The sequence below is a fragment of the Ambystoma mexicanum genome, chromosome 7q (assembly GCF_040938575.1).
Source record: "Ambystoma mexicanum isolate Mex_15411 chromosome 7q, UKY_AmexF1_1, whole genome shotgun sequence".
NCBI lineage: Eukaryota > Metazoa > Chordata > Amphibia > Caudata > Ambystomatidae > Ambystoma > Ambystoma mexicanum.
In genome coordinates, this window is record NC_090941.1 from 1029106751 (window position 1) to 1029395108 (window position 288358).

The 288358-nt window shown below is 46.1% G+C and overlaps 1 protein-coding gene across 2 annotated transcripts; it reads right to left on the reverse strand.

Annotated features, from left to right (window-relative positions):
• Nucleotides 1–8861: 8861 nt before the first annotated feature.
• LRIF1 (ligand dependent nuclear receptor interacting factor 1) lies at nucleotides 8862–130147 on the reverse strand. Of its 2 annotated transcripts, none has more exons than XM_069640319.1 (3): nucleotides 130006–130147; nucleotides 62351–63797; nucleotides 8862–11221 (listed from the first exon to the last, which is right to left on the reverse strand). In XM_069640319.1, the coding sequence occupies exons 1-3, from the start codon at nucleotides 130086–130088 to the stop codon at nucleotides 9965–9967; spliced, it is 2787 nt and encodes a 928-aa protein (XP_069496420.1). In that variant the 5' UTR covers nucleotides 130089–130147; the 3' UTR covers nucleotides 8862–9964. The 2 variants fall into 2 exon arrangements, with proteins under 2 accessions (XP_069496420.1, XP_069496421.1); XM_069640320.1 differs by lacking the exon at nucleotides 130006–130147 and adding an exon at nucleotides 97402–97832.
• Nucleotides 130148–288358: the final 158211 nt, after the last annotated feature.

The following is a 288358-nucleotide window of genomic DNA, read 5'->3' on the forward strand; positions in this document are numbered from 1 at the left end:
AAATACAATAGAACCTTATACTGAGTCGTGGGCCATTCTGGCACCCGAGAAAAAATCAAAGCAGCTGACCTTCACTTTGAACGAGCACACATTCCTAGTTAGCTACATTCAGTGTAAGGCATTCTCACAGGACTTGAAATTTACACTCCATCTTTGCATTTTGTCTGCGTGCTTTGCAGCCACACAGAACCATAAATACAGAGAGATTCTATATTTTTTGAAAAATGATTTATATTACTGTTTGGTTTAATTTAATGCGCAAATGAACAAGGTTGGATAGATACACATATTCAATGGGCCTGCGACATGAGGAGACTTGAGAGAACAGACAATCAAATTACAATCATTTAAACCGTGATGTGTATTTCTCAATGAGTTCTTCTTTAGGTGGACATGGAACAGATGCAATGTTGGGTGGCAATGCAGTTGTCCCCTGCACAGGTTCGTTCACAACTCCATTTATGTGCCTATCTAGGACGTCAACAATACGTTTCTCAATAAACTCATATTGCATATCCTCAAACACTGGTTTGATCACCCATTGTTTACTTCTTTTAGTGAAGGCCTTATTGTAGCGAAGCGTCCCTAAAGTTCCGGTCGTCCTACTTTGTTGACGGCCAACATTATGGTTTTGTGCCAAGACCGCTAAAAGAGTCCGATTTATCATGCCCTCCATGCCAAAATGCAATCGTTTTGGCCTGTACTTGAGGCACATATTGTGGAACACCTCCAAATCTCCTGTGTGGCAGAATTCCGTGAGTCCCCTCAAAGCTTTTGTTATAGTTTTATCAAATACAATCTTTTCAATGGCTTTGTGAGTGGGTGATGAAGGAATCAACCACTTCTTCTTCCGTGCCTCCTCTGTGGACAAATGGCCATGTTCACAATTGTGGAAATGTTGGTTCGTGTTCCATCGGTAAACGTTTGTACAGTGTGGCATTACTGACCGCCATTTTTCCAGTAGAATTTCCAACGACCCTCCACATGTTTTTGAGCTCCACCAAAGATGGTTGCTGATTGACTTGGACCACTGTGAAATACCTTGCAATTCTTTTTTTTTACCTGCAGCCGACAATTTTTTATTGATTGATTTTGCAAGATGCCAAACGTCAAATTGGTGATTTATATTTTTGTACTGTTCTCTCATTGTCTTGGCAATTGAAACGTGTCTGTCCGTGGCTATCAGGTCGATCACCATTCCCCGCGATTGTAGTTCTTGCAATGATGCTACAAAGCCAACTTTCTCTATGGCCACTGAGGATGTACTTTGTGACACCTGCACGACCACCGAACTCACAATTTTCTTACTTTCCATGTCCTGAAAGTGGTAGGTGCAGTACTTGGCTGAAAATCCTGGGCTGTCGCACTGTCCATCACCGGCTAGCCTGAACCGTTTGCCCGCGAATGTACTATCAATAGACATTTTTTCCATTCTCCAAGCTTCGCTAATGGCTGGAAATAGATAATCGGTTTGGTATTTGTAGAACTGAGTTTTCGCAATGAAATGGATTCCCACAAACTGAAAGAAAGACTCTAATTTTTTAAAACTTGAACCACTAAAAAGTGCAGCCGCTGCACAAAGTAGATTGCCTGCTGGCAGTTGTCCCAGCATAGGTTGTGCAGACCATGTGAAAGGATATTTTGTACAGGTGGCATGTATTTTAAGGTTAGTGCCTCGAATTGCACGAGTCACATTAATCAATGGCTCCCCACATACTTCCCCACCAACCAAATGCCCACATTTCATCCGAATAATAATATCAATCAAACAACTATCGAATACAATGAATTTGGCCTCTTTCCTTATACTGTCACTCTGCATCCCAGCTGGTTCGGCCTGTAACGTTGAGGACATGTCACTCACATGAAAGGTAGAATCTTCCGCTATGTTCAGTGATATTGATGGTGTTTCATTGTCGCCTACTTCATTCTCTTCCATTGCAACATCTGTTCCTTCTCCGGCGATGGGTGAATAAAACAATTTCTTCAACTTTCTCGCGGTCTTAGTTTTTGCGGGTGTGGATTCTGTGAATTGATCTCCGACTGCATCCGAACTACCAGGAGGACATTCACTATCAATGGCTGGTGGTGGTATAGCTCCGTTGTCAATCACTTCATATTCTTCCCATTGGCACGATGCTTCTCCAGTCTCAAGTCCCTGCCAAAAGGTTTGACAAGCAACATCTCTCGTTCGCTTCACTGTCTGTGTAGATCTAGTTCGTACACCCACTCGCAACTAGAGGACAGATTGGAAAAGGGGTGTTCAGTTTAAACACAACTTACAGTATTGAACTATTAACAGTGAAAAACAACATAATATAGTGACCAGGACACTAACCTTCTTTTGCTTTCTTTTCTTTGAAACTTTCTTGCCTCGAACTTTAACATCAGGACGCTGTTGCTCCGACTCGTGTGTATATGTCTCCACTTCCTCTTGCGCTGCAACGACTATGTTTTCCTGATAAGCACATCCATCACGCACTGACGCTCCATCGACTCCCTGAAACATAGAACTTTCATTAGTATGTATAATAATATCGAAAACACAAAATGTACTTGGGGACCAATACCCACGTACATCTCAATAGCAAAACACGAATGAACGCTTTGTGTAGAACATTCAAACGACAATTATTCACGCATTGTTGATCTAGTTAGATGGAACTGTCAAGATCCATACCTCGGGCTCCTCATAGACTTCCATTGATGATATTATTGAAGATGATGCTTCAGTGACTCCCTGAAACACAGTAATTGCATTAGTATGGTTTTCTATTTTGATAAAAAGAACATAAAGTTTGTGCAGGCGTCAACGGCTCATCTAAATAGACCTGCACAAATGATCAGTTGTCTAAAATAAATAATGGATATCTAAATATGATTCGATTTGCTCGATCGTTGGAAGTGTCACCACCCAGAAATCTGCATCAACTACTAGGGGTGATGTTCTTGTAGAAGAAGCTCCGTCCTCTCCCTGAAACATAGTACTTGCGTTAATAAAGAAGGAAGTATAGCGGATGTAATCACGTCATATGATCTCGCTTGATCGAGCTGTCAGTATCCATACCTCGAAATGCATAAGAACATCAAGGGACGATGTAACTGCGGTGCACACTTCTGCAAGCTGTTGCGCCGACCCGTAACTGCACGCTCCCCCTTCTTCTTGGACTAATGCTCCATCGACTCCCTGAAACATAGGACTTTCATTAGTAATGAACACAATATTGAAAAAAGAAGACACATAGGAGGGCGACGACAGAAGGACATATCAATGGCTAAAAACGAGAGAAACATTGTGTGTAACAATCACGCTACAAGAATGCAAGATCTGATGATCTCCATCGATGGAACTGTCCGGAAACGTACCTCGAGCATCTGAGTGACATCAACGGTTGTCGTCAATGCGTTGGACTCCTCAGCATCTCCCTGAAAGACAGTACTTGAATTATTTTGGATAACAATAATTATAACTGAAAACAAAGACTAGAGGACGAGTACAAGGGTGTACCATTAGGTAAAATAATTACACGATAAATTAAAACTATTGATTTACATGCCTAAAACAAGTCAATGGCAGAATAGCTAAGTAAGATTACCCGATAGGCGCTTGAAGTGGCTGATGACTGCAATAACGACACGGATGGAGAATCTTCCGCCTTCATATTGAGTGGATACATAAATGGGGAAATTATTGTTAGCTAATGCTACACACTACCGCAAGGCCGAGAGATAAATACGTAAACTTGACTCACCAGTGGAGGGATGTGGACGAATAGAGTGGGAATAGCGGTTGAGAGCAATTTTCGCCTCGCTCGCGGTGTGTTTTTCTTTATTAGCAATGATGTGGAGTACATGTCAGAGGTAAAGTGCCTGCTGCAGATGCGGTATCGATCACCCCTCTTGTCCGCAAAGACTTCTAGGACTCTACTTTCAAGCTCAGAGGGTGGATATCCGCAGTATCGGACCCATTCTCTTATCTGATCTATTGTCTTAGGGAAAACATGCATTATAGTACCTTCAGATTTATGGGTCTTCGAAGGGCAACCGCCAATGGAACAGGCAGGCATTGTGGAAAGTTCTGAAAAGTAAAGATCAACAATTCTCTATGAATACCAATGTGTTAAAAAATTAAATGACACATAAAAGGTTCAATGCAAGGTATGTTTTGGTTCTTGGAACTATACACGTTATTCACATGCAGATAAGTATTTGAATAACTTTAAAAAAATAGAAAAATAATTTGACTAAACTCAGAACATGTGACTAGTTCCTTGCATGTACTGTCTTGAACGAAAAGAAATTGGACGCAAAATGAGTATGGTACATGGCCTTACCTTGACGAGCAAACAGTTAGATGCAGGGATCAGAGTAGTTTCTTGTCGAAGAACAGGGAGCAGTTCACAGGTTGCAAACTGACGAGTTTCCTCGAAGTGGTCACGGAAGTTCACAGAGACGAAGAGCAGATAACCAGCACCTTCACGGGTTGACTAGCAAAGTGCAAAGAAGTTCTCATTATAAATATGAAGTGGGTTATAAAGAATTCGAAACAGGGGTGTGTTTGTGAATGAATGACGTGTATGAATCACGTCCAGCGTGAGGGGGGATGCTTGGCAGGAGACACGGGGTCTGGCGGTAGACATGGGAACAACAACCCATGCTCTATAGACCACTTTGAAGTGTACATGGTCTTTGGCACCTCTTGGCCTTTATCGCTCCCTGACAGCTCCACTTGCCAGCGCAAGTACCCCGGTGCGAACTGCCTTTGATAGGGCGGGGGGTGGATTGGGGCGGTGGTCGTGCAGACAAGACACAGGAAGACTCGTGAATGGAGACACACTTATGTGGATTGCAGGGGGCCGTCCAGCGTGAGGGGGGATGCTTGGCAGGAGACACGGGGTCTGGCGGTAGACATGGGAACAACAACCCATGCTCTATAGACCACTTTGAAGTGTACATGGTCTTTGGCACCTCTTGGCCTTTATCGCTCCCTGACAGCTCCACTTGCCAGCGCAAGTACCCCGGTGCGAACTGCCTTTGATAGGGCGGGGGGTGGATTGGGGCGGTGGTCGTGCAGACAAGACTCGTTTGCCGCAGGGCCTCACCAAGGAGAGGCCATCTAACTGCATGTAAGAGGCAGGCTGCAGGATCTAGTACATGGAAGGCAGGGGGGTGAGTTTATAAATACCTCACCCTCCCAGGAGAATATATGGGTGCAGTTCACCCTGGAGACCCTGGATCCCTAGGCAGTTAGTCAGCAGCAGGCTGGCCTGTGGTGGCAAGGCGGCACGGGCCAGAGGGGGTCATCTCTGTACCCGGTGCCCAAAAGGATGATTTATTATGATCAACCATATTGATTATTTACCTATAACCGTTTTGTATCAATAAAATCCAACGGCCTTCCTTTTATTGCCAACGCTTGAACAAAGTGGTGTGGTAAGTATTTTTGGGGGAGGAGGCAAGGCCGGGAGGCTTGATGCCAACCCGCAAAATAACATATGTATGTCTGCTGCATATGGGTTCAACGGTTATGTGGATTGAAGGTGGGCGGCCAGCGTGAGGGAGGATGCTGGCCGGAGACATGTGGTGTGACAAGACAAGGCACAGGAAGACTATTCAATGGAGACACACTAGATTCATTTAAAAAATCAAAACAACCATTGTTAAAATATATGTTGGGTTTTATTTTAGATCTTAATTTCAATTGAACATAAATAATAAACATTACACATTGTAAAGTTGCGGTTGCAGCACATCCAGGGAAAATCCGCGGTATTGTCCACTGTCGCTGGGGAAATGTTGTCTAATGGCAAGTACCGCACAGGCAGGTATTACTCTCCGAACGCGGTGTCCGAGCCTCCCGTGAAGCCACCAAGTGAAGCAACGATAGGCCACCAGCCTGTACCACCTGTGAAAATGAAAGATGCAAACTGTATTAAAATGACAACTTTCTTATCACTGTCGATTCAGGTACAAAAATGTCATTCTGCTTTGAAAAAAATTCTATCTAGAAAATGCACAACATGGAACCAATTTACATGCATTCGAATGATATGTAGATGTAGTTTTATATGTGGGAGACGACCATGAAATAGTAGTGGCATCACTGACATCACAACCAGAGTATACTTACTCGTTACTCGGATTACGCGGACGAACAGTGCCGCAAAGTTCGTGCATAAGCACCATCATCCTCAACACTGTCCGTGAGAGGCAGGCTTCCCTGAACTCTGGCAGCTCGGTGATGCATTGCGGACTTGGCTCGCCTTCCGAAATGTAGGCCAAGCACCCGGAATTTTCACGGCAGCAGCAGTTCTCCTCCTCAGTTGGCATTAGCTTGCACCGATTGCACGTGCACCAGGTGGAGACGCCGTCCATGCGACATGGTCCAGGCTCTTCATCCGTTGACTGGTCCTCCCAACTGCCGTCCGAATCCCCATCGTTTTCGCGTGCTTGCCTTTCCAGTAGTTCTTCCTCGGTGTACTCGGGCTCGTACATATACGGCATTATTGTAGCCATTGTGTGGTAAAGAAAGTAAAATAATTTATAGCGGTGGTACTGGTATCTGTTCACACGGGCTACAATCAACGAAGGTAGCTGACCAGAGCACAGAAACGAGTCACAGAATACTCAAAGTAACACAGCGAGAGTAATGGAATCGAAAATCTGCTGCTGTGTGTTGTGAAACGGTGTGTTTATACTTATTGAGGAAAGAGGCGTCCTGCCGTTTCCATGGCGACACTTCATTAGCTGAGGCGCAGCGATTGTTGACACGAAATGTGCTTTGGCGTTGGGAAATGGGCGGTACGCGTCTGCTGATGTCAGGCTCAGGGGCGGGGGATTTGATTTAGTGCCGCAAAAGCAGGTGAGCCAGGGCGATGCGGCAAGTGATAGGATTATCAGAAAATGGCGGCTGATTTCGAGTGCGTTAATGGACGAAAAGTCGGGTAAGGTCCATAGGAAAGTTTTCTACGATCTACCGAGTTATGCTTAAAAACACATGGCCGAACCGTAGGGACAATAAAAAAAAAGTCCCGGAACTCTCCTTTAACTTCACCGACTTGGTTTTCATGTTGTGGTGCTGGGGGAATAACGGTCTATCATCCGCAGAAGCCACTTTCCTGTGGAAACCTGACCAGGTTGGTGGCCTCTGGGACAATAACCAATTGAGGTGGGGTATGGGGTAAACTGAATAGTAAATTGGCCTCCAGCAGGAGACTCAACAGGACTCGGAAGGCAATCAGAAATGCAGCAGAAGCACAAGGAAGTAGGAAGGGAACCAGAAGCTTGGAAAGAACAAGGCAAGAAACGTGCAGCTAGGGAAGAATATAACCAAGGAACACTAATGCAATAAAGTGCAACCTACCGGGTCTGCCGTAGTCTAAAGTAGCGTATGACAACCGATTTCTGGAAACGCTGTCATGCTGGTAGGGGCTCTGCCACCATGCCGGTCGCCAGTTAGAAGTGGGAAAATTCCGGCAAATGCGAAGCTCTGGCAAAAGAGTGAATGCAGACCCCAGAAAGGCCCCTGAGGTGCTGTACCAGGTAAGGCATGACACTGTTTGTCTAAGCATGATCCTTGACTTTTCACTGTGTGTACTAATTGAGGGCCCCTTATCAGGTTCACCCTTCCTGAGACTTAGCATAGGCCACCCCCTTGCTACTTTGAACTGGTTTGGCTACAGCTCCCACAGTTCTGTCACTAAACTAGGTTGCCCTCCTATACATCGGTCCACCAGGTCAGAGTATTGAAATCCAGTCCTAACAATAACATCCAGTACTAACAATAACATACATTCATGGATGTTACTGGCAAATAGTAACAAGGCAATTATGACACACAGCCTTCCAACAGGTTGGTTGGGGAGGTTTAACCTCTTAATGTGCATTACTGGGGAGGACCACACTCCCTCACAGCCTCTATATGCTGCATGTCCCTTGGGACCCCATTCCATGCGACTCTTGGAAGGTGAAGACCCTGCCATGGGGAAATGCAGATAACGCAATTGTTTCTGTTGCCATATTTGCTCGCCAGCACGCTGTCTGCTGCGGCAAAATAGAGGGAGCATGGTTACAAGGTGCCTCTGCCAAAGCCCTCTCTCTGGGTTTCAGGTAGTCCAGCCACACTCCTGCGCTACATCACGGGGTGCTTCGCGCATGTTCCAGCCCATTGGCTATATACCCTTGTACTCCACCCATGATGCAGGCTGAGAAGGTGCTTGTGGTGGTGAGTAACCATTGGCAAGGGCACATTAGACGGCCATGTGGCACCCGAGTAGGATTGTGGCATTTGAATGGCACAAACTTTGTAGCTGCTACCTACCAGATACACCCCTTCCACGACGTCAAGCAAATAAAAAACAACCTACACTGCGTATGGAGCTGGCAGTGGCATGGTTGCGGGAACCTCAGTACATCTCAGCAAAGTGAAGGTTGCTTTGACTTTTTCACAGCAGTTACCACTCAAGACAGTAGGTTTCTACGTTCTGTTCAGGTAACCGGTTACACGTAGTCCATCAGTAATTAATAGGGCCTCTGCATCCACTGGTCATGCATCAAACCTCTGACTCCGCTCTAAACCTGCACTTATGAAACATGCACTAGGATCACACTATTCCTCCTCATGCTGCCATCACACATTCAAGATATAGCATGAAGTCTGGGTGCTCTGCCACATTTCACAATGGCGAGAGTAAGATCTAACTTGGTGCTAACCCTGCCTAACATAACACGTTTTCTAAGCATTAACCAGAGCACATTGGGAAAATATCCCCTTAAAACAAGGTTTCAAATATGACTCCATGAATAGAAACAATGACTTTTCACCTTCAAACTAAAAAAAGAAAACAAACACTGAGAAGCACTCCGAAGATTCTGATTTATTTGAGTGAAAAGCATGGAAACATTTGCAATAGGAGACATGTAAACCTCTGTCAAATATGCCATTCTTGTTAACGAAATCTACCTTACCAAAGCATTGTTGTCCATTAATGCCCACTCAGCTTTTCTTAAACATATGTAAATGACAATATGAAAAAGCAATGTGATTTAAAACGCATATTTAGACATTAAATATACCTTCCAACAGTATTTTACATCATTTTTAATAAGAAACATTTTAATGCATAAACTTAAGAAAATGATGTTTGATTGTTGTGCATCTGATTTTTACCTTCTATAAAATGTTTATACCAAAAAGCTATTTTTGAAATTCTGAAAAAAGTGCAAAAGCAAGCTCTGCTCAGATGTGGTAAACTATATACACTTTGTTCGATACTCTTACAACTAGAAATATATTAACATCTTGTATAGCTTTTAACTTGCAATCTTAAAATCACATAACTGCAAGTAAATAAACAATTAGAAAGAGTCAGCACTACTTAACTAAACACGATTTTCCACAAACCCACCTTTTTGTACGTTTCACCAAAGAAAACAATGAACGTTTGCTACCAAGTGTGACCTTGCGTGGAAGTCTCAAGCTCAGTATACATACACTAAATGGTAGATATCGGACAAAGAGCACCAACTTTCAGCAAAAACACATGCCGATTGTAATTCCCTGTGTTTCAATCTGTTGAAACTAGGCTTCACGGAGTATCTGAGTTATAAACAAAATGACATAGTTCTTGTGTTGCTGTTTGGTGTTTCCAGGCGCATGGGTAAACTTTAAGCAATGGTTAACTTAAATTGTGAACCATGCACATTTTGCAACAGTTCCTCAGCGGGCTGGCCCACACAGCAACACACCAATTATTTTCAGAGCAAGGCAAGAGAATCTGAAATGTGCATTAATAACAGTTTATTTTCCGATTGAAAACATAGACCTCCAATTCTAAAAGCAAATGTTTCTTTTAGCACTGCATTAACCCCCTACGACACACGTTGATTTGGATTGATTTTATTGTACACTGTTGTATTATTTCATCACTTGAGTAACGATAGCACGGCTGTTGTAGTTGAGCTTCTATACATTTTTCTGCACTTTCCTAATTGCTTCTACTGCTTGCTTTTTTTCTTCTAAACGATCTTTGAGTCGTCGAATTCTTTCCTCTCTGATAATTTCGGCGTCATCGGGCTGAAGCAATAGATGAAAAGATGACGAAGATTCTGTGTATTTTTCTGCACACCATGTACTTCTCCATGTTTGAGGACTCGGAGCACGGTCTGGCAACTCTTCCATTGAAGAAGAGCTTGGGCTGGTGGTATGGTCTACCTCTAAAAAGTTTAAACACTGTGACAAGGGTTGTAGCGATGTTGGTAGATTCGGACTGGCGGTTGTTGAATCTTGATTTAAAGGACATTCTTTTTCTATCGTCTTTGAAATTTTTATATCATCGCAGAGTTTTAATTCTCTTTTCTTGGGGCATTGTGGCTTCAATTCAGAAGTCACAGGATGACTTGGTTTGGAGCCTTGAGAATGGGTTTGGTCTAATAGTGGCGGCCTATTGTTGGCAATTTGAAAATCCTCGCTCATAGTGAATGCTTCTTCACTTTGGGGTCTCCTTGTGTCTGAAATATCATCAACATGTTTTGTTTTTCTTTTCTTGTAAATAATAGGTTTCAAATCCGCACCTACTTGCTGCAAGCAGTTTTGTTCTAACATTGACGGATCGTTTTTGCTGGGTACTATGTATTTGCTAAAGGCATAGCGCAAGATGCCCCTTTTTCTTTTGGCCTTTCCTTTATCTTTCAATGTTGATTTTCCTTTCTTGGGAACCTTGACAGTTTGCTGGTGTGCTAGATTTGAATTTGGCAAAAGAGTGTTGTCTAAAAATGAGTGGCTTGTGCTGGCACTGTCTGTATTTTCATGACCGGTAAATGTTTCACAAGTTTTTCTTCGTTTTGAGTTTCCATCATTGGGAACGATTTTCAAATCAGCATTTAGTATGCTTGAATCTCCTGATGGCATTTGGTTTAATATTGGTAGATTGGTACTGGCAGCTTCTTTGTCTTCATGTTCCTCTTTACTGAATGCTGTCTTTGCACTGTCCTCACAATCTATCATTTTTGTTTTTTCCTTCGAGTCCTCTACCTTTAAAGCTGTAGATACCTGCTGTAATGAACTTGATTCCGCTGCTTGCACTACTGGTTCATGGGTGATAGTATTTTTCAGATCTTTGTCTGCAGCTTCTTCACCTTTGCTTATCTGTGCATTTGCAGAATTGTCAAATTGTTTGGGTTTACTCTTCTTGTTGGTCTCTGGTTCAAATCCAGTCATTACCTGTTGAAAGAAATACGTTTAATATACCTACAAATCTGAATAGCATATGTGCATGTGATTGGAGTATACGTATTAGTCAATTGTCATGAAGTTTAAAAATTCAGCTATGTAATACAGATCAGACTATCCACACCCTTTATGCAAACACCAGAATCAGAGGGTTTTCTCATGTTTTGCATTTGAATTTCCTCTCCCTTGGTATTTGATTGTACACAAAGTATGGAACACTGTGTTGGAACAGTTGTTAACACTGTTACAAATCCCCTTTTTTCTGGCCAAAAACGTCTCTCCAAGAATCCTTGTCTAACACTCTTGAGCTGCCACAAATATGGCATCGAGTATTAGGCATAGAATAGCAGACATACCTGCAGAGCACACTTAGAAAGCAGAGTGGAAAACCTATGTGCTCAGGTACATAACATCAATGAACTTTAGAAGAGCTTTTCCTAGGAGTCTTACCGTGAACTGTGGAAAGTGAGACCATTACCAGATACAGAACAAGTTGATAGGGGTGTCTGTTTGCACGGTCCTCCGTTTCTTCCAAAATGTCTTTGCCTCCATCGTTGTAGTAGGTGGACACAGACACATGAAGGTTTTGGAACAATTGGAACTAAACAACACAAAATAAGATCTGGACTAAATGGTTTACTGTACTGCATAATGTCCTGTTGGGGTTTTGCACCCAGGACGGGGAGCGGACCGGAGCTGGATGCAGAGCAACATACCAGTTATTATGAAGAGTGGGTGGCCCATGAGTGACACTCCCTTGCACATGCTCTTGCTGGCTTAGGCAGGCCCTTTTTCGAGGGATTGAAGGAGTGGCATACAGAGGAAAGCATACTATGGACTAGGGGGAACAGTAGTCACTATGGAACAGCAGTTGAAACTCATATGGCACCAACAACGTGTCCAGAAAGGACCTCTGCTTTTGAGATGGTGTCTGTACAGTAATGCTTACAATAAGTGTGGGAGGAGCCTTTGTAGTAGTTCAGACTCAGGAGACAGACAAGCAGCCAAGATTATTAAAATGTGCATTTTCTCTTCCGATTAAAAAAACAAGTATTTCCCTAACTATGCGATACTAAGAACTAGTCTGCAAAAATGAGGTCCTCTGTAGTCATCTGATTCTAACCTACTTCTCTCCCTACTACTCAAAGGAAAATATACAACCAAGACATCATTTGGGCTTTTTGCCCCAGGGGAAAGGGATGGCTGCTGGCTTCTGACTCCCACCCTTTGGGTCTCTCTACCACAGGCACTTGCCTATGTTCACAATTCGAAACACATAGTTTGTGTATGGCTGGAGTGCCTTCCCAGCTGAGTCTTTGGTTCTCTGTGAAACTTGTGTGCCTCAAAGTCCTTTTCCCTTCTGGGAGACCTTTGTAGTTCCCTTTTCCTGCAGACTGGGGTTCTTTCAGTCTCTTCCTCTCCCCCTCTGGGGCTCGTTCTTGCATATTTCCCACGTTGGGCTTCTCGGTTATTTGCCCACACAAGCTTCTCTTTGTCACATTCCCCACTCCGGTGCTTCTTGCTGTTTTGCTTCCCACTCAAGGTTTTTTTTTTTACCTCCTCCTGCCTCCCTCCCCTCCCTGGGACGTCTCTCCCCACTCTGGGGTTTCTCTGTTCTTTCCCACACTGGTGCTTCTTTTGGTTTCTCTCCCAGCTCTGGGGCTCTGCTCAGTTTCTCTCCCCACCCGAGGCTTCCCTATTTCTACCCCCTACCAGGGCTTCTTTATGTCTCGCTCCCCACATTGGGAATTCTCTCTGCTTCTCTCCCCACTCTGGGGCACCTTCCTCTGTCTTTGCCACCTGTCTCTCATTCATTGGAAGCCACTGTGAACCTGTATCTGACGAGCAGTGCTCCCTGGGAGGGCTACGCAGGCAGATTGCCTCTCGTTTCGCTGCAGAGCCGTATGTGCGATTCCTCAACTGGACTCCACAGCAGTGGGAGTCTCCTCCTGTTTCACTCATTTTTTATGGGAGCTAGTCGTTGGCTCATCCTCCAGGCTCTGCTCGGTCATATGCATTACTCAGTTCTCGCTTGGAAGGCCACACCCCACGGCTCCGGATTATCGCTTGCTGGGCCACGCAGCACTCTCCTAGTGCGAACCTCATGGTGCGACGCCACGTCTGGCTTTCTGACTCTCTGAGCGTGCGACTCCTCAATGCGCACGGCACCATAATTAAATTCAGAGAGCTGGGTTTATGGTCCTTTTGCGATTGGAGGCTGGTTTTTCGGCCGTTCTGTTCTCTTTAAGGAGGATGAACTGAGTTTTGGATTAGAAGCAGAGCTAGCCATTGTTAAATAGTTCTCACACATCAAACTTCTTGCATACACCATAAAGGTGTTAGTATCGGGGAAAGAGGTAGTGATTTAAGTCTCTCTTGGGTTTCCCAGTCCTCTAAGGGTGAGTCACATACAGAGTGATTTATTTATTGTTCGCTTGTTAGGCGCTTATACAGTAAGTAAATTCTGTTTCAAAGCGCCGACAGGGCAACCGTGTGGGGACACATAGGGATCAGAAACATTCAAATACATTAATAAAAATATTAAATACAGTGGGGGCATGGGGTACAAATCTACTATGGCTGGCAAGTGTTCAGAACGTGCAAGTGCAGGAGGGAGGGAGGAAAGGGGTAAGTGCTGGGGTGTTCGTGGGAGAGCAACCAGTGAAGTGCAAGTTATGGTAAGTGCGAGCCTCCAGGATGGAGGGTGTGCCGAGGCACGTGCTGAGGATAAACAGAAGCTGGGGGCATTTTGGTGTGGGAGGTCAGGGCCCTGAGGATGCACAAGGGGCCTGGACACCAATCAAGCAACTTTGAGATTAGCAGATGAGAGAAGGGGGTGGGGGGAGAGGAAAAAAAGAGGAAAGTCTTTTGGAGCTTCCGGAATTCAAGAAAGTCCTGCTCAAGACGAAGAGGGAGGCTGTTCCAAAGAAGGGAGCCAGCTGAGGAAAGCGATCAACCTTCTGCCCTCTTTTTAGCAAAACGCTTTACACACAGAGTTGGTGCCAGAGGAGCGTAGAGGTCTAGAGGGGGAATATTTAGTAAGAGAGCGTTGCAGATAGTGTGGTCCCCTGCCCCATACAGCCTTGTGGATGATACAGGAGGGATTTGAATTGAATCTGTGAAGCAACCAGGAGCCAGTGAAGGGCAGGAAAGATGCGGTCCCTGGGCTGGAAGCCAAGGATACATCTTGCGGACCTATTTTCGGTTAGCTGGAGGTGTCGCATAGTGGAAGAAGGTAGACTCAGGAGGAGGCTATTGCAATAGTCAAGCCTAGAGAGAACCAGGGCTCGGTTGACATTGAGCTTCTGGGGGAAAGTGAGAAAAGGTAGAATTCCTTTGAGAAGGAAGAGTGAAAGTGGGACTTCTTGGCAATTTCCCCGAGTGTGAGGGAGGAAGGAGCGAGAGGAGTCGAAGAGAAGTCCAAGGTTTCTGGCTTCAGAAGGAGGAGCCGGGGGAGAGCACATGGAGGAAGGCCAGAGTGAAGTGAAGAAGGCGGGAGCAGGGGTTCCAATGGGAAGGATCTCCGTTTTGCTGGCATTGAGGCAGAGATCATTGAAAGTGCACCAGGCTTGGTTGGCAAGAGGGTCAACAGGAAGTTTGAAAAAGAGTTGTGTGTCATCTGCATAACACTGGAAGTTGGGGAAGGAGGAGATGAGGAGTGCCAGCTGAGTAAGGTAGATGTTAAAGAGCCAAGGCGAGAGGATAGAGCCCTGGGGGACACCACAGGTGGAGAAGGAAGTAGGAGAGGAGAAGGTGCCCAGGATGACTGGGGAGGAGCTCGGTTAGGAATGAGGTCAACCAGTCCAGTGCCCGCTCTGAGATACCAATGGTGTTGTGGAGCCTTTGTAGGAGAATGGAATGGTTGGCCATGTCAAAGGCAGAGGAGAGATCAAGAAGGATGAGGACAGCTGGGGAGTTGGAAATCAAGGGATGTGAGCAGTTCCTCACGGGTGTTCAGAAGAGTATTTTCCGTGCCTCTGGATGCTCGGAATCCAGATTGATGGTCGTGAAGACCACCAACAAGTTCAGTGTAAAAGTCGAGTTGGGATCCTGCTTATACTGTCCCCTAGGGGGTGCTAAGAGTAGTGGACTCAAATCCCTAGTCCCAAAGAGGGCGGCTCTGCCGAGGGGAGATGGGAAGAACTCCTTATTTGTCACATACCCCAGCCATTTGCTTTAAGCCCTCCTCCAGCTGGCCTACAATCTAGGTTTGGACTCCTTTTTTTGTCAAATCCACTTTGGGGTCAACACTTACTCTGGAAATTCCTCTCGAGATGCTGGGGAGTGGGTTGGGGGGATATTCCAAGTAGGTTTCCGGACTGTCTCTTGGGAGAGGGCTAAACCAGAACCTGAACATTAGGGAAGTCAGTACCGATGGATCACCTTCTCCGGGAGTCCGGGGACGATAGCTACTTCTAGCGGAATCGGACCCTCCTCCCTCCCTTCCAAGATCAGTAATTTGGGAGTAGATCTTAGCATCCCCATGTACACCTGTGATCTGTGCTGCTTCTCTTACATCTAGGGTGTTAAGGTACACTAGGTCCGACCGGACACCAGTCAGTTTACTGCCCAAGTCAATTAAAGCGTGAGCCCAGGTTTGGTTAACTTTAAGCTGTTCTCATGCCTAGAAGGAGCTAGTCTTACATACGGGGGCATCATCTCCCTCTGAGGGTTCTGGTCCCCTCTCGTCCCATTCTCCCTATTCCTCGCGCCAAACAACCCTATTTCCATAGGTTCTTCTAGACAACCCCAGGCAAAATGTCCTTTCTGGGCCACATCCACGGGTGGAATGGGTTTCACCCTATTGCCACTAACGTCTGCAACTCCAAGAGGTTTGAAAAAGGCAGAAAAAGCAGGCTTTATTTCAACCGCGTCCTTCTTCAGTGGAAGGGATGGTGACATTTCTCAGAACTTTAAGGGTCGGGCATCTTTAGCCAATGGTTTAGTCTCTTACTGGGTTCTAGAGCCTTCAGTATATGTCCTCGAAGAAACTGAAAGGCTTCAGAATATCAAAGTATGCTTGAGCAATTTCAATAGCTATCCAGTTTTTGTTGGCTAGTAACTCTCAAAAACTGCTTTTTGGAGAGGGTGTGGAAACGAGTTTCCAAACGGTTTCTAGAACTTCTGGTAGAGTATTTTCCCCCCCAATCACTGACTTAGATTCTGAATCCTCCCCGCAAATTTCATGGGGGGTTGTCAGGGAGAATTCTCTTTTTAGGCTGTATTTCCTAACCTAGTGAGTCCCCCAGCAGCTTTGCTGGATTTCTGGAGTTTGTTTTTTTTTTTCTGCCAAGAATGAGACTCTTTTTCTCTCACTCTTGGACATGATTTATTGTGTTCCTTTGAATGTTAATGTGTTTGATGGGCTATGGGGTCTTTTACTCCATAGGGTCTCATGTTTTTCTTATGTGTGTTACACAGCACCCTCCGTGCAGTAACACAGGGGTGTCATAGTGACCCCCCAACATAGACTCCTCCATACCCTGGGACTGACTACTGTCTCCCAGGGCATGTAAAGTCTGGCTTTGCTAGTCCCAAATTATGAACAGAAACCAGTACAAAACATCATATTGTGGACGTACTGGTCGGGGCAATTCGTAACCCCGGGTCTGTTGTTCGAGGGGGCACGTCTCCGTCCCCCCTGATCCAGTTTTGGCTGGTGGCAGTGGATACTACTTTTTATATTCGACCGCGAATATATCTCTATGGGATTTTCCCATTGTTCGAGGCTACCAACTTTAATTATTTAATTCTTATAGCCTCGAACATATCGCCGGTTTATTTATTTAATATTAATTCCCCGGTTGGTATTTTCTGCCAGAACTCGGTTTTAAAATGGCGTTTGTGTTCGCCTCTGTAACTCCAAACCAAAGGTCGAGCCCTTTGTTCCACTTTTGGCGGGCTTCTCCACAGAAGCCTCCAAAAGTGGTGCCACTCTGTCTGGGTACCACAGGGGGAGTAGGAGGGGGTTTAGGCACCCTGGACTGAGTTACCTTGGTAACTCAAGTCGCACTCTGGGGTGATTGGCCCAAGTGGTGAGCCGGCCGGCTCCCCACTTAGCATGTTTGATTGACAGCTAGGCTGAGTGAATGGGGGTGTGCTGCATAAAAGCAGGGCTTTTGGGACTGGAACTTCAGAAGTCGCCACAGGACCTGAAAATCCGACGAGGGAGAAGCTGAGCCGACCTGCTACGACGACACCACCGGTGGAGCCCTGCTGAACCGACTTACCACTTCCCAACGACAGAGAAGATCTCCCGGCTGGAGAGTCTTCTTCCCCTGACTTGTGGGAACAACCAGTTTACCTTCTTTTTCTCACATCCCAGGACCTCTTGTGGTCGAATTGCCCGTGCCAAGCACCCCGGCAACCGGATAGCCACTTACCACTGGACCGCAAATAAAAACACTGCTTCTTTTAATTGAGAACTCTGCGGTTGGTTTCTTCCCTGGCAGTGCAACGGACTCCTGCTTTCTTCCTCGATGAGCACCGACTTGCACCCGCTGCCAGGAACAACTGCCCCCGCTGGAGTATTTTCACCATTTTAAGGTACCGTGTCCGCCAGGCCTCCCTTTCTAAAGATTGCTACAAGGTAATAATAACCCCTTAACCTTCTGGACTGGGCTGGCCGCCTTGACCATCTAACTGGTTCGTTTCTTTTGGTCCAACTCTTTCTGAACTTATTGCGAGTCTTTTGGGCACTTTGAACCGTGTGACCTTGGACACATTTCGACCGGAGCCTCTTAAAGTGGGTCCGGCCTTGTTAACTTTTACTTTACGGTTTTAACCTGCCTTCTTCTACTGTGTTTTTCCGAAAGTGTTGGGATCTGTTCCTATCTTTGCTCTGCCTTTCTCTCCCTTCTAAACCGATTGATTAGAGTGCCATCTTCGTTAAGCGCTCACCGCTGTCTGAAAATAAGTGTTGATTTACTTAAGACTTGTCTAATCGTTGAAGGGAGTGTATATCTTTTAGTGACCATGTTTTTGAACTGCTTGATATTAGTGCCAGTGTTTTATTAGATGTTTTTAAATAAATAATGATATCTCTTTTACACCAAGCTCTGGTCAGTGTTTGCTTGTTCTACTGTGTTCTTTTGACCTATTGTGAATACTCTGTATACTGCCTAACTCTTCTTGAGGGAAGTCTGACTGCTCAGCCACAGCTACCAAGTGAATCTGTGTGGTACAGACTGCTACCAAGTGGGTTTACTGCCAAACACCTGTAGTCTTAAATCTTTTGCAGTGGTCCCAGAGGGAACTGCACAGGTTTCTGCCTAACAGGGGTCTCGCAGGGGAATAGACAGATGGCTCACAATTTGCGTTGCAAAAATTACTCTGACCTTACTGTAAAAGGGACTTTTCTCAAAAGGTGTTGTCCTATTGGCATTGATGGTTTGAATCAGGAGACTAACAAGAAGGCAGCATGATTTTCAAAAGATGGATTTCTTCTTCCGATTCTGTGATCACAAGTCCTACTGTATACAAATGAATGTAACAACGGGTGCTCTTCAGTATGCCAAGATGGTCAAACATAAATGAAGTCCTTGGTCCAGAAAGCCTACTCGAACCTACCTTCACTCCATAATGCTCGAAAGAAAAAATGAAATGACTTAGATATACGTTGGTCCTTGCCCAGGGGAAAGGGATGGCCACTGGATTATAATCCCCACCCTTGTATCTCTCTACCATAGGCCCTTGCTATGTTGACAGTCCAGAACATATAGGTTGTGTACAGCAAGAGTGCCTTCCTGGGGTTCCAGCCAGGTCTCTGGTTCTCTGTGAAACTTGTGTCTCTCAGTCCTTCTCCCTTCAGGTACACTTCTGTGATTCGCTGTTCAGGCAGTCTGGGGTTCTTTCAGTGTCTTCCACTCCCTCGTATCTGGGGAGGGCTCTTGCTCATTTCCCGAGTTGCTGTTCTTTCGCCTACACCAGGCTTCTCTTACTCTCATTTCCCCACTCTCTGGCTTCTTCCTGTTTTCCCCACACTGGGGCTTCTTTCGGTTTCTCTCCACCATCTGGGGCTTATCCTTCTGCCCCCCAGCCCCCACTCTGGGGCTCTTCTCCTTTATACTTATCGATCTGGGGTAATCTCAGTCTCTGTCTCTTTTCCCTTTCTTCCTCCGGCGTACCTTTATCTGACGGGCAGTGCTCCCTGGGATGGCTATGTAGGAAGAGTGCCTCTCGTCTCACTGCAGAGCCGCTTACACACCTCAACTGGACTCTGCATCAGTCAGCGTCTCCTCCTGGTGCCTGCTTAGTTGGTACAGGAGCTTGTGGGCGGTTCCTTCTTGGGCCTCTGCCCCGATCTGCTGATGTACACGGCTCTGGTGTCTCGTCTGGTGAGCCGCATTGCACTCTCCTAGTGCGAACCTCTGCGTGCGATGCCACGTCTGGCGGTCAGTCTCTCTCCTCAAATGTGCACAGCAGCATAATTAAACTCTGCGTCCTGCGTGGATACCGCTTTTGGATTGGTTCCTCACCTGATGAGACCTCAGGAGGCTGGTTTTTCAGTCATTCTGTTTCTCCAGAAACAGGATGAAACGAGGTTTGGGTTAGAAGCTGAGCCAGCCATTGTTAAAGGGTTCTCACACATCTTAGTTCCTGCACACCCCATGGAGGTGTAAATGTGTGCAGGGGTGTGGGGCACACCCCATGGAGGTGTAAATGTGGGTGGGGTGTGGGGTGGTGCCTCAAGTCTCTCAGGTTTCCACGTCCCCCAAGGAGAGTCACCTCAAGAGGGATCCCGCTTACCGTGTCCCATAACGTGTTGCTAAGTGAGCAGACTCACTGCCCTAATCCCAAGAAGTGACAAACTCCTGAGACTCATCACACCTTACAGATGGCTTCAAATGTGTGACTGAAGCCACTGAGGGTACTTTTGCTCTGACCAGGTGGGCATGAAGAACCTTAAGGGATGCGGACTCCCAGAGGGAATAACATTTAAGAAACAGTTTATAATTGACCAGAGTGACTTTTACCCAAGGTAGGACCACCATGGGTGACAAAAAAAAGATTCTCTTTCCCTTTCCGCTTTACCTTCTCCTTTTCATGTGCTTTCTCCATGTCAAGATCTTTGTTTTCGCTTTTCCTTTCTTTTACCTTTGTCTTCAAACTCTTTCAATTTCTCTCATCGGTCCCGCGCCCCTTTCTTCGGATGACCATTTTGATGTCCGATAACACCTGATGGTTAATGTGCCGGCAGTCTTTTTTCCTTAGCAGGTGGTAGTGGCAAAGCTGCTGTCTTAACGGATGTCGATATCATCAAACCGCTGACGTCAAAACTGATGTGGGAGTGCACTTGGTTTTGTTGTCACGGTTGTGGATGTCAAAGGCTTCATCACCCCCACAAGGGATGTTCATTTTCTTGTCATTGAATCTGTTGACGTTAAAGGCTCTGATGCTGGTTGCATCTACGGGGAAGGCTTTACCATTGAGTGAGTTGCTTGCGACGGACATGGTTTCAGGTGAGCCGACAATGGAACAGATGGTGACCCACAACTCGGCTTCAACACTTTGTACTCTATGTGGGGGTACGACCTACATTGCATCTCAAACCCTGCCGGCAAGTTGGACATGGTATTGGAAGTGCTTTCCAAGTCTAGTCACCAGTTTCTCTCCCTAAAGAGGTTGGTGGTCGAGATGGGAATGTAATTATGTGTCCACAGCATGTTTTTTGCTCGCCTTGGTTTTATCTGTTGACAGTTTTTTCCCCATGTTTTTCGGCGTCCACATACTTCAATATGATGTACAAGACCCTAAAGTCTCCTTCCTTCAATGAGTTGGACAAAAAAAGACCGACATATTTGACAGGTAGAAACGTCATGGTTCAGGTAAAGGCAGGACACAAAATCAGACTGTAAAACATACCCAGTTCGAGCAGGGTTTAACAAGGCTCTTCCTTTTCTAATATTAAGAAAGATTAAAACTATCCTGCACTACTAAAAGTAAAGAGGCCTAAAATAAATACCTTTTCTCTCAAGATAAAACACCTCAGCATAAAGGTCTCGGTAGGACGTCACACATTATCAAATGCCGTTAGAATAGGGTGCACAGGGTGACCGGTTTCGAGTTAATAGGCCAGCAGGGCTGGTCGCTGTTGAGCTAAAAGAAGCACTAATAATCTTATTTATTTTAATCTCGTTCTAAAATTAACTTTTACAAATCAATTCATAAATACACAATTCTTTCAATCAGCTGATTAGACAAGTTCACAATCACCCAAGTTATATTAAATTTCAAACATGCATACACATAAAACATACAGTAAGATCTGATTTAGTGCAAGTCCACAGCATTAGTACAAAATTAATACTAAAACACAATTTTCAGATACAATTAGTAATAGGGTGTCACTCATCAGTGCAAATGGTTGCATTATAAAAGTACTACAAATCCTAACATCATAACAGATTAGAAAGGCCAGCTAAAATAGTAGGCATAACCCAATGTTTCATTCAATTCCCATTTCGAGGTTTACTTTTGATACAGCACCAAACTTTATAAAGTGTAATGTTTAACCTTTCGCATTCAGTATTTAAACAGTAAGACCAGAACTCAGTTATTTAATTGAATTATAATCATGAGTGAAATGGCCAAGCAATGTCATATAAATATGCCCCATTTTGGGGCAGTCAACACATGCCGAGATGTCTCAGTATGTTCCAAGATCTCACAGATTCTACAAAATCTATCCGCACTGGAAAACTTCCATTGGCCGCCTCAAACAGATCTAATAGGGAGTTGATTGGTGCAAAGTAGTACCTAAATCTTCGAACTTCAGAGTCAGGGCATCAGAGAAGGTATCGTTGAAGTTTCATGAATCTGTGATTTATCAGAGAAACTTGATCATAGATTCGGAGGGATTGAAGATGGTCGTAATTTTTCACCCATTCCCCCTTGTTTAAACGTCGACAAAAAGCTTCTTTCAACTTTGTAACATTATATCAGCGTTTGAAATCAGGTTCCCGGTTTAAATTTAGGAAAAGGTCACAAATCAACTTCATGTACCCACCTTGCTTTGAGGAGCAATGTGTAAGACAATAGTTAGAAGCGAATCTGCTCAATATTGGAAAAATCGGAAGTATAGTACAAAATAACTTAATGTAGGGCCAATACATTGTCATGCTCACCTGATTCCCACGGAGGCATAGGTCTGGCTTCGAGTGCTGATGCTTCTTCAATGGTGAAGCGCAGGACTCTGAAGATGGACAGGTAGGGCCCCTCTACTCTGGCTTCTCTGGCTCGTAGGAATATTCCCCTGTGCGTGAAAAGGGAGCATTACCTACTGACGGAATAATGCTCAAGCCTCCCACTTCCTTCCAACCCTCCACGATACCCTTCCACGATTCCCCGTGAAGTCTCAGCTTAGGGTCTGGAAGGATGAGTTCTCCATCCTGCTTCTGATGCAGGGGCGCGTTGAAACCCAGTTACTTCACTGGATTGAGGTTTGATGGAAGTTCAAATAAGCTTGACTATTCAGGTAAGGCGCTGTAAGAGTTCTGTTGCAAGTTCAAAAGTTCAAGCTTAATAATAATGTTCATTGTCTTATTGCAGCAAGCGCTAACGCTTATGTCTTTTTCCCCCTTCGGGGCCGGGGTTCGGAATGCCGGAGATATGGCGCCGACCCGAAGTGAAACGTGCAGTTCCAATAAATGACAGGTAAGTTCTGGATGAGCGTTCGGGTAATGTCTTTGCATTCGCTCATTCAATGTCTTTGTCTTTTTTCCCCATAGGGGCCGGGGTCCGGAATGCCAGGAAGCGGCAGGACCCGAAATGAAATGGGAATGACCCAACTGGTAAGTCTTAGAAGGAAACTGAGCTTTTCCTATTCCCTTCCTTCTCTCACCTTGTGTTCATGTCTTTTTCTCTCTAGGCACTGGGAAGTGGCTGCGGATCCGGATGATCGCTGCTGAAGATGGAGGTGCCCAGGAAAGGTGAGTGTAATGCAGCGCTGCAGCGATCGAAGCGAAATGCTTTTAAAAATGATGTCTTCCCTTTCAGGATCGTCGGTGTGATGTCTCCGTGGTACAGCTTTAGCAGGTAAGGTCTTCCAATTCTCTCTTATCTCCCTTTGCAGGTGACCCAGGATGCTGACAGGTGTGGCTGAAGTCCAGATGCAGGAGCTGACACGGTGAGCGTCCAGCTGCGAGGAGCAGAACAACGCGAAGCAAGAGTTGCTGATCGGGCGTGGTTTAAATAGCTTTGGAAGAGGTTCCAGGTATGTATCCTTCCACCGATCAGGTATGTATCCTTCCCTGACCACACCCAGGTGGAAAGTAGTCCCACAGGTAAAGTAGTTCCATTCAGGCCTCAAGAGGGCCTGGATGTAGCAGCATGGTCTGCATCAGGTAAGTGCACATTGAAACACTTGAACACATGTCTAGCTACATGAGCCTGGCGCCTAAGGCGCAAGGACTGTGTCCAAAGGACCCCAGCTTGGGCCTGCTGGCACTTCCCTGGGGGGAATGATGCCTGCCTCTGGGGTTGCTGGGTCGGACTCGGCTCCTTGAGGTAGGCATCATGACAGTACCCCCCTTCAAGGCCCCTCCCAAGGTTGTTCCCTCCGGGGGTTTTGGCTTGTTCGGAAATCTCCGGTGGAACCTTCGTATTAATCGAGGTGCGTGAACATGGTTACTAGGCTCCCACGATCTCTCCTGAGGTCCATATCCCTTCCAGTCAACAAGATAGAAGAGTTTTGACTTTAACACCTTGGAGTCTAAAATATCTTTAACTTCGAATTCTAATTTCCCTTCAATTTGAACTGGGTCTGGAGGCTTGGACAGTCGGGTCCCTGGTTGTACTGGCTTCAAAATTGATGCATGAAAAACTGGATGAATACGCATGTTGGACGGTAAATCCAGTTTAAAGGCCACGGGATTGATTATAGCCTTGATGGGATAAGGTCCTATGAATCTGGGATTGAAGGTTCGCGGGCCCTTGAGGGGTAAATGTTTCGTTGCTAGCCATACCTGGTCTCCTACTTGGTAAGGAGGAGTTTTACTTCGGTGCAAATCGGCGTTTTCTTTATACTTTTTCTTGGCTTGCTGTAAATGAGTTGCAGCTTCTTTGAAGGCTCGGGTTATTGTGGAATGCAAATGATTTACTGCGGGCATTTCCAGGGTCAGAGGTGGATCTAGGTCAGAGGTCCGAGGATGGTGACCATACAAAGTATAAAAAAGGAGTTTGTCCGGTTCCAGAATGCACTGAATTGTTGTATGCATATTCTGCGATCCAAAGGATGTCTTTCCAATTTAACTCGGATTGGTGCAACATGCACCGAAGATATTGCTCGAGTCTGATTGGTTCTCTCGGTTTCTCCGTCGGTCTGGGGGTGGTGGCTGGTGGATAACCGCACATCTATTTGTGCTAGTTGGCAACACTTCTTCCAAAAATGGGAGATAAATTGACTTCCACGATCCGAGACCAATATGGAAGGGAAACCATGTATGCGAACTATATTCTCCAGAAATTCCTTGGTCAAGGTGGAAGCTGAAGGCAAACCTTTTAAAGGGATAAAGTGGGCCATTTTGGTCAATAGATCCACAATTACAAGAATAGTGTTGTAACCAGCACAAGGAGGCAGGTCAGTTATAAAGTCCATTGGCAAGGTGTGCCATGGTGCCGGTGGAATATCCAAGGGTTGAAGTAGGCCGGCTGGCCTTTTCTTTTGACCCTTGTTTTGGGCGCAAATTCCGCAAGACAATACAAAAGACTTTATGTCTTTTCTCCAATAAGGCGACCAGAAGTGGCGTTTGATTTTTTCCTCCGTTTTAGCGATACCAGGGTGTCCTTCCATTAATGATTCATGATGATGAGCAATAACAAGTTCTTGCAATTCTTTACTTGGCAGAAACAACCGCTCCTGGAAGTAGGGTAAATCATCCTTAACGGTGTAATGAGGACCCTTTTGACTCCATTCCAGTAAGGCTGAAGTGTCTAGAAGTTGTTTTACTTGCGTTTGGATGTCCTCAATAGTTTGCAATGAAGTTAGGCCTAAGATTCTTTGTTCAGGTATGATGGCACAGGTTCTAAACTCGAATTGGGTTCTTCCATGCCAATCCGGGATAAGGCGTCCGCTTTACCATTCTTGCAGCCAGGGCGATAGGTAATTACAAAATCAAATTCCGCAAAGAATAGAGCTCATCGGAGTTGTTGTGAAGATTGAGCTTTGGCCGTCTTTAAATACTGTAAATTTCTGTGGTCCGTAATTACGGTGATGGTGTGTCTTACCCCGAGAAGGTAGTGACGCCAGGCCTTGAAAGCAGATTTAATAGCCAGTAACTCTTTAATAATGTCGGTAATTGCGTAGTTGATTTCAGGAGGAGAAAATTTCCTGGACCAAAAGGCCACTGGGTGTAGTTGGTTAGTTTCTGGGTCTCTTTGCGACAGGACAGCTCCCATGGCCGAACTGGATGCGTCGGTTTCCACAATATAAGGGAGATCTGGGTGCGGGTGCTTCAATACAGGTGCAGAGGTGAATTTGGTTTTCAGGTCCTGAAAGGCTTGTTCGGCCTCAAGAGTCCATTCAAAGCGTTTTTTTTTTTTATTTTTTTTTTAGGAGAGCTGTGATGGGTTGGACTGTTCGGGAAAATTCCGGGATGAATCTTCGATAGAAATTGGCGAAGCCGAGCATGCTCTGAACTCCCTTCACCGAGCTAGGAGATGGCCATTTGAGGATGGCGTCCACCTTTCGCGAGTCCATTCGGACTCCTTGTGGTGTCAGGATGAATCCGAGAAACTCAACTTCTGTGGTATGAAAAACGCATTTTTCGAGCTTTGCAAATAGTCTGTGCTGGCACAATTTCTCAAGAACTGCCCTAACATGTTTTCTTTTGATCGGATTCTGAAGAAGAGTACACCAGGATGTCGTCAATATAAATAATGACACAGACATCGATAAGTTCCCGAAGAACATCATTCATAAAGTACTGAAAGGCGGCAGGTGCATTGCACAAACCAAAGGGCATCACCTGATATTCGAAGAGCCCAAATTTGGTGCGGAATGCAGTCTTCCATTCGTCGCCTTCTTTTATACTTACCAGGTGATAAGCTCCTCGAAGATCTAACTTGGTGTACACACAAGCGTCTTTCACCTGGTCGATAAGCTCAGGGATCAGGGGCAGAGGATAACGATTCTTAATCGTTATTTGATTTAGGGCGCGATAGTCTTTACATGTTCTAAGGTTGCCCTCTTTTTTCGGCACGAAGAACAAAGCTGAGGAGACAGGAGACTTGGACGGGCGAATAAAACCATTGGCTAGGTACTGATCTAAATACTGACGAAAATGCAGGTTCTCAGGTTCCGTAAGAGCATAAATCCTACTACAAGGTAGTTGAGCATTGGGTACCAGATCGATTTGGCAATCATAAGACCGATGGGGAGGTAACGTGTTAGCCTGTTCCTTCTGAAAAACGTCTTGGAATTCTTGGTATTCTGACGGTAGCTGTACAGGGGTGGAAGTTGCTGAGGCTAGACCCCATAACTGGATTTCTTGGATAACAAGTTGGTTCACAATCAGGAAAACTTATCTTCTTTGCTCGCCAGTCAATTCTGGGATTATGTGTTTCTAACGAAGGAATTCCAAGAATTACTTGAAATTGTGGGGCCTTGATCACATCAAACACGATTGTTTCCCTATGTCCATCCTGACCCACCAGTGTCATTTCAACAGTGGAATGCGTTACAGGCCCTGAGGCTATTTCGGTTCCATCTACTGTAGTAATGACATCTTGGGTTACTTTCGGGCGGACAGGGAGCTTAATCCTGGAAGCCAATTCACGGTCTATGTAATTTCCAATAGCTCCACTGTCGATGTATGCTTTTATAGCATGTAACTGCTGAGGCTGTTTTGGGTCCACGAGCACCATTGGCATGACAAAATGCGAGGTCAAAGAATCTGTTTTCAAGCTCGGCAAGCGGACCCCTACGCTTGTCGGGCTAGGTCGTTTCTCAAATCAGGTGTCAATAAATCGTTATCAGTGGCTCCAACCACCTTCTTAGGTGGTTTAACCGGACAATTTCGAAGAAAGTGACCAGAGGTTCCGCAATACAGACAAAGTTGCATTTGCCGCCTTCTCTCTCGTTCCTTCAGCGTTAATGGTCCTTTAACACCGCCGATTTGCATAGGTTCGGATACGTCGGTACTGGCGTGGGTTTTGATCGGTACTCGGGTTTCGTACTTGAACCGATCTGCTTTTCTATTTTGAAGTCTGTGATCAAGTTGAACCACCAAGTCTATGTAGTCTGCGCAGACCTGGGGTGGATCTACTATCTGAGCTAGAACATCCTTAAGCTCTCCGCGCAGGCCTCGATGAAACAATGTGATCCTTTTGTTTTCTAGCCATCCAGTTTCCACAACCAGTCTATTAAAGGTGGCAACGTAGGACAGGAGATTCTGATTACCTTGTTGTAAGGATAGCAGTTCGTTATCAAGGGCCTGTCCTTGAGAGTGTCGAGCAAACAATCTTTCCATGCTGGCCTGGAAACCCTGAAAATTCTGGAGAATGGGATCATCCTGATTTACCAATGGAATAGACCAATCGGCAGCACTGCCACTGAGGTAAGATAGTATAAAGGCTACCTTGGTCTGGTTGTTAGGGAAGGCCCCAGGTCTGCATAGAAAGTGTAAACGACATTGGTTCATAAAGACGGCATATTTCTTGGGATCCCCCGCAAAACGTTCAGGCGGGGCCAAAGGCATGTGTCCAGGTAGATTGATTTGTACCGGGTTATTCAAACCCATTGATGTGGAAGTACCTCCGGAATTAGGTAAAGGAGTGTGCCCTGCCTGGGCCTGCAATAACCTTTTGGCCAGGTCATCTGTTCTTTCCTTGGATAGGATCAGTTCTCTTTTGAGAGCGTTAGTCTCCTGGCGGGCTGAGTGCACTTCTGCCCGTAATTCTCCCAAAAGCTGGGCCAGCTGATCTGTCTCGGAAGTCTCCATAGCGCCCGGGTGGGAAATTGTGGGTAGGCTTCGCGTTCTGTCATGCTCACCTGATTCCCACGGAGGCGTAGGTCTGGCTTCGAGTGCTGATGCTCTTCAATGGTGAAGCGCAGGACTCTGAAGATGGACAGGTAGGGTCCCTCTACTCTGGCTTCTCTGGCTCGTAGGAATATTCCCCTGTGCGTGAAAAGGGAGTATTGCCTACTGACGGAATAATGCTCAAGCCTCCCACTTCCTTCCAACCCTCCACGATACCCTTCCACGATTCCCCGTGAAGTCTCACCTTAGGGTCTGGAAGGATGAGTTCTCCATCCTGCTTCTGATGCAGGGGTGCGTTGAAACCCAGTTACTTCACTGGATTGAGGTTTGATGGAAGTTCAAATAAGCTTGACTATTCAGGTAAGGCGCTGTAAGAGTTCTGTTGCAAGTTCAAAAGTTCAAGCTTAATAATAATGTTCATTGTCTTATTGCAGCAAGCGCTAACGCTTATGTCTTTTTCCCCTTCGGGGCCGGGGTTCGGAATGCCGGAGATATGGCGCCGACCCGAAGTGAAACGTGCAGTTCCAATAAATGACAGGTAAGTTCTGGATGAGCGTTCGGGTAATGTCTTTGCATTCGCTCATTCAAGGTCTTTGTCTTTTTTCCCCATAGGGGCCGGGGTCCGGAATGCCAGGAAGCGGCAGGACCCGAAATGAAATGGGAATGACCCAACTGGTAAGTCTTAGAAGGAAACTGAGCTTTTCCTATTCCCTTCCTTCTCTCACCTTGTGTTCTTGTCTTTTTCTCTCTAGGCACTGGGAAGTGGCTGCGGATCCGGATGATCGCTGCTGAAGATGGAGGTGCCCAGGAAAGGTGAGTGAAATGCAGCGCTGCAGCGATCGAAGCGAAATGCTTTTAAAAATGATGTCTTCCCTTTCAGGATCGTCGGTGTGATGTCTCCGTGGTACAGCTTTAGAAGGTAAGGTCTTCTTTACCTCCAATTCTCTCTTATCTCCCTTTGCAGGTGACCCAGGATGCTGACAGGTGTGGCTGAAGTCCAGATGCAGGAGCTGACACGGTGAGCGTCCAGCTGCGAGGAGCAGAACAACGCGTAGCGAGAGTTGCTGATCGGGCGTGGTTTAAATAGCTTTGGAAGAAGTTCCAGGTATGTATCCTTCCACCGATCAGGTATGTATCCTTCCCCGACCACACCCAGGTGGAAAGTAGTCCCACAGGTAAAGTAGTTCCATTCAGGCCTCAAGAGGGCCTGGATGTAGCAGCATGGTCTGCATCAAGTAAGTGCACATTGAAACACTTGAACACATGTCTAGCTTTATGAGCCTGGCGCCTAAGGCGCCAGGACAGGGGTCCAACATGAGCCTGGCGCCTAAGGCGCCAGGACTGTGTCCAAAGGGCCCCAGCTTGGGCCCGCTGGCACTTCCCTGGGGGAATGATGCCTGCCTCTGGGGTTGCTGGGTCAGACTCGGCTCCTTGGAGGTAGGCATCATGACATACATAATGTATTATTATTAGACGACAAGTTTTAACCAGGGAGTCCTACCTCAGTGCCAGAGAACCCTACCTCAGCGTCACAGAATATTCATATATGTTCCAATACTGGATAATATGTGCTTACTATAACGTCCTGTCCCCCTTCTTTCAGACCCATGTGATACATTATCCCAAACTCCCTGGATAGAGAGTGGAGGCATCACTAACACATTTATCCAAACAGGCTTTTCAGTATATATTGGCAAACTTAGCATCTGCTCTCAGACTCACATCCAGTGGGCAACGACAACAGAATGCATGTAAAGTAGCCCATATGACTTCTAGTGGATGGGGCGGTGACAAGCTACCACCACCTTTGCCAGGACAGCATGCACGTCTGTAGGAGGGGACAGATTCACCATATTGTATTCAAGGTTCTATTTTGTGATACCATCCAGAGAGGTATGGAAGCCTTAGCTTCTGCTTTACTTGGAGGAACCCAGATACACTTACTGTGTATAGAAGACATTAATTATTTTGTAAACCCTAGATACACGTTTAGGGGTCTCTTCAAATCTGGTGCATGGCAGGCATGATATGTGGCCAAAGCTGGGCTTGGTAAACAGTGGACAAACAGTACTATAAAAGAAACTGCTGGCATATTGTGCTTTCATCTGTTTTCTTTTTACTGCTGATTAACCTAGTTGATGGCAACCAATAATGGTCTAAATGTGCCACTTGGAAACTCCTAGATCTGTTACAATTACAGTATTCACTGAATTTCACGCACAGACCAGGTAACAATTTAATTTAGACACCCACATGGGCATGTAACCGAGAATAGAAACTCACAAAAGCTTAAAGCAAGAATGCACATCAGACCCTCTGTTATTTATCATGTACAAATCAAACCTCAGTTGTTCTGGTGGTAGCCCCATACAAATCCTAACCAGATGATGCTGTGCTTATAGATCCAACTGCACTGGGTTTGCAGTGCTCTATGGGGCGATTGACGAATGGGGACCTACAGACTGTGGGCTGGGGATCGCCACCTGCAGTGTAATGCCTGACTCGGAGGTGATATTCAGAAGCTCACCATTGACAGTAACACCTGCACAACTCGGAAGGGTTTTCCCGCAAGGAAAAATGAGAGAGAGGGGCTGCAAAGATTCATGATGCGTATTATCGCAGTTTATGGCTGCAGTCCACAACCATAAACCAGAAATAAAAGGTAATGGATGCAAACACATGGTTTGCAGGGCTAATTGGAACCACTCCCTAGTACTTATACATCGGACCAGTGACAGTGGTTCTAATCGCAATCAGTGGAATTGGAGAGGGAAGACTGTGCAGCCACCCACAGGTGGGAACCGCAGCACAACCGGGCAGCTGATTACAAAACGGCAGCCGCCATGTTATTAACAGGGACCGCAAAGCCATGTATTGGGAATGATGAACGAAGTATTAGCACCCAGCTCAGTAAAGGGGCTAAACCAAAAAGACTAGTCCCTAAACTGGGCAAAATCAACCCTTAGCTATCCATCCACCCTATTAGTTTTCCCATTATCCAACGGCCTCAAAGATACAAAGAGACCGATATTAGGGACTAGTGGGAAAGTTTGGAGATGGCCGGAGTGTGCAGTTGTGAGCAGGAAGAGAAAGAGCAGAGATGAAGAGAAAGACAAAGCGAGGAGTGAAAGGAGGAAACCGGAGGAGAGAGAATGACAAAAAGGAAGGAAGAAATAATCTCGAGAAGGGGTGGCAGAGGAAGGAGTGTCAATAGAGAACGATTGGCCAAAGAATGCGGAGAGAAGATATCTGGAAATAGGAGAAAGAAGGATGGAGTACCAGGGGCAAAGGTCAGTTAGATACCAACAAGGAGAAGAGTCGTCTGAAGGGGAGAGTGAGAGAGTGAGAGAGTAAGGCTAATGCAGAGACTGTGGAGACAGTTGTAATTGTGGCCAGATGAGGGCAAACCTTAAAGGCCAATGGTTAGGTACTCCAATCTAGCGCCACATGCAAAGGGAGATTTAGGAGAAAGCGAATAGAAGGGGAACTAGATACTACCCTGGGGTTAACAAAACAGACTGTTGGATGCCTGAACTTCATCCAACCTCCTAGGGTGCTGTGGTCACTGTGCCCGAGTGATGTGCATGTGCAGGAGGGTCACTGTGCTTCATGCCCAGGATGGCAAACACATCTGTGTTCTGGAGGTTTTTTTTTTTAAAACAGAGATTGAAGTGAACGCATATTCCCCACCAAGAGCTATGGGCAGACTCATTACGCTAGTCTTCTACTGAACAGTGATTCAAACCGAAAACCCCCACAACTTTGCGATGACCCCAGTCAAACATGACTAGATTCCTTTCATTGGTGTTTATATTCCGAAGGAATTTTCTGTAAGCCTTTCATCCCATTCAAACATATGAGAAAATAGTCAAATGTATCGAGTTTTTATTTGCTCTCTCAGCCTTTACAGCTCCACTGACAAGTTTATAAGTATAACTGCGTCAGGGTCTAGCTAGTCTGCGCTAGTATTTATCCTCTGCCTGCTGCGCACTTGTGTCATTCTCATCCTTATTAGTTGTCAGGTTAGATGAGCTTTCATCACATGAATTGTACTTCGGCTTTTACCTTGCACTTTTTGCATAATTTTATGTTAGTTATGCCTTTTTTGGTGATTTTGGTATGTCGCCATTCAATGCCTTCTAACGTTTTCTGTTTCATTAACCCCTTAAGTGCCAAGGGCGAGTTAACAACAGGCAACAGGGAGGTAACCCCTTAAGTGCCAAGGACGAGTTAACAGGCAACAGGGAGGTAATCCCAAGGACGAGATACCTCACCCTGGGCACTTAAGGGGTGAAAAAAAAATGTGATTGTTTAAATTGATTGCTTTTAGCCTTACTAAATAGCATCTCTTGTGGGAAATACTATTGCTGGATATCAAGAAGCTCCTATGCTCTCCACACGTTACTTGTACTTAATTATTCTTCCATGCTCCTCCACGATCATTTGGCGCTCAGAACTACAATTCCCTGTAGTTTTGTAGTCCTTGTGCCTTCTTAGATAATTATCAGGCACGTCAGGGACTAGCTATTCTGCGCTAGTCCGAGTTAGAACGCCTTTACTGTCTTACTGACACATTTACTGCACTCCTTTCCTCCTTATGGATTTAATTACGGACCTGGACGCCCTGTGTGTGTAGAACAACAGGTGCTTCGCGAAGGTAGGATTGAACGCCCTTCATGCCAGCAAACATTGTGCCTAGATAATCTAGAGGGTGCAGTACTGCGTACCCAAAATAATTTGTCAACTAGTTCTTATTTGACGGTAGACCTTGTCCTGTGGATGCATAACATGGTGCCATCTTCCTTTGGAATAACGTTGGGCCCTACCCAGAGCCTGAATGTTACCCTATGCCTGGTTGTCTCTAACACAGATGTGTGAGACAGGTGGGGTTACCCAGGATATTAAAGACAATTAAGGACACCCGGGATTGCCAGCAAAAGCACATCAGGACGGGGTGACGTCAGGTCGGGATCTCTTAACCCTTTTAAATACAAGGTCCCTTGTCAAACATACCGTTGATGTGCATGATTACATCATAGAAAATAATGTTGACATGTGTCTTACGGAAACCTGGAGGTTTTTGGACAATAAATGAGTCAACAAATCCAGAAAATGCAGTAATAACGAATTTGGTAAACGAAAAAGAGTCATTATACACATCTATTCAAAAAGTGAAAAAAATCAACTTGCCCGACCCTACAAACAAGTCAACCATGGGAGCTTAACATTGACCAAGATGATATTCGTTTATGTATTCAAAAAAGCAGCTCTTCCAGAGCTGCTGGACCAGACTGCCTTTCGAATGTAGATCTGAAAAATAACATCAATGAGTGGACGGAATTCTGTAATAGTCTGTTTCAGAACATAATAAAAGAAGGACGCATTCCATCAACTTGGAAATCTGGTATTATAGTACCGATATTTAAAAAGGGCATTTGCACCGACCCAGCTAATTATCGGCCAATAGCCCTTTTGGATGTGGTGGGAAAAGTGTTTGCAAGCTTGATGCTAGCCCAATTGACAAACTGGATCAAACAACAGAAGATCTTTGATGAGCGACAGTCCGGCTTCATTAAAGGAGTGGGTTGTAGCCTAAATCTCCTCATCCTAAACCTGTTGAAAATAGATGCCATCAGAACAGGCAAAAATGTTTATTTAGCGTTCATCGATATGGCAAACGCATTTGATGGTGTGGATCGAGAAACGCTTTGGACAAAACTTAAAGAAAGAGGGTGCACTGTCAGTCTAATCCAGGCGATCAAGGAGCTGTATTCAGGCACTTATAAAAGTTTGCCTGGATAGCTTAGGAAATGTAACAAACCCTATACCGACAGAAAAGGGGGTGAAGCAAGGATGCCCCCTGTATATCGGAAGTCGGCACAGCTTTAGAGAGCGTCGTATCATTCCCTCCAAGGGTGAATGGATTCCATCTAAATCACATCCTTTATGCTGATGATATGGTTATTTTATTCCTCACACCCATTGGCCTACAAAGAAAATTGACAGCACTAAAAACCTTTATAGAAGATATAGGGTTGGAAATTAATGTAGCAAAATCAGAAATTCTAGTGCTGGAAAACAAACAAGGAAGATCTTCAAGCAAGAACAAGGCAAGTTGGGCCATGGGAATGAAGAAGCTGAATAAAGTTCCATATACACGATACTTAGGAACAACAATAAGTTGCAGCATAAATGAACCAATGAAGAAAAAACTCTTGAGTAACTGCAAACAACTGACATCACAGGGAGTATTACTACAAAAAATAAATATGGAAGATTCTCTTATGTGCTGAAACATTTTACGAAAGCAAGGTTACTCCTATATTAACATACGGAGCAGAAAATATGTCTGGGTGCGACTCAAAGATCTGGTCAAGATGGGAAGGCTCCTTCTGGAAGCAAATCCTCCAGATCCCTCAAAGCAGTCCAACCGCATGCATATTTTATGAAGTGGGGATCTCCTCATTAAATTCTAGGTTAATATGGAATAAGCTAGCACTGTTTAGAAAGACCAATGAAGTAGCGGATCCTCCACCATTTGAAATGCTAATTGAGCGAAAATCGCAAAAGAAAACTGCAATGCTTGAATGGAGGCAACAATGTAAAAACATCTTGATCCAGTTGGGCACCGATGAAACAACATTATGGAATAACCAAAATGCTGTAAAGAAAAAGTTTCTGGAACTCGATTGGATCGAAATTGGGGAGCGCAGATCAAACCACAAATCTATGAAAAATTCTCCAATTGAAGCTAAAAAACTTAACACTCTTCCGAAATATATGATCATCGCACCATGTAAGTGTCTAAGAAGATTCTACCTAAAATTTCGTCTTAATATCTTCGAAACCAAAGAAATATTGAGGCATAGACGAATGATTCTGGCAGGAAACACATTCTGCAGATTCTGTTCAAGAGAAGAAAACGTAAAACATTTAGTGCTTTCGTGCGATAAATTAAGGGAGCATCGAGAGAAATTCTTAAGGAAAGAGTTGGACAAATGCTTGACTTATAATATAGAAGATTGGTGGAGGCAAATGCATAACAGTGACTGTAAATCGCTATCGTTAGTATTAATGAGGTTCTTAGAACAACTGCAAAACTTGCTCAAGGTGGTATCAGCTATCTAGAAATGAAACAGAACTTACCTGACAGCAGCGAGAATTAGTGGCCAGAGTGTTGGTGTTTGATATTCACTTCTCTGATTTATTAGTAACGTGTGTCATTTTTTTTTCTGTAAGTAATTGTGTTTAAGTTTATATTTCAAAAGTTTGTATAAACTATGTGAAAGAAAAAGAAAAAAAAAAAACCTGCCTCCTGGACTCCCATGCTCCCATAAAAGAGCAGGAAACACCCTTTCCCCCCTGGGTTATGAAGTTTTTGGTAAGAACCGGGTTCTCGGGCATGGGGGTGGTGTTGCTATCATCAGTAAAAGTCACCTTGGCATGTACCAGGCCAAATGGGATTGTGGTGGATGTGAAATTCTACACACTAAAAATCACCCCAAATCATAATAGTGTTCATTTTATCCTGCTTTATAGACCTCCTGGTGAAATGCCCTTGTTCAATTAAAGTACCATTCATTTGTTATCCCCCTTGCAGAAAACTAACTGCTCTACCATTCAATAAAAAATATGAATATCTTTGTACAAACTCTGATCCCTCACATATAAAGGGCAATATTTTAGATTGGCTTGCCAGTGGAAATATCCAACTGACAGACGTGACCACAACCTCGTGTGTGTGTGTGGTCGGATCACTCCTGCCTTACTAGATCAGTGAAATTACTGAACTGCTGCTGATCTAGCTCCATGTATGAGTAACTTGATGTCCAACACTATGGACCAAGACTCTCCCAACTTGTTAGCAATGAACTATAACACGTACATTGAATCATTGCTAAACAGGATCGCCACGATCAAACTTAGAAGTGACAGGCAATGTCCAGAAGTGGTTTACCCCAGAACTTACCTTGCTTAAACAAAGGAAAAGGCAGGCTGAACATAATTGGCTTAAAGATAAAGTACAGACTAAAGAGGATTGGAAACTCAGTGACAGAGAATACAAAGGTAAGATACTGGAGGCAAAACAACATTATTACAATTAACAAATTACAAAAGCAAGTAATGAAAACAAATTTTTCAAGACTTGGGAAAAACCAACTCTCTGAATCATACCATCAATCCGGATAAAGACGATTGCATTAGGGTCCAAAAAGCATTTGCAGACAAAATCAAATCAGCACGGGCCAGAATACGTAAGGACCTGGACCAATTGAACTATCCTGATATCTCAGACACTATTGGAGGAAGGGAACAAAAAAAAAAGAAAACGAAAGACCCCTTATCCCAGTTTCAAGGATACAGAGGTTGCTGAACTACCAAGTGATATGCACCCCACCAGCTGTCCTGGAGATCCGTTACCTTCTAAACTCATCCTAGAGCACCATGACATGTTTGCATCGTTCCTTCGAAGATTTATCAATGCTTCCTTTGTACACTGTTTGGTTCCCGCGACTATCAGATATGTGGTGGTCACCCTTCCCCTAAGAAAACAAGGGCTGGATCCGAAGGACCTCTCTAATCTCAGGCCTATTATTAATACCCCCTTTTTCGTAAGATAATCATCTAAGTGGCCACTATGCAAATGCAATCGCATGTGGAAGCTTCCGGCCTTTTCCATAAGAAACAGTCCAGCTTTCTGTGTGCCCATGGGACCGAAAGTGCCTTATTAGATCTTCAAACCCATATTCTTTTGACCTTGGAAAGGAATGGCTCAGGACTGCTGATTCTTTTAGACGTATCAGCGACTTTCGACCTCCTTGACCATAAAGGGCTGTTGCGTAGGTTGATTGATAATGGCGGTTTCTTAAGAGAAGCTGCCACATGGATGGAATCATTCCTCTATGGCCAAAATACTGGGATCCATTGGGGAGATGCGTCCTCCGACTCCGAGCACATTGTGTGTGGCGTCAAGCAAGGGACCTGTTTATCCTCATCCCTTTTTAATATTTACATCCAACCACTGTGTGAGGAAAGAGAGATTGGGGGTATTCAATTATGCAGATGACTTCCAGCTCTCCATCAAACTCAGTGGGGATTAAGCAGCTGATCAAGAAAGTTTAAATGAAGTCTATATGCTCATTAAAAGCTAGATGTCCTCTAACTGGCTGCGTTTATGATGTATGGGTCAAAGCATGCCCGTGATGGCCTGGGACAGGAATATGCGAGCTTCCGCATGGATGGAGGCCATGCACCCGTGGCCAGTAAGGTTAAAACCCTTGGTACCTTCATGAAGGCCAAACACAGATGCCCATGTGAACTACATAGTCAGGAACTCAAATTATAATTCAAGAGTCCCGGGACAGATTTGCCCGATGGTCTCAAAGAATAATCGTGAAAAGCTGGACCGAGCTATCATTCTACCACAGCTCGACCATTGTAATTCTCTGCCTGGGGGAGAAAGCAAGGCATGTACAGTCAAGCTTCAGAAGCTTGAAAATGATGCAGTACGCATAGTGTGCAATATAGCACGCAGAGAGCCAGTGTCTAGGGCCCACAGGGAGCTTCACTGGCTCCCTGTGGCAGCCAGAGTTCAATTTAAGATACTCACGCTGGGCCACAAGTGCCTTGCATTTTGAGACTGCACCGTACAATCTAAAGGAGAAAATGGAGTTTTATGAACCAGGCAGAAGCCCGAGATCATCGGATACTCACAGCTTAAGGGTCTACCGGTTCAAGAGAGCTTGGGGGAATGGTTGGTCCTTTCCCATTCTGATTGCACAGGCTTGGAATGAGCTCCCAGAGCCTCTAAGGAAGGAAGAAAATCATCTTAGATTTAGAAAACAAAACTCTTGACAACTAGATTTCCCTAGGGAGGTCCTGGACCGTTCCAGCTGTACTCTTGTTTGTTCGGCTGTTTCTGCTGACCATGGACTTTAGCGCTATAGAAATATATAGAAATAGAAATAGTTTATATCAGAGAAAATTCACTTTCTCCTAACATGGTCATTAATACAGTACAAATGGAGACCCTTTAGGAGCACATCAAGTTTAAAAAAGAAAGTTAATGTTACTTTTTTTAAAACGTTATCAATGAAGGGGAATGCCAATGCTTAGGTTTAAAGAATTAGGCAATAAATATAACATGCAATAAAACCGATATTGCTAACACCTTAGCTCACCATTTGGAATGTGGTTAATAAGTGAATGATGTGTTAATACTATTTTGTGTTTAGTTTGTGCACTACTGTAATATGGGCGATCATTTGTACTACACATGGGAATACTAGCGTTTGTTAGATCTGAAAGGTGGTATGTTACTGTGCTTTTGCATGCCACTGAATCACTACCATAGCAGTTTCAAAGCAGTGACCCATGTCCTTGGTGAAATGATCCCCCTGCCCTCTAAACAAGACCTTGGTCTGCTGGGAAGACGAACAATAGCAAAACCCAAACACTCAAATAATAAACCTAAATACAAAGTGAGGAAAGGGGGAAGGAAAGTGGGCAAGGAGGTTGCATGGAAGGAGTCAGGTAGGAGGAAATCCTCTGTGTGTGGATGTGTGTCAGTCCGCTATCTATGGAGTATCTTCTACAGAGATGCGAGTTATTACACTGTGTTGTAATGACCCATCCCTGAGCAGGACCTTTAAACTTTTAAAGGCCTTTCAGGTGCAGGTCAAAGAGGAGCAGCAGGAAGAAGCATATGCTGGAGTTGCCGCTGTGCTTACAATGGGACGCTCTGCAGAAAACGTGGTAGAGGTCGGGACTCCTGATTTATGCAGAGGACCCTGTGAGCAACCAGGTGGTGTCTCATCCACTAGTCCCCGGGGATCTGTCATCGAGACGGCCAGGACACGGCCATAGCTATTGTATTTGGTTCCTAGGGGTGGACCAGTGCGGGAGGATCACCTGGGTGAGGGTTCTTCGGGGAGTGGGACACAGGATGGTGTGATGCGGTATCCCCTTCCCTATAACACCTTTCCTCCTAGGATACGTAGGAATTCCCCCCGCCCCTCCTACAACACAAACACTCTCACGGACAGCTCGCTATAAGAGAAAACGGACTAACACCGGAGTGGTATACCTGGCGTGTCCCAATACGATGGTCAGGCCAACTCAGGCAATTACTGATCATCACACACAGACCTGACTTCCATTACACTTCCCCACACGGATAAAAGGCGGGGCACGCAAGCACACTCTGGGCGAGGCAAAGCACATGAAGAAACATCAGTTCCAAGCTGGCAGTTTAACGAGAGAAGAAACACGGCAAGACAGAAGGGTGTCGCAAGGAGGGAAGATCACTTGACCTTTCCGACAAGGAACCATTACTTTCATTAAACCTCGAGAATAGAAAGCTTACGACCAGGAAACAAGGCTGAAGAATCCTGCATTGTTTGTCAGAGGTACCCGGGGCCCTCCCGTGTAGATAATCAAGACGGGGAGAATCGCAACTGCCATGGTACTGTCCTTGGCTCCAAGAACAAAGGAATGCCAGTGAAAAATCAACACAGCCGGTGAGTTGGGGAGACCGATACAAGATCTGTCTGTGTTGAAGCAAAGGTTGCAAACGGCAACATTGTATGGCGAACGCTGGAAGGAACATGGTTTGAAGCGCATGTGATAACCGACATGAGTTATGTTGAGCTGCAGATGAGTGACTGAACTTTGAAACCAAGATAGGATACCTTTGACAGAGTGGTCCTGCACTGCATGTGTGGTCATTCGAAGGTCTCTGTAAGGTATCCAGCTGAGGTGTAAAAAAGTGGATAAGAGGCAAAGAATTGTGAATCGAAGTGGACCTGCGACGGGTCAAGCTTAATCCTGTGCACAATCGAAAGTCTTTGATGTTGATACAGTTAAGAAAGTTGATGGGAAAGTAGATAAAGTTGGTCTGAGCCTGGCAGAGGGAGGTCAATTGAAAGCTTTGTGTTAAAGTAGATAAATTGGTCCGAGCCCGGTCGAGGGAGACTGATTGAACATGGTGTTAAAGTAGATTTGAGCCCGGCAGAGGGGGATCCGAGGTGAATAGCAAATCACCTAGAAAAATGTGCATATGTGAAATACAAAAAGGAAAGTAACCTTATTCCTTGTTTGTTGCATCAGGCCCTTTGAAATAAGAGACTTTGAATGGCAGAGAGACTTTGGCACAGAAAGCCATGATGTTGAAGTTTTGAACTGCACCCTAATGCTAGAGAAGCCAGAGACTGTGTTAAGCTAGAGTGTGCCACCTTGTCCCGTGCTGAAAATGTGGAGAAGGGAAGCCTACGATTTGAATATCCCAACATATGATTTCTTGAACACTTTTCTTTTGCATAACATGGTTTCCCACACTACTTGTATTTTGAGGTAAGACACCACTAGGACTGCGTTATGATGGTCGTAGCTTGCTCCCGTCTTTAGATTTAGGATTAGATAGGCGTTTTTCAAACCCAATTGAAGTTCAATAAACACCCTTGAACGGTGGACACTTGTGTCCGTCTTACTGTTGATACCATGCCTTCCTTACAACGTGCAGAGGGAAGCAGTTTTGAGTCCAGCCATACCGAGGGGGAGAGAGAAGCTTTCTGTGTCCTGTGAGCTGCTTCGGCATTGGGTTTCACCGGAGAGTGCACAGAGTTGTGGAAGCTCCATTGACGGGCAGCGCAAGCAGTGGCAGACAGAAAGGAGCTGTCAAATGCGGATGAGGTCCCAACAAACAGTGCCAGCGAGTCAGAAGGAGACGCCAGGGCATACCGGTGAGTTGGCATGATGCATGTGACCCCGAGGCGCTCCAAATGAGACCGCTAGGTAATACAGATCATTTTGAATACCGAAAATTTGAATTAAAGCCAACTAGACGCAATTCTCCTATTAAGAGATTTCAAATAGGGGAATATTGTAATCCACATTGCCAAAGCGAAAGAGGGGCAATAGAAAAGCAAAATGAAAACAACTTTCCTAAAGAGAGGTATCCAATAAGGGCAAATTGTAACCTGCATTGCCAAAAGCAAAGAAAACAGAGTGGCACGAAGGCTATTTGAATATAAAACAAGATACCCTGTGGGAGAACATTTTAAGCCACATTTCCAGCAGCCAAAAGGTTGTATAGATAGAAATCAGATTGCAGGATCAAAGCCCTCCTTGTAAAAGGGAGAAAGGCAAGAGAACTCTAACCTGCATTGCCTGTGGCAACCAAACCAATATGAGAATCATTGTCCTTTTGTGCAATCTACTTGTGCAAGACACTGTAAGCCAAGTCAAAAGACTAATCCTAGAAGCAGTTGTTGGTTCAACTCTCGCGATTGAGGATTCAAGTGTGGAAAGTTTGGAACAGGCTTTACCACAGAGTACAAGTAGTAGTTTCATCCTGGCAGGTGAGTAAACCAGGAAATGGACAAACAGTGGTTAGTCCTGGCAGGCGAGTATACCAGAAGAAGATAATTTTAAGTACTGTAAATGTAGTAGAGGTTTGGGGTGGAAAGGAAGTGGTAATTCCACTGCCTTGGTTTTTGATGAACTGTTGCATAACCATCATGACAAAAGTGTATCTTTTGAATGATCCATCCCGTCTGAGGTGTTCCTTGTAAAGGAAAAATATGATGGGATTTGTCTTCAGAGAAACAAACACTTTCATTTGACTTCTGAATCGATGTGTGAAGAGAAAGTAGTTTGGCTTGCCGAACAGGAGGTTGGGCAAACTTTAACAATTGTCTTAAATGTGAGCAAACCTTTGCCAAGTGAAGGACATATTGAATGAAACTAACTTTGTATTTTACATTGAGTGGAACTAGGCTATTGAAGAGAACTTTCCTGAAACTGAACCCTAAATTGATCCAGGGGGAGGGGATCCAACCCTGGTCACAAGGATTCCGGTTTATAACCTTTTTCTTTTTTGTTTTAATTTATATATTATTTTGTGAAGTTTAAACAGCTAAATAATACCTGTATAATTGTGTTGCATGTACTAGTGTGAGGGACAGATACCTTTGGACATTAGGTCATTTTCCTTTAGCCTTAGTTTGTTAGGGAGGGAAATCCTTGTCAGGTAGACGTTTGTCTCAGCCCTTATTTAATAAAATGATGACTTGTGAGAAAACACTACCTATGTGCCCATCTTGCATTTCTGCCCCCTCACACTGCCCAATGACTCTACTTAATTTTGGCACCTAGTTTTTAGATTACGCAATGAAAGCCTGGGAAAGTCACTAACCTGGATGGTTTCCGTTGTGTCCGAGGTACTTATGAAGATGCTAATTTTGGCACCTAGTTTTTAGATTACGCAATGAAAGCCTGAGAAAGTCACTGACCTGGATGGTTTCCGTTGTGTCCGAGGTACTTATGAAGATGCTAATTTTGGCACCTAGTTTTTAGATTACGCAATGAAAGCTTGAGAAAATCACTAACCTGGATGGTTTGCATTGCATCTGCTAAAAGTTCAAAAGAAAACACCAGGTCGGTTTGACCCATTTTCAGGTTTGATTCACCAATTTGTTTCACAGTTCTTTACAACTTGTTTTACCATTCAGGGTTTCCTGGTCTATGCGCAGTTATCGGACCATACGGTCCACCCATCACACATCACGCAACCAGTAACCCTATACTTTTCTTTAGCTTAATTATCGATGTTTGCAATGTTCACATTAGGAGACTTTCTGGTTTAGGCGTATGTGTCAGACCACACAGTCCACCCATCACGGGTCGCGCAACCATAAGTCTCCCCAAAGCTGTTGGACCCCTCATAGGCTCTTCTTCCTTGGGCTTTCACTTGCCACACTTTTATTCCTTGCAACACTCTTGATACCTGTTCTTGGCTTGTCATATACCGATGACCCTTTCTCAAATTTGCAGGTATAATTGACAGCCCTTCTTATCTTTGCAATTGTAATGCTCAAAGTTCATACTGCTTTTTACTGGCAGTGTGCCATTTGATAGGCCGTTCATTCACCACAACGTAGTTACTAAAATAGCAGCTTTCTTTCAGTCCGGTATTCAATATGTGTGGTATTTACATGTGCTCACTCAAATAGCATTGTAGATTATTCAATTAGCAGCTTTCTTTTAGTTCAATATTCAATAGGAGTAGCATTTACTTAAATGTGTGGACCGCTCCTTATTTGCGGTCCATTCGGAGCGCTCTGGCCTCCCCAATTCTTCGCAGATCCTGCCAGCAGCTCTCCCCAAACGGGAAACAAACACGCCATTTTACCAGGCACGTTCTACACACACACACACCAACCTTTGTGCTCTGCTTAACACGCAGTCCGCATCCCCAGCGTCTTCCGCAGCTCCAGCTGCACTTGCGCGCAGACGGCTCTTCTGGTTCCTCGGCTGCACAGCAGCACCTGCTGCCCAACTTCGCATAAGAGAGCTCCCAGTCCTGCAAAGTCCCTCTTGCAATTCTCCCAGGACCTTTGCCAGCTTCTGACTCTCAGGTCTGGTCCCAACGCGGCAGATACGCTCTCCTCTCTCCCTGCTCTCCTCTTGTGGTTTTGGGCTCCACCTGTTACTCTTTACCATTATTAACAGGTTGCAGGACTCAATTGCCTGACCTTGTATAACCCTCTTAGTATGACATGCCTGATCTTCATTACTGAATGCCTCCAGTAAACTCTTTGTCACCCTAGTACTAGAGTGGTGTTTGCCATAGGAAGTGTGCACTACTCTTAGCTGCCTCTTCCTCTTCTCAGTATTTGGTGGGAAACCACACGGAAGAATGGGATAGGAGTGACAATATTCCATGAAGACTGAGGAAGGGTAGGGTAGGTCAGTGTTAGTGAAGGGGGGATACCATGTCTCGCCTTCAGGTACCCACTCTCCAATCACTAAGTACCCTCCAACTAGGTGATCCTCACTCGCTTGTCCACGCCAGGGTCGGGATCCAAAAGCGATGGTCCTTCCCTGCCCACCTGAACAGAAGATTCCCTGGGGAGTAGATGAGTACATTCAGGTTTCTCACACAGGGCAGGATGACCTCTTTCCACTGTACCTAGGAGAATGATTTAAGATCCAGGAGGGCTGTTTGCGTCCCATGTCTGCATCTGAAGCCCGATTGTCGGGTGTCTAGGATGTCATTATTCTCAATAAAATCTTGTAGTTGTAATTATGCCACTCTATCTAGGATGAGCAGGAATGTGATGTTAGTTATAGGCTGATAGTTTTTAGCCAGAGTAGGGTTAAGGGTGCTCTTTTTCAACAGTGGCGTGATTCAGTCATGGTGGAACTATGCCCTCCCTAAATGAAGAGTTGACCATTCTAGTGATCCATGGGATCAACAAGTCTACGGACCCTTTGAAGATGTTAGCGGGGCATATGTCTCCTTGGCAGGACGTGGGTTTTAAGTATTTCAGTTTCTGTGCATTGTTTGAAATAGAACTTGGGTGTAAAGGGGTGTGTGGTAGGGCTCGTAGAAGTAGGCAGATTGTGCAAATCATTATTCATGATAGCGAGGCTGCGTTGCCGTATGTGTACAGCTTTCTGGCTACCATGATTTTGTTTGCGAAATCCTTCTGCATTTCCTGGCACCAAGCTGAGTGTCGGATAACAATTTAGCCAACAGTAACTTATCCTTAAAATTCCTTAAGAATTTTGAAAAGTTTGCTAGAGCTTGATCGGGCATTACCAATTCTCGTATTGTAATGCTTAGATTTGACCTTGGTTATAGCAATCTTACAATTTTTTCAATGAGTCCTTCTATTTGTTCATGGTATGAGGGCAAGGATTTTTGCACCATTCCCTTTCCAGGGCTCTTTTCTTAAGTCTTATCTGGAAGACAGTCATTGAACCAAGAGTTCTTAGTCTTTATTTTCTTCATTTATTCTGGCGCCAGGACCTCTATAGAAGAGAATATGGCAGAGGAGAGATGGGATGACAGATCAATGGTATTCTCAAAGGAATCAAGTGTCAGTAGACTAGATTACAAAAGAGCCGAGAGTTTAGATGGAGTAACATTCCTAAAATTCCTGTTATTTTTAAGGATTCTAGGCTGTTTATCCAGCCGGATCGGTGCCACCGGGGTTGTAAGAAACTAATGGTGGCAACAGTAAAGACAGACAAGTGATCACAGTTCAACTGTGTTTATTGAACTATTAATGCAGGGTGGAAAAATGCCTCAGCTAAATCTAAAAAAATGGGAGCAAGCGTCAACCATCAAATGAAAATAAGGCAGTACTAGTTGTGTTGTATCAAAGTAAAAGGGCCTATACTAACAAAAACCTATTGCAATTCCATACGCTAAATACAAAATGTGGGGTAGGGTTTTCAATAAAGGAAGAAGCGTTCTCAAATAAAAAAAGTCAGGATGTGATTGCCAGGGGTCTCCCTGCCCCACGTTTTCAGCAGGGGACAAGGTGGCTCTCCTGAGCACAGCACACACTTGAGATTTCCCAAACACGAGCCGACAGTCCCGCTCAGCTATCAGGTTCTCCGATGGCTTAAAAGTCTCTTTCCAATAAAAAAAGTCTCTTGATTCTCGTTTGTATTGCCATTGTGTTTTAACATTTAGCTTTTAACATTGTTTTTATCATTTTATCTTGTTGTGACCTTGCACAAATTGTTCATTCTTCGTAGTTTTTCGCCTGTACTCCTCTTTTCTATCCTTCTAGCCAAGTGCAATTTAAATCAGAGTTGCATTTTCTCTGAACACACTGAGCGGTGTAAAACTACACCTCCCTTGAGCTCTTGTAGTTCTGACGCCCCCTTTGCTTGAAACCCAGCTTAAAGGCGTCAAGTCAGTCTGTGTCGGTCCATGCAAGACCGGAAGGACCGACGGCCGGGCTTTTTGCTCATTTTCGTTCATACCGCCTCACGCAGTGGAGCCATGGGACTTTTGGAAGTCCTTGCAGCAATAGACGCCGCTAGAAATATCTTCAGCTTCATCGTTATCCCCAGCCTCAGGTGAGTCTCAGTAAATGTTCCATGGCACCCACTCCCACTTTCCCCATCACCCCTGCTTCACCACCGGTCCTCTACAGGGATAACTCTTGTTCTAATTTTACGATCACAAATTTAAATGTTGATAATGCTGAAAATATGACCAATCATCTGTCCACACCTCGTTTTAAACAAACAGCTGCCTTACCTAGGGCGTTCAGTCTTACACCCCTTAGCGCATCCAGCAAACATAGGACATCCTCTACAGGCGGGACCGTAGATTCTTGTATTGTATCATCTGATGCTGAGATTAGCACTCTTCTGCAAATACCTCAGGGAGCCGATCAAGCATCCATGAATATAAAGTACCGAGTGTGGCCAGTGCATAAATTGTCGTGTTTGCTCTTGAATACTAGATCCATGGTGAAACATGCTACAGAGATTGCAGCATATATTGAGTCCACTGACACTGATATCTACGCTTTCACAGAAACATGGGCTCACAGTGCAGCAGGTCCCACGCTTATTCTGGCTATCCCCAAGGGGTATACCATGTTACGGGCAGATAGATTGGAGGGCGGTGGGGGAGGGGGAGGGAGTTGGCCCTGATCTTTAAATCCTCACTCTCCGTTTGGGAAAAATCTGGGACCATTGTGGACGGTATTGAATCCTTACAGGTAAAGATTGGCCTTAATGCGGAATCTACCCTTAATCTACTTGTGATTTACAGGCCCCCCTCCCTCATTGAAGATTTTACCTCAGCCCTATCCAACCATCTCATATCCTGTCTTAAACCCAATTCCTGCTTTCTTTTGATGGGTGATTTTAATTTCTGGCTAGGCCAGAACCCCGATCAGAGGGGACTAGAGCTGTAGACAGCCTTGGCCAACTTAGGCTTCAACCAAAGAAATCGACATCCCACTCTTGGGCACACCCTAGACTGGGTCTCTGCCATCAATGTGGTCACTTAGGACCTACAGGTATCGCCCTGCCTATGGTCCGATCACTCATTTCTACATTTTTCCATCCTGGCAGATTTTTCGGTCAAAATATGAAGCCAAAACATGTCTGGTCCGATAGGCAGAAACCCCAGGCTTCTCAAATTACCCCGCTGCTGAGTCCCGACATCAATTTCACACCCTCATGTACCGAGAGGGGGATGTCCAAGCCTTGATGTCTAATTTGGAAGACATCACTAACACTTTGGCCCCTGAAAAACATAGAAATGTTAGGTCCATGGGCAAAAACAAACCATGGTACTACCCTGACCTGCAAAAGATAAAATCAAATATGATCAAACTTTTCTATGCCTGGAAATGTAACCCTGTGCCAGGCCATATCACGGTGTACAAAGATGCTGCCAGAGTATATAAATCAGCTATCCAGGAAGCAAAAAAGATGTTTTTTAATGATAGGATCATGCATGCAAAATCAGAGACAAAAGAACTTTTCAAAATTCTTAAAGAGCAGGAGTCTACCATCTCACCTGACTCAGGATCAGTAGTGAAAGACACAGTTTGGTGTCCAAGCATACAGGATGCCATGGTTAAGAAACCTCAGGAAACTAAGGCCAATATATCAATCAAGAAATATTACGCACTACTGAACGTGAGTAAGCTGAGCCCAGAGTGCTTCAAAAGATGTCCCTCCATTCCTCAATTTAACTTACCCCCCCATCTCCTTGGAGGAATTGGCAGAGGTTGTGGCCCACCTTAAAACCACAGGTTGTAAAGGAGACCCCTGCTCTGCCATCATTATCAAGTCCTGCCCGCTGTCCCTTCTCACAGCTATGGGCACATTTCTGAATACCTCACTGAGGGAGGGTTTTGTGCCAGAAGACCTAAAACAATCTTGGGTGACTGCCCTATTGATAAAACGGGTCTTCCCATGGGAGATCCCCTCAATTATAGACCCATCACAAACACAGCATTCCTTTTAAAGATCTTGGATCGCATAGCATACAGGCAAGTGCCCCAACATCTTAATAACTTCCCGGTCCTAAATAGCCGCTAATCAGGATTTAGGGTAGGTCACAGTACAGAGACAGTTTCATCAGAGCTACAATCTAGGCTTCATGAGCGTATGGAGAAGGGACTCGCCTCCTTGCTCATGCTACTGGATCTCACAGCCACGTTCGACCTGCTAGAGCATTCTTTACTGGTCCCCAGGCTCTCGGAGGTGGCCAATTTTCCCCCCAGCTGCATCCCGCAGGTTCACGTCTTTCCTGAGCAACAGAAAAAGTAGAGTCTGCGGAGGCCGTTACAATACTGATAGAATTTGAGTTCCACAGAGGGCGAGTATTTCCCCCCGTTTATATAATATCTTCACAGCCCCTTTTTTTGCAATGCTGGAACGGGAAGGGATCAGCTTTACCAACTTTGCTGACCACACACAGTGCGTCACCCCCCTGGTTGGTTATCACAAATCTGACAAAGAAATCTTAAACAAAGCCTATGCCAGCATTGACAATTTGATGGTTCTGAATGGCTTGGAATTTAACAGGTCTAAGACCAAACTTCGAATTGTGGGCACACTGCCCACCATATCCAAGTTGAGTCCGGATTATGAGGCCTTTCAACTTGGCGAAGTGAAGATCATTCCATTGAAGAAAGGCAAGTCATTGGGCTTCATTTTCGATATGAAAGCCCAGATAGGGAGTCTGGTCTCGGCTGCTGCTTCCTATATTAGATCATTTGCCCACCTATGTCCTCTCATAACCCAGGCCAATGCCGAGATCCTGGAAAGAGCTATAGTGGGTTCCAAACTGGATTATTGTTGTAGTTAACTGACGGGTCTCAGTAAAGCAGAATCCAAGAGACTTCAGGTCACACAAAATGGAGCTGCGAGGGTTGTCAAGGGCTTATCTAAATGCAACCACGTTACTGAGGCCAGATGAGCCCTGCACTGGCTGCCGGTGGAGGCGCGAATTCGCTTCCGCCTCCTTACGATTACATTTAAGTGTATACTGGGCACTATGCCAGGTTATCTTGAGAATCTAGTTGTGAAGAAAGTCGCCAGCAGAGTCCTCAGATCTAACAACCAAAACTTAATAGTGATTCCCAGATGCAGATCTAGGAAGGCAGAAAATGGGGCTTTCTCAGTGGCTGGCCCCTCGGCATGGAACATGCTACCCCTCGATCTTAGGCTCCAGACCAAGCTTGAGCCTTTCAAGAAGAAAATGAAGACCTGGCTGTATGCCCAATTTTTCCCCCTCATTTTCTCTCTCTTATGTTTGTCTCTCTTTTATGTACGTCAGCGCTCTTATGCCCACGGGTCCATTGCTGTGCTATACACGTAACTAAAGTAAAGTAAAGCCCTCCAGGGCCTGATAGTTAACACCAACGTTCTATTTCACATATGGCTTTAGGTGACGACTTCACCCTTGGGTACCCCTCTGCCGGACGCAGACCTCTCACAGTCTTACTCGACTACTTCTACAAATGCTTCTGGGTGACTGCTTCATCCCTGGGTCCCCCTTCTTCTGGAAGCTGACCCCTCAGACCCTTTGGATGATGGCCTCGCGACTGGATCCCCCTCTTCCTGACGCAGTTCGGGTTCACTCTCGCCAACTTCACAATTTTCTTTCAATGTTTTGCGGGATTCACTTCCCTTACTTTCTCTACAGTTCATCGGTCAAACGCTTTCGACTGTACAGGCCTTTTGCTTGACCTCCTGTATGACCACTTTGAACAAGCTTGGCGGCTCTCCTACAGCCTTCTGGTATCTGCAGTTTCACAACAGGTTAATCACCACGAGCACGCACCCACGTGGTGCCTGCCTCTGTTCTGCTGGTTTTCCCCCCCTTCTCTCAACAGTTCTTTTGTATTCAAAGGTCAAAGAGCGTCTCACTACTTCTGTTCAGCACAATTCGGTGTCTTTAACAGTTCTCCCCCTCGACTCACCGATTGTGATGCACAGCATTGCTTTCTCGCCTGTAGAGTCAAGGCCAGTACCATGGGGCATGCGCATCTCCTCGGCTTGGCTGTCAGCGGAGGAGGCGCCCGGGTACCGTGGACATCTGCTGCATCACTTGCAGGCTATTGTTCCTGGCCTTTTGATTCCTTCTCTCAAGGCTTCACGGGTCTCTGTTGATAAGGGCATGGTCACTTCTACCCCTTGGTATCCTCTTGACTTGTGCCGTCTTTCGCCTTCTCTTGAAGTGCCGGTACGGAACTGGCTCTCACGTCGTGCTGTCTGCCTTGCTCGTAGTATGCTCTCTTACTCCACCTTTTATCCCTGGGGGAAAAGGAAAGGGCAGTCAGGTGTGTGTGTGGGATTCTGGTCAATTGCCTGACCGTGCCTGAACCTTGCGCTGGGACACTTCAGGTAAACAGTTCTTATATTAGTCTTTTTGTTTTCCAGTAAGCGGGAAAGTGTTTGTGTAAGAGTGTCAGGGTACCCTACGGGATATAGAGAGGAAGAGGTTTTTTTGGAAACTGTATTGGTTGGTCACATGCAGTTGGGCTTTGCGAAAATGATAATCCAAGGGACGGGATTGGTAGAGTTTATGAATCAAATCGGGCTAGCTGGGATTGTGGACTTAAGGGGATTGTGGGAACGGTCGTGTTTTGTCAAGGTAGATTGGGAAAGAATAATTATGGGGACGTGAAGAAGAATGGTTGGGAGTATTCAGGCAGGGACCAGGAAGACAGGGATACTGGGAGATGTAGTTTACTGTGCTTAGAAACCAACTCAGGTATGCTATTAGGCGTTTTTAAATACATTAAATAAGTATTCATAATATGCAGATGGTGTGTCGGGACCCAATCCAGGGTATGTACATCTTTATGGTTATGTTATTTAATCCATTGGATTTTACAAACGGCATCCAAAGCTGCTAATAGCGAAGTGGCTTATTTGTCCTATAAACTCTAAAAGCAGGATATTTTAAAAACAAAACTGCAATGGTAAGTGCATACAATCCCCGCTGCACGGAGAAAAGGACTGAAGGGCGATGGCTGGATGGGGCAAAAGCCACGCGTGCGGGCCTGTGTAAAAATAAAAGAAGGACAATATGTGCTGATGCTATCAAAAAGTGCTCAGGTCACGTCCCAAATGACAGAATATCCCACAAATATCCCTCCCTGTCAGCATCAGACTCGTCCCCATGCTCCTACAATTCAAAAACTAAGAGACTCTCCTCCTCAACACCTAGGCCCCCTGTGCCAACTGACCAGATGCCGTCCGCCACTCCCCTCACCCATGTACAACTGTACCCTTCCTCTGTGCCCCTCCGTATACTACCCCTGCTGTATATCGGTTCTGTTTTATACCTCTACAGCACTCTATTGCTTCTCAGAGCTAGGTCGGGGCTCAATAAATACCATAATGATAATACGGCGGAAAGGGGGCAGGATGCAGGAGCATAACATGTCTGTGGTGGTTTTGGACTGCTCCGACTATGCCTGGCCTGCACACTAGTTCTGAATGATTTTATGTGGCACTTGCAACCCTTGCACAGACTCACTTATGGGCATTGCAAATTGCTCCAACTCAACGATGAATCGCTTATTAATATTTGAACACTGCTACTTGCTCTTCTGAGTGAAGAGCATTCAAGTCTGTGTCCAGAGTATTCTTTTACTGTGGGGACCTGTGGCAAAGCAGAGCATTGGCTGCTGCTCTGAAGGCACTTGTACTTTGGTGCAGTCAAAGAACCTCAGAGAGGGGTACCAGAATGCAGGCCACCCACTCATTCTGTTGTGTTCTTTTGGTTACCTTAACCAAAATTAGGTGTATGGTAGATGGAGTGGTCATACATGAATTTGTGGAGGATGGCAATAATTACAAAAATGTATTTCTTTTCATGTAAACGTACATTGGCTTAAATAAGTAAGCTTACTTTGTGCAAGAGACAACTAAAACATATCCTTAAATCAAATAATTTAATCGGGACATAGAAGGGCAAACATAAGAAAGGTGAAATGATATGACAATGCACAAATTCGACCTGCCTTTTTTTTCAATCCATTCACCTGTCTTTCCAATTTAGGTTTGTCATCTTCCTTTGAAAAAGCAATACCACATTCTAAACGTCCGTTTGTCTTTCTGCTGCAACATTCAATTACATCAAAAGGTATTCTTTCGAGGTTCACTTTTACTTCTTTCAAGAGTCCCAAGCTTTTTCCTAAATTATCGTTGTTTGCTAAATTACAAAACGTTGATGAAACTGGCATTTCCTGTAATCGCAAACAATTGGATAAAAAAAGATTGTGATCATAGATTTTTCAGAGCCTATGCTACTATGAATTATCCTTCGCATACTTCTCTATATATGCCACATAAGTGGACCTTTAGCATTAGTATGTAGACTAATCCCATCAGTACGTTTTGCCACAGCATATCAACTTAGTTACTGCAGTCTAATTCTGAATGTTGAAACAAACCTTCTATATTGCGCTAAGCATCGCCTTTGGCTCTCACTGATGTAGGTAGGAAGATGAGCAGCATTTTAAAACAGATGGGATTTATGCCTCAAAATCATGTAATTCTATTTGCAAATACACATTTTATTTTGTGAAAGAATAATCCTAAAATGTCAAAGAACTTCAGGAAATACAGATTTAAAATTAACACATTTATAAAAATATGATCAGGAAACCATGCACTACAAGGAAAACAAGTTACTTACATGTAATAACAGTTGTGCAGCTTAATATCGTTATAGATTCACATGCTGTACAACCACATGTTATAGTAAGTACATGAATTGTGTACATTAATCCGAAAAGTTCAAAAATTGTGGCCATGGGTCACTGCTGGGACTTCCCTTTCCCTGCAATTTCCTATAAAAATGATTCTTTTAAAAAACTTCTAATGCGTGATGCATTCTCTTGAAAAGGATGGATTGACTGAATATGAATATACAACAGATATCAAATGGTAACACCAATTTCTTGAATCTGAAACGAAATTTCATGTGGTTGTTCAATGTATGTTCAATAACCAAAGTGGCTGACTTGCCTCTGCAGGGCTGCGCTGGTGCCCATTCAACAGGGAAGATGACAGGAGGGTTTCCAGTTTGTGTGCACACCCAGACCATATACAATGGACAAAATGTCAGTGTCCATTTCATGCAAAGTTAGATTTGCTGTGAGCTAGCTACTAGCTACTGCCTAACGGATTTTGCCCGATACCCAGGAGCTGCTTTTTTGTCGTAGTGAATAAATCACAGTTTCAACCCCTGGATTTAAATAGCTCAGTCTGTCCGTTTGACTGAGAATGAAATCCAGAAGTTATGGCACGCTGGATACCCAACGCTCTCCACACATGGGTCCAAAAGGCAGAAGTGTACTGCTGGCCGCATGTTTAGAAAGTAATAGACCATTTATGGGGTAGACAGTACTTGTGGCATATATAGAAACTGGAGAAAAAAAAAAGAACTAGAAAAAAAATTCTAATCTAAACTAGAAGGGGAAGAGATAAACTGTGAATCTGTGAGACTATTATTCACAAACTATGTACGGTTTACTTGTCAAAGATTCCTTGCTTGCAGTGAACACTCGCAGAACTATTGTAACACTAAGCGTGTGCATGCGAAAAGTTACTTTGAGTAACATGTCAGATGAGACATTTCTTTATTCCCAAACTATGTATGATCCGATTGTTAAAGAATATCTTGTATGCATGGGGGAAAACTTGCAGAACCCTTGTGCATCTTGTGAACACCCAATGCGCAGATGCGAACATTTGTTTTGAATAACATGCCAAAACGGAAGGTTAGGCAATTTATGTTGTAAGGTACCATGTGTTCAGGAGATATTTGCATAGAGAAGGTTTAGACAATTTTGTATAAACACACATCCGAAAGCAGTTTGCAGAGTATTCTACTGATAGACAATTCCGTCAGGTTGCCATGCGAACGCGCGGACCAAGTCCCGCCCTCCCGTTACCATGGGAGGGTGGGACGCGAGGTGCCGGCGAGACAGTGGTCACCTTACGACGCTGTGAGGCCACCATGGCAACTAATAAAGCGTTCGGCAAGGGCACGCGGACTTGCGATGAGCTGTGGCGGCCGTTTGTAAGACAACAGAGCTGACACAGGTAAGTGGCAGGCTCAGCAGAACTCTCCTGCACAGCCCACTATTTTGACATGAAAAGGGACAGAAGGAAGTCTAACTAAAACTGTACATTACAGGTCATCGAGGTCTAACAACAACTCCGAACTGGAGTTCACATGGTAATGGGGAGGATTAGCCTATTTGAGAAGGGTGACAGGAATGGCGCATGGTGCCTTATCCGCGATTAACCTAGTCATCGCGTTAACTTACAGGGAGGAGATACAAAGTCATAAGGTATGAGAAGATCTCATTTTTTTAAATATACAGCGTTGTAATGCTTAGACATAGTTATATGTGGGATGACAGTTATATGTGGGATATGGGTTCTAAAGTTGATTGATGTTTATTTATTTTCTTTTTTCTCTAATGATATTGGAACATGGACTATTCTCTAATGATATTGGAACATGGACTACGGGCATGGTATGTATGCATCATTTAATGTGGTGTGCCAATGAATTACATGGTGTGATTATAAAATGTGTATAGGCCTGAGGATGGAGTATTGTACTCCGAAATGCATTAGCACTTAATCACTCCGTGACTTTGGAATCATTGTTTGGCTTTTGAACAGCTCTGGCTTTAAAGAACTGTCAATAAATTAAATGTTTATGGAAATAAAAAATTGGAGAGTCCATTAGCACAACAAGGAAATTACAATATGACATTTGATATGGGTACAAAGACATTAACACAAGAACAGAAGAAAAACAATACTTTTTAAATACATTAGAGTAAATTGTTTGAGCTCAACTTGATTGGGACTGGTGAGAGCTTCAGGTTTTTGGCTTGTTCCAATGTAACACTGCCTTCACTTGCAGCACCTTCAGCTGATATAACAAAAACCACATAAGTCACGGAAGACTGATGAAAATAAATGTTTCCTAACTTAGCAAACAAATGTTTTTTCTCCAGGCACAAAAGAACTTTAGTAACGTGTTTTTGATGATCGTTTAATGTTTTCCAAAACACCAAGATGTCGTCTAGGTATACGACTAAAGAATGTAACAATAAAAATGAAAACACATGATCGATGAAGTGTTGAAACACTGCAATTGAATTGGCCACCCCAAAGGTCATCACGTGGTTTTCGCAGTGGCCAAATGGTGTGCGGAAGTCAGTCTTTTATTCATCGCCACTAGTAATGCAGAGCAGATGGTACGCGCACTGCAAGTCCAACTTGGAAAAAGACGGTGGCTCCTCTTACTGCTTCTAAAATGTCTGGAATCAAGTGTAGAATTTAGCCCACAGTAGTCTATGCAAGGTCGTAGTTCTTTAGTATCTTTTTATGTTAGGGATGAAGAAGAAAACGAAGCCCCTGCTGGAGATTTGTACTAAGTTATGAAATCATTCCGTAAGTTAGTTTGTAGATAGATTCGTACGGCCTCCATCTCTGGCTCAGAAAGTGCATACATGAGACTAAATGGCACCTGTTGATTGTGATGAATCAATTATGATTCCTCCTAGAAACCTGGTGTGGGAGGGAAAGGCAGGCGCTTGCTGATCCCGGCCCTGGAGGTGGTGTACTGTGGGAAGATCACGTGGGGTGGTGGGAGGGTGGGGACAGCACAGGAAGACTGGGAATCCTCCCCCCCTCCCGTTTAACTTTCCCCCTAAATCCCACACTTTTGATGGCTGTTCGCCAAGCTGCAGCAGTTGAAAGAGCTAACTTTGTTGAAGGGGACAAGTCCAATAATCCCATAAGTACTGGGACAAGGAAGAGGGCAGAAGAGGCATGCAGTTGCAGTAGTCAACAGCCTACACCTGAGAGAACCTGGGAGGCATAAACAGCCTCCTCAGGTGCAGGTAATTGGAAGGAGCTGGAACTGTGACTGGAATGCAAGCTGTAGCGGTAGTTGCAGGAAGAAAGCACAGGGCTAACAAACCAAGGAGAAGTGGGAGAACAAGATGGATGTCGGAACGTGGAGACAGCAGATTTCAACTGCTTGTTCTGAGAGGGTCCTGTTCCCCCAAACTCTGAAGTGCAGAGGTTGAGCAGAGGAAGACGTGCAGGAGTGGTCTTTCCCCATGTGAGCCTGATTGCCGTGGTTGCAGCGCGAATGTGCTGGAGACCGAGACGAGCAGCAGATGTCAAGCCGTTGGTCTCAGTAGCGAGAGGGGCTCCATGAATGCGTGGCCGGACCAGAGGCACCTTCAAAGAAGAAGGGGGAGTGTCCCTAAGAAGCCAGAAGCAGTAGAAGTCGTGACAGAAGTCTAAGGCTTTCTGGAGTCGCAGAGCAAGTGTTAAAGTGAGTGGAAGTTCGTTGAAGCTGAAGTACCTGAACAATGGAAATGTTAAACTTGTGTATACGTTATTGGCGTAGAAAGCAAACACTGCGTAAATCCATTGTTCCACCATTAAAAGACAGTTAGTGTCTGAAGGAGTGGTTGCGTGCCCCTAATTAAGAAGGGTGAACGTTGCAAACACCATTACAGAATGCCTAACATTGATCACACAATCGTGGAAACCTTTCACTTGTAAAAGTTACATAAAGAAGTGGTTGCGTGTGCTGTGAGGAACAAAGGGCGTCTTCACCTCTCTCCCCAATATATCCTCCTCCCGGGAGGCCAGGGAAAGGTCATCACTCTTGCATCCTGACCCTTGGGGTGAATATGCGAGGGAGGATCCCTTAGGTGAGTCATGGTATAACACATTTCCCTTTCAGAATACATCTTCTGTCCCTCAAACCTTTGTAGGATCTTTTCGATCCTTTCCCCATTTTCCCCTAAAATATTCCCCAAGAAACACCAGTTTGCTAATGGGACGAGGAAGAGACCAACTAGAGAAACACATCCTCACTTTGTTAATTAAGACACATATAAACACCAGTTGTGTACTGGGATGAGGAGGAGGCCAGCAAGAGTAATGCAGGACTCGCGATCCAACAGTGCGCAGTCCAGTCCTTTGTGGAACAATCAACCGGGCGGGAACATTAAAAGCGGGATGCACTAGGAAAATTGAATCTGCTGTTGAAGCAGGTCTATGGACTGCTGGGCGAATGTTTTTGGTTTATAGGTAGGAAAGCTCATCTTTAGAATAGAGTCGGAGAGGCATTTTACCAAATGTCTATAACCAAAAACATGACACCTTTGTGTCCGGGTTTAATTTCTGGACCCATTCTGTCCAAAAGACCCCCCCTTGCCTACATCCCTTCCCCAGGTGAGGGCCATGGCTCATCGGGAGTCCCCTCATACCACCAGGGCCCAGGTGGTGGAGGGCTCACCTGCTGAAGACATCGCCCACACGTATTGAATTTAACTAGGCCTCAGAAACCATTTTGTCTAATAAAGATGGTGTGAGCTCAGCGCACTGTAGCGCGGCCCCCACCCTCGGAGAGTTTCAATTATCCCTGTGGCCGCAGCTCCCTGGAAGATCCGCTGTGAGCCCGTTCCCACGAACAAGACGGACATGAGCTAGTGTAAGATACTAACACTAACATTTCACCTTCCGCAGTGTATCACTGCTCCCAGCATGACCCGGCTAGCGAGGCCTGGGTGAAAAAGAGAACTGTAAAACGGTCCTCGGATAAAAGCAAAAGTTACCAAATATTAATGACAAGACTACTTGCAAAGCGTGCATTTCTCCACAAAACTTCTTCTATTAAGGAAACCTGTAAAATGTATAAACATGGTAGAATGCATGCTTACATGACATTAGCAATGAAGAACCCACACCACTGCAGTTGTGTGCTAACAATAAAAGAGCGTTCCAGGGGACTATTCGTTATGTGTATCCTTGAAAAAGCTTACACCCCATGGTCCCGCGCCATAACCAAACTAATGCTGTTAGAGTGCAAGGGAAGACGAATGTAACCATACAGAGGGCTCATGTGAAGGACGCGCGAGAATGCACCCGTCATGCGTGTATGTCTAAGCCCCTTATGTGCCACTACCGTCACGTACGGTGGCGAGTCATTTTCTATGTGCTCCACCAACCTCACTACTACCTCACTTACTGCAAATGTATATGCATATAACTAAATGTTGTAGTTGTTAAAACACAGTGTACAAATAATGTGCTCAGACTGGCTATATTTGAGAGACATTTAGCAAAGTTAAAATGTATGTTTTCGAGTGATCCAAATGAGTATTATAGAGTGTTCAAATGTTTATGATGTTTTCACCTAAAGTCGGCAACACACGAGGAAGATACCTTTGTGAATATGTGCAAGGCCATTCCCCCTCTCACCCTGCGAAGACTGCCAAACAAGAGAGCAGAGGCCCGCGCCGCGCTGCTCCACCTCCCCCAACTAGGCTGGAGCCGCTTCAAAGATTTGTAGTCCCCTCTGCAGCACCCAAGGCCACGGCCTGCCACCTGCATTATTTACAGCACAGCAGTAAACCTCCGCCTGAATACACAAATCCGGGTGCCCCCTCTTAAACCCCACAACCCACCGGATCACCTTAGACTTATGGCCCCTGTACAATTAGGACACCCAATACTGTGGCAACATACAGCAGCTCATTCATAACGACTTCTAACAAGACAGAAAGACATGTACCGCCTGTCCCATGCCCTGAGACTTAGCCCCTCGACCTATGGTACCGGTCAACAGGACACTGGTAACCACGCACTGATGAATCACCATCAAACCCCTCACAAGGTGCATTCCTCCTGTGTTGCATTAACCTGTAGAATAACCTATTGAAAGATTTACTAAAGAAGATAATATTGCAATAACTGAATGACTGCGGTGTGCATGGCCTAGGGCAAATAAGTCAGGAAAAGACATTCATCTCTGACACTGGCCACAATGGCACAACAACACCGCCCGGATGAACTCAGCCGACCTGCCAGGCCCAGCCCAACCCACGAGGCTGACCAGTGACGTCCTCCAGCCAAGGCCAACCACATCGCAGCAGCGCCTATAGCTAGTCATCGCCACCCAATCCCATTGAACTTGTGCCCCTTATAGTATGTAGGTTCTGATGACGTGTTTTGTAAATATATACGCCTGTCTTTGCTATTGTCAGACAGAGCGCTCTCGGAGTTTGCAGAGTTCTTTTGCCACCAATTATGTGTATGCCCAGTGAAACAAAGTAACTCCTAATGGTTGGGATTCGCTGGCTCTCTGTGCACATGCAGTTTCGCCCAAGTGCGGGCTGTGGTGTAGTGCTAAGCACTTCAGTGTTTCCAACATGTGTTTTAAAAGCTGGTAACAGACTGGGAGTGTCTTTTTTGTACTGGCTGTGCAGGGAATTGGTGTTAATGTATCCCGGAAGGGAGAATTCACCCCCCAGACCCCACGTGGAAAGTGTCACTGATTCCTGTATGACCCTCCAGCATTCAGAGAGGCTCCTTAGGAGGAAGGGGACACTTTTAATGAGAAAGCAATCCTGATATTTATTTTATAGTAGATCGATCACGTTTTTACTTTGTTGTCCACTCTTGCAACAAAACGTTTATGAAAAAAGGGGAACTGTGAGGAGAGACTGCAGGGGGACTGGAGAGAAAAAGTTCCCAAACCAAATTGGCAGAAAACTCACATGCATAGGAAAGTAGACACAGGAAGAACGAGCAGCCTGAGCCCAAGACTGCTGCCAAGCTATCCGAGAGTGCAGATGGACAGAGGAGTGGAGTGCTGAAGAGTTGTTAGTAGTGATGGAGCAGAGTGAAGGTGAGGCTTGTGTGAGAGAACTGGTACCCGTTGTATGGAGCGTGGTAGTGGTGTAAAAGGTGAATGTGAGAGATAGAAAAGTGTAGGGGCAATTAGTGAGTGTGTGGTAGGAGGGTGTGTAGATAGTGTAATGCTTTAGCAGGAGCAGTGCTTTGGGTGGAGTGAAGCGGGGGGGTATTGGTAAGGATAGGCAGAGTGCGTGTGGTAAGGTGTAGATAGATAAGAGGGCTGTAGTGAGAGGTGAGAAGGGTGGTGTAGTGGAAGGTTGTGTGTCTTCTTGCAGTTTCTCCAAATGCATCTCCTCGGTGGACCACCATCCCAAGTGTGCTAAACCTTGTTCTTTGCATCTTTTTTCATGGGGTGGTTCCTTATCTAATTATGAAATAATGTGGTGGGATTTCTTGGACAATTTCCTGATCACTTGCGGGTCACATGATTTGCTAAGACTTCCATTCATGTGTTTAATGTCCCCCTGCTACAGTTCTCAGGTATTCCCTTTTCCTACTTCTTGTTCTGACTGATTGCTCTCCTTAATGGGAACTGAAAGCCTAAGTCCATCATTATGAAGTCAGGAGGAAGTGTATGGAGCAGTGGCTCTCCGTCCAACTTTATGGATGATGTCATGGATTACTGGTGCGAGATTCCGCTCCACGTGAAGATGCCAACAGGCCCCAAAGGTCGCCCTTCCTTTGCAGTTGGTGTGTGAATAATTCTGCTCCATTGTAGTTTTAGTCAGAAACCCGTCTGTAAAGTACTGCTGTCGGGTTGCTCTGTGCCAGTCATGCAGTAGTGAGTGGAGCTTTCCAGCACTTGGATCTACACGCGAGTCAGCGGTAACACAAAGGCTGGATAATGGTGCGTTCTTGTTCCCTGCCAGGTTTTCTGACCTTTCATTGAATCCCTCACCCTGGTGAGGTCTATCGAAGGAAGTTGGGTAGAGGAGAGCCCCTCTGAGATGGATCCGTCTACCACGTTTACTAGAACTCATATACACGTTTATTTTCCAAAGGGCCATGTTCTCTATGGCTCGGTTTGGTTAAATTTAACAGGGTGAGAGTACATTTATTTATCAATCTCTCCAATTAATCCCACCCCCCCCCATCCCCCATTGAACCTCTAAAAGTTCATAATGGCATTGATACATTATGTGTGACAATCGTAAAAAGATTAAGTGAGGTTTGTGAAGCTGCCCTTGCAACATCCCCTTCTAAACAGTAAACTAGGTTTTAGAAAGACACATTTTCTCCCCTTACACTTCCCAGGATTCTTTCTGAAGTATTCCTTTTCATTTACGTTGAAGCAGGGGGATAGGCAGTACATGTTACCTATGGTAACAACTGCAAATGTTTTTGACCCTTTATTTCCAGCGCCCAGATACCCATGGGTTAGACACACATTATACGTGCCAAATAAATAAATAAATGTCCTGTTAGCAACATTTTATATGTGCACTGCTGGGGCAGGAAGCTTGTCTTGGGCTGTACTTAAGCGGGCACATATAATACTACTCTTGGGTGTTGGGGGGGGGTTATACAGAGACAAGTTGCATTCCTTGGTGGTGTGCTTCTGCTCACAACATGTACACATACACACGCATCCTTTTATACATGTAAAAGAACACCCTTGCTAGAACAAATATCATTTTTTTTCATAATAGTGTTTCCCAATTTCTTTAACTGTCAAGAAGAGTTTCTTTAGTGCCATGTAGTTTAAAATACACTGTTCCAAATTATTTGTTGCACTCTTATTTCTCGACCTTCACAGTCTTGCCTTTTCTAATAGGGCGTCTTTTAAGATGTATACACATAGAACAGTTATGTTCCTCTTTATTCTTTGTTTATCTTTTGATGTCTGCCTTCTTATTCAAGGAAAGAAACACCCTTGCCCTACCAGGACCTCAAGCAGTTCTCCAAATAACTCTTTCCTAACTTTGGTCTCAGTTCTGTAAATGAGGAGCAGTGACAAGTAATTGGGCACACAGGAAAACAATTTCCTTCAGCAAAAACATCTGATCCATTAACCTTTTTAAGATGTCAGTGTGCCTTTGTTGGCCCAATTGAGATTTATATGACCAATAAATAAGTTTGAATTGTATGAAGGCATCTCATGTCCCAAATTATACTATATAGCTGTATTGCTTCCTCCGTTTTGTTGTCACTGCATGGACAGGTTGACTTTACTGCTTGCTTCAGAAAAATAGTATGCTTCACATTAAAGAATCAAATCAAAGTAGGATTTTAAGTGTGGAATATGGGATGCCTTGTTCTGCTTATTCTCACCAAGGATAAGAAATACGATCACAGTTGCTGGATAACAGCCATTTGTCTCAATATAAAGTCATTATAGGGTTGAGTTTTAATGGTTTATTAGCGAGAATGTAATATAACATGACTGGCAAACAAATAGCAAACTATCTTCTGTTAACAGCATGTTGGTGAATGGAAAAGACAATTTGGAAAACTGATGATGAAACAGCATGTATTTGGAATGCATTCCTATATATTGAAGGGACCAAAAAAAGTATTTTAAATTCACTTCAAACATGTCATCAAATTCTTTAAATTAAAAACAATTAGTCATTTCAGCATTAATGTATTTAAAAATAATTACCTCCACATTTTTTAACACTCCATTTTCAGACTGGATTGAAGAAGTCTTCGTGGTACCGTTGTCTGGTTGGATGGCACTTCGGTCAATGTCTGTGTTGCAATTTTTGCTGTGTATAGGGAAATTTGATTCAATTGTACACTTCCCATTAGTGTTGATTCTAATTGTAGACACTATCCTTGGGTGGCTTTCTTTGTCTCCATGGGGGTTTCCCACTTGAGATAAAACGGCTGCTTCCTTTATCTTTGGTTGCAAACCCATTTCTGCACTTGTGCATGTATTCATGTGGTCAGCAAGAGAAGAGTTTTCCCTTTTGTTTTTAGACAACACCATGTCCACTACTTTGTTGGATATTTGATTTAATGAATCAGAATTACGTCTTTCATTTAAAGGTGTGCCTGCTTTAAGATTGGAAGAATGTGTTTTTTCCGTTTCTGTTTTAAGAGCATCCACACCCTTTTTTGCAAGGAGATACACTTTGCCATCAAACATTACTAATGCATTTTCTTTAATTGGAGCATTTTTTGTTTTTGTTGCAGATGTACTGCTAGAGCATAATGAGATCAAACTTTCAGAATAAGTGTCCGATGTCTTTATGTCTGCCAAGGTCTTCAATAACTTGGAAGCTATATTACTTGCTGACCTCACAGGAACAAGACATTGAGACTCCGATTGTGGGCTATCGCGCACAACCCATTTTATTGGCGTCTGTTGCGCTTCTTGGTTGTTTATGGTTTTGACTTCAGGAACAGGACAATTTCTTGGTTCTTGCGAAGCAGTAGAAATCAGTGGAGTGCAGTTGGACGTCTGCGGTTTTGGGTAAAGGTTTGGCAGAGGATTGGAGGCATCAGTTTTTACAGTGTTGACTGGAGACACATAAATAACATTTGGTGCATTTGTGCATGGCGTACCAGAGGAGCTAGCCGTTGCAGCTGCAAGTATCTTCTGCTGAATTGAAGGAGGCAATGAAGAAGCTGGCATGGATTTGACCTCGGCATGGGCTGGTATCTGAAGATGATGCCCAGAAGGCAAAACAGGAGACTTCACATTAACTGGAAGATTACTTGTTTTTATTATCATACTCAGTTTATCACCTTGATTGGTCTGTAGTGGAGCGCCTACTGCACTTTTCAGAAGTAATGGTTTATCCATAGGACGAGCAGGTCCATGAAGAGAGGAGACTGGCAGTTCAAAAGCAATGCTGGGTCCTGGATTATCTGGATTTCTGTTTAAAATATTTCTATGAGTGTTCACTTGCGCAAAGGTGGGTAATGGTATTGCGGTGCTGTTTGGTAGCGATTTCTTAAGAGAAGCATTACCTGGGCTTGAAACGCTTGTTATAGCAGCACTGGGTGAGGATGGTGAAGTTGAAACTGGAATGAGTTTTAAGATATTTTTTCCTTCGAGCACAGACGTATTGACAATTTTGTAAATCCCGCCTATAGCAAGGCTTAAAAAATAAAGAAATGGAAGATAATTAGGAATTAAAAGAATGAAAGCGTCATTTTAACATTCTCAATTAACTTTTATATTTGTACACTCAATATTAAACTGGCCTACCATACAGATTGTAGGATATGGTTTTAGTATAACTGATGTTTTGATTAACTCGTTTAAATCCTGCCTCTCCCACACCCACAAAAGCACACATGTTGATCATAGTTGTGTATATAACGTTGTGGTGAAAGCAGTGTACTGGCAGAGACGAAACTACTACCATTTAAAATGTGAGGACAAAGTATTCCATTTGTCCTTCAAATTCTAGGGACAGGAATAAAGTTACACACCAGTGACCTTCGCAAAATATGGAGTCACTATTATCCCTTTTGTGAGACTTATGGAAGGTCTGGACGGGCAGGTAACATTTTGAAGTACATGATTAATTAACATAAACAATAATTAACTGTTAGAAGCATACAATGCAAATCCACCACCCAACCAATTTATGCCCTCCGTCCCTTCCCTCTATGTAAAGGCGTAACAAACGCAAAGAGTTGCAGAAGGTTGGGCGGGAAGTCTTGAGGTAGAGTAGGAACTACCAGTAAGCAGCATAAGTATAGAAAAAATTACTTGCCTGTGAGTATATAGTTGTGGACGAACGCAGCCCCCAAAGTGAGTCGATCATGGGATCAGGGAAGAGAATAAAATGAGGGGGCGCGTTCAGAAGGTCCTTTGATATAAAGAAAACCACAGACAGAAACAATTTGTTGTTACTCCATGAAGAGGTCATCCCCGCAACGCTAGCGTTTGTTGCTTTTCCTTAAATCACATAGAAAATTGAATAATGGGTCTCCTACCCGCATTTGCATAAGGCATTACTGTAATTTACCACCTCGACTGCACATGTGCTCGATGACACCCAACATTTGGCAGGCTTTGGGGCACAGAGGCAACACTGCAGTTTTCATGTCAACAGATCACGCTGATTTAAGCCAGAACAGCTACAACGGAAGGCGTCACATGGTGGAGGCCCCATGCCCCTCACCCGAGGAGGATTTCACCAGAAATGTGTACATGCCACCATGGAAGTTATCTGTCATGTAGCATAAAGACATGTTTGGGAAGGACTACCAAGTTCCTTTTCGATGTAGTGGGGTTAACGTCTGGAGTGTACTAAAGGAGTTAACCTGGAGTGCAGAGCGGGTTGGCAATGAGGCGCTGCTAGTATGCTGTCCGTTTGTCTTGCAAGACAAACTGCAACAACCCGTTTTTCTCATCTCATTCACCGAAATGAAGATGGTCCCTTTTCTGACGTTTACATAAGGGTGCTGCGACTCAGACCGGTCGTGCAACGCGGTACGGCATCGGCTTGGCGAACCGCTGCCTCCTCTCCAACACCCTAGTGTGCACACACAGAAGGAGGCATCTTAAAAACTCCATTGGGTTATCGGGAGGAGGTAAGGTGGGTAAGTGCATGCAGGGTTTTCTCAGGGGAGCGATAGATTCCCCGGTATGGGTGATGTGAGAAACCAAAGGAAATCTCACCCACTAGTCCGCAGGGATCTCTCCCTCAGGTGGCCAGGGCACTTCCATTGCCTTTGGATCCAGACCCTGGGGGTGCGGGAGAATCACCTGTGTGAGGGGTCTTCAGGGAGTGGGGGCGAGGCAGCCGATGGTGAGAAGTGGTATTCATTCCCTTTTTTGTTCACCTAACCCATCCTATTTTTTAGGTCTCAACCCCCCCCCCCGCCCATTTTTACTCAAACACAAGACCGATGAAGAGGGTGGCTGAGAGTAACAAGACTAACTCTTGTACATCACACTGGACATGTCCCGCTAATCGGGTCAGGCATTTGACACTTAAGTGCATACACCAGATACCAATTAGCTCTCCTCACACAGATAAAAGTCAGAACCTAGAGAAACACTCTGAGCAAGGCAGAACACAAGTACGACCAGAACGTCCAGGGCGTAGGCAAACCTACTGGAGCAGAGCGATTGATCAAGGGACGAACCAAGAGTTCCCTACAGGAGGTCGTTGCCTCCATCAGGTCATTAATGACAAGTGGAGAAGGCTAGATCCCACATCAGAAGGCTGCATTGTGTTTCAAGGACGCCAGCGACCCTCCCAGGTGAACGGCAGAGTTCGGGAGGCGAGGCCAAGCCTGTGGTACTAGCTTTGACCCGTGAATTGGAAAATCGTAAAACCAAGAAACAATGCACGCAGGTATCGAGTTGGCAAGCGACCCGGTGTGTGTTAAAGAAAATGTTTGAAGTGGCAACATTATACCGCAAGTGATGGCTGCACGCGTGTGGATGAGACATGAAGAAATGCAGACCTGTGAATAAACTTTGAAGTAAGGACAGCTGTGAAATCAGCAATACTGAGTAACGGAGTGGTCCGGCGAAAGGAAGTAGCCACTCGAAAGTCTCTGTGAAAGGTGCATCATTTGTAACGATAAAGTGAATGAAATGCAAACGTGAAGTAAGCAAAATTAACCCTTAGAGAAGGGGAGAGTGAAAAGCTGAAACTTGAATTTTTAGTCAAAGTGGTCCTCTAGAGGTCTGTAAAGAAAGCCATGCACATTCCAAAGTCTTCAACATCCGAAAGCGGTTTGAGCCTGACTGAGGGAGACCCGAAGTGTAAGAAAGCTTGGGGAAGGGAGCCCTGTGCAAGTATTGTTGAACTTTGGTTTTGAAGAGGTCTGAGCCCGGCAGAGAGGGGCCTACATGAACTTTTTGTTCAAACAGTATTTGGAAGTCTGGAAAGAGACTGTAGCGTGGAAGGCCAGAAGGCCTCGATCTGTGTATTTTTGGAACAGTTTGTGTTGAAAACCTAAGCCAGAGTGTGTCCTCCTGCCTACAGGGACTGCCTTACTCTGTGTGGTCTAACGTGGGCGGAGCGCTGATTCAGCCACATTTATTTGTGCAAGAGGTAGGTCAGGCATTAGGTTTTTGTTAGCATAGGTCATTTTGATTTTACAGACTCCACTAGGACTGTTTTGTTTATCGTTTGAGGGTTGAGGCTACTTCCATCTTAGTTACAGGGAAAAGTAGAAGTTTTTCCAACCCCAGAAACTTCCATTAAGATTTTTACAAATTGTACCTATTGTGTCAGTGATACCATGCCTCCCCTACAGTGAGCAAAAATAGGATGTGTTAAATGAATATGCTAAGATGTGTTGAACATTCTGGGTGGGATGGGTGATCCAGGAAATGGATTTTTGGCGGCTATATTGATGTGGTTATGGAAAATGATTTTTTCTACACTGAAATAGATCTGGCATAATACTTGCAGTGGTAATTTAAGTAGGCTGGATTTGTGGTAAAACCCTGCAGGTCCCAGACATTTGGGTACAGTCCGAATTTGTACAGACTCTGGTAGATAGAGACCTCTCTGTCCTCCATTCTGGTTTAGGTAGGGAAAATGAAAATTGGAAAGGGAAAAACGGAATTTGGCTGGTGGGACAAACTCCCAACATGCGAATAGGGGAAGAAGTACGATTGCAGGTCGACTACCTCTTGGCCCTTTTCAGAGCCACTCAGCTGAGTCTCTTGTAAATCCCCTTCTGCTCTCAGCACCACACATGTATTGAGTCAAAGTGTATGGTACTGTGGCAAGTGAGCGTGGGGCACCTGAAAACTATATAACCAGTGTGACAAATCTAATAAATTTGTCAATGATTCTCTGGTAGGAAGCCTCTCTCACGTCGCCAGGTAAAGGCAGAAGTTACCCGACTCGGATCCTGGGGGTGGCTTTTTGCAGGAGGACAAGCTCCAGGGAAATGGGAAGAAACTGTATTAAGGTAACCCTTCATTCATACTTTAGTGATAACCAAGGGCCTTTGCAACAATCATACATGGCCGAATGTAACATATACGGATTTCTCAGGTTTCTCTAGCCCAAAACCTCTTTTACTCCCCCCACACCACCTTTGTAGTACTGAGACGAGGAAGACGGATGGAGTAATGAGAATAACTAGACACAGCAAACCAACACCGTGGCCTAGTCTTTGTAAACTGCAGGGAAGGACAGGGATGTTTAAAAGTAACACATGTGAACCTAATTGGGAAGAACGAGCCAGCCAGAGACTAGAGATGCACCTGTCTTGTGCAGACATCGTAGAGGATGCCGAAGACGAGCAAACTGCAGGGAGCAGTACGGAGGCCAAAAGACACAGTGTGCCAAGCGATTGCCAGGTTGGAAGAAGTTCACCATTTGCGGACTACGGGAAGCCGGAGCTGTCGAGGACAGAAGAAAGCAAGATGGGAAGCAAACTGCTCACCAGGGTCCTTACCATTAGGAGTGCCGCAGGTGCTGGGGAAACGCAAAGTGCCCTGAAGATGCCAGCCATAAACAGTGAGCCGAGAAAGAGCTGGTTACTGGGGCGCTTCAGTGTGAATGCTGTGTACCGCAAACTACACGAGCAAGCCCAAATGAAGGCAGAGCAATTCTTACTGATACGAGTATTGTTGAAGGAGCAAGCCTAAAGAAAAGCAATACCATTATTACTGATAAAAACATTGTGGAAGGAAAACGCCTAAATAAAAGGTAGTACAATTATTACAAACATTATCAAGAGAAAGAGCCTAAGTAAAAGCAGTAAGATTATTACAAATATGACCAGCGCTAAGGGCAAGAGCCTAAATAAAAACAGTGGATGAAAGAAAAGGTCGCTGACCCGATACTGGAGAATTGCTGTGAGCTGGATAAAAGAGAAAGTGAACAAAGAGTGGAAAAGCCCTGGCACGCTAGTGAATCAGGCAAACAGTGAGCCTGGGACTCACACTCAAGCAAGGAAGTGAACATCCCCCTGGCAGGCGAGTATACCAGGGGGAGAAAGACGGACTGTAAAAGCTTAGGTGTCAAAACCCCTATACGTGGATGTGGATAAGGGAGAACCCATGCCCCTTTAAAGATAGTGTACTTTGATGCAAGAGAACCGAGTAATTTTCAGGAGATTCAAGGTAAGAGCTTTCGCCCTTGAAACTAAGTATTTTCAACACTGGAAGAAATCTAGGGGAAGGGAAATCCCTTTCCCAGTTGAAGCTGGTTTCCTTTCTTTTCTGCACCTTAGAATTTAATGTTTGCAACTTCAAGAGAAAGCTATAAGATTATAGCTCAGTGAACCCCCCCCCCCCATTAAACCCTGGTATTTAGTTTGGAGTGTAAGGGTCAGTTTAGGATTTTGGACACAGGACTGAAGACTGTTTAACATCCTGACACAGACGTTCCTTAGTTTTGTTGAGGCAGGGAAACATCTCATAGAGTTAGGGATAGATAGGATTTTCCCAACCCCTTATTTCAACAATAAAGGTTTATAACCAAAACTTAACATGCCACTGTGTCCTAGTCTTACTACTGACCGCTTACACTAGGGACAATGGGAAAATGGGAGAGACTCTGAGGCCCTCCAAACATCAGTTAGATATATCCTGTCTGGACTCCAGATGACTTGTGGAGCCTGGCAAAATAATTCCTAAATGTCTGAGAAGAACCACAACAATTCATAGAAGAGCTACACGCCGTTATAGTGCTACAATATTTCATGGGCCAATATGAATCAGCTCACGAGGGTGATTCTGGCCCTCATTACGGGGTTGCCGGTAAAACCTGCGTGTAGGCGGCGGGTTACCGGCAACCCTGTAACACTGTTTCCGCTGCCCGACATACTGGTGCCACCGGGATATCATGGCAGGCGGCGGAACGGTAAATCCACATTCCCATGGAGTCGCATAGGACTCCACGGGAATGGGGTCACTGAAGCACCGGTACTGTTGCTAACGGTGCCAGTGCTTCAGTGAAAACACTGCCGTTAGGGGCCTGAATTTCCAAAAGGGGGAGTTCCGTATCCCTACTAGTAGACTTAGTTGGGCGGTCCGAAGAGGGTGCTTGTACGTTGCTACTGACACCCTTATTTCTGGACCATCAAACATGTAATGAGGCCCAATGAATGCCTCCCTGCAAGCATCCCCCCTCTCTGCACCCCCTGAAGTAAGACCACGATTGGTTGAGTAGGCTACCTAACCAGACACTGATCCAGTTACCAGGAATGCCTTTGTTCAGGCAATAGAAGGAATAATTACCTCCATCCCTGAGATTTGGCCACAACAGACTGAGTGGCTAAGATAGGGAATTGCAAGCAAAACAAAGCAGAATCTCCTGCACATTATTTAGAGTGATAAAAAGTAGTATTTGTCCAACACTAGCGTACCACTAAACCCGATGAAAATGTTCTCAGGGGTCCTCCGATCACACCATAAAAACACATAATCAAAAAGTGGAGCACCCACCGGGCAAGAGGTAACGCTGTTTATTACAGCTGGGCAAGCACAAATCAAACAGAACAGTGGAACAGAACTGATTGATGAGAGCGGACATCGGAGTGTACTGCGAACAGTTTTATAAAACCCAATGGTCAAGACCTTTAGAAACACATGCAATTTAGTATGTTCATATTTTCGATGTTTCCCAAGAATCTCATTGGCTGACGTAGGTTGTATCCTTAGTGCTGGACGTAGGTTAATAAAACAGGATTGGAGCTAACAGTTCAACAAGATCCCAACACCTCGCTTCCTATGTGGCTCCACATCGATTCTCATCCCACTCCGGAAAATTGTGCAATTAGTAAAATAACATTTGTGCTGACCACCAGAACTTTATTATGCTGCCATTGGTCAGAACCATGGACAACGGAACACGAGACACCCTGCTTCTGGTGGGAAGGGAGACACTCACTGTACCTGCTAGATCATGGCCTTCGCAAACCCTGTGGTGGATAATCTCAAGGCTGGCTACCTCGCAGGAACACAGCAACTTACCATTTGATTGGTTCTCCCAGGAATGCCACTCCGCCCAGAGTCCCTTTCCATTAGCTCAGATCGATTTCTCCTCTTCTACCCAGTGTGCTTGATTGGCTTTCCACCCTGTAATTACATTACCCATTGTTGTCTTGGCTGCCTGTGATGTGCAGCTTGAACTCGGTCTCCCTCTTCCCTGGCCCCCGAAGGGTTGGTCCTGTGTTTCAAATCAGGGTTTCCCAGGTTGGGTCGATCCTGGGGGTGGGGGGTGTTTCCCTGCTGACTGCGTTTACCTAGGATATTCCCCCCACCCCCATCTCGTGCGAATTATTTAAAGATCACTTGGGCCGATGGTACACACGATGCATCTCTACCCGGCCCGTTCCAGCAAGGACTTCTTTTATGGTGCGTCTGTGGTTTTGAGTTTGTTTTCCCCCTAGAAGGTTCCCGCTCCCCCCACCTGCGTTACTCATGAAGGTGGTAGGTGCGCCTACTAGTAGGGATGTAACGGTATAACGGTATACCGTTAAAGATACCATGAACCACTTAATTGAACAATAATAACCGTCACATTGTTTATACCGGTATACCGTTAAGTGTGCTTTTCAATCTGATTTGGAAAGGCTGCAGTAAGCAAGTGCTGCACAGTCTTGGTCTTGCACTGTTGGATGTGCCGTCTGCCAAGTAGTTTCAGTTGGAGCAGTTTTTATGCCATTCCATAAACCACACATGCCTGACATGAAATCAATATGTTAGCAATAGGAAGAATAAATACAGTGCCAAGAAGAAAAAGGGTTTACTTTGGGATGGCGGCTTTGGGATTTATATATTTATAATGGATATTGTTTGCTAAACATATGCAATGGGGGATTTCCCTGGTTCCATCATTGAATTTACATATAATAAGTCACACTGCGAAATTCACTCAGCTCTGTGGGTATTCCCTGCTGCCATACCAAAGGGTAACATGTCCGTGATTACTGAACACCTTTTGGCCCGCAAGTAAACTAAAGGCTGTAAAGTAAAGAGCGTGTGTGCGTATGCGCGTATGCGCACAAGCGTATACTACCATCAGCCTCCATTGATCTGTGGCATGCAGGTTATCAAGATGGCAACATGTTCATCTTCACCAGTAGCCAATGGGGGATCTAAAAGCCTTAATGACCACCTAAGAAAAGCTATTCAGTCTGCTTTGCCAGTCGCAGCAGGGCTCCCCCCACAATCCCCTCCTCCTCTTCACACGTGTGTTTGGTGGAAGCAAGGGGTGGCATTTCAGTGGAAAGTATGTTGAAAAGCCCAATTCTGGCACTGGGTACCTGGTTTTGTTTGTGATGATAAATCTGACAATTTATGACCTTTTAGAAAATATTTGTTAAGATTAGTTAACTCCACCTGCTATACCGCGATAACCATGATATACCGTCATTTGGCAAGAAGGTTATCGTACCGTCATAAAACTAATACCGTGACACTCCTACCTACTAGCTGGCTCTGAATTAGCACCTCTAGTAGGAAACCGTGCAGGAATTCGTAGCACGGCTACTGCCCAAAGTGCAAGTACAATTAAAGAACATGTGCATCAGTACACCCGAGTTAACACCATAGAACCAATACAGTCGAAGCTGCAAGACAAAGAAAGCTTTCACCAAGATTGAGTAGTTTAACCAAACTGCATTGGACCTTCCGGATTACAAAAAGAGTTTCACCCTACATAAACATGAAAGAAACAGATTTTCCCTAGCTGTCCTGACCCAGAAACATGGCATGCACCATAAACCGATAGCTTATTACAGCAAAGAACTAGACCTTGGTGCTGATGGAATGCCACTAGGTTTAATATCAGTAGCGGCAGCTGCCTTAGCAAAAGAACAGTGTGAGAACATCTACACTAAAGGTTGCTGTATCCCATTAAGTTCTCTCGATGGCACTAAAGCCTAAAACCCACCCAAAGTCTGTATCCCAAAATGTTTCTTGTGAACTACTCTAATGTTACACTGACAAGGTGCCAGCACTAAACCCAGCATCCCTGCTCCCCATGGCCCAGGTTGGGGAACCAATACTGCCCAAACCGATTTACCGGATGGACCCCTCTCCAAAGGAGACTTGATTTATTTTGTTGATGGATCTTGTTATTGAGATCAGAATGGGAAATTGGTTGTGGGGTACGCAGTCTGTGAGAAAGTGGTGGAGTGTGGAAGGTTGCCTCAGGCCACCTCCGCTGAGGTTATGGAGCCAACAGCATTGACTAGAGATTTCAGTTTACCCGCTCAGCAGTCTGTCAATATTTACTGTGCATTTGTAGTAGCCCACAACATTCCTGATATCGACCGGATACCCTATAAAAAATACCCAATATGCACCCAAGATGGCCGCCGGGATAGGGGGGACGCACATAGTTCTCTCTCCGCCCGGGCCGTCACTGAATTGATAATAAAGCAGCTCAGAACCGTGGAAAAAGCCACGAAAACCTACCAGATACGTGCAGGGCAGCACTCGGCAGCGGGAGTCGACTTCGCATCAGCGGAGATAACCAGACGCAGCTCACGGAGACAGAGCGGAGCGGCCGCCCCTCCCCCTCCGGAGCCACTCACGAGCTCCTGCGGAAGAGGGGAACCACCAGGGAGACGCAGGCGGCCGCTGCTACACCCTGTCCACAGCGCGGCACCCGGACAAGGCAGACGAGGGAGAGAGAAGGTGCCCACACCCTCGGAGCTCACACGCCCCCCCCGCCCCCAAAGAGGAGACGAGCAGTGGCCAGGTGCGCATAACAGCGAAACACCGCGCGGCCCGCTCTAAAGAAGCGAAGGCCCGGCGCCGGAGCACCACGAAACACGACATCGGCCGCCCGGAGGCGCACAAGGTGAGCGCGCCCCCCCCACAACGCTAATAGACACGGGGGGGCCATACGCCTAACCTCACATAAGCCCAACTCCAGGGCAGAGGAGAGAGGGGGAGGGGCCGAAGGGGGAAACAAGGACAAACTAGGCTCGGCCACAGACGAAGCCCTATCGAGGACACCCGCCTCACGCAGGAAGACCCTCAACCCCACCAACAACCCCACATAACAGGGGGATAGCCAGTGAGGAATACAAGCAAGACACACATCCCGGGACCTCCCAAAAGCACACCGTTCTTCCCCTTACCCGCAGGAGAAAAGGATTCCCCAAGGAAGGCATGTCGAAAACGAAGGGGAAGGGGAGTACGGTACTCCCAAATTCGCAGTCCTCTAAACAAGATGCGAACCTGGTCCAAATGTGGTCGGCTGAATCCCAGATCCATACCAGGGGGAGACCCCGGGAAGACTCCCCAGAGGACCGCAACCACACCTACGCAACCCCATCGCTTCCATCAAGGGAAGACATGCACTCATGGTTCGCGGAGCTACAGGAGAGGTTCATGACCACGGTCCAGGACCAGTTCACCTCAATGAGAAACGAAATGAAACAGGTGGTCCAAGAAGTGAAGAGAGACATCGCCCAATTGGAAGAGAGAACCGACACGGTGGAGAAAATCATCCAAAACCTAGAAGAGACAACCCAAAACAGTGAGACCCAGGAACACTTAGCACGCCTAACCCACAACCTAGAGATCCAGTGCGAGGACTTAGAAAACCGTTCACGCAGATCTAACATCCGGATCAAGAACATCACGGAGGCAGTACTCGACAAGGACCTCAAGAATGCAGTCCAGGAAGTCGTCAGACACATTCTGGAGGCACAGAAAACAGAAACCATAGGGATAGACAGAATCCACAGAGTGGGCCCAAAAAGAACAGGGGCGCCCGGAGAAAGACCTAGAGATGTCCTAGCAGCCCTATCATCATACCCATAAAAAGAACACATATTAAGGAAGGCGCGACAATTGGACCACATCAGGATGAACGGGACGGACATCCAACTGTACCAAGATCTGGCCTCGATCACACTACAAAAAAGGAGAGATATGGCACCGCTAATCAAGGTACTGGTGTCGAAGGAAATAAGATACAAATGGACATTCCCATTCGGCCTACTGTTCAGCTGGGAAGGCAAACAACGAAGAGTGACAACATGCGATGAAGGACTGCAAATTATGGACATACAAACAGAGGAACCGGCGGGAGCGGACGACAGAACAAGAGGCGGTCTCCAAAAAAGGCCGAGAGGATGGGAAGAGACACGGAAAAGGAAGAAGTAAAATGGGTAATCATACAACCCAACATCAGCCCACGGAAAACACTAATTGGCGGCCCGGGATGGGCCCCTTGGGATTGAAACTCAGGAAGGTCTGAGGTCATGCGGGGTATAGGACCCCCCGCGAAGTTGTTACCGAGCACTTTGAGGGCCGGGAGCGATAGGCGCAACGCCATAGCAACCATAGGTACCCGGGCCCTCCTCGGGAAGTTATACGTTCTAAAGTTTGAAGTTGGGGGGACTGAGAGGGAGGGGGGGAGGGAAAGATACCGGAAGATGCAAAGTTCTCACATCTTAAGGAAATGGGAATCTCCCAATCTGAGAGTACGAAATGGGAAAACTTAGAATCCTAACATACAACATACGAGGTCTGAACTCCCCGATAAAGAGAAAGAAAGTGGAGTCCCTGCTGAGGAGAGAAAAGGCGAACATCCTCCTGCTTCAAGAAACGCACATCAAAGCACAGAACAAGCAGAAAATACGCCTCAGGGGATATCGGATATGGGCACAATCGAACGCCACGGACAAAAAAGCAGGAGTCCTGATAGCAATCAAAGAAGGAGCAAAGGTCATTCTAACGGACAGGCACACGGATAAAGAAGGGAGACTAGCAATGGTCAATGTTCACCTGGACGGATCCCATCTAACTCTGGCCACAATCTATGCACCAAACACGGGACAAGACGGATTCATTCGAGAGGCTCTGGAGAAGCTAGAGGGCTTCGCAAAGGGAGAGGTGATCTTGGGAGGAGACCTAAACCTCGCATGGCAGCCACAAATAGACAGGAGCACAGCGGGCCCCTCCACACAGGGCGCCCCCTCCAAACGACTCAAACAAAAAATGGATCAACTCGCACTCTGCGATGTATGGAGACAGCAAAAGGGCCAGCAGAGAGGCTACACATACTTCTCACACGTATACAACACAATGTCAAGGATAGACTATTTTTGGGTGTCGGTGGGCCTTATGGGGAAAATCCAAGATATAGAAACGGGGTCAATATCCCTGTCTGACCACGCCCCACTCTGGCTAGAAATAGCAACCCCAGAAAAAGGAGGAGGGCTGTGGCGCTGGAGGCTCCCACGGGATATCCTCCAGGACCCAGTATTGGGAGAATCGATCAGGGACAAGATAACGGAATACTTTACACAAAACGACACAGATGAGGTCCCACTAAGCACGGTCTGGGAGGCATTTAAAGCAGTGACCAGAGGCAACTTTATAGCCCTAAAAGCCTCCAAAGAAAACCAAAGACACCGCTGGGAAAAAGAACTCGAAAAGAAAATAACGGACATACAGGAAGAAATTATATCCCACCCAACTAGATCCTTAAAGGCCCTAAAACACACACAGGGACAATTGGAAATGCTTCGCACAAAAGGAGCCGAAAGATCCCTCCAATTTCTTAAACAGCGGCTATATATAAAAGCCAATAAGGCGGACAGACTCCTAGCAAGACAGCTGCGAGAAAAACAAAAGTCAATAAACATAATGAGTATGCAGGACAAGCAGGGAGAACTACATACACAAACCTCAAACATAGGGAGAATCTTCCAGCATTTTTACCAAAATCTCTACACCACAGAACACCCGAACGAAGCAGACCAAGACGCTTATTTGCAAACCCTCCCTATAAAGAAAATCCCAGAGGAAGACAGAGTAGCACTAGAGAACCCGATCTCGGAGGAGGAAGTCAAAAAGGCAATAGCGGCACTCCCGATAGATAAGGCACCAGGCCCGGACGGCTTTACCGCCCCCTTCTATAAAAAATACGCAGATATACTTATCCCCGTCCTCACGAGACTTCTAAACACCTTTAGAGAACAGGGCAATGTGACCCAATCGATGAATGAAGCAAAGGTCCTGGTGTTCCATAAAAAAGGGAAAGACCCTTCCCTCCCCAGTTCATACCGTCCCATAGCACTGATTAATATCGATGCAAAAATATACACTAAAATTCTGGCGAACAGGTTATCCCCACTTCTCCCGTCTCTAATAAACCCAGACCAATCAGGATTTATCCCCGGGAGACTAACGCATGACAACCTGAGAAGTATAATACACCTGGTCGAAAAGACCGAGATCACCCAAAGACAAGCAGCCCTACTCTCATTAGACGCCGAAAAGGCTTTCGATCGGGTGGAGTGGACAATACTATTTAAAACACTAAAACATATGGGTTTTGGAGACCAATATATAAAAATGGTAAAAGCCAACTACACCTCCCCGACAATCAGGATAGCCATTAACGGGGCGGTCACGGACAAAATAGAAATAACACGAGGCACCAAACAGGGTCCTGAGAGAATGGCTGGGAGACAATCAACAATATGGGTGTCTCAGGCCAGAGCGGTAGCCAGATCCCCATTGGAGGAAACCCTATGGAAAGCAAAACAACATAGGCACCCCAACCTCCGCATAAGCGAAATCATGAAAACCACCCTAGAGGCCTGGGATGAGCAGACACGGAAGGGCATCATGACCACAGTGGAGGGGCCGTTCACACCCATCTGTCGGAACCCACAGTTCCCACCGGGAATGGAACAGGGAGCCTACGAGAAATGGGAGGCAGCAGGATACACAAAAATAGGCGAAATGTTCCAAGACGAAGAAATAAGGACCTTCACAGAATGCAGAGAAATATTAAAACTAACGGAAGCAGACAAATACAAATATGGACAGCTAAGGCACTGGCTCACAACCTCAGACATCAAAACAGCAGCCACAAGGGATCTCAAGCCATTCGAGAAGTTTCTAATCACCAACTCAGGATCTAGAAAATTAATCTCCTCGCTCTACACATTTATCAACTCCACAGGGGAGGAACTCAAATGGGCATACATGGTCAAGTGGACGAAAACATTGGGGGAGGAAATTCACAAACGCCAGTGGGAAGACCTATGGAACACCATACCGAAAATGACCCGATCAGTCCAAAAAAGAGAAATGTGGCTAAAAATCGTAACCCAATGGCACTACACTCCGGAAAGGCTCCACGCCATGTACCCACAAACAACAAACACGTGCTGGAGAGGCTGCTTGGAGGTGGGCACGTGGAAACACATCTGGTGGGACTGCCGGGACATCAAAGCCTTCTGGTCGGAACTAAAGGTGGAAATTATAAAAATATTTCCAGAGGCGGAATTCTTGGGCGAAAAAGTATGGTTATGCGGAATAAAAGATCAGGCAGCTAAGAAATTCAGGAAATCACAATGGAGAGGCTTCATGGGTCTACTCATACCTGCTTGGGCGACAATTGCCCAAAACTGGAAAAAACAAGAACCCCCTCAAATGTTCACTTGGCTCCAGAAAGTATGGACACAACTGACCATGGAAAAGTTAACACACACAATACAAGGAACGAAAGAGACCTTTGCAAAGGAATGGGGAGAGATACTCGAATATCTGCAATCAGATTACATGGAGCAATGGTGCCCCCATAATATAAGAATATCGGACATATTGAGAACATAGACATGCACAGAAACGAAGAACTAACGAGAACCTTCTGGGGTGGGAGGGGGGTGGGAGTTAGGGGGAGTTGGGGGAACGGCCAGGGGTTCCCATTGTTGTAACTGAAAATAATAAATAAATCTTTAAAAAAAAAAAAAATAGCCAATATGTAAATGCCCACCTAGAAACCTGTAAGAATGTCCATTATTAAGTGCGTTGCTCACCAGTTGTTCACCAGTCCCTCAATGAAATAAGTTGAGGCAATATTTTTGCAAACCGAAGTGCCAAACTAGCTGCAGGATCGGACCCGGAAAAGGCGTATATCCTCCCTGTTAAATAACCATCCTTTCCCATATCAGCCTGTGGAAGATCCAGGCAAAATAATGCCCCCGCCAGTAAAAAGGACAATTGGATAAGAAAGGAATGTTGATTGTATGACGACTCTCGGTGGCGAGATGACTTAGGTCGACCAGTGACTCCCAGAATCTTTCTATTACATCGTGTTAGGATGCACCATGGAAAGAAGGAATAGTTATGGCACTGAACAAGTGTTCACCCTCAAATTCTCTAAAATAGCAAATGAATACAGAACGTGTTGTACCACCGGTCTTAATGTGGAAAAGGATGTACTAGCCACACAGCGAGCACACCGTACCCTCTTATGGCCCACTTGTAGGCCTACAGATAGACTTACCGCAACTTCTTGACTGCAATAACTGGTAGCACATTTAATTATACATCATGTGTTCTCTGGGTGTGTGGAGGCATGCCCCTGCAGGAGAGCAGATGCATAACTGCTGTGAAAATACGTGTGCGGGATATTGTGTCCAGGTTTGGCCTCTTCACATCAACAGCGACCTGGGTTCCCATTTTGTAATTAGTGTGGTGAAATCCCTGCTGTCCACTTTGAATGCACAGCATAAATTACATGTCTGCACTAACCTAAATCAGCAGGTGCTGTAGAGAGATGCAATGGAGTCACAGTTGGCCAAGCTCTGCTAAGACACAGGGCTAAAATGTGCCGAATCCTTTCCCCTTGTGTTGGTTAGCAGACGTAGCACTCCTAACAGAAAAAATGATCTCAGTCCCTATGAAGTGTTATATGGCAGACCAAACAGTTTAAAATGGCATTACATATCGCGCTTAAGGAGTCCAGCCTCGAAGCCCGGCACCGGGTATCAAACCTCTGCTGCTACACATTGTATTGATTCCTAGATAGGTATGTTGCCCTTGAACTATCCTCCCAATCAAACCTTTGTCCCCACTTGTTAAAAATATTATTAGCAATTTACACTTGACTAATAACAGATTATTGGGGAATGTGAAGTCCTTAATCTGGGTAAGGGAGATCAGTCCAAAGAAGCAGTTGTGCCCAGGCATTTCTTGCAACCCGGTGACTTTGGAACTCATTACGAGGTTGGCGGTAACCCACTGATGCTACTGCCGGGTTGCCGCCAATCTCGTAACACCCTAACACCACCCGATATCCTGGTGCCACCAGGATATCAGAAAGCAGCAGCGTTGAGTGTTAGTCCACATTTCCATGGAGTCCCATAAGACACAATGGAAATGGGGACACTGAAGCACCAGCACTGTTGGCAACGGTGCCAGTGCTTCAGTGGAGACATGCCGGTAGGGACGAGATTTCCCAGCAGGTTCCGCCTGTCGGGGGATCTGTGCCCCTACTGGCATTCTCCTAGTACAGCGGTTTGGAAAGGGTGCCGGTACGTTGCTACCGGCACACTTATATCCGGACCGCCGTAATTGGAATGAGGCCCTTTGTCTTACTCAATATACATCAAAGGAAGTCAGCTCCGGCCAAAGGTGGAAGGGGCCATTTCAAATCTAAGAAGTGCGGAATTATGCCCTACCTGTGTCTTGAGAGTCAAAATGTATGTTCTATAGCATTTTTTCTGTTTTGTTGTTTTCCTGGCTTTGATTATCTTTTTTGCCACTTCCTCCGTGTTACTGCACACCAACGATCTCATCAACAGTGCCAACCTCAGACGCTGGCCCTGGGATAAGAAAAGGTTTGTGGTCCATTGCCAGGGATGAACATGTTACATAACAGGGCATTAGAATGTGGGGTTGAAATGTGGTTGGGATTCCTCCAGTGTGCTGCTATTTGTCCTAAAGGTGGTGTTGCATATCCATGTTAAGCACTCCCAAATTGGTTGTCGATGAGGATTATCTTCAAGCCCTAAATACTGAACTGCTGAATAATGAAAGACCTTTTGTAAAAATCTACTCTAGAACCTGAAATATACCAGAGCCATCTCACATTTCAGATTTGACTCACTATTGTTATTCTGTTTTGCACTCTAGGCTGGGAAGAAAAGAGGTTCTGAAGATGATGTATCGTTACTGATAATGGTGGTAATTGTAATGTTCATTTATAAAGCGCTCTATACACAGGCAAGGGATTCAAAGCACACAAGGAGGGTGGGAACACAGGGAGAAAACTGCTGCTCAGAGACCTTGAATTTCTGAAGCGATAACTATCTGCACATACAGATTATACAGCAAATAGGCCTGACGGAGATTCTGCGTTTTTTTTTCAAGTGCACATTAAGGGGAGACAAGGGAAAGACAGAACGATCATCAGGCAGGGCTGCATAGATCGTGCAAGTGCAGGCAGGACAGGGAGAGGCAGGGGGCCAGGTGCACACAGTCGGTAGAGACTTAGAGAAGTGAGGAGAGAGAAGCTCTCAAGGATGTATTGCAAGTGCAGTGACTGGGTGGGGTGCAGGGCCCTGAGGAAGTGCAGAAAGGACTGGCCGGGTGCCTGGGACTTGAGACTCTGAGGTACACCTGGCGGACAGTCAGTAATCTGTACGGAAGGGAGTGAGAGAAGGAAGAGCATAGAGATAGGTTAGCAGGGTACGGTGAGGGAGAAGGAAGAGGAAGGTCTTGAGGAGTTTCCGGAACTTGAGAATATCAGGCTCCAGGCGGAGAAAGACAGGGCGGCTGTTCCAGAGGGAGGCGCCTGCTCAGGAAAGGGATCTCCCTCCAAATCTCTGCTTGGAGAACCTGCTCACTCGCAGAAGGTTGGAGGTAGAAGAGGAAGGCAATGTTGAAGGTAAGTAGGTCCCAGGCCCCAGAAAGCCTTGTGGACAATGAAGAGGGTCTTGAATTTGATCCTCAAATCAACTAACTCAACTCAAGCGAACAGGTTGCGCAGCACTGCCTGGCTGACTCTGGACTCTTCCCTGGAATCCCTGTCAACGCAGCAATCTCTCTGGTGGAGTGGGCTCTCGGACGGCACGGCAGAGGGCGGTTAGCCAGCCAATGACAGTGCATGATGCAGCCGGAGTACCATCTTGAGATGGAAGCCTTGGACAAGGCCTTCCTATGATACACAGGTCCAAAATTCACAAACAATTGAGAAGCCTTCCGAAAACTCTTCATGCTTGCCACGTAGAACTTCAAGGCACGAGCAACGTCCAGCGAATGAAAGGTCCACTCTGCAAGCAACAAAGGTTTTGGGAAGAAAACAGGCAATACAAAAGGCTTGCTGAGGTGGAATTCCGGCAGGACAGTCGGCATGAAGTAGGGTGCGTACGCAGCACCACCCTTGATTCGTTGAAAGTCAGATACGGCTGCTTGCAGGTCAGTGCCTGCATCTCAGCCACTCGTCTGGCCTAGGCCTAGGCGATGGCCATAAGCAACGCCATTTTCCACGACAGAAAGTGGGGCCTGATGCATCGGTTCGAAGGGTGAGTCTTGTAAGGACTACATTGAGTTCCCATGCCGGGGCAGGTGCCTTCATCGCGGGAAAGATCGAAAAAGTCTATTGTGAAACTCCTTGAAGCATCTGTGGGACCACAGCGAGGATCTTCCCGGGGATCTGGTGTAGCATGAGATGGCCGCCAGGTGTACCTTGATGGAAGCGTGAGCCAGACCAGCGTTTGCCAAGGAAAGCAAATATTAAAAAAATCAGTGGGGCTGTGATCCTCAGAAGGGTAATCTTCTGCGACCGTCACCACGAAGAGAAACACTTCCTCTTATGGCCATAGCACTTTAGTATCGACGACGCCCTGGCTTTGGCGAGGACCTCCCTGCAGTCCACTGGCAGCTCATAACCTCCAGACTCTAAGGCTGAAGGAGCCATACCTTCAAGTTCAGAGATCCTGGGTCGTGATAAAGGATTGCGCCTCGCTCTCTCTGGTGAGCAGATCCGGCAGTACCGGCAACTTGACTGAAGGCGACATTTACAGGCTGAGTAGGTCCGGACACCAAATCTGCCCCGGCCATGCTGGGGCAATGAGTATCATCTGGCACCGACACGGTCAGGGTTTGTTGATCACAGGTAGCAGGAGGAAGCAGAGGTAAAGCGCAAAGAAACAGACCTTCCACGGGAAGGAGAATGCGTCCCCATGCTCCTCGGTTGGTGGAATCTGCTGGCAAACTTCCGGCACTTTGAGTTTGCCACTGTGGCAAACAGATCGATCAGAGGTCTGCCCCATTTGACGAACAGATGGTTCACCTGATCAAGTTCCCACTCATGGCAGGAGCGCAGTTCCCTGCTGAGGGAGTCAGCAATGGTGTTCTTGACGCCTGCCAGGTGGAACGGGAGGAGGAACATCCCCTGTCCGATGGCCCAATGCCACTGGCCCTGAGCTTCCTTGGAGAGTGCTGGGGACTGCGTGCCCCCTTGCTTCCCGATGTAGAACATGGTGCTGGTTTTGTCCTTGAAGAACCTCACCCCCTTGCCTCTCAGAGACGGTAGGAAAGACTTGATGGCCCAGAACACTGCCCATATCTCCAAGATGTTGTTGTGAAAATCCTTTTCCTCCAGAAGCCACAGACATCTGGCATGTAGATGTCCGGTGTGAGCTCCAAAACCTTCCAGAGAGGCGTCCGTGGTGACCATCTCCTGGAACGGCGGGTTTGAAATCCGGTTCCCCAGGGCAAACCCCCCTCACCCCTCCCACCTATCGCCGACCGAAACTCCTAGTTGGAGGGGGATCTTGTCAGGAAAATTCCCAGACACTTGTACCCAACGTGCATCCAAGAATTCCTGTAGGGGTTGCATCTGCAACCTGCAGAGACGATGGGGTAGATGAAGGACGACATCATGCCCAGCAACGACTTGATGGCCGGAACCACGTCGCCGACGACAGTCTCTGCACCTTCCCCTGAATGGCCGTTCGCCTCTCCTTCAAGGTGGATGCCAGGCAAGCCACTGTGTTCAGTTTGGCGCTGAGGAACAGCACGTTCTGCAATGGTGTTAAGCAGGACTTCGGATACTTTACAGAGAACCCCAGTTCTGTCAGGAGCGGTCTCCTTCATGTGCTCGTCGGCCAGTTCCCGGGAGTGGACGCATATCAGTCAATCGTCCAGGTACGGGTATACGTGTATGCCCTGCAGACACAGGTGGGCCGCTGACTTCCGAATGGTAGGGCCTTGAACTGATAGTGTTGACCTTGTACCACGAACCGTAGGAACGTCCAATGTTTCCTGTGGATGGGGACATGGAAGTGCACACCCTTCAAGTCCAATGACGTCAAGAGGTCCCCTTCCTCCAGTTGGCGAGCATGTGTTGCAACGTGACCATCCTGAGTTTTTGGGACTTCGTACTTGTTCAGACAGCGTAGGTTCAGGATAGGTCTCCAACTCCTTAACCTATCTACTTTCTGACCAGAAAGTATCTAGAATAGATTCCGGAGCTGTTGGGGAACAAGCTCTATCGCCCCTTTCCGCAACATGGCTCGCACTTCTTCCAGGAACTGAGGAATGTGCTGCTCCTGATGGGGAACCAGTGGAATACGAGGGCACCTGCTTTAGAACTCCAAGCTGTGTCCCTGGGCGAGATCATCCATCATCCATCTGTCGTTGGTGATCTTCTACTACTCGCTGAAGAACCTAGTCAACCAGCCTCCCACCGGGGTGCACGAGTGGGGGCCCGACGTCTTGATCAGTTCAGACTTGCTTTGGCGCCGGCAGCCTGCGGTGGGTGACGCTGACCTCAGCTATGGTAGGCCTGGGAGCAATCCCTGTAGGCTGAGTGGAGGATCGGGGAGGATGCCTGTACGACGTGGAGTATCCCTTGGATGATATGCTCGATTTTCCCCTGGAGGAGTGAAAAGACAACGAGCGATGCTGCTGCAGAGCGCCAAGGGAACGTGCCGTCTACGTGTCCGTGTTTATGGCTTGAAGGGATTTGTCAACCGCCTTCCCGAACACATTTTAGCTGTCGAAAAGCATGTCCAGCACCTTTGCATGAACGTCCTGCAAAGGTGGTGGCCTACAACCATCCCTGCCGACGAAGGCAAACACTGTTTCCCCATCTGTCGGAAGCCTGAATCAGCGATTTTCACTGCCACTGTGTGCCATGGTCCGCGGGACAAGATAGCCAGAGCATTAGGTGCTTTGATCGTGGATGCCGCTGTGTAGATGACTCTTTCCCATGGTGTCCATCTTCCCCTCGTTATCCGGGGGTGGAGGGGACTGATGATGCAGAAGCTGGGTTGGCTAAATGTTTTCTTGTGGCGGCCAACACGACCAGGTCCGGCAACGGTTGTGACCTCAAGCACTTGGGCGCCGAGTCTGGCACCCTGAATATCTTCTCCAACCGGTCTCATTTGGTCGGAGCCATGCATGGGCCAGATCGTTCTCCCAAATATCGTCCAAAAAGGGTACAGATATCATTGTCTTCCTCTTGGACTCCCATCTCGGATATAGGAAGCCCTCCTTTTTGGTTTCCTCTGGCCCCAGCTGTAACAGCTCAGAGACCCTGGAGATCGAGTGAAATTACCCTACTTTGTCTGGTGAAGAGCTCATTTGAGGAATGTCCAGGTGCAGTGATTTGTCGTCTGCCGGGACGAAGTCCTCATCTTTGTTGGATCCCATGGCTGTGTCCGTACCAGTGTTCGTGTGTGAATATTGGGGTCCGCTGGTGGGGTTGGGTCCCGACATGGTGGAGGAGGCTGATGCTGCGGGGTCTGTTGATGCTTCCTCTTCTTATGTGGACGCTGCTCAGGGACCTGCGGTACAACAGGTGCCGGTGTTGGAGGCAACCTTTGCTGGATCTCCGTCACTAGGGTGTGGAAAGTTGACATATGTCCATCTGCTGTGGAGGGAATGATGGAGTGCTAGGCCCTGCTGCTGTGCCATCCTCCTCGTGGACTGTATGGACGGACGCATGGTCATCGTCTTGTGGAGGAGATGTCCAGTGCCTGATCGCGATCTATCCTACCTGGGATCCGCATCATCAGTGAACCCGGCGGAATCAGCATTGCGGTTGTTGGCCTCATCTTGGAACCCCACAGATGGGGTGTCCTCAAAGGACTTCCACCTCCTCCCAGAGGGACACCGCTCCTCAGACTGACCAGTCCTGGGTGAGGCAGGACCCTGCTCGGAGGACGGGTCAGGGGCCTTGCTTGACTTGAGCCATGCTGCCAGCCTGCTATACCGGTCTTTCTTTGTTTTCTTCGCGAAGCCCAGGGCATACCTCGCATGCATCCCTGTTATGGTCCGGTGCAGGCTGTAGAGACTTTTGATGTTTCTCCTCCAAGAAGACGTTCCTTAGCCCGCATTGGGCGCAGGGCCTGAAAAGGGTCCTTCCCTCCTTTTTCTCGTCTGTCATAGTCGGAGGGCACGAAGTAGGCCCAAGACAGCCTTTCACCCTTGAGGGGCGCCCAACTTCACCAACCACGGATCCTTGATGAACAAAAATTGTACTTTTCTGCAAAATAACTTTTTTTTAAAGTACAAAATAGCTCGGAGAGCAACTCGAGGACTCCCAACACTGAAGCATGTAGTAAAAATCTGAAGAAGGCTGCCAGAGGTGGGGCTTAGGGACAGGGCTGTCTTTTAATGGGGGGGGGGGGTATGAATCAGAGGACAGTGATTGATTTAGAGGAAAAATAGAGTTTTAAAGTGAAACAGTTTTATCTTTTACTGAGGATTCCCTGCCTGACGACAGGTAATATTAATGAGCATGTGAATCCATGCTAGACCCCATGCTGGAGAAGCATAGATACTGACATACCACATCTGACCACCATAGTGAATACAATGAATGCAAAAAACACGAACAAAATCCTAACAAAATTCATTGCCACACCCAGTGACAAAGTGAAAAAATGTAACACACGACTGCTAATTAAAAACAAATATAAAAGACATGCTGTGCTGTACTAGTCACACTGGGCCTCATCAGGGGATGGGTAAACATGCGGCAGGAACGCCATTACTGCCACATTACCGCTCTGCCCAATCCCAAGTTTGCTGGGAAAGTTGGAGGCTTACCCCCAGCTTCTTGCTGGAGGTAAAACTCTCCACTAGCTGACCATTTGTGCAGCATTACCACTGCTACGTAATTTGCACCGGTTGGTAATAGTGCCAATACTGCCCCATAGAGTTCTATGGACTCTTAACAAAATGGGGAGTAACATCCTTACCACAACTTGGGATCCGGCGCTATTAGCGATGGACTGAGTTGCGATAACACTATTTGAGCCAAACTTCTGAGGAGGCCCAATGTCCTTCTGCCCCAACATGTTTCTGTTCTTCTTTAGTTAGAACATTCTTCAAGGGGACTTTCCATTCAACAACTGTTTACCTTCACATGGAAGCTTGACTTCAATATGATGGTATGGCAAGTATTACGCTACTCACACCTATGACACAAGTATGAACAAAGTAAGTTGCCAGGTAGGAAACACATCACCCAATAATACTTTTCTCTCATCAATAACACTCAAAGTGTGTTTTATTACCTACTAGCAGTTGTACCCGTGCTTTGCACAGTAGTTCCTACTTCAGAGCGAAGAGATTACGCAGCAACATTATTAGTGTCCCGATTTACAGCCGAGGCAGCAGCGACCTCAACATGAGTGCTGTACGTGTAAGCTTGAAGTGCCGAACCGTACGTGTACAGATGAAGCATGTAAGCTTTGTACTGTTGAGATGGCATACATCCATCATCTCCCGTGCAAAATGAAGTTCCTGTAATTATCATGAGAGATATGCCACGGACAATGTAATTGCGGACACTATTGAAGAGGCATGCATGTTTCTTGTCACCCGCATTACTACAAAAGCACCATTTTGGTCACCCGCATGACTTCAGAAGTGAGTGATGCTAATGTCAGCGAGAACGCGGATAGTGTGGAAAGTTTAGGAAGAATTAACTGCTGAGGTTTACGTATAACTACGGCTCGGAGAGCCATATGGGAGGGATAAGCATTGCAGGCCACTCAAAAAATGAAAAGAAATAGAAAAATGTATATTCGATAGATTTTACATTGTCTACACCATGGAACCTACCGACAAGCCACATTTCAGATTTGCAGGCTGCTTATCTTTTATACTTTTTACATGGTCTACACCATGGAACCTACCCACATGCCAAATTTCAGGTTTGTTAACATTTTGGGAAGTATGCTGAACATTTCAGATAGCCATGTGTGGATATGTGTATGTGTCTAACGGTGCATTTGCGTTGTTAGTTCTATATTTCTAATGCAACTCCTATGTTCTGTGGTCTCTACTTTTATTTTTCTAGTGGTCATGCCTACATAGATTAGATTACATGGACATAGAATGCAATAAATGACAATTGTTTAGTTACAATTGGTCACACCACGTTGTTCCCATGGATGCATGAACCCAATATTGGTATTGGTTGTGCATTTGGTAAATCTACATGCACTACATCCACCACATGGTGTGTGTCGTGTGGGTTTAGTTAGCTCCTAAATCCTCAGGTATGGTGGGGACTTTGTTAACCACTGGTCTGAAGACATCTGTTCTGAATATTATGTCTTTAATGTTTTGACGTTTCTTAAATGCAAAAAATAGAGGCAGAACAAACTAAGGGACCCCTTTGTAAAAGGTGCCAATGTTTGCCTATACATGCGTTTAGTTTGAATGATGTATGTAGACACACTTGTAAGCCCATCCACCTCATTATGTCTGACTCTGGGTTCTAGAAGTACTTCTCTCGTAATGCGGGAAACTTTTCTGGCTTGGCGTATTCAGATTTCTTTTGCTTTCCATTTTTTAGAAAGGTTACCAGCAGCCTCATCGAAATCACTTAATCTAAAACTATTGCGTCGTAACTGTATACATTGGCTAAATGGAAGGTTTTCACGCAATGATCTAGGGTGAAAGCTGTCAAAGTTTAACAAAGCATTAGAATCAGTTGGTTTGCTGTAAGGTTTAACCTTAAGTTTGTGATCTAGACAATAGAAATATCCAGAAAAGCTTCTTCAGAAATAGTGGTGTATGTAAAGTGCAAATGGTTGTCCAAACTGTTGATCTATGTCATAAATTCAAGGAATAGAGCGGGCCTTCCCAAATGACTGAAACGTCATCAAAAAAACGTTTCCATGCCTTGGTATGTTGTGGATATCGGTTATAAATGGAAAAGTGTAGAGTTAGGTTAGGCGAGTTCAAGGCTACTGTAGAGCCCATGCCCGTGCCTTCAGTCTGATGGTACAATGCATTTTAAAGTCAAAAGACATATTTTGTCAATGCCATAGTGGTGCAAACTATGAAGTCTTGATGGTCTGGAGTAAGGTCACCAAAAGACATGGCCAGATATTCTGTCACTATTTCCAAAACCTGCTTCTGCGCGTAGGCCACTAATGTTACCTTGATCACAGAAATATACTGTCAGTCTTACCTTGTGCATAAACTGCTAGAATTCTTTGCAAAAATTGAAGGCAACATGTAAATTGGTAAGAACATATCCCAAACCATTTGTCAACACTGCTTCTTCATCAGATGTTAACATGTGGTCAGACATGTTCTTTATGGTCATTGTCCACCCCTCGTTAGTCTCGCCTCTTGTGGGGGCCATTGTTGGCCTCTCATGCGCCCTCTGCCCCTGGCCAAAAAAGGCTGTTGATGTTGTTACTGTAAGATACCCCTGCCTGTTGATGCGGTGCCTGTTTGATCTCCGATCGGATGTTCCGGGTGTTTTATCAGCGACAATGCTGGTATTATCATCACTGCTTGAATTAAACAACGTTCCTCTAAATCTAGCCCTACTTTTTGAGCCTGCATAATTTCCCTTCACTTGTGGGTCCACAATATACACTTCCTCAGAGTATGAAAACACAGTGCCATGTTTGAATGTATTAAGATTTTTTTTCATACGTTCGATCCTGTCATTTGTAGTGAATTCCTTAAATTCTGCCATTTCCCTCTCAATCCCTTCTAACCAGTTTAAATGTTTCTAGAGGTATTCACTTTTTCACATCATCCTCTTTTTTTTTTTTTACTAATTCTGCAATTATTTCTGTTGTAACCTCTCTGGTTGTGTCAATAATTAACACTAGGTAGAGTATATAAAGGGGCAAAAGACCCTCTTTTTTATGGACGGCGGCCTGTCTCTAGAGGGTAAATAAGGACTATCAGAATATAGAGTAGAGTCAACAGCTACCCATTTCATAGACGCACAGGGGGTGCACCTGTGTTACAGTGAAGATAGCTTATACATGTGCTAATCCAAGGATCACAAGGAGGGGGGCCAATTAAAAAATCAGGCAGAATGTCTAAACAACATGAATAACAAAGAAACCAGGTCAAATAAGGGTGGATTAGTAACAACCAAGTGCACATTTCATGTACTGCTTTGTCAATAGCAGCAAGCAATTATTGTCGACACATATGATGGACGTTTCTGGTTCGGAAAAGAAATGCAAATCCACAGCTCCTTTATTAATTGGGCACAGTTACTGCGGGTGCCGAACTGTCATCAGGACTCAGGTAAGTTGTATAGAGGTGGACAATTGGGGCTTGGTTGACCAGCAAAAATGTGGGCGTCTTGAAGATAGTAATTTCTGATGTTGCTAGTACAGGCCAGCAGTTCAATTTAGATACAGCAGAACCTGGTATCTGGCTTCACAAGGTCCCATCTTGCTCAAAATGCAAAAGATTCAGCATGGCTGCTTGCACGAGATATTCGGAAGCAGCAGGTGAATTGGTCCCGGCTCCCCCGGGATGTCTTATGGGATAGTTATAAAGCGGGGGCCTCTCGGCATGTAGAGCTTTGCTGGAGATAAAAGTAAAATGGACCTCTTCACGGTCACTGCATCCCCCAGATCTATGACACAATCCCTGGGAGGCGAGGAACCCAATGATACCTCCCCAGACCCAGCTCTTTCGCTCACGGATATTATGAAGGCGATTGAGGACCAGAGGACGTCCCTGGAAATGAATATGGTGGTGTGGGGGGCCCATCGGCAGAGGCGTCATTCCTCCATCAGGACCTCCACAACTTGACGTCCTGAGTAGGGGAGTCCGAGCAGAGAATCTCAAACACCGAGGACACGGTGCGACAGATGGAGAAGCAACTGGCCGATATCTCAAAAAATGTTGACCAACTCGAATTTCGTGCAGAAGATAGCGAGGGAAGGGCTCGACGGAACAACTTACGGATCCTCGGGATCCCAGAGAAGGAGGATGGTCCCATTGTTGAACTTTCTCTCGAAGAATGGCTAGCACACCTCTTCGCCCCTAAAAAACTCTCAAAGTTCTTTTCCATAGAACGAGCACACAGGGTCCCCACCGGACGTCCTATCCCTGGGGCCCCACCACAGACAATCATTGCACGTCTCCTAAATTTTCCGGGACAGGGATGCTATGCTCCAGATGGCCAGAGCCACAATGGTTACCGTGTCGGCTTTTACCCTGACTACACTAAAGAGGTAACGAGGTCTGACAATCCTTCGACTCTGAAGAAGAAACTGCAGTCGCTATCGATCAAATATGCGCTCTTCTTCCCGGCACTGCTGAAAGTCCACCATGATGGGGCCACCCACCTGTTCTATTCACCTAAAGAAGCATGGGAATGGCTGGAGACTCGAATCCTCATTGAAACCGGATCTCGTCGATCTCCACAGGGGCCATCTGGAAGGCGGCCACGGTAGAACGGTCCCCACCACACTCAATTCCTGCGGACCCTGAACTCGGGGCAGCAATACAGCTAGGGGAAAGGAGCACGGAAATGGGTGAATGAGACCATACCGCGACCCGTAAATTGTGACGGACCAACCAACCGAGGGAGACTGACAATGGTGGCCGCCGACCTTCACAAGGTGAACTCTGGGGTGGGGAGAAGTACGGAGGGGGGGGGAGAAGAGTTGGTATTTCATAGTTCACCGAAGTAATCACTTTGGCCACACAGTAATAATGGTGGGTCTGGCTCATGGGCGTTCATGTCAGGGCACAACTCGAAACGGAACGAGGTTGAAGTGGGTGGATATCACTCTACGCGGCGACCTAGGCCTCGGAACCCGGCACAGGGGTCAGGGGGGAGCCTCTCCCCCTAGGCAAACTCACCCACCACACATATACCAATGGCTCAGAATAGCCAATTGACACTGCTTACTTGGAACGTAAACGAGTTGTGCTCCGGGGTGAAGAGGCGGCTAGTCCTCCAACAGTTGAACAGACGCACACCCGACGTCGCACTCCTCACCGAGACACACCTCATAGGCACAGAATGTAAATTGTTCAAGGAGGTCCAACTATGCAACTGCAATTCACGCAGGGTTTTCCTGTGGGTCACAATGATCCTCTTGTATAAGCTGGTCCCATTCAAAGCGCTCCACATGGACCGAAGGGGGTGCTTTGTGGTGGTAACCGGGGATATCGGGAGGGTCTCCTGCCCCCACTAACTTCTTAACCTCCAGGAGGGGATACTGGGGAAACACGCAGACAATTGGGTACTGGGTGGCGATTTCAATGAAGCGATGGAAGTGTGTAAGGATAGAAAACACGTAGGGAATAGGAACCCCGGGTCACAAACCAAGCTCCACTCATTTGCATCTGCACTCGGGTGGGTTGGCGTATGGCACATTCTCCACCCCACGAACACGGGATATTGCTTTTTTTCCAACGCCCACAACTCCATGTCCCGGATAGATTATTTCTTCGTCCCGCAAGACATGTCACACTTACTGAAAACTGCCAAATATCTAGCGAGGGGCATCTCGGACCACTCCCTCCTTCTACTCACTATCAAACAGGGTTGATCCAAGCCCCAGCCCTCCTGGCGGCTTAACACATACTACCCAGGAGTCCCCGAGGTCTGTAAAGGACTTGCGCAGAAGACTACTGAATACTTTTCTCTGAACGAAGGCTCTGTTGCCAGCCCTATAACACTCTGGGAGGGATATAAGGCAGTGCTCCGGGGGGGAGGCCCTGTCCCTGGTTACAGCACATCGCCGCCAACAAGTCCTAGAGATCACTGACAAAGAGGATGCCACAGTGAGGGTGGAGGAAGCGTTTCTCACCTCCGGGACACCAGAGTCTAAGGAGACCATGATTACGGCTCAAGAAATATTCAGGAACCTGGCACCAAACAATGCCAGGACTGCGCAATGGAGAATGCGTAGTCAGAGCTATGCCACTGAGGATAAAGCCGTTAAGACCATGGCCTGACTGGAGAGGAAGGGAAACAACCAAGGACAAGTTAGGGAGATCCGAGGGGCTGATGGGGGGGGGGATCTGCTTTAAGAGGATGCAGACATAGCAAACGCCTTTGCTGCCTTCTACAAGGGCCTTTATGCCTCTGCACTACCTGAACTCCATCGAGCTCCCCAGACTCTGCGAAGCCCAGACTGAAAAGCTGGAGGCGGAGGTCACCGAAGAAGAGGTCGCTGTGGCGTTGTCCCAGCTCCAGTCCGGGAAGACTTTGGGGCCGAAATGGCTTCCCATTGGAAACCCAGAGGTGAATGGGCGACTCCGTGGTTGGACATATGCACAGCATCCTACTGCGCTCCCGAGCAGATGGAATGCTCCCACACGACCTTCGGCAGGCTACCATAGTCATAATTCCCAAACCTGGGAAGCCCCCGGACCTTTGTGCCTCGTACAGACCTCTCTCCCTCATCAACGGGGAGGCCAAAGTCCTTGCCCGGGTTCTGGCCAACAGAATGCTGGGGGTCATTCGCTCTTTAGTCCACCCAGAACATAGTGGGTTCACGCCGGCGAGGTCCACCAGGATGAACATCTGGAGAGTCCACTTTGCAATTAGCCAAGCCTCGAAGATCAAGGAACCGCTTGCCCTTCTCGCAGTAGACTTCGAGAAGGCTTTTGACTCCGTCGGATGGACAGCCTTATGGAATATCATGGACTGCATGGGGTTTGGGCCCAACTTTATGTCATGGTTAAGATACTATACACAGCCTCCAAAGCGGTGTGTGGGTGAACGGGATCTCCTCTAGACCCTTCCCACTGGGCCGGGGAACCAGGCAGGGATGCCCCTTCTCCCTCCTCCTATTTATACTCACCATTGAGCCTCTGGCAATTCCGCTCAGGACGTCTCGTGGGTGGTCCGGGTTCATGTGGCCCTGGGGGTATGGGGGGGAAGAGGACTGGGTATCACTATACGCGGACGACCTCCTTATTTACATGAGCAACCACAGAATCTCTCGTGCCCCGAAATTACCCGAATACCAGGAGTTCTGTGGGATTAAAGTTAATACGCACAAAACAATCTTCTTTCCACTCCAGGGCAGAGACAACGCGATCCTGCTGCAGTGTCCCTATCCGGTCTCCACCCAACGCTTTGTCTACCTTGGCATTCGCATCACCCCTAACCCTGACAAATTCCTCTGGCTTAACCGCAACCCAGTGGTGAGCAGATTTGAGACAGATCTCATCCACTGGCAATCCCTCCCACTAGGGTTTCTAAGGGAGGGCGGCCCTCTTCAAAATGCTCCCCCTCCCTAGGTTCCTCTACGTCCTGCAGAACACCCCCATCTACGTTCCCCACACCACGTTTTTGACCATAGACTCTACCATTCGGAAACTCCTGTGGGGAGGGAAGCAACCCCGTATCGCCCCGACCACTCTACAGCGATCAATCTGGGAGGGGGGTCTGGGCATATCCTGTCTCAGAGCATATTATTGGGCAGCACAGCTGGGGGTCTTGAATGACTGGATCTTTGCAGACCCGGCGCTCCATTATGTTGGGCATGAAACCAGATGCATGGCGGAGTGAACACCCCAACCTGGTACTGTATGAACCAGACACTGTAGTTGCTGGCCTCCCTGGGATGATACGACTAATACGCACGGGTGGGAGGAGGTGCTCCAACATATCGGGTGGGCGAGACAGCCGACAATGGCTCAACCCATATGGGATAATGGGTATATCCCAGAGGTCCCGACGATGGGACGCTTTCCTAATTGGTAGGAGCGAGGGATACGGACGCTAACGGAAGTCCTACACAATGGACATCTAAAACCGTATGAGGCAATGCTAGAAGAGATCGGTCTCGCCCCCGGCGATATATACAAATCCATACAACTGACACACGTTCTACGTGCCCAATTCCCTGTGCTCTCAGACATCCCAAAAAGCTCCCCCCTCGAGGCGAATGTCCTTCCCGCAAGGATTCTGGCAAAACCCAAGTCAACACTGGATCAAGTGATCACTGCATTCGGGGCCCGGGAGTTAGTCCATCTGCTGGAGGGATAGGAGAGATTGGTGGGCCCCTTGGAGTCAGAGGAGTGGGTAGAGGCACTCATGTTTCCATGCGAAATAGGCATAACGCCAAGCGTAGGCTCATTCAATATAAAATACTTCACCAGGCCTAATATTCACGGGCCGCAATGGCTAAATGGGAACTGGTGGCAGATGCTGACTGTTTAAAATGCCGAAGGGTCGTGGGCACCTTTTATCATATGCTGTGGGAGGTCATTCTGGAATTCTGGCGCAAATGCATGCACTAAATCAACAAGGTCCTGGACACTCCGGTACAGCTGCATCCTAAGGTCGCTCGGGATATGGGGCGGGGGGGGGCTATACGAGAGCTGAAAAACATTTCTGGCGGTTGCAATGGGCTTATCCAAAAGACTAGTGCCCACCATATGCGTTTGGGGCGCCTGAAGGTCCGGCCCCAAGTAGATGGAACAATGAGATGGACAGATGTGCGTCCCCGGAAAAACGCATTTACACTGCCAGGGGCTGCCCCCAAAAATGTTTGAAGGTATGGGCCAAATGGACAGGCACTGTCTGCATAGCTGAAGCTGCCGGAGTAGACTAGATGCAACCCCCAGACTCTCAACCTGATCTGAGCTCCCCTGTTTCTTCTTAACTCAAACTGGCACGCCCATACGTTCTGCAATGTTCTTTCACCCGTCCTGCTTGTTTGATCGCAACCATACAACTTAATCCTAATATCTGTTTCTTGTGTTGGCTCTGATTTACTGAACAATATTGCAGCTTATGTGTTTGGTGGGATGGGTATGCCCACCCTTGCTTGTTGTTAAACAATAAAAAGAATGTATTTTTCCCATTTTTAATATTTGTATATTGTGTATTTTGTATGATAGTACGGAATTCTAAAATGTGATCATGTTTACATTTTGATTCTATTGAGTGTTTAAAGTTTACCAATTAACTAATAAAAATAACAGTGAATTGTCATTTCAGCTTTATATGATTTTAATAATGCAGATTGTTTTTTTTAAAAAGGATATACATGCATTAAAAAATAACGAAGCATTGCTCTTCTCGTACTAGTTTTCAAATCTAGACAATGGACGTGACAAGGGGACGGGGCATTACATGTGGACGGGGCATTGAGACGGATTTTTGCTACAAAAGGTGGCAACAGAATCCCACTCAGTGGCACAACACCACTGAGCCCAGCGTTTAGACCTGGGGTGCCAGGGAATTCATGGATAGGGCCGAGCCAGGGGACCTGGCCTGACCCTTAGGGTCCAACACAAACCTAGCCCGGAAAAAGGCTGTGCAAAACGAGGGGGTAGTGCGGGGGGGGGGGCGGCATGTGTCAGGGTCAAAAATGGGGCTGTGGGGAAGGAAAGGGATTGGGGCAATTAAAAGGGACCGGGGAGAGGACAGGGGCTAAAGGGAGCAAGAAAAGCGGATTAACAGAACTGGGGACAACACAATTGGTAAAATAGGGCAATAACGTGGATTAAAAGGGGCCAAAAACAATGGCTAGGGGCAACAAATGGGGTAAAAATTGGACGGGCGTCAAGAAAAGGGGTACCAAAAGGGGCTAAATGGAACTGGGGTCAGGAAATGGGGCAAAACAGGCCTGGTGAGAGCTAAAAGAGATAAGGGGCAAAATTGGATTGGGGGGCAAGAAAAGGAACAAAACGGACCTGGGGGAGCTAAAAGCGGTAAGTGGCACCAAAGGGGGCTAAATGGGACTGGGGCATTCAAGAAAAAGGGCAAAATGGGTCTGGGCAGCTACAGGGGTTGGATCAACAAAGGGTACTGTGTGGAAAAACAAAGGGCCTCATTTACCTTTTTAGAATTTGCTGCTGCCTCACATCACCACCAGGACAGGTTCCAGTCCCGCCTCAGCCAATCAATCAATGAGTGGCTGGGGCAGGCCAAGAAAAGGTGCTCCTGGTGGGCCAGCAGCACATCTGCCTGACTCCCTATCCCAGCCAATCATGAGTGATTGCGGAGGGACCGGAAAACATGCAGATGCGCTCTTGTAAGTGCTGTCGGCACATTTACAGAGCACGTCTTTTTTAAATCTGAAGCCAGACCCCTGGGGTGGGGCTCGGGTCGGCTTCAAACACCTCCCAGCCCTGAAATTTTGGGCTATGTTGACTCTGCCTGGTTGGCCTACAGAGCCGTGGACGGACACAACAGGACACACATTTTAAACAGCACCTGGGCTTCGCTGTTAACAAAAGTCCTGCAATTACTAACGTAAAGCACTTCACTGTTAGCACCTTAATTCATAAGCATACATTTTTAGGTAATTGAAATCGTGATGTGAGGTTAGTACTTGCAGGCCAGGTGAGTGACTGGAAGGGCAGAGAGGTGACAGGAGACTGCTCATTTTCACATCAGTCCTTACGTGAGTTCTTTCAGACTTAAAGGAGAGTCAACTGCTTGTAACACTGAAGCTGTACTAGAATAGTCTCATTTGAATGCGTAATGAAGTTAGATGCCCCCACACAAATAGGTATGCCGCTCGCCCACCACCGTCTTTGTAGTTAACACTCCTACCAGCATTTGATGGGTTACCCCTCCTCCTCACTGTCGAAATGTAGGTTTTCTTGCGCCTCTGATCCCACTCCCAGTCTGATCCCACAGGCCTCATCCCACCATACAACGTAAGCCTTTCCGGTTGTTTATATTTGCTTTGCCTCTCCCCATTATAGAAACCGCTGCCTCTTCGCCACTGCTATTCCCGCCAGTGTATTCTTGACTGGAAGACTAGATTACTAACCTGTTGGAAGAGCGGCACGTTGTTCTGTGAGGGGGCGGTGGCGGTGGAATTCATGGGCGGGGTTATATAGCCATGTAAAGCTGGACTGTTGCTGAGCTGTTAGGATCCGTGCAGCAGCGATAGTTTTACCCATCCTTGACAGCAGGTGGCGCCGTCTCCCAAGACGAAGGACATGGAATTAATCGGTTGAATAATATGGCATATTATGACGTCCGGGATTAGAAACTAGGGGATTAAGCATGGCCGAGAAACCCGCGTGCGATTGAATCGACGTCCGTCTCATGATGAAACGCGGCCGTCGTCGTGTCCTGCACCGACCTCCACATTTGGCTGCTGTTCAATCTGCAGAAACGTCATACTGCGCGAACTGGACCTCTCATCTCATTATACCGTGGCTGGGATGATGCTGGTTTCGTATTATAGAACGCGACTATGGAAACCCAGGCAGTGCTGTGAGTGGCTGGCACGGGTCCGCGGCCAGCCAATCACATTTCCCATTCACCAAAGCCCGCCGTAATGGGAGCGACTAACCCTTTCTTGGCGATTTACAGTTTTACATTAGGCTGCTGTCCGGATTCCTGTACGTCTTCCTGGTCCCACTCATACCTGCCTACATTAAAGAAACAAAACCCCGGAGAATTACGTCACCCGCGCCACGCCCACGACTCAACAAAGCTGCGGCCACATATTTGTGGTGGGGTGGGGGAGGAGACACGACTACAAATAAACTAATATTTGCAATAGAAACAGTAAAACCTGGTAAATGGGTCAACTTTTGTTTTCTCCCTCACCTCCCTCAATGCATTTCTTTACCTTTATGACACACACAGGCACCCTTTGCAGACGCGTATTGATTATATAAATTCTATAATTTGACAACGAGACCAATGGATTTTCAGGGACAGTCGTGTAACATGCAGCGCAAAATACCATGAGCCAGATTGCAGAAACGTGCATTTTTGCATGATGTTTGCGGTGTGTCACCACCCACACCCACTCTGGCAGCATGGTATCTCCCAGGGCTCCTGCTAGGGTCACATGTTGGTGACCATGACTGGAATAGAATAAAAGGGATGAGCCTGGCCTGACTCTTCAGTTCCTGTTACGGAGCCCTCCCTGCTGTGTGTGATTATTGTAGCGCAATGCTGGCGCTGCATAGCAAGTGGAGAGCCTGCTGCTGCAGGTCCCTCAACACAGCCCGTGCCCATGCTGGACAATGCTGTCTGTGATGGCTCCCCTCATGCCTATGGAACCCCTGCCGGGCAACTCTACATTGTGTTGCTACAGAGCCCCTGCTGAGTAACCCTGCATGCAGGCGCCGGGTCCCTGCTGGGCAATGCCGGCGCCGTCTGTGGTGTTGGCCTGGGTGCCCCCAGGCCATGGAAGAGCCTGTGTGCTCACGGGCTGTCAAGCGATGCCCCCAGCATGTCGGCTGCGTGCCCCCAGCCTTGGTCTGCCTGGCCTGTGTGACCACAGGCCAAGACATAACAGTGTTCGCACTCAGGTAACAATTTGCCTAATGCAGGAATGTTTATGGCTCATTTACGGCTAGTTTATATAGAGGTGTCCCGAACGACCAGAAACCCGGAGACTCCATGTTCTTCACGAGTTCCGGAGAAGAGCATAAAGACCCTGAGTCTCCAGGCTAAACCCAGATGCTAGCCAGGTATGGTCCCACTACTTATTTTTGAGGGCCCCCAACATCCCTCTCACAAATCCATTGCATCTTTTTACTAATACCCATAGCTACCTATATTTGAAAATCAAAAACCTGTAGATTTCAGCCGCCTGCAGTGCGCACACGCCTTGCAGCACCCATACATCCCTCCCCAAACCCATCATTAAACAAGCATTGTCAATGCCAATAGTTTGGGCGTTTACTGTTCTTTACATTCACAGACACCAGGGTGCAAGGACGAGAGTGCCACGTTTTAAAGGAGGATGCGATAAGGGGGTTCATTCAGGTGTGCAACGGAATGAGAAGAGGAATAGAGCACCGGAGGAAGCCATTGATGGAGGGTTGGGATGATGAGCAAGAGGAGATATGAGCGAGAAAGGGTAAGGGAAAAAGTGATGCAGGGGCTGAGAGCCAAGGTGAGAGTTGTAGAAATTGAAATATGGGGATATCTTCAAGAATGCCAGAGAAAGCGACAGTGCTCAAGGGGAGAGAGTGAGAGCGCGAGTGCAGGGTCAGAGAGAGATGTATGGATGTGCAGGAGTGCCCCGTACAAACATTTGGGTCTGCAAATGCACCAGCCTGCACGCCCAATGGGCCATGCAAGGCTGATGAAGCATAACACTTGTGGTCTTGAAGGACCCATTGAGCCAACACTGGCTGGGGTACTCCAAGCTAATGAAAACCAGATTTTCCCAACAAAAAAGAAAGCCGCGGAGCGCATCCTCAGCTGCTTGCTACAACTGAAGAAGTGCTCAGGGTTTTCGCTTGGCTACTCTGTAATGTGTAGCAGGTCACACATTGTCACCAATTATGGGCAGACCACCTGCTTTAGCCCTTGAAGTATGTACTGTTGAGTCGCCCAATAAATGCGTGCTGTCTCCAGATGGTGCCCACGCCTAGGACTGATTTCTCATGCGCAGGGTTGGTTATTACAAAGTAAGTGCATGAGCAGTAGGATTTCCTCATTTGCGTGGAGCAACCCCATTGTAAATGAGAACACACACCATCAAAATAACACATGCAACCCCATTATGTAAAGCCATTATGCACCCACTGCTGAGCAAATGACAAAATGTGCAATTCGCACAGGGGGCATTTGACAGAACAGCGCACAGAAAGCAGTAACTGCAGTGTTAACAGAGCAGAGAGATAAGCGCTTCCATGACAGCAGACAGAGAATAGACAGCGAACATGACACCAGTGTGACTTGACATAACAGATAACATTCATGTGTGCTAGTGTAGTGACATGCTAATACATCTGATACTATCTGGAGGAAGAGGTGGAGCTCGTGCAAGAACATGCTATGTTTTTTGTTCTACACAGGGAACTTCTGAGGTGGTGCATAGGAATTATCTGGGCGAATTAATGAATTCCTACATAGACCGATAAATACACATTTGTATTTTCCAGTTTACTTGAAATAAAAGGCACCTTGGATATATGATGGGGTTTATAGTCAAAATCTCGAAAAAAAAATATCGAATTTTTTTTTCAATGCGTTTTTTTCAAAATGGGGGGGTTCCCCCCCTACTCCCCTTTTTTCATTTTTTTTTTATTTTACCCCTTTTTTTTACTTACCTGACCCCAAAAACACAAATAAATAAATAACAAATTCAATATTTTTTTTCGAGATTTTTATTTCGTGCTTTTTGTAATTCGAGATTTTATTTTCGGTATTTTGACCGACCACCATATCATGGTTTATTTATTTAGCGCCTATGTTTCAAAGCGCTAATTCGGCCTGTTTTAAACAATTTCTTGTGAAATTCCTCGACCCTCCTCGCACATCTTTAAGTCCCTGTGCGCTTAGACTCGCTCGCTGTGCTCTATCAATGATTGATGAGACTTGAACTGTCCCAGATCTGCAGCTGCAAATAGGATAAACTCCGCTAAAATCTCTCTTTGTGTCTCTTGGCCACAGCACTGCAACAGTCATGCATCCCAGGAGCAACCCACAGCGTGGCCCAGTATCGCAATACAAATGTGAATCCACTCACAGTTCTTGAAAACAACAGGCTGCTGTACTATAGATTCCAGATCTCAGAGGTACGGCTCTGACATGATCTACCTGAATATGCGGCGTCACACTAATTTCCAAAACAAATGAAATGATATGTTTTTTTTAGCCCCGAGAACGTTTTAGACAGCGCACTCTGTTACATGTGCAGGACTAACTGTACCCAGTGGATCATCCCTGCCCAACATGCAATGCGCGCAAATCTTATTTTCCCCTCTTTAAGTGGACTGACTTGACGGACTTGGGGATCTTTTCAGTGCGCATTTTCGACACAGCTTCAAACCCCTCCAGTGACATGTTGGGATGCTGGGGCTCGCGAAGGATTGAATGAAGCCGTGCAGAAAAGGCTCTCTGTTCGCTCAGCTCTTGCCTGGCACCGTAGTATGATCGGCCTCTACCCTCTTGGCTCGGTGTTGTGGTTCCAGTGTTTTCCATTTTTTTTGCCTCTGTGTGCTTTTCTGCTACCCGCAAGTAAAGGGGAGACATAGAAAGCCAGCGCTTAATTTCACTGCAAGGAAAGATTGATGAGCAGTAAACGTCGGAACTCAAGACCATACAGTTTCACTCTTTGTAAAAAAAAAGTAAGTTGCACTTAAAATACACACGTGCAAGCTCCTCTGCCACACTCCCTGCCAAACACCGATGCGATTCCGTCTTGGGGAAATAATTAAATCACGTTGAATTGTCAGGAGCACATGAAAAAACAAGGTCCAGCTGGTGATTCGACCATTTTATCGCCAAGTGTTGGCAAGTTGCAATGCCAACGCAATACACTGCTCCCATACTCCCCTTTCTCTTCTACAATACCAATGTTTTTTGGCGATATTTGGTGGGTTACGCACCAGAAAAGCACTAAAACCACAAAGAGGGCCAACCAAAAAAAATATACTTTTAAATATATATATATATATATTTAAAAGGGAGTGTGGGAGCCCCTCTACTGAGAACGAACATCATATATCCTGTTCTATAGAATTTCTTCCACTCAGGAGGGCCTACAACCACGTTTTTGCTCACTGCACCCTCACAGAGGAGACCTTTCCATTTGCATTTTTTGTATGTTTTATTTCTGCTCACTGCACCCATCACCGTTTTTTTGCTCATTGCACCCTTCAGAGTTAGGCTAAATTTCACCTCACCAAGGAAACCCAACAAGGCAGAGACACGTGTCAAGGGTTGCTGTGCAGGGTGCAGTGAGCTACACAGTGAGCTAAAATGTATATGGTTGTAGACCCTCCTGAATGGAAGAAATTTCATAGGACAGGGTCTTTGACACAAGTTAATTCTCAAAGTAGTGACCATCCAGGGAAAACGCTGTCAATACCCCTTTGACCTTCCCTCAAAAACTCTCCAATCCCACACTACCTAATGCCCCCATGTGTTTTTGTAGAATATCCCAGGTATGAACTGCTGGGACGAGGTGGAGGACACGAGTAATGAAGAGATAGACCAGATAAAGATTTGTCAGGGCTCGAAATTGACATTCAATGAGCAGGAGCTAAAACCAGTTCCTGGGTGTCAGGAATCACCCATTAGGCAGGACTTAACAGCAGGAGAACCAGGGGCTACCAGAGATGTTTCTTTAACGTTTTGTCCGTTTTGTATGAACCATTGTGTTTAAATGTGCGTTAGATGTGTTCTAATTTTTGTTTATTAACATTCTCAACTACTCAAAGTTAAGGTCACATTTACATGTTTAGAAGGCACCAGTTGGCCCTAGCAGCCAAAAGTAGCTCCTGGTAGCGTTTGGTTTTCAGCTAACCAGGCTCTACTGTGCTAGAAGCAGGAGCACAATTTCAAACCCTGTACGTACTTTGAATATACAACTGAAAATGACAGACCTTGGCAGGCGAGTAAACCAAGGCTGTGGCTTGAAGAGAGATCAGATAAAGAGAACTATGAGAGCAATCAAGTGTGGGGGGGCCTGGGACCCATGTTGTGGAAATACACCCTGAACAGTAATAACGAGGAATACAAGGCCTACAAGTTTAAGTGAAACTCAGAGACCTGACAGGAGAGTAAACAAAGGCTGTGGGCGAAAGTGAAGACGGAGAGTGAGAGAGAGAGAGAAAGGTGAGAATGAGAATGTTGAATACCCTAATTGGAAGGAAAGTGGGCCAAGGAGGGGGTACTGAGAACAAGGTCTGGGACCCACCACAATTGAGAGGAGGTCCAGTACAGTTTGGGAAAGAGAACCAGGCTATTCTTCCTCGTTGTAGTACCTGGAAGCCGGGGTACTTCCAGAAAGCATCAGGGACCCTTAAGAGAGCTTGGGAAAGGGAACCGGGCAATTCTTCACCGTCACAGTATCTGCAAACCTTAAAATGGCTTGGAAAAGGTGTTCAGGTCAAACCTCCTTGTCACCTGGCCTGGAAGTCAGGCCTAGCAAGTAAAGATAAGGACCTATCCTGACCATTGAAGACACAGAGACAAATCTGGATAAAGTTGGACATTCTCTGGGGAAAATGAATCAACCCCTTGAGTCTTGTGGAACATTTACTTGCTTTTCTATACCTTTTTGGAACTTTTGTTTGGAACTACAAAGCTGTGCTGCAGGCAAAAGGCCAAGAGACAGATCCCCTTTCACCTTATGTTGAGTTTAGCTTGTGAGGGATAGATTAGGATTTGGTCACAGAATGGCAAGCACTACTTTGGACATTCTGACAAAGATAGTTTAATTACCTACATTTTTTTTGAGGCAGGGAACCTCCCTCTTAGGAGGTAGGATTAGTTAGGATTTCCTCCAACTCCCCTCATTTCTGTTGTTAATTAAAGAGTATTTGCCCATCAATGAATCACCCTCGTGTCAGAGTCTTACTCCGACACCCTCATATATGGTATCAGGTTTGGGATATGACCTGGTTGATACTAACTAGGGTATCCCAAGATTTTAGAGCAACCAAGACTAAGACCAGCACTCTGATTTGACAATCAAGAAACTGTCTAGACAAACTCAATTTTTCTTTCCCCTTTAGGTTAATAATAATAAAAAATGCCCAAGGGGAAGTGGTTCTATTACAGGTTTCCCCAACCAATCCATTTATACCAACAATCACTCCTCATAAAATTGAAAATTCCCATACTCGACCAAAAACTCCTTTTCAAAAGGAAGATCATTAGCTGATTAAGTTAGATTATCCGATTATTCAGGTGGACCCAACCAAAAACTGAACCTAGAGATAAAGACCACTAGAGACCTCCCACACTAGGCAGTTTGGGTATAAAACCTAGCTTTAGAAAATCTAGACAGATATAAACTACGGTATAACGTCCTTTCATCGACAGTCATTATTTTGATGTTTTTTTATGAGTATTTTTTAACCAAAAAAAAGAATCGAAATATATAGGGGGTTGGGAAAGTGTATATAAGTGGTTAGGGGAGGTCGGGAATAGTTAAATAAAATAGGGGATGTGGGTCGTGGGGGAACCCCACCAAAAATAAAATCAATTTCGATTAGTTTTTTGTTAAAAAAATACTCATAAAAAACACATAAAAATTACGACCATTGATGAAATGACATAGAACCATATATTACACCCGATAATTGCGAGACAAGTTACAAAGAGAAGCTTATAGAGATTGAGGAATACTCCCAAGTCCTACCCGACAAACCACTGGAGAGTGAGGAAGAGATCTGGACATTTTAAAAAAGAAGACGTTTTTCTTTTTGAATCGCTCTCCTTTTTCCCCTCTTTGCCCAATCTACCCATAGAAGAAAGTCCAATCCCATTAAACTACGCCCTTAAGGGTCCTTCACGTTCCAATCTCCACCATGAATACACTAGAGGCTCTACTGGAAAGTCGTGTCCAAGCAAGTAGATGCAGAAATCAGATTTCTAGAGGATATTGTTAGTTTAGTGGCAGCCCAGCAAAGACCCATACTCCCGCATGAAATCCGGCAACCCTACAGGGAAGGAGAAGATTTGGGTAGTTATTTTTAAAACTTCGAACGGCTAGCCCAATAGTTCCCCTGGGGAGACGAGTTAAAAATTTGCTATTTAGCCATTAGGATTTACCGCCTATGATGAGATTAAGCAGGGTCTGCGACTCAGAGTAGGGCAAACAACATTTTATAACAATACATTACGAGAAATTAGGTTGAACCCAGGGGAAACTCCTGTGAAGTTAGAAGGTAGAATCTAAAACACCATATCCCTCTGGTTTGGAAAGAAGACCCTTACAAAGGTGCTAGAGGCCTTTGCCCTAGTGCAACTAATGAATAGCTTACCCCTTCCTCTTCAAAGGCCCATCCTCCACATGAGCAAACCTACCATGCCTTTAGCAGTAGAGACTGTTCAAAATCATGCCGAAGCCAATAAACAAATAAGGCTTCTCTCTACAAACAGATGATGGGAAGAGAGACATAAAATCAGGACCTTGAAGCTCTTTCCCCCCCCAAACTAAAAATCCATGGGAGGGAAAAGACTAATGAAGGCTTTCCCAAACCCAATAAAATGGGAACCTGAGAGTCAGAGGAAAAAAGAGAAAATAACACCAATAATGCAGGATAAAGGACCTTTAAAATTGGAAGAAGTTAGAACCCCTAAACCCTTGTCAAGCGAGAAAGGGCACTTGGCCAGTGTCCCTTTAATAGAAAAAAGAACCCATAGAAATAGGGTGTATGACTGGTGAAGAATGGGGTGATTCCAAATCTCAGTTAGACTCTGACATTGAACCCACCAGTAGTTATGTCTGCCAAACGGCCCCTTTTAAGATTTATGAATCGGTTACCGCTAACGTGATTCGGGTATCGGCTCTGGTATATTCAGGAAGCAAACAAGCAGCCGTAAGGAGTGACTTGACATAAATAACCTTAACCAGAGTGAACCCATTAGGGAAATCCGCGTTCATGGCAATAAAGAAATGTATTATAGGACCCAACTGTTATTAACATCAGGGGACGAGAGACCTAGATAGATGCGGCAGTCATTCCTGGCCTGCCGGAAGAAACCATCATTAGAACCGATTTCCCAAAATTTTGTGAAATTATAAACTAAATTAATAGACCTACCATAGGGTATTCTCCTGTAGAAACCTGGGAAGAAGAGTTCTCACCTAGTATGCCCATCTGTGACTGCAAAACCCCCTCTTAACTCCACGTGTAAAAATCTAGAGGGAGTAACTGAAAACTTATGGGGAAGGGTACGTGACGAATTCACTGCTTTAGATTGTGAATCCTCTTCTAATGATGCCAGAGCGTTGAGGCCGCAACCTAATAGTCCCCCTGGGGGTGGTGCTCAGCAGGAGGATTTCATGGGAGGGAGGACCCCATTGAGAGTAGTGACCATTCTGAGAGAATGTAGTACCCCTTTTGACCCTCCCACAAAAACCCTCCAGTCCACACTACCTGATGCCCCCCGGTTGTGGCTCGAAGAGAGATCAGATAAAGAGAACAATCAAGTGAAGGGGATCTGGGGGCGGGAGAAAAGAGAGTGAGAGTGAGAGACAGACACGGTGGACCAAGGAGGGGGTACTGAGAACAGGGTGTGGGACCCACCGCAATTGAGAGGAAGACCAGTACAGAAATCTATTCCTCCTTGTCGCAGTACCTCAGAGAAGGGCCTGCTCAGAAAGAGTCAGGGATCCTCAGCACAGCTTTGGAGAGAAAACCAGGCTATTCTTCCTTATCGCAGTACCTGGGAGCCGGATCTGCTCACAAAGGGCCAGGGACCCTCAAGACGGTTTGGAAAAGGTATCCAGGCCATCCTTCCTTGTCGCCGGTCCTGGGAGTCAGGATTGCCAAGTAAAGATAAAAAGGACCTGACCATTGAAGACACAGACAATTCTGAATAAAGTTGTAAAGACTCTGGGCATAGGGGAATCAACCCCTTGAGTCTTGTGGAACTTTTACTTGGTTTTCTTCACCGTTGTGGAACATTTGTTTTAAACTACAAAGCTGGGCTGCAGGCGGACAGCCAAGAGACATATCCTTTTTCACCTTATGTTGAGTTTAGCTTGTGAGGGATAGATTCGGATTTGGGCAGAGGACAGCAAACTTTACTTTGGACATTCTCATTAGCTGGTTTTGTTGACGCAGGGAAACCTCTCTTAGAGGTAGGATTAGTTTGGATTTCCTCCAACTCCTCCCCTATTTCTGTTATTAAGAAAATGTGTTGCCAATCAACACATCACCCTCGTGTCAGAGTCTTACTCGTACACCGTCACAGTACATAAGGAGGAGAAGAAGCACTATGGAATGCTTAGAGAGCAGCATAGGTCGGAGCCCATCAGACTGAAGTCCTCCCTTCATTCCTTTCCCAGAGTCCAGCCTTCAGCAATCCGAAGTCATTCAAGCTTAAGGGGTGGACAATGAGTGAATACCTGGAGGATTAGAGCTTCCTCTCCACTCAAGATGGCCCACTCCTACTGGCAGGACATCCGTCCATTAGTTCCAATGGGTGAGGGGGGGGGGTTCCATGTCGGCTGGGATACCTGGAGTAGTTACGTCTCAGAGGCCTGGGTCTTGGCATTGATCCATTTCCGTTACAAGGTGGAATTTGACTCTTGCCCTCCGGAGTCACGTGTACTGAATTCTCACCTGGCCAACGGATCCTCTAAAGAAAGCATGTACGCAGAAAACTACACAATATGCTGCATCAGCAGGCAATCTACGTTCTACCAACCAGCACAGAACAGAGGTGCTACTCACAGGTCTTCTTGGTGCCCAAGACATCATCAGTTTCATACTGGTCTGAATCGTAAAAGTCTAAAAATATCTGTGTCCAAGATAAAGTTCAAAATGGAAACATGCCAGCGCATCATCCTGCTCATAGTAACAAGAGACTGGTTGGCTTACCTGGACATCAACTATGAATACCTACATGTGCTAATTCTCTGAAGCATCACACATTCCTTTTGTTCTCAGTGAGGGGTTTTTGTTTTCAGTTCAACATACTCCACTTTGGCATACAAGGGTCTTTACAAAGGATTGTTCTGGCTTTGTGGGGGAACTACACAATGAAGGCCAGAAGGTTTACCCCTTTTTGGACAAACTTCTGATCCAGAGTGCCTCTGCTTAAGCAGGGAGGCTGACAGTGACTTGCAAAGAACCGTTTTTTTTAATCAACCCCATGAAATCTCACCCGGAACTCCTGCATGACCACCTCTTCATCAGAGCATTCCAAACCAACTAGGGGCTGGTCTGTTGCCTTGAGGACCGGGCCCTATATCATCGTTCATGAGCTGAAAAAGGTATCTCATCTGAGGAAGGCTTCACCCAGATGTTGGCGCTATGGATTCAAAGTCTGATGGCAGCCTGTCACTCTTTGGACGAGGCTTCATCTGCTACCCCACCTGTATCACCATTGGTCTCCTGCATCTTTCATCAGAGTTTGAGAGATTCATCACAAACTCGACTGAGGTGATGGCTTTCCTGCAGTGATGGATGAACCCAGTCAATCTGCATAAGGGGTTTCCCCTCAATCCTCCATTACTGTCACCAGCAACAACGACAGTGAACAAAAGTATGGTGGTGGGGGCTTTCTAGCTGACCATAACTGTGCAGGGGCATTGGTCACCCAAGGAATCCAACTAGAGGGAAATGGAAGCTGTTTGACGAGTATTGTTGGGATCGTCTCTCATATCAGGTCAGGACCAGTATGACTCCTGTCATGACATGAAGGCAGTATCTTGTTGAAACCAAGGGGCCACGGGTGGGCTCCTCCTCCATGGCCACTATCTCCCTCAGGTTGAGTTCCTGGGCATGGAGGAACTTCTTGTCTCTGGAGGCCACTCACATCAGGGGGATCCACAACACTCTGGAGGAGTCCCACAGGTGGAACTTCAAGCAGCCAGTCAGCCTTCAACCTCCTCATTTGCCACTTCAGCCTGCCGGAGGTGGACATGTTCACCTCCCATCATAACCACAGACTTCCACTGTCTTGTTCAAGGATTCAAAGGAGGGAGCTTTGGCTGCATATGCCCTCTCTACACTGTGGACAGTCAGGTTTCTTTATATGTTACAATCCATCCCCCGGATTGTGAGGAGGATCAGGCTCTGCTGGTCTCGAGTCCTCATGGTAACTCCCTTCTGGACTAGGAGGACATGGCTCGACTTTCTTCTCCTGGCAATGGCTCTCCCTCTAGGACTTCCCAGTCTTTCCCTGTGATCCTATCAGAAGACTCAATGCCATTCAATGGGTGTCCTGATCATGGATAGGGAGGGCTTAAAACAGCACAGCATCTCTCAATGGCTCGCCAGGCTTCAGAGAAACCCTCTAGACTCCGATCCTTGGAAAAACCTTGGTTTACTTTGGTAACATGGTGTAGTAGGTTCAACCTGTTGGTGCTCAACAGCAGCTCTCCAGAGATCGACAGCTTTTTCCAGGATGACTTCCAACTGGGGCTGTCGGTTTCCTCTCAGAGCTCAGTGCGTGACCATTCGAGCCTGTCAAACTTCCTGGATGGAGGGCTAAGAACCACACATCATTATCTCCGAACACTAACAGAATTTCTCCATGTCCCAGAACAGAATTACATCCCTGATGCCCCTTTGTTACTTCCCTGTGGTACTCCAGATTCGGCAAGGTCCTCCTTTCAAAGAGAACTAGGCTTCATAACTTTGTGTAAGCGAGTCGAACCATGCTCGGATGCAACCAGCTGCAGTGATCTAGCTGGGGAGCAGGCATTGAGTCGGGTTCGTCATGAAACTCACTGCGGTACCAAGGATGCAGGTCAACGAGGCCACCATGGCCGGTTCGATTGACGAGCGTTGCGTCAATGACAAAAGATGCTGGTGATTTGAGGTGCTGTTTGAGATGTGGTGGTTCGAAGCTGGAGCAAATGACACGCTGAGTTGGCACAGTGTAGCAAACTGGTTTGAGGAGCAGAAACAGCTGTCTGAACAAGTGCCAAAGGCAAAACTGCAGTTTCCGTTGGTCCAAAGGCACTCGAACACGATCGGCAATGGTTTGACAGAGGTTTGACACAGCAGAATACAGGAGAACTGCTGCTTTGCTTCTTCAATTGTGGTTAATCCTAATCCAAGGGCTCAGGGAAAGAAGAGTCCTTGTCCTCATTCTCCCAATCTGTGAGAGGCTGGTTAACACCTGCAGTGGCTCTTCACCTCCAGTGAGGTCCTGGGTACTGTGGAGGTTCAGAAGAAGGACACGGAGACTGTGAAGACATTTTAATCATGATATTTATTCTAAAGTAAAATACGGTCTAACTGTCCCTGTATCAATGGGGTGTTCCCTACCTATTTTGCTAAGGTGCTCGTCAGTCAGGATGAATGTCCAAAACTAACCGATCTGACCCTACCACTAATTAACTAAGGACAGGAGAATGACTCCCTTCTCCTGGTTGCTGTGTTGTGTCACAGGGATTTCTATGTTCTTTCATTGCACTCAATTGTCCATACACAGATAGTCTCTGGTTATCTTCTGTATTAAGTTCTGTAACTCCACGAGGGGATTGATAGTGTTACTCTCCCCTTTTATGCAAACAATCTTATTTCGGCATAAGTTCCTTCTCTCTTTCGCGTCAGGTTCTAGCCTCTCTTCCCAGAGTGCCATTTCATGTATGAGCTTTGTCTTCCTGGTCTCCTGGGTGTGCGTTTCCCAGATGTCGTTATTTATTATATTCTCTTCCTTCAGAACCTGGGTTGACTTTTCTCTTTTCCCAAGGCAACGAGTGTTCAACTCTACTCCTCCCCCACTTTGTGCATTTCATGCAGCTCTGCCTTTCATGAACATGGTTCTCATTCCGCTACTTATTTCCAATACTTTTCTCATTAACACAGGGATGAGTTTTGCTTGAGTTTTAATGAGTACTTCTTAACTGTCTGGTAATCCCGTCCCCCATATTACCTTCTGTTCTGAGGGAAAACATCCCTGGTAAGGTCTCAGACTCTCTTTCTGCTTCTTCTTAGCTATGCAGCTCACTTGTCATGTGTCCGTTTCACGTGTGTTTCGTTTTCATCTTCCAAATCAAACTTGCACTGTATCTCGGCATGGGAGTGGGTTGCTCCCATCTCTGGTATCAGTTCTGTTCTGCGACCACCGTTGCTGTGTCGTCCCGTCACCACCAAACTCTCTCTTCAATCATGTTGCGTTTTCTTCCCTCACTTCGTCACATACCTCACCCCTTATTTTCATGGCTTAACATTCTTTACTGATTGGTAACCTGCTTAAGAATTCAACATTCCCTTGTGCTTGACCTTTCCAATTTGTTAAGCGGGGTTCCCGTCTCCTAGCAAGGGGTCAACAAGGGACTTGACGTGACCCTTGTACGACCACTCTGACGCTTCATGCCACCCTTTCCTGGGGCCTTCTGGTCTTCGCAGTTTCAACACCAAACCAAAGGGGCCAGTGAGAGTCCTTCGAACGAGCACTCCTACGGCGCTTGACCACTCTGCAGTTGGCCCTTGTCTGGGCTTTCTCAAAAGTTCAAACACACACAGAAGTTCTTTCTTCTTGCATTCAAAATGTTGCTACTTGCAACCTTGGGCTCAACACAGTTTGGTTTGTTATCAGCTTCCTCCCACTCAGTGGCTGTGCTGAACCCGCTGGCTTCTCTGATCTCTTGAGTCAAGGATAGTGCCACAGTAGCCAACTTGCCTCCCCGCCTGCACTATCAATGGAGGAGACACCTGTGCACCATTGACATCTGCTGCTCCACACGCCAGCCGTAACACACTGTCTTATGATTTCCCTTTCTGAGACGTTGCCGGTCTGAGTTGAAAAGGGTAAGGGCATTTCCCCCTTTGTCGTCCCTCCAGGTCTCGCCGCCTTCCTCCTCTGCGTAAACTGCCGGTTTGGTGTAGTGGTCTCCTCATGCATTTGGTCTTGCTCGAAGTGTGCTTACGCTTCGCCTTTTACCCCTGTGGGGAAGGTAAAGGCCCGTCAGGTGTGCCTGGTTATTGTCAATTGCCTGACTCGGCCTGACCCGTGTGTTGGGACATGTCAGGTAAACGGCTCTGGTGTTAGTCTGTTGCCTGTTACCATGTAACAAAGTGTTTGTGTTGGAAAAGGGCGCGGGGAAGAGCTTCTAAATATCCTACAGGGTAGGAAAGGGGAAAGGTGTTACAAGGAAGGGGTTACTGCGTCTCAACCCTCAGTGTCCCACTTCCACTCCCCAAAGACCCCTTGCCTCAGTGATCCTCCCCCACTGGTCCACCCCTAGGAACTGGATCCAATAGCCATGGCCATATCCTGGCCACCTGGACAACAGATCTCCGGGTACTAGCGGGTGCAACACCCGCAGCTTTCTCACACATAGTAGCTTGCAAGGTTGGGCGTTCTTGAGCTTGTCTGTCAGTTTGGCTGCAGTTGTCAAGCAATTAGGAATGAATCTCCTATGATATCCAGTCAACCCCAGGAAGGCATAAAGTTCTCTTTTGGTCTTAGGGAACTTTGGGGCTGAACTGCCTTTGCTTTCTCATTTTGTGGTTGTATCAGACCATTCCCTACGAAAAATAAATATTTCACAGCAGATTTGTGAGGTGACATCTTCGAGGGTTGGCAGAGAGGCCCGCTTTTCTCAAAGCTCTAGTGATATCATCCAAATATGCGCCACAGAAGCTTGAATATGGTTTTAATAATCTACCAATTAGCGCCTGAAAAGTGGCTATAGCCCCAAGCAATCCAAAGGGCAGAACATTGAAGTGGAATAGGCCCATATGGGGTCTAAAAAGCAGTTTTCTCTCAATCAGATGGGTTAATGGGACATGCCAGTACCCTTTCGTTAGATGTAAAGTGGAGAAGTAGTTGGTATAACCCAACTTTTCAATGAGATAGTCTATTCTTGGCATGAGATAGCTGTTGAACACCGATACTGAATTCATCTTTCTTAAGTTGACACAAAACTGCCACGATTGGTTGTGTTTCACAACCAAGACAATAGGGGAGGACCAAGGACTCAGAGGGCTCGATTATATCCACCTTGAGCATTTCCTCTACCGCTTGTTCAATTATTTTCTTCCGCACATCAAGGATTCTATAGGGTCTTAAGTTGACCGTCTTCCCTACGGGTGTTCTGATAAAATGGAAGAAATTAAGCACTCTGCCTGGTTGATATGAGAAAACCTCAGGAAACTGATCCAAAGATCAATAATGTCAGTCTTCTGAGAAGGTTGCAGGTTAGAGAACACACTTTAGTTCCCCCTATCAGCGTCAGCCAGGAGAGCGGTCATAGTAATTGTGGTTATCGTGATTGTGGTCTACTCTCCACCGTTAGCAGGTTGATGTGATAAATGTTAGTTTTATGTTGTCTATCTAGCTGAGACACAATATAATTCAAAGACCCTTTCTTTTCTAAGATATTATATGGGCCGTGCCATTTGGACACCATCCCGTTTTCTGAAGTAGGTAGAAGAACCAAGACTGATTGTCCCAATGAGAATGTACGTGGTATGGCCTTTTTAATTGTATGCAATCTGCTGCTGTTCTTCAGCTTGTTCAAGGTGCTTATTCACAATTTCCCATACTGCCGCCATATGGCTTTTTAATTTTTTCGCAGTCTGAGAAATGGGTAAAATAGCCTCTTCTCGTTCTTCCCACGTTTCCCATCTAGGACATCGTGCGGTTCTCTCCAATAGAGTAGTTTGAATGGGGAATATCCCAGGGACGCTTGTGGTGTTGTGGTATAACTACGAACAAGGGCCAGGGTATCATCACATCCCAATTCCTCCTGTCAGCCTCAACCAATTTTGGAGAATTTTTTTAAGGGCTCGTTTGAAACGCTCCCTCAGACCATCGGTTTGTGGAGGACTTAACGGTTTTTAAGGCCTTAAAATTGAGCATTTCTTTTACTTCTTGCATTAGGCGTGACATAAAAGTGGTGCCCTGGTAGGTAAGGATCTCTTTGGTGAATCCCACCCTCGAGAAAAATGGTAAAAGTTGTTTCAGTATTAGTTGTGTGGTATTGTTTCAGAAGGGAAAAGCCTCTGGATAATGAGTGGCGTAGTCCATAATGATTAAATATTAATATGTACCGATTTCAGAGTTTGGATGCTTCTGAGGAGCCCACTATGTCCATCACAATTTTTGAAAATGGAATTTCAATGATGGGCAACAGTTGCAGAAGGGTGGGTGGAATAGGAGTGGTTGCTGTTTTCTGGCATAATTTACAAGGTAGAACGAAGTTCTTAATATCAGCAAAGACTCCTGGCCAATAAAACCTGGAAATGATCTGGCTTTGAGTTGTTCCTATTCCCTGGTGTCCGGCTGCCAAATGGGTCTGAGCCAGTTCGAGAACTACTTGTCTATGGCTCTGTGGGACAACTAGCTTTTTACACCATATGCTCTCGGTGGTTACATCCCCCGATAAAGTAAACTTTTTTTTTTAGAAACAAGAAGGAACCAGCTTGATTTTGCCCTTTCTCTTCGGTAATGACCTTACAAAAGGCCTCTGTGAATGGCTAGGTCAGTTCATAGAACAAACTATACTTCATCTGGAATTTCCTCTACTCTGGGAAGTTGTCTGTCTTCCGAACCCATTTTGTTCCCCGCTCTGTTTCGGTATGGTCCATCACTTTCTGTGGTTTTGGGAATAAGGTTGTTTGAAGAATCACATCTGCTCTCCCTCTTTTATGTTATACAGGTTATTCCCATAGTTATGGACCTTTATGTCTCAGCAGAAGTCCGGATCAATGACTCCTGCCATAACATCGAACCTATAATTCCTGGTTAAGCTAGGCTTGAATGCTAATCTAATATAGGTTCCTTGAGGAGGGGCTAAGGTCAGTCCCGTAGGGACTAGATTTCTTTTGCCTGGCAGAATTACAATTTCCTCAGTGCTATATAAATCGAATCCTATGGACTTGGCTGTGGCTACAGTATGGTTTTTGCCTTTGTGACTTAATCTGGTAAACAATACGGGCCCCCAACTTTTATCGGTCAGAATAGATCCCACTCTAACACCATATGTGGAGGATCAGAAGGACACAGAGGCTGTGAAGACATTTTAAGCACAATATTTATTCTAAAGTAAAATAATGCCCAACTCTCCCTAGATCTATGGCGTGTCCCCTACCTATTTTACTAACTACAGTACTTGTCAGTCAGGATGAAAGTCCAAAAATAAGTCTTTCCACTATCCAAATCTAACCCTCACACTAACGTAACTAAGGACTCCCTTTGCCCGATTACTGCGTTTTGCCATAGGGTTTTCTATGTTCTTTCTTTCCTTCCACTCAATAGACCATACACACATTGTCTCTTGCTATCTTCTGGATTTAGTTCTGCAACTCTTGTAGGGGACTGATTGTTTGCATAAAAGGTTAGAGGAAAACAATCTCAGTTTTGTACAAGTTCCTGCTCTCTTTCGTGTCAGGTTCTAGCCTCTCTTGTGCCGTTTCATGCATGAGCTTTGTCTACTTGGTCCCCCTTATGTGTTTCCCAAATGTCTGTATTCATTATATTCTCTTTCTCATCTTCCGGACCTGAGCTGACTTTTCCCAAGTCAACGAGTTTTCAACTCTACTCCTCTCCCACTTTGTGTATTTCATGTAGCTCTCCCTTTCATGAACATCGTTCTCATTCTTGGTTTATTTCCAATACTTTTCTCATTAACACTGGGTTAAGTTTTGTTCGATATATGAGTCCCTCTCAACTTTCCGGTAATCCGGATCCCTGTATTTCCTTCTATTTCGAGGGGTAACGTCACTGGTAAGATCTCAGACTCTCTTTCTGCTTCTTCTTGGCTCTGCAGCTCACTTGTCATGTCGTCAGTTTTACTTATGGTTAGTTGTCGTTTTCCGAATCGAACTTGCACTGTATCCCGGCATCGGAGTGGGTTTCTCCCATCGGAGGTATCAGCACTGTTCTGTGGGAAGGCTGCCCAACACCATTACCGTGTGGTCACGCCACCACTAAACTCTCTCTTCAATCGGGTTGTGTTTGCTTCCATCTCATACGCCGATCTCACATGCGCGATCTGAATGACACCTGGCCTAGTAGGATCGTTTGTCTGTCTTCCCCTTGTTTCCCCCCCTCCCTGCCTCGTCGCGCCTTGAAACACTCGTGTATAGGCGCGTTACAAATACCATATCATATCATATCATATCATATCGACTTTGGCTCTGCAGCAGCTCGGCCGGTTTACGTGGGCTCTGTGTTCTGCGTGAGCTCTGCCTCCATCTGCTCTGCTACCCACACAGAACTTCCCCTGGTTCTCTCTTCTTTCCTGCTTCTTTCGGCATCTTGCCCTCTCTCGCCTTCTCTCACTCTCTCTTGCCTTATCTCTTTTCAGCATCCTCGGCACAGTCCATTGGGGGGACTGATTTAAAGGGATAGTCTTAGTTTCCTGTTGTGGATAGCATAAGTTCACTTCATCTTTATGGAATTGATAATTTTCTGCTATGTTACACGAATCCATATAGACCACCACTTTGAGGGCATCAAGGAGTTCCTCATGGAAACGGGAGTCCTTGTCCCTAAGGGGGTGGGGGTCTTGACCGGTGAGGTCCCACTTGCCTTGACCCCGATGAGGGTGTTGCAGAGCAGGCTCTCCACCCTAGCCTCACAGGAGTGGGTCCCCCTTGGGGAGAAGGGACACATTCCCTCAATTTGTCACAGTACCAGTGTAGCTGACAGAAGCACGTCTTGCTCTAGCTGCAGTTCACCCCCAATGTTCCGTGGTGATGGGTAGGGAGCAGAGCTTGCCTCCGAACACCACTTCACAGGTGGAGGTCTTTGGAATAGTGTGCTCTACCCAAAAGAGATCAAAATGAGTTCTTCTTAAAGTCCAGGAATGAATCAAAGATAAAGTGAGGGCTTCCTTATAGAAGGCAACAAGCCCCAGGATATTGGTCACCTGTTATGTTGTGCAACTTGGTGATTGCATCACTAAGTTGAGAACCTTCACCAGCTCGGGTTCCAGATGACGTTGTCTGCGAGGCTCGTGTTGCGAGCTCCTGGGAGATAACGACATCGGAGCTGTGATGGCTGAAGGGGAACTCTCCATATGAATAAACGTACAAAAACACATGAACTGGGATGTGTCGTGACATGATGCTGTGAAGTACATTGAGGAACGAACATAACAAGTGGCGACGAGGATGGCGCTATTGTTCCTTATTGTGGAGAGTTCCCGTAAGAGGAAGACACTGGAACAACAGATTCAAGCATTGTGGAAATGAAGTGAGGTGCTGGAGCTGGATGTGTACATTCCGTACAGTTAACAGCGCAAGCTATAGACTTTATTGGAGTGAACGGCAGACGGATGACTTGCTGCGTGTTTTGAATTGTGCGCGCGGTACTGTAGGAGACGGTGGAGCGGCCATGAAGAGTAACGTGATGACGTATGTCACGTTCTTAGAGTAAAGCACCTAAAGAAAACGTGCTTTACGTGCCGCCATCTTGGTTGGGAGTAAACAAACAACAAGTTTGTATGGAACGGCCGCTTCATATTACTGACAAGAGTATTGTAAAAGGAGCGCGAAAGAAAGATTCATCACAGAGAAACTGGCAATCAGTGATTTACTATCGATTGCTGCATAGGCAAAGTGTTACCAAGTACAAGCAATAACAGTGTGCACTAGAAAACAGACCTATAGGCCCAGAACTGAAATCAGCCGATCTATTGTACTGTAACACTTGAAGTGAATATGTACTTAAAGCAGCTGAACTGTAAGAATAGCACGGTATCATTAAAGTGAATAAATGACAATAACAGATGCAATAAAAGGAGTTACACAGTACAGATAACTGCATACAAGGAAGAAAGAATAATAAATTATAAGGGGAAGTAATAAAAAAAAAATGCAGAGTATACCAGCTCCAGAAAAGTTTTTAGCTCATCCAGGAAATCCTGTGTTGTCTTGGGAACAATGGTTGGACAATTTTCAAGTCTACATGAGAGCTATAGGAGGTGCAAAGTTCAGTGATGACTTGAAAGAAGCTACATTGTTGAGCTGCATAGGTACAGAAGCATTGAGAATTTTCAGGACATTACCTGGGGATGCTGACTCTGGTAGTAGTTCAGGTGATGCTACGACCAGTTCCAGGAAGTATGAGGTGGCATTAACGAAATTGAGCAAACACTTTGGAAATAAGACAAATGTTGTCCTAGAAAGATATAGGTTCTTTACCAGGAAACAACTCAAAAATGAGTCGATTGATGTGTATGTGGCAGCATTGAGAGGTCTCATTGCAACATGTGACTTTTCTGGTATAGCTAATGAGTACCTAAGAGATCAGATAGTTCTACATGTTGCTGATCCCAAAATACAACAGAGACTTTGGCAAGCGAAAAATCCAACTTTGGAACAAACATTGGAGATTGCAAGATCCATTGAACTAGGAGATAAATGCATGCGTGAAGTGCAAAATAAACAGAAGGTACTTGATAAGTGTGCAATTCAGGCTGTGCAGAACGAGAGCCCAGATAAAGATGAAGAGTCATTGATTTCTATGGTAAAGAAAATAGTGAGATCGGATAGGGGTACGAGCTCATGGCAAAACAGAGATACCCTTTCCAGATATCAAGCCAATTGTGGCAAGTGTGGATGGTTTAAACATGCGAATCCAGACAAAGACTGTCCAGCAGTTAATGCAGAATGCTTTAAGTGTGGTCAAGTGGGACACTATGGCAAGATGTGCAGAAGCATCAGAGGAAGGGTGAGATATTTCATGCGTGGGAGTAATTATAGAGGTCATAGATTTAACAGTAGGAAATCTACATCAGGAGTGAGAACTGTAGAGGAGAATCAGCAGCCAGATGGAGTAGTTGCAATTTCTGATGAAATTGAAGAAGTAATACATATTTTGGCTCTTTCGTCCAGTGGAAAAGCAGTGGGTCCGTGGGTACCAATGAAAGTGGATGGAGTGACCATACAAATTATGGTCGATACTGGATCTCCGTATACCATAGTAGACAGACATGTTTGAAGGAATTTTGAATAAGAAGATGGAGGATCTACATATGACAAGAGTCAAAGCGACAGGGTATGGCAAATCCCCTATTGATATCGTTGGCTATGTTTGGGTACAGTTGTCCTTTGAAGGGAGACAAACTTACTGCAAGTTGTACGTGGCACTCAAAGGTTTTGCCATAGTTGGTTGGTGGGAACAAGCAGCACTAAAGATTAGAATTCACCCGGGAGAAGTCAAGCCCATTTTGAGCGTCTTAGATAAATGTTGTGATTCCCCTGATGGTTTGGTTCAGAGATTTCCGGAAGTATTCAATGAGAAGATTGGGGTACTCAGAGGCTTTAAGCATCGCATTGTTTTGAAAAGAGGAACGAGACCTGTTGTGCATAAGTTGAGGAACATACCAGTTGGAACACGTGATCCTTTGAAGAAAGAATTGGAAAAATTGTGTTCCCAAGATATCATTGAACCGATAGAAAGTTCGGAGTGGTTGTCCCCCATCGTTATAGTAAGGAAGCAGGGGGGGGACATTAGGATGTGTGTTGACCTAAGAGATTTGAACAACAATATATGGATAGATCGCCATCCCCTGCCAAATATAGGAGAAATGCTCACCACTATGGAGCCGGCCAAATATTTTTCCACACTTGATTTATCATCAGCATATCATCAGGTTGAACTAGAAGAAAACTCCAGACATCTGACGTCATTTATAACACCGTTGGGGGCTTTTCGCTTTAAAAGGATGCCGTTTGGCCTAGCGTCGGCAGCTGCTGTCTTTCAGAGACTAATGCAACATTTATTCGAAGGGTTACCTGGAGTGTACTATTTCCAAGATGACATTTTGATATCAGCTATGACAGAAGAAGATCACAATGCCAAGCTCCTGGGAGTTCTTCAAATATTACAACAGAGAGGTCTTACGTTGAAGATTGAAAAATGCAAAGTGAAAAAGAGTGAAGTGACTTATTTGGGCCATTGTATTGATGCCGATGGGATTAAGCCTAAAGAGGCTTTAGTGGATACTATAATGAGACTTCCTGAGCCGTCGAATAAAGATCAATTGAGAAGCTTGTTGGGCTTAACGGAGTACTATGCGAAGTTCATTGATCATTATACAGACAAAACGACACACATGAGGAACTTGATGAAGAAGAACGTGAAGTTTGGATGGTCTATGGAATGTAAAAAAGAACTAGAAACAAAACAGAGCTCCAGTTTTGAAAATGTTTGATTGTAGTGCCAAAACTGTCATATCTGTAGATGCGAGCAATTCAGGCTTGGGAGGGGTACTTGAACAGGTTAAAAATGAGTAAGTTGTTCCTATAGCCTTTGCTTCTAGAACACTGAAAGATGCTGAAAAAAATTATTCTACAATAGAGAAAGAGGCTTTGGCTGTGATGTGGATTTTAGAACATTTTAAAGGATTAATATGGGGTATTCCCATTGAAGTTAGAACTGATCACAAGCCATTGATTCATATTCTAAATCCAAGAAATCCACATTTATCATCTCCTCGCATAAGAAGATGGATTCTTGTCATAATGCAGTACAATCTTTCTATCAAATATACTCCAGGTAAGAGTAATGTAGTTGCAGATTGCTTTTCTCGATTACCATGCTCCTCAGGTGATGAAGGAAATGATAAAGATGAAGTGGAAATGGACAGCGTCATTGCACAAATACATCCTGGTTTCACTAAGGAGGATTGGATGGAAGCTGTCAAGGCAGATGAGGAACAGGAACAATTAAGGTTAGCGATAACGAGTGACTGGAAGGACGTTCATGAAGGGATAGTGCCATGGGAAGGCAAGAAGGAGGAAATGTCGTGCAATGAGGTCTGCATATATCGGGGTGATCGTATTGTGCCGCCCATGAGTTTGAGATAGAAGATCATGCAAATAGCACATGAAGGACATATAGGGAGAAATCTCACTAAAAGAAGAGTAAGAGAGGTTTATTGGTGGCCTAGGATGTGGAATGAGTTGCAAAACACGGTGAAAGTGTGCTCTGCATGTGCGGTGAGTGACAAGGGAAAGTTTGTCAGAGCCACACCTTTGCAACCCATAGAGATACCAGTATCAGTGTGGACAAAGTTAGCCATTGATATTTCAGGACCATTTGAAATATTGGAGCCGCATAAGATTTACATCATAGTATTGGTTGACTATACCTCTAAGTGGGTTGAATGTTGCATTGTAGAGGAGTCTATGTCTGCAATAAAAGTCAAGAGATTTCTGGAAGAAATATTTGACAGGGAAGGAGAGCCTCAGGAGTTGAAATCAGATAATGGGGCACAATTCATGGCAAATGATGTACATGATTTTCTCAAGGAAAGAGCAATTAGACATAGAACCACTGCTTTATACCACCCTATGGTAAATGAATTGGTTGAGAGAATGAATAGATTTATCAAAGACACTATTCAATTAGCAGTTGCAAACAACATTCCTTGGAGAGAGACTCTTAAAGAAGCATTGCTCACATATAAAGTCACGCCACATTCCACAACAGAGGTAGAACCATTCACAATGATGAGGGGAAGAGTGGCCACCAACAGACTGAGGCCGGCTTGGTTAACAGGAAGGAGCAACAGAGTTGTGGACATGGAAGCTGTGGTAGAGAGAGTAAAAGATAAGCAAGCAAAGTATAAGAAATATTATGACAGACAGAAGAAGGTGAAAGAAAATACCATAAAGGAAGGTGATTGGGTTAGAGTGAAAGAGCCCAGAAGAGTTGTGAAGGGAGAATCCAAATACCGTTGTCCGCAGATGGTAGAGTTGTTCCAGTAAATCTGTAGTATTAGAAGATGGAAATCGGTGGTCATGTGATGATGTGATCAAGACAGATGGGGGAAGTAAAGCGAACTCTCGACATTGCTAAAAGAGTGGAGTGGAGAGATGTCAACAAAAGTAAAGAAGAGTCAACAACCAAACACACCAATGTTACAGATGTGAGGAAGGACTATACATGTATGGCGAAACCTAGAAGTAGAGTGCCATATTTCAAGAAAGACTTCATGTATTATTAATACCCTCTTCGCAAGGGGCCCATTGGTTATACCTGGGAAGCAGCAACGATATGTATCCTTTTGCTTTTGTGGCGTAGCCTGATGTCTTGAATTTCTCTTTAATAGTTCTCTTGTTATTTAAAGAATGTGGTAGTTACTTGTGTTAATTATAAAGGGGGGGGAGATGTTATGTTGTGTAACTTGGTGATTGCATCACTAAGTTGAGAACCTTCACCAGCTCGGGTTCCAGATGACGTTGTCTGCGAGGCTCGTGTTGCGAGCTCCTGGGAGATAACGATATCGGAGCTGTGATGGCTGAAGGGGAACTCTCCATATGAATAAACGTACAAAAACACATGAACTGGGTTGTGTTGTGACATGATGCTGTGAAGTACATTGAGGAACGAACATAACATCACCCTTGGCTTGGGCCTTGTTGCATCATACCCAAAGTGCTTTGCTCTGCAGGAAGTGTAGGAGACAGGAAGGAAAGAGAAAGCCCCAGAAAATCGAGATGAGAGAATCCTTTCTCCCCTCTACTGTGCTCTGCCTCGGTGCCTAATCCCACCGCTTCACTAGCCCAGACCTTCAAAGGCCTTTTGGTGTGCAACCCCTATTGTGAGGCAGGCGTTTGTCGTGGAATGGCCTCTTTGAAGCCAGGCTCAAAGGAGAGCCTCTGTTGGGTGTCACAAGGCCTTCCACATTCAAACTTCCAGAATGGCACCAGAGGCAGGCATCCTTTCCTTTGTTCTATTCACTGGAATGCAGACATGCAGGTGCCTGGAAACCACATTGCCGCTCATAGCTAGTCTGAGCTCACAGGTTTGACACTGGTATGTTACAATCAGATGTGGTTTTTAATAATTATGAGAACCATCATCCACCATACCAGAACCTAGGTATGACGTTTATTTCCAGATTATCCTGCCACCTGGTTGATAGTTTGTCATAATGATGTGGTTTTGAAACAGATATTCAGATTTAATTGCAATTTCTGCACTGCAGTGACTTTGCTGTCACAGCACTTCTGAACCTGCTCCGTTTCATGGGAGAGAAGGGTCTGCAGATAGGATACTAATGCAGCAGGGCGCACGTTTACATTATGCTTTGGCATGGAGTTTCATGAAAGGTGTGTGAGGTTAGCGGACCACCCATTCTGAGATGGATTACGCACATCATTTTGTTATTAATTATTAAAAAGCTTGGGTTTCCCTACCCCAGCCAGGTGGCAATCATTCACAATTAGTCATTGGTCGAATGACATTTTCCTATCCAACTCAATCGTTTGCACACATCTTTCTGGGAAAAGTAATGGAAAGCTCAACCAGAGGGGTGGAGACCTATTTGGCCAAGGGCAAAGTCTTCCTGCTCAATATGTGCAGGGCAGCTACCTGGCCTTCACGCAAAATATTTGCACATCACTATTGCCTTTCTTTCTGGCTGTCTGATCATAGTTTTGCCTCTGAAATCTGTTCCCAGTAAGGGCATTAAAGTTACAGTGGTTTTTGCAGTCTTCCTGGCTCTGCCTTTTTATTGTGGCAGGGCAATCCCATGCATTTGAGATTATTCATTAAGTCAAGGACTGGGATGAGAAAGAGGGGAAGCAGAGGTGATACTCCCCTTGTAAACTGGCTATCTTCGTCCAGCACTCCCTCGTCACAGACCTGACTCCTCATCTCCTTACTTGATAGGACGTCTATTTTAGTACGGTAACAGGATTGATGGGTGGCAGCTGCCATTTTGTACCCCCTGGGGAGCACAGAAAGAAAATTATATGAATTTCCAGTGAAATAATCTGGGGGACGTTGGGCATTTTCATTGAAGGACGAAGAAGAGTGGACTAGTTCTAATTAAGATTAAACGAAAGTAATCTGAGCGTTAGGCTAGCAAAGAAAAGAAAGTTGGATGATGGATTGCGTTTGATCAAATAATTTAAATCTAATGGAGAAGAAAATGGTTGGATTGCCTTCACTGAAAAAAATGCAATGCAAAACTCTGAACAAATGGTAGACAAAACAGTAATGAAATACATTTTGTGAAGGGTTTAAACAAACCTTTAAACATTTAACAGTTTACACCCAATATCCTAATACATAACCACATTACTAAAACATGCTAGATCCCAGTTAAAACATAATTCAACTGGATTTACTAAATATTTAGGTGTATTCATAAAAAGGTTTATATTTTTACATATTGTATTGGAGCCACCCGTTAGTAACAATTTCAGTGCTTGTTTGGCAGTCCTGAAATAAGAGGGGAATCAACCTTCTTCTGTGCCCCATTGACACACACAAATATGTGCTGCAGTTTTTCTTTGCTACTTTACATAACTTGCACGTCCGCTGATCTTAATTTATTCCATAACGGGCTTCCAAGTATGAAAACACCGTGCATCCGTACAAATCTTCTATGCATCTCTCACTGGGGAAGATAATGTAGATATCTTTACATCAGACTGCCCGAACTCACCGAATACAGCTATGGAGGCAATGTCTACACATGCCCTAGATCATTCTCCCAATATACCCTCACAATCTGGAACAAAAAAAAACAGTCTGGCTCCCTCTTGAATTTACTGAAGGAACAGAAGACTCTTAAGGAACACTACCACGACTGACAATGACAGGAAACTCACAAAGGGACCTCCTTGCTTCTCCATTTTCGATTATGGACTATTTATTCTAATTGTACAATGATCTGTTGCTTTCTAGCAAAATGTGTGTGATATAAATCACATATGACTAATAAGCAGTGTAACAGTGTGCTAGCTCTATTAAGCATTATGATCAATATTAATATTATTTTTAAGCAGTTCTGGGAGTTGACGACTTTATAAAAATGTGTGAATCAAGTGCGCCTTCAGGCACACGATTTATAAGCAGTATCTGGGCCCTCATATCTGTTCCTTGCACGGAAATCCTATTAACAAAAGCATTGGCAAAGTCAACACTGTATAGGCATTTGCCAGGTACTGCTATCATATGATGAGGTACTCACACCATTTTCCAGCTGTTACCATTTTATAGCACCATTATGGCAGTGCCTGGAACATGCCTATCCCATGCCTATATAAAAGCCAAAACGGTTGGCTTTGCCAATGCCTGTTTAAATATGCATTTGTTAAGAACAACCAAGATTATCATTTTTGACTAAAAATGCATATGTTGTTAAAATGACAACAAACCTAAGCAGACCCAGCGAAAGAAAACGCAATATCACCACAACTCAATTTGGAATTTCAGCTTAAACCAAAGAATCTAAGCAACATCAGCATGAGGATCCTGTCACTCCTACCTCTAACACGACTAAAATCATCAATTGTCCTGCAAGCACACAACTACCAAAGACAAAAACAATCCTATCCTCTCACAGAGATAATTAAATTGGCTCTGCTTTTTCATTTCAAAATGGCTGACTTGCCACCTTGTTGTATTAATGACAACACCCACACGACTACCACAACACCAACTCAGAAATCATACAGCAAAACAAACACTCTTCCAAAACACCCATAACCAAGAAACAAACCAGCACACAACAGAACTGCAAAAGCACTTTTGCGCACTCCCTCTCCCCTCAAAAACAAACCCGCCCCTCCCAGTTTCTTTTCAGATGTGCCAGAGTGTCTGGAGACAACGAAAATTGCAGAGGTGTGTGGTACAAATCACATTAACATGTTGTAACATCTTGAAAAGCAAAGGCTGAGCCTTAAAATCTCTAAATCACATTATTGTCACTACATACCAAGCAAGAGATGGTATGTCTTGCTTATGTACCATCATTAATGCACAAACTGTTGCATGCCTTTATCTTACATTGTTAAGGTATGATGCACAAACATAACGGGCCTTACCTTGGAGCCCCTCTTGAGTGCTAAATGTGGGGTAAAAACCTGCCATGTCTGGTCTTACACATTTTTTTGCACTTTTCAATATTTTGCCGGCCAATCAGGGCACAAAACATTTTCGCCTGCAAAAACCAAATGTCATTTTCAGGCTGGCCCAAATCTATTGTATTCCCAAGAAATCCTCCTGTTTTGTCACCTGCTAAAATCAGGCAAATACATTATAAATGGCTCCTGCAAGGTAACTTGTGGGAGGAATGTACACTTTATTGACTACGAAGTGCACAACAATTTATCGATTCTGTTTTGCCATATTTTAACACTTTTTTTTGCTCTTCATAGTGCAAAGGTGCTAAAGTGCATGGATGGCCAAAGTGCACAAAATGCAAAGCCTGTCTCGTATGGGCAATTTGAAAATGGGGACCAATGTAGAAAATTATCCAGAGAGATTACTGCAGCAAAAAAAGAAGTAACTCCCAAGCAGCCCCACGTAATGGGTTATCCATTGACACAGGATTATGCATGCTAGAAATTGCAGGGTTGTATTTATAATGTGAAAAACAGACATAGTCGTTACTTGAATTTTAAGTATTGTTGGCGAAAAAGCCATCACAGGTAGAAGGACACACACGTAATATAACTGCTTCTTGAATATCAACACTTTTTCCATTTGGACTGCCCCTTGGTTAACATTGCGTGGGCCAAGTTGCACAAATGCCAAGTTCAGACAAATGGCTTCAGGGTCAAACGTGTCACAAACGTGCCATCATGCCTAGACTCCCCCAAAACTTGACAGTCATTCACAGGAGAGTGCATTGATGTATTATTTCCCATATATCTGAGTCATGTGAAATTCCTGCTCGGTCTCCAAGAATATTCTTCCAGTCCAATAATGGTTAAAGTGGGTTTTTATATTGCACGTCATGGCGGAGTCAGACCTCCAAGCACTGGACTGGGTATTAAACCCGTGCTGCCCGGCATGGTCTTACTTCTAAGACGAGCACGTTGCCACCAAGCTATCCTCCGATCAATGGAAAGTTCTTATAAGGGCACTCCCTTCTACAAGCAGTTCCATGTCAGAGGACACAAATTAGAAATTATAACGTTTGAGCTCCATGCGACAGGTAATACCGGCCTTTTGAAATGTACTATGAACGTTTCGGTCAAATGCAAGACCATTTCCTGGCTGATCTAAATAATAGAGTTTTGAAAAATCCAGATCTGAATTGGGACAAGAGCAGATTGATGAATATGGAAATGACAGGTTTCCTTGGAAGGTCGTCTCCGTTTGTTTCTCTATTCATTTAGACAATTATTTTTTATCCAACTCAATTCAGCATTTTGTCTTTTAACTCGAGAATAAAACTGGGGTCAATCAGGTGGCAAAGAAGTGAGCATAAACGTGCAGCACTAACAAATACAGGATGCCTCCAACTCTTTCTATTTAAATCTACGGGTGTTCAACTGCACTGCATATCTTTCTGTGCATTCTGCATTCTGTTGATAGAGGAAGCTCTCAAAATGTTTATTTTGAAAAAGCAATCTGCCAAAGAGATAATAACAGCAAACGGTTGTAATTAAACAAGGTACCCTACTTCATGGATTTAAAGGCAGCATCTGTGGCTCGAGTGAATAGCCTTACATTTGCAGGTCAAGCCACGGGCCAGATGGTAGCCATAGTCCGGTTTACAGTCACATCACACTTTCATCATTAGTGTAAAGATTGGAAATTATAGAGTTGTTTCTGCGAAACATGACCCTGTGCACTATGTTACTGCTCTGGCCATCTGCACTCACATCCTCTCTGCCCTACCCACTGCATGTCTCCCTCGTCTTGTGCCGTGCCCATTTCCCACTTTGTCTTCTTTGGGAGTTTGCAATCCTCACAGCTTTTCTCTTCCTTGTTTATGAGTATGTGGGCATGTCTCGCGCTACTATGCTGTGTGTGCGCTTTCACGGGGGTCACTGCTGACCACCAGCCTTTTTTAATAGGATTTCCCCACAGGGACACACCCATGAGCACCAATATGTCACTTGTTTCTTGGTCTTTCCTTTCCCTTTGGTCCCCCCACACCGCCATCTTCCTCCACGTGGACCAACCTTCTCCCATAGAAATCCATGGGTGCTGCGGAACAAATGCCCACAGCATCCAGACTCCTCTACTCACACACTTTTGGCGGGTCACCCATCATAGAATCAGTCCTGCCAAACAGGGGCGGCGCCAGGCATGGGCTTGGGAGGGCTAAAGTCCCCCCACTTTGACACAGCAGGCATCACTCTGCTGTTACACCGAGCCCTGGCTCAGCCAGCATAAACCTGTCACATTTCACATCTCAGAGATCAGTGTATTTACTTATGCAAACACACAGCTCTCTGAGGCGAGAAAACAGTCATTGAAGTGACTGTAGAGGCAGAGGACAAAAGCCTGCCCAGGGGATATCAGTAGACCCAAACCCCTGCCCCTATGTTGCAGCTAAAGGCTTAACCTCTGGCTCAGCTTTTACATGGCCCATGCTTTCAATAATTAGCATTAACTAAAAAAAAGTATATTTGTGTGGATGCAAATACAACATGATGAGTGTTCTTATATGGGGACTGGGAGATGTGTGTAGCCAGCAAGGATATTATTTTCTTACCGTGGCATGGCTCTTTTTCACTGGCATTAAGGCAAAACCAACAGGAGTATGTTCTTACATGGGCATACTGGCATGTATTTGGAGAGCTAGCACAACCATGCTTTGTTATAGTATCGTTACTGGCATTATGGACAGAGCAAACTTGAGTTTTTTCCTATGTGGTAATAGTGACATTTATAGATGCACTAGAATGGACTTGTGTGAGCACGATCAATATGAAAATGCTTTTTACACTTGCAAAGTACTGGCAAATAGTGGGCAAAGGCATTATGAAAATGTGTTTGAAAATGCTCCTGTGAATTGTTGGTGACTTGGCATCTAATGGACTTTTTATGTCTTACACTGCAAAACCGATTGTAAACTGTTTGGCTTTTTACATCACATGAAGTGTTCTGTAAAATGCACTATTTTAACCCATTATTTAAAAACTTTTCTCAAGGAGACAACCCCCCTTGATTAGTTTGGCCTCCTCGGCCTCCCTTATTACTCTCTGTCACTCCTATGCATTTGGCTGGGGGCAGAACAAGTGCCCTTCCTTCTGCGGGCTCTCCTTAGTGTGGTGGGCCCTACTACATTACCTCTTGGTCCCACTTGTTACAGAATCATGGCTACGCCTCTGGCAACTTGGGGTGAAAGATAGATCTAATGGGCCAAAGGAAGGCGTAATATCTACTCAGCCTCCTGGGATTGGGGAGGGGGTGGTAGGACAATATGTTTAATGTCCTACCTCACGTAAATGTTTTCAAAACTGCCATCCAGCCCCCCAAAATTTCGAGGCTGTCTCCGTCCCTGCCGCCAAACCCCTGACCCATCCTTACATGGGCTCTCAACTCCCAAAAACAAAATCCACCTTTTTCCCCTGCCCAGAGGCTCACAAAAGAGCGACAGGTATGAGCACCTTACCTGCAGAAAGAAGACTCTCTCATAACGTGCAACCTTTTAATTCCCATGGGAGGGGGAAGGAGAATTTTCTTTTGCGCAGGTGAAAGCCCATTGAAAAGAATGGACACATACCTCTCAACTCACACGCTTTTGGCGGGTGTCACCCACCAATTAGGCAGCTCTCTCACCCGCCAAGCTTGCTAAACGCCAATAGGAATCAATGGGCTTTCACCCGCCAAATGTAAAATCTGGTGTTTTCACCCACCCAAGGGCCATTAAAGGTTGAGAGCTATGTGGACAGGTATTAGGCTTGGAGGATGAATGAATTAATTCCAAGGCATGTGACAACCGCCTAAAGCGTGTGAGTTGAGAGGAATGCTTTCTCGCATTGTCTTATGTAAGAAAATAATGTTACGCTGACAACCACATCAATGGTCCCTAAACCTTCATATTACTTATATTCTTTCAATAAAACTCAACAGCTTTACTTCTGGCACCACCAAAATATTGTGGGTATTGCATTACAAAGGAAATTAAAGGCTTGCTGCACTTTTGGGTGCAAAATTATCCTCTGCACACTGCTGTGTGAAGGCAAGGTAAATAAAACAATCCTACCCTCTCAAAGTGAGATAATTAAATTGGCTCCGCCTTTTAAATCCAAAATGGCCGACTTGCCGCCATGTTGTTTCATGGAGTTTATAGTAGTGCCGCTCTACTCACCTGTTAGAGCAGTTCGATGCTCTGGGAGGGGCAGCAGCGGGAGTGCGGGGCGGGGTGGCCAACCCCTGACTGATTTGGCTCATGGCAAAGCGCGCGGCCGACGTGGCAAGTCTGCTCTCCCTTTTCCTTTCTTCGGTGGGGGGTGGGGGCAGGGGGGGGATAGTTCCCATTGGAGGAACGGACCGAGCAACGTGCTGTCGTCACGTGTATTATACGTAGCATTTTTTGCAGCGTATGTCCTTCTAAGCTCGTGATCATACTAAGAGCGGGAAGAAACGAACTGACGTAAACAAGGAACGGATTCACAAAAACACATTTCTCGATTTGATACGACATCGAGATACGAGTCGCCAGTTTGCTGCGAACTATCAAGGTAGAATTTTTGTCGAGCAAGAGTTTTTTTACACCGCTCGTCGTAGACCTGTGCAGAGGGTCTTCGATGGAACTATGAACGCTGCCTATGCGTGGGTTTTGTAAAGCGGTCTAGTTCTAAATTGGGGTTATAATCCAATGTGTGGGACTTTCAGAGTTCTGTCAGTGCAGAGGGTCTGGATTTGTTAGATTTTGTCTCGACAGTTTCTAGGCAATAAGGACGTGCCCAAGAAAAACAACTAAAATGCACCCACATGCATACACAGCGCACTTCCATGTCGCAAACTGTTCCCCACCACACATCCATTCCCCAGCCTATTGTATGTATTTCCTCATTACATACATGCCAACATTCAGATGCACCTGGTAGGGAGATTTCCACAGGGAAATCGGGAGACACATATTTCCCCATAGGAATGCATTGGGGCTAAGTTATTTTAGGCGGGAGACTGTGAAAAATAGCAATATTTTTCATCTCAAAATCGGGAGTCTCCCGCCTAAATCGGGAGGGTTGGCATGTATGTCATTACCTCACGTCCCTTTTCCTCATCCCAGCAGGGATATCATCTCACCAAAATGCCAGAGGCAGCGGCAGCACAACTCTTGACCCCCTGATGAAATCACCCGAAATTATGTAATTTTAAGCCACCCCCAAGTGACATCACAGGAAGTGGTGGCAAACGACCTTCAGATTTGTTTAGATGCATCTAGCACTGTGTTTCCAGGTGCGCTCATTTCAGCCAGATATAAGAACCGAGGCACAGAGGGAGGTGTGACTTGTCCACTTTTACACATTTGAGGAATGGCATTTTCCAGATTCGACGTGGGGTCTATATGTAAAACATACATAATGCAGTATTTCTTACAGGGTAACCAAAATCTGTAACTCGGGCTACAGCTAGTGTATGAAACCTCTATAGATCCATGGACACAGAAGTACGTGTTATTGTTATGTTTCTTGTCATTTTGGCGACAAGGATTAACTAAAGCGAGCCCAGAGAAGAGGGAGAGAGTGATGAGTGATGGAGACTCAAGAAGAAGAAGTAGTGAGGCCTCACATGAGAAGTCAGTCCATGTGAAGAGCGGAGTCCATGGAAGCAGAGCTGAGGCCAATACATGTGAAACCTGGAAGTGTCCATGCTGCATGAAGGTCCAGGAGAGGACCAGGACAGGTATAAGTCCTGCAAAATGGGGGTACATGAGGCTGGACAGCGGCAGTGGGAGGCATTGGCATCAGTGTTGTGAGATAAGTCAAAGCCCATCCATTGGGCATGAAGAGCCCTGGCCTGGTGCAATGAGTGGGCCAGGAAGGCAGAGCTGCCTGGATTTAAACTGCCAGGAGGAGTGCACACTCGCTGTGTGTGTACATGGAGCAGCCAGTGGAAATGGAGATGGCAAGGAGCAACCATGGGTGTTGAGGAAAGGGAAGTGTTGGGTGTCCTGACCCACGTTTGGACTATTAAGCTGCAACATTTGGTGCTGTGGGCTTAGAAATCCAAGATGGCGGAAAAGCCCACAGTTGCGCCACAATCCGGGAAAATCGCGCAGTTTGTGTGCACACCAAAATGGTTGCCTAACCTGCCACCCACCAGTGTAAGCATGATGGGCCAGGAGTGCCATGAGTGAAATGTGTGCCAAAGGAAAAACAGCAGTGCCGGTTGGCTAAAAAAGCGCTTTAAAATCACCTTTGTTTCCCTGAATGCAAGCTCAAAATGCCTATTTCAAACATTGCAGGATATTCAAAAATCTTACTGAACACCAGCAGACATCTGGCAGAATGAAGTTTTGTGTGCATACAAAATCTGGAAAGATGAAGAGCCCAAAACAATGTTTATAACAAAACTGGCTGAGCTGTGGATGTCAGCATCTTAACTGAAATTGGATTTAAAACCACTAAAATCGAAATGTTTAAATTAAATGAGTGACCTACTTTTGAGTGTCACATAGTTTGCAACTGTTAAATGTCATAGTTTTGAACTTAGAATCAGCATTCTAGCTGCATGTGTAAAAATTGTGAGTTTGATTTGAATGAAGAAAAACTGGGAACAAAAGTGACATTTAGCTGAAGCCTGGCTTAATGAAACTGGATTCTGCCTGACAACTACCCCCGACAGGAGAGGGAATTCAGCAGCTGTGTTCCCAGGCCTGGCTGCATCCTGCTGCCCCTGCCAAAAGGAGATGACACCTCTCTGATTGAATTAGGGGAGTGGTACCTGTAGAATGCAGGAAATTGAACAAAGCCCTGTCCTGGACTCAGGCAAATGTTATATTGGGGGGGGGGGGGGTCGTAAAATGGCTTCCTCTTGGGAGAAACTGGGAGGGGCACTGCATCTGTGAGCAAGCTGAGCTTGGGGGAAGTGGATAAACCAGAAATTCCACCATGTTCTTTGGAAAACCACACCCCTTTGGGGCCAGAGCATCATTTAAAAAGATGGATAATTCATAGTGCGGACTTGTAAAAATTACATAAATAACATCATCATTCTTGTGATTTTTCTGTGCACATTTTAAGAGGTGTTAGGACCCTGTGGTATGTTCTTGGGGATAGTAGCGGAAAAAAGGTTGTTAGTCCAAAGGTATGCATGTTAAAAATCTGACACTTTATCATCTGAAACCCATATCCCTGTTGCACATTTGTGTAAAATCTGGAAAGGTTTAGAGGTCGTTATCTGGATGAAAAGGCCAGACTTCTGTCATAAGTGGACACGACATCTTACAAAGACAGGGATCGGATGGTTTGGTGCTACAGAAAATAGGTTAACTGGACGTATAATATTAGAAAAATGGTACATAGATAAATATGTATTTGGATCAGAAATAGATTTGTGTGCACATTGACAAGGGGAGTGTCTTTCTGTAAGCCATAAAGATGACGCACAACCCAGCTCCCCAATCAAGGGAGAGAGGAGGACGTGGCCAATGATAGATTGCGAGGGGCCGGCTCAGTTATGTCCATGCACATACCCACTTGTAGAACACATAAGACTGCTGGGACAGGTAGAGACACTCAATTCCCATTTTCTGCGGAGCACGCTGACGGACGAATTCACATCCAGAACTCCAGAGACCTAGACTGACTCCAGCTAGACAGAGACCAGAACTTAGAACTCTGACTCCACAATTTAAAGCAAAGGCCTAAACCACAAGCTGAGTTCTCTTCAGCAGGCCTCAAAACCAACCAAACTATTCAACAGCCGGGCGAGCTGTTTGAATTCTTTGCCAAGAACTTTTGCAAGAACCTGTAGCAGTATCCAGAAAGCAGTTCTGTATCCGGATCCAGAGAGAACCACAGACCAGACCGTTGTGAGCAGAACCGGTGCCTGACAGACCCAGAGAGCAGAGCTGACCCAGATAGCCGGGACTTCAGAACCACCCGCCGGAAGTCCCGTCCAACCTGTCCAGACCTTGACGGCTTATTTCAAAAATATAGTGTGAGTAGTCACTGTGCCAAAATCCAATCTCTTAGTTTAAAATAATCTAATCCAAACTATTTTAACCTATTTAGAACTGCCTCCTAGAATCGTGTCATTCTGTCATCTTTAAACCTGAAAACTGTCATCTGTCATTCTGAGCTTTAAAATTTCAAATCCGAAAAACTACCTTACTAAATCGGCCGTATCTCCGGAACCGTTTGTGATAGAAGCGAGATTTAACTTTTATTTTGAAGCTCTAAACCGACTTGCTACTCCTCATACTCCCTCCGTAATCGCGCCCGACGCACTCTGAAAATTTGGCGCGATTTGACATATTGCTTAATTTCAGCCAAGTGTAAAAATCTGTCCTTGCTTTCCTTTGCTGAAATTCGTTTGCAACATGACAATCATTCATAGAGCATTACTAAAGTGATCCTGAACTAATACAAAGTAGCTATCACCTACCCTGAACCTCCTATAGGGAATTAAAAGCAATTTTAGCACATTTCTCACTTCATTGTCATCACATTCAAAGCATTTTGGGCCTGTGTTTAAAACTTCTACCTGTTTTCCTCTAAGCTTGCCAGGGGCGGAACTGAATTATATTTGATTGCATTCCTGAGAACTGTGTGCTATCCTTCCATCTCTTTACCTTGCATAAAGGGGGCGGGGGTGAATTGTCAAAGAAAAGTGATTACATTGTCTTTTGTTGAAGTCATATCAAGTTTATTTTCTGTACTGCATTTCATTCATCATTGCATTGTCTTTGAAGCCATAAAAGCATTCTCAGCTACTTTATCCTCTCTATATCACTTCTAAGCCATCAAAAAGAGTGTACCACTGTAACATTATCCATTGTTGATCACTATCATCCTCACAAGTGTGCTATCAAATATTAATTTACTATAAAAGTGTGATAGATATATATTGTTTAATTTTCAAATAAACCTTTCAAATTTGCAAAACACACCCACACACCCACCCACCCAGAACATTCAGAAACACACATCACATTCACCAACCATTAACATACATACATCTGACACACACTTCACACATGCAAAACACACATAATATTACCAAATAAATCCTTCTTACCCTTTTCTTGCAGCCTCAGTCCATCCTTCCAGGCCACCTCGGCTCCTCCATGCTGCTCAGAAACAGGAACCAGGATGCTGTGAGAGCTTTCTGATTCCTGTATGTGAGCTAAAAGGAAGCAGAGGGAGAAGGGGTTGGAACTGAACGTGGCATGTGACAAGTGCCACATGTCATGGTCAGCTCCAACGCCAACTGCTACTCAGCGCGTCCCCGGCCCATCCTTCACCCTGATGGGTGAGGACTAGGCCAGGGACCCACCAGACCTGGTGTGTCGGGGCCCCCGCACCACAGGAGGGCCTGCGACACCAGGAGCACATGTTTTTCTTTTTCTTTTTTTTTTTTTAAAGTTGTGGTCGGAAGTCCCTAGGGGTTGAAATTGTGGCCCCAGGGGTCATAGTTGCGATCCCCAAATGACGTCCCTGCTCCCTAGTACATAATCATTAAGGTGTCCCAACCAGGGCTGCCACAGGGTGTGGTGAGGTCCGGGACAAACAGTTTGTTGATGCCCCCTTATGATTTCTTGCACTGGGCCAGCGGCAGGGCAACAGGAGATGCGAAAAATCCCCCCTTGAGTTTATATGTGGAGGACAAGGTTGTAATTTCACCAAAATGCCAGGGGTAGCGGAAGTGACAAAACATGACCCTTGACCTCTGATGACATTACATGTCACTTGACCCCACCCCAAGTGACATGATGGGAAGTGATGGCGCATGACCTTAAGATGTTTCAGATGCATCTAGCACCCATGTTTCCAGGCACTCTCATTTCCGCCAGATATAAAAGCCGAGGCAAAGAGGTAGGCGTGATTTGATATGATATGATTGGTTATTTATAACGCGCTTAATATCTAGAGGTTTCTAAGCGTGGACCCGAGGAACATGCATAATGCAGTACTTGTAACAGGGTAACCGAAATCTCTAATGCAGGCTACAGCTAGTGTATGAAACCTCTATGGATGGATGCAATCAATTAAGCACAAGCAAAGGCAAAATGGTGGCAGACCCAGGAAGTTGCCTGTTTTGAAGCCGCAGCTAAAGTGGCTTCAATAAAAGGCTGCTGAGGAAGAAAGACCCTTGTTAGATATAGAAAGGGCTGCAAGGCCAATCAGGGTGGGTGGGAAGGAGGGGACACGGCCAACGAGGAAGCAGGCACCGGGGGAACGGAACGACACTAAAGCAAAATACATGCAAAAATACTGCAAAATACAATAAATTAAGTACAATCAAGCGCAAAACGGTGGCAGACCCAGGAAGTTACCTGGTTTGAAGGTGGAGCTAAAGTCAATACTAGAGAGCAGTCTCATGGTATGGTCGTTTAACAGGTGGAGCAAACCAAGATCTATGGGGAAATGCTAGCATATAATGGCAAACTAACATGAACATGCCACCTTAAAGTGGCTTTATTGGCCGCAACAAATGTGTATTACAGTGCCAATAAGGCCTTTATTGGGCACCGCAAACGTGTGTTCTTACCCTTGCAATACTATTATTAGGCAAGTCAACATGAGGGTTCTTAGAGTGGCTGTACCGGCATGTATTGGCACTTGAAGCATTAAAATGTTTTCTTACAATGGAGTATATTAAGGGCACAAACATCAAAAGTGTTTTACAGTAGCAATGCTCGAAAATAGTGTAGGAAAGGATATCATACAAATGTGTTAAAAAATGCTCATGTATTGTAGGTGACCTGGTATTTATTTATATTTATGTTGAACCCTACAGAGCCAATTGGTTATTGTATAGCCTTTGACCCAATTTTTCACTAAAGGTATGTTGTAAAATGACCCATTTTAACCCACTGTTTTTCTGAAAATGTCTTTGGGAGAGAACCCCTGAATGCCCCTTTGCTAGGTTGGGGCTCCCTCACTACGCTCAGCGACATACATTCTTGTAGAGCAACCCCTCCACTAAAAAGAAATCCACCAGCCGCCACTGCTCTTGACTGGGACACATCCTTTCAGGCTCCACATCGGTACACCAAAATCTTTACGGCCTTCCCACAGATCAGCCGCAGCAGGTCTACAAATGTACACTCCCCACAAACATTACGTGTACCCAATCCTCTCCTTGGTCCAACCTGTGTATAAACATATACCGTTCCACTTTCTGTTATGCCAGATATACTTCAACGTGTTTCACAGCACCCCTCATGACAAATGAATACCTTTCTAATCAACCTTAATTTGCAGTTCTTGCCTGCAAAGAACATAGACTGAAACATAACCACACTGCACCATAGACTCACTGGCTCAGTGGCTGTCACTACTGCACTTCCCCCACAGACAGGATGAGTTTCTTGCAGGCTGATCTCTTAACGTCTTCGGGTGGCTAATCGCCGTCAGATTCCAGGCGAGGGCACTTCTTCCTGGTACCAGATGCCTTGGTGGTAATTAGAGCAGGTGGGTCAGAGCCTGGGAGGTGGGGGGTGGGGATGGTCTGTGGGAGAGACAGTTCAAGCTTCCGGGAAGTGCTCAGTGGAGCCTGCAGCACAGTATGGATTTAACATTACACAGAGGCACTGTAAACGGGCCTCAGAGCATTCACATTTTATTAACTTGCTTAGTACCTGCAGTGGTTGGTATGATGTAGTATTCTAATGCCTAATGCTATGTTATTGTTAGAAGTGCTGCGGCTCCCCGCCTGCGCTTGAGAGAGATTGTTGAGTTAGAGCGTGAGGGCGTGAAGGGATTCTGGAGAGCGACGGTTGAGAAGGATGTCAGGCGTTTGATGGAGTTGCAGTGTGGGGCGCCGGTTTGTATGTTTATCCAATAAAGTAAATCTCAATTACTTACCGTGTCGAGCATACTTCATTTGGCGACGAGGATGCCGGCGTCCTGAGGACCCACGGGGTGAAGAGGAGTTGAGAGCAGATGCTCTGAGCCTAAGCGCTACGCTGTGCAGGTTTGTGCTGGTGTTTCCCCAACAAAGGAAAGGACAAACGAAGAGCAGACGCTCCGAGCTAACGATCACTTAGTGTTGGCTTGTGCTTTTGTTTCCGAGACAGAAAAGGAGAGCGTGTGCTCTGAACCGGCGCACATCGTGCGTTGGTTTGTGCCGAGTCCTTGTTTTGGTCCACGGTTGGACTGAAAAGGAGAGCGTGTGCTCTGAACCGGCGCACATCGTACGTTGGTTTGTGCCAAGTCCAGGAAGTCTCCTCCTCTGGTCCAGGAAGTTTTCCTTGAACTGCAAGTAACACCATATTACTGGTGGGTTGAACGAAAGGACCCACCTTTAGCTCTTAGGTCACATTATCTGCTTGACCTAGAGCCAGGCTTAATGAAGAGCGGACAGTGATTCCCTCATTTTCGTCACAGTACTTGTACTAGTAGTCACAGACTATACATCCTGCACTTAGCAGAGTCAGCAAGAGGAATAAAGAAATGCAAGGTATCAGCATCCAACCGCCGGCAAGTTTCCTTCCAACTCCAGGCCAACCTGTGGTTTTGTGGTCAGAATGGAAAGAATTTTGGCTGAATTACATTCAAGCCGTAGAACAAGAAGAACTCACATCCCGCAAAAAGAAGTTACTATTGCTACATGCATTAGAATTAGAAGGACAAAGAAAGTTCAGAGAATTACCAGAGTTGACTGTAGATGAAGCTGGTGATGCTGATGAGCATGATAGGGCCATAAGACAATTGGACAAGTATTATGCCCCAGAAACAAATGTAGCCATAAATAGATACAAGTTCTATACACGAGTACAGAAAGAACACAAAAGCATTGAAGAATGTTTGAGCCTTAAGAGTGTTGTCACGAACTTGCCAATTTGGCAATGGCATTACCCTGGATGAGTTGATCAGGGATCAAATCATTATTCATTCGAAGGATAATTTGGTACAAGACAGGCCATGGATGGTTGGGAATCCATCTTTACCAGAAACTATTGCAATTGCTAAACGTGTGGAACACAGTCAGTTGTGCTCGAAGGAAATGAAAAACTAGAAAGAAGAGGCTGTACAAAATATGCAAAAACAAAGCATCAAAGTGATACAGGAAAAAGAAACAGATGAACAGGCTCAGGTTAATGTTCTGCGACCTAAAGACAGAGCTGAATCTAATGTTAGGAGTAAGGATAAGAGTGAAATCAACGCAGGAAGAAATAACAGGGCAAAATCTTTTGAGCAAAAAGGAAGTTCTTTTAGAGGGAAGAGTTGGGTGAAGAATGAACCCAGGATTCAAAATGATCAGAGATTTCAGAAGCCGCAACCAAGAGAGGGAGACAGGTGTTACAATTGTGGCAGAATTGGTCATTATGCATTCTCAAAGCAGTGCCCTGCATTGGGGCAGAAATGTGGAAATTGTGGCATAAGAGGTCATTTCGCGGTTGTATGTAGAAGGAGGAAGAACATTTCTGCCATTTTGGAAGAAGAAGAGGATTCGGAAGAAGAAAGGGTGTTCCTGATACATGAGCCACCTGGTGGAGAATTTAAATGCCCTAGCTCTGAAGTGATAGTTGACAATTGGAAACTTAAGGTGAAGGTGGACAGTTGTTCACCATAAACGATTATCACCAAAAGAACATTGCAGAATTTAGTCACACGTGGCCTCAAAAGTAGGATAAATGCATCAGACATACGAGATCCTGGTGGGTTTGAAGGATCCAAGATCAAGATAATCGGATGGTTTTCTTGCATCATTCAATTTAAAGATAGACGTGCTCAAGTAAAGGTTTATGTTGCAGAGAAGGGCGTCAATGTTATAGGTTGGAGAGATCAAGCTGGATTGAGGATCAGATTGGATCCATGTGACGAAGAACAAATTCTGGTTGTTAACTGTAGTCAGGAGCACGAAGATAAACCTATCAAGGTGAAGAGAACAACTGACTCAATTTAGGTTTACTAAAACATTTTGCACACAGAATTCGTCTCAAGAATGGAGCAATACCAGTTAAGCACACAAAGTCCAGACCAGTTCCATTTGCCATAGCCGACAAGTTTGAGCAACAATTAACAGAGTTGGAATCTGAAGGAGTGATCGAAAAAATGGAATCCTCCGAATGGGTGAGCCCCATTGTTGTTGCGTTGAAGAAGAACTGCAAATTAAGAATTTGCATAGATTTGAGAAACATAAATAAGAACATCATAACTGACACATTTCCCCTTCCCATTATATCTGAAATGTTGAATCGAATTGGTAATGCTGATCTGTTTTCCACGCTAGACCTGTCAAGCACCTATCATCAGATTTTGCTGATAGAAGATTATAGAGACATTACAGCATTTATTACGCCACATGGACTGTATAGATACAAACATATGCCATTTGGTTTAGCATCTGCTGCGGCAGTATTTCAAAGAGTTATGACGCATGTACTTAAGGGAATAAGTGGTACGCTTGTATATCAGGATGATATAATTGTGTTTGGTAAGGGAACTGAAGAACATGACAGCAGGTTGAAGGAAGTGTTGAAGAGATTAGAAGAAGTTGGTTTAGAAATTGAGAAAAGCAAGTGTAAGTTTGGAGTAGAAGAGGTGGAATATCTTGGTCACACTGTGAATGGTAAGGGGTACAGGCCTAAAAGAGATGCCATGAAAGCGATTAAGGAGTCGCCCAATCCTAATAACAAAGATGAGTTAAGGTCATTTTTGGGGTTGTGCGAATATTACAACAGATTTGTTAAAATGTTTGCGAGTGTAACAGAACCATTGAGAAAGTTATTGAAAAAAGATGCAAAGTTTATATGGACGGAGAAGTGTAATGAAGCGGTTGAAGGCATAAAGAGAGAAATTTGCAACTCTTTTGAATTAGGAGGTTTCGAGTTTGGGAGATTGACTAATATCACAGTTGATGCCAGTGGGAGTGGTTTAGGGGCGGTGCTATCGCAATTAGACGAAGATGCTAATAATAGGATAATCAGTCATGCTTCAAGAGCTATTACAGAAACAGAGAGCAGATATTCTGTCATTGAAAAAGAGTTATTGGCTTGTTCATGGGCAGTGAATTATTTCAGAAAATATCTGTGGGGAAGCAAATTTGTAATTCAGACAGACCATAAGCCCTTAATTGAAGTTCTCACGGTGAAAGGAATGTGTAAAGCCTCGCCGAGATTAGCAAGATTTAGCCTCAAGTTACAAGATTATAACTTTTCAGTGAAATACCTGCTGGGAAAAAGGAATGTTGTTGCTGATTTTTTATCTAGATTACCATTGAAGGGTAAGGAAACAGTTGCTGGTGCAGATGAGGAGATGGTGGCTGTTGTTTTTGAGGTTACGTCCAAAGACACATGGATTGAGGAGCTGGGTAGGGATGATGTGATACAACAGATAAGGAGATATACCGAATCAGGGTGGCCTGAGAAGAGGGCAATTAGTGAAGAATGTCTGAGATTTTGGGAAGTGAAGAATGAATTGTCTATTGAGGATGGATTTTTAATGAGGGCAGATAAATTGATTCCCCCTCGGAGTTTATGTAACGAACTCGTTGAAAAAGCACACATAGGCCATCTAGGCATCACTGGCACAAAGAACAACGTGCGGTCGAAATATTGGTGGCCAGGTATGGATTTGATGATCGAAAGATTTATCAGGAATTGTTGGCCATGTCAGAATAGTGACAAGAGCTGCAAGGTTTTCAAGTCAGAGCCAATTAATATTTGTAAGGGTGAAACACCATGGGAGATGGTAGGAATCAATATTGTTGGGCCATACAAATGAGGTTGGTTGGGGAGAAGAAATTCTTGATAGTTTTAGTCGATTACTACTCAGGATGGTTGGAGGTCAAAGCGGTGAGTAAAATTGATACTGATGAGGTAATAAAGTTCATTATGCAAATCTGCAGAAGGGAAGGATTTCCCAAAATAATAATAAGTGATAATGGTGTTCAGTTTAGAAGTAGAGAGATGAGAGAATTTGCCAAAAGATCAGGAATTGAATGGAGGTTTTCATCATTATATCACCCACAAACTAATGGATTAGTGGAGAGATATAACCAAGTTATTGTAGAAGCAGTAGAAATGGCTTTAAGTAACAACATGCCGGTGGACGAAGTTCTTGAGGATAGGGTTTGGAGCACTACAATGTCTGTTAAAAGAGGAATGGAGGTCTCTCCTTTTGAATTAATGAGGGGAAGAGCCCCCAAATACCTTGCTTAATCCAGCACGCGTTAATCGTAGAAGAGGTTTAAGTAAAAGGTTACAGAGTTCAGACAAGCAGCCAGAAATGCATAGTATGTCTCTAGAAAGCTCAAAGTTGAGATTGTTACCGGGAGATTTCGTGCGAATCAAGTTAGGACGAAATGTTAAGAAAGGTGACTCAAAATACAGCAGTCCAGTCAAAGTGATACAAGTGTTTAAAAGAGTGGTTAAGGTTACTGGAGGATCAGTATGGAATTTGGATAGCGTTAGTAAATGGATGTGGAGAGGTAAAAATGAAAGAGATAAGCAAATCAAATTGGAGAGACGAACGTGTGATTTGTTTGGTGATGACCTTATTCAAAATAGAATTGAGAATGTGAATGGTGACGGTGTGAGACGAGTCAGTGAATGGAGCGTACAACAACAACAAGGTGATGAGGTGTGTGGAAGGAGGACTGTGCGTAGTTCTAGAGAAAAAAAATTACCGTTCTGGTCCAGAGATTATGTCATGCGGAATTAAGTAACAACTTCATGTAGGGATACTATTATTCAATTTTATTTGTTGTGTTTGTAATTTTGGTTACAACTTTATGTAATCTCACACGCATGTTTTCTTTGTGTTTATATATTTTTCCTTCTATTCTTCTTCAATTTTGTAAAGGGGGAGGTAATGTAGTATTCTAATGCCTAATGCTATGTTATTGTTAGAAGTGCAGCGGCTCCCCGCCTGCGCATGAGAGAGATTGTTGAGTTAGAGCATGAGGGCGTGAAGGGATTCTGGAGAGCGACGGTTGAGAAGGATGTCAGGCGTTTGATGGAGTTGCAGTGCGGGGCGCCGGTTTGTATGTTTATCCAATAAAGTAAATCTCAATTACTTACTGTGTCGAGCATACTTCATATGACATTGCAAATTACAAGTTCCCAGGATTATATGGTAAGAAACAATCAGCCTTTGATACTTTTGAGGTCTGGAAACAAAGCCCATGAGTGCCGGCGAAAGGCAGTGAATGCACAAACATTTTATAATTCGGCATATTAATTTAATGAAACTGGTCTACCAATGGTTTCAAATTGCCCCTTAGCGCATCTCAGCCTGATAAGAGGTTCAAAGAGTTCTTAAGATGCAACATTAAAATTGCAACTTGACATTGATTTAAGGCTCTTGCAGTGTCATCATAGGTTGTGTTCCCATGAGAAACGGGTGGAGATGACCAGTGGCAGATGAATAAAGATATGCTGGTCATCTCAAATGTCTCAATGTATTGGCACTATGATGTGGGAATTGTGGGCTGGACTGTCACATCACAGAGGGGTCAAGGGTGGTGTGGTAAGGTTTGTAGGACCCAATCATTTCAAGATAGTGTATGTCCTTCTATAGAGGAATTATACAACTTTGCCAATCAGCTTCACATAGAGGACTATCCTAATGTTGCAGCATGTGTTGATGCTAATTAGTCTGTATGATTAAAAAAGCTTTGCTTTTTGGGACGTATCTTTGACAGCGCTTTTCATGCCGTTCTGTTCCGCATTCTGTTTGAATTTCGCTTTCCCAGCTGTAACTTTGTCCAGAATAGATTGCGGTTCCTCTTGCCTGACGTATACTCTTTTTTAGACTACTTCTGTAATTTCTACTGGTAAGTTCCGAGGTGACCCGCAGTACATTTCATGACCAGGCATGGGGATTCCAGCCGGTGGAGTGTGGGACAGCGTTTGCAGACCAGTTATAAGAGCAGAACACTGAGGAGTCTGTGCAGACGCCAAGTTCACAAAGGTCTGCCTGGTCGAAACGTTCTTTGCTCTTGGAAGGGGGTACTGGCCTTTAAAGGAAGACTCCGGGGTCGAGAAGACCCCAGAATCTCCAGAGAAGGATACGTGAGTGTACCAGTGCATGAACGTGCAAAGAGAGGGAATTATTATTTTGATGGTGTATAGGAGACACCCTCAAGAGGTGGAGGGTGATTGGCCATAGTAGTCGTAGATTTTAGGTCCGCTCACCAGATAGGGAGTGAGTGGGCATGGGCATGTGCACATCTACCTTAGAGCAGAGGGTTGCATAGTAAGTGATGGATCTTGTTAGATGAGAGTTTCACGTAGTGCAGGCAATTGGTACAGTAGCAAAACCTTTATTTTGTACAGATTTAAGAGTATTGAAGATTGTGAAGAAAAAGATAAAACGCATATGCATTTGTGTTTTGTCGAAGCAGTAGTAGTTTATTGTGATAAGGTGTAGTTAGTGTGTTGTTCAGTTTATTGTGGTTGCGGAATGGACAGAGCCAAATTAGCATGTAAATATCGACAGAGCTGTGTAGCACGTGCAAGGGAAGGGAGGAGCGACCAAACTCCAGGCACATTAAGATAGGCCATCATTTTTAAGGTGGCAGGCCTGCGGAGAAGGCCATTCCTGTACTAACTGAAACTGAGAGGGCCATTGTGTGTAAGCAGTGTGAAAGGGCAGGGCCTGAGGAGAAGCCCAGTGTGAATAAAATAGGGTGAGCAAGTTAAATGGTAAGTATAAGAGTGAGTGAAGAAGGGGGTAAAAGTATTTGGAGATGTAAGTGAGAGGGGTCAAGAATAGAAGGGGCAAGGGAGAGTAGTCTAAATAATTGGGTAAAAGGGTGTAATAATGTCATCCGGTTATATGGATGCACCCCTCAATCATCTGTAAAAAGTTGCCCCAGTATTGCGATCAAATATTAAAATATAATTTTCGATGATTGAATGACACAGTGTGAAGAGTTATGTTATGGTCACTTGTAGAGCGCACGGTTGCCGACAGGCACCGTGGCGCTAGAGAGGCAGGTAACCACCACAGAACAGCACAATAAGGCCAGGATTGCTGAGATAACAGAATAGATACATTTTAAAACTTTCCGAAGGGACAGATGATTTGACAGTGATTTTGTAGATAGTTGGACAGTATTCCACAGCTGTGCTGCTGCAACCGAAAAGGCACGCCCCCAGCTGAGTGAGGTGAAAAAAGGCGCACAAAGCATGCCAGCAGTAGCTGACCGCAGGGGGCGATTCGGGACATAGCGCTCAAACTTGGTGCAGAGATACTCTGCTCCCTGATCATGTAGAGCATGATGAACAATACATAAAGCTTTAAATTGAATAAGATGGGCTACTGGGAGCCAATGAAGATTACGCAACACCAGTGAAATGTGAGCCCCATAGGGGGTACCCGTTGCTGCCCGAGCCGCCAGATTCTGGAGACGTTGTAATCGGCCTACCAGCCACTTGGGCTGCACCAGGTAAAGAGAATTACAGTAGTCCAGCCTACTGAGAATCATGGCACCCACCAACATGGGATGTAGCGTTGCTGGTGTCAGATGGAGCACCTTTCTTAAAATATTTAGCTGAAAATTCCCAATCTGGCATACCGCTGATACCTGGGCGGCCATGGACAGATTGGCAGACATAATTACCCCATAATTACCCCGAGAATCTTCACCTTGATCGAGGGCACAGGGAGCAAGGCCAAGGAAGAAGGCCAGAACGAAGAAATACGAAGTAGGGGATCCAGAGGAGAGCCCATCACCAACACCTCGGTTTTGTCCCCATTCAATTTCAACCAGTTGTGTTCCATCCACTCCCCCATGGCCATCAGGCACTTATGCAGGCACGCTGACACCTCAGACTGATCAAGATCGAGACTGATCAGGAGCTGGGCATCGTCACCATACGCATAGCACCTGGCGTCGAATTAGCGGATGAGGCGCAGCAACAGAAAGATATAAATGTTGAAAAGAATGGGGGACAGAGTGGACCCCTGGGGAACACCACAACTGAGGTGACAGGACTTAGACGCGAAAGGAGGAAGAGAGAGAGTTTGGGTCTATCAGCCAAGAAAGAAACAAACTACGCCAGTATCCGACCAGAGGCACCAATCTGGCCCAGGCGGCAGAGCAGGGTGGCATGATCCATGGTATCGAAAACCGCTGAAAGATCTAAAAGAATCAGGGCACCGACGCCCCCCTTGTCAACCAGTCTGGCCATATCGCCTTGTACCGAGACAAAGACACTCCATGCCCCTGCCTGGACGAAAGCCAGACTGGGCCGGGTCAAGTAAATTGGCGGATTCCAGAAAAGAGGACAGAATAGGAGAGACCAGCGATTCCAAAAGTCTCATCAGAAAGGGAAGAAGATAGATAGGCCAGAAATTAGAAGCCAGAGAGGGGTCCAGAGAGGGCTTATTCAAAAGGGGAATAACCATGGCAGCTTTAAGCTCAGAGGGGATAAACCCTGACTGGCAGGAGATGTTCACAGCTGCAGCAATCTCTCCTAAGAGATCAACTGAAATCTCCTTCATGACTCCTAAAGGCAGTGGATTGCAAGGAGCGCAAGACTTAATCCTTTGCATTGCATTATGGACCATATCCTCAGAGAATAGAGGGAAAGAGGACCAGCTGGGGCAAGGGCTACTCACACCGCCATTAGGAGGCAGGTTGCAGTACAGCGGGACATGAGCCAGAGGAGCCAGGCTCTTCGCAATGTTAGCGTGGATAGTCACAACCGTATCAATAAAAAACTCTGATGGGGAGTTGCAAAGCTCTTGAGTAGGTCTAATGCCAGCGGCACATTTAGTAGAATAAGATAAGGACTTTATCACAGCGAAGAGAGTCTTAGGCTGGTTCAATGCAGTCTCAATTTTACGGGCAAAGTAGAGTTTTTTTGCTGTTAGAATAGCCGCTAAATAGGCTGAAAGGCAGGCCCTATACTGAAGCCTGGCGGCAGGATCGTATTTAATACACCATTTCTGTTCCAACTGCCTCACCCCCAACCGGGCAGAATAGTGTTATCAGGAATGGCCTGGAGAGGGAACGTTTCACAGAGATATAATTGACGGTATGTACTCATCATATCTGTCAGCTACTTATAAAGGTGCAAAGCTCAAAAAGAGATGGGACATTTTAGGTCTCTGCAAACTGTAGGAAGAAACTAAAAAAGAGAAGGGAGAAGGGGAGGAGGAGAAGAATAGTGCTCCGCCCCTCCCTATGAATTATATCCACTGTTAAAACCAGCTGCAGGTTATACAAACCATAGGCAAGCATCCCCAGACAAGGAGAAAATAAAGAAAAACAAGTCAGAGTCCTCATTCTGGGTGTCAGGAAGAGAAAGGGACAATGAAATACTTAGCAGACATTAAGGAAAGCACACAACAGCAACTTGACTCAATGATTAGAGAAGCGGAAAAGCCAGTGGTGAGGGGGATAGAGAAAAAAGTGAAGGAGCAGTGAAAGAAAGAAGACCAGCAGGTATGGACAGCATGATGGATAACATTTAAAATTGATGCCTGGGGACAGAACATGGAAGAAGGCAAATCAGATATGATAGAGGGTGATCCTACTGCTTCAGATTGAGAGGATAGCATTGACAGTGACAACAGGGATGATGAATTTGACACATTCGATTTAACGAATGGGAGTAGAGGAATGAGGAGAAATGAAGGGGAGGAAGAGGAAAGAGATGTACACACAGTGAACTGGGGGAACAGGCTTCGAAGTAGAAAAGCAAGGATGGCAGTAGTAAAAAGACCCTGAAGGGGGCTAGACACCAAGCAAAAACACAGCTGCCCCTTCTACAGAAGTCAAAACGGGAAGACCATTACGTACCCTGGCAGACAATGGACAGGGATAATTTGGTTTACAGTTTACCTTCACTAATGGCAGGGGCCAGCAAGTGGATGTATGTATTTGAGAAGGAGAGAGCAGGGAACCCATTGCCCATAGGGGACATTAAGAGCTTATTGGCAATATTGGTGAGGGAACGAAGTGACAAGATTTGGCAGCAAGCAGGATACCCTGCGGTAAAGGTAAGCTCTAACATACATGACAGGGCACCTTATAATAATTATAGAGCACTCTCGTGGAAGGCTCTAAGAGAGCTGTATCCAGACACATCAGTTCTATGTCATTTTCCTGCTTTCTAAAGGTCGCACATAAAAAAGACAGGATTTTCTGGTTGATTTTGTGCAGCCCTCAGAAAGCGTGTTTTTCGGGGGCATTTTCACCCCCTGATTCCCCCTTTGCTCCTCACCCCGCCCTGCATAAGCACACATTTCACACACGCACATCGCGCCACACACACGCACAGTCAGACACTGTCCCACCTGTCAGTCCCTGCGTGCTCTTGTGTGCATCAGGGGCATGGCAGTTTGATTTAGAAAGACCACTCCGGTCACGGAAAGGTCTTTCTAAATCAATAATATTTTCATTCAGAGAAACAAAGGTAATTTGACCTAAGACCGACACATCAGATATGGGATCCATATTAGCACGAGAAAGGAAGTGAAGCCAGATGAGGACCCTGCAGAATATATATGATTAATCCAAGAAATGTGGACACAAGAGAATAAGCAGTCCGGGGATGATAAAATACCTCCATTCTATCACATTCTATTGAGGGGACTCCCCACCCACCCCCGATGTACACGTTTCCCTAGAAAAAGTTGTTGGGATCAAAGCAAAGGGATCGCCTGAGATACATGTGACTGTTGTACATTATTGTAAAAGAAGACAGAAAAAAGACAAGGAGGCAGTAGACTGGCCAAAATAAGCATGGAAGGGGCAGTGCTCACAGGACCAGTCGGTGTTCCACCCAGCCACAAGGGGGGTTTCCAGTGACAGCAATAGTACATCAAGGGGTATACACACCAACACAATATAGCACGCAGTGGGGAATACAATAAATACAAGAGCAACCTGGATTCATAAATACACCACATCCTGGATTTGCGCAGCCAGGGGGAGTAAACACGTACATGGGGCAGTATCAGATGGAAAGGGGATACTATCCAAAGGGAAGAAGATTCGGGTATATCGGTATGGGGCCCCGGTTTGGCAGACCGTGTTGTGCCTGCGGACATTTCAGTCACTTTGCAGGAACATGCCCACCTATTCAACAAACAGGACAGCATGAAGGAGTGCAGCCACAGCAGCAGTATACACAGACATACGTACAACCTAAGCAAGCACAAATGGTGCCACAGCCACAAATGCAGCCTATCCAGACACAGTTAATGCCTCCACAGGGACAAGGACCGGCCCTAGGGAAGCAGAATCGCAGTGTTCAGTGAGCGTATTACAGGCACCAGTGCAGACACTCGCACCAGGGAAAGTGAGAATATTGGGGCAGAATGAGGGGCCTCATTACACAGGAGTCACAATAGTGGGAGGAAATCCATTTACATCTTCGAGCAATATGCTTTCCCAGTAGGGCTGCCCACGGGAATTACAAGAGTTTCCTGTCTGAGCAGTAACTGAAGACCCAGAAGAGGAGCCAGAGGTAGCAGTTCAAATAGGACGGAGGACCTTTCCTTTCTAATAGATACTGGAGCTAATAAATCCTGTATAAAGGAAGGGGCCATCCAAGAGGTTCCTCTGACAAAAGATTTAGGTGTTCTTTTTGATTCCTCTCTCACCTTCTCAAAACATATTTCACTCACCTCCCGCACCTGCCGATACCATCTCTACAATATACGCAAAATCTGTTCCTCTCTCACATTCCACGCCACCAAACTCCTAATTTCCTATCTGATCTTCTCCCGCCTCTTCTACTGCTCTTCTCTAATCTTTGGACTTCCCGCACCTCAACTTGCCCCTCTTAAATCCATATACCACTCTGCTGTTCGTACCCTCTGTCTCCTTACCTCCCGTGACTCCATCTCTTCCTCATTCTCTTACCTTGGCTGGCTACCTTTCCACTCACAGCTTAAATTCCACTTTCTCTGCCTTGTCTTCAAATCCCTCTATGGTCTTGCTCCTCCTTATCTCTCCTCCCTTCTCTCCTTCTACTCCCCATCCCGCCCCCTTCGCTCCGCTGACCATTTCCTCCTCACTGTCCCTCCTTCCCCCTGCGCTTCCTCCCGTTTCTGCTCATTCCAACTCCTTGCACCTATGCACTGGAACTTACTCCCTCTTGCGATCCGCTCTTCTACGACCGTCACCTCATTTCGCACTTCCCTTAAATCCCTCCTCCTCCATTCTCCCCCTTGAAAACTTCCCCTATCACCCAATTCCTCTCTCCCCTTCTTACTCCTCTCTCTTCCTCTTCCATTTTCCCTCGCCCTGTCCAACTCCCTCTTCTCCCCCACCTCTTCCATCTCCCCTTTATACCCCCCTCAGTTAATTGCTCTTTGCACTGTTTTGCTGAATGATTCAAGATGTAAATGTTGCTCCCATTGTTAAGTGTTGTTGGTTTTTTGTAATCTGTTGTTCCATTGTACAGCGCCTTGGTGTAAAGCACTCTATAAATCAATCAATCAATATCGTAGCGCCATTGTTGTATTCAAAAGACACACCCATTAACATATTAGGAAGAGATTTGTTAAGCAAATTGAATGCCACAAGTTCATTTTCAGAAAAAAGGATTGTGTACACCACACCTGTGATGTACCCAGTCAGGGCAGCAGTGTTGATACAGGCATACTACGCACACAGCACATTGAGGGACTCCCACACACACAGATGTTTTTGTATGGGGTAGAGGTACCCCTAGGATGGATCCCAGGGATAGAAGGGAAGGTGTTTCGACTTTTAAATGAATTCCTCTTCAGACCATGGTGCCCCTCTATCATCACTCCAGGCACGCACACACTGCTATACCTAGAGGAAGTAGTAGTGAGGAAAGACATGGTTATACTGGTTGCTACAGATGACGATAGCATGGAGTGGCGATCGATACTGTGCATCAACCCCACACTAACACTGACAGGAGTGACAGATACAGAATTGTTCACTACACTAGAAGGAGAGGAGGGGGAGATAGTGTTCCAGCTGAGCATACGCTGTCCAGTACAGATAAAGGAAAGAGCAGTGCCCCAGATGACACAACCGGTGAAAAAAGACACAAATTACACGCAGGAGGATTTGGAAAAAGTCCCAAACAATTTATGGACTACAGGAGCTCATGATGTGGGAAAACTGAAATTGGTGGGGGCAGTTCACATTAAGATAAGTAAGGATCACTGCTACCACAAGTGAAGCAATAACCCCTCTCCCGAGAAGCAGACAAGGGCATATATGAGATATTGGGCCTCATTACACGGACGGCGGTGGACCAAGCTGCTACTAGCACCTTGGTCCATGCCGGTAAAATACCGGCACCGCCTTGGAGGAAAGGGTAATTACCGCCCTATTCCAAGGTTGGTGGAGCGGTGATTCCCCCTTCTCCCATTGCCCTTCCCCATTCCCATTTTTGCCCCATAGGGCATAATGGGAATGGGGAATGTGCTAATTACGGCACCGCAAATTGCGGTACTGTAATTAGCTCCCTGGTCCCTTTGCGGGTTGGTTTTTAACGCCTGCAAAAAGCAGGCGTTAATGTCTCCAACCCGCAAAGGGACCTCGTAGTAAGGCGGTAAGGGTTAACGGTCACCGGTACCATTAACGGTGACCGTTAACCCTTACCGCCGTCCGTGTAATGAGGCCCATTGTATGCCCAAGAGTCTACATTACCATTTAATACGGCGAGCTATCAGATTAAAAAATCAAAGGGAGGGGCGTGGCGTTTCATAAAAGATTTATGTCCTCTTAATAACATTATTGAAGCAGAATATCTACTAGTTCCAAACTCTGCAAAAATGTTCTGCGGCATCCCAGCAGAGGCAAGTTACTTCACTGTAGTAGATTTGAAGAATGCTTTCTTCTCTATTGCCCTGACTCGAGGTATCTCACCCTGTTTACGTATCGCGGGACAACATTTGAACACACTAGAATGCAGGGTTCGAAATTGAGATAAAATGAGCAGGAGCTAAAACCAGCTCCTGGGTGTTGGGTGCCACCCAGTAGGCAGGAGCTACCTCGAATTACATCAGAGTATTTCATAGTCTCGGCACAGGTTGCCTAGGGCACTGGGATACACGGGAGGAAAGTAACTAAGATGCGTAATATGATTCATAGCACAAAAACCATGTGTAAGGACTGATAATGCATGAAAAAAATGACAGCGTGAGACATTGGAAGTTTATCCCCATGCACCATTACCAAGGCACTGCATATGTTTTGCAGATTTCACCCATGGTAGTATCGCGCATGCAACAGAGTGTGAATGTGGCATGACCCACACGGACGGTGAGGTCTGCGGAAAACAACTTGACACCAATTTTGGATACATCTTAACCTGGGAAAGGTAAGATGAGCATGAATACGTCATGATATTATGACATAAAAGAGATGATTCTTGCATCTTTTGTTTCAACTGGATTACACATTTCCAGTGAGAGACTATGGGGGTCATTCCGAGTTGGGTGGTAAGGGAAAAACGATGCTGGTAAAGGTGCCGTAAATAGCGGTTTAGTGGTGCACGCCCGACACGCCATGCCGAAATTAGCGGCATGGCGTAAACCAGAGCTGATCCCAAGTAAAGCGGACATGGGAAAAACGGCCTCCACAAGACTGCAAAGTACCTTACCACCATGGAGTAAATACCGGCATCGCCGAGAAGGTGTAAAGAACCCTGAGCAGTGTTTCCAAGAGGAACAGGTGCACTCAATCAGCACAGGTGGAGGCAATGGAGTCTGGCACAGCACAAAAGGAGCACACCCACACACCACACCCCCTCCCACACCAAGATGATACCAATTGTAGCAGCATTCCTGGAGCTGGAGGCCCTGCTTGCAAGGCAGCAACTACAACAACAACAACAACCACAGCTCCCACCACAGAGGATACACAGGAGGAGAAGGAGGGTGAGACAGGCCCAGCATGCCCTACCGGTGCAGCCACCATTACCACGCCGGCAGCCCCCAATCCCCCGCATCAGAGCCACCCCCTTCAACCTCACACCAGAGCAGATTCACACCCTGTACCGGCTTGACCGGGACACCATTACCACCATAGTGGACCTGATACATGACGATATAGTGAGCCGCATAGAAATCAGCACTGCCATCCCCCCTCTACTGAAGGTAGTGTCTGTGCTCCACTTCCTTGCCACAGGCACCTACCAGCATACAGTGGGGCACATGCATGGCATTTCACAGCCCATGTTTTCCCGGATACTCAACCAAGTGCTGGATGCCCTCCTCAACCATACAAGGGACTACATATCCCTACCCCAGACTCCCCAGGAGATATATGACACCAAAGTTGCCTTCCATGCACTGGCAGGAATGCCAAATTGCATAGGTGCCCTCGATTGCACCCACGTTGAATTGGTGGTCCCGCATGCCATGGAGGTGCCGTATCGCAACCGCAAGCAATACCACTCCATCAACGTCCAGATGGTGTGTAATGCCAGTAAAGCCATCACACATTGCAATGCCCGATACCCCGGATCAACTCATGACTCCTTGGTCCTGCGGAACTCAACACTACCACGCTACATGGAGCGACATGCTGGACGACGTGCCTGGCTGCTTGGTGAGTAACCTGAATGGGCCATGGCAGTGCATTGGGGCTGGGAGTAGGTTGTCTGCATACTCCATCTGGGTGGGAAAGGGGGGGATGCATACTCCACCTGGGTGGGAAAGGGGGGCGGGGGATGCATACTCCACCTGGGTGGGAAAGGGGGGAATGCATACTCCACCTGGGTGGGAAAGGGGGGGGATGCATACTCCACCTGGGTGGGAAAGGGGGGGGATGCATACTCCACCTGGGTGGGAAAGGGGGGGGGATGCATACTCCACCTGGGTGGGAATGTCCACGCCAGTGCACGATGTTCTCCTCACAGCACACTGTGCCCCAAGGCAAGTGACACGGCACATGACCACATAACCACACAGTGATGAATTTGAGCCGACACCTAACACTACATGACTAACAGGAAACCTGGCCAGATACCACAACACATGCACCACTCATCGGCGGACCTTACACACCGTAGCGGCATCCTGCACCATGCAGTGCAATAGCACCATGTCGCTGACTCCTGCATCTCAACACACAGGACAGTCATCCCTGGGAGTGCATAGAAGTGAGTCTAACAGGGATCCTACAGCCTGTTACTGGTCCTGCACCCCCATAGGATTGCTGCAAGTCACCATGGTAGGGATCCGTGCAGAATGACGAGTATGCTACCAACTACAGCCAACACCCCCTTTCACCAAGTCTTGCGCAAGACATCAATGAATGCAGTCCAACACTGCTGCATGCATGTACGATGCACATGCAACAAGACGTGAGTGCACACCATGACCCATCAGGGAGAAGCTACCCCCTCCATCATTCCATTGCACATGACACATAGCCGGGCCAGTAATGGGGTGACTGTATCCTGGGACATGTGTGTATGGCCAGTAATCACCTGCGGCCATGTAAGACTAGTACAATTCTCCATCATGAATGCACAAACACTTACCTTCATTCCACTCTCATGCAGGTGATGCTGGCTACCCTTTGAAGCCGTGGCTCATTCATGACCCCGGTCCGCAACCCACAGAACAGGCACGAGGAGGACTACAATAGATCCCATACCCGTACACGGGTGGTGATAGAGCAGACCTTTGGCCCGTTGAAGGCACGATTTTGTTGCCTCAGCCGGTCGGGTGGGGCACTCATCTACAGCCACGAGAAGGTGTCCAAGATCACCATGGCATATGTAATGCTGCACAACATGTGCATCTGTCGGAACGTGCCACTGCCCCCTGACGTGGAACTGCTACCACCAGATGATGATGAGGGGGAGGAGGAAGGAATGGCAGGACAGCATCACAGTGCCGATGCACAGGAGGGACGTTCCGTGCGGCAATCATTGATCGGACAATATTTCTGACTCACAAGTCAGCTGAGGGTGTGAGGATGACAGGACATTGGGCACTGGGTTTGGGGATACATGTACACCATGCACTGTGCGACATTAAAAGACACATGCACAATGATCAATGTCCACTCTGTTTTTTAGGGATGATCAACAAGTGTATTGAATACTAATGTAGAAACGTGTACAACAAAACCTCCCCCCTCACCCCCCTCCCTCTCCCCCCCAACTCCCACACACACCCTCACCCCCCTTCACCTCCCCCCACAACAACCCCACAATAGTCCCATCAGTGCAACATGGTCAATGTGCACTTCCAGAGCCAGGGGGATCCATTTGTGGCGGCGCAATGTACGCAGTGACCGACGGACAGGGCTGGTCTGCGTGGAGGAGCTTTGGGAGGGTGGGTACTCCCACTGGGGCTGTGGTCTGGGGGGTGCTGCCTCCAGGGCATCTGCGATCCGGCCCAGCACCTCACAGAGCCGGTTTGTGCTCGCAGTGATCACCTCACCCAGAGCCTGAAGGTCATTGTGCCACTCCGATCTAGATTCGCGTTTGTCCCGGATAAAGTCCTCAATCAGGCCCGTGAGGTGCTGGGAGCGCACTGCATCCATGGCCGGTGTGGCCGATGTGCTTGGCAGGCTTGGTATTGAGCCTGCAGCCCTTTCGGGACTTTCTGCAGGGGAGGTGGATCCAGGACAGGCAGGTGGTACTCCTTGGCCTGTGAGCCCTGGGGTGTCACTCTCCCCGGAGTCACTGTGTGCCACCTGGCTGTATGATGGAGTGTCTGGACTATGTCCAATGTCATTGGGGTCCTCCACGTTGGACACGGAAATTAATGTTGGGCTATGTGGCACATCGAGGAGGCACATGGCAGCATTCTCCCCTGCCACACTGGACTCCTCAGAGTGCACCGTGGGGCATGTCTCCGGCGGCACTGCAGGCATGGGTAGGAGTGCGGTGTCCCCTGGCTCTGCCCCTGGAGGTACTGGGCTGGGTGGCTTCCTGGTCCTCACTTTCATGCCCGCTGCCTGTGGGGGGGAAGAGAGAGACGGCATGAGCAATGATTTGGGGGTCAGCATTTCTTCAAGCCTATGGTATAACAATGGGATTGCAGCGTTTTTGTTGACATTTGGGTGGTGAGTGGGAGAGTGATCTGGGCTTGGATGGAAAATGCATGCAGATGTCTGGGTCACTCATGTTGGCGGAGTACTGTGGTGACTCACATTGACAGCCTCTTTGTGTGGTATGGCCAATATGGGTTGCAGCCTTGCACCTGACATCAGCCTGGGTCCCACTTGTTACGGCATGATTTCATTGGGGCGGGGGGGTTTCCCATACATGATGTGACAGCTTGCCCAGCCCTTGGCGGTGCCTTACATTAGGAATGCATTTACTGTCTTGACTCATGACACTCACCTCCATCAGCGGATGACGGAGCACCGCACTCCATTTTGCCAACCCCTTCTATGGCTTCTGTGCCCATCATGTCCGCACACGTTTGCTCCCAGGGCATCATCTTGATGGGAGAAGCTGGGCCTCCTCCTGTCTCCAGGGCCTGATTTCGGTTGGCCGATAGGATGGCCCGCACCCTGAGATGGAGGTCATCCCACTGTTTCCTGCAGTCCTTCGTGGTGCGGGGGGTGTCTCCTACGGCGCTCACCCTCTGTGCAACCAAGTCCCAGATCTCCTTCTTCCTGACGACGGTGGGCCTACGCATGTCACTGCTGAATACTATCTCAGCATGTTCGTGCAGAGTGTCCACCAGGACCTGGAGCTTGTCCTGTGTAAAGCGCTCCTTCCTTATGCGGGCGGCACCCTTTTTCAGTGCTTTCGGCATGATGCTGGTCTCTAATGGCTATTTTCCTGATCCAAATATGCCTCCGGGTCCTGTATGAAGAGGATGGCAATGGATTGTGTTTTTAAAGATGGCCGCCGCGCTCCTTCCCGTTCCTGTGCGATGACGTAATTTCCGTATCCGTTAATTAGCGGTGACCGTAATTTACGGTATCCGTAAATTACGGTCACCGCTAATTACGGACGGCGAAGCTTCGATCGCGGTGTTGTAAAGAACGTCTCGCTTCATGCCGCTAAGGGGTTTAACGGGCCCTTTAGCGGTATGCCGCAAGGGGATTTACCGGCATGGCGGAAAGCTCGTGCCCGCGAGGTCGGAATAGCCTGTAAATAGCGGCGTGGAACCAGATCGGACTTGCTCTTTCCGCCATGCCGGTAAAAACCAATACTTACCGCCAACCTCGGAATGAGGCCCTATGTACTTATGGTGGAATGTTTTTATGCTCCACCCTATAGGTAGCCGATGAGGAGGAGGATGGTTCTGTCCCTCTGAGTCAAGATATCAGCATATCTATTGGACACTGGGAATATTGGATGAAGGCCTTGCCAGTTTACATAAGCTGTTGGTAGACTTACTAGTAAGTATTCTACATATGCATACACCTAATATTCAAATGTGATCAAGGCTAATGTGCATAATTAGAGGATCATTGGGCAGGCTTTAACCCAGTGGTCTCTCATCATCACAGGCTCGCAGTTTGAATATCTGTCATGTGGTAGAGTCTGCACGGCACTACCCCCAGATTGGTTGCACTTATTCCATAAGGTTTCCCCCTGGAGGTAAGCACAACAATGTAACAACATTGAAAGTTACTTATACACATGGATTGTGTTTTATAAATAGGCGAGGTTGACTAGCACATAACTTTTAGATAACAGGTTATTCTTTTTTTAAATATTTTTTTTATAGATGTCGCTCATCCCATTCTTTGTTGAAGCAAAGCACACTTGGCACTGAGCTTCTGTCCTGACGAAGGTCGTATCAACAAAAAGGCTAGAGTTGTAAAGCCCAAAATAAACGACCGAAACACGTGTCGTCTTGTTGTAAACTATCTGTGGCATTCACAGAATAGTCACACTTGTATCAAAGAAAAGGTGTTAGAACTTTGTGTTAGATAGGTATTTATGTATAGGTATATGAGTATCAATACCAGTTTTTGATTTAGAAAGAGAGAGAGCTGTGGTTGAATGTATGAATGTGTGTGAGCTGTGGGGCATTTGATTGTGAGACTGTAAACTTTTTTTAAATTTTGTGATAAAACATTGATTGTATTTTGAATTTGATGGAGAATAAAATTATTTGTATGAGGAATTAGTTGAAGAATATTTTATCATCCTCGATCTATTGGTCAATTTCTTATTGTTTACTGTATCTGTACCTGGAGGACCATAGATTATTTCCAGGCACCCTTTATATTTTTGATCGGAAGATACAGGAGTCTACATCACCATGTAATACGGCAAGCTATCAGATTAAAAAATCAAAGGGAGGGCCATGGCGTTTCATACACGATTTATTCCCTCTTAATAACATTATCGAAGCAGAATATCCACTAGTTCCAAAGGCTGCAACAATTTTCTGCGGCATCCAAGCAGAACCGAGCTACTTGACTGTAGTAGATTTGAAGAATGCTTTCTTCTCTTTTGCCCTGCATCTTTACTCCAGGTATTTCACTGTGTTTACATCTTGCGGGACGAGATTTGAACACACTAGAATGCAGGGTTCGTAATTGAGATTCAATGAGCAGGAGCCAAAACCAGCTCCTGGGTGTCGGGTAGGCAGGAGCTACCACAGGAGGACCAGGAGCTACCAGAGATGCTCCTTTAACTTTGTCCATTTTGTATAAACCTTTGTATTTAAATGTGTATTAGATGTGTTCTAATAATTGTTACTAACATTCTCAAATACTCAAAGTTAATGTCACGTTTACATGTTTGGAAGGCACCAGTTGGCATTAGAAGCCAAACGTAGGACTGGTAGCTGTTGGTTCCAAGCTAACCAGGCTCTACCATGCTAGAAGCAGGAGCTAAGTAGCTCATAGCTCAAACCCTGAGAATGCCTGAGAATGGATGAGGGACCCAGCATATTTAACAGGGTAATACAAACGGATTTGAGCAGCCTGCAGGTTGCAAGTACAGTGGTACAGTATGTGGATGACCTTTTAGTGTGCAGCACAACAGAAGACGAGTACAGGAAGGATTCAGTGACACTACTAATGTTACTGGCTGACAAGGCGTACAAAGTGGACGAAGAGAAAGTGCAGCATTGTTAAAAAGAAGTGGTTTACTTGGGACAGATTGTGTCAGCAGATGGGAGAAAAATCACACCAGAAAGAGTTGAGGCAATACATAAAACACCCCGACCTAATACGGTGAAAGAAATCCAACAGTTCCTAGGCCTTTGTAAATATTGCAGACCATGGGTTTTCGATTAGTCCACTTACACCAGGCCATTTCTCCAGGCACTCAAGGAAGCACCGAAAAACAAAAGCAGCATAAAATGGACAGCTGAATGAAAATGTTGACAAACACAAACAAGAATCTGCACACGCACCAGTATTGGCTACACCCAATTATACAGAGAAGTTTCACTTGTTTTCCCATTCAGACAGCAAGGTAATGACAGCCGTGCTGACACAAAGAAAAAAAGGGACAGGGACACAAGCCACTGGCCTATTACAGTGGACCACAAGATCCAGTGATGCAGGGACACTTTCCTTGTGAGCAGGCACTTGCTGCCGCTATATTTGCAATTGAGAAAGCATCAACAATAATGCGGTGCACAGTAATTTTGTGCGTGGAACATGCATTGTTCGCAGTACTAGGGAGGTCCAAAACACCATTGACAACTTAAAGAGCACCAGGGTATGAGATTATACTAACACACTGTGCAATAGGAATTGTAAGATGCAGGACCGTAAACCCAGCAGAATTCTTTGCAGAACCAATAGAGGAGGGGGTCTATACACATGATTGTGTGACGTGTGTGGACAGGAATGAAGGGAACCCTCTGGTAAAAGAAGAAATAATTGGGGGGGGTGGGGAGAACATGATCTTTATTGATGGGAGCTCAAGTATCGACCCATATTTGGGACAAAGGCATTCTGGTGCAGCAGTAGTGGGACACACATATGGAATACATAAGGAAGGAGAGTTGATGGTGTACTTCCAAACACGACTGCCAAAAGCGCTACTCTGCACAAACGGCTGAATTGGTGGCATTAATTGAGGCACTAAACATGTCAGAAGGGTAATTAGTTAATATATTTTCCGACTCTACTTTCGTATCATCCACTGTACGTTCAGGACTAGCAAGTTGGGAAAGGAGAGGATTCAAGAGAAGTGATGGCACACCAGTGCTACATGCATCACATTTGAGTAAATTATTGGAAATGCTGCTGCTCCCGGTAGAATTGTCAATAATAAAGTGCAGGGCCCATACAGGGGGACAAAATTTCATTTCACAGGGTAGCGAAAGAACAAACAATGCAGCAAATGAAGCAGCATATCTGCCAGAAGGGACACATTTGCTGTTCCCGGGCAAAGAAGAAAATACTAGTTGCAGTGATAAAAACAAAGAAAAAGATGCACTGCCAGAATGCTTTACTGCAACCGCGATAGTGCAAATAATAGCATTACAGGGAGAAGCACCAAATGATGAAAAGAGCTGTGGAAGAAAAGGGGGTGCTCTCTGTCGCCAACCTATTTAATTTGGTGGCATGAAAGCACAGGCAAAGTGGTGATGCCAAAGAATTTGTTGAATGTGGCCCTGGAGCAGCTTCACTAACCACCCCCCCACCCGCCCCAGGTTTTGAAAGAGCATGTGGCTGTGGGGATAAGTGAGAACTGGTTTGTGCCAAATGTATACGAATGTGTGTCTGAATTTGTGCATAATTGTGTGATTTGTCAGAAATGTTTCTCATACTTTGAGAGTGGTACAGGGAACATTACCGCGACCGGAGGGGCACTTCCGGCACTTGCATATAGACTATGTCAATATGCAAGACAGATGTACCTATCATGGGTACATGCTTACTATGGTGTGCCCTTATTCCTGTCGGCTTGAGGCTGGTCCCTGTACCCATAATGACGCCAGCTCAGCGTCAACATTCTTAGTGAGGGAAGTGTTCACTCTGACAATGGTCAGCATTTCTCAAATTGTTTGATTAAGGAAATAACTGCTCTTCTGGGGATACAGAAAAAATTATGCACAGTTTACCGCATGAAAGCAAACAGTTTGGCTGAGAGAATTAATCACTACTAAAGTAGCTCTTGGCTAAGCTAACACAAACGCTTAGAAGTCTTGGTTGCACTGCTTACCTTTTGTGAAATTCGCCTGGAGGAGATCATCATCTCACTCCACATGAGATTGTTACTGGCCGGAGAATATATGTGCCTATGTCACCAGCACATACAATTTTTGACGCTAACTCTTCTTCTTACATAGTGGGGGAGGGATTTCACATGTATCTCACAGAACTTAAAAAATCGATTGCACATATATCCCAACAGACAAGACAGAGAGTTTGCACTGCGCAAGCAGGACAGCAGGGAAGGGAATTTCCGCAAGCAGCCCCTCTTTACCCAGGGGACTGTCAGAAACCTGAGGGTATTTCCCACGTAGATCTCAAGAATCCCTTATTCAGGTGGCATGGGAAGGGCTGGCCCTCTCAGACCCCAACCCTGGGGACGGACGAGCGAGGGAGGATCGCCTGGGTAGGGGCGCCCAGGGTTGTGCTTGGGGGAAACCCCCAGGTGAGACGTGGTATTCCATCGGGGAAGAGGACAAAAAGGACGAAGTTCTTGAGTCCTTTATAGGCTGTTCAAACTTAACCTCCTTTTCACCCAAAGAATCTCCCTTACCCGAATCCAGAAACCCCTCTGCATCTGGTAAATCCAATAGGAACTCAAACCTGTTGTGTATCCGAATACTCCCAGTCATTCTTCTCCACATCCCTCCAATTATTATTTCCTGAATTCCGTCTTTTTTGACAAATCATTACTGTACCCACAATCCCTCCTATTAATTTCACAAACATTACAAATCTCACCTTTCCGAGCTGACCAACCACCCACCCTTTTCCTACCCGAACACTTTCCCCACACCGTGACATACAACGGCCTAACACCAAAGCCGTTCACCTAACATGTCCTAACACAAGGGTCAGGCAGAGTCTGGCAATTGCCAATAACCACACACACCTAAATGCCCTTTCTCTTCCCCATTGGGATAAAAGGCGAAGCATGAGAGCACTCCTTGAGCAAGACTGAAAGCACGAGGAAGCAGCTATTCCAGACCGGCAGTTCAAATGGAGGAGAAGGGCGGCAAGACCTGGAGGGACGAGGAGGATGAAATTGGGCTTGCCCTTTTCAGTTCAGACCCGCGAAGACTCCTAAAGGGAAATCACAAGACAGGGAAGTCCAGCTGGCATGTGGTGTGTCAGGTGTCAATGGTACATGGGGCCCTCCCGCGCTGATAGCCAAAGCAGGGTGAAGCACTTGCCGCTGTGGTGCCGTCCTTGACCCCCAAGACAAGAAATTCCAACAATTAAGCACAGCCGGGGAGTCAGTGAGAACTGATAGTAAACCGAACTGTGCTGGGCCCAAGGTTTCAGGCGGCAACATTGTCGAACAAAGAAGTTGTGTGATTATCCTTTTTAAAGAAACCCCAGTAAATGTCCAGAGGCAGAGTGGGCTGGCGCTCATTTGCAGGACAATGACTGTAGCCTTTTTGTTTTGTTTGTTGAAACTACCAGAACAGAGAGTCCTTGTGGGAGGCTGCAGTGAGTTGTTAAAGTGGTCATACAAGGGTCAAGCAAGACCCCTTGTACCATCAAAAGTCTTTGACACGTTGAGGAAGCAAGGTAAACTGTGTTACTGGGGCAGATGTGAACCCAACTGAGGGATACCTACGAATCAGGATAACCAGTAACACATCCGAGAACATCATATTATTAATAGAACTGTGTGAAGCCTGGCTGTGAGGCTGAGACCCAGACTTAGGTAAAGGGAAGAACCTAAGGGGTCTAAAAGGGCTGTCTTGTGAACTGTGGCAAGTGTTAAACCGATGGAGGGAGGCCAAGAGAAAGCTAGGGGTAGGGAACCCCGCTTCCTGATGAGATGGGCAAATCATGAACTGTGTCAGGAAATCATGAACTTTGTTAGAAGGGCTATGGGAACCCGACTGAGGGATGCAGAGAGAAAGCTAGGGAAAGGAGCCCCGCTTTCTAAAAAGATTGTGTAACTGTGATATTGGCAAATGTGAACCCGATTGAGGGATGCCTGCGAATTGGGGTGAATAGTGATACACCCGTGAACATTGTGGCGACAAGTGTGAACACAGCTGAAGGATGTCCACAGTGAATTATTGTTTAAAAAGACATTGAGACTCTTGAATGTTACGTTTTGAATGAAAGTCCGTAGTGAACCCGACCGAGGAAGGCTAACACTGAGAGAAGGATCAAAGCCCAGTTTAGGAGGTCCAAAGGCAACGAGTAATCGGCCAACATGAATATTTATTGAAGGACGTTTTTGTTTTTGTTGTTTATGGCATATCAGGTCCTCTGAGGCAAGAGCCTTTGTGTGAAAGAGACTTGGCCACAGAGGGCCCTGATATTTTGGAAACGACTGTAAGCTTGTGCTGGAGAAGCCCAGCACTGTGCTGGGCTCAAGAGTCCTGCCTTGTCCTGTGCTAAAAACGTGGGGAAGGGAGACCCCAGATATACCATCCTGACTTATCATTTTGAGAACACTTATTTCTTTTCTTGTGAACATTATCTCACACTATTTTGTAGTTTTCTTTTAGTATAGGCCCTTTTTATTTGACTAAGACACCAGTAAGACTGCATTCTTATTATTTGATGTTTGTAGCTTGCTCCCATCTTAGATTTAGGTTTTGATTAGGCGTTTATCTCACCCATTATACAATTTAATAAAGACCCTTGAACTGTGATCACTTGTGTCTGTCTTTACTGTTATGATATGATTGGTTATTTATAACGCGCTTAATACCCAGAGGTTTCTAAGCGTGGACCCGGGGATCGGACCTGTGTCGTCTTGCTTCCAAGTCATGCACGTTGCCCCTGAGCTATCCTCCTGAGACTGTTGCCACTAAGAGTTCCTTACAGGACAGAGTATTCGTAAAAACCATGCCAGGGAGTGTAAGGAGTACAGGTTGTCGGGTCCATACACTGTGGTATACTCAATACCAACTGCCGTAAGCATCGAAGGCTGCAGAAGATGGGTTCATCTCACCGACGTGCACAGGGCCAAGAGCATTGGCTCTCCCACAGAAGAGGGGCAGAACGCAACTTGATGGGGAGTATAAATCAGCTTTCATTTACTTTTTTCTCAGCAATAAGGTTCTATAGAAGACCAACAAGTGAAGGAGGTGAGGGCGATGTGCAGGACAATGCTTTTATAAACAGACAGCAAACAATATCTGCTTTTTGGAGTGTGATAATATTAACATGTATTAGTATGGGATTAATACTGTTCTTGTGCTTTTTATTTAAAGAAAAGACATATATGGCCGACAAGGTCCCTGAATCAGAGGGGACACTGACTTTGGTCTGAGAAGAGTAAGTAATCAGTCATCCGAAGCTGGGCCATGGCTGGAGACGATGGAACCGGGCACACAACTTTTTGATCCCGGATTCAGCAAAATAGGCGAGGTACAATTGAGCCATTCACGCAATCTTCTCAACGGAAAGGCTGCCTCTCCCGCTTCTTCTCGGAGCAAACATTTGCGGGAACTAGCAGTCATGTGACCATATGAAACAGCACATTGGCTGAAAGACTGAGCCAGCCCCGCCCCTCCCCCTCAGACCTAGTGTGGCGAGGGCCCCTGCATGGCGGGGGCTGTGGAGGTTCCACTCTACACCAGTGAGTGCAGCCCAGGAGCTTCCATTTATTTTTATATGGGGTTGCAAGGGAGACCACAGGGGTGGCAGATGCGACCCCCCCAAATGATGTCCCTGGTGGCGGAACTAACTCAATATGGTTTATTATTACGAATCCAAATCAACTACAGCTAGTTAGGTTTCTCTACTGAAGAAAGGTTTATGCCAGACTTAGTTTGTAGCATCTGCATAAATATATATAGGATGGCAAGACGACATGTTGTGCATGACGCCAGCATTAAGGAGCACCCTGCCCCTGTGTGCACATTAAAACACGTATCATACACAAGATGATGTTCAGTGACTAGGGACATTTTTGAACTGGAGAGGCTTAAATGTTTGCACCAAGCGCAAATTATGCAGGGTCGACAGAGCACAGCGACGTAGCCTAAACCAAACAAGGGATGCTCCCGAGGGTTTCTCAGCCCCGAAAACATTTTTGAAACATTGGGCTAACATGCTGCATTTTACAGCACTTTCTTTGAAATTGTTGGTAAAAAGCCATGCAGTTTGCAATTGGTTTTGTATGGTAGAACATGGAATAAACCCAATAGTTGCAAGTCACTAACCGTGTACAGAAGCATTTTCCAATGCATTTCATGCCACCTTTGCCAAAAACATATTTCCAGTGTAAAAATATGTCCATGCTGCACCAATATATTCCCGTATTACCATATAAAGACTTCCAGCCAGTAAAGAAATGCCATGGCGCAGAAAGTATACCCAGGCTGGCTGAGCACCGTATGTATTATTACTGTCTAGACTGGCCTACGTTCAATTTGCTCCAGTTTAGTCTCGTAATAACTCTTATGTTTGCTTTACCCTTGATGCATGGTTCTGCCTATCAAGGGTAAAGCAAAAAGAGAATGCCATGCACCAGCAGCCACCACTTCTAAATTGAAAGGCCCTCAAGGCCGCTTAATTTAGGCGTGGGGGCTGGCACACACACACTCAAAAACAGCACTTTCGCCCATGCATATATACACCGTTTACACAATGTATTGCATGCACGCCTACATGATATGATATTTTACTTGTATCGCGCTCGTACACAAGTATTTCAGAGCGCGAGTGAAAACAAACACGCCATTGACACAACTATAAATACCAACATGCATTCATTCACACATGTACATACACATTTAATTCAAATACACATAACTATATATATTTTGTAAAATTCTGATGCCATGAGCAACAAGAGAGTGGAGGAGCACTCTTCAGAGTCAGCAGGATGTAGTGAAATGCAGCACCATCAAGAAACCGAGTCCACCACGGCTAAAAATTCCAAGTAGCTTTATTTTATTCGTGCATCATGCACATTAAAATCCCATAAACATAGGGAGTTCCCAAGGAAAGAAATGCCGAAAATTCGGCAGCGTTACGTTTCGCGACCAACATTAAAAGAAATCAAATTACCTTACCTCCATGCACCCTGCATAAGCGCCAGTGCATCCACGGAAGAACCAGATGGCCCTCCCTTTGCTCAGGCCCATAGACACGCTGTCTGACAAAAGAGGAGGCACTCTCTTGTCAGTCAGCGTGTTCACATTGCAGGTCTCCACAACCTGAACACGCTGACTGACAGGAGAGGAGTCCTCTCTTGTTATTCAGCGTGTCTATGCTGCCAACTCAATAATGGGAGGGTTCTGAGCCCTGCCGTCTCCCATTATTTTGCTGTTTGTTTGCTTAGCCAAACAGCTCTGCATACAAACCAAAAAAATAATTCAAGGAGATGTGGCCCGGCTCAGAGCAGGCAGCACAGTCCCCCTTGTGAATAAAGAATACGAGTGGACTGTGCTGCCTTCTACTATGGTGAGGAGAGGGCGCTGCAAGGTCTTTCCCAAGAGCAAGACCCGGTTCAATTTGCTCACCTTATCCCCCATCGTGGCATCCCTGTTCTCAGCTCCCCGGGAACCCTTCTTTTACTTATGTTTCCCCTTCCCTTATGTCACACCCCTCCCTTGGAGTTGTAATGTGTTATATATATTAAGGGGGCGTGCTGATGGATGGTCCCTGATAGCGCGTCTTTACTGTAGCGGTTCCAAAAAGTGAAGTGAGCTGCCACTTTTCTCCCCTCCCACCCCCCAGGATTAACCGTGTGCCACAGGAGTTGGGCAACCCACCCCTGCCCTGGAAGGTGAAAAAACGGTGTAAAACCGCAAAGTGATAACTGAGCACAGCCGAAATCGAAAGTGCTCCATCCCGCCTGGGACGTGGAGCACACTGAAGGGCAGCGGCCGCCCAGCCCGTGAAGAGGCCTGCAGAGCCAGAGAAGCGACCACCAGAGCTCCAAAGAGGTGGGTGACACCCCCCTCTTCTGCCCATCCCGGGCCCCCGCACACTGGGGCCCCAGCAGGACACCTGGATGAGTGTTAGTGGAGTCTGGGTAGATCGGGCCTGGGCGGAAGACCCCAGTCGACGAGGTGGTGGCCTGGACATGCAAGGGGCCCCACGGCCCACAAACTGAAGTGGCAGCCTGTCCTGGGCAAAGTGGTATTAGGGGGTCTCCCCAGGTTGACAAGCCACAGAGGAAACCGGAAATCAAACTCACGACAAGGACACAGAGACCACTGACGCCCCAGCAGTCCTTTCGCCGCAGGGGGATAAAGATACTAGTTGACGCCAGCAGAGGCACTACCCACGCCCAAGTGCACATGCTGAGGAGAGAGGTGGCACATGGACGCAAAATCCAAATTTGCCAACTTTGAATACACCCCAAGAACAAACAAAGGAGGACTAGCCAAATGGAACACCAGGTCTCTGGTCAAGGAGGAATCGGCTGCAACCAAAAAAGATGTAGCGGCACTAATGGAGGAGATCAGGAACATGAGAGCAGACATTGGGGGTAGGGTCGATAAAATTACCCAAATGGTCGACAAGATGGAGGAAACACTGGGGGAGGTGGAGCACAACCAGTCCTCTCATGACACTTAAGAGACAAGTAAATGTCAAATTGGTCAGAGCAAAGTGGTCTACCTTGGACCTATAAACATCCGAGAGAGACCAACAGCATTTTGGTGGTGACTTCCTGCTCTCTGCTCAATGATAAAATCAAACGCTTGCAAGCAGATTGACCATCCTAGTAGTTTAGGGTTTTCCCCTTTCATTTGCATCAGCCATCTCAAGGGTTGGTGGTCAGTCTGAATAATGAAAGTAGATCCATAAAAGTATGGTCTAAACTTCTTCAGTGCCCACACAATAGAAAAACATTTGCATTCTATTGTTGCCCACCTTGTTTCAGGATCCTTTAACTTCCTGCTGATTAAACAAATGGGATGTTCACTACCTTTCTCATCCAGTTGACTAAGGACTGCACCTATACCTGCATTTGAAGCATCAGTTTGTACAATGAAGGGTTGGTGGTAGTCAGGAGCTCTTAGGACTGGAGCTTGACAAAGGGATTTCTTCAGGCCTTCAAAGGTTTGAGTGCACTCCTCATTCCACTTGACCTTTTTAGGAAATTTGGGAGAGGAGATAACATTCAAGGGAGAAGCTATGGTCCCATAGTTCTCTATGAAGTTCCTGTAGTATCCAGTGAGACCTAGGAAGGCTCTCACTTGGGTTTGAGTAGTAGGTCCTCGCCCACAAACTGTTGACCATGCTACACATTCGCAAACAACCATGAAAGCCGGACACAGGTTAGAAAGTACAGTTATCATAATCTGTGAACCTGCACTTGCGCGATCTCAATGTCACCTGGTCAATGTCACCTGGCCTAGTAAGATCGTTGTCTGCCTTCCATCTGTTCCCCCTCCCTTGCCTCGTCGCACCTTGAAACACTTGTGTAGGCGCGTATAAATGCCATGTGATATCATATCCTTTATAACGCACTTAATGACCAGATGTTTCTAAGCACGGACCGGGTAATGAACCTGTGGTGCTCCGTATCATCTTGCTTCCAAGGCAAGCACGTTGCCCCTGAGCTATCCTCACAAGACACATCTTGCTACATCTTCTCATCTGCAACACATGCTCCAAGGTCACTGCAACGCACAATTCAGTGCAGACTTCTAATGCACATGACAAATAAGTGCCCACCTGGCCAACTAATGGTAAATCAGGGTTAACCAAGGAATGATCAGCTGTATCTGGGCAAACACATTATTATACACATTACATAACCAAAGTGAACTATGCTCTGGTTGTGATTTTGATGCAGCTGCTTTCAATGTGGTGGGTTCACAGTGGTTTGTGTCCTTTGGGGGTGATGGCTGGGTCTATGCAAATTAGAAAAAAAAATATGGACATTTTGGAGCACAAGCCATGGGTGTGTTGTCAATGCCCAAGTGACCCTCGAGCCCACTGTGAAAAGTTGGCATTATGTATTTGTGTACATCAGCTTTCTTTGAAAAGCACCTTCTCCTGTTTTCTTTAACCATCGAATCAGCATGTACCATGTTTGGCTATTATAAAAACAACCATCATGATTTGCACAGATTGATAGAGGCATCATGCTATTGCTTATCAGAACTCAACAATCAGCAGCAGAGGTTTCACGGAAAAGATGTGCATTTAATGTTGGTTATTGACACAACTGTTTCGCACTGAAAAAATTAAATAAGAAAGCAGCTCAGAGAGTTGAGTGCTCACCTTGGATACCTGTGTGCAGGGCTGGCTGTAGGATTTGTGATTAGCAATTCTTCTACCACCATTTTGAATGCTAGTGTGCCAAATGCTATACCACATGTGTCCACCACCACTGAAAATGTGACCCCCAGTGTAAAATCTGTGATTAGCAATTCTTCTACCACCATTTTGAATGCTAGTGTGCCAAATGCTATACCACATGTGTCCACCACCACTGAAAATGTGACCCCCAGTGTAAAATCTGTGATTAGCAATTCTTCTACCACCATTTTGAATGCTAGTGTGCCAAATGCTATACCACATGTGTCCACCACCACTGAAAATGTGACCCCCAGTGTAAAATCTGTGATTAGCAATTCTTCTACCACCATTTTGAATGCTAGTGTGCCAAATGCTATACCACATGTGTCCACCACCACTGAAAATGTGACCCCCAGTGTAAAATCTGTGATTAGCAATTCTTCTACCACCATTTTGAATGCTAGTGTGCCAAATGCTATACCACATGTGTCCACCACCACTGAAAATGTGACCCCCAGTGTAAAATCTGTGATTAACAATTCTTCTACCACCATTTTGAATGCTAGTGTGCCAAATGCTATACCACATGTGTCCACCACCACTGAAAATGTGACCCCCAGTGTAAAATCTGTGATTTGCATCTCCCCTAACACCCAGAGCTCAACCCCCCCCTCCACCAAACTCTCTCTCATCATGAACCCCCTCTCAGACACTACTGAACCCCACATGAAATGCGCCATGATTAACGCCAGGTCCATCAATGCCCACGCCCTAGACATACATGACCTCCTAACCTCCCACAACCTAGATCTACTCATGATCTCAGAAACATGGCTACATGATGCCTCCGGCCCGGCACTATCCCTCGCCCTACCCCCTGGCTATTCCATAACTAGACAAGACCGCCTCTCCAAAGGTGGAGGTGTAGCAATTATTGCCAGAGACTCGCTCTCTATCAGAAAGATAGAGAAATCCCTGACCAACAACAACTGCGACTACCTCCAAGTTAAAATAACCCTCTCTCCCCATTGCACCATTACTGTGCACACCATTTACCGCCCCCCAGGCCCAACAGGAGACTTCCAAGCCTCTCTCATCCACCTCCTCTCTGACAACGTCAAAAAACAGTCTAAAGCCATTTTCCTCGGGGACGTCAATCTAGGGCTCCGGGATAGTAAGGACGTAGCAGCCAAATCCCTTGACTCTGCCCTCAATGCTCTAGGCTACAAGAACACCATCCTTAGCCCTACTCACACTCAAGGCAGAACGCTTGACTGGATAGCACAGCATAACTGCCCACTCATCATTACAGGTAACAATCCCACCCCGTGGTCCGACCACCACATCATCACCTTTAGCATCCTCACCACTAGCTCCCCTGCTGCCCCCTTGCCCCAACCGCTCCCTCCTTGCCTCACCAGAAGCTCCCGCCAGCTCACCAAGGAAAGGCTACTGCCCTTCCTCCAAGGCCCAGCCTTCAGACCACCTTTTTCATCAGACCCAGAAACACTCGCAACAACCTATGATACTGCCATTAAAGCAGCTATCAACTCCATTGCCCCTCTCAAACCACGCAAATCCAAACCCACTACCCATTCCAACTCTTGGTTCACACCTGAGCTCCTCACACTCCGCAACGAGAAAAAAGCTGCACTCACACAGTGGCAAACGTCCCACTCTGAAAAAGACAAGATGTTCTTTAAAGCCCTATCCACCAAATACAAAAAGGCAATCACCCAAGCAAAGGCCAAATCCTTTGAATCCAGAATCTCTTAAGCCCAATCTAGCACCAAAGAAATCTTCGCCATTTTCAGAGAGCTCGAGACACTCACTCCCGCCCCCCAGAATCTCACCAAAGACAAAGACTGGTGTGAAAAAATACAAACGGCCATGCAAACCAAATTAAGCCTCCTCAAAAGCAAAATACTAGCCACTAAACAAGCCCTACCCAGTAGCCATATCCCTATCCCGTCACACGCCACGGATCCCCCCCTACCCTTCTCCTTCAAACCCATCCAAGAAAAAGACATCATCAACATTATGAGGAACATCAAGCCCTCTAACTGCAAAGGTGATGCATGCCCAGCCTCCATTATCAAAGACTGCACGGAAGCGCTAGCGCCCTTCCTAACAGCCTTCGTTAATGCCTCCTTTACCACAGGGAAAGTCCCCGCCTCCCTCAAGGAAGCTTGGGTCCGACCTCTCTTGAAAAAACCAACTCTCGATCCCACCTCCCCCAACAACTACAGACCTATCACCACTGTCCCATTCCTCCTCAAAATATTGGACAAAGCAGCCTACTTGCAGGTCCAGCATTTCATTGAAGAGAACAAACTCCTTGGACTCCGCCAATCTGGCTTCCGCCCTAGACACGGGACCGAAACCGCCCTACTTGACTTGAAGAACCAAATGGACGATGCTAGAGACATGGTTAAACCAGCACTTCTCCTACTCCTTGACCTATCCGCGGCATTTGACCTCGTGGATCATGGCGTCCTTTGCCACCACCTTTCCTCCACCGCCAAATTCTCCCCAGAGGCCACATCTTGGATCACCTCCTTCTTACAAGACAGAACTATGCAAGTATTCTCTGACCTAGCCGCCGCATCCCCAACTACTATAATTTGTGGTGTACCCCAAGGCTCCTGTCTCTCCCCCACCCTATACAACATCTTCACACAACCCCTCTTCCTCATCCTCGACTCTATGGGCATCTCATACACCAACTACGCCGACGACACCCAGATCCTCCTCACTCTCACAGGTATCTATGACACCGACTCCCTGACCCTCAACAACCTCTACAACACCATCCAAGCCTGGATGGCCGACAACGGACTATGCCTCAACTCTGACAAGACGGAACTCCTCCTGGTAGGTTCCCCCGACACGCTAAAAAACCTAGATGTCCAATTTAGCCACTTCACCATTGACTCCATTAAAATCCCGGTCTCCGATTCTGTCAAAACTCTGGGAGTCTACCTGGACTCCAGCCTATCCATGGATAGACAAGTCAACGCAATAGGATCCGCAGCTGCATATCATGCTAAACTTATCAACGCAATCAGGCCCTTTCTATCGAAAGAGAACTGCACCAACATAGCCAGAGCCATCACCGGCTCCAGGCTAGACTACTGCAATGTACTCTTTCTTGGAACCTCCAACAAAAACTTAGCGAGACTACAAGTAATACAGAACAATGCTCTCCGGGCAGCCCAAGGCATTGCTAAAAGAGAACACATCTCTGAAGCCAGGAAACTAGCCCACTGGCTCCCAATAAAGGAAAGGATCGTATTCAAAGCCCTGACACTGACCCACAAGTGCATTCACTTCACTGCTCCTGCCTACCTTTCTCAAAGGATCCACCCTGTCTCCACCACCATGCCAACTAGATCCCCGTACACCAACATGCTCTCTGTGCCACTAGTGAAAAGAGTAAAAGCGGGTGGGTCCAGCTTCCCCTACCTCGCGCCCACCCTCTGGAATGCCCTACCTCCCACCATCCGTGGCGAGGACTCCCTCACCACCTTCCGCAAAACACTGAAAACTACCCTCTTCACATAAGGACCGACACATCAGCACAAATACTTATCATTTAGGTTTGTAATTATAGCCCAAATGCTATATTTGTAACAACAGTATGATTTCCTGTACTACTCATAATATGTCAACAATCGCTATCATATGTACCATGTAACTAAGTTATTGCAAGTAACAGCGCCTCAATGCCCCTGGGCTGCTTGCGCGCTATATAAATTTAAATAAATAAATAAAAATAAATTTGCGGGGCCCTGGGCAGCAAAAGATGTGTCAGGCCCCCTTATTTGCATACATAGTTACATCAGTGATATTACAGACAATGAGTATATTGAATGAGTCTTCAATACACAAAGGTATCAGGGGAGGTTAAATTAAGAAACACCTTGCCATTAGTAAGGCCAGAGACAAAAACCCTAACGTTCAGTATATGAATTGCTAATTTTATATGGTAATATCAGAAGTGGGGCTTTTTTCTGAAGTAGCAGACTGAGCTAAATATCTTATATTGGGCTTCATTACAAATTTGGTTACAGTTACCACCACTTGGTCCAGCGGAATTACCACTGAATTACATATGGTGGTATGGCAGTGTTAGTCCCCATTAATGTTGCCCATATGTCTCCATGGGAATTTTGGCGGTATTACTACTGGCGGTAATCCCGCCAATTGGCTGTTTTTTGGTAGTAAGGCAGCAGATTTACCTCCAGCATTTTACTGGAGGTTTTTCCTCTGCCTCACCACAAAAGTTGTAGTATGACGGTGTGGTAATGCAGCGGTAATGCAGTGGCAGCAGCAGCAGAGTTACAAAAGCATTACTGCCATTGTGACCCTAACGCTATACTCGTAAGGAGGCCCATGCACTTTTAATTTTGGTAGATAAGGCATAGTGAGATAAAAGAATTTGCCCGGGAACATGCACTTTGATTAAGTGTAGAAGCCGGGATTTGAAACCAGTCTGCAATCCAGGTGCTTGAACACATCCCTTCCCAGATGTAATTGGTAGAAATATTGTTTGTGAAAGTAAGGCCGATAGTTTAAAACCGTTTTGTGTGATATATTTAATTGTCATGGAGGAGGGTATAGATTTAGGCAGCTAACTGGTGCTTTGTGTGCACATTCAGGACCCCTATGAATGCAGGGGCCAGGGCAGCCACACAGACTACCCATGCTTCGGGCCGGCCCTGCCTGCGGGCAACCTGTAATCACATATTTGAAACCTAGAAGGGCAGACAAAGCTGATCATGCGTCCAAGGATGATAAGTTGACCACCATTTAATTGATTAACAATAAGACCTATTAGTGCAGAGGTTAAAATTGGCATGAGGCTTTTTTCCACAGTACAATATTGTTTTTATTATTACATAATTAGCCTAAGGAAGGCTGGATATATGTATGAGCAGAGGGCACACTGGTGGGCTGCAGGAGGCAGAGCTGGTACATGACCAGGGTCAGAAATCTTAGACTGGTGAAGGATCACAGCAAGGGAAGGAAGAAATCTAGCCCTTAAGTTGTCACTGTCTGGCGTGGGATGCTGTAGAAAGAAGAGCTAGTTGCCATATGGCATGAAAAGCTGAAGAAAGAAGAGCTGGTCACATAATCGGGAACAATCCCCTGAGCCTGGTGTAAGAGCACTCCACTACTAGGATTTCCCCCCCAGTTGTTCATGTTTCCAGTCCAGATGCTTACCGAGAGTGTAAAGTCCCAGGGGACTGCCTGGGACTTAGGCCGCCACACAGTCTCGCACACAAGAGCGACGTGGACACAGGGAACAGGCACAGGAACAGGCACAACCTTCTTTACTGGGACTCAGCCTCAAACTGACTTGTTCCCAGTGTTTCCTCCTCATCACTTCCCACCCCGCTCCCTAGTTCCCACACCCACCAGTGACTACATTCTCGGCTTTCTTCGACACTACAACTCCCCCCAATTTAAATAACTGTCTCTCCTTACCCCATTTCTTCAATAAGTATACAAGGCGTTATTCGGGCTGTCGGAGGTCAATCATATCTCACCTCTGAATGTCCAGCTCTATGCACCAACGCATGCTCATCATGTGCAGAACCATCAGAGTCCTCACCATCACCATGATACGACTCATCCAAGTAGTAGATCAGCTCACGTGCACAAGGTCTGCTCCTCCATGGCTGGTTGGTCAGTGACATCCATTTGAAGTGTGACAAGTACCGCGTCACCTGACGCTGGTCTCCTTCTGCAGTGATCATGGAACCCTTCTTTCCTGTGATGATCCTCGTGAAACGGGGCATTGTGCTTGCTGGTTCTGAGCTGTTTTGCAACTACCACATCTCCAGGCGCCAGTGAGGAGTCCTTAGCCCTCCTCCTGGTGTCAGCATATCGTTTCATCATCTCATTGCCAGTTGAGTCCTTTACTCTCATGACATCATCTTCCACATATTTCTCAGATTCAGTCTTGTGTTGTGATAGCCGAGTGCGAATGCTGTGACCAAACATTACCTCTGCAGGGCATTTCCCGGTAGAGCTGTGGGGTGTGTTCCTTTAATCTCACAGCAATTGATGTAGCACCTGTTCATATGGCTGCCCTGTCAAATGAGATATTTGCAGCACTCTCTTCAAGTTGGCCAGTTTCAGGATAAATGGTAATTCCTTTCTCTGAGAAGATGTGCCAGAAGAAACAGAGGGTTCCTTTCCAAAACCCACATTTATCCCAGTTAGAAGTGAGATTGGCTGCTTCCAATGCCATGTAGACTCTTGAGAGGGTGTCATCGTGTTTTTCTACAGTCGTACTAAATACTAGAATGGCATCACTATAGGTGCTACAATTAGGAATGTGCTTTATAACATTTTGTATTTCTGCCTGGAATAGTGCCGGAAATTGAGTTGGCATTTAATATTGTAGCATCATACTGTTGGTGGATGGAAGACAGGGAGATGTATCTGTTCAGTAGGTATTGTTGAAAGAGCCATGTTTTTTGTGATTACCACAGACTATCTATGTGGGGACTTCAATGGCATGATCATCCAACACTAACTCTGTAAAGACAATACACATACCTCATCACAATCTGTGATGTAACTTAAAAATCTCCCAACGACTAAGCCATCTCTGTGCGAACTCCAATATCACAGTTCACACACCATCTCTGGGGGGACTTCAATAGCACACACATCACACACACTATCACTATGAGGACTTGGCATCCTCCTCTCCACTTAACACCTCTTTTGCCTATCAAACATTTCTCATACCACACATAACATCTACAGTTACTTAAACATCTCTTTTAGATATTAATTGTTCTCTACACTCATCACACACCATCCACGTGGGGACTTCAGCACCACTATTTTCAGACACCATCTCAGTGGGGACTTCAATGGCATGATCATCAAACATTACCTCTGTAAAGACTATGCAGACCCTTCTTCACAATCTATAATGTAACTTAATCTCCCAACAACTACAAATCTTTTGTGAACTCCAATGTCACAGTTCACACACCATCTCTGTGGGGACTTCAATAGCACAATCATCACACACTAACACTATGAGGACTACTAAACACCTCTTTAGGGTATCAAACATTTATTTTTTATTTCTTTATTTTTATTTTTGTTCAGAGAGAGTTACATCAAGACTAAACTGGCCGGCAGTCGGCGCATCACATCAAAGCACAACATTATCAGTGAACATTTACATTACAGGTTACATGTTTTCATATTGTTTGACAGTACTTAGAAGGGTGTTGACATATTCTCATCTTCGTCGGGTATCATATCGCATAAATATAGTCTGAACAGTGCCCATATGTCCTTTGGGTGGCATCTCGATGGCAGTGTTATAATAAATTGTTCCTCAAGCTCGGTGACCATTGATAGGTCTTTCAGAAAGTCCAGCCGCCTAGGAGGATCTACGGATTTCCAACATTTTAGTATATTTAGTTTCGCAACCACACATGCCAAGTTAAACAATCGTCTAGTGGTAACTGCAGCCTTACCGATATCCCCAAAAAGGTATTTCCGTGGGGATGGTGTAGCAGGTATTACCGTAATGTCTTCTAGAATCTCCGCCACTTCCCCCCGGAATCTAGTTACCGATGGGCAAGACCAGTACATATGGTAAGAGTCTGCATTAGGGGCTGTTAGGGAGAATTCTCTCTTTAGGCTGAATTTCCTAACCTAGTGAGTCCCCCAGCAGCTTTGCTGGATTTCTGGAGTTAGTTTTTTTCTCCTGCCAAGAGTGAGACTCTTTTTCCCCCACTCTTGGACATGATTTATGGTGTTCCTTTGACTGTTAATGTGTTTTATGGGCAATGGGGTCCTTTACTCCATAGGGTCTCATATGTTTTTACTATGTGTGTTACACAGCACCCTCCATGCAGTACACAGGGGTGTCATAGTGACACCCCACCATAGACTCCATACCCTGGGACTGACTACTGTCTCCCAGGGCATGTAAAGTCACCTTTGGCTTTACTATTCCCAAATTATTAACAGAAACCAGTACAAACCATTGTGGACATACTGGTCGGGGCAATTCGATTGCCCCGGGGTCTGTTAATCGAGGGGGCACGTCTCCGTCACCCCTGATCGAGTTTTGGCTGGTGGCAGTGGAAACTACTTTTTATATTCGACCGCAAATATTTCCCTATGGGATTTTCCCATTGTTCGAGGCTACCAACTTTAATTATTTAATTCTCATAGCCTCGAACATACCGCAGGTTTATTTAATGAATATTAATTCGCCAGTTGGTATTTTTTGCCAGGACTCGATTCTAAAATGGCGTTTGTGTTCTCTTCTGTGACTCCAACCCAAGTCGAGCCCTTTGTTCCACTTTTTGGCGGGCTTCTCCACAGAAGCCTCCAAAGGTGGTGCCACTCTGTCTGGGTACCACAGGGGGTGTGGGAGGGGGTTTAGGCACCCTGGACTGAGTTACCTTGGTAACTCAAGTCGCACTCTTGTGTGATTGGCCCAAGTGTGAGCCGGCCGGCTCACCACTTAGCATGTTTGATTGACAGCTAGGCTGAGTGAATGGGGGTATGCTGCATAAAAGCAGGGCTTTGGGGACTGGAACTTCAGAAGTCGCCACAGGACCTGAGAATCCGATGAGGGAGAAGCTGACCCGACCTACCACGACGACACCACCGGTGGAGCCCTGCGGAACCGACTCACCACTTCCCGACGACAGAGAAGATCTCCCGGCTGGAGAGGCTTCTTCCCCTGACTGGTGGGCACAACCAGTTTACCTTCTTTTCTTCGCACCCCAGACCGGTTTGTGGTCAAACTGCCCGTGCCAAGCACCCCGGCGACCGGATAGCCACTTACCACTGAACCGCGAATCAACGGACCGCTCCTTGTACCTGAGAAACTCCGCGGCTGGTTTCTTCCCTGGCAGCGCAATGGACTCCTGTCTTCCTCCCCAACGAGAACCTCTCTTCCCCCAGACGAAGCACTGACTTGCATCCGCTGCCAGGAACAACTGCCCCCACTGGAGTATTCTCACCACTTTAAGGTACCGTGTCCGCCAGGCCTCCCTTTCTAAAGATTGCTACAAGGTAATAATAACCCCTTAACCTTCTGGACTGGGCTGGCCGCCTTGACCCTCTAACTGGTCCCTTTCCTTGGTCCAACACCTTTTTGAACCGTTAAGAGACTTTTGTGCACTGCAACCGTGTGACCTTGGACACATTTCGTTTTGATCCTCTTAAAGCGGATCCGGCCTACTGACTCTGAATTCAGAGTGTTACTTTGCCTTCCTCTCTTGTTGTGTTCGTGAAAAAGTGTTGGGATCTGTTTCAATGTATTCTCTGTTTTTCTCTCCCTTTTTAAAACAAATTATTAGAGTGCCATCTACGTTAAGCGCTCACCGCTGTCTGAAAATAAGTGGGGTTTTACTTAAGACTTGTCTAATATTCTTTTAAGGGAGTGTATGTCTTTTAGTGACCGTGTTTTTGAATTGCTTACTATTAGTGCCTGTGTGTTTTTCTAGATGTGGTTTTAAATAAATAATGATATCTCTTTTACACCAAGCCCGGGTCAGTGTTTACTTGTTCTATTGTGTTCTCTTGACCTATTGTGAATACTCTGTATACTGCCTAACTCTTCTTGAGGGAAGTCTGACTGCTCAGCCACAGCTACCCAGCAAATCTGTGTGGTACAGACTGCTACCAAGTGGGTTTACTGCCAAACACCTGTAGTCCTAAATCTTTTGCAGTGGTCCCAGAGGGAACTGCACAGGTTTCTGCCTAACAGGGGCATCACCCCATGTGGCCTTGTACAAACTTAGCCAGCTTGGCCAGTGTATAGTGTAGCTGGTTTAGAACTTTAAACTGAATGAGACGCAGCCCTAAGTTCATGGAAACGTGTTTGGTCAGTTGACAGTATCTCAACCATGTGGCCTTGCATAGTTCCACACCCAGGTCCCGTTCCCATGCCTCTTTAATATTATTGCATGGCTCAGAGTGTGTTTGAACAAGGTTATAAAGCGCAGACAGACTTTTCCTGTGTCCCCCTGGTTCCGTCATGGCTGCAATACATTCATGTGTGGGCGGTTCTTCTTGGAACAAGGGCCATTTAGCTGCAAAGGCGGATTTCATCCTATGAAATTGGAATCGCTTGAGGTGATCTCCACCCAGCCCCCTAACAAAATCGTCTAATTCACAATACCTCCCTTCCGGGAACATGTCCCGCATTCTAAACTGCCTCTGTGGATCCCATGTACCCTGGAGTGCCTTATCGAATGTGGAGCTTTTACCCAGGAAGTTCCACAGTGGCACCTCCAGATCATATGGGGTTGTGAGAGCGATTCTCTTATATATCATAAACCATGCGCGTGTGGTGGTGCTCACAGGGTCATATTTGCATGTGTCTTTTCGATTGGGGTCGAACATCACTGCACGTAGGTCTGAGGGGGATGCCGCATATCTTTCCAGGGGGATATGTGCTGCTGTGTCTTCCGGGTCGAACCAGTGTCTCGCAAAGTGTCCCTGCGATGCCAGGTAATAGAGTTCGAAGTCTGGTGCCACGATCCCACCCTTTTCAAAAGGTTCTGTCATTTTGGACCACTTCAACCTGGCCGTCTTCCCTCCCCATACAAATGTAGTTGCTAGCGTGTTGAGTTTGGAAAAGAATGTTCTGCCCGGCCAAATGGGTATGTTGCAAAAAAGGTATAAGAGCTTGGGTAGCACAACCATCTTAAGCAGCGATATTCGCCCATAGAGGGATAGGGGGAGCTTGTTCCAGAGTTGTAATTTAACTGTGAGGGATTGTAGTAGTTCGCCATGGTTTTCTGTGTACAGTGTACTCTTGTCTCTCGATACCATGATCCCCAAATAGCGGATATGCATAGGAGACCATTTGAATCCATGTGTGTCTGACATGTCTCTAGTTTTAGGTGTAAGCGGGAACAGCTCCGACTTAGAAATGTTGATCCTGTACCCTGAGTATTCAGAGAACTTCTCAATCTCGGGCATGATCGGTGCTAAGTTTTCCTCAGGGTTCCTGATATATAGTAGGGTATCATCTGCATACAGGGAGACAATTTGTGGCTTCCAGGTCATACGAAGACCTCTGCGTGCATGATTTTATCGGACATATTCGGCCATGGGCTCTATTGTGAGTGCAAATAGAATTAGGGAGAAGGGGGAGCCCTGCCTTGTGCCTCTACCTAGGTGAAATAAGGATGGCATAGTTTGATTAGATAGCATTTTCGCCCCCGGGCATGTGTATAGTAACCAAACACAATTCACAAAGTATCGTCCCAACCCGAATCTTTCGAGGACCAGGAATAGATAGTCCCAGGAGACCGAGTCAAAAGCTTTCTCGGCATCTAGGGATTCCACCACCGCATCCGCCGATGGATTTATTTGTGCCATCACTCCAAAGAGTCTGCGTAGATTAAGGGCAGTGGACCTTGTTGGTATAAAGCCAGCCTGGTCAGGGTGTACCAGTATTGGCATATAGGGCAGTAGCCTGGTCAACAGGATTTTTGCGAAAATCTTCGCATCAGTGTTAATAAGTGAGAGGGGTCTATACGAATCCATGTCCTGAGGGGGTCTTCGGGGTTTAAGGAGAACAGTTATTACTGCCTCTCGCATAGTGCCTGGCAGTACGCCACGTTCCATTGCCTCTTCCCAAACTTTCAGTAAGACAGGGGCTAGTATGCCAGGGAATTCTTTGTATATTTCGGCACCTAGACCATCAGATCCGGGGGCCTTACCTGAGGTTAATGCTTTCATTGCCTCTGTAATTTCCTCAAGTGATATGGGGGTATCTAATAGCATACGTGTTTCTGGGGTCAGAGTTGGGATATCAAGTACTTGCAGGTACTCTGTTATTTCTTCTTTGGTTTTGGTGTCCTGATTGGAATATAGTGATTTGTAAAACGCAGCAAACATGTCATTTATTTCCTGTTCACCGTTTACTATGTCGCCACCAGGCGTTTGGATGGACGCAATAGGGGGGTGGCCGTTAACGGCCTTGAGTATCTCGGCTAGGAACCTCCCTGCTTTATTGCTTTCCCCGTATCTACAAGCTCGGGCTGGGGCAGCCATGTATTGGACCTCCCTTGCAGCGAGTTTATTAAATTCTGCCAGTGTTGTGTGGATGTCTGAAAGGGCTTCCTTACTTTGTGTGCAGGTATATTCAAACTCCAGGAGCTCAAGTTTGGCTTCATGGTGTCCAATTCCTGTCTAACAGCTTTCAGTAGTCCTGTGGTCTTGGCCATGATTGCACCCCTTACCCATACTTTAAATGTTTCCCAAACTGTAGCGCACCGGTCTACCGAACCCTCATTCAGTTGAAAAAATTCTTCTATCTCAGTGCGTAATGATTTGCAAACGTTTGGGTCTCTAAGTAGGGCAGGGGGCATTCTCCAACGTCTGGCCCGCGAGATAGCCTCGCTGACACCCAGAGTGATTGATACCGGGGAGTGATCCGAGAGGGTGCAGGGGTACATTTCGCAGTGCAGGACCACATTTGTGAGTTTTGAACTAATAAGCCAGTAATCTATTCGGGATTCGGAATCATGCACTGATGAATAGAAGGTGAAGCGCTTTTCTTGGGGGTGTAATTCTCGCCAGATGTCAACCATGGCCATTTGTTGCATTATCTGTCGTATAGCAAATGCGGTTTTGTTTAAGGTTCTGTGTGAGGTTGTGGACCTGTCAAGAGCTGTGTCAAGTATCGTATTAAAATCCCCCCCCCAAATCACTGCCATACCCTCAACTTCAATTAACATGTTATGTATAGTGTTGTAGAATTCGGGGGCTTCTATGTTGGGGCCATACGTATTGACTATAACCATCTTCTGTCCCGCCAACTCTCCCCAGACCAGAACGTATCTCCCTTGCATGTCAATTTTAGCATCATGAATACGGAAGCCCAATTTCTGATGTATTAAAGTAAAGACTCCCCTAGATTTGGAGGAGTATTCGGTATAGTATCGCAGTGCGCCCCATCTTGAAAGGAAATTGGTACAGACCTGTCCCAATGCATGCGTCTCTTGCAATAGTATGATCTGGGGATTGTGTCTGGTTATGTACGCTGCAGTTTCTCTGGCCTTAATCGGGTTGTTTAGGCCCCGAATGTTCCATGAAAGGAGTTTAACGGTTATACCCTTGTCACCCAGTACCATAGTTTCCTTTTAATGTCAATGTGTGTATTGTTTCGCGAATGCCGCTAGCCTTAACAACTGTACTCGATGCAACCTGTCTCTCCATTTTTAAACCGTTGCCAATCATGGCAAAACGTTGTGCCCTTCCCCCTCCCCCACCCACACCATCAACCCCATCCCGATGATGTAACCCTTCCCCCATAACCTATGGAACTTTCCTGAGGGTCGCTAGTTGCAGTTGCATGGCCTCCATCAGTAGAGGCTCTCGATCCCAGCCACTTCAATCAATATCAATTGGAGCCGTTGTTCTCGAGTGGATAGTCTTCACGGCCCAGGGAAGGATATCTCCGTCAATCCATTTCAGTCAGCTGGGTCTGGGTTATTATTGCCTGGTCGTGGCGGCCTGTTCTGGTCTTGTGCATGGTCTTTGGGAGGAATGGGGATGGAAGCCTCTATGTACGATATGGCTTCCGCAGGGTTCTCGAAGAAATGCAACCTGCCTCCATGCTGGATTCGTAGCTTCGCTGGGAAGATAAGGGCGTATGGGACATGGCGCAGTCTTAGTAGCCTTTTGGCCTGTTCATAGGATCTGCCTTGCATTTGGACACTGGTCGAGAAATCCGGGTATATGTGGACTCTGCTTTCCTCATATTGTAGGGTGCCTTTTTCTCTGGAGAGCTTTAGGATCATGTCTCTGTCCCTGTAGTTAAGGAGCCGAACGATGATCGTGCGCAGTGGTGCCCGAGGTTTGGGTGGTGGCGCCAGGATATGGTGCGCCCTTTCAACAAGGAAGTGGTCAGAGAAGGATTCTGTGCCTTGAAGAGTTTTCAGAAGGTCCTCTACTTGTCGTTCCATCGGGCCCCTGTAGAAGGATTCCGGAATGCCGACAATACGGATATTGTTTCTTCTAGATCTCGATTCGAGGTCTTTTGCTTGGGGTTTTACGCAGTTCTCCTTTCAATTGCGCTATGTCCTGGCTATGTTGGGCTATTGCATCTTCATTTGTGGTGATCCTGTTCTCAGTTTCTGTAATTCAAGAGCTTTCCTTGTCCACTCTAGCCTTAAGGGAGCTGATCGTCGAAACAATAATATCATCCAACTTGACATTCACTGCCAGGAAGCCGTTCTAAACCATAGTCATTAAGCGCTCTTCTGTGGCGTCAGGCAATGACCTTGCAGGATTGTCGTCTCCCATGGATGTGGTGGCAGGCGTCCCTTGGGGTTGGGAGCTAGCAAAGGAGTCCATTGGGCCAGTTTTATTCCCGCCTGTGCTTTTCTTCTCGTAGCGGCCCATGTGTCACCGGTGTAGATGAAGGGTTCATGACGTGGGTAGGGCCGGTTGCCTATAATGGTATAATATAGTCTATACGGACTTGTGTGTCTGTCTTTATGTTGCGATCTGTTGGACACTAATATATCAAATCTTTTGGTCGATCTGCGTCGTTGCTGCACGGATCTTTGGTTATTCCGTAGCTAGGCTGTGTTCCTCAGGGCACTCCCTGGCAGTGTGTATTGGGTTATTGTCAAAGGATCAAGAGGATGGTGTATTTCCTTTTGGGATCAGGGCTTTGCTTCGTGGTAGACCAGATAGCAGCGTAGTTCGTTTTGTGTCTCAGTAGGCTACTGTAGCAGGCAGTGTACACATAGGGGCTTTGAATGCCTTATCCGCCACGGGGTCCTTCAGCGTATGAGCATATGAGTATCAGCTCTTGTTACCGAGCTATCAGCAGACCTGTGGATCCTGATGGCCAGGGCAAGTTGCATCGGGTCCGGTGCCTTGGATGCGTGACGTTCCGTGAAGCTGCAGACCAGGGCAGCTCCTGCTATAGGTGCGGCCCACCTGAGTATTAGATTGGAGTAGGGCTAAATATAGGCTGCTGCGTATAAGGGTCCAGTTCCTGTGCAGTGGTTGGTGGTGGCGCGCCTGCACTTCTGGTCTTGTGTATCCCCAATATGGATCTCCACCGGTACCACTGCCAGCAGGCCTCCCCACAAGCAGCCAGCGGCCCCCTCGTGTTGCACCGCGTGGCCACCAGTCCCCGTTCACAACACCCTGGTCCTCGTGGTGCTGGATGCCCAGCTCCTTGATGCAATCGGGCCATGCCCTGCCCTGCAGTGCGGCCCTTCCAGCCCACCTTTGTCGGGGTGGCAGAGGGGCGCGCGATATCTCCCTATGGACACAATCAGGCCAATGATGTCGGGGGTGCCTTGGTGGTGCCCGGCTACGAATCACATTCGTCCTCTTGCCTATTAGCTGGGATTACAGGATAAATAAGTTTGTGTATAGGCCCCCGCAGTGGCAAATATCATTGGGGCAGCACCATCAATCATCCACCTCCAGGGATTTTAAGTAATATATAGTCACGAGCCACTTCACAGGTGAATTGTGCCCTCCCACGTTCTTTAATGTCTCAGGGTGCCGGCCGGTATGCACGGGATATTATCCCTATTTCCCCTTATTGCGTGCTTTGTGAGCCTCGCCGTGATGCTGGGGCCGCACACCCTCCACTTCCCTCACCTGCTCTTGCAGGGCCGGCCGCCGGCCCGTTCGGTGGCAGATCCACTGCCGGAGCCAGCTGGGGTCCCGCGTGAAAGACGGTGTGCAGCACCAGCTGCTGTTCGGGGGGTGGGTAGACGCTGTGGCTAATCCTCCACTCAGCCCGGGAGTTCGGTGTCGGCTCACACGGTCCGCCTTTGAGCCTGCTTCGCGAGGCCGCAGCGCGGGGATCAGCGCTCCTCCCCTACACGGCCTTGCATTGTTGGTGCAGCCTCGGTCTGGCGCGAGATTCTCCTGGATCTCTGGGGCGTCTCGCGGTCTACTTGGCAAGCCGTCGATATCGGGAGGGCCACAAACTCCTCAGTGCTTCCGCGTTTTCAGGCCAAATTTGCACACAATGTGCCTCAGGTATTGAGACATCAGCTGATAAAGCTGTTTCTTCTCGTCGCGGGTCCAGAAAGGATTCATTCAAGTTCAGGATGTTTGTGGGATCGGAGCACTCCGATCAGGTGGCCATCTAAGTTGCGCGCAACAGTGCCCCCGGGTATCAAACATTTCTAATAACACACATAAGGGCCTCATTACAAGTGTGGCAGCATTCTAGTAGTAAAACTGCCGGAATACTGCCAAACAGAATTATTGTTACAGCCACTTGTTCCAGTGGATTTACAGCTAGCTTATAGGTGATAATAAGCAGTGTTAGTCCCCATTTACTGGAGTCCATGGGGATTTCTTCAGAATAATGGCTAGTGGAAATTCTGCCGGGTTTTATGATTTTTTCAGTAAAGTGGCAGAATTACCTCCAGATTTTTGCATCACTTAACTTGTAGAACATCGATGCAGTGATGCAGCGGTAATTGAGTTACCACGCCGTTACCACAGATTTTTACCACACCACCATACTCATAATGAGCCCCATAATATCTACAGTCATTTAAACATCTCTTTTGGATATTAATTTTACTCTTCACTCTAATCAAACACCATCCATATGTGGCCTTCAGCACCACTATTTACGAACACCATCTCTGTGGGGACTTCAAAGCCATTATCGCACACTATGGGCCTCATTACGAGTTTGGAGGCAGCCATGCCCTTGACCAGACGTTCAGAGTGGGTCCCGCAAGGGAACCTCGTAATAGGGCGGAATGGGTTTACCGGCACCATTACCGGCGCTGTTAAACCCATTCCGCCCACCTCGTAATGAGGCCCTATGTCTGTGGGGACTTCAACTACACAATCATCCCATAACTCCTCTGTAAGGACTATACCATACCCTTCATCACACTCACTCTGTTGTGACTCAAACATCTCCAACAACCGCCATCTGTCTGTACTCCAATATCATAGTCATCACACACCATCTCTGTGGGGACTTCAATATCACAATTCTCACACATCATCTGAGGATTTTGCAATCTCCCACCTCACTGACCCCATCTGCTGAGACTTAAACAATTCTATTATCCCACAAAATATTTGTGGTCACTTAAACATCTTTGTTTGATCTTAACATCACTGTTCACTGTCAACATACACCATCCATGTGGGGGCTTTAGCACCACCATATCCGCACTCCATCTCTGTGGGGACTTTAATGTCATTATCACGCACCATCCCTACGGGGACTTTAATCCCACTATCATCATGCAACATAGCATACCCGTAGAGACATGCATCTGACCGTCACAATATATTATCCCAAAGTAGATATCAACATCTTTATAATCATACAATTTGTGTGTAGAGGATCTGTTCTAGTGGTTATGATGGTGTCTATGGAGCCATTAAACCTAAATCTAAACTAAGGTTTCCACTCTCTGCCACATAGCATACTCCTAGGCCAATCCCAATCAACATGTCTCACTGTTTTTAAATTTGTGAAACCCGAAACACATTGAATGTGGCTACATCCCAAAATTAACAGGCCGATTCATGGAATTAATGTGCGCCGAAAATTCCGGCGCAGAGGTGCCAAAACGTGCGATTCACAGTAAAAGTGTGAAAATCGCAGTGCAACTGCGAAAATCGCAGGGAAACCAGCGCACATCGATTCATGGAAGTCCGTGCGCGAGAAAAATATTGGATGTGCGGTGAAAAAGTGCATCCAACGGCGTGCGCCACGGCCGCTGCAAAATCGCACATAGCACGGCGCACATTACAAAAGTAGGCGGAACACGGGGCGTAACACTCGGAATGGGGAACAACGCGTGAAAATATGGGCGTCATGGGGGAAGTACAGGAGGCAAGTGCACGGAACGCCCTCACGCTCGCCTACAACTCATATTCATGGAATCGAATAGGGCAAACCAGCGCATGGTCAAAGACGCGCACAGGGCCAAACAAGTACGCCACAAGAAAGCAGGCGGTAGCGTCCCTGCGCCTGAAATAAATGTGCGCCAAAATGTGCAAAAAGCACCCATATACAGCTATGATGAATGATCCATACTGTGGCCCTCTAGGACAAATGAGGTGCAAAGGGGTACCGACAAACACAGACACCCGCTGTGTGAAAAATATCGTGTGCGTGTATTATGGGGTTCGCGGGAAGTTACACACACGATTGGCCTGGGCACGTGTATTCTGGGGTGCGCGGGACGTTTCACACGCGAATTTGCAGGGTACGTGTATTTCGGTGTGCGCGTGAAGTTCCATACGCAATTTCAGCAGGGTACGTGTACTCCAGATGCGTGGGTTATTCCACACACGAATCCAGCAACCTACGTGTATTTTGGGGGTGCCGGGTAGTCCCACACGTGAATTGGCCGTGTGGGTCCTCCCAGCTGTTCCCTCTACACCTTCCACGGCCCCTGCAGGCGGCCCACACCACAGGGGACTACCCTGCACCCCTGCACATGTCCCGCAGGCAGCCCATCCACCATGGCCATGCCCCCCAGCCAGCCCACATGTCACCTTGCACTACTGCCCACCAACGCAAGTTTCCCAGCACTCCCACCCCCCAGCATCCAGGGGCACCCTCCACCAGGCCCCCACTCATGTCCCCCAGCACCCCCACCCCCCAGCATCCAGGGGCACCCTCCACCAGGCCCCCACTCCTGTCTCCCTGCACCCCCAACCACCAGCAGTCAGGGGCACCCTCCACCAGGCCCCCACTCCTGTCTCCCTGCACCCCCCAGCACTGTAGGGCACCCTCCACCAGGCCCCCACTCCTGTCTTCCAGCACCCACACTCCCTAGCATCCAGGGGCACCCTCCACCAGGCCCCCACTCATGTCCCCCAGCACCCGCACCCCCCAGCAGTGCATGGCACCCTCCACCAGGCCCCCACACATGTCTCCCAGCACCCCCACACCCCTGCATCCAGGAGCACCCTCCACCAGGCCCCCACTCATGTCCCCCTGCACCCCCACCCACCAGCAGTCAGGGGCACCCTCCACCAGGCCCCCACTCATGTCCAACTCATGTCCCCCTGCACCCCCACCCCCCAGCACTGTAGGGCACCCTCCACCAGGCCCCCACTCATGTCTCCCAGCACCCCCACCCCCCAGCATCCAGGGGCACCCTCCACCAGGCCCCCACACATGTCTCCCAGCACCGCTACCCCCAGCAGTGCAGGGCACCCTCCACCATGCCACCACACATGTCTCCCAGCACCGCCACCCCCCAGCAGTGCAGGGCACCCTCCACCAGGCCCCCACACATGTCTTCCTGCACCCCACCCCCAGTACTGTAGGGCACCCTCCACCAGGCTCCCACTCCTGTCTCCCAGCACCCACACCCCCCAGCATCCAGGGGCACCCTCCACCAGGCCCCCACTCATGTCCCCCAGCACCCCCAACCCCCAGCAGTGCAGGGCACCCTCCACCAGGCCCCCACACATGTCTCCCACCCCCTCCCCACCCCCCAGCAGTGCGATTTGCCTGGGTACGTGTATTTCAGGGGTGCGCGGGTAGTCTTACACGCAATTTCATCAGGGTACGTGTATAATGGGTCCGCGTGAACTTCCACACGCGATATCAGCAGGGTACGTGTATTACGGGGTCCGTGGGAAGTTCCACACGCGATTTCCCTGGGTACGTGTATTTCGGGGTGCGCGGGAAGTTTCACACGCGAATTTGCAGGGTACATGTATTTCGGTGTGCGCGTGAAGTTCCACACGCGACTGGGCCTGTGAGAGTGGGGTACGTGTATTCCAGGGGTGGGCGGGAATATTTACTCGCGACTGGGCCTGGGAGAGCGTGTTACGTGTATTCCTGGGGTGGGCGGGAAGATTTACACGGTCGCCTACAACGCGCCAAAAAAAGGTCCAACCCGGAAACACGTACGCCAGCATGAAGCAGGCGCACGTCCTGCGCAGCATAAAAGAGTGCGCAAACAACAAACTAGCTCAGACGCCAGGATGTATATACCGTTCCTAGCAGCAGTGGCCGTGGGATACCGCAGGAGGAGGAGAAGGATAGTCAGGGCCAGAATCTTCACACCCAGAACCAGCCTATTTGGTATGCCTGATGACCAGGTGTATGGGAGGTACAGGTTTCCACCACACATAATACTCGACCTGGTCAGTGAGTGGGAGGATGACCTCACATCACCCACCCTGTGCTCCCAAGCACTCAGCCCCCTGGAGAAGGTCCTCAATGTACTGCACTTCTTGGCTACCGGATCATTTCATCTGACAAGTGACATAGTGGGGGGGGGGGTGTCACAGGCCACGCAGTCACGGTGCCTACACCAGGTGTTGGCCATCATCACTGCACGTCCATCAGTCCGCAGGCACATATACCTGCCCAGAACACCTGAGAAAGGCAGGCTGTCAGCCAGGATTTCTACAGGGGGTCACAATTCCCCAAAGTGCTAGGTGCCATTGATTGCACCCATGTGGCTCTACGTCCCCCCAGGGCATCTGAGCACATCTATAGAAACCGCAAGCACTGGCATTCCATCAACGTCCAGGTAGTATGTGATGCCAAGGGAATCATCACCTCAGTATATGCCAACTATCCAGGGTCCACCCACGACAGCTTCATTTACAGGATGTCAACCCTAAACCGGGACATGGAAGCTGAGCGGCATGGCGATGCATGGCTGCTTGGTGAGTATAAATGCCACAGCACACGCATGCATGACAGATACAGAGTAATGTCAATACCCCACTAATGATCCCCATCACCACCTCCCCAGGGGACAGTGCCTACCCTCTGAGCACCCACATGATGACGCCAATTTGGAACCCCATCACGCCTCCCGAGGTAAGATACAACACAGCTCATATTGCAACACGGGGCATAGTGGAGCGCACATTCGGAGTGCTCAAGTCACGCTTTCGCTCCCTTGACCGTTCTGGCGGGCAGCTGTTATACGCTCCCCCATTAGTGTGCAGGATCATAGTGGCAGCATGTGTCCTGCACAATGTTGCAACACGCCGGGGCCTGGCTGTGGACATGGTGGTGCCCCCACATCCCCAACCACATGCACGCCCGCTGCGCATGGGAGGGGAAAGGACATGGGGTGAGGCAGCCCGTACGCAGCTGGTGGCTAATTACTTCACATAGAAATCAGACCCCTGTGGAGTGCACACAGCCCTGGCACATACCATCTGACAATCAATGATGACTCAATCTGACAATTATGATGAATTAAGGGACAATCAACTGTCAGAACCATAGCAGCCTGAGATTGTTCATCTGGAAGTGTCACAATGTGTGCATCCCTACCTACACAAACACCACCAATGCAGTGTCATCAAAAGACACACTTCCATGCAGCAAAAATGAATACCCACTTGCAAAATACAGCATGAGAACAGTGCCATGTCACCCAACCCCTCCCCGGCACGGCCACACAACACACCATGGCATGTCATGCTATGTGAGAGCAAACAAATGAATCCCCACAACATGACCCAAGTGTCACAAACTACAGTGTCCCTAATGGAAACTGGACACACATGAAATGCTCACAGTAATGCAGGACCAACAACACACATTACCAAATACTTACCAATAATACTAATAACCTACACAACCTCCAACCTACCATAAACATGACAGTACGGACTTAAAAAATTGGTAGCCTCACTACCTGATAATGCCAGCACTTCGAACACTTCCAACTGTACAGTGTTAGCGCCATGCAAAAGTATAGGTGCACTGCTTACAACATGGACTCCATTTCCAAAGTAGACCGCCTTGTGAAGACATGACAAATCGACCTGCAAATTAGGAGGATGAGATGGATGCAGAGGCACATATCAATACACCATGCAGTGTACAATACAACAACAATATGCACTAGGAATGTATACACAGTATTGAATACAGACTGCCCACACATCAAATGGGAGTCCAACGTCACCGTGTAAGTCAATGTCACTTGGGCACACCCTTTGCAAGTCCATGGAAACCGGAAGCAGGAGGGGTGTGTATCACACAAACCCAAACATTTGACTCAAATTCAGGACAAGCCTGCATGTGCCCAGCCACAATAAAGCGTATGCCCACGGGAGCCACACAAGGCAACACACTGTCCAAAAAATCAAAAATCAAAATTCAAAAATCAAAATACAAAAATCAAAAATGGCCATGAATGGGCCAAGGGGTTTGGGGGAGGCCACCCAGGAGGTCCGAGGACAGGGTGCACTCCAAAACCCACCTGTGTGGATCTTGCGAGAAAAAAAAACACCTCCATGGGCTCATGGCCTGCACGGCTACCCGATTGTGAGAGATTCGCTGCTGTCGGTCTCCTCACCCTCTGCAGCTGCATCAGGAGGTGGTGGCACTATGGGAGGCAGCCCACGCAAAGCCCTAGCCTGGTCCTCCATGGCAGCAAGCATGCGGGTGTGGAAGGTCTGGTTCTGGAGGATAATCGTGCGGAGGTCCCCGTGCAACAACTCACAGGATGCCCGGACCTCCTCCCTAGTTGCCTGCCTCTCAGCTGAGAGCGTACGTGTGAGCCGCTCCAGCTGCTGTTCTGTCCTTGTGTTAGTTGAAGCCTCAAGCTCAACAAGAGTTACCCTGAGCTGACGGAGTTCCATCCTCAGGGCTTCTCTGTGGCCCTGGGACTCAATAGAAATGGCTTCCCGCAGAGTCTCCAGTGCCGCCTGTCTGTCCCTGTTGGACGCCAACATGTCCTCCCTGTGTGACTGGCAAATGGAGTCTGTTGCCTGCTGTAGTTGTTCAATCAGCCTTTCTTGGGGGACAATGGAAGTGGCCACCCTATCCATGGCCAGAGCCATCATCTCAGATGATGCTGCCTGTTGGTTTGCCATACCGTATATGGATTGCTCCCATGCGGTATTGCCAGGTGGCATACGGCATCCGTGTTGGCGGGCACCACAACTGTCTGGGGCAAGGCGAACTGCGCCTTGCTGTGCCGGCACTGCCTGAGGCTGCAGGACTCCATTCCCCCTCTGATCTTCTGGCCCAGGAACACGATCAGATGTTGCGGAGTGTGACCCTGCATCCGTAACCACCAAAGGCGGACCTACCAACACTGACATCCCCATTGAGGGTTCTACCCCTGGTGCAGGTGGGTTGGACAGTACAGAATCCCTCCCAGAAACACTTACCTGCGACGGCACATAGGTCTCATCATCCGAATCAACACCTGAATATAGCTCAGGGGAGGTGCACCCAGGGACACCCCTTGAGATGATGGTCTGCAGCAAGTGTGGGTTCTCACCCACCACCACACCACGTCCCTCACTGGTGCCCGGCTGGGCCTGAGACCCCTCCTGGGTCTGCACCATCTCCACAACCCCAGCAGTATCAAGTGCGTCATCCCCTGCAAAGACATGAAAGAAAAGAAATGGGAACAGGCATTAGCACCATGGCACACAATTAGGGCTGAGAAGCAACAGAAACAGTACTTCATTGACACATGTCCCACATGACTATAACCCTCCCATGCATGCACCGTCACTGCGTATGAAGGGGAGGCAAATGCACACATTGATGACACCAAGATGGAAGACCAACACATTTGCTGTATGCTGGCTAGCAGTGCCATCACACATTGGCCTGTGATTGGCATGTCCAATACACATACATGACACATGCCATCACACAGATGGCATGTACCATAGCCATGTCACACATGTGACAATAGGACTGAGAAATGCCTAGTGAAAGTGGTGGAATGCAGACAATCAGCCTGAATGAACACAGAATAATACGCAACTATGTTGTGGCAAGATGACACTTCAAGGGCAACTGGCGTGAGGTTGGGCAGAATGTCTACTGTTGCCAGAAGGGATACTGTAATACCCAAATCCTGGTGCGCAGAATGTATTGGATGAAGCACATGGGTGACCCAAACCACTCAGGCACACACACCCTCACCTGGCACTCAATCAGAAGCCCTCACACACACACCATGCACATGGATGACACACACATGCATGTGCACTCACCGGACAATGCCTCGTAATCTGGCAGGTCTCCCACGCCTTGGATCTGTTCCTCCGTGATGTAGGTCCCAGCAACATACTCATGTGGAGTGAGTTCTATGTCCTCTGCTGGAGACCCACCTCCAGTCACTAGAGTTGCGGCATGACTTGGGGCCAGCTTTTTCTTTGGCCTGCGCTTTAGGTCATTCCAGCGCTTGTAGCAATCATTAGCTGTGCGCCTCACGAATCCAAGGGCACTTATGAGGTCCGCAATGGTCTGCCAGTGTGCCTGACGTTGTGCAGGTGTGGTCTTGCATCCTGCAGTAATCACCATTTCGCTGTCATGTGCGGACACATACTCAACAAGTGCATCAAGTTCGGCCTGATTGAAGCTAGGCTTCCTTGGTGGGCCGGACTGTGTAGCCGTGTCTGGGGCATCAGCCTGTACTGGACGAGCACTCTTCCTCTTCCGCTTGGAAGGTGGTGGGGATCCTGAGTGTCCTACGCCGCTCTGGACACTAGGGGCAAGAGCCCCGGTGGACTGTGGACTAGGAGTGTGGGAATGAACACTCACCTTGGGAGTTGGTGCAGGCATTAGCTGAAGTGTGATGTAGTCAGGGGGAACGTCAGCAGAATGGACTGGGACCGACACTGTCCTGGCTGGGAGACTCAGAGCTGGGGTGGATGGAGCTGCAGCTGCCCCTGCAGCCTCCCCACCCTGCCTACTCGGGGCAGCAGATGACATAGCTGCCCCTGATCTACGTGGCCTGGTGACACCAACGTGCACCGCCACACATGGCCTAGACCTGCTGACCTGGAAGTCAGCCATGGAGTCATCCTGTGCCAGGTCTGGTGCCACAATGGGCTGGTCCAACAAGGGCTGAGCAGGGATGGTGTCAGCCACGTTACTCTCAACCAGGGGGGGGCATGGGTGTCCCTGACTGGTCACCCACACATGGGGGGCTAGGGGCACCCTGCAAGTCCTGGCCACGTCGCCTACCGTATCCACCATGGCCACCTCTTGTGGCTCGGCCACCTTTGCCACCCTTACCGCGTGCTCGCCTCCCAACCATGGCACTGATGTTGCTGTGCGTATGGGAGTTGCAGTAAACTATTGTCCTGGGCAATTAGGGGTCAAAGGGGTAGGGTACTAGATGGAATTCATACCCTAGTGCTCTAGCAAGGCTGTATGTGACCCCTGGGGGAAGATGACGGGTCACGCAACGCACATGCACCCCAAAAAAGGGAGATAATGTGCATGCAACCCGTCCTAGACCACGTGCGTGGAAAAATAAACCTGCACTACGCTGTGGCACCCAGAAACACAAAAATGAATGTATGTGTGTCACACGCAGCCTAGACTGACCTCTGAAGGGGTAGGCAACACACGGGGCAAGCACGGATGTTAAATATGTGCGCGACTCACCATCTGCCAGGAAAAATCGCGTGAAAAAATACCCCCGCCAAAAGAAGAATTGTACGCCGTCTGAGGAGACAGGACAACATGAGAAGTGAACGCTGTTTTAGGAAACAGGCCCAGGAAAAAGACAAAAAGAGAAAAAGCTGTCAGAGGTAACATGGAGTACGAACTTGGAACTCCGTGAAGTAAATCGCGTGTGAACCGACAAGAAGTACAGATTTCACCCACTCGCTCTCCACGAAAAGCACGTACAAGGAAATGGCGTTCTACACCTACCTTTTAAACATGCCCACACGTCCAGCATCACTTCCGCGTGTACGCGCTAAGGCCCTATCCTCCAATTACACAAGCTGACACTCTGACGTGCAGTCATAGGGAAATGCATGCGCACGCACGTCACAGATGCGCATACGCGCTGAGTCCCTTTCCACCAATTGCACGCTATGACACTCTGACGTGCTTATTTTTTCTACGCGCCATGGAAAACGCACGTGCGCGTAACGTCATAGACGCGCCTACACGCTGGGGGCCTTTGGGCCAATGAATTTGCGTACGTGTGCTGACGCGCTTACGCGCTAAGGCCCTTTCCTCGAATTACACGCAGACGTGCTTGATTTTCACGTGCCAAATCACTCCATATTAAGCTGGCCACGCGTAAGCACACGGAAGACCACGCTCCTGCCCAGAAGGCTGAAATACTGCCCCCCAGAGCCCCGAGCAAGCACGCTCCCACCTGCCATCTGCTGCTGCCTGATTGCCTAATGCCCACGTGCCCTGCCATTTGCTGCCTGCACATCAGCCAGGGGTGCTGTTGCTGTGACCACCCCTGCTGGAACCGAAGACTCCCGACTGGGATTCCATCGCTCCACAGACCAGCCCCAGGACCCAGTTGCCCACCCACTCCTGCCTCTGGGGTTGTCATGTCGGGCACTGCAACATCTGACACCACTGGCAACCCCCAGCCAGAGAGGCAGAGGGCCACCAGCTTCACTGCTACCGAAGTTGGTGTCCTGGTGGAGCAAGTCCTGGGGCAGTATGATGCCCTCTTCGGAAGTTTGCGCGCAGACAAGGAAGGACAGACTCGGATCTGGACGGACATCGTGACTGCCATCAACGCGGAGGGGGTGGCAGTCCGACTATTCCATCATGTCAAGAAGCGCTGGGAGGACTTCAGGTCCAGGACCCTCAACAAGGCCCGGCGCCTCTTGAAGGCATCAGATGCTAAGGGGCGCCGGGGCCACTTGTCGGACCATCAGATGAGGGTCCTGGAACGCAAATCCCCAGCGCTCCACGTCCAGGTCCTTGAGAGGCAGACCCGTCTGGAGTGCAGCGGTAAGTGTAGATGCGTCATGATTGTAAGCTGTGCGTGTGGTGGTGTGCCACTAGTGTGCAGGTTGCACATGTGTATTTATGGTGCCAAGAATGAGGGGGGTGTACAGGGCCGTGAGGCTAACACATGCGAGGGCTCTCATGTGTGAGACATGGATGGTGCTTGTGTTTGTAGGCTTGCATGCCAAATTCAGATGTGTGGGCACACATGTTCAGATGAATGTGTATGTAAGTAGGCATGTTCGTGATGTCACACCTGGATGTTGGTTTCAGCTGCATGTATCAGCACTGTGTATATGTGCATGTGTGTGTATTTGACAAGGGGGCAACAGTGATGCAACATGGATGCATGTGACAGCGGAATGTGGAAGCCTGATTGGCAGATGTGACATGGATGCCAATCTGAACACTGCAACAGTTGGCAGAGGCGTACACATGCATGCAAGTGTGGTGGTGTGTGTGCATGTGTAGTGCACTCCCTGTGTTGCATGTGATGTCTGGCTCACCTTTGCCTGCTCATGCTGTTGTATGTGTATGGATGGTGCTGCCTGTTGCAATATGGCTGTGTATGGCTCATGAGTGCGAGTTCAAATGACATGTATGTTGGCGAATGTGATGCCATGTCTGAGGTTTCCAAATGCCACTCATGTACAACTGTCATGTGTGTATGTGTCCATTGTACAGTGCCCTGATGCCTGTGTTTTATTTCTCCCTGTCTGCAGCGTCAACTGATGAAGAGGGCGGAGAAGGTGCTGTGGAGCACAGCGGCAGGGATTGCACCGCCAGCCGGAGACGCAAGGCCCAGCTCCCCTCCCAGGTTGTCATCTCGTCGGGGAGTGAGGAGTCCGGTGCCGCGTCCCAATCCGCAGCTGCCGGGTGGAGGTCCAAGAGCGGAGGTCGGAGTTGGACTCCTCGGCAGCAGAAGGGGCAGCTGGGACCCCACAGGGCCCAACGGAAGATGGCACGGAGTCATCCAGGTTGGTGGGGTGTTTGGTGGAGGAGGAGGCCGTGCAAGCGACAGAGACGGGGTCTGGAGGTGGGGATTCCACTGGTGCTAGTGGTGCAGTGCAGGACCAGGGACAGGAGGCAGCACAGGCTGCCGTGGAGGTGCCTGTGTGCAATCCTGTCCCTGATCCTGTCACTGCATCCTCTTGCACCAGCAGACCCGTTTTCAGGCAGGGGATGAGCTTACAACAACTGGCCTTCCTCTGCCTGCGGACGTGGCTATCCAGGTACGGGTTGAGCCTGTCCTGACTGGTGTGGCGTTGCGTCAACGGGCCATGCGAGGTGACCTGCAGTCTTTTCATGAGCAGACTGCACGTCATCTCAAATGGCTCGTTGACCGCGTCGGCCTACCGGGACAGGTCACCCAGGCCGGATTCCTCCGTTTGCTGGAGCTTGTTCCGACCTCCTCCTCAACTGAACACCCTATGCGCCAGTCGTCCTCCGTGCCATCTTTCCACCCATTTGTCACCTGGGTGCTCTGTGGAGCTGCCTCTGACGGTGCGGCCAGGCTGGTAGAGGACACATCCCTGCCACAGTCGGGAGTCGGACGTCCAGCAGGGGTGGCCACGTCAACGGCTGCACCCCGGCCGGTGGAGGATGTGCAGGCAGCAGGAGCCAGGGCACGGGCACAGGCACAGCAGCAACGAGGTGGTAGCCATGATGGCTCGGGGCCTTCGACATCGGAGGGGCAGGCATCGGCCGGAGGGCAGGAGGACCCAGGACGGGAAGTGTCTTCCGTGTGGCAGCGGTTTGGCCACGCCATAGATGCCGAGCGGCAGCGGGCGGAAGAGGCACGGCTCACGATGGTCAGGGCGGAGAACTCCATGCGGAGGGCCCTGAGGCGGGCCGAGTGCCTCGAGGCAATCCGCAGGGAGTTGGAGGAGAACATGTCGTCGGCCCTGCGGACCATCTGGGCCATGGAGGAGGACCGCTTCCGGGACATTGAGCAGGAGTTCGATGATGCCCTGGCCCGGAACATCCAGAAGTGAGCCGTCGGACTAGCCCGCTGCTCTTGTAAATAGTTCTTTAGTGTTAAGTTTCCTTTCGGTTTTGTTTTGTTTTGGGGCGCTTAGACAATGCCCCAACTTCTTGTATATAGTTCTTCATTAGGTAGTATTTTATTTTATAGGTTTCATTTAAAGGATTGGGCACATGGACCCTGGATGTTCACCTTGTACATAGTTTGACAATGGATTTGGAATTTCATTTTCTTTTTTTTTCACATGGATCAATGGTTTTTTCTTATTTTGGAACATTGGATTTATTTTCTCACACTGACACTTTGTGGAGACTTGCTTTTGGATTGCCTTTCATTTGGATTTCATGCATCTTTTTCATTTATTGGACATGCTTGATTTCATTTATTATTTCTGTTTTCCTCTGTTCCATTTAATTGCCTTGCTTTTCTGTTTAATACATTATAATTTTGTACTTCAATGTGCGGTATTCTCTCTTTGGTTTCATGCATGTCACAATGTGTGTTCTATCATTCACATGCTGTCATTGTGTGGGTTTGACGGATATGTGTTGATGTGCAGACTAGCCATCTAGGATGCTTCATGTGCTGGTGATTTCTTTGTCGGGTGGATGTCATACCTGGTGGTGTGTTCGAACTGGGGTGGCATAGGCAGTGTATTGAGTGGGCATGGGGGCCATGATTATGGATCGTCATGAGGTGTTGGGGGACATGTATGGGGGCCTGGTAGAGGCTGCCCCACAGTGCTGGGAGGTGCTGGGAGACATGAGTGGGGGCCTGCAGGCAGGTGCCCTGCACTGCTGGGGGCTGGGGGTGCTGGGAGACATGAGTGGGGGCATGGTGGAGGGTGCCCCTGGATGCTGGGGGGTGGGGGTGGTGCAGGGGGACATGAGTGGGGGCCTGCTGGCAGGTGTCCCACAGTGGTGGGGTGTGGGGGTGCTGGGAGACATGCGTTGTTGATCAGTAGTGCAGGGTGACATGTGGCTTGGCTGGGGGGCATGCCCATGGTGGATGGGCTGCCTCCGGAACATGAGAAGGGGTGCAGGGTAGTCCCTTGTGGTGTGGGCTGCCTGCAGGGGCCGTGGAGGGTGTAGAGGGAACACCTGGGAGGACCCACACGGCCAAATCACATGTAGTACTCCCCGCGCACCCCTGAAATACACGTACCCTGCTGAATTTGCGTGTGAAACTTCCCGCGCACCCCTGAAAGACACGTACCCTGCTGAATTCGCGTGTGAAACTTCACGCGCACCCCTGAAATACACATACCCTGCTGAATTCGCGTGTGAAACTTCCTGCGCACCCCTGAAAGACACGTGCCCTGCTGAATGTGCCTGTTAAACTTCACGCGTACCCCTGAAATACACGTGCCCTGATGGAATCGCGTGTGAAACTTCCAGCGCACCCGTGAAATACACGTACCCTGCTGAATTTGCGTGTGGTACTTCCCGCGCACCCCTGTAATACACGTACCTAGGACAATCGAATGTGGAACTTCCCGCGCACCCCTGAAAGACACGTACCCTGCTGAATTCGCGTGTGAAACTTCCCAGGCACCCCTAAATGACGTGCAAAGGGGTACGCGACAAACACGGACACCCGCTGTGTGAATAATAGCGTGTGCGAGTATATCGTGGGTGCGCGGGAAGTTTAACACGCGATCGGGCATGGGGGAGTGTGGTACGTGTATTCCAGGGGCTCGTGGGTTGTTTAACACGCGATCGGGCCTGGGGGAGCAGGGTACCACTCACCGTCTGCCTTGCGTGTAGAAGAACGCGTAGCCAACACCCACCCGCTGTGAAGTAATGGCGTATGAACCCCAACGCCTGCATAACACACGCACCGCACCCGACGAAAGGCATGTACTGAGCAATGGAAATCCACGTGGGATCTTCAAGCCCTGCCAGGGCAACACCCGCGGGTAATACGTCACAGACGCGCTTACGCGCTAAGGGCCTTTGGTCCAATGGAATCGCGTATGCATGCTGACGCGCTTACGCGATAAGGGCCTTTCCTCGAATTACACGCTGACGTGCAGAATTTTCACGTGCCAAATCACTCCGTATCAAGCTGGCCACGCGTAAGCACACGGAAGACCATGCTCCTGCCCAAAAGGCCGGATTAATGCCCCCCAGAGCCCTGATCAGCCTCCCACGAGCCATCTGCTGCTGCCTGCCTGCCTGCCTGCTTGCTGCCACCATGCCCTGCCATTTGGTGCCGGCACATCAGCCATCTGCAGGGGTCCGGTTGCTGTGTCCACCCCTGCTGGAACCGAAGACTCCCGACTGGGATACCATCGCTCCACAGCCCAGCCCCAGGACCCAGTTGCCCACCCATGCCTGCCTCGGGGGTCGCCATGTCAGGGCAAACACCATCCGAGAACACTGGCGACCCCTAGCCAGAGGGGCATAGGGGCACCAGCTTCAGTCAAGGAAGTTGGTGTCCTGGTCGAGCTTGTCCTGATGCATTATGATGCCCCCTTCGGATCATCACGCGCCAACAAGGAAGGACGGACTCGGATCTGGACAGACATCATGACTGCCATCAACGCGGAGGGGGTGGCAGTCCGATTATTCCATCATGTCAAGAAGCGCTGGGAGGACTTCAGGTCCAGGACCCTCAACAAGGCCTGGCGCCTCTTGAAGGCAGCAGATGCTAAGGGGTGCCGGGGCCACTTGTCGGAAGATCAGATGAGAGTCCTGGAACGCATATCCCCAGCGCTCCACGTCCAGGTCCTTGAGAGGCAGACCCGCCTGGAGTCGAGCGGTAAGTGGCCAAGCATTGCTGTGTGAGACAGGGCATGTTGCAGTGTGCTGGTTGTCTGATACTTGCCTGTATGTGTGACATAGGCCATGTACGCGCGCGCGCGCGTGTGTGTGTGCAGGGACATCATGGTCATGCATTTGAGAAGAGTAATGTGTGAAGCACACGGTTGGTGTATGTGTTTAAATGCAACATGGGAAGCCCTATGCGGAATGGACACATGAGAGCATGCCAGTCTCTGTTCCTGGACGTGGGTGGGGGTGAGGGATGGGTGTTGATGCCATGTGCATGTATGGTGTCCATGTCTGTGTGTCTGACCTGCGTGTCTGTGACTTGTGAATGCCATGGATGCATGACACATGTCTGTGACAATGTTCAGAATCACTGATGCAGCCTAGTTATCCTTGCATCCACTGTGTCTGGGGTGTACGAGTCCAGATGGATGAAAGTACGGTGCAGTGTGTGCATGTGATAGGCATGACCCATGATGCATGTGAGTTCATAAACAACATTGTATGTTTCAAGAGTCCCTTGGACATGTTTGCTAATGTCCATAGCATGCACCATGCCTGTTACTGCATGTGTTTTGCCTGCACTGACCCATGTGTTGTGGAGGGACATGATGGAAGGGATCTTTGACAGTGCCACTCATCTGCCATTGCTTCCTGTCTAGGGGACCATTGTACAGTACCCTGATGCTGGTGTTCTATGTCTCCCTCTACACAGCGCAAAGTGAAGAAGAGGGCGGAGATGGCGCTGTGGAGCAAAGCGGCGGGGATGCCCCCACGGCTGCAGCGGAAGGGGTGGGTGAGCCCCCACAGGGGCTTGCAACGGCGGAAGACGGGTGGAGCCATCCAGGTTGGTGGTTTCCACAGAGGAGGAGGAGGCCGCTACTGAGCCGCACATGGGGCCTGGTGGGGGCATCCCTGCTGGTGCAAATGGTGCAATCCAGGGCCAGGGGCAGAAGGCAGCACAGGTCGCCGTGGAGGTGCCTGTGCATGTCACTGTCCCTGACACTGTGACTGCACCACCATGCACCAGCAGGGATGCCCCGTCCCAGGCCCGTCCGCAGGTAGGGGGGATGTCCATGTCATCTGACCCCCCTCCACCTGCGGACGAGGGGACCCCTGGCTGTATGGAGAAGGTCCGGATTGGTGTCGCGTTGCGCACAGGTGTCATTCATGATGAGGTGCGTGCTTCCCAGGGGGAGCACGCACGTCATCACGAAGAGCACCGTGCCAACGTGGCCCAGTTGGGAGTGGCCATGGTCGGGGGTTTCATACATGTGTCGGGCACCCTGGCGACCCTCTCCTCCTCTGTGGAGGCTATGCGCCAGTCGTTCTCCATGCCGTCTTCCGGCCCAGATGCCACCAGGGCCCCCTGTGGACCTGCCCCGACCAACGCATCCAACTCGGTGGGGATCCCATCCCTGCCACAGTCGGGAGTCGGAGGTCCAGCAGGGGTGGACACACCAGCAACTGGACCCCAGCAGATGGAGGATGTGACGGCATCCTCGGGTAGGGCACGTGCACGACGTCATCGGTGGATTCCATCAGCCTGGATGTCGTCGTGCTGGCACAGGCAGTTGCATCGGAGGCAGCGGCAGGCTCGACGTGGGAGGCATCATGGCTCGGGGCCATCAACATCAGGGGTGCAGGCATCGGCCGGAGGGCAGGAGAAACCTGGAATGGGAGTGTCTTCCGTGTGGGAGCGGTTGGGCCAGCAGATAGGTGTGGAGCGGCAGCGGGCAGAGGAGGAACGGCTCCGAATGGTCAGGGCAGAGAAGGGCGCTGAGGCGGGCTGAGTGCCTCGAGGGTATTCGCAGGGAGTTGGAGCTGGACACTGCATTATCCCTGCGAGACCTCGGGGCCAGGGAACATGCCCGCCTCCAAGCCATTGAACAGGATTTCGATGATGCCCTGGCCCATGACAACAACCAGTGAGCCGTCGGACTAGCCCACTGCCCTTGTAAATAGTTATGTAGTTGTTGTTAGGTTTCCTTTGCTTTTTATTTTTTTTTGGACCTTTTGGACAATGGACAGCATTTTTGTATATAGTTTTTTGATTAGGTAGTATTATTAGGTAGTTTTCATTTCTTCCGTTGGGATCATGGACCCTGGATTGTTTATCTGTATATAGTTGAGTGTGGAATTTTATTTTTTAACTTGGAATTTACCCATGGAGCAATGGTTTTCAGTTTGGATTTTACATTGGATTTACTTTTTTGAACTGTGACTTTGGACACCTTTCCTTTGGATTATGATTTGTGGTTTTAATTTATTTTACAGACATGCTGCTTTTGGTTTTTAATTCCCATTGTCATTTGTTTATTTTTTATTCCATTTATGTTGCTTTTAATACATTTTCCTCATCAAACTTCAATGTGTAGTATCATCTCATTGGTTTCACAGTCACTGACACCCATTGTGTGTATGTGAGAGACATGTGTTCATTTACATACTTGCCATTGGGGTTGTATCACGTAATTGCAATTTCTAATTTCTAATGCAATACTTGGGTGGGTGTTTGGCATGTGGAGGCAGCCCATAAGGGCCAGGGATCTAGATTGTGATGATGTGTTGGCTGGGGCACATGAGTCGGGGCCTGGTGGAGGTTGCCCCTGGATGCTGGGGGGTGGGGGTGCTGGGAGACATGAGTTGGACATAAGTGGGGGCCTGGTGGAGGGTGCCCCTGGATGCTGGGGGGTTTGGGGTGCTGGGAGACATGTGTGGGGGCATGGTGGAGGGTGCCTTGCATTGCTGGGGGGTGGGAGACATGAGTGGGGGCCTGGTGGGGGTGCCCCTGGATGCTGGGGGGTGGGAGTGCAGGGGGACATGAGTTGGACATGAGTGGGGCCTGGTGGATGGTGCCCTTGACTGCTGGGGGGTGGGGTGCAGGGGGCCATGAGTTGGACATGAGTGGGGGCCTGCTGGCAAGTGCCCCACAGTGCTGGGGGGTGGGGGTGCTGGGAGACATGAGTTGGACATGAGTGGGGGCCTGGTGGAGGGTGCCCCTGGATGCTGGGGGGTGGGGGTGCAGGGGGACATGAGGTGGACATGAGTGGGGGCCTGGTGGAGGGTGCCCCTGACTTCTGGGGGGTGGGGGTGCAGGGGGACATGTGTGGGGGCATGGTGGAGGGTGCCCTGCACTGCTGGGTGGTGGTGCTGGGAGACATGAGTGGGGACCTGGTGGAGGGTGCCCCTGGATGCTGGGGGGTGGGGGTGCAGGGGGACATGAATTGGACATGAGTGGGGGCCTGCTGGCAGGTGCCCCACAGTGCTGGGGGGTGGGGGTGCTGGGAGACATGTGTGGGGGCATGGTGGAGGGTGCCCTGCACTGCTGGGGGGTGGGGGTGCTGGGAGACATGAGTTGGACATGAGTGGGGGCCTGGTGGAGGGTGCCCCTGGATGCTGGGGGGTGGGGGTGCTGGGAGACATGTGTGAGGGCATGGTGGAGGGTGCCCTGCACTGCTGTGGGGTGGGAGACATGTGTGGGGGCCTGGTGGGGGGTGCCCCTGGATGCTGGGGGGTGGGGGTGCAGGGGACATGAGTTGGACATGAGTGGGGACTGGTGGATGGTGCCCCTGACTGCTGGGGGGTGGGGGTGCAGGGGGACATGAATTGGACATGAGTGGGGGCCTGTGGAGGGTGCCCTGGATGCTGGGGGGTGGGGTTGCGGGGAGACATGTGTGGGGGCATGGTGGGGGGTGCCCCTGGATGCTGGGGGGTGGGGGTGCTGGGAGACATGTGTGGGGGCATGGTGGAGGGTGCCCTGCACTGCTGGGGGGTGGGGGTGCTGGAGACATGAGTGGGGGCCTGGTGGAGGGTACCCCTGGATGCTGGGGGGTGGGGGTGCAAGGGGACATGAGTTGGACATGAGTGGGGCCTGGTGGATGGTGCCCCTGACTGCTGGGGGGTGGGGGTGCAGAGGGACATGAGTTGGACATGAGTGGGGGCCTGCTGGCAGGTGCCCCACAGTGCTGGGGGGTGGGGGTGCTGGGAGACATGTGTGGGGGCATGGTGGAGGGTGCCCTGCACTGCTGGGGGGTGGGGGTGCTGGGAGACATGAGTTGGACATGAGTGGGGGCCTGGTGGAGGGTGCCCCTGGATGCTGGGGGGTGGGGGTGCTGGGAGACATGTGTGGGGGCATGGTGGATGGTGCCATGCACTGCTGGGGGGTTGGGGTGCTGGGATACATGAGTGCGGGCCTGGTGGAGGGTGCCCCTGGATGCTGGGGGCTGGGGGTGCTGGAGACATGAGTGGGGGCCTGGTGGAGGGTGCCTCTGGATGCTGGGGGGTGGGGTGCAGGGGGACATGAGTTGGACATGAGTGGGGCCTGGTGGATGGTGCCCCTGACTGCTGGGGGGGTGGGGGTGCAGGGGGACATGAGTTGGACATGAGTGGGGGCCTGATGGCAGGTGCCCCACAGTACTGGGGGGTGGGGGTGCTGGGAGACATGCGTTGTTGATCAGTAGTGCAAGGTGACATGTGGCTTGGCAGGGGGGCATGCCCATGGTGGATGGGCTGCCTGCGGGACATGAGCAGGGGTGCAGGGTAGTCCCCTGTGGTGTGGGCTGCCTGCAGGGGCCGTGGAGGGTGTAGAGGGAACACCTGGGAGGACCCAAACGGCCAAATCACATATAGTACTCCCCGCGCACCCCTGAAATACACGTACCCTGCTGAATTCGCGTGTGAGACTTCCCGCGCACCCCTGGAACACACGTACCCAGGACAATCGCGTGTGGAACTTCCCGCGCACCCCTGAAAGACACGTACCCTGCTGGATTTGCGTGTGAAACTTCCCGCGCACCCCAGTAATACATGTACCCCGCTCGCACAGGGCCAATCGCGTGTGAGACTACCCGCGCACCCCAGTAATACACGTGCCCCGCTCGCACAGGGCCAACCGCGTGTGAAACTTCCCGCGCACCCCAGTAATACACGTACCCCGCTCGCACAAGGGCCAATCGCGTGTGAAACTTCCGGCGCACCCCAGTAATACACGTACCCCGCTCGCACAGGGCCAATCGCGTGTAAAACTTCCCGTGCACCACAGTAATACATGTACCCTGCTGGAATCGCATGTGAAACTTCCCGCGGACCCCAGTAATACACGTACCCTGCTGAAGTCGCGTGTGAAACTTCCCGCGCTCCCCAGTTATACACGTGCCCCGCTCGCACAGGGCCAATCGCATGTGAAACTTCCCACGCAGCCCAGTAATACACGGACCCCGCTTGGCGTTTGCTGTTTGGCAGCCCTGTAAACTGGTCCAGGGTTAGCGCAGACATTTGCGATGATTTGGGGATTTTGATGGATTTTCCTTGCGCGAGGGCGTTCTTGGAGGCGTAACTGGTGCTGCTGCAGGGTCGCTGCGCCACTCTGCGCCACGGCAGGTTTTGGGGGCTAAAATCCATGAATACGCTGTGCGATGAAATGGATTTTATCGCACGCGGCTGGCGCTGTGTATCGCACGGGGACACTGTGCGCCAGCCGCGTGCGCCACTTTTGTGCAAAATTCTATGAATTGTGGGATGTTTTTACCCATGCATCCGAGCCCTACCAAAAAAAAAAAAACTTGTGCATTACTGGCATTGAAAACATCATGATGGCCAGAGCTTCCCAGAAAATGCCCAGGGAAATGCATGAAGAATAGGCTGACACCCATTTTTGCCGATGTTATGGGCACAGAAGGGCACTGCCTAAAACCACCATTGGACTACCCACACAGTAGCCTGAAACCATTGGGAATGGCAATGCTGATTGCCAAAAGCAACCTAGAACTGTGGGGAATTCATTTTCTTAAATCCCAAAAATGGTTGCATTACCAGTACTCACCACTATCAGAAAGCTGGCGTTTTAAAACAACACCAGACATTTGTGTAAAACTGAAAAAATGAACCCAAAGCAGACCAAAGAAAGACTTACTGAGAGGTGGATACAATGTAAAGTTATATTCTGAAGTGACTTGAAGGTTTATAACAAGACTGGCTGAGCTCTGCAGGTCTGCAGCGGCTTAAACTGAAACTGGATTTAAAATTACCAAAAATCGAAATGTGTAAATAAACTGAGGGACAGACTTGTGACTGCCACATAGTTTGTCACTGTTAAAATGTCATAGTTTTGAACTTAGAATCAGCATTCTAGCTGCATATTGTTAAGACGGATTTCTGAACTCTGTCCTGGTGGCGCAGAAGTTCAGAAGGCTAACCTAATTACTTGGAACAGGGTAACCTCTGGACAAGCCAGACCAATCAAGGTAGCGATCGCGGCGGTCAAGACTAGGTCTCAAGAGGGGTGAGGGTGACTGAAAGCCCGCAATGAGCACACAAAGCAAGAGCGCTTACAAACTACTCCAAACAGTTGTTATATCAAAAATATATACACATTTATTTTAAGGCCTTTAAAACAATGACCGTAGCGAGAAAATCACAATATCACAATATTAAACCAACACATACCATATCAACACAATATATATACAAATACAACAGTCGCTAGCGTTATAAGCACGAAATGTGTAGTCCACCTGAAAGGGAAGGAAAACAGGCAGTGCGATAACGCTTTAGACTCAGTTCGCCTTCAGAGGCACCTAACTAGATGGAAGTCCGAGCCCTGCGAAGAGTGGAGCCTTGTGCTCAAAGTACCTGCCACGCCGGTGCCAACGGGCAAAAGGGGAAGCTCTTCGGAGGAAGTCAGGCAGTTCGGGTTAGTGCCCTGCAGAAGGAGAACAGGTTCCGCAACTCAAGCGCAGCCTCCACAGCGAGCAGAAGCAGAGCGCGAGTACGGCCAAAAGGGTGCTGTTTTTACACAGCGGGGAAAAGCAATGGGCTACTGCAGGAGGGCAACCAGATCCTAGCTAAACTACTCACCGGTCCCCGAAGCAAGCAGACCCAGGCTTCTCCACGTTAGTTTCAGCAGCTGGCAGGTTCAGAAGAGCAGGGAACGCCTCGTAGTCGTGTAGAGCAAAAAGACGTCCCAATCGACGAAACAGCACAGTTTGTTGCCGCAGCAGGACAACGGAGCGGCCGTGTGTATTCGAGCCAAATGTACACTCCTCCCTTCAGACTTGGGAACGCCAAGTGTACGAAGCGTGGGAGAGTGACAAGGACTCGGAATACAACACAACCTGGCGGCGGTTACAGAGCAGGACTCCCTTGTAAGCTGGTCAGTCAACTGGATGGCCCAGAGACACTTCCGAAGGCTTACTTGGCAGGAGATGATGAAGTCGCCGGGAATAGCTGTCCCTGCTATTCCAAAGGTCGAAGCACCAGTACAGGCCTTCTGGTTCGATCAAAGGAGGAAAGGGTTTCACAGGACGACAGCAGTGCAAAGGAGGATTCCTTCAGCGGGTCACCAGCGATTCCTCGGTCCAGCCTCTTGGTTGCAGGATACTTGGCTCCTGTATTCCTTCGTTCGTGAGAACTCAGGAGATCGACATGGTAGTGGTGTTTCCAGCCCCCTCTTATCCACGGTTCCCTTCGCGCCAAAACGGAGGGGAGCCAATGGGAGATCCGCTCATCAACACACCTACCATACGTGGACCAATCACGGACCACGGTGGTCCCAGGCATTCACACCACCCTAGACTCTCTGGCACCCAGGATGTGTATTGGGACCAGACATCCCAGCCCACACCCTGGAGGCACACAAACGACATGTAGAAGCCCGCGAAAGCAACCACGTTTCGCGGGAAAGTACATGCCCAAATAAGGAAGGCCCCGGGTCTCTCGACCTGGGGAAGGTGAAGGGAGCAAGACGGTCAGTGGACAAGACAAAGGAGCCTCGTGGTCTGGCCATTTTGGGAGCCAGGCCACCATTTTGGGTTCAGTGCGAAAAATGTGCTCAGAACGCCAAAAGGAGCTCAAAATAAACAAAACGATCGCTGCCACCATTCGAGTCCCTGAATGACTTGCACCGATCAAATACCATCCTAAAAGAGTATCTAGGGCCTGTAGAAGGCTAGAGACCCAAGAGAGCTGTAACTTAGCTTACAGTGCCCTCTTGTGTCATGTTGCACTAAAGCCGCAACACGATAAAAGAAACTACGGGAAACAGCGTTCCCCGGTACTGACTGTCTTAAGGGCATGTCAGTTTCCCCATAAGAAAAGGAGCGAAAGCCCAGAGGAGTGCGGCAGAAGGCTGCACTTCTCTGGCAAAGTCAAGAACAAGGTGAAAAACAACAGCAAAAAGTTTAGGGGTTGCCACATGGAAGGAAAATTACTTACAATTATGAAATCTTTCCTAACACTCGCCCCTCCCAGACTATGGACAGGGGGAACTAATCCACCCCTGGATGAGTCTCTTGTTCAGGTCGGTTAAACATTCTGGACAACCCATCAGCATTGCTATGTTGGACACCTGGCCTATGCTCAATAGTGAAGTCGAAGCCTTGTAGACTTATGGACCACCTAAGCAACTTTGGATTCTCCCCCTTCATGTTCATTAGCCACTTTAACGGCTTATGGTCAGTCTGCACAGTGAAGTGGGTCCCATAGAGGTAGGGCCTCAGCTTCCTTAGGGCCCACACAACAGAGAAACATTCTTTCTCTACCGTGGACCATCTGAGCTCTTTGTCCTTAAACTGGCGACTAATAAAACCGATAGGGTGTTCCTTACCCTTCTCATCTACTTGTGATAGTACAGCTCCTATCCCAGTGTCAGAGGCGTCCGTCTGCACGATAAAAGGTCTTTGATAATCAGGGGCCCTGAGGACAGGGGCCTGGCACAAGGAGTCTTTCAAGCCATTGAAGGCCTTCTCACACTCGTCGGTCCAAGTTACCTTCTTGGGTTTCTTCGGAGTTGTGAGGGCAGTCAGAGGAGCAGCTATGGTGCCATAGTCTGCCATAAAATTGCGGTAATACCCCGTGAGTCCTAAGAAGGCTCTCACTTGGGTTTGCGTAGTGGGGGTAGGCCAGTCTTGTACTGCTTGTACTTTACTGGGTAGAGGCTGTATCCTCCCTCCACCTACTTCATGTCCAAGGTAAACCACTGAGCCTTGTCCAATCTGGCATTTACTAGCCTTTATGGTCAAGTGGCTTTCTGAAGAGCCTGGAGCACAATCCCGAGGTGTTTCACATGGTCTTCCCAGGTGGCACTGAAAACTGCTATATCGTCCAGATATGCAAGACAGAATTCGTCCAACCCATTCAACACATGATTCACAAGCCTCTGGAAAGTGGCAGGTGCATTCTTCAACCCGAACGGCATTACCCGGAATTGGTAAAGGCCGTCTGGAGTAGAAAATGCTGTCTTCTCCTTGGCATGTTCTGCTAAAGCTATTTGCCAATAGCCAGCAGTGAGGTCAAACGTGCTGAGGTACTTGGAGGCACCCAAAGTATCCACCAGCTCATCTGTTCGAGGCAAGGGGTGTGCATCTGTCTTGGTGACAGCATTCAGAGCCCTGTAATCCACGCAGAACCTCAATTCAGAAGTGCCTGCTTTTGGAACCAACACCACTGGGCTGGACCAAGGACTACTAGAGGGTTCAATCACCCCAAGATCTAACATCTTGTTGACCTCGGTCTTAATATAAGACCGTACTTTGTCTGACATCCTGTATCCCCTACTTTTGGTAGGTACACTGTCTCCTGTGTCAATGTTATGTTTGCACCAAGGTGTCAAACCAGGGGACTGTGAAAACAGGGGGGAAAACTGCCTAAGCAAACTTTTCACCTCAGCCTGCTGATCAGAAGTCAGGTGAGGGGCCACTCGGACACCCTCAAAGGAGCTATCTGAAAGACCGCTTTGGAACAGGTCGGGAAGAGGTTCAGACTCCTCTTCCTCAACGTCTGAAGCCAGTAGCAGTGCTGCGATTTCGACTCTTGGGACGAAAGCCTTCAGCCTATTCACGTGAAACACTTTTGGAGCCTGTCCAGGCCTTCCAAGGTCCACTAAATAGTTAACCTCACCCAGGGGCTCCACCACTGTGTAAGGGCCTGACCATTTGTCCTGTAAAGCGCGAGGCCTTATTGGATTCATGATCTAGGACTTGCTGACCAGGTGTAAAGTTGATGAGGGAAGCTTTCTGGTCGTACCAATGTTTCACCAGCGCTTGCCCTGCCTTCAATTTATCACTAGCCAAGCCCATCAGAAGTACCATCCGTTTTCTGAGCCCTAGCACATAATCAACTACATTGGTAGTAACAGGGGGAGTGGGCATCTCCCATCCCTCTTTGACGATGGCTAAGGGTCCCCGTACGGGATGACCAAACAGAAGTTCGAAGGGGCTGAAGCCAACACCCTCCTGTGGTACCTCTCGGTAGGCCAACAGTAAGCATGGTAAAAGAAGATCCCATTTTCTTCTCTGAGGCTCCTCCAGAGCCCCAATCATGCTCTTTAACGTTCTGTTGAAACGTTCCACCAGACCATTGGTCTGGGGGTGGTATGCAGAAGAGAACTTGTAGGTGACCCCACATTCTTTCCACATAGCCTGCATATACTTCGACATAAAGTTGCTGCCACGATCTGACACAACTTCTTTAGGGAAGCCAACCCTAGTAAATATGCCGAGTAAAGCTTTTGCAACTGACTTGGCAGTTACAGTTTTCAATGGGATGGCCTCAGGATACCTGGTTGCATGGTCCACCAGCACCAGGATAAACCTATTGCCCGAGGATGTTTGCGGGTCAAGGGGACCAACGATGTCGATCCCTACCCTTTCAAATGGTACCCCCACAACTGGGAGCGGTACCAACGGAGCTTGGATTGTCGCGCCAACCTTACCAGACAACTGGCAGGAGGCACAACTCCTGCAGTGACTTTCTACTTGCACCCCCATCTTGGGCCAGTAGAAGTGCATGGATAACCTTTGCTTGGTCCTCTTCATACCAAGGTGACCAGCAAGGGGAACTTCATGCGCCAACTGCAGGAGGAAGGGCCTAACAGCAAGGGGAACCACCAACCTCCTATGGTCTCCTTCTGTAGACTCTGTGGGCTCACTATACAGGAGTCCACCTTCCCAATAAATCCTATGCTTCCCAGGAGGTTCACCCTCAAGCTGGGAGCAGGCCTGTCTCCTTAGGCCTTCCAGAGATGGGCACTCACGTTGGCCTTTACTGAATTCGTCCCTATCAGGACCTCCTTCAACTAACAAGTCTTTTAGTTCAGGATGATCGTTGAGGTCGAATACTTCAGGCATCGCCACCTCCTCGTCAGGCCCGGGCGATTGACCAACTTCCTCCACCGCAGTGGTAGGCGAGCTCGGGGGAATATTCTCTTTCCCTCGTTTTGACTTGTAGACTCCTTTCGCCTTGGGTTTCCCCTTCGGCTGGGGCGGCGTATTGGACTTGGCCAATGCTGCCCGTGCTTGAGACCGTGTGTAGGGTCTTTCGGCAGTGTCTCCTACGAGCCCTAAAGCTCTGAGATCATTACCTAACAAGACCTTTCCCGGGACGTTTCTCTGAATGCTCACTGGAATCCTGACTGCTGTACCATTTTAAAGTAAGATTTACAGGTATTACTGGAAACATACGGAGGGGGCCGTCAGCCAACTTAGTGGGCATCAGAGTAGCTCTGGCAACTTCCTCTGAGTCTACCAAGGTAGAATCCACTACAGTGCGACTGCACCCACTATCCCTAAGAGCTGGAGTATCCACTCCATTGATCAGCACACTGTCTTTAAAGTAGTGCTTGGTATTATCCGGAATCCTAGCATAAGCCTCTGCGACTTTAGGCTCCCAGGAACCCAGGGACCCAGGGACACTAAAACTACCTCAGCCTCTATTCCGCTGGGAAATGAGTCTGAGGAGAAGGATGCTCCTGTAATCTCTTCTTCCTCGTAGGAGGAGAAGGCCAGATTAGCGGAGTGGACCCCCAAAGGTCTAACCTTACAACGGGGATCCCCCTTCACGTGGTCAGTTGCTCCACAAGAAAAACAAGCCCCAGTGGGTCTGTTTACGTAGGGAGGCTTATTGTAACCAGAGTTCTGTTTCGGAGGCGGACCTCCACTGCCCTGTGAGTTCTCTTGTGTCTTACCCTTGTTTTTCTTTTTGTGGCCCTTATGGGAAGAAGATTTAGCAGATTCCCCACCCTCCATATCTTTGGACTTTTTCCCTTCCTCCTGCTTACCAGGATGAGTTTTGTCCTTATGGGACACTCGATGTGACACCCATAAGTCTGCTGCAATGGCCAGCTTCTTAGGATCTATCTCCTTCGAATCGGCCAAATGCTGCTTAAGCTCCGGGGAAGAAGAAGCAAAAATGTGTTCCAGCATGACAAGATTTATCATGCCTTCGAAGGTAGAAACCTTATAACCTTCGACCCAGCCAGTTAAGTTTTTCAAGGATTCAGCGACATAAGATACCCAAGTACCACCTTCCTTTTTCTTATACTCTCGAAAACGCTTTAAATATTGGGCCGGAGTCTTCCCAAACTTTAAAATGAGAGTTTGCTTTAACATTGCGAAATCAGCTCGCTCAGCCTTTGACATTTCCATAATGGCACTACAGCCAGAATGGGGCAGTCTACTGAGCAACCACGCAATCTTATCAGCATTGTCAACTTCTTGAACCTCGCATGCATACTCAAACGCATTCAGCCAGTCCATAATGTCATTCCTTTCTTCATACACACTGAGCAGATCTTTCGGAAACCGTGGATGAGAGGAAGCCCCAGACCCATGTCCAGGACCCTTGGACCCATTTGCAACCTGAAGCTTGGCCAGTTCCAACTGGTGATCCCTGTCTTTCTGTTTTTCTGCCTGTTCGATTTTTAGTTTGGCTATGCTGAATTCAAGCTCCTGCTGCCTAAACCGCAGCTCTTGCTTCTTGAATTCAAGCATAGCCTCCCCATCAGCACTGGCAGAGGAAACATTAGACATCACATCCTCCCTGTCCTCGTGGTCGCGATGGATCAGTGCAGCGGCAGAACCGTCGGTTCTACCAGTGAGAGCAGCCCCACCACCTTCTGCACTGTCCTCAGAAGTTATAGCGTCAAGCTGCGCTTCTTGCCACGCCACGATTCTTTGGATCATTTCCAATTTAGTGCCTTGAGAGGAAACACCTCTCTCCGCACATATCTTCTTCAATGTTTCTGATTTGGAAGCATTTAAAGTTAACAAGGTATTTGTTTCCATACTGTTTGATAGGACTATGGCCTTTTTAAAGTTATACTACAACAATTCACTACGTGTACTGGTTGGAATAACCTGAAATGCCTTAGTTCGAGCGCAACACTGGATACCTTCAGTCGTATCCCACCGCTGTACACCAATTTGTTAAGACGGATTTCTGAACTCTGTCCTGGTGGCGCAGAAGTTCAGAAGGCCAACCTAATTACTTGGAACAGGGTAACCTCTGGACAAGCCAGACCAATCAAGGTAGCGATCGCGGCGGTCAAGACTAGGTCTCAAGAGGGGTGAGGGTGACTGAAAGCCCGCAATGAGCACACAAAGCAAGAGCGCTTACAAACTACTCCAAACAGTTGTTATATCAAAAATATATACACATTTATTTTAAGGCCTTTAAAACAATGACCGTAGCGAGAAAATCACAATATCACAATATTAAACCAACACATACCATATCAACACAATATATATACAAATACAACAGTCGCTAGCGTTATAAGCACGAAATGTGTAGTCCACCTGAAAGGGAAGGAAAACAGGCAGTGCGATAACGCTTTAGACTCAGTTCGCCTTCAGAGGCACCTAACTAGATGGAAGTCCGAGCCCTGCGAAGAGTGGAGCCTTGTGCTCAAAGTACCTGCCACGCCGGTGCCAACGGGCAAAAGGGGAAGCTCTTCGGAGGAAGTCAGGCAGTTCGGGTTAGTGCCCTGCAGAAGGAGAACAGGTTCCGCAACTCAAGCGCAGCCTCCACAGCGAGCAGAAGCAGAGCGCGAGTACGGCCAAAAGGGTGCTGTTTTTACACAGCGGGGAAAAGCAATGGGCTACTGCAGGAGGGCGACCAGATCCTAGCTAAACTACTCACCGGTCCCCGAAGCAAGCAGACCCAGGCTTCTCCACGTTAGTTTCAGCAGCTGGCAGGTTCAGAAGAGCAGGGAAAGCCTCGTAGTCGTGTAGAGCAAAAAGACGTCCCAATCGATGAAACCAGCACAGTTTGTTGCCGCAGCAGGACAACGGAGCGGCCGTGTGTATTCGAGCCAAATGTACACTCCTCCCTTCAGACTTGGGAACGCCAAGTGTACGAAGCGTGGGAGAGTGACAAGGACTCGGAATACAACACAACCTGGCGGCGGTTACAGAGCAGGACTCCCTTGTAAGCTGGTCAGTCAACTGGATGGCCCAGAGACACTTCCGAAGGCTTACTTGGCAGGAGATGATGAAGTCGCCGGGAATAGCTGTTCCTGCTATTCCAAAGGTCGAAGCACCAGTACAGGCCTTCTGGTTCGATCAAAGGAGGAAAGGGTTTCACAGGACGACAGCAGTGCAAAGGAGGATTCCTTCAGCGGGTCACCAGCGATTCCTCGGTCCAGCCTCTTGGTTGCAGGATACTTGGCTCCTGTATTCCTTCGTTCGTGAGAACTCAGGAGATCGACATGGTAGTGGTGTTTCCAGCCCCCTCTTATCCACGGTTCCCTTCGCGCCAAAACGGAGGGGAGCCAATGGGAGATCCGCTCATCAACACACCTACCATACGTGGACCAATCACGGACCACGGTGGTCCCAGGCATTCACACCACCCTAGACTCTCTGGCACTCAGGATGTGTATTGGGACCAGACATCCCAGCCCACACCCTGGAGGCACACAAACGACATGTAGAAGCCCGCGAAAGCAACCACGTTTCGTGGGAAAGTACATGCCCAAATAAGGAAGGCCCCGGGTCTCTCGACCTGGGGAAGGTGAAGGGAGCAAGACGGTCAGTGGACAAGACAAAGGAGCCTCGTGGTCTGGCCATTTTGGGAGCCAGGCCACCATTTTGGGTTCAGTGCGAAAAACGTGCTCAGAACGCCAAAAGGAGCTCAAAATAAACAAAACGATCGCTGCCACCATTCGAGTCCCTGAATGACTTGCACCGATCAAATACCATCCTAAAAGAGTATCTAGGGCCTGTAGAAGGCTAGAGACCCAAGAGAGCTGTAAATTAGCTTACAGTGCCCTCTTGTGTCATGTTGCACTAAAGCCGCAACACGATAAAAGAAACTACGGGAAACAGCGTTCCCCGGTACTGACTGTCTTAAGGGCATGTCAGTTTCCCCATAAGAAAAGGAGCGAAAGCCCAGAGGAGTGCGGCAGAAGGCTGCACTTCTCTGGCAAAGTCAAGAACAAGGTGAAAAACAACAGCAAAAAGTTTAGGGGTTGCCACATGGAAGGAAAATTACTTACAATTATGAAATCTTTCCTAACACATATGTACAAATTGTTAGTTTTATTTGAATGCAGAAAACTGGGGAACTAAAAGTGACAGTAGCTGGGGCCTGGCTTAAGGAACTGGATTCTGCCCGACAACTTCCCCCCAATTGGAGTGAAACTGGATCCACAGCAGTTCTCAGGCCTGGCTGCATTCTGAGGGGAGGTTACCCCTCTCTGATTGAATTACCAAGGGACTGCTAGAGACTAAACAAAGGACCCAGGCAGAGGGTTTATTGGGGGGAGGCCATAAATGGCTTCCTCTTGAACAATGGGCCTTCCAGGGCCCAGGCAGATGGTTTATTAGGGGGACCATAAAATAGCTTCCTCTTGGCAGAAGCTGGGAGGGGCAGGGTCTCTGATCTTGGCAGAAACTGGATAAACTGGTTTCTACACCATGTGACCTGAAAAGACACACCCCTGTTGGCCAGAATATGATTCTAAGAAAGATGTATAACTCACAGTGCGGACTTGTCAAAATTATTTAAATGATACCATAATTCTTGTGAATTTTCTGTGCACATTTTAAGACGCGTTGGGAATTTGTGTGATGTTCTGGGGCAAAACCCCACTATTTATGGATACTACAGACTCTGTGTTTAAGCTAGAGACATGGGAATTTACTGGAGTATGTAAGGACAGACCGTGTATATGTGTATAATTTTTAATGAAGAACCAAGGTTGCATAACCCACTAAAATCGAAAATAAGTTGCCATTTTTGAATGCAAGCCCTCAGGAAGAGCAGAGTTTGAACAGAGTATACCTCATGTGATAGGTAATATGTACATGCAATGACAAACCACTATGTATTTGAGAAATGTGTATTTTGATCAAATATAGATTTGTGTGCAATTTGACAGGGGAGTGTCCTTTTTGCAAGCCATTAAATGACATCATTCTGACACACAATCCTGCTCTCCAGTGAGAACGCAAAGAATTCTCCAACCTATCAGAACTCTGAAGGGGTTGGGCCTAGAAAGCTAGCCTCTCCACCCACTTTCAAAACACATAAAAAGAGCCACTGGAAGCTAGAGAGGACATTCAATTCCATTTGCTGCGGAGCATGCTGACCGGCGACTTCACATCCAGAGATCCTACACTTAGACTTCCAAGCTAAACAGAGACTACAGAACTTTGAACCAAGAAGGCCCACTGCAAGCAAAAGTATTTGTCAGCAGGCCCAAAAATCATTTGCAGACTATTCACAGCCGGACCCAGGTGTTAATTCTGGACTGAAACCCTGTGCCAGAAAGATCCAGAAGCAGTGCTGTACCCAGAGAAAGCAGAGCAGTATCCAAAACCAGAGGCCAGAGATCCAGAGTGACCCAGACCGCTGTTAGCAGAACCAGAGAGCTGACCCAGATCACTGTGAAGTGCCGAGACCAGAACCGGAGTCCAGTCCAAAACCTGACCAGATCCATGGGGAGGCCTATTTCAAAATATATTGTGAGTACCTAGCAGAACTGTGCAGAACCAATCTCTTAGTTAAAATGATATAATTCAATCTATTTTAATCTAACCAGAACTGCCTCCTAACTGTCACCTGTCATTTGCAAAGCTGTCACCTGTCATTTTCTAGCTGCAAGCTGTAACCTGTCGCTTTGAACTTTTAAAATTTCAAATCCGAAAAACTACCTTTATTTAATCGTCCGTATCTCTGGAAACGTTTGGGCTAGGAACTTGGTTTAACTTTCCTCTGAAATCTTAGAATCTCAGCTTTTCAACAAGCATAGAACCGACTTGCTACTCCTTATACTTTTGCCGTAATCGTGATTCACGCATTTGCGAATTTTGCCGCGATTCGCGATTTGGTTAAAAATCCAGCCACGTGTGAAAACAGCAGCTTCCTTGCTTTCCTTTGCCAAAAATTCGTTTAACCTGCTAGTTACTCCTAGATCCTTGCTAAAGTGAGCCTGAACTCATCCCAAGTATATTTCACTCACCCTGAACCTCCTAAATGGAATTAAAACCATTTTCAGCATATTCCTCACTTCATTGCCAGCACATATAAAAGCATTTTGGGCCTGTGTTTCAAACTTCTGTAGTCTAAGCTTGCTGGGGTGAACTGAATTACATTTGATTGCATTTCTGAGAACTGTGTGCTTTCCTTCCATTTCCTTGCATTGCATAAAGGGGGGGAGTGGATTGCCAGAGGAAAGTGATTACATTGTTTTGTTGAAATCATATTGAGTATTTTCTGTATTGAATTTTCATTCAACATTGCATCCATCTGAAACTAGATAAAGCATTCTCTACCACCTTATTCTTCTGTTCCTATTCCCAAGCGTGCTACCTCATCCTTTATACTACTCCTGGGTAATCAAATCAGTTTATTAGTAGAACATTACCCATTGTTGTTAACTGCTCATGTTCTGAAGTGTGAAACTAATTATTAATTTATTATAAAGTGTGATATATATATATTGTTTACATTCTCAAATAAACCGTTTAAACTTGCAAAACAGAACTACTTCTTGGCTCAGTGGGGTCAGGGGGGTTCCAAGAGAGGGGTGTTATATAGGGGTAGTCATCCAGAACTCATGAACTGGACATAAAGATATATCAATAAGGGTCTCCATTCAGTATCCCAGACTAGGCATTGACTTAGCTGTAGTGCTGGATTGAATCCTCTTACAGAATTACCCTGTAAGTGTCTACAAATGAAAATGGAATATATCTGTAATGCAAAATAATTAAACTGCATTCAGCATGTACACCCTAATATTCATAAAGTGACTTAAATATGGGGAAAGAATTGTGTAATTAATTTGTATTGTTGTAAAACATGCATATTTACATTTGAACATGAAAGCACTGGATTCCAAAACAGAGTATTAATGCAAGTTCCCACAAGTATACTAACACATGTTCAAGTTCCCACAAAGATGGTGCCATACACGTGATTAAAAAACAATATTTTGCAAATTTGAAGTTGGATCCTTAAACATGAATTTTTATTTAGATTTCTAGAGCGGCTAATGCCCAAGCACTTTACAGCATCATAATCATATACTGTCTCTGTGGGGACTTTAGTGTTATCATAACCACTTACCCTATCTATAGGGATCTTATTTTGTATATGTATTTTATTTGATATTTTATTTAAAATTTCTATAGCAGCTAACGCCCAAGCACATAACAGCATCATAATTACACACTGGGCCTCATTACGAGGTGGGCGGTAAGGGATTACCGGCATGGACATCAGTGCCGGTAATCCCTTACTGCCCTACTACGAGGTCCCTTTGCGGGACCTTCCTTAACACCTGGTTTTACCAGGCGTTAAGGACGGACCCGCAAAGGGATACCGGGGTCAATAACGGTACCGCAATTTGCGGTACCGTTTTTGCCGCCTTCTCCCTTCCCATTGAGCCCTATGGGGGCTCAAATGGGAATGGGGAATGGCTCTGGTGAATGGGGAATTACCGGTCCCGCCGACCTCGGAATGGACTGGTAATTGCTCCATTCACCAGACCGGAGTCGGAACGATTGTGGAGGCAACTTCATATTTGCAAAAATGCTTATTTTTACTCGCGTGTACGGTACCATCTTTGTGGGGACTTGAACGCTTGTTACCATCCTTGTGGGGACTTACTTTATTATTCCTATCTGGGATGGAGGGCACCATAAGCAAATGGAAAAAATGCTCACTTTATAGTACTCAATATACATTATACAATTGTCCGGCTACCTCTAACCTCATAATGAGGCCCACTGTCTCTGTGTGGACTTGAGTATAGTCCTAATCACACACCATCTCTATGGGGACCCTATCATCATTATAATCACACACCATCTCTGTGGGAACTTTAGTGTTATCATCATCACTTACCATATCTGTGGGGACCATATTTTGTATTTGTATTGTTTGTATTATATTTAGATTTATATAGCGGCTAATGCCCACACGCTTAATAGCACCATAATTACACACTGTCTCTGTGGGGACTTGTGTATAGTCCTAATCACACACCATCTCTATGGGAATCTTACCATCATTGTAATCACACACCATCTCTGTGGGGACCTCAACATGATTGCAAGTAACACTGTCTCTGTGGGGACTTTTTTCATGATTATCGCACACGATCTCTGTGAAAAATGAAACTTTTCCATAATCAAACATGACCCCCATAGGAAAGTTAACTCCACTATTAGTATACACATTCCAAAAGGAGAAATCAACATCATTTCCGTTACACCATTTCTAAAGTCAGCCTGGGTCAATCAAGTCATCTCCTCTGTCCCAGTTATCTTTACTGGAACATTTTGAGTGTTTATAATAGTGTTTAATGCTAGACACTAAGTGCCTTTTTAAGTTTTGCATGCAAATTAAACATCTTGGTGGAAATGCTAAACCATCTGTTGTGATAGCTAAAATGCAGGCAGGTACTCACATGTACAATTGTATAATGTATATTGAGTACTATAAAGTGAGCATTTTTCCATTTTCTTATGGTGTACTCCATCCCAAATAAGAATAATAAAGTAAGTCCCCACAAGGATGGTAACACGCGTTCAAGTCCCCACAAAGATGGTACCGTACACGCGAGTAAAAATAAGCATTTTTGCAAATATGAAGTTGTATCCTGTATTATGATTTTTTTCAGAACATAGTTCTGCTATTAGCCCATTTCTAAAACATTGGGAAGGGTTAGTCCCCACAAAGTAGGTAAAACGTGTGTGTGTGTGTGTGTATGTGTGTCTTGTGCATGGCAGCAACTGCTGCGCTAAACAGCTCATATTCTTCTCCTGGCCCTTCCACTCACACACATGTACATCTAGTAATGAGCTATTGATGGTACAGAGTGTAGAAAGCAGACACTTTTGCACAGTGCATCCCTGTACCTTCTCCACTCCCCAGCCAGCATGAGGTAACTAGTAAGAGCTGCTGATTGGGTTGGAGGTTCATATGAAAGAGAACACTCCACTTGCATGGGAGCTAACAGTCTGCATGCATCTAAGCTCATGCTGTACCAGTTCTGTGCTAGTGAAATGGGCACTGTCACTGTATATGCTCTGCCAGTTGTCTGTTGAGGGAGCTTGTCCTGGCTCTAACCATGCATCACCTCTACTAGTATAGGAGGGAACCCTGCACTGGCATTGCACATGCTGTACTTGTTGCATTGTGTGAGAGAAGCTTGCGTGATCCTTTCTGTGCCACCAATGTGAGTAACCTGTGCACAGCCCCTTCCAAGTACTACTACTCCATGAGGGAGCGATCCATGTCATCTTGAAAGCTAGCAGACACATATTTGGAATTAGTTATTATAGGTATCCTTGCTGCAAGATTTCTGCTGTTGTGGCTTCATTTAAAATGTAAACAAAACAAATATAAAAAACTAAAATCAACAACAATCTGCACTATTTTTATTTTGCACATTTTAAACCGTGGTGTCATCTCTTTAAACAGTGGTGGAATCTCTTAAAAGGCAATTCTCAACAGAAAATCTGTGTTTACAAGTCTCACATTATTTGAATGTAATCTACATATGTTGGTTTTTCTATTCTGTATTAATGATTTCACAGGGTTAAATGATGATTGAATATGAAAACAATTACATATTTAAAATAATGGGCACAAAGTATATTGGTATGAATAAAAACTTTTTATACACCTATTTATGCCCTCTTCAAAAGGAAACCGTTTCAAACATAACAACTAAAAATATTCAATGTGACAAATTAAAAAGCAAGGTTGGTTGAATTTCCCCAAGACTGTCCCAAAAGTGAATCACAAACACTTGCGGGTCACAAAGCCAATGGTTGAGAGACCTGTGAATAGTTTATGGTCATTTTTGGGGGCAACCAGCCCCCAAGACTCCAAACGACACCCGAATGTCATCGCCTGGCCCCTAACTGCTCTAATGGCCTCCCATGCATCACAAAAATGCTGGAAGAAATAGAAAATCTTAACATGCCTACTGCATTCACATCAGAACACATCGGAGCAGCTTCTTGTTCCATGTGGAGGATCGTCTCACTGTCATCTGGCTTCTAATGCAGCCCCAGCCAGATGGATTGCCTACTGCATCTCAGAGCTATTGGTGTCCGAATGAAGCTTCCCTAAAGGAGCTGCACATGCATGCAGTCAGCCCCAAAATGTCTGCATTTGCCCTCTGAAGGCATATTCCCCTGGGCGGCCATTGTCAGGGCTGCTAAATAGGCCTCTCCCTCTGCTTTCTTTAAGCATTACTTCCTGGACTGCAAGGGAATACTGCAGAATGTCTTCAGCTCGATCAGCATGGGACCTACACTCATCTGGATTTTATAGTGTGATAATCTCCCACTGGTGCTGAGGAGGGGAATAGGGCATTGGAGTAACTGGCAATTACTTACCAGAGTGACTAATGTACTCCGAGTTCATTGTTATCATTATCTCATCATTATCATTAACATCATTATCATTATCATTGTTTCCTTTCCTCCATACTCCCTCCCACCTTGCCTGCTAACACTAGGCGTCAGTCAGTCACAGCCTGTGCACATGGAGATGGAGTGGTGGGGCGAGGCCGCCGGGGAGCAGTATGAAAGGAGCACTATTTATTATTCCACTCATAGGTATGGAGGAATGGGGACTAGGAAAGAGGAGTGCATTAGTCACTTCAGTGAGGGAATGTCACTAAAACACACATGTCCAAGGGCTGTAGTAAAACATATAACCAAAGTAAATGAATGAGGATCAAAGGCTAGCACACTGTATCAAAGTGAAAGACAACACATAATAATGTGACTGGGTCTTCTATAGCTTTATCCATATTTTGTTGATGGCCTCTTGGATCTACGAATTGCAAATCCTCATCTGTGAAAAGATTAATGTTATACTGTGCCATAAGCGTCCCTTTTTTCAAACTAAAATGGCTAGCTGTCCTGTTAGTAAATGCATGATTGAAAATAAATATTCTGGCAGTACTTTGTTCATAGAAGGCATGGCAAAAGATTGTGTTGCAAGGTGTTATGTAAACCCGACACTGAAATACAAACACTTGATCTACTTAGACCTAAACGCAGAAATCTCCACAGATTGTTTAATATCTACATCAGGGAATCCTGAACCAGACAGAGTCGTTCATATAATATGTTACATGAGCCTTTACAAAATCATATTTCTCAAACTGCTCCCATGTGAAATTGAAGGCGTTTTTACTTAACTGGGTGTTTCATTTAGTCTGTATCTATCTTTTCTGCAATTCTTGGGGGAATTTCTTTTTATTTAACCCACTTTTTATTAGTAAATATAAACACCCCCCCATGCCCTCCCCCAAAATGGAGCAAAGTCAGACAGGGACATTCAAATGCAAAATGAACGCATTTGAAAAAATTTCTGTGCGCATCTATTTAACTTGTCATGTGCCTCTTTGTGCTCTGGGGATTTAGTTTATGATCCTGCATCTTGTGATTTTCTTCTTTGCTTTTGCTAACAAGATGCATCATTTAGCATTTTTATGGACATGTCTTGATGCAGAGAGGCTTATGCTATAAGCAACCTGACTCGCTCACATGACTTTCTTGTGATCCACAGCTTAGTTCCATCAAGAGCATAAGGAATGCGCAAGGCGATAACCAATATTCCCAGGAGGGGGCCGAACATTTCAGTCCCAAAAGTGAATGTGAAAGTAAATACACCATCATTGCCGCTTGCCATACAGTAGCCTTTATGCTTTGTGATGTCACCTGAACCATCCTGCACATACAGTGTTATAATGATGGTTGTGTAATGGGGCCTGGGCATACCCATGACATACAGATACACAGCCTTTGTATTCTAAGGAGTGACAGCTATCACTGGCATTTTATGTGCACATCCACATCCAGACTCTGGCAGAATGAATATCTATTTTTCATGGTAACAAATGATTTAATCCGAGGGTGCATTTTGTGCAAAATGTAATGAGCACCAGGCCTTGCGTGTATAATGCACTAAGTAATTCAAGCACATGGCCCTTTTAGCACATACATACTTGTCAAGTATAAAGATCTGTGGTCATTCCTATGTTCCTAAACATGCACTTTGATGTTGTGCAAAGCAGTTAGGAATCCTCATTGTTGCTATGCTTCCCTACTCCTTTATCATAGGTGCATGACAAAACAGTACAGTAGGGATGTGCCAGTCCGTCCACCTTGTAATGATACCTTTCAATAAGAACATTATTTATATGCTCAGATAAGGTTTGTATAATGCACTTTTCCGGGTTAAGGCAAGTGTAATGACCTTTTTCGGGATACACTATACGCTGGAAATGATAATTAGATACTGACATTCTAACATTTTAAAACGAGACAGTTAATGGGGTTAGTGAAATTAAACAATGTTCTCTTTTTAATAGCTTCTTTGCTACATATACACACCATTTTGTCTCTCGAAAAGGCCTTCCCTCTTTGAAAGAGTCATACAAAGATTAAAACGGTTGATCTGTTTTGTCTGTGAGGAAAAAGGTAACCTTTAATTTTGTTTTCTGGCCACTGACTTATTTGTATGTGTGTAGTTTTGCTGAAACTATACATTTGTTACAGAATGCTCAAACACTAATAATAAGAAAATAATAAGTAACATACACAATGGAAGACTGTGAAACCTTGTCTTCTGGCCTGTGACAATTCAAGAGTATTCTACCCTTCTCCCCAGTGAAGCTGCCCCCAATGTATGCCAAGGAGGTGAGCGGGTCCGCAAGACCCTCTCTAGGGGTCTGGACAAGTAGGACCTCACTGTGAGTGACTCCCACTTAGGGGACAAGGACTTTCATTCCTACAAGGAACCTCCTATGCAAGCCACCTTAACTGCATATATGGGACTGCCGCCAGTAATGAACAATGTGCCCTCCTTAAGATTGTCTCAAGGCAATTAATAGCCCTGTCAAAATAGGAAGAATTATGACACACTTGAATAAGCTGAAAGCTGATGTTGTTTTTTTATACAAGAAACCCATTTATTAGAAGTTGAAAAGGAGTGCATATTAAATTAAAAGTATACGTTGGAAGTGTCTAACTGTTACCATAATAAATCCAGAGGGGTTTCTGTGCTTTTTAGGCATCCCGCACAAATAGCTTTGGGTAGAAAAGTTGGGGATCCTCTAGGCAAATATGTTGCATTAGAGGCTAACTTGGAGGGGACTCATCTTGTCCTAATGAGTATGTATGTTCCAAATGTGGATCAAGGAAGTTTTTATTTGGACGTAGATAATGTATTAGGGTCACTACATGGAAAGAGTATTATATCAGGTGGAGGCTTTAATCAGGTACTTGATGTAGTGTTGGATAGGTCGTCCAACAGTCCTATGCAAAGAGGAGGGCGGTTGCTTCAGGAACTTAAATATTTGCTGCAGGCATGGGACTTAGTTGATCCATGGCGGCTGTTGAATCCTAGCACAAGGCAGTTTAGTTTTTATTCCAATCCGCACAACACCTCCTCTCGTATTGACTTTATTTTGGTTTCTAAGAGACTGCCCTAATATATTGGATTGTTTTATTGGTAGGAGAGCCATTTATGATCATGCAGATGTTAGAATGTTTATGCTTTGTTCATTAGTGAATAAGAAGAAGCCAAGCAAAAGAGAGAAGAGCTCAGCAACGTCCTGTCTGCAATGAGAAAGGCTGCTGCCAAGAAGGATTAAGCTGTACACATTTCTGTAACAATAAAAGTTTTCATAAAATGTTAAAAAAAGAAGAAAAAAAGAAAGATATTGGTTGGAGATTCTAAACTAGGTTGCTTTCTGACTTAGTGATTAGAGAATCCATTAGAGAGGAACTTACTAATTACATAAATGAAAATAGAAACCCAGTGAAGGATATTTTTGTTTTTTGGGAGGCCTAAAGGCCACCATCAGAGGAAAGATACTTAGCCTTTCTTCTCATATTAAAAAGATTAGAGTCCACAAAGAAGAGGATTTAGTAAGTGCCCTCAGGGAAGCAGAAAAATATTACTGTGAAAACCCATTAGATGATCAAAGGGAGAGAGTACTTGGAGAAAGGCAGCGATTAGATGCTTGGTTCACTGAAAAAGCAGAGAGAGGATTGCTTTACCCTCGACGAGCTGGCTCTTTTGATACCTGAAATATCCTCCATGGCTATATGAACACTCCACTCACAATTTCCTCCATCATAAACCATTTCTGGGAGAAAATCTGGATTACGGTATAGATTACTAAAATACTCAATTCAATTGGCTTCCTGTACTTGATTCAGTTGCCGTTCTACCTTATTTATTTCCAAGCCATTTATTATCTCCCAGAAATTTGAATCAGACTTTTTCATTAGTACCTCAAGCATTCGCCCCCCAACCCTTAGAATCATGAGGTAGCGATGGTGACACATTTCATTTTTATACTTTTGCCTGAGTTTTTTTAATTTCTGTCCTCACTCTGGAAGCCACTGTGATGGATTTCTTGATCTCTCTTATATCTTTCCACATTTGCACCTTATTTTCCTTTACAATCTCATCAAAAGTATGCTTATATTTATTCAGACCCTTATTATCCAGTCTATTGTACTTACTAATAGGGGAAAGCTCCATGATTTTCACCTTTTCATATACATACTGCCTTTTCTGATTACATTTACTGCATTTCCATGCAGATGTCCCTTGATCACATTCTTTTTCAATACCACCTTTAAATCATTCCACCTTATGTGTGAAACCACTGAATTGACTGTCGGATTAATGGGAGCACGTCCCAGGTGGAGGTCAGCCAAGATATCAAATCAACATGTTAGCATATTATGCTCGCTGCACAGTGTGCCATGAATAACACATGCATCACATTTAATAAATAGATTTTTACTCATGAAAATATAATCTAAAACAGAGCTTGATAGCCCCCTTTTCCAAGTAGTCTTCATCTGTATGTTCCCTGCTACGTTCCCCTCTAATATATGCAATTCCAATGAATTTGCAAAGGCCACCCCCTTTTCACCATTCTTAACTTTTTCTAGATTTACTGTTTGTTCCACTTGAAAAATGTATGTGTCTGAGGCATCACTCCTCAGACTGCAAAAAACATTAAATCACGGGCCACCAAAATGAAGGCATTCCCATGGCCATTAAGAAAGTCACTCACCAGAATTGCTACATACATTAATTAATAAAAACCTTGTACACTGTGCATAAGACAGCAATTCCATTGAAGTACATAGTGCTGCTCAAATATTACTGTCTATACTCTTTACTCTAATTCCAGCACTTGTTTTTGTAGCTGTTAGGAACCCACCAGATGGGCGACCCAGCGAACCTGATCTGCTGCCTGAGATTGTATAACATAACCGTCAAAGGATGAATGTCCAACAGCCAAGTCTCCAGTAACAGGACGAGATCATGATTCCTCAATAAACTGCCCACTGCATTATTATTAAACAGCTGTGCATGACCAAGAGAGTTCCAAGTCCCTATCCCATCTACAACCTATACATTCTATAGAAATACTTCTTGTGCAGTTCAGAGCCTTAGCTACCTAAGACCGGTCAACTGCTTCTTCACATCTGGCTTTCTCAGGTAACCAAACTTCACTCTGTTTCTCATCCTTTTCCCCTAATGATATCTCCAAATTTTCCAACACACCCGCACACTTATTACTTAAGATGATCTAATTTTTCTCACAAATGCCACCCTGATGTTCAGTGATATAATAACCCAATTGCCTCAAGGGACCCGATTCATTTATGATGACATCATATACTTTCTTTGATGGGATTATTAACCACACCACCTTAGTACGGCTCTAATCAATGAACTCAACCAACTTTATGTCTCTACTCGAAATTGAGCACCAGTTATGTACCTCTGAAAGCAATGGAAGCACATTTGACTGGTTTAAAACAATGGGATCCTCTCCACGAAAAGCACACTCCAGCAAAAGCCTGTGCTTCTTCTTAATTTCACACGAGCCGGCCCTCGATACTTTTGTCGCCAATTTTCTTTCCCCATTTTGCATAGTGCCCTTCAAAGAAGTCGACATAACTTTCCTAGAAGAATCATACACCCCCCTAGTATGCTAACACTCCTCGTCCCTCTGCCAAAGTCCCATTGCAACGGCTCACCTGCTTCTCCCTACTGCTTAGCTTTGGAAGAGTATTACTTTTCGCCTCCTCCCCTAGCCGAGCTAAAGGATCAGCTTCAAGTGTGTGAGTTCCTCTTACACACACTTCAGACCAGACTAACGCATGTTGCAGTGGGCCTAATATCAGCATAACATAGCTCCTCATCAGTCAAACACAAAGGCAATTTGGCTAAGTGTATCTCCTCACCCTCACCCTGGGTGTCTACTACATAATCTGTGAGAGAGCGCTTACTACCGGGGGCTTTGTGAGAGCTTGTTATTTGCTGATGGACGATCCACTTGGTTTAATACAGTGGACAGTAAAGCAGTATGCGCTTCAACCTCCTCATTTATGTCCTCATACAATCTGAGTTAGAGCCACGATCAGAGAGGGCAGCGCATTATTGTTCAATTCCCCTTCCCTATCTGTTATAACGTAGATGGAAACTCACCAGAGTTTGTTCTCATGGGCGAGGGGGGAGAAAGACGTATCTGGAATAATCTGCAGAAATTGGTGGAATGTTTAACGATGAATCATCCTGACCCCCAGCAATGATCTCCTCTGCAATGGTGCTCTCTTTCTCACAGGTCCCTAAATTCCCTGTTTCCTTTCACTCGGAATCATCCTTTCCATGCTCCCCTCTATCCTTCGACAAATGTCCCCCTACCACGGCTGTAGAGAAAAAGTCTGTAATTTTTTGCACTTTGTACTCTGAGCTGGCGCCATCACGGCCTTTAGGAATACAACTCTCTGCTCACTCGTACTCAGATGTTCAGTTAGCGCGAGTTCAATGATCGCTTTTCCTGCGTTCTTAACCATCATCTCTGGTTTGCTACTAAGATTAAATACAGTGCAAAATATAAGCAGTAGTGTACACTCACTGCACGAAACCCGACCAACAGCAGAAAAAAAGTACTCTGCACACTTAACTGCACTCTGCACAGCCCTGTAGGCTTTGTCTGTTAGGTGTGTCCCAGACAAAAATGTCCATGCAGCAAACCTACTCTCTGCACAAGTCAGACCAACAGTTCTCTGCAGTAAACCTCTGTGCTCCGGCAGCACAGCAGGTTTTGTCAGGTAGGTGTGTCTCAGCAGAAAAAACCTCTGTGCAGCAAACCTCCTCTCTGCACCAGTGTTCCTCTCCAACAGACTAGTAGTACTATGCAGTCTTCCTCTGTGATCTGCGCAGCCCTGCAGGTTTTGTCAGGTAGGTGTGTCCCAGCCAAAACATTGGTGCAACAAGGCTCCTCTCTGCACCAGTGTTCCTCTCCAACAGACAAATAGTACTCTGCAGTACGCCGCTGCACTCCATGCTGCCCTGCAGAGTTTGCCAGGTCGGTGTGTCCCAGCCAAAATGTCCATGCAGCAAAGCTCCTCTCTGCACCAGTGTTCCTCTCCAGCAGACCAAAAGTACTCTGCAGCACTCCACTGCGCTCCACGCAACCGCACAGGTTTTATCAGGTAGGTGTGTCCCAGCCAAAAACATCTGTGCAGCAAAGCTCCTGTCTGCACCAGACATCATCTGCAACAGACCAACAACACTCTGTAGTACTCCTCTGTGCTCTGCGCAGCCCTGCACGATTTGTCCGGTAGGTGTCTCCCAGCCAAAAAATGTCTGTGCAGCAAAGCTCCACTCTGCACCAGTGTTCCTCTCCAACAGATCAAATACTCAGCAGTCTTCCTCGGTGCTCCGCGCAGACCAACAGCACTTTGCCATACTCCGCTGGGTTCCATGCTGCCCTGCAGGTTTTGCCAGGTCGGTGTGTCCCAGCCAACACCGTCCATGCAGCAAAGCTCCTCTCTACGCCGTTGTCGCTCTCCAACATACCAGGAGTACTCTGCAGTACTCCCAAACAACTATTTTTAACTGGTTGGCTGTTTGTGTATGTCCCACTTTCCGATAGGAGTGTGAGTAAAAACTATTGGTGTTGACAATATCTTAATTGGCAATGACACTATACATTTTTGGTGTACCCATGTTCTGTACATGTGACACAATCTATATCATCCTCTTTGCTAGATATGGATAATTCACTCAACTCCCCTAAAGAAAGCAGTGATAAGCCCTCTTCTCAAAAAACAATTATTTGACCTATCTGTCTCAGAAAAACACTGATTGATATCAATCCCTTTTCTTGAAAGTAAGATTATAAAAATGTTGATCACAAAACTATATTAAAGTTATAGAGATAATAAGGGCATTTTCCATAACAAACAGTGGGTTTCAGATAATGGGGTAGTGCAGAGATCTCCTGACTGCTGCAATAGAAGATGGTCTACATAATCTTCATGCTAAACAAGCATTTGCTATAATACTATTGGGGCTCCCTGCATTACTTGGCATCATTGACCGTCTTGACCTCTTGTCTTCAAACATACACGGGTGTTGGGGACATGGACTTGAATGAGCACCCAGTCACAGTCAGATGGGGACAGTTCACATCTCACACTTTTGAACGTAAACTCTCCCCATGAATGTTTAATATTTACACCTACCGATACTGAGCCCGCTTCTCAAGATCTTTCCATACATTAGGGTGACCTATGAAGTTCAAGGGGTACTGGCTATAGCCATGTCCAAGCTGACCTACTGAAACAGTCCACTTCTTGCCCTATATAAGAAGGAAGTGGCCTGCGCACAGTATATACAGAAGGGGCTTGTGCTCATCCAGTGTTTGCTCTCAAGAAAATGTACCATGTAGTTGCAGTGTTGACAAACCTACATTGATCTGCCTCCAACTCTCTGAGGGTCAGACACTTATTCAAGCAGAGAGTTGGGGGCAGATCTATCTCCTCAGCTGGGTCTTCCCTCTGGAACAGCCTCCTTGCCTCTTTCAAACTTGAGCAGAACTACCTCTGGTTCCGGAAGTAACTCAAGGCCTTCCTTTTCGATTCCGCTTTCTCTCTTCCTCTCCCCTGCTGTTGCACCTGAGTGCTCCACGCACTGGTCACCTAGTCTCCCTCTGAACTCGGGCCCAGGCTCCTGCATGGCCGGTTGCCCTTGCACTGTCTCTGGGCTCACCAGCACTTAAGGGTCTGTATCTGCAACCCTACAGTCCCTTCTCTCTGCACTTCTGAGCCACCCGCTGGCTGCACTTGTGAGTTAACTGCACTTCCCCCTTCCACTCCCCCCTGGCACTTTTCCTCTTCCCTCTTCTCCGCAAATCCACGATCTGAATGACACAAGGCCTAGTAAGATCTTATTTTGTCCTCTCTTTGTTTCCCCCTCCTTGTCTTGTCACGCCTAGAAACACATGCGTACATGCACGTTATAAATGCCACATCATATCATATCATTGGCTACCCATGTAATTCATAGTCGACATTAAGATCCAGTTCATTAACAGGAAAGCAGAGTTGAACATGGGACCAAAATTAATTTCCAGCTCGTGAAACATGCTGTCAACAGAACCTTAGGAGTCAGACCTGCCAACGTTCTTACTCCTGGCAATTACAACAGCAACACATTTGGGAAGAAAGGATTTGCTGTCAAATGGTCCACCCACTGGAATGCCCTACCCCTGGAACTAAGAGTGAAATTCATCCCCCTTAAGTTCAGAAAAGCCCTTACAACTCTCTTGTTGAAAATCATGCACTGAAGCCAAGTGAAAGAAGACTTTTTCAATTTAGCGTTTGGTTGAGGACCTGTTCCAGCTCATTAAGCTTAATGTGTGGGTCCATGTATGTAGCAGGTGCACATTCTCTCAAAGTTAATTTACATGTATTTACCTGCAGGACCCCTATCAAAACTCTCATCAACGTAGGCCTCTCCTGATACAACCACTCAAATTGTTTTCAAATGTAATCAACCCTCATCCCAAAATCAACTGGATATTGCCATTTCACTCTGTCATATAGACCAATTGAAATATACAAAACGACTAAACCTCAACCCATCAGAAACAGAATGTATTGTGTGTGGTGCACAACACTCTAATATACACAAGAGTTCCTTGCACTGAAGAAATGGGAATGTGCCCTCAGAAACAGCATGAAAGAAAAACAATGCACCCTTCTTGGAAAGCACAGTTTCACAAAAACCTCATTTGTATGTACTAGTGAGAAGCTGCGTCTTTCAACTAATACCCATCTGCTCTCCCATAATGACATCACAATGGCAGCAATGGCCATACTCATCTCCAGACTGGATTATGCCAACTGCCTTTATTTCAGGATTCCATAATATTTGCTAAACCGTCAACAAAGAGTAAACAATTAATTAATTAACTTTTATAGCATGCTGAATACCAGACACCAGTCTCTAAGCGTGGACCGGGTTCTGAACCTGTGTTGCTTCGCATTGTCTTGCTTCCAAGACAAACGAGTTGCACCTGAGATATCCTCCAGGCAATGAAGAGGCTAGGCTCCTCCGAAGACTGGAAAAAAAAAAGAGCAAAACATTCCAGCCATGTAGCGTGCTCGATTAAGGAATCGGACGAAGAAGTGGCATGTTTAAAACAATCTTTATTAATTAAGACACCACATCATCTACCCAGGAATTTGTGATATTATTAACCTTATGGAGATACTGCTAACATAAGGAGTTACGTGAAGCATAATATAAATCTGCTTTAATCTCCTTTAAAAATAGTCATGCAATGTACAGGCATATTATTAACTTTCTTTTAAACCTATGTGTATAATTTGCACATACCTTTTTACAACTAGCACATTTCATTTTAGGTTACTTACCTATTAAGAATACGCATACCTTTTTGGCGCAAAATTGAACGCAATTTAAAAAGTGGATATCTACAACGGAGGAAGAATTGGACATCCAGGTGATTATTATAAAATAGCGTTTTATGATAACCTGACAGATATCAGCAATTTAGAGAACAATATTTGATGATTACATTATGTATTATAGGTGAATGAGGAGAAACAGAAAAAGAGGGTGAACAACTCTTGAAGAAGACGAGATACCTAACCCCGAAACGCGTTCAGTATTATATATTGACATTTTTTATGTTAGCATATGACTTACATATGTGAGAAAAGTGCAATGAATATATTGTTTACCCATGAATGACATTGTGACAAAGTGATGTTTGATTCAGAATACTGTGGGATTTCTCTACAATACAACTAATATTTACTAATTGTGTAAACTTTGGTATCATACAACTCGATGGATTAATGTGACAATAGTAATATGTGACTCAAAGTAACATTAAAACTGATTATTAGCTTTTATAAAAAAAAATGGTTTCTATAAGATTTATTTCAAAACTTATTGTACTATATCAACAAACATTGATTGTATTTACAATTGAAAGGGTGTGCAGGGGACGGGAGAGTTCCACAAGAGTGTGGACATCTGTTGGTTTCAAATTTATTCTGACCGCCATTGTGATGTCAACAGTACACTCAGGAGTGGCATGATGGCTTAAGAGAGGGTTCAGAAGTGCAGACGCGACCCCAGTGCAGCATGCACTATTATTGGACAGACTGATCGAGGTGATTGCATATCCAAAAAAGGTAGCACTAGTGAAGTGCCATGCCCACACAAAAGGGGAAGACCCTATCTGAAGAGGAAATGAAGCAGCAGACTTTGAGGCAAAATGCACAGCATAATTTGGGCAATTTTGAGAACTGAGGGACAAAAGGCTCAGGGAGGGGTGAGGAACATGGTAATGAAGCAGGGCTACAATGTATTACCAGAGACACAGAGTATGGAGTTGCAGGGTGCTGCGCCCACGGAGAAAAAAGAGCTATGGGTAAAGAGAGGGTGCTCGATGTCTCCGACAGGTGCCTTATGGCGACAGAACAACACAGGGAAAGTGGTCATGTCACTAGCATTATTGAAGACTGAACAGCAGAAGCAGCAACTGGAATACGTGTACAAATAGACTAAGGATACACTGTCTGTTTGTTATTTTCTCTTTCCGCACATGCAGGGTCTACGTGAATGTTATGGGGATTGTACTGTTTGTTTCACCCATGTTTCCTTCCACCTACCACCCAGAAACTTCCTCTAACCAGTTTGTACACTATGTGAGGAGACCCAACAGGTTCAGAGCATGATCTGCTGGAATGCATTACCTTGTCTTTGTAGAGTATTTGGCGAAAACCTACCCACAACTACACACAGTGAGCCCCCAGTGCGGGCCATATCAAGAGACCCATCAGTAAGAAAGGTCTGGGAGAGAGAAGTGATTATATGGTCCCTGGGGCTTAAGGGCACTGACAATACTAACACAGTAACACCTTTATCTGCCCATTTTAGGTGGGCAACTGTATCACCTAGCTGCAAGAATCAAGCAGTGTAAGTGGAAATAAAGGGAATAATAAAGAACATGATCGTTGTATCATGTCTATTGATTCCTAGTAGCCTGTGATTCATATTCTTGCAGTTATATGTTGTTGTTACTGCTACCGCTGTACCCTCTACTAACTTTCCCCTGGCACCAGCAGGTGGGCCGACTGTGTCAGGTGGATGAGAGAGCACTGTTGATAAAGTAAGGAGAGGTAACCACAGTGTTGACACATACATGAAGGGAGTAGACATGTAGCTCACCGACATTGATCGAGTGTCTAGCAACATGTGGTACAAACACATGACAAAAGTAGGTAAGGAAACCACTGGGGACAGCTTTTATGTATGCTCTTTGATCCCCTATGCCATGAGTGCCTCTAGAACTTTCATAGCAACTGAAATACCAGCAGCAAGGGCACAGTGCCTGATGTATCTCGCAACGGTGCAAACGCGAGGAGGATTCCAAATGAAGACAGCAACATTGAGATGGATGTCCAAAGGAACATTCCCATATGAAGATAATTACATAAAGACATTAGACATGATGAACCATTATTGCCAGCTAGATGAAGCCATACAGTACATCACTAATGGGCCTGAGAAGGGAGAAACGAAGACTATCACACTGAAGGACCGGCTTTGTCCCTGGACAACAGTGATGGAGTTAGGAGGAGAGCCTGGCTGCTGGGAAAGGGCACACATAGTAGTGTATGGATGAGTGTACACCAACGATGGATGGCAAGATGGAGTGGTGGGAAGCAAGGCACTGACACTTGCCCAGTCGTTGGTGAACAATGTGCAGGAGGAGAACGACAAGTGCCTGAAGGAATGGGATGTCAGTGCAAAATTGATAACATGGGTAGAAAATGAAGCTGAACTGATGCCGCTAATCCCTCTGAAAACACCAGCCCTGTGCTATCAGAACAATGGCGAGGTTGAAGTGGGTGAGCATGTTGGGTGAAAAACAATTGAACAACTTGCAGCAATGAGAGTGGGAATGGCAGTGCTGATGGATCACTATAGGGCTTGTGGATCGAAGGTGTATGAGAAGCTGCCACCTGAATGGGGGGAGGAGTTTGCTCGCTGGTACCCTTCAACATGCCTTTGTTGGTCGTACCCAAGAAGGATGTCAATCTCGATAAATTCTCTAAAATGAACAACAATAAGCGAAGGAAGAGATCGGATGGGGTGACACCAATGGCCCAGACGGAGAAGACAGAGAAATGGGAAGGATTGAGCAGAATGAAGAGAGGGGGTTCGACAATTGATCAAACTGATGGAGTTAGACGTACTGGGACTGCAGTGGTAAGACTGAACGAGGACGGGACAAGTGAGGTGATTGCAAGTGGGTGGCTACCATCCCATTATGCAGCACAAGCAGCAGAACTAGTGACTCTCATATAAGCACTGGAAAGCAACACAAAGAAAGAAGTGACAATTTATTCTGACTTCGCCATCCTGATGTCAACAATACACTCAGGATTGGCGTGATGGCTTAAGAGAGGGTTCAGGAGAGCAGACGGGACCCCAGTGCAGCATGCACTGTTATTGGACAGACTGATCGAGGTGATTGCTTATCCAAAAAAGGTAGCACTAGTCAAGTGCCAGGCCCACACAAAAGGGGAAGACCCTATCCGAAGAGGAAATGAAGCAGCAAACTTTGTGGCAATATGCACAGCGTACTTTGGGCAATTGTGGGAACTGGGGGAAAGACAAAAGGCCCAGGGAAGGCTGAGGAACATGGTAATGAAAGTGGGTTACAATGTATTACCAGAGTTTGGTGGCGTTCCAGAATATATATGTTCTGAATCTCCTCACGGCTATGGAAGGAGGAGATTGCGCAAAGATAGGGAGTTCCTGTTGTACATTCATACCTGCCAATGACGAGGATAACAGAACTCTATCAGATGCAGTGGCACAAATGGTACAGATGCATGCCAAAATGGAAGATGAAGCCAGAGGAACAGTGAAGGACAAGAGCTGGTTAGCGGATATATGGACATGGATGCCATCATGGCTGTCAGATAGACTGAAGGTGATAGCATGAGCACTCGTGCTGGGAGCAGCATCCATGTGTGGGATCAAAATAAGCATGTCAAGGTGCAAGAACACAGCAGACGAGGCTATCGGAATGCAGATCCTGATGGACGTAAACATAGGGGGAACAAATGACGAGATTGTTGCAGAACTGGACAAGCTCAGATCGAAGATCGCGCAGTGTGACCTAGTTCCAACCGAATCCATGAAGCTGGACAACCCTCACAATCCAAAGTACTATGAAGGAAAGTGGGTTTGGTGCAACCCTGAAGGGGTGCGCTGTTACATGCACTGGTTGATCAACGACCACACAAACTACTATGGAAACCTGGGAGGAATAACGAAGATATGGCAGCCCAGAGCAACAGGACTGCCATATGAGGATGTAGTCAACAGGTCAACCAGAGGGGGGACTGAAAAGGGATGGGGAAGCCTACCCCTTTCTCCCCCTCTTATGAAATACATGACACAGACCAGTGACCGGCGCTGGGAAAGAGAGCTAATCTCACACTACCAGACAGAGGACTGCATCAAAGATTTTACAATGTGAGACAAGTGCTACACGGAATGAACTAGCAGTCTCATAGACTAAGGTGGTACACACAAGTTACAATGCAGACACATAGTCATTCTTATTACCTTGAAAAGGTACACCAAGAGCTAAGAACCTTTGCAGATCCCAGGCCTGGGGACGTCATCTCTAGCCAATCACAGTTTAGTATCATAGGGGTGGGTAGCAACGGGCAAGAACCAATGGCAAGACCCTCATACTGCCACATTGTTATAGATAGTGACTTGGGGATGTACCAGGTCAGCCACCTGACATGGAAGAGCCAGTAGAATAACATATATAGGCGACCATATAGGTTATTAGGCTCTTGACGGCCAATCCCAGAAGTCGATAGGTTTTTGGAGGCAGGCCAAGGTAGTGATGAAGCATGGATGTAATTATACATCAAAACTGGCCTGCGAGCCAGGAGAAGTTGAGATGTCCATGGATTTCTCTTGTCCCTGTGCTGATCCCTGTTGGTTTTCTCTGTAATAAACCGCAGTTTGAACTTTCCTTTGACTGAGTCCTCTGCTTGTTCTGTGGAATGTGGTGGGCCTTCCCAGAGTCCGCAAACTCCTAGTTGCCCTCCGGAGTTTGTCCCAACAAGTAAAATGAATAAGCACATGGCAATTTAGTTACTGGGTTAAGGTTTTTCACTATTTCCACCAGTTGTCTCTTATACATGTTTAGTGGCATTATGGTGTGTGGTGAACCAGAATCTGCCATCAACTGCATGCAAACTCCTGCAATTGTTACTTGACGCATTGGTCTTTCAATCCTCACAAAAGTGTTTGAGTCCTGACCAGGATCCCATGATAAACTTACTTCTTCTCTTTCTGGTTTGCACTTGCTGAGTGTGTCTTCATTTACCCACGCTAATTCCTTTCTCTCACCTGCTGCACTCGTTTCATAAAATGTGTTCTTAAAGGCATTAGCAATGTGACCTGTTCTGCCACACGTCCTGGAGTAGATCCCTGATTCTATCATTCGTATGCAGGACTACTCCTCCCTTGAATGCCTGATCTGAAGGCTCTCTAGATCTCCTGGCCCTTCTCTCACTGTGGACACTATCTACAGGCCGCCCGGCCAGGTCACCTCCTTCCTCTCTGAGTGGGCGAACCTCTCCTCCTCCCTCCTCACCTCTACCTGTCAACTTCTCCTGCTCAGAGACATTAACATCCACCCGGATGCTACCTGCCCTTCTTCAGGACTCTTTCGCAATCTCTGTGACTCTCTTTCTCTCTCTCTATTCTTCCCTTTGGCCAGACTCACTGTGCAGGGCACACCCTGGATGTTCTGATCTCCTCAGACCTCCCCTTCTCCAACCCTCTCACCACTCCTCTCTCCTGCAGTGATCACTTTCTCCTTTCCTCCTACCTCTCTCTCTCTCTGTACCCCTGTTAGGGAGAATTCTCTTATAAGGCCAATTTCCCAAACCTAGTGAGTCCCCCAGCAGCTTTGCTGGATTTTTGGGGTTTGTTTTTTTTCCTGCTAAGAGTGAGACTCTTTTACTCCCACTCTTAGACATGATTTGAGGTATGTCTCTGACTATTTGTGTGATTTTGGGCTATGGGGTCTTTTACTCCATAGTGTATCATCTATTTCTTATGTGTGTGTTACACAGCACCCACAGTGCAGTAACACAAGGGTGTCATAGTGACCCCCAAACATAGACTCCATACCCTGGGACTGACTACTGTCCCCCAGGGCATGTAAAGTCACCATTGACTTTACTAGTCCTAAATTGTGAACAGAACCAGTACAAACCATCATATTGTGGAAGTACTGGAAGGGGTTAATTATATTGCCCCTGGGTCTGTTTTCAAGGGGGCACTTTCCAGTCCCCCCGTGTCGAGTTTCTGGCTGGTGGCAGTGGTTACCACGCGAAATATTCCACCGGAATATTCTCTATGGGATTTTCCCATTGATTTTAAACGCACCACTTTTTGGTGCAATGTTAAAGATACCGCCGGTTTATTTATTTAATATTAAACCAACGGTTGGGTCTTTATGCCAGAACTCTTTTCTAAAATGGCTTTCGTGTCCGTCTCTGTAACTCTGACCAAGGTCGAGCCCTTTGTTCCACTTTTTGGCGGGCTTCTCCATAGAAGCCCTCCAAATGGTGCCACTCTGTCTGGGTTCCACAGGATGGGTGGGGAGGGGAATTGGCACCCTGGACTGCGTTGCCTTAGCAACTCAAGTCGCACTCTGTTCTGATTGGGCCAGTGGTGAGCCGCCCGGCTCACCACTTAGCATGTTTGTGTGACAGCTAGGCTGTTGAATGGGGTTTTTCAGCATAAAAGCAGGGCCTTTGGGATTGGAACTTCGGAAGTCGCCACAGGACCTAAGAATTCGAAGAGGGAAGAAGCTGAGCCATCTGCAACAATGACACCACCGGTGAAGCCCTGCTGCAACTATCTCACCACTTTCCCGACGACAAGAGAAGATCTTCTGCTGGACGAGTCTTCTTCCTCTGAGCTGGTGGGACCAACCAGTTCGGCCTTTTCGCCTCCAAAGACATCTCTTGGTCGAATCGCCCGTGCCAAGCACCCCGGCGGCTGGATAGCCAAGCTTCACCACTTTGACCGCGAATAAAAGGAACGCACCTTTTATCGACGAACTCTGCGGCTGGTTTCCTCCCTGTGCAGTGCAACGACTCCACGTTTCCTCCACGACAAGATCCTCTCTCCCCCTGGTCGAAACTATGAACTGCAACCACTGCCAGGAACAACTGCCACCGCTGGAGCTTCCTCTCTCTTTAAGGTACTGTGTCCTGCCTGGCCTCCCTTTCTGCGGTTTGCCCAAGGTGACCCTTAAATCCTTGGCTTTCCAACTGGGTTGGCCCCAGACCTTCTAACTTTACCTTCTTGAATCACCCCAACCTCTTTTGAACATTCTGCAAAGACTTTTAGTGCATTTTAAACCGTGTGATCATGGGCACATTTCGCTTTGCTCCATTTAAAGTGGGCCTGGCCTATGAACTTTGGCTCTACGGTGTATACTGCCTTTATTCCCTTGCTGAGAACTCCTAAAAGTGTTGGCACCTGTTTTATTTCTATTCTATGCCTTTTTCTCTCCCTTTAACGGAACTACTGGAGTGCCATCAGGTTACGCGCTCACATCTGTTTTAACAAATCGTGGTGTTTTAACTCTGACTTGTCTAATAGTTATCAAAGGAGGTGTGTATACTTTACCTGACTGTGTTTTAACTTGCTTTTGATTTAGAGTGCTAGTAAATTGCCTAAAGTGTGTTTTAAATAAATAATTATATACTTTTTATACAAAGCTCTGGTCAGTGTTTGCCCTACTGTGTTTTTGGCCCTATTGTGTATGCTCTATATACTGCCCTACTCTTCTTGAGAGAAGTCTGACTGCTCAGCCACAGCTACCAGGTAAATCTGGGTGGTGCAGACTGCTACCAATTGGGTTCACTGCTTACTCCTGTAGTCTTAATCTTTTTGCAGTGTTCCCTAAGGGAACTGCACAGGATTCTGCCTAACAACCCCTCAGGCCAAGCCGACTGCAGCACTGCAACCTACCTTCTTGGTCATCGGACCCATGAAGCCCGTGTCAGTTGAGCCTTTCGCTGCTACTTTCTCTGCTGCTTCTGCACCTTTGGATGACTCGCATCCTGACACAGCCCTATCTAACCTTCATCTTTCTATCTCTAACACTCTTGATGTACTTGTCACTGTCATGAGCATCCAATTGAAGCCCAAATCCAGGTGCAACTCTTGGTATGACTCCAACCTCGTCACCCTCAAATGCAAGTGCAGGTTGGCTGAGAGGAACTGGAGGGTGTCCGGTTCACCCTCTAACAAACTGGCATGCCGCCTTCTCCAAAGGCAATACAGCATCTAACAACTCGGCCGAATTCTTCAGAATCTGCAAGGAGCTGTCCAATCCTGCTGCAGTCTCTACTTCTCTTGTTCCCTCCCAGGCCCTCTGTACAGCCTTGGCTTCTCTTTTATCACTAAAACTCAGAACATCCCGCCCACCCTCTCTTCCTCTTCCTTTCCTCCTCCCCCTCCACTCCTGGCCCGCCTGTGGCCGTCTCTCCTCCTCCCTTCTCTTTCTTTCCCTTGTTCAGCACTGATGATATTTCTAGACAAGTCTGATCTATGAAAGTATAGTCAAAGAGGTTGTCCCCTGTTCATTCAGAATCATCAAGGACCACATTGACACCCTTGCTCCAGCATTGGCTGATTTCTGCAATCACTCCTTTGCCACTGGAACCTTCCCCTCCCCCTTAAGCACTCCCTTGTGCACCCCCTCCTATAGAAGCCCTCTGCTGATCCTTACTCTCTGGCTAACTATCGCCCAATCTCCATCACACCTTTTATTTGGCAAACTCTTGGAAAAGCTGGTCATCTCCCACTTAATCTGCACACTGAATCTGTTGTTTGTCTCCACGACCAGCAGTCTGACTTCAAAGCTTCCAGAAGCACGGAAACATCTCTCCTGAACGCCCATGAAGACCTGCTCTCTAACCTTGATTCTAACCTTCCTTCTGTCCTCATTCTCCTCGATCTTTCTTCTGCTTTTGTTACTGTCAACCATGCCATCCTGCTCAATCGCCTCTGTGATAACCTGGATATCACTGATCATGCCCTGGCCTGGCTGCCCTCCTTTCCCACTGAACGTCCCTCTCAGGTTCAATGGGGTCTTTCCTCGCTTCTATCTCTCTCTCTACCTGTGGTGTTCCCCAGTGGTGTAACCTTTCTCCCAGGCTTTTCACCCAATACCTGGCCCCTCTTGCCCACCACATTGCTGCTTTCTGCTCCAACTTTCAGTGTTATGCAGATGACACCCAGCTCTCTCTCAGGCTCCCCTCGGCCGCTTCTCCTCCTTCTCTCATTCCAGATTGTCTGGTCGCAATTCAGGAATGGTGTGCCATCAACGCCAGTAAAACTGGGATCCTCCACATCGGAACACCAGCTCCCTCCTTTCTTCTCTCTCTCTGGCCTCCCACTCTGGGTCCTCTTCCTGCTCCTACCTGAGAGGCTAAGAACCCTCGGGTCCTTTTCGACTCCACCCTCTCCTTCTCTCCTCACATCTATGACATTTCTAAAAAATCAAACTATTATCTGAATCCCCTCAGAGGTATTCATCCTTTCCTCACTTTCCCCCAGAAGCTCACTGTCTCCAGAGCTCTGGTCCTCTCTAGGCTGGACTACTGCAAAATCTTCATGCCTCTACTCTCCGACCTCCACAACTTATCCAGAACAGGACTGCAAGACTTTTCTTTGGCCTCAAGCCCATGGATTGTATCTCTCCAGCTCTGAAATGTCTTATTTGGCTCCCAGTGGTGGCAAGGATCAAGGTCAATACCCTCTGCATCGTCCACAAGGCTTTCTGGGGCCTGGGATCGCACTACCTCCAACTCTCTCTTCCTAAACATTTCCCTTCTTGAGTTCTTCGCTCATCCACCTACAACTCTCTGAGGGTCATTTGCTTTTCCAAGCAGAGATTTGGGGCCAGATCTCTGTCTTCAGCTGGTGTCTCCCTCTGGAACAGCCTCCCTGCCTCTCTCAAACTTGAGCAGTACCACCTCCGGTTTTGGCAGCAACTCAAGACCTTCCTCTTTGCTTTCGCTTTCTCACTTCCTCTGCCTTGCTGATGTCCGGGCTGCTCCATGCACTGGACACCTGGCCACCCTTTGAACCTGGTCCCAGGCTCCTGCATGTCCAGCTGCACCTCATACTGCCTCTTGGCTCCCCCAGCACTTGTGGTTTGTATATGCAACCCTACAGTCCCTTCCCTATGCACTTATGAGCCACCCGTTGCTGCACTTTCTTATTTACCTGCACTGAGCCACCGCTGGCTGCACCTTTGAGTTAACTGCACTTCTCCCTCCCCCTGCCCCTCAGAACTTCTCCCCTTCCACTTCCCTACACCTCTGCGCAATCTGAATGACACAAGGCCTAGTAAGATTGTTGTTTTGTCCTCCCTCTGTTTACCCCTCCTTGTCTTGTCCCACCTAGAAACATTTGTGTGCAGGCACGTTATAAATGCCATATCATATCATCTGTTACATATTTTGCCAATACCTGCTCCCCCTTGCCCACCACATTGCTGCTGTCTGCTCCAACCTTCAGTGTTATGCGGATGACACCCAGCTCTCTTTCAGGCTCCCCTCGGCCACCTCTTCTCTTTCTCTCATTCCAGAGTGTCTGGTCGCAATTCAGGACTGGTGTGCCACCAATGTCAGTAAGACTGGGATCCTCCACATGGGAACACCAGCTCCCTCCTTTCTTCTCGCTCTCTGGCCTCCCACTCCAGGCCCTCTTCCTGTTCCTACCTCTGAGGCTAATAACCCTGGGGTCATTTTTGTCTCCACACTCCATCTCTCCTCACATCTCTGACATCTCTAAGAAGTCAAACTATCATCTGCATCTCCTCAGAGGTATTCTTCCTTTCCTCACTTCCCCCCAGAGGCTCGGTGTCTCCAGAGCTCTGGTCCTCTCTAGGCTGGACTACTGCAGCAGCTTCTTTCTAAATCTTCCTGCCTCTAGTCTCGGACCTCTACAACTAATCCAGAACAGGACTGCCCTCAAGCCCAGGGATCGTATCTCTCCAGCTCTGACATTTCTTATTTGGCTCCCAGTGTCGTCAAGGATCAAGTTCAAGAGCCTCTGCATTGTCCACAAGGCTTTCCGGGGCCTGGAACTGCACTACCTCCAACGCTCTCTTCCTAAACTTCTCCCTTCTTGAGTTCTTTGCTCATCCACCTCCAACTCTCTAAGGGTCAGTTGCTTTTCCAAGCAGAGAATTGGGGCCAGATCTCTATCTTCGGCTGGGGCCTCCCTCTGGCAGAGCCTCCCTGCCTCTGTCAAACTTGAGCAGTTCCACCTCTGGTTTTGGCAGCAACTCAAGACCTTCCTCTTTGCTTCCGCTTTCTCACTTCCTCGCCCCTGCTGATGTCCCGGCTGCTCCACGCACTGTACACCTGGCAACCTTCGGAACTTGGGCCCAGGCTCCTGCATGTCCAGCTGCACCTCACACTACCTCTTGGCTCCCCCAGCACTTGTGGTCTGTATCTGCAACCCTACAGTCCCTTCCCTCTGGACTTATGAGCCACCTGTTGCTGCACTTTCTTATTTACCTGCACTGAGCCACCTGCTGGATACACCTTTGAGTTACCTGCACTTCTCACTCCCCAAAAACCCCTCAGAACTTCTCCCCTTCCACTTCCCTACACTTCTGCGCTATCTGCGCAATCGGAATGACACAACGCCTAGTAAGATTGTTGTTTTGTCCTACCTCTGTTTACCTCTCCTTGTCTTGTCGCACCTAGAAACAATTGTGTACAGGCACGTTATAAATGCCATATCATATCATCTGTTACATATTTTGCCAATATCAAAACATGTGTTGGAATTTGCAATATGGTTTTGTGCCCCACATCTGTAACACCATGCATCACATTATCCCTTCTGCTGTTGTTTCGTTGTGTTGATTTTTGTTTCTTTCCCCTTTAACAAGTGTCCCGCACACTTGCATATTGTCTTCAGACTTGTCTTTTGCTATGTTCTTACAAGCTTCTGATGACCTTTTTATACTTTTCAGAATGTGAATAACTTCATCAAGAGAAGGCTCAGATTCTTCCCATATTCTCTCTCGTATTTGATCATTTGACGTGTGCACCATTATTTGGTCCCTCAAGACTTCTTTTAGGAATTGTCCAAAATTGGCAATGCCTCTCCACACTGCTAAGATTTCATCTATGGGTTCTCCTGGCAATTGATCTCTCATATAAAAAGTGAGCCTTTCTAGTATCACACTTTCTTCCTTTTTATACTGTTTTTCATTCTGGCCACTACCTCTTCATATACATGTATGCATACCTTTTGTCCCTCAGAAACCAGAGTCAATTATTTTGGTTCCATAATCCTCTTGTAGAAATGATGAATTTACAGCTGTAGGTAGTTCCTTGGATAAGTTCATAGTATGAAATTAATAAATATCAGTTAGGCATTCAGCCACAGTCCACCTCCTCCATCGACCTTGTAGGACAGAGAGGTCAGGTGGATGACTTTAGAAAATGAATGTGTTTCCATCATGTGGGCCCTTCAGAGCTATTTCTGTGGAGTGAAGAGGACAGAATCCAGGATGGTGTGCAGGAAGATATTAGAGACAGACAGAGAGTGCTGAAAGAGATGCAAAGGAAGTAAAGTGTTCATTATAGACATATGGGTAGAATTGAGCGTAGAAACATTGATTGGAAGAGGATGAAAAAGAGTGGGCTACATGCACATCCTTGGCCAGCCACTATCCTGAGCCAACAAACTTCAAAGAGGTCGTCCAGTCACTGAACCTTAAGATAAATTGTAGCATTAAGCCAAGCATCTAAACCTGCTAGTTCAACCACCTTTTTGGCAGTATGCAGCTACAGAGTGATCTTTTGCAGCCACGTTCACATGTTTGAAGTTCATATGGCCTCCCTAATTGTCCGGCAGCACACACAAGGCTAGAATCTACTGTAAGGGCAGACCATTGCCAGAATAAGGGGGTAGACAGCTGGACTGAAATGCATTTTTTCATTAGCTTGATATTTGAATTTTTGCCCAATTATAGCATTTTAGAAAGGTTTATGCTTTTATGTGTAATTAGTCCAATCGTCTGAACAAATACAATTTTCATAGCAAAGTATAACCAATCTGTGTGTTAGTTATTTTATCAGCATGCGTTTTATAATTTGATGCCTCTTGCGCCGCTATAATAGTTACAGTTACATTTGATTACTGATCACAGGGTTTCCCGTAGTGCCCCGACTCCTCAATCGGAGGCACCTGCATTCTTCAGGTAATTGATGAAGGTAAATTCATTATTGAAATGTTATTTCTGAATCTACTCCCAAAGGAATTCTGGGCAGAACACAGGGGAGGGACCACTATCTCCTGTAGTCACACAGGCCAGCACTCTAAGCACCCACATCGCTGTAAATAATTGTCCAGTTTTAAGCTAACCTTACATTACACGATGAATAATCTCTGTGGTCATTGACTCACACTCTTTGCTGTCCAACATTCCCCATAAGCATAGAGTGAGCGACTTGAGGAAATGCTGAAACAGTGAGCTATGTCCACAGATATTTTAACTCGACTCACTCCAAACTAGTTCTTATTTTAAAGTGACTTGGCAAAGGCAACCTCAATGGGAACACAGTGTCATCGTGTATGTCAGGTTATTTTTGAAAAACAAAAAAAATAATCCCTTCATCACCTGCTGCATAAGACCACTAAGTTATTGTCACACATCATTATCAGGCAGAGTGATTTAATTAGGATGGGTGTGAGGTCAAGCCAAATCATTTGCAACACTGTATTGTTATGAGTGAATTTATAATAATTATAATTGGTTATTTATAACGAGCTTAATACCCAGAGGTTTCTAAGTGCAGACTTGTGGATCGAACCTGTGTTGCTCCGCATAGTGTGGTTCCCAAGGCAAGTGCGCCGGAGCTATCTTCCGGAAACTCATTGGTCTGAATCAACCTGTATGATATATTTACTATCACACCTCGCCTATCCTCTCATATAACTTTTAGGCATTTAACTGAATATAATTTCTAGATTGCAAGGATGTCTTCTGTGAGAAACGGATTAAAACTGCATGGTTAAATATGCAAATCAGTTCACATAAGATAGGCACCAATCAGCATTGGGTGCACCTCAGAACAAAATGAGTCCTCGTGTTTGTGAGATTCCATGTTTGATCAAACAGAGCAAAGAAAAGCACCAAAGTGTAAACATTATAAACTGAAAGCCGGCACATGATGTTGAGGTGGAGATATGGGAAGTAGATTTCAAGCCACTTTATCCATTCGTGATTGAGTGGCTTTGAGCAGTGTTTAGCTTACAGGCAGGAGAGGCAGACTAAAGAGACAAGTCGAATAAGTGAAATGGCCTCCCGTTCAGCCAAGTGCATGCTGTTTCAGGAACATTATAAAGCAGTACATATTCTTGCAACCTATCACCATGAAGACGCTGGGTTTATGGGAGAAATCCAGCTGGTATTGACTGAGTTGTGTGGGTTCTTCTCTTCAGGTATGTACAGTTGCCGCCGTTTGTTTTTCTCGCTATTTGATTATTTAATACTTGCTACAAAGACATTATTTTAATTAACTTTGAATTTTACAAAGTACTATTGCAATATTATATGTATTCATGTATTGTCACCTTCACGTCCATAACGAGTGGCAAAACAATATGTATAACCAATAATTGCGTTAAAACAAATGTATCACACATTTTATTTAAAAATTGTGAAGGAGAGGGGAAAGGACAGGCAGGAAGCTGTGCACTGTGCTTGAATGGCAGGAGTTGACTGTCGAGAGCAGGAATGCATGTGTCTGAACGAATTCCTGTTCCAAATGCTCCCTGTGCTGCACAATGACGTGTTCCATCGTCTTTAATTATAACATTTCAGAAGTGTATTCCCTTGTCATGCTTCTTGGAAACAGAAGCCAACGTGTGCATTGGTACTGGGTCCCACTGAGTTAGATATTGCCTGGTTTTTGCAAGCTATTTGTGTCACATTTGCCTGGAAATAATCTCACTTGCTGGCATTTCTTCATCTGTATTCCATATGAAGTCTGAACTGCTTTGTCTGCTTGCCAGATGTCCAGAGGAGTCCTTTGCTAAAAAGGTTGAAGGGGTCGTGCAGGGCTGTGCAGGAGTTGGTGATGCCCAGGGCAAAACGTGTGATGAGGTTCCCTTGCTATTTTCTGTCTTGTGCCAGTGGCACCACAAATAAGAGATAGGAAAAGCTGTACCAGGGGACCCCTGTCCAAAAAGTAATCATAGTAAAGAAAAAGGAATCATAACAAGGCGCGTACACCGAGCAAGAAGTAGCACAGATTTATGGACCCCCCCCCCCCCCCCACAGCTGGGAACTATGGTTCAGACAGCCGCATGGAACTGAACGGAATGAAATGAGCTCGACACGGCCCACAGCGGTTGAACATTTTATATGCAAATTACAAAATTGCCATACAACATTTTAGTTACATTTTTAGGGCAAGTCCCACACGCTGTTTGGTGGAACTATGTCAGAAACCTATATGATTCTGTATCGTAAGTGACCCTAATTGGATAAAACTCTTTTTGGCCAAAATCAAGTTAAAACGTCTCGTGACGTCACAAACCTTCCCACACTCCCCCACAATGACATAATGTGCTGATCTGTCAAAAACATTTGTTTGCCATTGGTTGGCATTGCCCAATTTAAAAATGGATAAACTGCTTCATACGGATTGGGCCTAACCTCTTGAGATGGCTGGGGCAAGACATTCCCACCATTTCTGGCCAATCATGTGCCCTGCGGACATCGGCAAGAGCACTTTACAATGTTGCTCCCTGGGCACACCAACACCTCTCTTCACTGAGTGGCTCCCTGTCGCACGTTCCATAACCCGTACCCCATTGCTCTGCCCCCCACCCAGGTCCGTTCTCATGCCTCGCTGCCACTGTAGTGTGAAGAAGTTATACCACACTGTGGCTGTATTTTAATTAAATGAATATTAATTTATATTTTTCTGTCAATTCATCTTAATGCACCTAGCTGCATAGCTGAAGGGCCTCGAAAGTATCTCTTAGAGTGCCTTCGATGGGACTGTGTTCTCCTGGTAAACCTGTGTCTTGCAACATTTCTGCACACAGTTTTCTGCTGAATATTCAAAACTCACACTGCTGTCACTACAGCCGGCAGCCCTTTTATTATGAGCTGACTGTGAAAATACTTTGCTAACATGGGCCTACAGCAAAATGGCTTCTCTACTGTTTGCATAGTTCTCAAAATCCCCCCTAAGGCAGCTTGCACCCCATTCTGCACCCGTGCTGGTGACCTACCCCATTTACTTACAATAAACCACCCACCCCTCATTGTGTTCCCCCTGCTTTTGTTTCCCTATGCACTCGCCACGTTCAGTGATGTCCCCATTCCTGATGACACCCCGCTACTTATGTAGCTGGTACCTGCACTCCCCTACTTCTGTAGCTTGTACGTGCACCCCCTTTGGCAACGTTGAACCTGGAACTTTACAACAAACCTTCCTTTTTAGTTTGTATGGAGGGCATAGATATTTTGATGTGGCCCTCTGGATGCAGCTCGGCTCAGCTACAAAATAGCTGTTAGTCCATTGAACTTACCATTAAAATGATTTGTTGGGTAAATCTGGAGACTGAGCACAGCACTGTGCAAAGTTCATGTCATGGTGATCCAATATATGTCATCTTCCACCAGTGTCTAAGATTATGCTCCTGTGTACACTCTAGTCAAATGGATTCTGTGCACATTACGGCAAATGTGAGCTGAAGTATGACATATTTATCACAAAAACCTCTGCCAGAAGGGTTCCTTATTTCGTGTGTGTTTTGACTTTCTTTCACAAATGTACTAATGGAGAGCAGTGATTGTCATCATTGTGGGCATAATCTGCGCAAAAGGGGGCGTGAAGTTAAGGTGGGTTTAGCTGAATTTTCAGGGTTTTTTTGCATTAATTTCTCACCTTAACATCCCTGCAACTTAAGTTTTTTCCTTGAATTTCAAGTTTTTTTTATTCCATATATTTTAGAACGCTTCCAGACCACTAGCATGGTCTTCGGCAATGGTCAGTGGGCATGGCCTTTGGCCGTGATATGATATGGCATTTATAATGCGCTTATACACAAGTGTTTCAACAAATGGACTGCCCACTGTCCATTTTAAAACGCTACCAGACCAGTAGCCATGGCCTTCGGTTTGCAGGCTTTGAGAACTCAAAATGTTTTTTGGCAATGTGCAGTGAGATTAAATGATTTGCCATGTAGCACACACTTTGGTTGAGCAGCGTTCTCCAAGCCGTACACCCCTTTTCGGGCCGATTTGGCATGGCCATTGCCCAGCAGAGCCCATTTCGGCAAGCCCTTTTTTGGCACAAAAGCCATTACGGCGCCATTATTTTGGCGCAAGGGATGTTTGGACATGGCTGGCATTGCAGCCACGTCTAAATGCCCTCATGCGAAATAAGAACACAGAACTGCACTGCAACAAACCTCGCCACTTCCCACTTGCGTTGCTTTTCGTTTAATTAATTATGAACCTTAGTCGGCCAGAGTTTGAGGCCCAGCATTTAAACACTAGGCCACAATGTATTGGTGCTTTATGGGGCATACATTTCATAATTAGCCTATCATTTAATATGTTCAATGATAAAAGCCTAGGTATGAAACTTGTGAAAATTCAAAGAATAACATCATTGTAGCATAATGGTGAAGTGCTGCGTCTTGAACTCTTTAAGGCCAGGGTTCTCGAATAGCAGCCTTCAGCATGAATAAGATTGTTTTTATTAAATTGTTTCTGTTTTATAATGTTACCCAGAGACGGTGTAGTCCTCTTTGTGCAGTGTAAGGGGGAATGTGTGGTGTGAGGGTGTGCATGTCATTTGAGAGGGCGTGCATTCAATGTGTGTGTGTGTTTGATGTGAGCGTGTGTGTGTGTGTACATGGTGTGAAGTTGTTTGTGAGGGATAGTTGCAAGAAGTTGATAATGTTGTAGTAAATAAATGTTTCATGTTTAATACGTGTTAAATTCTGCAACGACAGTGTAACACATGTCCCATCCTGTTTTATAATGTTGCAGTAAATAAACCTTTTTCAAGTTTAATCCATGTTACAAAATGCAAAGTGCCTGCAGGTTCATGCCAATTTTGACCTCTCGCACCAAAACATCCTTGCGCTGAGAGGTCCCTGCCCCAATTGGCTGTGTCTAACTGGGCGTGCCCAAACAGAAACTGCGGCGAAAAGGTCACGCCATAACGACATGCACCTAACTGGCCATGCCGAAATGTCCTGTCCCATGCTCCAAACCCTTTGCTTTATGGCCGGTCTCTTGGTGACCGTTGTGATACATTGCACGACCACAACTAACTACATTTAAGCAGCACGGAAACAGGAAAAGAATGACCGGCTGCAAGACTAACATATGCCCAGGTACTTTCTGCATCCATAGCGAAAATAAAAAAGCTGCACTCCTGAATATATGCACAGTACTGCTTAGCTTCAAAGTGAGGAAGGGGCCAGCCCCCCCAGGCTATGTTGCTCTAAGTGGTCTTGTAACTTTGTCTCATTTCTTAGGCACCATGGCCTGAGGAGGCTGGGCTTTTTTTCTCATTTTGAAGCTAAACAGAGTCAGTCTTGGCTACTGCATGGCTTAGAGACCTGGGTCACCAGTGATTTGTCACTCTCAATGTCACTGTAGCTTTAAACATACCTATTTTATTTATTATGTATAAAACATTGCAGACTTTGGGAACTCCCAATGTTTTTAGTGAATGCCCTGTGTGATTAAATTATTTGCCGAGGATCACACACTTGTTTTATGGCCGGTCTCTTGGTGACTGTTGACTGATCACACAACCCCAACTACCCGCATGTAAGCAGCACAGAAAAGGGTACAAAATGATCGGCTGCAAGAATAACATATGTCCAGGTACTTTTGCCCCATAGCGAAAATCAAATGCGGGCACACATGAAAATATGCACAGGAAGTGGCCACATAATCTAAAGTGAAATATACAAATGTAGTTCAATTGACCTTCTCCTTAGAAGAAAGTGTGCAAGACAAAATAGCATTAGACATTTAAAACAAGGAATGAACACCAGAAAAATAACCTGAGAGAGGAAATCTTTCAGTAAATATGCTGGCAAAATATAAAAGGTGCTCACCTTTTAAACCCAGCAATCTGTAGTGAAATATTCCATGGAAAACAAAATCCCATATGAAACAAGTGCTTGTGGGTAAGCATCTGCCCTGGGAACATGACAACCCAAGTAAAATCCTGGTATCCAAATACTTGAGCAAGCTTACCAACCTCAAAAAAACCCAAGGGGTTGCACACGCCCTCTGAAAAAAAGTTAAGCTGTCCACCCACATGTGTCCTTTGCTGGTGCCCTGAAAAGCAACCACAATCATGGGGAAATAATTGCACCAGTGTCCAGGATTGCAAACTCTCCTGCCACATCATTGGCAAATACTCATGACTTACTTGCCCTCTCATCATTTTCCCTCTTCACCCCCATGATTGTCTTTCAACAATACTCAGCTTTATAAAGCTAACATCAAAAGTAGATATGCCATAGTGTCACGCAAATATATAAATCCTTATAGAACTATGTTAGGTAAAAGTGTTCAATTGTGGCATCATTCCCCCCATCCTGACTGTGAGACTACAAATACCAGAATGCAATTCAGCAAAAGGCAAAGAAATTGTCTCTCAGTGCAAAAAAGGACTGACAGTCGCATGGTTTAAAAGAAAATAATGTGGATGCTGTGTGATATGAGATATTTAAAACTTTGAGAACTCACAATGTTTTTAGGCAATACGCAGTGAAATTAAATTATTTGCCATGGATCACACACTTTGGTTAAGCAGCGTTCTCCAAGCGGTACACCCCATCATTTTGGCGTGGGCCGATTTGGCATGGGCATTCGGCTGGAGCGCCCATTTCGGCACGCCCTTTTCAGCACCAAAGCCACTCTGGTGCCATTATTTTGGCACAAGGGATGTTGCTTTTCAATTAATTAAATTGAATTAGTTAAATAAAAAAATCATACAGCCTTGAACCCTGGGTGCAAGGCCCAGAATTTAACCACTATGCCACAATGTCTTGGTGTTTGATGGGGCATACATTTCATACTTAGCTTATAATTTAATATGTTCAATGATAGAAGACTGGGTATGAAACAGGTATGAATCTTGTGACAATCCAAACAATAACATCTTTGTAGGATAATGTTGAAGTGGTGCGTCACAAACTTCTTGAGGCCAGGGTTCTCTAATAGCAGCGATCAGCATAAATGTCATTTTCTTTAATTATATTTTTTCTGTTTTATAAAAATGTGGATGCCGTGTGTTATGAGATTTTTAGAACTAAGAAAAAACATCCAGGACCGTGGACTGTCTGCCATCCATGCAGTAGCCGGGACCGGCCCTGCTTAATTTCGTAGCAAAGAAGGATCCAGCCCACTTAGGCCATGTTTCTCTAAGTGTTCTTCTAAGGGGTGGCCACATATATTAGGCAGTGTGGATTTATGGGGCTGACCCCTTCCTCACTGTGAAGCTAAGCAGGGTTTGTCGCAATTACTGCAGGGATGGGAAACCCACTGTTGCTGTAAAACAAACCAATGTTTTTATTTTTTATTGTTGACTGGCAGGCTACAAATACCAGAATGCAATTCAGCAAAAGGCAAAACAAATCTCTAAGTGTAAAACCTTCAAGGAGTGAGAGTAGTGCGGTTTAAAAAAAAACAATAATTCAGATGCCCATTCGGTCGCCCATCCATGCATTAACCGGGACTGACCCTGCTTACCTCCAAAGCGGGGCTGACCCGACTTAGCTTCAAAGCACGAAAAGGGTCGGCTCATTACTCTAAGTGGTCTTGTAAGTGTGGTTCACTTATCAGGCAACATGGCCTGAAGAAGCTGGCCCTTTACTCACCTTGAACCTAAGCAGAGTCTGCCTTGGTTACTCAATGAATGGGAGACCTGGAAGACAATTGAGTCATTTGCCACAAAGCCAGTGATTTTTCACCCCAACATCACCATAGTTATAACATTATCTTTCCCCAAAATATTGAAAAAATCTAACCGCGGGTACTGAACTGCACACATCGTTATCTGTACTCCATTGTAACCTCGGGTATAGCAGCGAATATCAGCAAAACAGCTGAAAAATAATAAGTGCCCCCTCATTTGTGCCTGCTCCCCCACACCCCAGGTGGCCTCCTGCCCTCTCCCTTTCACCCTAGAGCACACACTGCTTCTGTGATGCAGTTTGCTTTCAGATGTTGGCTATTCGAGGCTACAGAAAGCTTTGTATTGCAAACTCGGTCCCTGCACCCCCTCCAACTCCCGCATTTCACTCAGTGCTTTCTAGACATCTCCTGCAAATTGCTTTTTACTGCTTTTGATTTGCCAATAACCTCGGCTATAGCCACAAATATCTCTTGCATCGAGAGAAAAACAAGATGGTGGTTGTTTCATTTCTGAAAACCATGATCCTGCAATGCACCATGGGAGATATAACTATAACGTTTGGGGAAGGGGGCACCCCCTTCTCCGTCAAATTTTAAAATAACTACCGCACGGAATAACCCCAAACCATGAATGGATCACGAGTCAACGCTTCGTGCTCAAGTTGTTTCAGACCATGTCAAATTCTGTCCAGCGGTTTAGGCTGTGTGCTTTCGAAAACATTGACCTTTGTTGTCTATGGGAAAATGAAAAGGAAGTAGGTTGCACTTTTGGAGAAAAAAAAGACGCTTAATAACTTTTAGATTTTTTAACACATCCTTACAAAACCTGGCAGCCTGTGACCGCCTACAGACTTTTAATCACTTTCAAAATTTTGGATGGACAGGGTACGGGAGTGAAAAGTGGTTCACATGATATATTTATTTAGGTGGAAGAAGCCGGTGGTGTGCGAGCGGTGTGTGTCCGCGAGTACTGTGGCAATTCGCGGGTAGCTCCTCAGGCTACTAGCTTCTGTGGTGACTGCAGGCAGGCTCAATTGGGGATGGGGAGTGGATTGCAGATCATATGAGGATATTTGCATAGGGTGTACTATGCTCTGTTGTGTGTGGTAAGCCCCAAGCGCCTTGGGTGCATGGCCGTAGAAGAGTATGCCCACTGGTTGCAAGTAGGTTTCACATTGTTGGCTTGTGTGTGTGGTTTGTGAGCAGTGTACACATTGTTGGTTGCATGGGTGTGGTGATTGTAAGCACATCCTACAGTTTTGGGTGCATGGGTGGAGGTGATGGAGTCAACAGTCCAGCAGTGTGTCCACTGGCTGAAGTGTTGGAATATTGTGTGTATAGAAGTGGATAGGGTTCAAGTGGATGGTTTATGTGTTTGGGTTGTGGCCATTTGCCAGATTACTGAGTACTTTACTGTATTATGATGTATTAGTTGTCAGTAGTTACTAGAGTCTTGGGTGCAGGGGGAATGTTCGAAGATGTTGTGGTTCGGTTGGAAGTAGTATAATAGTATGTGAACGGAAGTGGGTAGGGGTGCCTGAGGCTGTGTTATGTTTGTGGTTTCTGGTAACTGGCTAGATGTTTGCACGCATGGCTGTATTATGTTGCAGGGGTTGGGTAGGGGTGCTGGTGGCTGTGTTATGTTTATGGGTTGTGGTAACTGGCCACATGTTCACATGCATGGCTGCATTACATTGCAGTGGTTGTGGCCAAGGATTAGCCTCTTGGGTGCATGGCCATGCATCCAAGAGGTTAGGCCTTGGCCACACCCACTGCAATGTGCTGCAGCCATGCATGCAAACACTGTGATACTGGTTTATGGATTCGACAAATGTGTTTACGGAGTGCATTTATTTTTTGCTTCGATCTTTTGGATAAGTTGTTATAACCATACGTTGCTCCATCGTACACACTTTTAAATATTCATCTCTCCTAGGGTGGTCACCTTTACAGAATGGTTGTGGAGGAGATTTTAGACTTGGTAGAGCACCAGAAGTGAACTGAAATGCATGCACTTCCATATGGTGTACTTCATTGCACTTGTTGCACATTAGGAAGTGACATGACACCATTCGCGTTTGCAATGGTTTGCCCCTGATCAGACCCTTTGCTTAAGGAGTAAACTAAGATATTGTGGCATGAAAGGATTTCCTTAGCATTACACATTTAAAATATGGACAATGTGCGCAGCTACCCACATGTAGTTGAAGGTCTACTTGACATACGTATGCATGAAATGTTTTCTTTATAAAAATGCTTTGTAAAAATAAATCCCATTACAACAAAATGAGCCTTTCACAATGACCTACCCTTGCACTATATAATTGGTCATACAAATAGGTTCAGCAAAATGATGAGATGTTACTATTTTCTTCCCCATCCAACATGGAAGGTACAGTAGTACTAGACACACTACTGTGCGAGAACAAATTTACACTTCATTACAGTTTTACTTGAAAGACAACATGCTGCACTGCCGCTTGTAATCACTCCGAGTTCACATATTTTAAGGCTGAACAGTTCTTGCTAAAATCCCCCCCATGCCCCTATTGATGTTTATCTGCTGCTATTGCGATGCTCTGTTTACACAGAGCAACATCTTCAAATGCTGCACATCCTGGGAGAGCTGCATGTCGCGCATCTTGGGAGAGGTCCACTACCGCTTTTTTCTGCCCTGGCGTTCAATTATCACACAGAAGTGTGAGCTCATGGCACACAAGGTTTTAACCAGGCAGGCAGTGAAGGCAAATTCGGCATGTTTAGAGGTCCGCAGAGAGGGCCAGCAAATCACCGGACAAAAACATCAATGCAGGTAATTCCCGCCATTTACGGACGGTTGGCCATCTTACTATTACCTTTGTTTTGTGTACTTTTTGAGATGCGCAAAGAACGCACTCAGCATTGCCATTTTGTGCTAATGTTATGTGTGCATCACTTGCACTAACATTAAGTGAGGGCGCGGCACTACATCAAAACACTTGTCTCCATAGCTGACATTAAGGAGAAATCCTACAACGTATTCCGAAAAATGGTTCAAACCTCACTATTTTGCTAGATCTTAATCAATATATGTAACTATGTGGTGTTCAACTTTAACCACATGAACAGCACATTGTATCACTCTTTTGTATTGTCAAGATGATTTCTTCTGTAACAGCGCCACAATGCCTCTGGGCCGCTGCTGCGCTTCATAAATGCAAATAAATAAATACAAAACTAAATTGGTTGTTAACAGTAGTTGCTCAAACTGTGTACTCCTGCTATTTTCATAACGTTTGTGGCCAGTGTAGCCCAACGTGCCATGTGAGGACCTAGGTCTGGAAAACAGGAACATAAACAGAAGCTAAAACAGACATACTCACACAGAGCGTACGTTCCCAGTTTGGTTGTACATAGTAGATGGTCAGAGAATATTTTAATAATTATTGAACAACACTGTGTACTGTTGCAATTGGTTTTACTTTTTATAGAATGTTCACAAGACAGTGTAAGCAGCCTGAAACAACCACTTTTTTCATTTTACGGGTAACTTCCAGCATAGAATGCTGTCTGTGCTTTTCTGTACTTCTTTTGTCATCTGGCAAAGTAGCAAAAGGATTAATTCATTAGGAAAGGTGACATTTTTTGTCTCTGTGATGTCTTACATCATAAGCGTTTGCATGTTGCTTCTTATTGCCAGAAACGCAAAAGGACACACAGGGCCATAGCGGTCGTCCCAGATAATGATGAGCGAAAACACACGGCTTATGGTAATCGTGTAATGATTGTTCACAATCGGTCTGTCGGCATGTGGAAGGAGTAACACAGGCAGTAAGGTAGTAGGTATCTGCAAAGGAAGAGGAATACAAATTCATTTAAGTAGCCATTATCAGTGGCAGCGTAAAGGAAATGGGCTCTGAGGGAAGAATGTCATAAAGGGCCCTAGGTGGCCGGGTCATGGACCTTAGGGTGAGCTAATGTGTGTTATTGAGTAGCGTCGGATGCTCACCCACAGGCTTGCTGTCTATTTTGTAGGTGCCCCTCTCCTTCCACGGTTACACACATGCAATTCGTCTTTCAAACGTTGCCAACAGACCCTCCTTTCATGTGTTTGCTTTTTAGAAAAGATGTCAGTGTCAGTGAGTGTCGTCAGACCCACGGCACATTCTGTGTGTGTGTGCCCAAACAAACATACAAAAAAAAATCCTCCTCGGGGACCGCTTCGATTGCAGGACAATGCAGGAGCTGTTTTGCCAAAACATCCAACTGTAAAATATTAGCTGTCGATGTTTGTGTGCCGGCCGCATACTATATGCGCCTCTGGACGTTATTCATTTTAATACAATGAAGGCGCGTACAACTCTTAAGTGTTTGAAAGGTCATTATAAGGACAATACAGCCAATCTTTCGGCACACAATTCAACATATGGTGTGCTGTTTCAGTGCAGGTGTTGCATTCACTTTCAGTGTTGTGCGCTAGGTATAGGTTTGAATGGGCTGAAGAACCATGTGAACAAAACAAACAACAATCATTTAGGCTGAATGCTGGAGACATGGCACTGTAACGCAGCGTGCAAGACTACTGTTACAAAACCCAGTACAGTGCACACGGACAAAGTCTATGGGATAGTATGTTAATAATTATGCATACAGAACTGTATCCTACTAAATTTTAATCCCTATAAACATGTTATGTAAAGTTGTACTTACATAACTTCTGCAAATTCCATGGTTATGCTGTGTTGATGGGAAATCGCTCTGTATGGCGTATTGGACAGTTGCAGACTACCGTTGCGGAAAATGTGCGCTGCGACTATACTGTAAGTTTTCTTTGATTTTTTTCTTTTATTTCATACAATGTCTGCCCTTGGAGCAATTCATGCGTACCGCTCAAGGTTATTTTACAATGGGCATGTCTCCTGTTGAAAGAGGGGTATGTTAGGTTTCGATTTCCGGCCACCACGCGGAAAAAAAAAAAGATTCAGGCGGCAACATGTTACCATTTTATCATGCATTTCCGAATGTAAGTAGTGTAGTTACGTAGAAGTTAGTATTACGTACATGGAGAGATGATGGTACCTTATACATGGTGCAATGAATGCACAGTTGACACAATATATGAATGTACATTTACTGGCCCTATGTACTATTTATATGTGCAGTGTTTTACGAATCAACGGTGTATGTTGGCAGACTGTGTGTGCGATGGCTGCGCATACGTGGATGGCAGGGCCATCTTACGGTCTTTAGTGTCTTTGGGCACAGAGATATTTGGGGTTCTCATTCATGAAACAAACGGAATAACTTTACATCTTCTCCAAAGATTGTAAGTGGGGTATGGTTTTCAAATTGTATTTCCATTGCACATTAAAAAAGTGAAGAAGTTTGAAATTTTAAGGAGTACAGAAGACTTTCACATATGGTTGCCGAGTTGTGCACCATGTGCTCCACTCTATTGTGTGTTCTATACGTTCCAGTCAAATGGTGTACATAACAACAAAGATGAACTAATGACCTAAACGATGCCAGTGGCATGGGCGAGGCAAATCTTACAGAAGACAGGACAGTTACGTAAGATGTGTGGATGCATTTTTGTGTTTGGGTTGTGGTGATTGTGCAGATTATTAGGTAGGTTACTGTACTATAGTGTATTGAATGTGTCCAGTTATTACAAGCTTAGGTAAAGAGGGCATTCAGCAAAGAGGTTGTCCATTGTGTGGAAGTAATGTAATACTATGTGAACTGAAGTTGCTAAGGGGTAGGTGGCTGTCTTATGTGTCAGGTTTGTGGTAAGTGGGTAGATGTCTCTATGCATGGTTGTACTGTGCTGTGGTAGTTGTGGCCAGGGTCTCCAATATGTGAGTGCATGGCTGAAGCCTGTAGACTGTACAGTGTGCAGTGAAGAGTGTAGGCCGTGGGTCAAGCAGCACAGTGTAATATGGCTGTACATTGAACATTGTGACATTGGTATGTGGATTGCAGAAATATGTGGACACATTACACTTTGTAGATCATAAAGTATGACACCAATAATTTTATACTTACTGTTTCTATTGCGGAGGGCCTGTGCAGTTTTTGTGTACGGTATATGAAATGTTGTAGTAATCGTTGTTTCATTCTCTGTGGGAAAAGAAAACATAACATGTTAGAGCAGGTATTTCATTATTTTGTAGTTCATTGCGTTGCAGATTTGTCTACACTTTGTGGACCCTCATAATTAGTACTTCATACGTACTATGCTTTAAACAAGTGTACTGTGCAATGTGCGCAGTTCCTGTGTTTCTTCGCATAATCATTGGGTCTGTGGGAAAAAGAAAATGCATGCTGGATGCTGTTACGCTGCACAGTCCATTACAGCAACGTTTGCACAGATTATAGCAATGTTTAATGTGCACTTTTGCAGTAGGAGCAATTGCAATGCTGTACGGTTTCTGTTTTGTACGTGGTGGTAGTATGGTTGCAGTCCTATTTATAGCAGTATTTCTTTATGCATTTGGTTGCTGCTGATGTTTTGCAAGTATTGTGCCATTGCACTGTGATATTGCAGTATTGTGAGGGAAGTTACGTACCTGTGGGCGTACTGTAACTGTTCATAGTTCGGCCGTTTTTGGGGATATGTTTGTAGCACTGTGGTTGCTGAAGGTTCAGTTTGGCAGTTTGAATGCTGCAAGTAATATTCAAGTATTATGGTTGCAGTTAGATACCAGTTGGTGTATTCTAACTGTTTACAGTTTCTCATTTTTATAGGGTATGTTTAGAATCTTGTGCATTCTTTTGGTAATTTCACATTTTTTCCCCATTCTGAAGTGCTGGTACACCATTATAGGTTTACATAATGATATTTGCATATGTATTGAATTGGTATGGGCATTGTTGAACAGGTGGTGATTTATTTGAGTAGTTGGTGGTTTCATAGGTTACTGAGGATAGTTTTAAACCCTCATACTTAGTAGTTTTTCTTTTAACAATATCAGTGTCATTTTTGTACACTTATTGTTTTTCTGACTGTAATCATTGGGTTCATTGGGGAAAAATTGTAGAACAGACACAGTGATGTATTTGTTGGATAGTTACTGTATGCTAAGTTGTTCTAGTTCCACAGTGTAGAAGGTAATTATTTTTTGTGTGCAATGATTTAGGTACTGGTGTGATAACTGATTGATTATTGGAATAGTTACCATGCTTGACCCATTGCATTTGGAAGTGTCCCATAAGGTCTCTGTACAGGTAGACTGGTGTGCGGTGTATATGTGTGGTGGGTGCATTGACTGAGCTTTCCCTGTGTGGCAGTTGGATTTAGCTCAGGCATGGCAGATTTACCAGTGATTTACTTTGCTGCGCACCCGTATTTCTTGCATTGTGAGTGTAGGGTGGTGCCTCTGGTTCATGTCTAATGATGTTCCTGATGCATGTACTGGTGTGGGCACTGTGTATATTGCTCCCATGTACGCACAGCTGTGTAGGCATGCCCCATCTTCATCGATTGGCTGTGTCCCACATTCTGTTGAATTAACTAGGGTCACAATTCTAGGCACCCGGGACGCTGTGTGTGGTCTTGTTCCATGCGTGTGATATGTTGTTGTGCAGGTTTGGGATGTAGAGGTGTGTAGGTGTGGTCCCTCATGGCCCAGCCAGCAGTCAGGGTGCTGTGCTTGTGTTCCCCCCCAAACAACACCCCTCATGGCCCAGCCAGCAGTCAGGTTGCCTGTGCTTGTGTTTCCACCCTGCAATAAACACCCCTCATGGCCCTGTGGTTAGACTTACCCAGTATCCAGGTACATTGTGCAGCATGTTGTGCCATGTAGCGAGGAAGGATGGAGTTGCACAGCACCATGGCACCATGTGTGGATCCTGGAAATCTTGCACAGCAATGTGTTATCATCAGGGAATGGTAGAGCTTCCTGTTGCGGTATACTACCTCCACAGCATGCCGGGCTACCAGCTCTAAATGGGTGCAGTCGATGGCACCATTGACGTTTGGCATGCCTGCCAGTGCATGGAATGCTATTTTGGTTGCATTCACCTCCTCTGCGGTACGTGGTAGCTTGATGTGGTCCCTGGCGTGTTTCAGGAGTGCATCTACTACCTGGTTGAGCACACGGGAGAAATAGGGTTGTGAGATTCCCTGAAGCTGCCCCACTGTGTGCTGGTAGGTGCCTGTGGCAAAAAAGTGTAGCACAGACACAACCCTCAGCAAGGGGGGATTGCTGTCTGGATGTTGATGAGGCTCACCACGTCATCATGGATGAGGTCCACTATTGTGGTGATGGTGTCCCTGTTCAGGCAGTACAGGGTGTGGATCTGTGCAGGGGTTAGGTGAAATGGACTGGTCCTTTTGCGAGGGATTGGTGGCTGCCTGCGGGGTACAACTGCCTGCACTATTGGTATGTGCTGGCCTAGTCTCGCTCTCCTTCTTCTCCTGCGCAACTGATGAATTCCCTGGTTCACTTCCTGCTCAAGGAGTAGCAGTGCAGGCATGTGTCCAGCCCCAGTATTGCAACTGCCATGGGTAGCATTGTGGATTTGGGAGGGGTGTGGTGTGTGGGAAAGCTCCTTCTGTGCTGTGCCAGACTCTATTGGCTCCATCTGTGCTGATTGTGTGCACCTGTGGCAGGTTTATACACAGCAGATTGCTATTAACGGCTGCACCGCGATGCCGGTGTTAACGGCATCAAGGTATCCATCATTACCGGCATCACCATGCCGGTATTTACATGACCGTGCGACTCTTAATGTGCCCTTTGCAGCGGCATACCAATGTCACAAGCACGGCTACTCGTGTCTGCGCTCATACCGGCAAGGAAGTGCCCAGTCACAGCGGGTCCCTGCCGATGCCGGTTATACCGGCATCGCTACTCATAATAATCTGGTCCAGTAAACAATGCTGGTACATTCCTACTGGCATCGGTTTTACCAGACCGGCAACCTTGTAATGAGGGCCTCAGACAAAGCATTCGTTAGGGACTTATTCCTGAATGACATGGTTGCAGAGAGTGCATGTATGTTTCCACATGTAGGAAATCTGAAAGATTTCATTTATGGGTATGTTTTTGCTTTCCAGTACTTGTATTTATTTATTTATTCACATTTGTGGAGCATGCAAACAGCCCAGAGGCATTGTGGCACATGTTACAGACAGCATAAGCATACGTAGTTACAGGGTAAATAGACATTTGCAATTTTCAGTACAGGCATGAGAAAGAGCAGTGCATAGTTACAGGGTAATAAGACTTGTGCAATTTCCAGTACAGGCATGAGAAAGAGCAGTGCATACTTAGGTGAAGAGAGAGGTTTATAGTTTTTTTTTTGGAAAGCAAGGAGAGAGTTTTCTGCTCTGATATCTGTGGGAAGCGTGTTGTAGTAAGTGCATTAGAAATTCCTGTGGATCTTCTTGTCTGTTTAATGTGAATTTTACCATTCCAGCACAGTAGTCCAATTCCTGCCTTATTCCTGAGACAATGTAAGTGTTTTCGGATTGTTTGCTGCATTTTTGTGAAGGATTAGCACTTGTAAACACAACTGGTTCCTGCCGTTTAAATACATATTTTCAACAATTGCTGGCATTTGGAATAGAACATTGATTGCTACATTTTCATAGCAATTTACCCCAGTTGTATTGGAAAATTTGAATGGACCAGGCAGTTCTGTGTCTGAGTACTTTGATGGAACTGCATGTGGTTTCTTTGAAGAGTTACTTCTCTTTGTGTGTGGAGTTTGGTATGTGTTGTCCTTTTCAGTCCATTTCTCTGTGTTTCTGGTAGTTGGTGCAGTATGAGCTGATTTCAATTTCTTTGGTTGTACTATTGGGAGATTATTTAGAACTTCTGATTACATGAGTTTTCTTTAAAACCCTTTCTGTTTTTGAGGAACAGGGTACATGTTGAGATGGGATGTCCAGAGTGCACGTAGTCTATTGTGCTCTATGATGCAAGGAATGTTAGCGCTGACTGCACTTGCATCAGAATTGACTAGATATAGTCCTTCAATTTTACGTAGGCGTGACAGTGCTACATAACTCATGCCTTCTTTAAAGACTGTACTGTGCTGCCAATATCAATTAATGCTTGATCTATGGTTGACCTTGCAATTCATGAATATTCACTGTGTATGCTAGCGACAGAGAAAACTGTTCTCTGCGTACATACATGTCTTTGAAAAGAAGAAATCAAGCTGTTGTGCGTCCTATCCTTTTAACTTCTGAAAGTTTGTCAAACTGGATGTTGACAAACTGAATGCCATACCCCATATGTCTGGAAGCCAACAACTGTACCAAGTGCTCCATTAACTAAACCTTCCTCTATGTCAAGATTACGCTTTAGCATTACTCTACAATTTACACATAATGTTAGCATTTTCTCCAACCAGCTGTGTTGGACATAGAGTTTTCTAAGGTATTTAGTCGTGCTATGGCTTGTTGACACATAGGTATTGTCATACTGTGTACATCCAGTTTGTCTGTTGAGTAAATGTGCACTAGTGGTTGCATTTCTTTTTTCAGCATTGTTTCATTGAATTGTGCACAGCTTACTAAAGTTGGCATTAAGAACATACAGTTGACATTTTTGTGTGCTAATTGCTCCATGACATCAGTAGCACATGTGTTAGGGGTTGTATAGTTCATGGATGTGTCTGGTATTTAGGGCAGACTGCGCTTCCTTCAACCGTACACCTATCGAAATGTTTTTTTAAATATTGGCGTAGGTGAGATCTCCAGACTGATGCATATTTTCAGTTTGTGCTCTGTATTGGAAATGTTGCCATAGATTTACATTCCCGATGCTTCCAAGAGTTTTATGACACAGCTTGTGTCCCAAGGTTTTAAAGATATGTTCACCTTTCAATGGTGTTAATTGAAGAAGATCTCTGAAAACAATGACATGTTTCTCTCCAAAGAGTTCATCTTAGTATATTTTGAGGACCTCTTGCAATCTGAGATGAACCAAAGCGAAAATTGGGTTGGAAACCATGCTCACCTCATCTATTAGGAACATTTTCTTTTGTTTCAAAACTGTGTAGCTCCATAGCAGCTTGTGCTGGAAGTTCGTAGCAATCTAATTTGTTTTGGTGTTCTATTGGAAGGAGTAGTGTAAAGTGACACCACCTATGTTGTAGGCAGCTAAACCTGTGGGGGCAGTTACAACAGCTGAAAGGTTGTTGTTTGTTAATTGTTGGAGGAATTTACTGATCATTTTTATTAAGAATGTTTTGCCTGAACCGGCTTCACCACTTACATATACTAGTACAGGTTTGTAGTGTTCACAGGCACAAGTTATAGTTTCGTGCTGTATACCATCTTCAATTTCTTTAGTTACTTCTAGAAAAATGGTACGCTGCTCATTGTTTAGTTGTGATTTTAGTAGAGCAAAGTCTTCTGCAGATTGCTCATACTGACACATGGCATTCTCTACTTCTGTCATGGCTAATTTTGTATCATTTGCTATGATTGACTGTCCAAGTGTTTCTTGGCTTCCTGTCACAGAAGGATCACTGCTCTCAGGAGTGTCTACATTTAGTTGTGCTTGAAGTTCTTCTTCTTGTTGGCGTTCATTGTCCAATATGGTTTTGTACCGTGTTAAGTTTATATCTGTCATGGTACTTTCACTTGCACTGAAAGCATCTTCGTAGGAGCCATGGGTGTCTAATAAACCTTCTTCTTTTCTCCATGGTTTGAAAAGTTGCAGTAGAGCCATGTAGTACAGTTCTTTGTGTTGAGGAGTTTATAATGACAACTACGTATGATTAATCAGGCTGCATTTGGTAAGTTTGACCAGGCTGTCTTCACAGCTTTCGACTCTATATCTACCTTTTTTCTCATCTGGGTTAATGTTATTTTTGTATGAGAAGTTTTGGGCTATGTGGTACAGGCACATGGTTTCTAAAGTAATACTCCTCTTTGGGTAGTATGTGTTCAATAAGTTGTTTTTTAAAATGTCCTGGCTGTTGGGATCGTTTTTTGCTATTGTTTCTATGTCTTTGTACAATTTCAGGACTCTTTTTCTGGATGCAGCAGGACCAAGGCTTAGCCACACTATGTTTTCAGATTTCCCATATAAGGCGGTGCCGGTTATAGGGTATGCGGCTTCGTAGCAGCCACAATCTCTATGGGTCAGCATTTTTGTGCCAAAGCTGTACAATTTCTCTGACAGTGTTTTGTCAGATGATATGTTATTCCAGAGGACTTTGACCTCTGTTTTCTCTGCTTTGGTTAAATAGGCTGTGACATATTGTGCAACTGCAGTGGAATTGTCTGCAATGTACTGTACATCTACATTTGCATTCCATAGGAGGGCAATTATTACATTGTAATCATTGATGTACTTTGATGCTTTGGTTCTTTTTATGCAGTATGTGTTCTTAGGAGATTTCCCTTTCACACTGTGTCTAACAGAAGAAGACATGAAGCTGTTTACTTGCCCTGTTGCTGAAACTGGTCTAGGGAAACGAAAGCGGCATTTGGTGTAGTATTTGCCTTTGTTTTTATATTTGCGCTGACAATACTTGCCACACTTGTGTCTTTGAAACTGCAAAATGTGTGCATGCAGGTCACTATGTGTACTTTCTGAAGGGATTTCGCAAGTGACATATTTGTGAATGAACTGCAAAACAGCTGCATCCCTGTCCTGACCAAATTTAGGAGCATTTTTAATCCACAAAAGCATGTGGATGTGTGAGGCTCCTCGGGCTTGAGATTCTTTTCTCCAAAAGAAGTGTTCCACTTCTCCGAGGCGAGGAAGTGCTTTATTGCAAAATAAAGTGCAGCATGGCAATGAAGCGATGATGGAAGTGCCTTGATACATTTGCAGGATCAAGAGAGCAGAGTTCTCCTGGTATTTAAATGTCTATACCTGTTTTGTTTTTGGTTGCTATGCATGGGAAAGTGTCCAAGTCTTCCAATGCATACTCTGCACAACTTGAGCTTCTACACTTTTTTCCCATATACTGATTGGCGATCCTTAGGCTTGCCGCATTTGATATGTTTCAAGTACAACGTCTATGGTGTCTTTGGAGTGCAGTGGGTGAATTGTATAGTGATCTAAAATATTGCAGGCTGCAGTAGGATCTAGAAGTTCAAATTGGCCAGTTGTTGAGGAGTCCTAAATTATTTTGTTGGTTTCTCTCAGGTTTTCTTCAACGTTTATTTAGTTTGTTCTCTTGAAGGCTTTCCTAACTTTGTTTAAGTCCACTAGTTGTTGCTACTTTGTTTTGTCTTTTGTAGGTACATCATTTACCAGGATAATCAAAGATTTTTCTATTGGCCTAGCACTCGTAGAGTGCCTACATTTTCTTTGAGATCTAATGGTACATAAACTACTTTCCCACAAAAACCTCTTAGTAATTCGGTTGGAGGCAATTTTGCAGTTTTTGGTTAAGTCATATTATTGCTTGAAATGGGTGTACTGTTTTGATTATAATGCTCTCATACAAATTAAGCTGTTGGAGTGTGTTTGGAAGTGGAAATATTTCAAAATTATTACTGATAGACCATGGAGGCATTTGGTTATTGTCAAGTTTTGTGGTGCAGTATGTGCACAGTATGGAGGTGTTAGTAATTTCGTATTTGTTTTCTGCTATAAGGTAGAGAGCAAATTGAAACAATTGGGATTCATAATCATCTTCTATTTTGTAGATTTTATCTATAGATTTCGTGCTCTTTGTATAGAAATTTCAGCGACAACACACACATACTTGGTTTGGCACTTTAGCAGATGTGCTTTTGAACTTTCGTATTTTCTTTTTTGTATGTGTGACATAGAAAGTTGACATCTGCAAAGTTGTTGCTACTGTTTTCTGAAAGTGTTGGAGTTTGTAAGTGCTCTTCAGTTCCAAAAAATTTCCTTTGGATGTGGTCTATTTGTTCGAGCAGCGGTTTGGCTGTACCGTGTAGGAGAATATCATTTAAATGTTCCAGTGCTAAAGCTGGACATTTTGCATAGTGCAGTTTGTAAACGAGATTTCTTACAGTAGAATGGTGTGTTTCTAACATTTTGAAATGGTGGAAAGTGCTTTTGCAAGCAGGTCCAAAAATGCAGGCTAAGGATTGTCCTCGTAGTTCTGTGTATTTGCGCACTGGACAGGAGTCCATAGTTTGTAGTATTTTTTTTTTTGTTCGTGTGTCATTGGCTTTCACATAGTGATTGAGGAACTGCTTCAAAGATTTTAGTTTTGGCGAACGTTACACATTGATGTGCAAGGTCATTTGTAGATGGGGCGTATTGGTTCGGTGGAATGGAAAGTGGAATCTAAGTTTGATGGGGATATTTGTGAAAGCAATGTTTCTTCTTCCATCATGGTATTGTCTACCTTTTCATACCCTCTTCCACTGCTATGTTTGGCAATTTGGTTTGTTTGCTCTTGTTTGTATGATTCTTCATTGAAGTATGGCTCTGTGCTGGTGGTGTGACTCCACTCACCTGTACAGATGTTGCCAAAGGTATCTATGCTGATATTGCGTTTGTTTCGAATTAGTGATTGTAGTTTACAAATTAATTTTGTTAGTGGTTCATTCTGTTTAAAATTAATGTAAAGTACTATGTGGTGGAAATATTTTTGTAAACTAAATATTTTGGAACGCTTCCTTATGGTGACATTGCCATTTGTACATTCTCTGTTAGCAGTAGTGAGGGTTGCACTCTTTTTAGTACATTTCTTTTCATTTATACATTTTGACAGAGTAATTACAGTTTCTTTACTGGTAGGTGCTTTCGTTTTAGTTAGTGACTGTATTAGCTGTTCTCTTTGAACTTTCTGTAAAAATTATGCTAGGGGTGGATGGCTACTTTCTATGCTTTTAGGTTGAGCTGATCTATTTCTATGTTGTTTTCTACGGAGTTGCTTTTTGGTAGGCATTCTGTAGTAGTAGCTGTTGGAGAAAAAAGGAAAGTGTGGGTGAGCAGATTTTGAAATGCATATGTGTTCACTGTGCATGAGTAGTTGAATGAGGGTAGGCATATCAATTGAGGTGTGTGATTGTGTAATGGGCTGTAACTTTAGGTTGGGAATGCTATATTGCTATCTGGGGGTTAGTATAATGGTGGCGAGATGATAATATAAAGTGAGGAACTGTAGAGGTGTAATGAGTAAGAATTTAAGCAAATGCCGGTGGGTTGATGGAATTGTGTATCTTACAATACAAGAACACTGCACTCTCTCAGTAAGACGTAAAACACTATGATGGTATTGTATTTACTTTGTTGGTTGTTGAGAGTATGTTTATTCTAGGTTGTATTTTCAAGTTGAAGCGCCAGTGGCTTTTAGGACAGCGGTGGGTACTGCAAGTGTACAAGAAGATAGTAAGAAAATATGTTTGTTAATGGCATATTGATTGCATTTGGAGAATACATTATTTAAAAGTGTAGGGGGATGTCTTGGCAGGAAGAGTTAGTGTGTGTGTGTAATTGGATGGCTTTGTATATGAATGGGGACTTGGGAACATCAGCATGTTTGGTAAGAGGGTCAGTGGTTTTTTTGTAAGTGTGTTGTAAGACGTGCACTTTAGCAAGTGTGTGTATTGGTGTAGGACTATTTAGTTTGAAAATGGATTAGTCCTAATTGTAGAAGGGTGAGAAAACGTTTCGGAAAGATGTGCATATTGGAAAGGAAAATGTTTTCGTGTGTGCAATTCCATTAACTTTTCTGCAGATATGTGCTTGCTACATGAGTGGAGCAGTTATTTCAGTTGTTTGATTTATTTATTCACATTTATGGTACTGTTGTCAATGCACACATACATTTTTGGGGGTTTTAAGTAATGTTGTATTCTGTGAAGTGTGCAAGGTAAGTGGCAGACACCCTGTTGTATTGCATGCAATGTATGTACTTGGCTTAGTTTGGTAGGATACATTCAGTGATTCTATTCTGTTAGAATTGTACGAATTTTATAGGAGGTGCGTTAGTGGGGGAAAAGGATGTAAAATTGACAGAAGGAAAGAAGAGACCATTTGGATATTACAATGGCTGATATGGCTAAATGAAATCTTTGAAAGCACATACAATTGTAGGTGGCATTTGACGGTAGGTGATGGGCATTGATGACATCACTGATTACATCGTATGTCTGGCGCCCTCTTTTTCTGTTCACTGACATATGTAGGCCAGGTGGTTTTCCTCACTGACAGTCAGAGACGAAACATTGAAAAGGTACTGTATTTGTAGACCTTACCCTTCTTACACTACTTTCCTTAGGATTCAGTCACATCATATGATACATATGAGGAGACGAAGGAGGAAGCTTGAAACACAGCAACCATTTGTGCGCATAAATATAATCAGGTAGGTTATGAACAGTTCCTGGTAATACTGCTGCAGTTTTGCTTACTTTAATTTCCCTGTATATGTTCATATTTGTATGTGTTGTGGTCTCTTTTTGTTTTGTGTGTAGTAGTAGAATTATGTAGTAACTAAGGCATTGTGAGCTACTTATTACATGTTTCCCAGCGCAGGAAAATCTGAAACGAAAGCATTCAGCATTTTACAATGCAACATGGGAAGATTTTGAAGATTGCACCTGTATGGTGCATGCTGTAGACAATGCCTACGTTTCAACATGAGTTCCTTCATGTACTGGAAAGAACTCTGTAATGCAAAAGTGTTTATAAGAATGCATTGCTTAATGAACTATTTATGTCATGATAGTTCTTCCAATGATCTCTCATAGTGTTCTGCCAACATTACAATTACAATTCCTTGTGGAAGTTTTCCATGAAAACTAAATCCACATGTGATGTCATCAGTGATGTCATAAATGCCATTTACAATGTCATGTTTGATGTCATGGGTGTTAGTCCTTGCAGTGCACAGTGGTGGCGTGAGTTATGGTTGCCTATGCTTACCATAACTGGCGAATTTCTGTTTTATTTTGGTTTTATGTGTAGCCATAATATGGATAGGTTGTTATTAGTGCAAAGTAACTGTAATGTCCCTTCAAAAAAGTTTTTGCACTTACTTTGATAGGTTTTTCTTAGGGCAACTGAACCATAATGTCACTTTAACAATGTTTTTTCACTGATATGTATGCAGTACTGGATGGAAGGGGCGCACTCTGGTTCCCTGCACAATTCACCTCCACAGCTACTGATGTTCTCCGACCAGTTCCTGTGCTTATCACGTCATCAGGGAGGCAGTGTCACTTGCAGCAAAGAGCCAGTGCAGTATAATCAATCAATGTTGATTCTGCTGCAAGGAATTATGGTAGCTGTAGTCTTTAGGTTTGCAGGAACCTGCTCACTCCCAAACACCCACATTGGGGGAGGGAGGGGAGTAGCCCACAGTGTGGCACTCCAAAGCCATGCATATATTTTGCCTTGGTGCAGCACACTATTGGATCCTGGAGCTTCCACCCTCCAGAGTACCTTGAATATAAACAGCACTGGATATATGACACCCGCATAGGGCTGGTACAGTTTTATTTATGTAACATAGAGGTTATATTTATTTCTTGTTTGCAGCATGAGCGATCATACAGTAATAACATAAATCAAACGCAACACAACCAAGTCATCGTCAAATATTGGTGAATAGTATTAGCTTTCGATCACCAGCATGGTGATAGTGATCATGGGACTAGCAATAATTATCATCACACCATTTTTCAGATACCTAATCCAGGAGACTGGCTTGAATGTAAGCCACTTTTTCATACTATTCAGAAAATTGATTTAATATGGCGAGTGCTTTCTTGTACAGCCCATAATATAAATTGCTAATGGGCACAGTATGCATATAATATAGCAACATCAGAGGGTATCTATGTGCACTGTAAATGCACTAGTCGGGTTATGAAATAGACACATGAAATAATTTCACAATCACATTAGTGCTTTTTCCACAATGCATTGTGGTTGTTTCGTTGCCTCTGGAACATTTGAGGGTCTTTTAGTGTGGCAAACAGTCACAAGAGGTGATATTTTTGGTGGTACTAGAATTGTAAATATCATGACAATCTATCTCAACTAATATGTTTGATTTTCTTTCTTTGTCATCTTTTCGCCTTCCTTAATCTGTGCCTACACGCACACTGATTTATTATACCAGAGACAATGGTCATTGGATTCGAACAAACCAATGAGTGGTATTGTTTCTTAACCACATGGATTTTATTGTTGATTTGTGCCAATTATTAGCCATAAGATAGACCAAGATGGTCGAAACATGTGTTGGTTAGAGTGAAGCATTGAGGTCTTCTTTGTTTTTAGTGAATTAACTGTACCGAATTGGGCATGAATTATTATTAATAAATCATGATCATTAATTGTATCCTTTTTTGTATCCTAAACTTGTCCAATTGTACCTTATATGATTTGATCAGTTTATATGCATATTAAATTGCTTACCAAGAAGTAATTGCAGAAGCATAATTGTTCTGGTTGACCAAATTGTAAAATATGAATGGAATCAATTTTGTATGTTTTGTATGTTTTGTATTCATATATTCTTCTATGGACTAACAATTTTGCCAGGCAAGGTTCAGTAAAAAAAACATATACCCAAGAACACACACAGTAAGTTATATGGAAAGCTGGGATCAGAGACAGTCTGCAATTTGGGCCATCGAATGCCTGCATCTCCTCCTACTTTTGAACATATGTAATAATCCAATCAGATAAATGTATACATCCTTGTTGTAACACATTAAGGAACATTCGTATTATTGTAACTTTATCTTCCAAATTCAGAATTGACGTATCCAAGTAACGGAATGCTAGCACTGATCATTCTCCTCTAGGAACTGAAACTTAATTGGAAGCCTTAAAGAAACACAATATGCAGTTTGCAATTATGCAAAATCTTAAGAAAATTAGCCATTCCTAAACATGAAAATAATTCCTTTTGTATTCATGATATCATGGAAAGAAATTAAGTACACAATAGGCCATTTATGACTGCATTTAAGTGGCTTGAGAGAAGGGCTGATTTGTGGGTAGAAGACGCGTTGACCTAAAGCCAGCTTTGGGGCAGAGCCATTTGAATACATCTGCCTCCTATTCACAGTTTGGAGGTGAGTGGGGGCTGCAAGCCCCCATTAGGGTGACTGCACAGGCAGCCTTGAGCTAAAGAGGTCACATGAGGTCAGAACCCTGTGAATGTTTACGGACGCAGAACTCATAAACCATTGTAAGCTGAACTAAGGTTTACTTTAGTAAAGCAAATGAACTTTTTCCACAGCCTGCCTAATGTCAGCCATTTTATATTTATCTTCTGTGAAATGGACAATGTTTACATGTAGCTGTAGCGATATACACAGGCAACAGCAACATATATGCTTCTTTTATCTCACAAGCAACGCTCCACCTTGAATTCTGGCAATATGCCTTTTTATATAATATATATTAAAAATAAATATTATTATTTTTATGGTATTTATTGACCGTGGACCTAGCTTCGAGAAGCAATGGAGCAATTTACTGAGGTATACAATGATACAGATACATAACAGAGCGCTTTGCAGAGGTAACAACAGAACCGATATACAGTGGGGGTGGGATACAGAGGGGCACAGAGGAGGTGTACAGCTGTACTGGGTGACGGGGAAGAGAGTAACAGGCAGCATCTAGACAGTCAGGTGGCACGATTGGCAGTATGATGGCCTAGCTGTTGAGGCAGTGAGATTGCTTGAAGAGGTGGGTCTTGTGTTCTTTTCTGAATTGTAGGAACGTGGGGGCGATCCTGATGCTGACAGGGAGGAGGTTATATAGCTTTGGGGCGTTGGCAGAGAATGCTTGTTTTCTGGTTGTTTCCTTTATTGCAGTAGTGGATTTCAAGCCTGCACATCTCCTGGCTTCTGGTGGTATGCTGACCACTGGAGATGCGGAGTTTCCCCACAGGATAGCTGGGTGATATGAGGGCGACTGCCTACAAGACGTGATGGTGATTCGGACGTGCCGTCGGAGCCAGTGAAGGTCGATTAGGGCCGGTGTGATGTGGTCGTATCTGGGCAGACCCTTGGTGAGGCGAGCGGCCATGTGTAGGACACTTCTCAGGGGCACAAAGGACGACAACGGGAGGTCTTCGAGGAGTGCACTGCCCCCATCCAGGTGGGATAGGACCATTGCTTGAACAGTGGATATAAAGCTGTCCGTGGGGAGAAAGGGCTTGACTTTCCACAGGAGGGAGAGCCTATAACAAGTTGTCTGAGTTTTCTAAGGTAAGTGTGTCTTGAAGGAGAGGTGTTTGTCGATGTGGAACCTGAGGGACTAGCCGCAGAAGGTGAGTTCAGGTGCAAAGCCCTCAGAGTTCATAGTTGATAGCCAGGTCTGCATGTCTGGGTGTTCGGTTTTGTTGGTGAGGAGTAGGAATTCAGTTGTGGAGGGTTTGAGCTTCATGTATGCACTGGACATCCAAGACTGGATCAGTGAGGGGCAGATTTTGAGCCTATGGATGTCAATAAGATTTACAGATTGAGACATGCAAGATCCATGGAAAGAGCTGACTGCGATATGAACCTTCCATGTTAATTTGATCCTAAGACTGAGACTGATTGCAAACCTCACTCTAATTTGACCAGACATTGTGTCTGTTTGGGCCTGCAGGGCCTCTTGACTATCGGGCAAAGAACTGCATTTGTCGGGCGTTCGTCCAAGGCAGTTGTGGCATGGGCTAAAAATCCTGTTGACCCAGAGGTCTACCACAGTGTGTCCACCAGGCCGGAAGTCTCTCATGGCACAGCAAGCAGACACCCCACACCCATCTGTAATAGTATCTCTACGGAACACACATCAAGGGTCTACGGAGATATGACCACATTACCACAGCCCTTCTTGACCTTCACTGGCTCCCACTGCATGCACAAATAACCTTCAAGTCTTGCTGCAGCAGTTGCCTTCAAGTCACCCAGTTCACTAGTGCAGACACTCAGCATCTGCGGCGGACACCGCACTACCAGAAGCCAGGACACATGCAGACTTAAAATCTGCAGCTGCAAATTGGAAAGAACCAGAAAACAAACCTTCTCTGCCTACAGCCCAAAACTATGGAACCTCCCCCCCATTAGCATCAGACTTACCTCCAGGCTGCGACAATTCAGAAAAGGCCTCAAGACCCACCTCTTCAAGGAGTCTTTCCTACTCAACACATAGCTATCACATCACCCCCGGTGCCAGCTTTTAGACGCCGTCCACCCCTCTCTTCCACCCTGTACAGCTGTAACTATTCTCTGTCCCCCTCTGTATCCTAACACCGGCTGTATATCTGTTCTGTTGTTACCTCTGAAAAGTGCTCCATTATGCTGTTGTATACTTCTGTAAATGTGTATTTATTTTATTTTATTGACCATTGGTTAGGCACCTTATACGACAGAATTGTGTTTCAAAGCTCTCTGTTGTGTATCTGCATAGTTGTATACCTCTGTAAAGTACTCAGTTGTGTATCTGTATAATTGTACAGCTCTGTAAAGTGCTTCGTTGTGTGTCTGTTTTGGTTTATACCTCTGTAAAGTGCTCCATTGAGTCTCAAAGCCTGGTCCGTGCTCCATAAATACAATAATAATAATAATAAGAGAAAGACTGAGAGATGGTATTTGATAAATAGATAGACGGTGCAAGAGGTAGAGAAAAATATAGAGGGATTTAGACACCGAGAACAATATAACCGAGTGAAATGGATATGTACAGAGATGGAGAGTGAGAGAGAGAGCAACACATATAGAATTAGAGAGAGCAAAAAAGAGAGAAAGAAAGAAAAGAAGAAATAAAGTGATAATGGATGGGAGGCAAACACACATTAAACGTTTAAATCCACAGATTTTAGCCAAATATTGTATAGTGGTAATACATAATAATAAAATAAAAAGGACATGTCATTTTTCAATAAATATATTTATTAATACTAATTAAGAAAATAAATGAGAAAAAAAGCTGTTGACAATTTAAAGATTTTTCAGATAGACCACACCATTTTACTCCAATCTGGTTGTTAGTTTTGCCACAATGATGGAATTTTGTAAGACACTCCAATATTGCAATATTCCTCAGCACAGACTATGCCCTGGCAACATATTCAATTGTCAGGCCATGTGTTTCCATTGCCAATACAGTCAAAGTCAGATCTTGCATGAAGTTTAAATGCATTCACTCAAATACTGGCTTAGACGCACATTCTGTTTTTCCTTTTGTAAAAAAAGGCATACTGTAACACAATAGACGAAAAGCACCAGCAGTTCTCGCTTGTTGCCTACCAACGTTCTCATGGCGAGAAACTACTGCTTGCCTTGTACGGCCTCCATACGACCCTTTTTCTAATTCTTCACATCCCATTTTTCTCTGCCATATTAATTTGCTTGACTATTGATTGAGGCATTTATAAAATTGATGCTATATGAATGCAAACTGCTCTCAAATTACCTTTGTAATGCACACATGCCTGTCTGTGACTATCAATTTCAATCCCTATGATTGCAGATTTTAATGGATTTTACAAAACCAGATTTCTCCATGGCAATAGAAGATGTACATTCTGACACATGCAACACGACAGAGCTCACTATTCTTTGGGCATCGATGTACCAACGTGGTAAGCGCACTACTTGACTGAAAATCCCGGCCTGTCACACTGTCCATGAGGCTTTTGTCTATTAGAGCACAGTCAAGTGCTACCTGTTCTAGATAGTAATGTAGCTGATATGTGTAGTATGCAGTATTAGCAATAGACTCACATTGCAAATATTTACAGAAACCTGGGATTTTACTAAATGTTGATCCACTGAATAAGAGATCAGAAGCATTAATTAAATTTCCTGATGGTACTTTGCCAAGAAGGGTTTAGATTTAGGGCACTAGTGCCCCCGGGAAAATGACCGTCCCATTTGAACTGCGTTAGGCAGAAACCTGTGCAGTTCCCTTGGGGACAACTGCAAAAGATTTAGGACTACAGGTGTTAGCAGTAAACCCACTTGGTAGCAGTCTGTACCACCCAGATTTACCTGGTAGCTGTGGCTGAGCAATCAGACTTCCCTCAAGAAGAGTTAGGCAGTATGTAAAGTATACACAATAGGCACTCAGACACAATAGCACAAGCAAACACTGACCAGAGCTTTGGTATCAAGGTATATCATTATTTATTTAAAAACACACTTATTGAAACACTCCAGCACTATTATTGTAAATCACTCTAAACACAGTTACTATTATTATATATACATCCCTTATTTCTTATCAGACAAGTCTTAGTTAACACCACTTATTTCCAGACAGAAGTGAGCGCTTCACTATAGATGGCACTCCAATAAGTTAACAAAAAAGGGAGGGAAAAAGGCAGAATGTTGGAAAATACACCACACTAATACTTAGGAACTCTTAAGCAAGGCAGGAAAGTCAAAAGTTACTTGTGAGCCAAGTCCATAGGCCGGGCCCACTCTTGGAGAGAGCAGGGCACAAATGCACCCAAGATCACACAATGACAACAGGCTTAAAAAGTCTTGCAGGGAGTTCAGAAAGGTTTTAGTTAGGCTCAGAAAAGTTTAGCCAGGGTGTCCCAGGCTAACCCAGGGTCGAAAGCCGGGGACTAAATCTACCCCGTACAGACGGTTGCAAGGGAAGCCAGGCGGAACACAGTACCTTATGTGGAAAGGATCCTCCAGCGGGGAAGTTGTTCCTGGCAGCGGGTGCAAGTCACGGCTTCGTCCAGAGGAAGAGGAGATCTCGACGTGGAGGTCGTTGCACTGCCAGGGAAGAAACCAGCCGCGGAATTTTCCGGTTAAAGGTACTACCCTTTGATTCACGGTAGTGGTAAAACGTGGTATCCCGGTTGCCGGGGTGCTTGGCACAGGCAAGGCGGCCATGAGATGCTCCAGGAAGCGAAAAAGGAAGCAGACTGGTTATCCCCACCAGTCGAAGGAAGAAGTCTCTCCGGGCTGGAGATCTCCTCTGTCGTTGGCAAAAGTGGTGAGACGGTTCAGCAGGGCTCCACCGGTGGTGTTGTCGTAGCAGGTCGGCTCAGCTTCTCCCTCATCGGATTCTTAGGTCCTGTGGCGACTTCTAAAGTTCCAGTCCCCAAAGCCCTTCTTTTATGCAGAAAACCCCCATTCACTCAGCCTAGCTGTCACTCAAACATGCTCAGTGGTGAGCCGGCCGGCTCACCACTTGGGCCAATCAGGATGGAGTGCGACTTGAGTTGCCTAGGCAACTCAGTCCAGGGTGCCTAAATCCCCCTCCACCCCTCCTAAGTACCCCAGACAGAGTGGCACCACTTTGGAGGGCTTCTGTGGAGAAGCCCGCCAAAAAAGTGGAACAAAGGGCTCATCTTGGGTTGGAGTCACAGAAGTGAACACAAACGCCATTTTAGAACCGAGTTCTGGCAAAAAATACCAACCGGAGAATTAATATTAAATAAATAAACCGGCGGTATGTTCGAGGCTATAGGATTTAAATAATTAAAGTTGGTAGCATCGAACAATGGGAAATCCCATAGAGATATATTTGCGGTCGAATATAAAAAGTAGTATCCACTGCCACCAGCCAAAACTCGATCAGGGGGGATGGAGACGTGCCCCCTCGACTAACAGACTCCGGGGCAATCGAATTGCCCCGGCCAGTACTTCCACAATATGATGGTTTGTACTGGTTCTGTTCAGAAGTTGAGACTAGTAAAGTCAATGGTGACTTTACATGCCCAGGGAGACAGTAGTCAGTCCCAGGGTATGGAGTCTATGGTGGGGTGTCACTATGACACCCCTGTGTTACTGCACTGAGGGTGCTGTGTAACACACATCACAAAAACACATGAAGCCCTATGGAGTAAAAGACCCCATAGCCCATTAAACACATCTAGAGTCAAAGAAACACACTTAAATCATGCCCAAGAGTGAGGGTAAAAGAGTCTCACTCTTGGCAGGAGAAAAAAATAAACCCCAAAAATCCAGCAAAGCTGCTGGGGGACTCACTATGTTAGGAAATTCAGCCTAAACAGAGAATTCTCCCTAACAAACTGCCAGGCAGCTGGAAAATAGAGTACATAAATCCATTATAACTGGGTTGATTAATGTGGTCCTCAAAAGAGCAAGGAGTTTTACTGTGGGTGGGCAACTGATAAGGGGGTGCCATGAACAGAGCATCCTGTGATTTTCGATATGAAGTGCAATAGGTGATGCCAACACATCTAGCCCAAAGCTGGGGAGGCATGCATGAGGTGCGTGCATGGTTGGTATCAAGTGGAGCCCACTATTATTTCAAAGGGCCAATTTGACATTAGAGTTGTCCATTGAGCTCATGCTAATGACCAGGTGCGAACCATGTGACTTGGCCGATGGGGTGAGTAACATTCCAGGTAACTCGCCAATCCAGTAGCTAGGTACCAAGGTGACAAAGTAGGGTTAGATTAGGATATGGCCAATCGGTCAAAGGAAAATAGGGGAGTGGTAGTATGTATATATTTGTTAGCCAATGAGGGTGGGGGATTAACATTGTATATTTTTCATGTCATGAGTGATGTTTTCTGTCCTTAAAACCTTGCACTTGATTTGAACTAACAGAGAATTCCATACCAGTTCAGTTCTACAGGACCTTCTGCTACCTTTTTCTTTTTTGTATACAAAATACATCTTGTTTTCCTTGCAAAAGCGGTGCATTGAGACATTTTGCTATAGAAGTGTTTTTATTGTCTGGTTCTCTAGAGGTCTTTTCTTACATGAGCCACCCCCATTGGAACTAGGGAGTTGAGCACACTAGACTGTACACCCCCTAGAGGACAGGACATGTGGGTTCCAATTGGGGTGACCACCGTTGACGGACAGACAATGCCTATACAAGGGTGTATGTTATCCTCCCTTGTCTCTGGAAACTGATCATTTGTGAGTAATATGGGAGTTAAACTGTATAATGACTTACCACGTTTTACACCAATAGCTGGTATGGTGTCTGAAACTTTTCAATCATAGTCCACACCTCAGAAGAGAGAATGGAGAATACGCTCACTCCTGGTTGTGTGGAAGATAAAGACCAATTCGGCATTGCTACACAAGATGAGAGGAGACTGCGGAGTAGCAGAAGTAGAGAGGCAGAGAGTGTGGCGAGTTGAAGCCAGCACATGCTGAGCTTGGTGGATCAAACCACAGTCAAGCACTCGGTATTGAACAAGGCTGTTGGTGCATTGCTAGGCAACGTTCATAGCTTTTTTAATTCTGCATTTCCGCCGGCAGGTGGAAACCGGCCTGCATCGGCGAAGGCCCGTGGCGACTAAGGCCATGTTTGCGCCTGTGTCTCAGCCAGAACACCCGTAAAAGCAGAGAGGGCAGGAGCCCTGTCCCCACCTCATTGGCGGACACCAGAGCTGCTGCAACTCCATCACGTGTTGCAGGAGCCGCTGTGTCCCTCCAGGCATACCGGGTCTGATGCAACCTTCAGGGGCACCATCTACTAAGAGGTGAGCACGTCCATGCCAGAAGCCCAAAACGTCCTTGCTCCTGCTACAGATACAGAGCTCCGGTGAATCGGAGAATATTTTTCCAACGTTCCATTTTTCTATTACGAGGGTGCCTGATTTCGAAATGGCCGCCTTTCTCCCTCACATGACTTGGTCTTGAACGAGGCTGTTGGTACGTTTCTAGGTAACGTTCTGAGCTTTTTGAATTCTGCATTTCCACCGGCCCGCATCGGCGAAGGCCAGTGGAGGATAAGGCCCTGTTTGCGCCTGTTCGTGCTTCGGCGCACACTGCCATTGCCGGCACCACTCTACATAGGCCACCTGGAAGGTAGGCACCTCATACCTTATCACACCCTGCCTGATCGACCTAACGTGCCATGATCCCCTTTCCTCATTTTTCAGCTGGTCACCATCCAGAGTTGGCCCCGCAGTACTAACACAACCACTACTTACTGCACAGCCCTATTCCACAACATGCCAATATGGAGACCACAACAACACCATTTATTCCATTGAACTCTAATACAAGTCTACATCCAACCTTTATGTGGCCCCTCCGCGCCACTCGCCCAACATTGAGCATTTTGCATAATTCCATAATTTATCACTGCATTAAATTGTCTTTGCATTACTACGGCTTGACCTATATAGCTTGTGCTCCCCAGCATCTGACCATTTTTGAACCTGCATTAGCGTCATTGCGCTACTCCTAGCATATTTGTGTTGCCCAATACCTTAATTCATGCCCACATTCAGCTAAGTGTGCCATACCAGTCTACTTTTGCATTACGCTGCCTGTATTTAGCCCATTGCTACCTCCTAGCATATATGTACTACCTAGTATTTTAATTCCTGCCTACATTCAGCTAAGTGTGCTATACTAGTCTAATTTTGCATGACGCTGCCTATATTTAGCCTATTGCTTCATTCCTAGCAGATCTGTGTTGCCCAGTATTCTAATTCCTGCTTATAATCAGCTAAGTGGCCTACACCAGCTTACATGTGTTCCCTTGCACCACGCTACGGGTACTTAGCTCCTTGCATTATCCTCAGCTTATCTGTGCTGCCAAGCTTTTTTTTACTACTGGCCCACATTCAGCCCACTGCGGTCTACCAGTTTATCAATACTAGTACACCCTAGCATATCTGTGCGCCCGCGTTTTTTTTCTTTTTAAACTCTTTTTATTAGTGGTCACAAAAAGATACATGGCACCATTGCACATCGCACCTCACATATATAACAAGGGTACATTGTTTAGTACATTTATACATTCGATGTTACGAAGACATGTCATCATCGGGAATCATGTTGCACAAATAAACTCTGATAGGGCCCCAAATGTCTTTGGGCCTACATGCTGCAGGTTGGGTCAAAACAAATTGTTCTTCTGATTCATTGACATGTGTTAGTTCTCGTAGAAATTGGCTCATGCTGGGTGGACTGGTGCGTTTCCATTTCTGTAGGATACATTTTTTGGCCACCACACAAGAGATGTTAAACAGTCTTCTAATTTTCTCAGAGCATTTGCCAATATCCCCAAACAAGTATTTTTGGGGAGTTAATTCAGGGGGGACCTGTGTTATCTCTTCCAACAACCCCGACACAGCATTCCAAAAACCCGCCACCACCGGACATTCCCAATACATATGAAAGGCACCGGCCCGAGGTGCGTTGCATTTAGGGCAAGCATCCAAAGTATCTGGTGCAAATTTTGCAACTCTGGCCGGTGTGTAATGTAGTCTATTCAGGATTTTGAATTGGATCAACCATAAAACAGAATTAAGTGAAACATTCTTAGTGAGTGAGCAGTATCTGGCCCATTTCTTCTCTTCAATGGGCATCTGCAAATCCCCTTCCCATTTTTCCTTGACTTGGTTCAATGTGGGGGTGTGGGTCTGTACCGCTGAGTACAGCCTGGAGATTCCCAGGCCACCTTTAGCTGTTACCAACTGTATAAACGGATGTGGTGGAGGCTCATCTGGGAATAACAGCAATCTTTTCTGAAATGCAGATCTCATACGGTAATATTGGATTGTCTTGAGTGGTCCGCCTCCCAGCACCCTTAGCAATTCCCCCAGGGCCACACATTTCCCATTTATGAACATATCACCCAGCTTCATCTCACTATTAGGGTGCCAGGATTCCTGTATGCTGGTGTCATGCGTACGGGGGTAAGCCCGGGAAGTTCCATAAAGGTATCTCCGGGTTATAAGGTGTTTCCAGTCTCAGCCTCTTGTAAATAGCCTCCAATGCCCTGACTGTGCATCTTACGCATGTATCCTTGTATTGTGAATCAAAAATGACAGATTGTACGTTCGTGGGATGTGTGGTGTATTCCTCTATCCATGTGTGGGGTGTTCCATCTGAAGCATTATACCAATATTTTGCGAATTGCGCTTGGGCAACATAGTAATAAAGCTGAAAGTTGGGGGCAGCAATACCACCCGAGGAGTATGGTTCCGTAATTTTTTCCCACCCTATCCCTGCTGTCTTCCCGTTCCAGAGAAATGTTACCACCATGGATCGGAGTCTGGCGAAAAAGGTCCTACCAAGCCATATGGAGACGTTAACAAAGAAATAAAGCAACTTGGGCAAGATTACCATTTTAAGGATAGCGACTCTGCCAGCTAATGAAATTGGGAGGCGCCCCCACATCTGAAGTTTTGTATTTAGAGTTTGTAGCGCGCTTTCGTGATTATCTGAGTATAATGTCAGTCTATCCGTGGAAACAAGGATCCCCAGGTATCTGATATGTTGTTCCGACCACTTGAGTCCGTCTATTATGTCAGGGCACCTGGCCAGTGTGAGCAGGAATATTTCGGATTTGGCCCTATTTACAGTACACCCAGAGTAATTTGCAAATTCTTGTATTTCTGCCATGATGGGTGCTATGTTTATCTCAGGCTCCCGCACATATAATAATGTATCATCAGCATACAGGGAGATCACCTGGGTGGACCCCTTCATCTTTATCCCTCTATCTGCATGTCTTAATCGCACCGCAGCCGCCATAGGTTCAATGGTCAGTGCGAATAGCAGGGGCGAGAATGGACACCCCTGTCTAGTGCCCCTGCCCAGCAGGAACAATTGGGAGATGGTCCTGTTGGTTAACACCCGAGCTCCAGGCTCAGTGTATAATAGTCTTACGTACCTGACAAAGTTGGGGTCCACCCCAAATGCCTCCAGCACCACCAGGAGATAGACCCATGAGACAGAATCAAATCCTTTTTCAGCGTCGAGGGATATAGCCACCGCGCTTCTCCCTGGGTCTATTTGTGCCATTATGCCAAAGAGCCTACGGAGGTTCAGGGCCATGGATCTCGTGGGAATAAACCCGTTTTGATCAGGATGGACAAGGGTAGGGACTGCCGGCAGAAGCCGATTGGCCAGCACTTATTTTGGCATCGGTATTTATAAGTGACAGAGGTCTATACAACGAAACTTCCTGTGGTGGTCGCCGAGGCTTAGGGAGCACAGTTATCACAGCCTCTCTCATAGTTGGGGGTAATATGTTACTCTTGAGGGATTCCTCCCATACCTGCATCAGTATCGGCACAAGTTCTTCGCAGAACTCTTTCTAAAACTCGACCCCTATCCCATCTGACCCTGGAGCCTTGCCTGATGCCAGTGCCTTGATTGCCTCCACAATCTCCTCTGCAGTCACCGGTTGATCCATTGCCAAGCGTTCTTCATCGGGGAGTTTAGGAAGGGAGAGAGCCTCGAGATATGACTTAATTTCTGTGTACAATTTCTTATCTTTATTCGCATATAGTTCTTTATAAAAGTTAGCGAATTCCCCATTGATTTCCTCATCCCTCAGGAGTACCTCCCCCTGCGCTGTTTGTATGCTTGTGATCTGAGTACGTTGCTTGTCGTGCTTGAGTAAGTTGGACAGCGTTCTACCAGCCTTGTTACCTTCCCCTTGTTGTCTTCCCCGTATCTGCGTGCCCGTATGGGGGCTGCCACATAGCGCACTTCTCTGATGGCCAATTTATCAAATTCCTCAAGGTGCGTGTGTGTATCAGCTAATATTTCTCTGTCCTGTGTGCAAGTGTAGGCTTCCTCCAAAGCATCTAGTTCACTCTCAATGTCTGATAGCTCGATTCTCACACCCCTCAGCATGCCAACAGACCTGGACATCAGGACTCCCCTGATCCAGACCTTGAAGGATTCCCACACTGTTGAGTATTTGCCAACCGATCCCACATTATTAGTAAAAAACTCTGCAATTTCAACATGTAGTGTTTCCACCACCCCGGTGTCCCCCAGCATTCCGCTCGGCAGTCTCCACGTTCTAGCTGGATAGGGGGCATTCCGGAGCATTAGTTCCAACAGCACTGGGGAATGATAGCGTACAGGGCAAAATCTCACACATTTTCAATGCAGCCATCATAGCCGAGAAGACAAACCAGTAGTCAATTCTAGACTCAGAGTCGTGCACCGAAGAATAGAATTTGTATCTCCTACTACCAGGGTGTATTTCCCGCCAAGCATCTACTAGTAAAATCTGTGATAGAATATGGCCAAGGGTCAGGACTGTTTTGCTCGGAGCTCTAATAGTTTTCGTGGATCTGTCAAGAGTAGGGTCCAGGGCCACATTCAAGTCCCCACCCCAAAATAACATTAGACACATCAAGTGAAACAATTACCTGATATACGTTCATGTAGAAATCAGGGTCATCTATATTGGGCCCGTATGTGTTAACCAGTAGCAGTTGTTGGCCTGTGACCTCCCCCCACACTATAACGTATCTACCCAACTGATCAACCTTGTGGCCCCCCAACCTGAACCCAAAGCTTGGATGAATAAGGGTAATAACCCCTCTAGATTGGGAAGAGTAGTCTGTATGGAACCTTAAAGCACCCCATTTGGGCAGTATATTGTTCACTCCCACTGTATGCGTTTCTTGTAGCATTAGGATTTGGGGACCATGTCTGGCAATGTAATTACCAATTTTCTTGACTTTCATCTGATTATTTAATCCCCGTATATTCCATGTCAACAGTTTTATCTTCAACCCATCACCAGCGCATTATAAGTAAATATTTGACTCTGTCTCGTCCATCAGAGTTATAGCATTCGTGCAATCTGGTCGGCGCCAGTCTCATTGCAACCACATTTTTACTTTTCAACAAACAGTTAACCTCTGTCAACCTTCCACCTGGACGTAACGCCTTCCAGTGGCCACAAACCCCAACATTGTTCCATAATGAGTCAGTTTCAAGACAGAAACAGCAAATCCCACACACTCATCCCTCCCAACCACCCTCATCATCACCCCCAACTTGACGATGTTCCCCTCTGAACTCATGGAATATTCCTGGGGTAGCCATGTTGCTTCACATGGCCGCCGACTAGGTCCCAAAACTCCACTTAGCCATATTGCCTGTGGCCGCCTTGGCCATTGAACTGTCTTAACTATAGCCTCAAGGAAATGGTAGCGTTTGCACATGTTTGTCCATTAAATATCTCTTAGTCCGCCATTCTGGGCCTGTTGTTTTGTGCCGGTCTGCCCCCTCTGGGAGGCAGGGGTATGGAAGTTTCAATGTATTGTGTGGCTTCAGCCGGGGACTCGAAAAAGTGCGCCCTTCCTGCATGTTGGATCCTCATCTTGGCCGGGAACATCAAAGCATACGGGATTTGGCGTTCTCTCAGGAGCCTTTTGACTGGCTTGTAGGATCTTCTGCTCGCCTGAACCCCGGCGGAAAAGTCTAGGTATATGTGTATACGGCTTTCTTCATATTGGAGAGTTCCAGCCTCTCTAGCCATCCTCAGGATTGTGTCTCTATCCCTGTAATTAAGGAGTCATGCAATTATTGTGCGTGGTGTTGCGCCTGGTTTAGGTGCTGGCGCCAGTGTACGATGCGCTCAATTGATGATGGTGAGTCAGGCACTTCTTAGATTTCCAAACCAATTATATTAAATTATATCGATATAGTGTTTCCAGCTTGGGGTGCAAACCCACTGAAACAGGTGCCTCTGTGATATGGCACCTAAAAGACCATAGAGAGAAAAGACCTTGGCCGGGTGGCCAGCGGTGCGGGCTGCACACCCTTATTCCACTAAAGTGGTATAGTTCAAAAATAGTAGTAATGAGAGTATTCTTGAATTCATTCCTTTTTCAAAGAGTTTTAATTAATCACGCTTCATTAGCATGGTACGCCAATTTTCAAATCAAATTTTCGTGGCAGAATTAATCACATATGCGGCCAATGCATTTCGGGACGAAACCCTTCTTCAGGGCCTGTGATTACACCTTTTCATACAATATTTGGTCTCAACTATCATTGCATAATCAACATTATACCACCAAATCGAACAAAAACATCATCAGTAACAAATCATTAATAAGACGTTTACATATCAACATTATGCATATGTTGTCAAAATCATATGAGTCAAATAGAGCACAGTATCAATCATACATTACCCAATTTTCATTTAGGTGGTGTGAATTTCATGAATCATGTTGAGGTTGGAAAATGTCAAAATCAGAAAAAATAATAAGGAAAACGAAACAATAAAAACCCATAAAAGAATAATCAGTGTGATGATCGTGATATTAACCAACTTGACTGTAACATCATCTTACTTTTAATGGGTATACTAAGCCGGTGCCACTAACCTTCAAAAAAAGTGTACGCTCGAAAATCTTGCTCTTCCACCCGTGGTTAAGCCTGTGGGGAGAATACCTGATCAGCAGTGGTCTCTGTAACAAGATCGACCGCGTGTGTGTAAGTAAATTCAAACTATATAATCATTCAAGTCCACTCCATGTCATAATGTGTAAATACAGACTTACAAATGCAGTAGCTCTGCTACGTTCTGCTAGACCCGAACGGTCTGACTGTATGCCTTTCACTTTCGCCTGCGGTCTTGCCTGCGGGAGATTAACAAATGCGCCTGCGGTTTCTGTAGAGAGATCGAACGTGTGTAAACAAACATAAATCACTTGTAAGGTGAAACCCTGCGCGTTTGCATATGATGTCCACTTACATGCAGGGGAAGAAGAATTAACAGCTCTCCGCCGAAGACGGCAGTGTCTGTGGGAAAGTGTTGTGGCAGCAACCAGTTGCCTGGGCAACTGTTGCTTTGTATACGGCGGCCATATTCGAATGGATCGACTGAATGGCTTTACTCAAGCTCGTTAGGCAGCCATTTTGGAATGGCGCAATAGTGCATGAAACGTTATATGCTTATGAAGAAGTTCATTACAATCTGTATAAAGGCACTATGTAACGCAAATGTTTATGTGTATAATTACCACTTACTGCTGATTATACAGAAATTAAATAAAATGAGCTTAAACAAAAAATCAAAATAACAAGATAAAAATAAAAAATTAAATCACTATAATTTTAAAATAACATATGTAATCAGAAAACATTGCTAGAATGATTCATAGAAAACAGCAAAGAAATAGCTCCTCGTTCATTCCTTCTGGAGCATTAGACCCCATCCTTTCTATCCATTGTGCCTCTTTCTGGGCTCTCAATTTCTTCATGTTGCTGCTTTGCCCCTTGGTTGGTATAACTTCCAAAACTGCAAATTTAAGCTGGGCGACAGTGTGTCCACTATCATGAAAATGTCTTGCTACTGATGATGTTCTGTTATTGAGTCTAATACATGATTTATGCTCATTGATGCGAACCCGTACTTTGCGTGCGGTTTCTCCCACAAAATACTGGGCACAAGGACACTTGATGGCATATATAACATTCTCTGACAAACATGTCGCATGACATTTCAACTTGATCTGCTCTCCTGTTCGAGGATGGGATATAAATGGTCCTTTTATTATATTGTTGCAGTTCCCACAGCTCATGCACGGGTATGTGCCCGGATGCTTATCAGGTGTTCTCTGTTTGTCTTTTTGCTTGCCATGCGTGTCAACTAGCAAGTTCCTTAAGTTATTGGTTTTTTGATAAGCAAAAATAGGAGGGTTAGTAACTAGTTCTTTGGTTCTATTATCATTCTGTAACACACTCCATCTTTTCAGAATGCTATCCTTAATTTGTCGGCTCTGTGTAGAGAACTTCGTGACAAATACCAGGTCAGGACTCTTCTACTTTTGTTTGGTGATTAACAATTGCGCACGGTCACCCATGTCTGTCTTTTCTCTTGCTCTTTGAAGATCTTCATCCGGATATCCTCTTTCCTTAAGCTTCTCATGCAACTTGTTTAGTTCTACGTCACACTCCACTGGATCACTTACGATTCTTTTAACACGCAACATTTGCCCTAGAGGTAAATTCCATAGGATGCTCGGTGGGTGAAAACTCATCCTGTGAAGCAAGTTGTTTCTGTCTGTAGGTTTAGTGTATACTGTCGTGGAGATCTTCAATTCTGTGATGATGATCTGTACGTCCAGATAATGCACATTAGGGTTTCCTACTTCCATTGTGAAATGTAAACGACTGTCAATGTTGTTCAAAAAGTCTAGGAAGTTATCAAGCTCATCCCGGCTACCTGACCATACTCCAAAAATGTCATCTATGTAACGTATCCACTTCTTAAATTGATTGCTCCATTGTGGATTGCTGATAATGTGGGTGGTTTCAAAATCAAACATAAAACTATTGGCATACACTGGTGTCATGGTGGCTTCCACAGCTGTGCCAGAGAATTGGTTATAATATGTACCATTGTATTCGATACACTAATGTGTTGAGATGAAGTCCAACTTTAACATTAGGAATTCTTTGTTTGCTCCTATTGATTCTGTTTGCAACAAAAGTTTTTCTACCAACCTTTGCCCCATGTCATGCGGAATACTAGTATAAAGACTAGTCACATCTATAGTAAAGAGAATATCTTCAGATGTTAACGTGAT

Coding starts and splice junctions, on each gene's coding strand:
- LRIF1 (XM_069640319.1), bottom strand. CDS start 130,088: ATGAGCCAAATCAGTCAGGGGTTGGCCACCCCGCCCCGCACTCCCGCT. Junction 63,798..130,005: donor GCATCGAACTGCTCTAACAG/GTGAGTAGAGCG, acceptor TTATTTTTTAAG/CCTTGCTATAGGCGGGATTT. Junction 11,222..62,350: donor GAGTGTTAAAAAATGTGGAG/GTAATTATTTTT, acceptor TTCTTTCAACAG/GTAATGACTGGATTTGAACC.